Genomic DNA, 225,244 nt, shown 5'->3' with positions numbered 1-225,244 from the left:
TTTTAAAACATTTTAAATATTTTTAATTAAAAAAGTCAAATCATATACTGGGTAACTCAGTTAGCACGTGCACACACACCCCTTTTCTTGTCTTCCTCTCCCTTAATTCTACAGTATATCAACTGGATACACTCTACAGCGTGGTGGATCCTTACACACAGCAGGATTTTGCAAGTCCCACCATGTTGTGATAGCGTTCAAAGCTTTATAAGCGTCATTTAGTTTCAGAAAGCCTGTTTGAGCATTGTCTGTGCTTAAAGAGGCATTTAAAACTAAAGTGAAGTTTTAAAAGCTTCAAAGATAACGACGCTGGACCTAAACCCATGAGTTCCCTATCAGTTTTTGAAGTGATGGCACCATGTAGAAAACATTACATGCTGATCTCAGAGCCCTGAAGTACATGGGCACAAAAGGGACAGTTAACCGCAAATTAGGGATAGAGTTTCTGTCTCTGAGTTTACAGTATATTACTGAATCATGTATGTGCACTGAGGAAAGAAAAGAATCCTTAATTTGGAATTTCCTCCTCCATTGGATCTTATTCATACATTTATTTTCTCTTTTTGCACAGATTATTAGGGCATGACTGTTGTTATGTGCCTGTTTAAAAACTACTATGAAGTGGGAAAAGTACACCTTTTTTAAAAACACTAAAGGGTGTAAAATACACACTCTGCAAAATTTGAAAGAGGTGTGCGAGTGTAGGAGTTCTATAACTAATCATGTCTATTTCTCCCTCTATTTTTGTTTCTGTTTGCATACATCACTTCAAGATGACTGAATGAATTGGTTTGAAAATACTGTAAACACCCACCCCCTGCCACAAACACAACTATGCAGTCTATAAACTGAAGACAAAAAAATAGCTTTGAGAGAGGGGTGGTTAAATATTATATTTTCTTTAAAGTACTCATTTTAAAATTTACACATGTGCATGCTACAACTTCTAGGCATGTACACACCTTTTATACAAGCACATAAATTAAACACAAACTGATAACATCTCAGGTCAAGAGGAAAATACTCCAACTAAAGCCACTGCCTTCAGGCACTAGCCTGCGTTAATAGGCAGGCTTTGCCATATGTGCTTTGAAGATCAACACAATCTAGTTCTGTTGGACCAGCCAAGGAACTGAATTTTCTCACTCCACCCATAAAAATACATGAATCAGGCCCGGATTATTCAAATATGGGCAGTGTCAGCAAGACCTTCCCAGCTGAATTCAGCTGTCAGGATGGAGGATCTGGAAAGAGGCCATTGCCGCGATAGCCAAGGGCCCAACTCATGTAATCAAAATTATAAATCAAAATCAGCTCCTTGAACTGTCCCCAGAAACAAATCAGCAGCCTGTGCAATCTATAGAGAATTGGTGTTATACTGTCACTGGGAGAAGCACCGCTAATGTTTCTGAGTCAACATTCTAAACACATTGCAATAATCCCACTTGAAAGAAACAAAGCTCTAGATAACTCTGCCAAGGTCTGCCATGCATCTAGGATGAAATGCTAGGGAAGGTGAAAAAAATCCTGGTTATGCTACTATCTGGGAATTTAGAAGCAGACAACAAGCTAAAATCCCCAGATTAAAAATCGTATTGGTCAAAGTTGGGTATTTTGACTGGGGAAGTACAAGGCATATTTGGTCATCTCTTCTAGATGACATCCTATTCCACAGCATCACTCGTGTTTCATTTGGAGTCGGCTTCAGGTTAAAAGCTCTAGACAGTAGGAAAGAGGAGAGAACTTGCCAGCTAGGTCAATGAAAGAGACTAGAATTTATTCGTTTTCCACTAAAACGGCTGTAAAAAAAAAAAACAATGGCGCAGGAAAATATATTTTCCTTCATCTCATTCTTGGAAATAGCTGGATGATTTTTTTCAGAAACTTAAAAAATAAAAGAAAAAAAATCAGCCTGAAGCAGACACCTGACATGGGAAATTTTAGTCCAAATGATTAAAGTTGGGCAAAGTTGTAAGCCACTGAAAAGAGAATCTTATGGAAATGTTGGGAAACCCTAACTAGAGGCAGTTCTACCAGCTCCAAATATATATACACATACCCATTCCCACCCCTCTCCCCCATCAAAAATGTTAAAAGAAAATTGATATTGCAAAATAAAGCAACTGAAAGTTGGAAATACCAACCAATGTTAAGGTTATTTATGCAACCTGCACAATACAATGGGGTTTTAATTCTGTTTAGGTACAACTGCAACAGTGAAAACTGATAAATAATAAAATAAATAATACATAATAATGCAAAACTCCCCATCAAGTTACTCATTTTGGCTGAGTAACAATTCAGGACTGGATCCAGAGTGATTTTAAAAAAATCATAAGACAGGATTTGAGGTTTTTGGCTGCCATTTGTTCCCCTGCATGCAGTAAAAGTTGAGCATGTTTATTTCTTTAGTGGTTTAATTCAGTGAGCAATTCTAGGCACAATCCCCAAAACTGGAAGTTGTAGATTCACAGAGCAATAATTTAAATGGTCTAGAAGACTATCACAGGAATCATTTCAACCAATTAAACACAGCCATCTCTGGAACAAAACATAGCAACAGTTTTAACAGTGCCACATACAGCTAGAACAGGAAGTGAAGTTCATATCTATCTGAAACAGCCGGGGGAATTTAGGTAAACCATAGGCAGACTATAATTAAAAGTACCATGGGATTTTTAAATGCCCACAGGTGGTCAGGCTCTTGCCTTTAAGCCATCAAAAAACAGCACTTCCGGCAGTAAAGTGCTCCCTCACACAGTGCTGGGGTATCGGTTATGTATACACTCAAAATGGAAAATGCCATCTACCAAATCGATATCACTACTTCAGGCGCTCAGGATTTTGCCCTTAAGGTACTGAACGAACTCAACACTTCTTGCTTTGAGGGATCTAAAAAGATCACAGCCTGAGATGGTGTGTATTCGGGGGAAAATTCTCCTTGTGGATTCTTACAGTAATATTTATCTTCAATATTCTGCTTTCTCTACATGCACTGAACTCCAAGGGCCATCAATGGAAGATCCTCACATGTGGGAGAAGCAGAATACACAAAATGAATACTAAGATGATCAACTGAAGATTTTGACCACAGGTACATGGGACACATTCATCATTTACCATCCCACAGGACTTTCATCTCACTTTACTGTAATATTTTGCATTCTAGACATAGAAAATACTGCAAGTCCCACAATAAAATACCTGGTAAATGTTGACTATTTAATGGCAGTCACTGTAACAGAGAGTAAGATTATTGAAATTCTCCTTAGTGGGTTCAATACCACTCTTATTGAAATTAATGAGTTTAATATTGACTTTAATAGGTGAAGTGGGCCCACCATATAAAAAAAATGAATGTAACAAATATTTGCAGTATTAACCATTTCTGACAAAGATGGTCTGTGTTTGTAGACTCCAATGTGACGCTCAGTATAATTTTTAGATTTTAGCAACACTGGTTATTTTTAAATTGCTTGTTTCTAAATAGTCTTTTATAAAGCTCAGTAGTAACCCACTGAAAATATTTTTTCTCTTACAAATATATAAAGCACAATAGCATCTAATTTTCTGGATAAGAGGGGCACAGATGTTTTCAAAGTATCAAAGATGCAATAGATAATACTCCTTACAAGTCATTTGTATCCAACTGTGTCTAACTTCTGTAATTTCCATTTCCAATGCAAGAAATTCACTATCTCTGCAGGCTGGTGCAATGCAGGAGATCCCATTCTAATGCTCTGCTGTGGGAGAGCTGTGAAAGCATCACATTCAGCTTCTCTGGTGAAACTGTGTCACTTTATTCAATACAGGGTGTCTCTATCTAATTATGGAGCAACATTAATAGCCTCCAAAGAGAGTCTCTTCTGATTTTCATTGGATGGCAGGCTCAAAGATGTGTTGTGGCCATTCATAATGTGTATGTTTGAGGAAGCAGAGATATCCTCAACTCCCTCTAATTGGGAATCAGTCTAGAAAAATTTGACATTTTAACCTCTTCCCAAAGACACATGTGTATATACACCGAGTATATATAGGTCTGAAGTAGAACTTAGATGATTATGGTATTTTGAAGGTTTTATTGCCCAGAAATGTATTATTTTTGTTTTTAAAAAGTTTGTGCAAGTCAGTGTAATAAAAGTCTCTTTTTAAAATGGCATTTTCACTGCTGTAGCTTCATTAAAAATAGCTAAGTACACTGAACTTCATGAGAGAACTAACTGGTGGTGCATTTTGTTTGACTTCATTGCTCCTCTGCCCTTCCCCCACACACTCACTAGTTTGCCATACCAACAGTTTTGGGACCATATCCATTTGCTCATCAGCATTATTTTCAGTAGTACAGAAAGAACAGCTGGACAGAAAGAGGTATGTTTTCAGCACAGTGCTTGGAGAATTAGACATGCAACTCCTATTGACTACAGGAGCCATGTGCCTAATTCCCTGCATAACGCACTGAACATTTACTCCACTGTGCCCAAAGGCCATACAATGTCACTGGGGATAAAGGGTAGCTGTGACATTATTTAATGGCCCTAGTAAAATGTCAAGCAAGGAAACTTCTGAAAACTTCACCAGCATTTCCCCCCCTTAACCCTACAACATTGTTATTGTTGTAAATTATTTGTTTATATCCAGAACTGCTCTAGTTTCAGGCAAGTAGAAGAAAGGAAAATAGATCACCCAAGTACATTATTTTTTTAATGTCCTCAATCTATCAGTCCATTTTACAAATATTATATATGCAGGATATGGAGGACCATCTTACATACAAAAATATCATATTGTTTATACTGACCTCTATGTACATATAGATTTTCAGGTGACGAAAATATTTCTCTGTAAAAATATTATCTGTTTAACATGTAACTTCAGGGCTTAGTGCATTCAGCTTTATGAAGCATTATACATTATGTTGATTACACACTAGACTTACATGGTTTCTTATTTTTTGGCTCACTGGAGCAAGCAGTTAGATTTTACCTCATTCCTGAGGGATATCAGGTTACAACTGATGTTTTCCACTCATATATAGTTACCCAGGGGCTTATTAAAATGCATATTTTCCACTTGATTTTCACCTCACTAGAGTCACTTGTAATGCCACTTTTCTTTCCTCACTTATAAGATACTGTTAGCAAACTACTAGCTTAGTCCCAAATATAAAAATACAGGCAACACATACCCTGTGTTACTGAATTCAGAATCGGGAATAGCCGTGTTAGTCTGTATCCACAAAAACAACAGGGAGTCCGGTGGCACCTTAAAGACTAACAGATTTATTTGGGCATAAGCTTTTGTGGGTAAAAAAACACTTCTTCAGGTGCATGGAGTCAAAATTACAGATGCAGGCTTTATATAATGACACATGAAGAGAAGGGAGTTACCTTCAGAATGGTGTGCAACTTAATTGTGGATATAGTCATCATTGGTCACAAAAGTGCCAGTCCATTTTAATTTAGTAAATATATAATGTATCCCTGAAGCTAGAATTATTTGTAATGAATTAATTTTTGGGGAGGAAGGTAAGACTCCATCCCAGTGAGAGTCACTGTTAATGGTGAAAGCAAAATACAGCTGCAAGCATTCCACTGCTGCTGATCCAGAACATGTGTTATCTCATACCATAAAATGTCTCCAAATCTCTACCAGCAGGGTATGGTATGTACTCCAGTATGGAAGTTCTTATATAATGAATTATGGTTTAGGAATTTGCTAGCCCTTTTCTGACCAGAGATGAGAGAAACCATTACTGAAGCTTTTGGGGGTTTGTGGGTCCCCCCCCCCAAACTCTCTACAACCATTTGGTAAGTTGTACAGCTTTTGTGAAACCTTACGTGTACTCCATCTCTGACTGTGACTGTAATGACTCCTTTTAGTAAGGTCATCTCATGTTAGAACTTGTTCTTGCAAAAATATCTGCACACATTGAGTCTTAGCTCACATGTAGCAACCCAGTAAGGGCAAATCTTGGCACCCACTGATGCTGCTTTGTACTGCTCCTGCAGTGTAAAGTAGCCTTAAACCTACCTGGGGATTCTTCTGGTACATAGCCGGTATCTTTCCATGACATCTTTTCCTGCCTTTTGCAGGGCCTGGGGAGTGGCCAGCACTGCCTGTGCCCTGTTGTCCTATGATCAGAAAATTGTGAAAACCAACCCCCTGAACTGCACCAAATAGCTCCTTCTGAATCTGGCCCACTGACATTATAACTGAACAGTGCCCAAGAGAAAGGATCTGCATGTGACGTGGGCAGGATCAGGCTCCTAGTTTCTAAACTCTTCAGGTCAGGGATTAGGTATTCTTGTAAAGTACCATGTAAATTTACTCTGCTATATAAATGTTTATCAGTATTAAATAACACTATTCCTATTGTCTGAACTCTTATTGCAAGTCAAATGAAGCTTATTAACGAGAACTGATGCAAAAATACCAGCAGACTGATGCATTCCTGAATGATATTTATTTGCAGTAGTAAAAACAAACTATTTGGTGCTCTGCAGAGTTTTATAACTATAAAAAGCCTGAGGGGCAGTTTATCATTTTCTCAAAGAGTACCCTGAAATAAGGAGAGGGGAGTTCCAAACTTTTATACCGCCAGCATAAAAATGATGAAAGTGCCTGTCTGCAATTATATCTGTGGCTTACTAATTGCCCAGTTTGGAGAGTGTGGGGCTAAGGGCCTGTCAGTGCGGCGGGAGGCAGTTAACTAAAGTGAACATTGCACTCATAAAAATGACTGACCACTTCATTTAGAAATGCTATTGAAAGGAATTAAATTGTTTGTTTGTTGGCATAACATCTTCTCCACCCATAATGGAGTAAATAAAGGAGTGGTCCATTATTAAATTCAAACTTCTAAATTGCTTTCCCATTGCTTGGCTTTACCTGTGGCTATGAAGTATGGATAATCACAAAATAATTAAACACTGTCAGTGAGTAATGGTTCCTCCCTCCCCCCACGGAAAGACCTAATAAACTAACAAAGGCAAAGCAGAGCCATATATTTAAAAAGCAGGAGAAAATTTTATAGTTAGTGTTATTTATTTAAAATATGCAGGGAGGACAATTATAATTTTTAAAAGCAAGAAGTAGGAGGTGAATAAATTTATTTTCTTTAAACACAGTGAGAGGTGATATTTGACTCAGGTACATGTATTTCATATCATGCTTAATCCTAAAGAGCTGGGGTGGGGATTTTAATGCATGAACTTTAACTCTTCACCTAGCTAGTGACCTGTATTAAATATATACCTATCTCATAGAACTGGCAGGGACCCTGAAAAGTCATTGAGTCCAGCCCCCTGCCTTCACTAGCAGGACCAAGTACTGATTTTGCCCCAGGTTCTTAAGTGGCCCCCTCAAGCATTGAACTCGCAACCCTGGGTTTAAGCAGGCCAATAGGCAAACCACTGAGCTATCCCTCCCATGCTAATGCATATGAATCGTCAGCAAGATATCTAGCTAATACTCCTTTGCTTTGTGCAAATGCAGTATTGGAACTCTACATATTTATGAAAATTCAAAGTAAATTAAGAAGATTCTTAATCTATTTAGCATGAACCAACACATGGGGAAGAAAGAGGATACCCAATGGCAAGGGAAGACAGGATGTGGGGCACACCAATCTCCATAATATCATCACAACAGCAACTAAAAAGACATCAATCTAGTCATTTTCCAAAAAATGAACTCTAACTAGTTTCCAGTACTGCACCTATAGTCTATATAGCCCTAAATCAATGCTGAGATCATTTTGATCATGTTAAACTACTGTGGATGAAGTCCAGCTTTGTCTACATCAACACATCCAATGTCTTGACTGCGTCAAACATGTAAAATGGGTTTGTGATGTAAAGAAAAATGAGATTTTTGTAGAAGAAAAAGCAAAGCTGAATAGTTCCAATATATGGGTCCACTTTAATCCAGGGCCTTCTTTAATATTAGCAGGCACTGTTCCTCTAGTAGGGGATAGGACCTTTAAATTTCTCACATATGTAAAGATGGTAAGGAAAACTTGTTGCATTTCTATCAAGAACATTAAAAGCTGAAAAGCATTAGTCTCAAACTGAAAAGAGAGGCATTAGTTATTATTTTGGAGTCATTCAATCATAGAAGTGTAGGGCTGGACAGGATCTCAAGAGATCATCTAGTCCAGCACCCTGTGCTGAGATGGGACCAAGCATACCTTAGACCATTGCTGACAGATGTTCGTCTAACTTGTTCTTAAAAACCTCCAATGACAGGGATTCCACAGCCTCCCTTATAAGCCTATTCCAATGCTTCGCTATCCTTATAGTTTCAAAGTCTCTCCACCCATCCCTGTCCCCCAATAGCTAACCTAAATCTTCCTTGCTGCAGATTAAAGTCCATTACTTGTTCTCCATGTCCATTGATGTAGGAGAAGAATTGATCACAGTCCTCTTATAACAGCCCTTCACATGTTTAAAGACTAAGGACTTGGCTACACTTACAAATTTGCAGCGCTGCAGCAGGGTGTGAAAACACACCCTCTCCAGCGCTGCAAATTGCGGCGCTGCAAAGCGCCAGTGTGGTCAAAGCCCCAGCGCTGGGAGCGCGGCTCCCAGCGCTGTACGTTATTCCCCACAGGGAGGTGGAGTACGGACAGCGCTGGGAGAGCTTTCTCCCAGCGCTGGTGCTTTGACTACACTTAGCGCTTCAAAGTTAGGGACCGCTGGATTAGTCTCTCTCACAACTGCAGAACATAGTGGATTATAAATTGAATATGAATCAACAATAACCACTGAGTCCTTTTCAGCAGTATTACTGCCTAGCCAGTTAGTCTCCATTTTGTAGTTGTGCATTTGATTTTTTTCTTCCTGAGTGTAGCACTTTGTCTTTATGGAATTTCATCTTGTTTATTTCAGTCTAATTCTCCAATGTGTTAAGGTCCTTTTGAATTCTAATCCCGTCCTCCAAAGTGCTAGCAAACCCTCCCAGCTTGGTGTCATCTGCAAATTTTTAAGCATTCTGTTCGTGCCATTATCCAAGTCAGTAATGAAAATATTAAATAGTGCTGGACCCAAGACAGACCCCTCTGGGATCCCACTAGATATGTCTACCCCGTTTGACAGTGAATCATGGATAACTACTCTGACCAGCTGTGCACCCACCTTATAGTAATTTAATCTAGACCATATTCTCTAGTTTGCTTATGAGAATGTCACATGGGACTGTGTTAAAAGCCTTACTGAAATGAAGATATATCATGTCTACTGTTTTCCCCCATCCACTAGGCCAGTAACCCAGTGAAAAAAGGAAATTAGGTTGGTTTGGCATGGCTTTCTTGAGAAATCCATGTTGGCTATTATCACTCTATTATCCTCTAGGTGCTTACAAATTGATTAATAATTTGTTCCAGTATTTTTCCAGGTATCAATATTATGCTAACTGGTCTATAATTCCCCTGATCCTCTTTGTTTCCCTTTGTTTTAAAGACAGGTATTATGATTCCTCTTCTCCAGTCCTCTGGGACCTCACCCATTCTCCATGAGCTAATTGCTAATAGTTCCAAGATTGTGTCAGCTAGTTCCTTAAGTACCCTACAATGAATTTCATCATGCCATGCTGACTAATTTATTTAAATATTCTTTAATCTGTGCTTTCCCTATTGTGGCTTGTGTTCTTGATGTCATCTGTTACTAGATCTTCTACGGTAAGCAGAGGGCCTACACTTACCTCTGTCTTTCTCTTGCTCCTAATATATTTATAGAACTTCTTTTTAATGCCTTTTATATCCTTTGCTATGTGTAACTCATTTTGTGCCTTAGTCTTTCTCATTCTGACCCTGCATGCTTGTGCTAGTCTTTTGTACTCATCCTTCAAAATTTGTCCATGCTTCCACTGTTGTAGGCTTTCTTTTTGATAGTCAGCTTATTAAAGAACTCCTCCTGGAGCTATATCGGTCTCTTATTAGTCTTCCTATTGTTCCTTTGTACTGGGATAGTTTGCTGTTATGCCCTCTTTCGAGAAACTGCCAGCTCTCCTGAACTCCTTTTTCCCCTAGATTTTCTTCTCATGGGACATTACCTACCAGTTCCCGGAGTTTGTTAAAGACTGCTTTATTGAAATCCAATGTCCTTCTGCTGCTGCTCTCATTACTTCCTTTCCTTAGAATCATGTAATCGATCATGTCATGATCACATTCACCCAAATTGCCTTCAACCTTTAGATTCGTAACAAATTCCTCCCTGTTGGTCAGACTCAAGTCTAAAATGTTTGTGCTCCCCCCCTCCCCATTTTCTCCACTTTCTGAAACAAAACCTCCCCATTACATTCCAAGAACATATTCCAATAATACTTATTAGGAAAGAAACTTACCTTGAATGTTGATATTAAAGCTCTGATAAAGATACTAGATGCAAAGGAAGGTATTTTGCCTCTGACAGTGGCCAGGATGCTGAGGTGGCATTTAATCTTGGGTACATATTACTGTATCGACAACAAGGCTTCCCTGTAATACAATAAGGCTGATGCTCTATCCTTTTGCATCTGAAAATAGCAGGCAGAATCAGTGTACGGAATCTCTTTTTTAGACAATATTGCAAGCACTTTGGAGCAAAGACTATCTTCAAATATTTTTGTATTACATCTAGCACAACAGGGATCTTATCCTGATTGGGACCTGAATGCTACTTTAATAAAATATTAAATAACCTTGCAATTACGGTAAGGGAGGCATAGAAACAGAAGAAATTTCATTTTGTTTAATATACTCTTCTGTTTGACTAAGTCATATCAGGAATTCAAAATCCTGTCCTTATTTCTTAGACAAAGTGTATAATACAATGAGAGTGGCAATACACCAGACATTAGATCAGCTGTTCATCACCCATCATCAAGTGGGTTAGCAGAACATTTTCTGTGCAGACACTCTAAAGGACATTAGAAAATAATGAGGGTAGAGCCTGGCAACATTGTATTGCACATTTTCTTGCATTATAAGATCACAGACTTGCCTCACAGAACACTCCAGTAAAGTTATTTAGTTTATATAAGAATTAGATGTGATTTGATAAGATTTAGCCAAAAGATAAGATGAATATACAACAGAGTAAGAAACCCATGACATAAATCTCCTGGGTTTTTATTCCTGAAGCCCAAGGCATTGATTTGAAATTACAGAGGAAGAGAACAGAATATAGGCGCTACAAGAGAGGTATCAGGGTCTGTGACATACCTGACTCAGATAAATGGAGAAAGAAATAGACAAACAAATGTATTGATCAGTGATAAATAAAGGTTCAAATCAACAGGGAATTTAAATGGACACTATGGCATTATTAAGAGAGAAAATTGTTTTATTTTTCATTGTGAATTGATTATTGCAATGACAGCATTTCTATAGAAACTGAGTTGAAAAATAAAGAGGTTATTGCAGAAACTGATTCTCTAAAGGTGAATGATGAACAAGTAACAGCTGCTTTTCCTGACTGGCACCTGTGAAAAAGAGAATCAAGGACTATCCAAAAGACTAAAATCTCTAAGTTATAAAATGACACGGGGAAAGTGTGCCATATGGAACTTTTGTGACTTTGGAGGAATCACGTTTCAGACCTGGAACATTCTGGATACAGAATTCAAAAGAAAGATGTTGGTTGGAGACAATTGCAGCTGGAGGTAGTTGAAACAGACAAAGCCCAACAGTAAACTAAAGCTGAATGTAGCTTGTAAGCAAGCACTCCCCTCGCTGTGCTAACTTGATTGGTTTGTTACTTTTATTTCCTTTTCTCTGACCAAATTAAAGTCTCATCTGTGGTTAAATTAAAAGGCATAATTGGCCGATTGGGTTTTGAGGAACATACATTGCCTGAGAATTATTGTAGTTTTACAATAGTATTTCCTGTTTTTCTTTTCCAGGTTGTCAGGGTGGTTCTTTCATGTAACAGCGTGGGAAACTGACTATACTGAAGAAAACAGTGAAACTGACTGTACACAAAGTAAACTGAATGGAGAACAAAGTCCGCTCTTCTCTCAGATAGTAATCTTAGGTGTTACATGTAAAAATAGGAAGTTTAAAAATTCAGGGAGAGGAGTGGTTTTTAAGTTGGTAGTGTCTTTTTTAAACATAACTAGATATAGGGATGTACTTTTTCTTGAACAGTGGACCCAATAATGCTTTTAAAATTAGTGTAGGCCCTTCCCACTGAGACAAAACTAATTTGTATCTCTGGGTTTGCAAATGAAAGGATCTGAAGTGTCTGATCATGTATAACGGAACAGGGATATCTTGTGATCCCTGAATAGGTTGCCTCATCACCAGCACAGCTGAACTTTCAGGTAACTAATACAATGGCATGAGGGTGGGGGGAATATTTCTTGGTAACCTGGGACAACCAAAAACTTGGTCCCAACAAATGAAATGTACTTACTGCCCACCAAACTAGGACTTACCTGCAGCACAACTTAATTAAAATATATATTTTGGTTACAAAACTAATTTACTAAACAAAATCCTAGTTTCATGGTAGACACTCAGAACTGAGACCTAAGTTGTCTTTGCACAAGTGCTTTCAACAACAAATATTTTCCTAGACATCAGAGTAAACATTTTGCTAGCCTTGAGGCTTTTAGAGAAAACATCTAACTGAAAAAAATCCACAACATTAAGCAAACAAATACTTGATACTACCAATCTGATGATCTACTCTAGCTGGAATGGAGGCAGAAGTCCCAGAGTCCTTGCAACTCCCCTTATGCATATAGGTGAGGAGTGGTTTCATGGTGCTGAGGACTACAGACCATGTAATTCCAGCCTCTAGCCAGCTGAAAGAGCACAGCAGTGCAGTTGTCTGTTGGAAGGGCCTACCACACCATTAGGTCATTTTTTACAATGGTGGGGATCAAAAGCAGATTACTGCCAGTGGTATCTCAACCCACCCTAATGATGAAGAAAAGCAGAAACATCTCTTAAAAGTGGGAGACCCACACATGAATTGGATAGCGCCTCTCTTCCATAGAGTTAAAAATCCATCATGAGAGTATTTACAGCAAGTATATGGTCATCAATACCTAAAATACCCGTGTCAATCCCAGACTCTCATTAAGTCTCACTAGATGGAAACAGAAGGAAAGCTACTTGTCGGTATTCCCTCTAAGTGCTCCGCACTGGCAGTAGGCTGTGCAAGACAGCAGAGCTACAAAGGGAAGAGATATTACTTCCGTAAGAACAGAAGGGCCTATCATGGATAGGTCTGGGAATCTGTGCCCTAGGCAGGCATAGGGAAAAGCATTTTGCTAGTAGCTTGAAGCCTGGAAACTTGTTTCCAAAGTAGAATCTTTCTTCCTCTGTCTTCGCTCTACTTTGCCTTTTCCTTTCATTTTTGTTGCTTCCATCATGGAGGGCTGGAGAGGAGAGAGAAATGAGGAACTAAGGCATGCACATGCTGTATGGTTACAGGTTGAAAGAAGCAAAAGAAACTTAAGAAATAGGTACAAACCAGCCTTAAACAAAGTAGGTAATGTTACACTTCGTATTTGCATGAAGTCTTTCTTCCAGCAATCTCTAAGTCCTTCATAATTAATCAGGAAGGTATTTTCTGTTTTTTTTCCACAAAGTAAATTAAAGAGCAGTATCCAAGATAACACAGAAAGTAATGTGCAGAACTGGAAAGATAATCTAATAGTCCTGACTACCAGGCCCAGGCTCTAACCACCAGACTTGGAGATATTAGGGCACCTGAAAGGTGGAGGGAGTAAATTATGCACCTTGCTTCTTTGTAGGATATGAACAGAGGCAATGGATGAAAAAGTCAGTCCAATCAGATTTTAATCCATTTGAATAGATTCCAAAATCTAGCCAGCCTGAAGACACAGACAGCCATTTTACAGAAGTGTTGCTTTTTCTATTAGGCTAATTTTTTTAATCGAGTTTTTCCTTCAGTGCCTTCTAGAGCACTCAGATCTGGCACAAACACTGTTTAATTTTAGTAAGGACTTAAGCATCTGTCCTAACACCTCTTTGATAGCTCAGAGGAAAGAGGATAAAAGATTAGTCTTCCAATTCACTTTGGCTCAGTGTCTAACAAAAAATGGAAGGCACTGAAACACAGTGTATTGAAAAACATCTTCACACATATATACATGCTGTTATGAAAAGGTTTCTATTAGGGTTTCTCTCCATATTTAACATATAAGCATGTTCTCTGTGTTTAACAGATTTTTAAATGGTTGTTCATCTAGTTACATATCAGTTCATTACCCAGAAAATTAATATTACAGTGTAATTACTTATCAACCAATTGCCACAGGAGAACACTGGCTAGCAATGTTGTGTTACAGACAGTAGGGCCCTCTCTCAAAGTGCCAGAATAAAGAACCACTATTAATATATAGATCTAAACATAACTCTTGCTAGTGCTCCTTAAACAGAGACTATTTCTTGCAAAGATCTTTATCAATCGGGGAGGGGAAAATGCCAACTACTAAAAATATATATAATCACCGCCATTTCATACAGGCTCCGAGACACACAAACCAAAATGTGAGGAAGGTGGAAGGTGTTGGAATGAATGAAAGGGAGGTGCTTGTCAATGAGTTCAGGGTATATGACACATTTGAGTAACATTTTAGTTGTAGTTCTTGGATCTCAGCACAAACAGAGCTCAGACAATTCCATTACACTGTTTCACGAATGAGGTGGTAACATCTAAAACATCAGCTCAAAACAGGAGCAAGTTTTGAAATTAAATTCCTTTTTAATCTTCTCCTAAATTGTCATCAAGTTAGATGCAGAGTTTGTGCAGTAGTAGCAGAATGTAGGATATGCATGAATGGAACATTGTAAGAGAATCACAGTTTGTATTATTAGAGAAACAGTATAAAAAGGATGAAAAGAGGATGTGCAGTCTAAAAATTCAGTGAATAAGAGGATGGAGAAGGACCAATAACAGAGTTTAATCTCTTACAAGGAGGCATGGGCTAATGGTCCCAAGTACAAAACCAGAAGCTAGGAACTATCAAATTCTAAACCTGGGTCTGGAAGAGACTTTCTTTGTTGTCACAGGCAAATCACTCAACCTCTCATCTTCAGCGTACCTATTTTTGAGGGCACTATTACTTACCTGTCTCCAAAGAGAGCCGAGAAAATTAATTAGGGGGTGCAAAGTTCTTTGAAGAGGTAAAGTGCCAAATAAAAATGTTAAGATTGGGGTTTTTTAAACTGCCTTTACTCCTCCTCTGGTCTTGGAGACCCTCATGTTTACTGTACAGTAAGAGATGATGCCAGGGTCCCTTTATTCTATCCCCAGGCCACCCAGCATCCTTAGCACAAAGAGATTGAGAGAACATGGGATGACATATAGAGAGCTGGTTCCTTCCCTCCTCAAAAATAAAGTGGCGATAATTGTATATGAAAGCTCAATGCACCACCTCTTCCAGACCAACACAGTGGGTGCCTTACTGAAATTTCACAATTATGGCACAATTGGAGCTGTTTGAGAAAAGACCCTAAACAGCTTTTTTGCTCCAGCCATTAAAGCAATCTAGAAGAAGCAACTAGACATGGTTGGACATTTATTCTAAGTTGTCCACAGCAGTTAACCTGTTGACTCAGGAAAACCAATTAACCTGTTGAAATGGAACAGGTGTAAGGGATCATTTGCTCTGTGGATAAGGGTGAGAAAAGAAATTTTCTAAAGCACCAGAACAAACTAATAAAGGCTTCATCTACTGATAAAATTCGAGGCGCTAAACACTTGGATGGTTTATGGACATTTCAAGATGGAGAGATTCCATCAACTAGATTTCCTTTCACAAAAGGGTTACCTACACTCTCAATGCCAATGCAGAAACAGCAGAAAAGCTTAGTTTCCTTTTGGAAAGGCAGTTTACCAGTCCGCACCCTGAAGGGTTGTCACTGCTCGTATTGCCGACATGAGTAATGGCTATGCTCGGGGCTAGAGGCCTCAGTAATTATTTTATTTGTCAAGCATCTATCATCCTGCTCAGACAAACAGGTGAAAATACAACAACATTGTAGAGACCAGCATGAAAGCAGATAAAATACTTCAAAAAGCCAACGGATGGGGTGTCATTGCCCTCTTGATATAAAACGTGCTTGCCTCGCCATTAAACAAGTATCTTACAGTTTTCAGAGGCAAGTGTCTGAAATGACATGTTTAAAAATTCCTTCCCTTGTGTTTTTTTCCCCCTCTTGAAGAGAATACAGTAGTGGGTCTCAAGTCCCTCAATAGCCAAGGATTCCTCTTCTACTTGTACTCCTTTGCCTAGTCTCCATTTTCAGAAGGGCCCGAAATTGCAGCATCACTCCAATCAGACAAAGAGAATGTGTTTCCTCCCAGAGTCAGGTGATGCTACTCAAGTCAGGTGGAAAACAAAAATCACTAGACTGTCTCATTGTTTTGTTCTTTCCCCATCATCTCAGGTGATGAACATATTCCCAGCCCATGTCCTGCCATAAGTGGCAAAGTTTGAGTGCTGAATTCCTATACCCTGCTTGGCCATGCATTCTATTCCCAGTAGATTCTCTTCCCCCTCCCCCCCCCCCGCCCTTCTCCGCAATGATTTATGCATTTATCCAAAACAAAATAGACCCTAGATTTGAAGGAAAAAAGAAAGAAGATTTCAAAGCTTCAATAATCAATTTGAATAAGGCTAAAGTTGATCAGAGCTGTGAGATTTTTAATCCCCTTCAATCCAGGGAGCGAGCGGAGTCCATGGACCAATATTTTCAGAATATATTTATTTGAAAGGACTACAAGACAGTTTGTATGGAATTCTAAGTCAGATTTGTCATTGAATAAACTCCCAACACATGCATCATGTGAGTAAGGTGAAAACAGTTGTGCATAAAATTGCTAATTTGATTGAAAACTCTTGATATCATAACTTTTCCGGAGAGATGGAACAGACGATGCAGTTGCTTTCTATACAGAGGACACTGGTGATTAATCTCCAAGTGAAACCAATGCATCAATGAAAGGACCAAATAAAGCTTCTGAATTCTGTTTTCCACAAACTGAAAACTATAAAGGTGCCTCTAAAAATTTTACACCAATCTCCTCCTCAAAGCTATATTCCAGATTCCTTTCCCACACAGATTTGATACCAAATGACCTTATCTGTTGGATAAGACACAAACATGTTATAAAACCTAGATTTTTTTTCAGTTTCTCTTAAACACTACAGAAATGTTCTTCCATAATCAGATGTCACATATCAATGCTCTCGTTTGACCTAGATTGAACTTTAAACTGCAAATAAGTACACAGAAAAGTTATTTATTATGCTTCCCAGGCATCCTTCACCTACTCAAAAAAATTCCTATAATTCAGATGTTCTTTTTACAAAGTATAGTGAATCACAATCATACAACAGATAAGAAAAATCCTTAACTGAAATTACCGGTGGAGAACAAATTACAAAATCATCCTTCATCTGCCTTTAAAAAAAAATCTAATGTGACATGTCTAATGCTGATATTTTGCATGGCTTGTAGGGTTGAAGTATAAGTCTATATTTTTGAATTTTTTGGAACAGATAAGGAGAATGCAAGCAACAAACACCTGTCTCCATTAAAAATTGAGTTATCCTACAAGATCCTCTAGTAAACAGAAAACCACAACTCTTGCATCTCTATTCCAAAACACAAAACAAAACAAAAAAAACCTCTCTTTTACCAGTCTTCAAAACTACCAGATGCTCAGTTACCACAGGGCCATATAAGTAGCTAGAAAGAGTTAGGTAGATGAGAAGTTTCAGTATTAAGACATTTAAAAAGAGATGCACCTCAACTTTTGACATCTTATCAATGGTAAATTCCGAGCCTCAAAATGGAGTCTATGTTCAGACCACGTTCACTTCCAAAACACCTCCCCCCTTTCCCCAAAAAAGCTACCCATGTTTTTTATATACCATAAGCCCCCACTAATCTTTTACATCTTTTCCCCAAAATATCATGAGCTTCATGACAGAGCTTTATCATGTTTCATAAAACACAGAGTAGGCCCTCAAAACTGGAGCTCTACAAGCCATCACGTTAGAGCTGGTCAAAACATTTAAATCACAACTTTTTTTCCCCTCCAACAGAAAATGAGGTTTCAACTACATGAAAATGTTCACAGAAACTGTTCGCTTTCCTCAAAAATATCGGATTCTTTTGTTGGAAAGCTGAAAACCAAAAGCTGCCTGGTGAAAAAATTTAGGTGGGGGGGGGCGCGAGGGGGCCAAAAAAAAAAATTCTGACCCATTCTACCTTATAGTATTTGGTCAGCATGTCACTGCTTCATCTACAAAGACAAGACTATGTTCATTTGTTCAGGGAGCATGTCAAGGCTTTTAAGAGACCTTGTACAGAGCAGTGAGTATGTGTGTTTGTTTTCTCAGCTGCTCTCATACATCCGCCCTGATTTACCAAGTTTCTAGCTGATCTCTAGCCTTCCTGACATATAACCTTCTGCATATACAATTTTAAGAGACTAATTTTATTTTTGCATGTACTGTGTCCTGGTCTGTATCACTATCATTTCTACTGAATCCAATATGTTGCTGCTTCTTTTATATTTTTATAATTGGAGATATACACCAATCTCCTAGAACTGGAAGGGACCTTGAAAGGTCATCAAGTCCAGCCCCCTGCCTTCACTAGCAGGACCAATTTTTGCCCCAGATCTCTAAGTGGCCCCCTCAAGGAGGGAACTCATAACCCTGGGTTTAGCAGGCCAATGCTCAAACCACTGAGCTATCCCTCAGCCTACTAAGGGTATTTAATTCCTGATAAGTAAAACAGAGAGAAAGGGAAGCGAGAGCAAAAGGAGGGAGGAGGAGAAAGGTAGAAGGGAGAGAAAGGGGGAAAAAAAGAGGAGGCAGAATGAGTAGGGAGATGAGGAAAAGAGAAAGGAGCAAGAGTGCAGCTTGTGGCACAATCCCATAAACTCATGAATATTTGAGGGAATATTATACCCCGCTAATCATAGCAGCAGCTGCTTACAAATTCTGAAGAATCCAGTGGTTTGTGAGGGATTTAAAATTAGCCCATATATCTGTACAAGCTGAGCAAATGAGCTAGTCCTGGTATACTCAGTAGGGTTGTTTGTAAAACCCTGTATAAACTTACAGTGCTACAAAGTTACTGCATAATAATGAAAGTAACAAGTGGTCAGTTCACCTCCATTCTTAGAAATACCCTTCGGACGAGTCTGGGGGCAGAAAACTCCATAAGAATATCCTCAGCCATCTTCCATAAATGATTCCATGCTAGGATGTACGGCCTTTGAAGAATGAGCCATAGTTTTCTCATGGGCTTCATTTCCAACTCTGCTACTGATTTACCAGCCCTGCCTCCCTGTGCTTCAGTTTCCCCATCTGTAAAATGGGGACTATTACAAGCTTTGTAATGGGCTTTGACATCTACATCACAGTATACATATAATAAATAATAAAAATAAAAATTGAGAAGGAAATTAATACATTTACCTAAACGTGCATTTATCTCATAGTATCCAGCCCTGTTGTCCGTACTCAGGCCAATCCCTTTGATTTGAATATTTTGATGCATGCTGGGGGAAGGTTTCCTGTATAAGGACTGCAAGATTCAAGCTCAGTACTGTGCAAAGACTCTGTGTAATATCCTTAAAAGAAAATCTGCAGAAGCACAGATGATTTCACTGACAGCATGGGAAGACAACATTTTTAGCTGGAGAAGACTGTGGGAACAGCAACTTTAAAAAAATGTATTCTGTACCTGGTTTTGTCTCAAAGTGTCTGTTCAAACTCAACGTGAAGTAAGTTTACCATAAGTCAGTATCTCCTTTTGCACTAAATTGTCACTGAACCTTACTTTGAAAGGCTGACCCAACATTACTACAGAGGTGTGTAAACGTGATGGTAAGCACTGATGAAAACACATTTGCTTCTTACATGTTAGTGCCAATAGCTGTTTAATTTTAAACCTGAATCACAGTAAGGGCTTGACCTGCTGACTTTACTACAGCAGCTCAAAATATTTACCTTACATGGGCAAAGAAACCTACAGTGCAATAAAAAAAAAAAAGAAAAGAAAAGAGGAAGACATACACAGTACAGCAGTGACAGAACCACAAGGGTGACTGCAGGAGTGAGTCTCTTTTTCACTTTCCTCTTATGTTAGACTGTTTGTTTAAAAAACCCTAGATATTCTCTTAGAAAATCTAAAGGAATCTAACTGGAACTCAGGATTGGAACTGGCTTCTTGTGCTAAGTTTTATTATGAACACAATGAATATAGTCCAAACCCCTTTTTCTTTTCTTTTTTTTTGGGGTGTGTGTGTGGGGGGGGGGAGGAGGAAATAATTGTAATCATGGTATGCTCAGTGATTTTCAATCATCAGAATATGAAATCATCAAATATCCTTTAGAAAATGTTCCTTTAGAACATCCTTTAGAAAAACTTTCCACAATGCCCTTCCTCTAGTTCACATAGTCATCATTCAGACATTAATGTGATTTACAAGCTGACTGCCGCTCTAACAAGAGCACTTTCCAAATGTGAGCAGAAACAGTATTACCTGAAGCCTGTAAGCAGTTTGGGACAAGTGAGAGGTGTAAATTATCCATTCATCCCAAGCAGGTTTTGATTGACTTGTATTACTGAAAGGTACTTGCATCAGAAATGCAGATCACAGAAAAATAGTTATTTGCGCTAAAGAAATGAGCATTTTCGTTTCCTGCATGTATAATTTGTCCCCCTTATTTTAGGTCTTTGTCACACATTGCATCCCATATTTGGGCATGAGCAAGTAGCGTGGTGTGCTTCCTCCCTTCTTCTCTACCCTCACAACTTTGTCTTGTTCAATAGTAGGATAGAAACAGGTCTCACGCTGCCTGTAACTATCTATCCTCGTTCTATCCACTACTATATCTCAACTTCTCAAGCTTGCACCACTTGAACAAAGACTTGCATGCACTGCACATGCAACAGCTATCCTGGATATCTAACAAGCACTAGTTGTAATGGCAGACTCAGAGTAAGCTTTTATCCCAAATACAGCTAAGCTGATGCAATCTGTAATGATTTCAACCCCCTCCCCCAAGAGGAAACCACAAAGCATTATGGTTGCATCCATTCTGCTGGACTTCCTAAATTTCTTCTTGAACTTGGAAATTACCCAAAAGCACCGCAATTATTTAAAAGTCCCTGTTCCAAGCAACTGTGATAGGCATTATGCGATAGCGGCTTCAGGTGTCCCAAGAAGTTCTTGCACAACAGGTTACAAGCCATGTGGATGCACCAAAAACTGGCGAAGTAAGGACATTGGTGTGTTCAGACTAGACTACTATACAGATAAGCCATGTAAAAAATCCAACATCCCTTAGTGCCATGGTGCCCCCTTAAAAAAAAAAAAGTGTCTCTCCCTTACAGTTATTTTAAAGCTTCATGGCTTCTCACAACCAAATACCTCTTTTTAAAACAAACAAACAAAAAAACTGACTCATGACAGATTCAAGAGGAACACAAGAGTTTGGAGAATCTTGTGACTTTATTCAAATACACAGTTTGTTTAATGATGTAATGTGATCTAATCTAGGTTTTTAAAACTTAGAAAAATGGATTTTTATTAATGCAAACATACAGTAACATGTAAACATACTACATTTTAAATTACTTATTCAGGATCAGGTTAATATTCAAAGAACCTGGCTAAAGATTCTGACTTACTGGATTTTTTGACATGTTTGGACACAGTCAAAGATTTTAGCAAGAAGAACAGGCTTGTTTCTAACTGCATAGCTGCACAATGTTTGGTGGAATCTCTGAGAGTGCCATACATAAATTGTTTTCCAGCATGATTTTTAGTTTTCACAGAAATCAGTGCTGAAACCTAGGACTCAAAGAGACAACTGGAAGTGAATGGATGCAGTACTTTCATAGTTTCATCACTGAATTCTCCCTACTCTCCTTTAACAGTAATCCAGAATTCCTAGTTTGTTAGATTTGAAAATCTGGTTTTGTGTGTAATCACTTAACAGTTTTAAGAGATTTTCTTGAGCCAAGATACTTAAAGGTTGGAACAGCATCAATGGTTACCAAGAACAGGTTTTGATCTAGCTGACACCTGGAGATTCACATTCAACTCCAGGAAAATATTAATCAAAATGAGATTACAACTCAGGCAAATTAGTTAATATTTGTTCTTGAATAGTGTTTTGAACACTTTCACTCTGTTCTTTGAAAAAAGTGTGATAACACTGGAAACATCTTGTTAATCCCTTTTCAACGTGGCATCTCCAAAGACAAAGCTTCTTCATAAATCTCTCCATTTTCTCTTTCATATCTGTATTCCTACCTTGAAGTTCAGTGCATTAAATTTGCTAAATATGTTCACTAGGTAAGCTAACGCTGTTGTGTATTTGGTTATCATGGGTTTTGTTCCTATGGCAACTGAGTTAGATTATTAGGGGATAGCCCAGCCGGTTTCGGCCGGTTGGGTGAGCTCTGTGTCGGTAAATAAAATGGTAGTTTTGTTAGCTGTCTGGCCTCAAGTGATTTCTTCCTAAACCGGCTGCCCCCAAGGATATAACAAACGCAGAGAAGAAGTCCACATTACACATGTAATCTGCAAAGTTTGTTTTCCTAAGGAGGAACATTGTCATCCAATCAAAGACATGTAACACTTTCCCATGTGACAGCCACCTGACTTCACTGTCAAACATAAGTGGAGTGTGGTCAGATCCCATATCTCTTCACCCAGTATACTAAAACAATGCATGTTCACTGCCTGGGATTTTATAAAATTAAATCTAAGAACAATATTGAAGGCCTCCTATACTTCAAGTTGCAATTTCTTTAATGCCAAAGCTGGGCAATGAATTTTGCAGTGCGCCCTAATTGCGGCTGCTGTCACTTTCTTTCTTTGTGCTGCAACCCCACTGTTCTTTCTGGGCAGGGCTGCTGCCCCAGCAGTGCACAGCCCCACTTACAAAGCCCAGTTAAGACCTTCCTTCACTATGAACTGAGGATTATTAACATTTCCTCAACAGTTGTTTGGGTTGGGATTTTTTTTGCAAAGTAAAAGTTCTTCACCTATTGTACCTGCTTTGACAGATCTCTCAAAACACAGAAGCTGTGTCATGTTGGCTATGTCTGTGGATTCCTCAAGCTGCAATACTAAACACTAACTTTTCTTAACTTGTTCTGCCAGCTGGTCCTAGATGTTTTCAGTAAAGTCATCAATGTGTCAGCGGATGGCATTATTTGACAGAGGAATATTGTCAGTGCTATGACTGCTTGTTCTCCAATTATAGTTCTAGATGTCTATTGCTGCTGGAAGTAGCAGTGTCTCACCAATGGTGATTGCTTGTTTGCATTTTGCAATTAGCATGGCCACAACATAAGCTGCATCTAAGGCTTTTTGAGAAACAGTTGCTTCTTTAGACATGCCTGGTTTATTTGCTGCTTTAGTTTGTCTTGTTTCTGAATGAAAAAAATGCAGCTCTTGTTTACAAATCCTAGGAGTTTGGTTTCCAAATGTCACAGTCATTTCCCTGGCCTCATTTACTAACATTTCCAAACAAATGAAATTATGGCTGTGGACTTTCCACAGTAACAAGACACAAAAACCCAAACATAATGTAACCACCATCATGTTGTCTACTGTTCTTCCTTTTCTGTTTATCCTTATTAAAATCATCATTTCTTCAGATGCATGTTGGCTACATGTAGGCTTAGCACTTGGTAAAACTTGTTTCATTAGAAAAAGAAGACAGCTGTGTCTCCCTCAGCCTTCATCCCCTATCTGCAAGTGCCACTGCTGCTGGCACTGGGAGCCTCTCTTTGGCATCTGCTCCAGCAGGGGGCCTTCGGCAAAGACTTCCTGATGAGGTAAACATTCAGCAGGAAGTCTCTCTGCTGAGGGCCCCGTGCAGAAGTAGGGGGCACAGAGAGGCTTCCAATCCTGGGTGCAGCAGCAGCAGGACAAGATATCAATGATTTCTAAGCCTAGTTTAATAGTTTCTTAATTATGAAAAAAAAGTGAATATCAATTAATTCTTGTCCCCAGACACTCATAGCTCCCCTCTGAGCCCCCTGTGACTCCCAAGGGAGCCATGACTCTCAGTTTGGGAAGCACTGCCTCAGTAAACACAGATCTTTTGAGCCATCATTCATGTGGCAGATAAGTGCTCTTAATTGGAATTATGCCAAACTGTGACACCACTTAGGTTTAGCAGCAGAGAACAGTCTTACATCAAATGCTGACATTTCTCCAGTAAGGATGTCACCTCTACGATAAATTCATTAAAGAGTAGATAAGAAAAATAGCTCTTAATCTCTCAGTGTCACACAGCACAAGGCAAAACCCAAGAAAAAGGAGAATCACTCAAAGCCCTGTAGACACAAACTGTGTGTCATCACTTTGTTTTCGCATCATTTAGTCATGATCGAAAGCATGACACTTATGGGCCTATATCCAAGCCTGGAGAGAGCAATTGCAACTCCAATCAAGTCAACTGTCCTTGCCTTATACCAAGGCTGAATTTGGCCCAATGTAATTAATAGGAAAAGTTTTACCTACTAATTACATTAATAATAAAATCCAATCTTTTCGATTTTGAGCTAATAGAGAAAAATGTTCTCCTCCCCCATTTTTAACTTTAATTAATCCCCACATTGAGGTGACATTGTCAATTTAAAAATCACACTTCTGTCTGAAAATTTCCCACCAGTCTTGTCGCTTATCACACAAAGTTACAATAACTGAACATTTTTTCCCAGATGTTTTACTTTGTGCTTTTGACAACACTTGGATTCAAATTAATTTCAGAGTTTTGCTGTAGTTGGTTTTGCCCAGTTTGTTCAAGTTTTCCACACAGAAACAGGGAGAATTTAACACACACAAAATATATACTAAAAATGACCAAAACAATTGGCAGAGACCTCAGGGGCAGATGTACAACTGGGCATTACATGTAACTGCTTTTTTTTTCTTTTCCTTTTTTAAACTGTGAGTTAACAGCATCTCTAAATTACACAGGAAATACACACAAGTGTTATGTGAACTAGGATGCTGCAAGGAAACTGCAAATGGACATAACAGAAAATGCATTTTTGCTCATTATACATTTTTGTATAGATCCATTTTTCACTCATGTACAAGAACTCCTGTATTACTTAACTTCTCAAACTGATTGAGAACTTTGTTGAACCCCAATTTTAGCTCCCAAAAATACCTGACTATTAAAAAATAATTACAACCAAAAAAAGTCTTTAAATTAAAAATATAATACATTTCTAGCCAGAGCTGCTTTGTTATGGAAGATTTGAGAATAAAACATGATCATATAGCTAATAAAAGAGGAAACAAAAGGAGAAATCTATATAAGGGCACTCAAAAGTCTGGTCAAAGAATATTCAGACAGATGCCTCAATTTAACATTTTAAGCAAAAAGTGTTAATACAGTGATATGTCAGTGTGTCATATCACATACCATAATTAAAAAACCAAGCACGAGAGCCCATGTCTAGACCTGTCCCTAGATTCAATTGTCAAGACACTTGCATGAGAGATCAGATCCTCCCTCTAGGGAAGTGATACACCAAGTCCGAAAACCACATGTTTGCAAGCTCATCAGACTCTAGAGAGTATAAACTACTAATCCCCGAATGGAACTAACAGTTGACTTAGTCCCAATATGCTCCTTTCTGAGTAACCTGCTCAGAAATACATAGAAAAGGAACTGGATCATCCTTTGATTCAAGTTGATCCTCCCTCAAAACAGAGTCCAATCAGAGTTTCAACTACAGGGCCCTGTCACTGACACCACGCTGTTTCAAGCAATGCTGACATTTTCTCTGATTATACTCAGAGTTCTGGGGAGACACCAGTAAGGTTTTGGCTCAGGCTGTGGCACAACAGGGCACTTGCTTAACCTGCTGTAAGGGTTATTGATTTGTGTTTGGGAGACTTACCACAGATATGGAAAAAACAGTGTAAAGGTTTGTGCCCCTAGTTCATTATTTTGTGCTGCAGAAACACGTGCAAATGTTAACTGTGCTCCCTATTTTCTATCAAAGGTGCAACTGGGATGTAAGGAACACCCAATTATTGTTGCACTTGCCAGGAAGGATGTGTGAAGGGATGTCCACAAAAAAGAGAATCTACCCCATGAATTTTAAACACCTGCACTTGGGCACAAGTGGACACCGAACCTTTTGCACCTCACTTTGCGCTGCATAGCCCCATTAACCATCATGTTTGAAGGAGCAAATGGAGGGACCCCAGCATTCACTGTTGCTTCACTGATGCACTGCATTGGGTTTATTACATGACAGTATGGGGTCATTCACAGTGCAGCTATATCTGGTACCATAAATGGCTATGGGGGAGAGAGAGAGAGGAAGAAAAAAGGTGTCCTCTGCCCCCCAAGGCCCAGACCTCCTGCAGGATTAGGCTTGACACAAGGCCTATAGGCTACGAGTGGGGTTCATGGAGTTAACAGAGACAAATTACTCTTCAGGTTCAGATTTAATTTAATTTAATTCTCAAACCAGCTACACTTCAGAGGAGGATTTGGAAGAGCCAGACACAGAGGAGCTGTGCCCTAACCATGTCACCACCACCCTGGGGTCCATAGCAACAGGAAGCTTTTAGAGTTTTGGGGGTTACCACATGGATCAGACAAGTCTGCCACCTCCAGCTGCATTAAGCATTTCTCCATGGTATCTTCAGGAAAGGGCAGTAACTCTCTCTGGGAAAGGCTGCAGCACCAATAAGTCAACAAGAGAGTTCTTTGACATTGCAGTTTCTATATCTCCTGTATCAGTGACTGCATACATATTGTCCTTAGGCCAGGTTATGCTCAGCCAGCAAGGTCACCTATAGGAAGAAAAAAAGGTTCCAATCCAATTAAGATATATATATCTCCTTGGCAATGCTTATCACATCCTTAGGATCCTACCAAAATCACTGCCATGAAAAACACATCACGGAATGTGAAATCGTGTCTCCCCCCTGTAAAATCAGGTCTTTTGTGTGCTTTTATCCTATACTATACAGATTTCATGAGTGAGACTCGGGTTTCTCAAATTGGGGGCCCTGACCCAAAAGGGAGTCGCGGGAGGGAGGGGGTGTCACAAGGTTATTTTACAGGGGGAGGTCATGGCATTGCCACCTTTATTTCTGCACTGACTTCAGAGCTGGCAGCCGGAGAGCAGCGGCTGTTGGCCGGGCGCCCAGCTCTGAAGGCAGTGCCCCTCCAGCAGCAGCAGAGGTAAGGGTGGCAATATCATACCACCCTTACTTCTGCACTGCTGCCTTCAGAGCTGGGCAGTCGGACAACAGACACCGCTCTCCGGCTTCCAGCTCTGAAGTCAGCGCAGAAGTAAGGGTGGGAATACCATACCGTGCCATCCTTACTTCTGTGCTGTTGCTGGCAACGGCTCTGCCTTCAGAGCTGGGATTCCGGCCAGCGGCCACCGCTCTCCAGCTGCTCAGCTCTGAAGGCAGAGCTGCCATCAGCACCGGCGCAGAAGTAAGGGTAGCTGTACCACATCCCCCTTACAATAACCTTGAGCCCTCCCCACAACTCCTTTTTGGGTCAGAACCCCTACAATTACAACACCATGAAATTTCAGATTTAAATAGCTGAAATCATGACATTTACAATTTAAAAAATCCTATGACCATGAAATTGACCAATATGGACCGTGAATTTGGTAGGGCCCTCCACATCATCTTAGACAAAGTTGCCCAATACCCAGGTCCATGTCTTAAATCCTTCAGTTCTCAGACACTCTGGGCTGTTTGGGAACATTGACTAGACAGATCGCCAGAGACTGGCTTCTGAGCAAGTACCCAGATTAACATCACTTTTCCAGTAGAACTCTTGCTAAAGTTGGCAAGTTAACCAAGATGGAGACAAAGAAGGCACATTGGCCTAATTCTCAAACTGTTTGCTTGTTGCAGGCAGAACCTACCTTCTGAAAACTCGGCTCATGATCTCTGTGGCAAACTCCCAATAATTTCCAAGAGTTAAATTGTGGTGCTGCCCATCAGGATACCAGTTCAATCACAGATATCTTTCAGCATCCTGAAACTGAGATTCATATGTCTTGTAAAGCAACATGCCACGTGATTATCCAGACAGTAGCAATGTGAAAAACCATTTTGGGCTTGCTGCTTCCTGCATATTGCCTTAGGGTGCACGATGCCATTGCCAGGGGGGCTAGAAGTGGAAAATCATAAAGTCCTATCCCAGAGAGAGATTTCCAGATGACTCCCACACTCCTGGATGCTGATCAAACAAGACTTCTGAAGTGAGTTACTATAGAGACATTCAGGCTTACCAATAACATCCTCACACATTCAAACAGAAAAAGAAGGGGTGAAAGAGGAAAGGACACAGATGCTGCAGTTAATTGAAAGTTACCTTAACACCATGGACACTTGCTACAGATAGTGAGAAGTAGATGTAGGTAAGGCCTGAATTTAGATCCATGTAGACAGATGCAAGAACAAACAGAAGTGCTAACAACGTATTAGTCTGCCAAAGCAAAAATCGCTACGAGACTTGTAGTAAAAGCCATCAGAATGGCATATACAGAAACATATGGTTCATAAAGTTTATTTAGGTGTTGGCAAGGAGACTATTCTCACGGTACCCAGGGGCAGCTACACAAAATAGAAAGGAAGGGAATGACAAAATAGTTGTTTATATTTCCTTAAGCTTTCCACCCCTGCCTCTCATTCTTTTATTTTGTATTTGATTCTGAGGTCTCTGAAAAAGCCATTCTGAAATTGGCTACTTCACTCACTCTCAACGGGTTGCGTTGGCTCCTTAGGGGCACGTGAGGCATCCCCTACAGCTGATGCTGCACCAAGATATTAATACACTTGACTCATGAGGGTAACCATCATGGAAACACATGACCTTACAATCAGTAGCACATCTGATGGTCTGGGATCAGTCCTTTTTTTGTGGCCAAGCAATGATGCATCCAGTGGTCTATCACCAAGCTCATGGGTTGTTCGATATATCACATGTGCTGCTTCCTCTCAGGTCTTTTCAACAGCTTGTGCCCGTTGCATTTCAGGAAGCAAGTCTACTCCCCAATCTGTTTGTCTCAAGGACTATTCATTGTCCCTTACCAGTTCTACCCTCCCTCCTACATTACTTCCCACAATCAGCCCCCGAACGTTGTCCACCTTCTCTACCTCTGGGATGATTAGTAGTTTTAGTCATTATTTCTTATGATGGTGTCATTATACAGATCAACCCGTTCACTCTCTGCAACTTACTTATCCTGATTCACACTTTGGGATGCTGAACTAAGTCTTCTACAGAGTATGTGACTGACGCGTCAACATGGTTAGGTGGACGTGTATTGGTTGACTGATAGTTTGTCCTCATCCAGATCAGTGGAAACCTTCTTGCTTCTAAGTCCTCAATGTTATTCCCATTCCACAGACTCTTCAGCAGAGTCAAACTGCTGAACATGCCTAGATGGGAATTTCTTGGAGATTTTGGCTTCCTCTTGATTGGGCTCCTCCTGGTTCTTATAACAAGCAACCAGAAGCATGAAGACCAGGACCTTATGACAACTACCCTGCACAGCCTTCCTTAATACTTGGGCTGTCTCACTCTGGCACTGAGTGATTTAGAGTTCTGGAAGTAATGCGGGAGGGGGAAACAAAACCGACAATGTATTGTTTACATTTTATTAACATTAATGAAAAGTGCAACTAATACAAGGGGGTGTTTGGTTTGGTTTGATTTTGAAAAGCAATACAGACAAATGTCAGCTAAGCAATATTAAATAAGATATGTACACTTGTGTCAGTATCACATTAATCAATATAGTCAAAGTCTTCTGGAATCCCAAAACTTTTGTCAATTCTGTTCTCTTCAAATCCAAATTTCCGTTTGGCCCAAGATTTTATTGCAAAGATATTATCTGTGAACAGAGTGAAGAAATGTTTCAGTTCACAAGCAGAATGGGGGCACTAGATTCCTCACTACCGTAAACACTTCACAACCTCTGGAAACATCCAAAAAAACACAGAGCTGCAAAGCTTCTGAATATAATTTACTAGGTAGGGCTAAGAGGGGAAAGAGAAATCAAATACTTGTTCTGTTTTTATGAATAACTGAGCACTGCTACAAATGCTAATAAGGCAAATAGGGTTGGTAAAAATGTGTGCATAAAAATAAAAATTATGCTCAAAATGAGTTTTTAGTCACTATTATGTCCTTAGCTACAAATTATGTAGCTATTTTATTTTGTATAGTTAAAATATTACTTAACAGATTAGAAAAAATTAAGCTTGTACAGTTATTTTGGGGGAGCTTCTTCATGGTTTATGAACAGAAACTTGAAAAGGTGTATGCTTTTAAAAAATATTCCTATCTGATTATTTTCACCCAAGAAATATTAGCAATATCAAATCTGTTCTTCCCTGATTATGCTGAGGACCTGCTGAACATCCTAAAGAATGTGCATTTTCTGTGAACTCTCACAGCTTAATTTGTTAAAGTGTTAATAATTGAAGCCAAATAGATGTACCAAAACCAAACTGAAGTGTTTCAAACAGTCTGATAAAGAATCCTTTCTCCTCAAGTATCCAAACGTCTCTTGCCTCCGATGAGGTCATAATTTTACTTGATCTCCACTAATTTTAGGGCTGGTGTAGTCTAGCTTGTAACTGGGCCAGCTGTACTGCACTGGTGTAAAGGTAAAAGTTCAGTATATCCACACTGAATTATGTTAACAACCTTCACAAGTTTGGCCATGCACCTATAACGTGCTGTTCTAAAAAATTACAACTGCAATTCCGTGAGGGTAGCTACTTCACAGTTCCCAATACAGCTTCCAGAGGCAGTGTATTCTGGGTGACTTTTCAAAAGGCCACCAGTACACTGTGGGGCACTAATCAGAGGACTAGTTTAATTAGTGGGCTTTTGGAGTCACTGAATACATTCTCCCACTACTACTGAACAGTTGAATAAGGGCTACTCTACAGTGGCAACGTTAAATCACTGCCACGGCAGCACTTTAACGTGGCTTGTGTAGTCACGGCAAACACACACACACACACACACCCCCCTCCACGAGAGGCGCGGCTCCCAGAGCCGGTGCACTGTCTACACTAGCACTTTACAGCGCTCAGTGGAGGTGTTTTTTCACACCCTTGAGCGAGAAAGTTGCAGCGCTGTAAAGTGCCAGGGTAGACAAGCCCTAAGTTAGCTAACATGAATCTGAACATGATTTGCCCTGCTACATGTTTACTGCTAAGTCCTGGTCTGTTGTATCATCTAGCTTGACAGAAGACAACTGTGAACAAATACAGTAAAATTCTGTAATGTAGAAAACGCATGTATTGTCATAAAGTAACAAAGAAGACATGTCCAAGGTTTTTCCCTATTTAGAATTTTAAGTAAACTCCTGGAGTCAAAACTATGTAATTCTTTAGTACATGTATTTTAACCATCAAAGAATGTGGTGCTAGTGCTCTATAAGTTAGTTAATTTTAGAATTAATGATAAATCTACTTGCTGCTAAAGTCATTATTTTACTTACAACAAAGTAAGACATTTCTTCTTTTTTTTGGGTTGCATAATATGGATTTAGTTTGAAAAATTTGGGGAAAATTAAACTTCAAAATACTTAAGCTTTGGTAAGTGGTTTTATTTTGTATTAGATTTTATCATAATTATTCATTATCCTTTAATTATATTTTACATTACATCTTAGATTAATATAAAACTGATGATTTGATTGTTATGCTAACCTCTGTAATTTAGCAATTGTTTAGGTTGGGGGAATTATCTATCAAGCTGCTCCATGACTATGTATCTTTGAAGTCAAGTTTTTACCAACAGATATTTGATTATAAAATTGTTCTTGAGCAGATATGCTACAATATGGAACCAAGTTTACAGATTAGAGAGCGAAGTACAATCTCTCAAACACCTCTCAGAAACACTCAATACCCACACAGAAATGATCTTTAAAAATAAATACTTTTTCCAGTTTCACAATGGGGCAGTAATAACAACAATTCTGTTCTAAGATAAGATATAAATGACAAGACAAAATAACCATTAAAAGATTCTTCTTTTTCTATAAAACCTGAAATACAATTTATCGCCTACCACTTCTCTGTTTCTAGAAAAGATTGGGCTATTCACTTACGATACAGTGAACAGGGACAAATTCTGAAAAAAATGTAATTTACAAACAATATTCCCACCAATTAAAACTCAAATGAAAAATACACATTGTTTGCTCTGCAAAAGGGCAATATGTAACACAAATCACCTGCAGAGCAAAAGGGAGGGGAAAATAATTGGTAAAATATTTCTATAAGAACATAATGCAGTAACCTTCTTCAAAACTGCAACAGCTTATAGATTTCATCTGTGACACTGAGCAAATGAACTACATACTCTAAGCAAGAATAATTACTTTATCACTCCACATATATTTGCATCTGAATGCACACCAGCGACAACAAAACCTCTATATAGTACTGTAAATTTAAAACACATTAAAAATGTAAATTAAGATTACATTCATAAAATAATCCATGTAATTTTCTATGCCAGTGCCAACCACATCGCTAACATTAAGGGACTCCTGCTATTGAAGTCTCCTGATATCAACTGTAGAAATTAGCTCCAGACTGAAATCTGGCAAACCAAGTTTCTACTAGGAGAGGAAGTCTGCTGTGCATTTTAAAAAAAATTAACCTGGTAGGTTGTGAATTATATACATGAAACACACACATCTATGCACCCATGAAAGCACATTTTTCTAGGGGGGTTATTTCCCTGCACTTCCAGAATCAAGGCTCACCTTAGCTGAAAAATAACATATAATTTAAAAGCCCTATAAGTCACTGAGCAGAACGCTGAGTTAAGTTTCGCTACACTCCAGTGCCAGAATTAAGATAGTTGTTGAACACTGTAAATGCATACCCACCAGTCCATCTGTTGGCTGCTTCCTTGGCAACTTTGTTTGCTTGACCTGAAAGTGAGAAAAACCATGTACAGTCACATAATTTAACAAGTGCAAAACAGTGAGATGATGTTTATCTTGACACAGTTCCTATGAATCCACTGACCACAATGAAGATACTCATCTGTGGCTTTCAAATATGTCTTTTTTAAGATTCAACCATGCCCCAAAACTAGTTTAATGAAAAATCATTAACAAAGGACCATAAAAGATACCATTTGAAGTGTCAAAAGTATTTTTAAGAATGTATTTTAAAAGAAAATAATTCTGGTTTAGCCTGGTTGGTGGCTCAGCAATAGTGCTCTGCCCAGCTATGTGGGAGATCTGAATTAGGTCCATGGGCTGGAAGTGCTGCAGGGACAGCTGCCTCTTCTCTGAGAGAGAATGCTTGGTAATACTCAGGAGCAATCTCTCTCACCTGTAAATATTCTTATTTCACAGGTGTGCACGATTCTTTAGCGAAACAGCACATAGCAATGGTAGTGGCCTGTGAGGTAAATCCAGTTGTGTATCATGTGCCTTAGAAGAAGGAACCAGAAAGGTTCTCAGGACTTCAAAGATACTAAGAACCCCTTTGATAAGACAGATAGAATAACGTTTCTGGATAACAAATGCAAAAATAAAGTTTAACACACTTTTAAAAAAAACCCATCTCCACTGCAAGTAGCTTTAAAAGAGTTTTTATGACACAAACCAGTTTCTAAGAAAGTTTGTTAAATCTTCTTGTCCCCATTGGTGTAAATGCTGTATCAGCCTGGGAACTTAGATAATAGTAAAATTTAGTGGTGAAAGCTCTGAATTCTTTAAAGATGGCTTTAAAAGGGGGGGAAGGGAAATTGGACTTTGCCCTTTTTGCTTCTTTATGATGTATGAAGGCAAAGAGAGAGTGTTGTTTGTTTTTTATATTGGAAATTCAGGTCATATCTGTCCTGAGAGACTCTATACTCTTCTCTGCACTGGCATTTGTTCCGAGAATTTTCCATTGTTGCTTCCACTGGTTCAGCAGCTCCATCAATGGGAATGCTAGCACTGACAATGTACTGGCAACATCAGCATTTTAAGCACTGTATGGCCTAACTCTGCTCAGAGCAGGTCTACGAAATAAGGGCTTGTGTAGTCTAGGATAAAATGTTCATTTTTCAAATGTGTTAGCTAAACCATTTTAACTAGCATGTTTTAAACCCTAGTATAGATAGGGAAAGTTGTATCTGAATCTAGGGCTTATCTATACTTGCTTGCGTGTACCAAAATATATACACAACTTGCCCAGCCAACACTAGGGTTTTAAAAGACATTAGCTAAAATATTTCAAAAATACACTTTTTCTCCAAGCCTAAACAAGAGTATATTGTATAGACCCGCTGTGAGCAGGGTTAGGCAATGTAGTACATAAAATGATGGTAGCCAATTACATTCTCAGCAACTAGAGGATAAATAGGTACTTATATATTTAATTACTATTTATTCAATACCAAGACAAAGTACATTCACCTGCAAAAAGCACAACACACCTGTCCAATTTCTTTTAAATATTAACATTTGATAGACATGCTTGGTTTGTCAAATATGTGCAGAGATTTTACTTATTTTAATAATATCACCAGAAGCATATCATGGGTACTATAAAGATTCTGACTCTAATCTGGTAACACCCTGTTAAATGGAGAGATCTGATGATTATATTGCTGTTTTACTATATTAATATTTCTCTAAACAAAATCTCACTGTGATAACAATCATTGTTTTGTCTCTGATATTTACATGGCATGGATTTTTAAACCTGATAAAACTTCCTAAATAAAGTTTAATTAAAAAAAAAAATAGCTGGTAGCTGCCTGGAGCCTTGCCTTTGCTAGCACTCCCATTGCTGGAGCTGAAACATTGGTAGGTAGCATCTTCTGATCAGTGCTTAATTTGTAATGAAAGAGGTGCTGGAGCTCAAGCAATTTTTTTACTTTCATAACTGATGTGGCAAGCCCAAAGGTGCCAGAGCTGTGACTGACAAGCCCAGAGGAGCCAGGGCTCAGCCCTGGCACAAATTAAGCACTGCTTCTGATTGTAGAAGTAGAGAAATGACATCACAAGCGCTGGAAAGCGAAGGTTTAACAGTTAAGATGAGAAAGGATTTTTAGTCACGCTTTCTAACTTGGTTTGTTTTGCTAAAGTCTATTCAACTTCTATGAATGGTAACACTGTATAGAAAACTAATCTTTGCCAAAGATTAAACAGTTAAGGTGTGTGAAATCATAATGTACATGCTCCAAGACATCCATTAGATCACTCCAGCAGAAGTAGAGTTGACAATGACATTCTTGATGTTTTTATGGTAAAAAAAACAACACACAGATCTTTTTAAAAGCCACTTTCAGGCTCTCTTTAGACATAAAGCAGCAAAAAAGGACAAGCCATTTTTTTTTGTTTAAAATCAGTCATTGTTCATCTCTAAAGGGTTACTGTAGAAACAATGACCCAATAATGTTCAGTCCCAGCAATGTTACTAATAAATGCTGAAAACTCTCAGCATCCAGAACCTGCACATTGATTTTCTTCCTTCAAGTTTTTAAGGTGGCAAAGAAAGAATTGTACTGAATTCCCTTTCTTACTCTGACTACTTTATCTTACCAGGCCACCCTTAAGGCTTATCTTAACATTTTTATGTACAAAATAAGATCTCCAAAAACGGGAACCTCAAGATCTTGCCCATGAGAATAATGAAATGCCAAGTCTCCCAAGACAAAGTAGCTAATTTACAAAACAAGTAGCAGTTGGTGATGGTGTGAGCTACCATACTAACTCAGCAGGCAGGTTTTATGGATGTCTTCACTGAAAGGATCAGAGATTGCAGAGAAAACTGGCAACTTTTCAAGGATATAGTCAGGGGTGGCCCCAGGCAGCAAGCACATGCCTGGGGCGGCAAGCCGGGGGGGAGCGGCGTGCCAGTCATCGTGAGGGCGGCAGTCAGGGAGTCTTCGGCGGCGTTTCTGTTGGAGGTCCGCTGCTCCCGCGGTTTCGGTGGCAAGTACACCGAAGGCGCGGGACCAGTAGATCACCCGCAGACCCGCTGCCAAATCCACGGGACCAGCGGACCTCCTGCAGAACCGCCGCTGAAGGCTCCCCGACTGCCGTGCTTGGGGCGGCAAAAAAAAAAAAAAAAAGAGCTGCCCCTGGATATACTTAACAATCAGCCTGCAGAACTGTTACCAGGTAATGCAAAATATAACTAACTTCTTAAATATTTTTGGGGTAAAGTAACTTTTACATCATGAAGTGTAATTCTGTTGTATGGATCAACAGCAGGTGCAATTATACTCACAGGCTAACAAGCACTGTTAGTTGTGGGCTTCCTAGTACTGCTCATGCAGGGAGGTCTCAGTAAATAAGAACCCTATAGTTACAGAAATGGAATTCACTCTGATGAGTCTCCCTTTCTATATAGTTGCATTTAAATATCAAAATGGTAGCTATAGTAAGAATTGTCTATGAACCTTAATCTTCTATACTTCTTCCTACTGACAGAAACAATTTTGTATAGAAAATTTTCTACTCCCCTTGGTCCAAAGCCTCTGCTGTTGAGAAATTAATTAAACATTTCCCTTACCCCCTCCAAGTACAATAGGCCAGATTTTCCTCTCACACTAATTCTTGACCTCTCTTGGAGAAGCTTCTTTAGGCTATTCCTGGGAGCTGTGTGACATAAGATGCCTACTAATGAAAGTGAGCTCATGCAATCAAGTTCTGAGTTCACGTTTATTAGGAATGCCACTTCCAAGACCACTGGTCATAGTGCATTGCAGAACTTACACACTTGGCATACAGGAGAGCACACTGCTAACTTGGGGTATGTCTACACTACGGAATTACTCTGATTTTACAGAATTCCATTTTTGGCAACAGATTGTATAAAGTCGAGTGCATGCGGCCATACTAAGCACATTAATTCGGCGGTGTGCGTCCATAGTACCGAGGCTAGCATTGACTTCCGGAGTGTTGCACTGTGGGTAGCTATCCCATAGTTCCCGCAGTCTCCCCCGCTCATTGGAATTCTGGGTTGAGATCCCAATGCCCGGTGGGGTAAAAAACATTGTCGCGGGTGGTTCTGGGTACATGTCATCAGTCCCCCCTCTCCCTCCGTGAAAGCAACAGCAGACAACCATTTCACGCCTTTTTTCCTGGGTTACCTGTGCAGACGCCATACCACGGCAAGCATGGAGCCCGCTCAGCTCAATGCAGCAGTCATGAACATTGTAAACATCTCGCGCATTATCGTGCAGTTTTTGCTGAACAAGAACCTGCAAAACCAGGCGAGGAGGCGGCGGCAGCGCAGCGACAAGAGTGATGAGGACATGGACACAGAATTCTCTCAAACCGCTGGCCCCAGCGCTTTTGGAGATCATGGTGCTTATGGGGCAGGTTCATGCCATGGAACGCCAATTCTGGGCCCGGGAAACAAGCACAGACTGGTGGGACTGCATTGTGTTGCAGATGTGGGACGACTGCCAGTGGCTGCGAAACTTTCGTATGCGTAGGGCCACTTTCATGGAACTTTGTGACTTGCTTTCCCCTACCCTGAAGCGCCAGAATACCAAGATGAGAGCAGCCCTCACAGTTGAGAAGTGAGTGGCAATAGCCCTGTGGAAGCTTGCAACGCCACACAGCTACCGGTCAGCCGGGCATCAATTTGGAGTGGGCAAATCTACTGTGGGGGCTGCTGTGATGCAAGTAGCCAAAGCAATCACTGAGCTGCTGCTACCAAAGGTAGTGACTCTGGGACATGTGCAGGTCATATTGGATGGCTTTGCTGCAATGGGATTCCCTAACTGTGGTGGGGCAATAGACGGAACCCATATCCCTATCTTGGCACCGGAGCACCAGGGCAGCCAGTACATAAACCACAAGGGGTACTTTTCAATGGTGCTGCAAGCACTGGTGGATCACAAGGGACATTTCACCAACATCAACATGGGATGGCCGGGAAGGGTTCATGACGGTCGCGTCTTCAGGAACACTAATCTGTTTAAACGGCTGCAGCAAGGGATTTACTTCCCAGACCAGAAAATAACCATTGGAGATGTTGAAATGCCTATAGTTATCCTTGGGGACCCAGCCTACCCCTTGATGCCATGGCTCATGAAGCTGTACACAGGCAGCCTGGAAAGTAATCAGGAGCTGTTCAACTATAGGCTGAGCAAGTGCAGAATGGTGGTAGAATGTGCATTTGGACGTTTAAAGGGACGCTGGAGCACTTTACTGACTCACTCAGACCTCAGCCAAACCAATATTCCCATTGTTATTGCTGCTTGCTGTGTGCTCCACAATCTCTGAGAGAGTAATGGGGGAGATGTTTATGGCGGGGTGGGAGGTCGAGGCAAATCACCTGGCCGCTGATTACGTGCAGCAAGACACCAGGGCGATTAGAAGAGCACACCAGGAAGCGCTGCACATCAGAGAAGCTTTGAAAACCAGTTTCATGAACGGTGTGACAGTTCTCTTTGTTTCTCCTTGATGAAAACCCGCCCCCTTGGTTGACTCATTCCCTGTAAGCCACCCACCCTCCCCCCTTCAATCACAGCTTGCTTGCAAAGGAAATAAAGTCACTATTGTTTAAAAACCATGTATTCTTCATTAATTAATTATAAAAATAGGGAGAGAACTGACAAGGTAGCCCGGGTGGGGTGTGGGAGGAGAGGAGGAGTGAAGAAAAAGGCCACTTCAAAACTTGTTGAATGCCAGCCTTCTGTTGCTTGGGCTGTCCACTGGGGTGGAGTGGCAGGGTGCACGGAGCCTCCCCGCACCCCGCGTTCTTGGGCATCTGGGTGAGCAGGCTATGGAACTTGGGCAGGGGGGAGGGCAGTTAAACAGGGGCTGCAGCGGCACTCTGTGATCCTGCTGCCATTCCTGAAGCTCCACCAGATGCCGGAGCATGTCCGTTTGATCCCGCAGTAGCCCCAGCATTGCATCCTGCCTCTTCTGATCTTCCTGCCACCACCTCTCATCTTGATCATCCCTCCTGTCCTCACGTTCCTCCCTCCTGTCCTCATGTTCATTGGCCACTTTCCTGTACTGTGATACCGTGTCCTTCCACTCATTCAGATGAGCTCTTTCATTGCGGTTCGACTGCATGATCTCAGAGACCATTTCATCGCATGTGTGGTTTTTTTTGGTCACCTTATCTGAGATAGTCTTCGAGATGGAGAAAAGAGGCTTGAAAAATTTGCAGCTGCAGGAGGGAAAAAAGAGAGAGAAGATACATTTTACAGAACAACGGGTATACTCTTTCACGGTGAACAACACTATTCACATTACTTGGCACATGTGATGTCGGTACAAGGTCGCATTTTGCGTTTTAATATTGAGTGCATGCGACTTTGGTGTTAGAGATTGCAGACGTGGGGCCGGGTAACAGAATTCAGCTTGCATGCGGCCATGGTAAGCCATAGTCTTTCGGCTTCTGAAACCTTCATAAAAGCAGCGCCCTCCTTTCCCATACCAAGCAAAGCCCGTTGAGTACTGCGGTTTTCGTGTTAACGTGCAGCAGCAGAAACCAAACGAAACTCCCCCACCCATCCAATTCTCTGGTATGAGCGCTTTACCCCTCCCCTCCCCACGTGGCTGGTATCAGGGAAGATCCCTGCTAGCCAAACGCGAACAGCTCAGCACCAATGCCCGCCCCCCCCGACTGCTTGGCTAACCGCGGGGAGAATTTCTTTTCAGCCACAGGCAAACAGCCCAATAGGAACAGCCACCTCTGAATGTCCCCTTAATTAAATTCCTGTATTTCAACCAGGTTACCATGAACGATATCACTCTCCTGAGGATAACACAGCGAGATAAAGAACGGATGTTGTTTGAATGCCAGCAAACACCGGGACCATATGCTGCCAAGCTTTGTCACGCAATGTTACCAGATTACTTGCTACTAGCATGGCGTGGTAAAGTGTCCTACCATGGAGGACGGAATAAGACTGCCCTGCCCAGAAACCTTCTGCAAAGGCTTTTGGAGTATCTCCAGGACAGCTTCATGGAGATGTCCCTGGAGAACTTCTGCTCCATCCCCAGACACGTTAACAGACTTTACCAGTAGCTCTACTGGCCGCGAATGCATCCCAAGTCCTCAGGGCAAATTAATCATTAAAAAACACTTGCTTTTAAACCAGGTTTTATATTTACAAAGGTACACTCACCAGAGCTCCCTTCTCCGGCTTCATGGTCCGGGATACCGGATTGGGAGGGTATTTCAGTCAGGGTGAGGAAAAAGATCCTGGCTGTTGGGGAGAACGGTGTGCTGTGTACTCTCCTCAAGCTCGTCCTCCTCCTCCTCCTCATCTTCCCCGTCCGCAAAATCCTCAGGCATGGCTGAGAATACACCCTCCTCGGAATCCACGGTCAAGGGTGGGGTAGTGGTGGCAGGGTAGTGGTGCATGCAGCTCAGCGTAGAAGCGGCATGTCTGTGGCTCTGCCCCAGAGCATCCATTTGCTTCTTTAGTTTTCTGGTAGTCTTGTCTGAGCTCCTTAACTTTCACGCAGCACTGTATTGAGTCCCTATTGTGGCCTCTCTCCATCATGCCCTTAGAGATTTTTTCAAATGTTTTGGCATTTCATCTTTTGGAACGTAGTTCTGCTAGCACGGAATTGCCGCTCCATACAGCGATCAGATCCAGTACCTCCCGTACGGTCCATGCTGGAGCTCTTTTTTGATTCTCGGACTGCATGGTTACCTGTACTGATGAGCTCTGCATGGTCACCTATGCTGATCAGCTCTCCAGGCTGGGCAAACAGGAAATGAAATTCAAAAGTTTGCGAGGCCTTTCCTGTCTACCTGGCCAGTGCATCCGAGTTGAGATTGCTGTCCAGAGCGGTCACAATGGTGCACTGTGGGATAGCTCCCGGAGGCCAATACCATCGAATTGCATCCACACTACCCCACATTCAACCTGGTGATGTCGATTTCAGTGCTACTCCCCTCGTCGGGGAGGAGTACAGAAATAGATTTTAAGAGCCCTTTATGTCGAAGTAAATAGCTTTGTTGTGTGGACGGGTGCAGAGTTAATTCAATTTAATGCTGCTAAATTCGACCTAAACTCGTAATATAGACCAGGCCTTGATTGCCTAGCAACTACTGCTGACTCATCCATAGATCAACACTGACAGTGGTTTTGGACAAGGTTCTGCATTTTGCCATCAGGGACTATTTATAGCAATGAGAGGGAGATCAAAAAAGTTAATGGAAGAGGCAGTGATCATGAAACAGAAAGCAGGGCAACAGCTCATATGTGAATGCCTACGCAAGTCGGGGTCCACAAAACTCTACCAGCAGACTCTATCAAACACTGAAAGAAGAAAAATCTAATTGTTTGATAGCATTGGGGAAGACATGGATGCTCATAAGAAGCTTCCATCATATTCAGAGTGAAGAACATGACCCATGACCCCAATGCTCTGCTTTACCAGAATTCTGTGCACTGTTTCAGCCAAAATATCAAATATGCTGTAATACTTTTAAAGTTCACTACACCATCAAATGTGTACACTGAATCCAGTTTATTTGTCATTTAAATTATGCATTAAATATCTTATTTACAGTAGCTATTTACATTGAGAATGCTATCTTCACAACAAGGGCTAGAAATGTTTGAGTCTAGATATTGTAGAAAATTTTGCAATTACTAGGAAATTCACCTGGGAGTCACAACTCCTAGCTTAAGATCCACTGTATGTTAGAATGGTTTTGAAAGACATGGAGCATGACATAGTGCAAGCCATCTACAGTTGAAACCACCATGTATATGAATTATATTAGCATTGCTTTCTCAAAAAATGAAGAACTTATGCCTGAAAATAACCCCTGTGCAAATGCATACAATAGTTCCACCTCTGTCTATATAGCGAGACACAGTAGCACATTCTAAATTATTGGAAGCTAATCCCCTTCTCTGGGAGCGTATTTTTAAAGTGTCTAGGATCTTTGTCAGCCTAATTAAAAAAAAAAAAAGTTCCATCAGTACAGGCTCCCTATGTCCTTTATGAAAAGGTTAGACTGTCAAGTCTCATCAGTACATACGTAATGTGTCTTTGAAAAATGTCTCATATGTTTTGTCAGGACTGGTAACAAAAAATTTCTGCAACGCACACATACACACAATGTACAGTGTCATGTACTCACACATATCACATTGTGCATGCGCACTCATGCATGCGCGCGCGCACACACACTCACACACACTCACACACACTCACACACACTCACGCGCGCGCACTCTATTAGCTTTAAAAAGATATTTTTTCTTAAAATCCCACTCCTTAATTCTTGGTCTCATAACTCTTATAGCCAAAACTACACCTCTTTTATTGCCCAAGCAGACAAGAGCTAATGCAAGCAGGAAATAGTGCACCTAACAAAGAGAAAGTGACCACACTGGCTTAGGGTCTGATCAGTGAACACTGAAGTCAGTGGGAGTATTTCCCTTGAGTTCAATGGACTCCAAAAACAAAAAAATTCACTCATGATATGTCTACACTGCAATTAAAAACCCATGTCTGGCCTGCGCCAACTGACTCAGGCTAACGGGCTGTAGATGTTCGGGCTTAAGCTGCAGCTCAAGCTCTGAGACCATCCCACCTCGCAGGACCCTAGAGCCCAGGCTCCAGTCCGAACTTCTACACCACAATTAAACAGCCCCTTAGCCCGAGGCCCACGAGGCAGAGTCAGCTGGCTCAGGCCAGTCACGGGTGTCTATTTGCAGTGTAGACATACCCACAGTTGTGAAGTCTCAGGTACATCTCCCCACATCCAATATCTGCATCAAAGAGCTGAGTGAGCTGTTTAGTGGAAAGCCAAGTTACCAAGGTTGTTCCATTCCTTTGTTTAACAGTGGGACAGTACAAGTGATGCAACCAGTCTCTCTCTCAAAGTAGTCTCAAACATCATCTCTCATTTCCTTAGGTTTTTTCTGGTAAATGCTGTTTCTACGTAATCTTTTTAAGACACCACCAAGTGAGCTGCAGCTTATTCTGTGACTGAGAAGTGACTACAAATTGTGATGCTCCCCATTTAGTCACCTGTAGCCATTTGCCCACATCACAAAACCGATCACGTGTTCACCTAACCATTATATCAGCTCCACAAGATTGTTATGAAGATTTACCAGCTTAGGCACTAACCTACTTACACTAATTTCATTCCCCATCTTCCTCTTCCATCCTCCCCCCCCAACATTTTTTTCCTCTTAAAATATAACAGTAATTTAAAACAAAAAACTAATGATCCTTCCCCTTCCTGTCCAAAAACAGTTAAGGGTCGTATTGAAGGGTGAACTGTCGGGTTGGAGGGGGGTTACCAGTGGAGTTCCTCAAGGTTCGGTTTTGGGTCCGATTTTATTTAATCTATTTATCGCTGATCTCGGAACCAAAAGTAGGAGTGGGCTGATAAAGTTTGCAGATGACACAAAGTTGGGAGGTATTGCCAATTCGGAAAAGGATCGGGATATCCTCCAGGGAGATTTGGATGACCTTGTAAACTGGTGTATTAGTAACAGGATGAAATTCAATAGTGAGAAGTGTAAGGTTATGCATTTAGGGATGACTAACAAGAACTTTAGTTATAAGCTGGGGACGCACCAGTTGGAAGTAACGGAGGAGGAGAAGGACCTAGGAGTCCTGGTTGATCATAGGATGACTATGAATAGGCAATGTGATGTGGCCGTTAAAAAAGCTAATGCGGTCTTGGGATGCATTAGGCGAGGTATTTCTAGTAGAGATAAGGAGGTGCTAGTCCCGTTATATAAGGCGTTGGTGAGACCTCATTTGGAGTATTGTGTGCAGTTTTGGTCTCCCATGTTTAAGAAGGATGAACTCAAACTGGAACGGGTACAAAGAAGGGCCACTAGAATGATCCGAGTAATGGAAAGCCTGTCATATGAAAGGAGACTTGAGGAGCTCGGTTTGTTTTCCTTAACCAAAAGAAGGATAAGAGGAGATATGATTGCACTCTTTAAATATATCAGAGGGATAAATACCAGGGAAGGAGAGGAATTATTTCAGCTCAGTGCTAATGTGGACACGAGGACAAACGGATACAAATTGTCAGTCAGGAAATTTAGGCTTGAAATTAGACGAAGGTTTCTAACCATCAGAGGAGTGCAATTCTGGAACAGCCTACCGAGGGAAATAGTGGGGGCGAAGGACCTCCATGACTTTAAGATTAAACTGGATAAGTTTATGGAGGAGATGGTATGATAGGATAACAGGCTTAGTCAATAGGTCAATTAAGTGCCACACTGGTAATTAGTACAATGGGTCAATGATAGGATATTGTTAGCCTTTTTCCAGAGGGTATAGCTGGAGAGTCTTGCCCGCATGCTCGGGGTTCAGCTGACCGCCATATTTGGGGTCGGGAAGGAATTTTCCTCCAGGGTAGATTGGCAGTGGCCCTGGAGGTTTTTCGCCTTCCTCCGAAGCATGGGGCAGGGGTCGCTTGCTTAAGGAGTGGGTGGATCGGCTTATGTGGCCTGCATCTTGCAGGAGGTCAGACTAGATGATCATAATGGTCCCTTCTGATCTTGAATTCTATGATTCTATGAAATCCCAGGGCAAGTACAATTATTCAGGGTTGAAACAGAGAGTGTTGCAGGTGCTAGTTAAACACCTGATCCTGGAACTGGACCCATGAAGGTGAACCTCTATCCTGTGTTGAATCTTTTGAAGTGCCTGTGTTGAGCCCCGTGGACAAGATGATTGCAAGATCTGTACCTAAAAGTCTGAATGACCCATTCCATTATAAACCCTTGTTTTCACTTGCTCTTACAATTCTTGTAAAGATATTCCTTACAGGATTAAAATTCTCCTTCCTTCTCTCAGAACAAAAAGAAAAACAGTTTTTGTTTTTTTTTCCTGCTCTAAAGCTGGAACGAAATATACTGAGCCAGTCATTGGATATATCAGTGTGGAAGAAAACATGTGTTCGAGCTTTTAAAACTGCTTTTTGCTTAGCTAATTAAAACAGCTTCATTTTAAAATAAACTTGGCAGAGATACAAGTTCTCAGAGAGGACTAATCACTTTGACTTGTTTGAATTTGTCTGAAGTGTAAATACCATGTACGCATCTATACTCTCAGATTCACAGTATTTTTCACATTAGTTTCCACTCCAGACTGACTAGAGCAGACGTGAAATGTGTTCTCTAGCCCCTGAATGTGTACAAAAATCAGACAGCAGTAGTTTAAGGTTCTCCACTTCTGTGAAGAATTTCTCTATTTATTCAAACTTGACTTCTCTGCTGAGTGTGCCAACAAAAACTGCAATTACTTGTGATCTATAATCTTCACCCAGGTTTTCAAATATTAAAAACTAGTGCATTCATGTGCAATTATACTCAGAAATGAGATTACCTAAAAATGACACCTGCTTACCAAATTGGTCTGTTCCCTATGTATGTTCAGTGACATCTGCTTATTTCACTCACAAAACAAGACTTCAGTTAACCAGTAAAGCCAGTAACAATGTGTTTAGGTTACTTAACACTCTTGATTATAAAATAAAATGTCAGAAGAATTTTTAGAGCTTTTACAACTCTTTGGTTTGCAGCACCAACTTGAAATTTGACAGAGGAAGTCTGCCTTTTGTGCCCACATGAAAATCCTTTCAGCTGTGCGTGAGTTATGAGCTGTTGAAAAGCATCATTTTTCCTTCTGTGTTTGGTTCTTTTTTTGAAATTTTAAACACATTAAGGCTACACAATATACAACTTACGGATTTCTTCAACAACATCTGGATCACATTCTTTGTATTTCTCTATTTCTGCCATTAGGTGCTCTTTTTTCTGCCGGAGAGCAGCAAGTTCCTTTGTTAGGGCAGCACGTTCTGCCTGGGTTCAAAGCATTTTGGGAGAAACCAACAGTAAAGAAAATTAAATAGGCAGTGATTATACTACTACTACTACTACTACACATTTATGCAAAATGCAAATATCATTTTACTCTCCAAAACCATCAGATAGACTGTTGGGTGCTCCATTTCCTACTATTTTAAGGTAGGCAAACCAATCCTGCACTTTATGCACATTCAAAATGCCCTGTTTCAAAGTGGGTCTTCAGTGCATAATGAATGCAAGATCAAGGCAAAGTGGTTAAACAAATCAAAATTATTCTAAGTAATCAAACTGTTCTTTGTTCCTAGTTATACACATGGGTAAATAAGGATTGGGACCACATCTCAGATCCTCACCACACTACCTATACACATTATGATCATTCATAATCAATAACTAGCAATTGTTTCTTTAGTGTACCTGACTGCTTTCACTGAGCCCTTACTGTACTGTAAACACACTATTATATGTAATCTTGATAACTATTTAGCAACCAAAAATATGCCAGCACATGTATACCAACAGTGAAACAGTCAGTTTCCAGTTTAGATTAACTTGTGAGGCAGAAATATAAATATAGTTAATTAAATGCAATACTCTGTGACTTGAACTTGAACTTTATTATGATAGTTGAGACTAGTGTAAATGAGAAAGATAATTCTAGCTTAAAGTTAAAATAAAAACACATAATATTAGAAGAGCCACACTCTTCCATTCTAAACACTTTAATGCAGGGGTTCTCAAACTGGGGGTTGGGACCCCTCAGGGGGTCATGAGGTTATTACATGGGGGGTCGTGGGCTGTCAGCCTCCACCCCAAACCCCACTTTACCTCCAGCATTTATAATGGTGTTAAATATATTTTAAAAGTGTTTAATTGATAAGCGGGGGGGGGGGTTGCATAGAGAGGCTTGCTATGTGAAAGGGGTCACTAGTACAAAAGTTTGAGAACCACTGCTTTAACGTGTGTGGATATAGCATCTCTCTGAGGGTATGGCTACACTTAGAGCTGCACAGCGCTGCCGCGGGAGCGCTCCTGCAGCAGCGCTTTGAAGTGCGAGTGTGGTTGCGGCGCCAGCGCTGGGAGAGAGCTCTCCCAGCGCTGCAGGTACTCCACCTCCCTGTGGGGATTAGCTTACAGTGCTGGGAGCCGCGCTCCCAGCGCTGGGGCATTGTTTACACTGGCGCTTTGCAGCGCTGTAACTTGCTGCGCTCAGGGAGGTGTTTTTTCACACCCTTGAGCGAGAAAGTTGCAGCGCTGTAAAGTGCCAGTGTAGCCAAGCCCTGAGAGAGTCTCTTTCTTACTACAGTAATTGATTACTCAGAGTACTGAATGAATAATAATAAAATAAAAAATATAGCCCATTTTAAAGAAGAGACTTGACATTATAATTTTATGTCACTAACGGTATCATACAGTAGATCACTTAGTGAGAGTAACAAAAATCTATTACAAAGTTATACACATGTATTGTAGGGTGTAGAAAAAATGTATGATGTTATTTGAGAATAGTATGCAGTCATGTAATTCAAGATTGTATCATAACACATTAATCCTTAACTTTCACATTTTCTGATACCTAGATACTTGATTGTGCAATATTAATGTTCTCAACAGTTTTTTTAATGGAATTATTGTTTCCATAACAAAAACCTTACCTCTGTTTCACATCATTTTAGGGCAGCAGCAATCTCCAAAGTAAAAAAACTAATTCAAATATTTCACATCTATACTGTCCCTCCAAAGAACATGATCTACTTCAAATATACTACTGATCAGTAAGAATCTAGATTTACCTGCCCCAATGCTGTTTAGTTAGGATACTGTATGAAAGACATTTCCACCTAACATGCCTATGAAGTGGCATATTTTAAGTTTCGTTTGACAGTGTTCTTTCAACAGTTTCAACACAGAAAGGATCTTCGTTAAATTTAGCCCGACTAAAATCAAGATCCAAATTTTAAACAACCACCTAAATTCACACATAGCTGGGTTCATTTGGCCATTCAGCAGCCTCTGGGCATTTCAGCACGTACCTATGATTAGTTTAGTTTGGGGGTTGGTTTGTTTTGTTTTCAGTCTGATCCAGGTTTATAAAGAGCAGCTCTCAAGCAATCACAAAATTTCCCACCCTGTGAAACACCCACCTGGTAGTCACCACAGATCAAAATCAGCTATGCATCAGCAAGCCTGATATTTTCCCCCTCCCTCATCCTCTCTTCCAATATTTAGCCATTCTATTAAGATTTTCAATGATTTTATATAAAACTGTAACATGTTAACATCTACGGATTGTACATCCTCACAGACAGATTCTTTAATGAAAAAATGAACAAAAACTTACAGTCTCTTGGCGTCCGATTTTTGATTTCTCAATGCTTTGCTGTAACCTCTCTTTCTTCTGGCTACTTTCAGCCAACTGAGGAAGGAAAAACAGAATCCAATCAACATATTTTATTAGGTATTTAAAGGTTGGATTTTATAAACATCTTCATAGACCGGGTGTCATATATTGACTTTTCCCCTTCATGGCACATCATTTTGCTACCTCAGTCCATCACCAATAACAGCCCTGTTTCATATCAAAACCAAGAAGCCAACCTTGGTATAAGAGGCTTCATGATACAGAAACATAATGCTGCCGTTACCTCTCCCCCCACTGCATCCCTACTCCATGCAAGCAATGACTAATGTGTTCACATTTTGACAGATCCACCTGGTGTTTATGAACCTTCCCAAAGTCTGGTAAGACCTGTGCACTGCCCCAACCACCTGGTTTGTAGTAAGCCCACAGAATGCAGAGTTGTGATCCCCAAAATCCTGCTCCCCTGTTCTGCTAAATTGCATTGATGATGCTACAGCTGGAGCCATCTGCCTGTATGCGTGTGGGAAGCTGCACAACTACTCACTTATTTATATAGCATTCACTTTCAAATATTACTTCCTATTCTGTACAAGATTTACCAATATACTGAGCAACTGTAATCACACTCTGAAAGAGTGGAAGATTCCCCCACCCCCATTAACAGTGATCAATTTATATAGAAGTTACACTAACAAGTAAGGCACATAAATTTTGGGTGAATTAAGTCCAACTACTCCCTCACTGCTGTCAGTGAAAATAACCACAAGCTCAGTGAAGACTTGGAAGAAAATTATTTTCAGTGCTTATGGATCAATGTCCTAATAGTAAAAGCACATAATGGGGTACTTGTTGGTGTCTGCTACAGTCCACCAAATCACACTAGGGAACAGGATGACCAGCCCCTTAAGCACTTATCTTACTGTTTATGAAAAAAGGCTGCATGATCACGCGGGGACTTCAGTCTGAGTCACATATGCTGGAGGGCTCATGCTGCCAGTACTAAAACGTCCTCAGAATTTCTAGAAATTACAGATGACAATTTTCTAATTTAAGAAGTGTTGACTACAAAATGGAAGAATTCTATAGGAGACCTCAAACTAAAATTTGGTGCTAGCTTAGGTACAAGTGATCATGATTTGATCAAATTTGTTATGTGCGAACAGTATGAAGTCCAAATAAGTACTTACACACACACACTCACTCTGAATAAGAGCTCTGTGTGGCTTGCAAGCTTGTCTCTCTTACCAACAGAAGTTGGTCCAATAAAAGATATTACCTCACCCACCTCATCTCTCCGGTATCCTGGGACAAACACAGCTACAACTACACAGTGCACCCCAAACACACACACAGCTATAAAACTGCCAATTTCTCAAAGCTGAAAACAATTATGAGCCAAATCAGGTGGAAGAATTTAAACAGAAAAATATGAATTATAATTGGGAATTGTTTAAGAACATTTTACTAAGTGTCCAAAAAGCCACAATTGAGAAAGGAATATGTTTCTAGTGGGGTCCCACAGGGATCAGTTCTTAGCCCTTTGCTACTTAATATTTTTATCAATAATCTGGGGGAAAAATTAAATCAATTGATAATATTTGCAGATGACAAAAAGTTGGAGGAGTTGCAAATAATTAAAAGGACAGGTCACTGACACAGAGCAATCTGGATTGCCTGGTAAATTTGGTGCAAGCAAATATTTTGTATTTCAATAAAGCCAAATATAAAAAAAGTCATACATCTAGCAACAAAGAATGTAGGCCATACTTATAGGATAAGGGACTCTATCTTGGGAAGCAGGGATTCTGAAAAGGACTTGGGGGGTCAGGCTGGTAATCAGTTGAATAAGTTGTCCCAGTACAACCACTGGGGCCAAAAGGGCTACTGTGATCCGTGGATACATAAACAGGGGAGTAGTAAATAGGAGCCGAGAGGTTATTTTACCTCTGTATTTGGCACTGGTGCAATTGCTGGCGGAATATTGGGTCTGGTTCTGATGTCGACAATTCAAGAAAGATGTTGATAAGAGGGTTCAGAGAATAGCCACAAGAATGATCTTCAAGGAGCTTAATCTGTTTAGTTTAACCCAAAGTCGGTTATGGGGTGACTTGAACAGTCTATAAGTATCTACAAGAGTAACAAATATTTAATAACGTGCTCTTCAGTCTAGAAGACAAAGATATAACAAGACCCAATGGCTGGAAATGGAAGAGAAACAAATTCAGATGGAAAAAAAGATGTAACATTTTTACCAGTAAGGGTAATGAATAACTGGAACAATTTACTAAGGATCGCCAAGTGATTCCCCATCACTGGCCATTTTTAAACGAATATTCCAAAAAATATGCTCTAGTTCAAATTATTTTGAGGAAGTTCTATAGCCTGAGTTATACAGTTGTTCAGACCATGGGCCTTAGAATCTATGAACATGTACTGTCAGCACACTCAGGGTATATCTACCCTGCAAAAAAAGATGTATTCTTAACTAGGGGTTAGGTAACTTGGATTAAAAATAGCAGCAACGACACAGCAACTCAGTCTGTAACTCACGCTGGCAGCATGAGGTAAAGCCTAAAGCAGTGGTTCCCAAACTGGGGTTCATGAAATGTTACGGGGGGTTCTCTTGAAAAAAATTTCTAATGGCGGACAGAGCTGTCCCTAGGGACCCCACAGGCAGCATGGGGCCAGCAGCACAGAGCACCTGGACTTCCAAGAGCTAAGCAGATCAAAGCAAGCATATCTCTCACACTGAGGAGATTTAAACTTCAAGACTCCTTATAAGAAATGGAAAGGGAGGTGGATTTTTTTTCGATGTTTTTTAAATTAAATAGGCAGCTACTATTGTTTTTAAAATTATTATGAAGAACAAGTTTAAGCTTTGTTGTAACATGCGTTGTTTGCCTGGACTGCTCAAGACCTGAATGCTTGTGTAGGAGGAACTCTTTGAGTTGGCTTCTTAAATACCTTCATGCTGTTTCACATCTGATACTCCTTGATGAAACATAGGAGCCTTGTCTTATAACAGGCTTATTCAAAGTGATACAAGCTACGAAAGTGAGATCTTGGAAGAGTGTTGCCGTTTTCATAATGTAATAAAAATACTGTAATGATAAATAATAATAAATAGTGTGTAATAAGTTTGTCATAAAAACAAATTTGATATTTCCAAGATCACTGCTTTTATAATTTATATTCAGGTAAAGGAGAAAATCCCTGGAAATATTCCTTTTTAGGAGGGGGTTTGTGAGACTTGACATTTTAGTGAAAGGGGTTCACAGGTTATTAAAGTTTGGGAAACACTGGCCTAAAGGAAAGCCTAGGGTTGAACTCGAACTGATGACATGAGTTGCCATGTCTTCACTGCTATTTTAACCCAAATTAGCTAACCAGAGTTTAGTACACACTTTTTTCTTTTTTTTTTTCTTTTTTTGGGGGGGAGGTCGGGGGGGAAGGGAAGGAACCACAGAAATATCCTCATTACTGTGGCTGGCCACTGGGCTAGTGCCTTAGGCATCTCAATAATTAAATTAAAAGTTTGATAAAGCAACGTTAATCCCTGCCTTGCAGGGAGTGTTGGAGTGACCAATTATATCATGTTTGTTCAGCACTTTGGAAAAAGTGCTATTGTCTACCTTCCAGTTCAGTTTGTAATAAAGGATAAAAAAATAAATGGATAGTGAAGATTTACAATATATTGTATAAAGATCATTGCTAGGATTCCATTGAGTCAATTCATTGATATATGCTTTGAAGAGGAACATTTATACATTCCCCCTGCACAAGAACAGTAGTTTTCACAGTTTCACACCCCTTGCTCTTCCTTGTGGTGCAGCCAAAGACCGAAACCTTCCTGAAATCTAGTTTGAACAATATATGCATTATCTTAAAGTGCTGATCTCTTATTTTTCAGAGCAACAGTGATTTTTTTTCTTGGATATCTTCCTTCTAGAGCCCAAATTCTCAACCCCGCTAACCACTAATATCCCTCCAACCATATAACCTGCCTATCACATTAAAACAGCTATAAATCTGCCATAAGTCATACAAACATAGACCCCAGTATGTATACTGGACGGGAATCAAACCAAAGGTCCCATATGCTAACCACCAAGAGTATTTTTCAGCTGTTACACTGGTATCATTTTGGTCTTTAAAAGAAATATTATCATAGTTGGTTTTCTTTTAGTCAAGAAACCTAACCAAAGATGGTAACACAACATAACTACCATAGCAGGTGGGGATAGTGCACATGATAGTTACCGAGTTCCAACCACCATTCCAACATCCCTTTTTCAGATGCTCATAATTTAGTCAAATTAATTCCTTCTGGGTTTAAATTCTTCATGCTTTGTCTCAGTCCAGAGGTTAGCACTGGTATGCTTTTTAGTTTGAACAAAAAGCAGACTAATTTTTTTTATACATGCAGTTTTTTATACAAAACATACTCTCCTTTCTATATTATAGAAACCTTGCTCATCACTGAAGAGATTAGATAATCTGGATCTCAGAAGGTATGGAGAAGAGGGTAATTTTACAGCATTTATTACACTATATTTTGTTCTGATCAGCAATTATATGCAAGAGTGACTCATCAGCTGAAGCTAGAAAGCAGTCTAACAAAATATAGATATACAGAACAGAGTGGAATCTAGTGAAATTAATCTAATAAAACATTAAAAATAAACCCATTAAGTTAAAAATCATAATCCTTGCACTAAAACAAAGTGCACACAACACTACAAGAACAGCACTCTCCAACTACACCTCTACCCCGATATAACACTGTCCTCGGGAGCCAAAAAATCTTACCGCGTTATATTGAACTTGCCTTGATCCGCCCTCCCCCCCGGAGCACTGCTTTACCGCATTATATCCGAATTCATGTTATATCGGGTCAGGTTATATCGGGGTAGAGGTGTATTACTAACTAAAGCAATAAGCCTATTTATAAAGTAGATAAAAGTCTGTAAGCCAAGTCACTATACTGAATTGGTTTCTGCTGTACTACTAAGAGTTATACTGAGCTGCAGACTCAAAGGTCTGTTGATACAATTATTTCTCTTAGCCATATATAGTTCCAATCACACACTTGCTGATTACAGCAGGGTACAGATACTTAAGATATAAATTTGCTAGCTAATTTCACTGCCAGGAAACTCACAACAGAAGCAGTGTGTATCTGTGATAGAAAGTGTACCGGACAGCAGTTTTGCTCTGCTCTCCAGAGATCACTGATACCAAAGGCATTATCACCATTCACAAAGTGCCACTGTGGTACATAACACGCACAATAACTAAACTGAACCCAAGTAGGAACAGGCCCCCCAAAGACACACTGGTTACAGAAAAAACAGTTTCAGGGAAGGACAGACAAAGAATGGGACATGTTTATTATATACCACATAATGTCAAAAAATAGGTTTTTAAAGAAGTTTCTGAAATGGAAAGGAAAAGGAGAAACTTGAAATACATTAATTGGGCAGTTGTTCCAAGCCTGCTGAGTAGCATGAAAGAAGGGATGGAATCTGGACCTGGTGAAGGAGTCAAAGAAAGCAAGCAAAATAGTGACGCACAGGAAGTATAAGATAAGATGAAGGCAGAGCTATAAGAAGAATCTTGACTCCAGACAATGGAGGATACATAATAGGCTTCCATAGAAGGGGAAAAAATCATTAGAGGGATGACGAGTAGAATGGAAGAATGGAGAACAGCAAGAGTAAGAAAAAAGAAACCAGTCCACTACATTTCTAGACTCCTGAGGGAAGCCTCTTCTTTTGGGGGATGGGAGGGAGAGAGAGAGAGAGAGAACATTTAGTACAAAAGCTCTTTTCTTTTTGCATGTGTCTAATTGTACCATAAAAAGACAGATTAGCTCAGTTGAATGTAATCTTTGAAAGAATTAATTTAAAAATCTGGAGAAAAATAATACAACTGTAGCAAAAATTTCATACTAAAGTTTTCTTACACTGCTCATAGTGGAAGAGTGGTACACAAAACAATTTCTCCTGAACATTATTTTTAAAACTGAACACAATGTATTTCTTTCCCAACACCAGTAAGATTTGTTACTATTGAACTGCAAAGGATTTTTATAATTTCTCAATGATAAAAAGTGAATGCTTTGGACAATTTAAGGATAATTAATCATATTTAAAACACCTATTTTGTTCTGTGATGTTTTACCTTAGGCATTTCAAATAAAGCCAGCAGGAGACAAGGGGAATGGGTCAAGTTGGAAAGTAATATTTGTTGTTTTCAGTAGTTCTCCATTAAATATTTTTGCAATGATGCTTTTAGTCAGTTTCATTTTGTTCTCTGTTCTTAATACTAGTTCCTAGAAAAGCAAATATCATACTCTTTGAAAAATATACGACAATTGACTAAAGAGCTGTATTTTATATCTGAACACCTATTACTTTCCTCATACATTGATTATGAGTTGGAAGCGTGCTGTTGCAATGCCAAATTCAATAAGAATTTAGCTGTCATTAGTAAAAAGTGAAATAGCAGGTAACAAGTTTGAAGAGGCTTTGACTTAAACAGCACAGGTTAAAAAAAATTAAAAAACAAAAAGTAATTAATAGCACTAGTTAGCAGAACTGGAATTAATGACTTGGAAAATAATGAATGAAGAAATATTCATGCTAGCAGGAATTTCTGAATAAAGGAAGATTATTTTTCCAATCATGATTCCTGGAAAAAGTCATTGACTCCTTTTACAAATATATGATGGAGAGTTGTCAAGACCATAAAACTGGGTGCCTAAAAGTTAGGCTCCTAAGACTGTAAGTGGCCTGAATTTCAATAGCATTGAGCAGCCATGAACTCTTATTGAAGTCAACATAATTAGTACTACTGAAAATCAGGCCCCTTATTTAGCCATCTAATATTAAGTATCTGTTTTTGAAATTGACCTCTCTCTCTCCTTGCCATAGATACAACAACCCTCACACTATTAACTGAATTCCAATACTTGACAGGAAGCAGTTTTTAATACTGTCATTTTAATCTGGGATTAATTCTTCTAACACTTAATCACTAATGCTTCTTCAGAGAAAATATTTTATTTTTATTTATTTTGTTATCTATCTGTAATGCCAGTTGTATACTCTACAGTTTGGAAACAGAAAATAATAAATCCAAACCAAGGTTTTTTTAATTTGACAAAAGACAGAGAACGTGGACTTGCACGTGATTAAGTGGAAGAATTAAGTTTCTCGGACTGCTTTCAGAGTTGGTGTAATTGGCAAGACTTGAGGGACAGATGGCTGTCTACTCAGATATCAAGTATGCCAAATCAACCTGAACAAAAATGAGAACAAGCAGAAATGCCTCATTCCTTATCCTCGCTTCACAACTGCAAGCAATCTTACAGTAAGAGCTGAAACAGCAATCAAAAAGCCATCAGACACATCTGACAAAACAGTGCAAATTTTTAATATGTGCAATACCCCAGAAACTTTTGTCACTGTTTTTCTTAGTGCACAATTTAGAATTTGCTGAACTGGGAAATAAGAGAACAAGTGGGGATTAATAGTTACCAGGTCAGTGGACAGAAGAAAGAATGTTGAGGAACATTACCATTAAAAAAAAAAAGTCTTCTTTTGACAACTTTTACCTAAAAGGCTTTTCAATGATTGCTGTTTCTAACCAGCTAGGGCACATACTGTCAGAAAGTTTCAGGGACAAAACACCGACAATCCCAGACACTGTATGCGTTACTCAAAAGGGACTATCTGATATAATTATACTTTATATCCAATTACTCTCTAAAGAGAGCACAAAAATAATTTAGGTCATTATTCTGGAAGTTGAATGCATAATAAGTCCAAGGTACACATTTACGTATTATAAGCGTATTAGAAATCCCAGAGTGGAACACACACAGAGACTAAATCTGAACCTGAAGCAAATACTCACCAGCAACTACACACCACACAACAAAAAACACTAACCCAAAAACCAAACCCTGCAACAAACCCCAGTGCCAACTCTGTCTGCATATCTACTCAAGGGACACATCATAGGACCTAACCACATCAGCCACACCATCAGGGGCTCGTTCACCTGCACATCTACCAGCAATGCCCGTCTGCCATGTACATTGGCCAAACTGGACAGTCTCTACGCAAAAGAATAAATGGACACAAATCTGACATCAGGAATTATAACATTCAAAAACCAGTAGGTGAACACTTTAATCTCCCTGATTACTCAATAACAGACTTAAAAGCGACAATTCTTCAACAACAAAAAACTTCAAAAAGAGACTCCAACGAGAAACTGCAGAACTGGAATTAATTTGCAAACTGGATACCATCAAATTAGGGCTGAATAAAGACTGGGAGTGGATGGGTCATTATAAAAACTAATTTCCCCATACTAATTTTTCCCCTACTGTTACTCACACCTTCTTGTCAACGGTTTGAAATGGGCCACCCTCATTATCACTACAAAAGTGATTTTTCCTCCCTCGATATTCTTCAATTAATTGAACTGTCTCATTAGCACTGACCCCGCCCCGCCACTTGGTAAGGCAACTCCCATCTTTTCATGTACTCTGTGTGTATATATACACACCTATTTACTGTATTTTCCACTCCATGCATCTGATGAAGTGGGTTTTAGCATACGAAAGCTTATGCCCAAATAAATTTGTTAGTCTCTAAGGTGCCACAAGGAATCCTCGTTGTTTAGACTAAATCTGGCAATTTGACAGCAGCCTTTCACATCTGCATTTGTTACTCTATTTTATGTTGATTTCATAAACTAGAAGTAATGTTCAGTCAATCAAGTCACTTCTAAAGTCACCTCTAATTCGAAGTACAGGGTACAAACTGTAAAGGAACTACATGTACTGTAACAATTAGCTGTCCTATTATGAATGTATGCAGCATGCAGGAGACTTTTTCTTAAAATAAGCATCTCTGCTTCAAACCAAGTTTTTGAAATTTAATTTTACTCAAGTTGGAGGATGCTTTATTCACAGATCAGACAAGTGAATGTCCCTAAATTCTCCTGTGTGAACTTTTCATGTGCCACTCATTCCAAAGAGGGGATCTCTATCCTGTGAGCTTCCAAATAAAAACAGATTTAAAATTTTTATTAAAGCTAATGTTAAAAAAATATATAATACACAGGTTAAGAAAAGAGTGTCTGTACATCTGGGTACAGTGCTTAGATTAAAAACAAACTTTATATTGTGTGGATAAAGTCATCAGATACATATAGTGCATAATCAGCAATAACCCAAATTTAGGTGAATAAATTTCAGACTATAGTTTATATATTAGCATCCAAGTATTCAGGTACATCACTCATGAAAAGTTATACAGAAAGTTGGTTGTGGAAAGCAAATATAGCAACGAGTGAAGACTGTCCCTTAGTAATTAAGAATTTAGGATAGGTTGTCCATTTAGAAAGTACAATCCATGAGGAAAGTATTTCAGTTATTTTCCCGACTGCGCTTCTCATCGGCACTCCAGCTCATCCCTCCTGGTATTGCCAATGTCCGGTGATATGTTCTATGTAGATGTCCCTCAACCACCTGATGGTGTCTGACACCATAAGTTGCTGCATCAGCCGAACATAGCATTGACTGATTCCACATTCTCTCAACACTCGCTTGTTACTGGGGTCCCATGTGCCCAGGGCTTCGACAATCAGCGTGTGTGTCTGATTAGCTCTCAAGGTTTCGGCCAGAGGGGTGTATTTCTCCACTTTTTGAACTCAGGCATCATGAAAAGCCGGGGTTCTGTTCTCAAAAGGCACTGTGACCTCCACCATCATGATCTTCTTCTGGTCCCCATTGGTGATGATGATGTCTGGTCGCAGTTGGCTGTCGGTTCCGGGGATGGCAGAGTGCACAGCTATTTTCCCTATGGGTGGCAGGACGGCTCTGACTAGGCAATCTTGGATGGCATTATGTTGCAGCTGCCAGGCTCTGGAATGGGGCTTGCAGCTACATAGGACGTGGGGTACTGTCTCGCTGGCATAGCCGCACTTCTTGATTCCCATGCTGGATGGCCCCGTTCAGCGGAACGCAGTTGAGCCGGGCCCTGTGGATGAACCTCCAGTTGGCAAATCGGGTGATGCTGCTCCTGAGGAGGAAGTGGTTTCTGGCATCCCACTTGCACGTCACCTCGAAGGCCTAAAGTACCATTACATTTGTTAGAATACTAGGAGTTCCTCACTCAGGACCAGATTTTACCATCCTTAGTCGCATCACCTTACTCCACTAATTATTAAAATCTGCTTATTCAGTGGGACTTCACTCATGATGTAAAGTACTATTTAATGCAAGTTGCAGAATCTGGCCCTAAATAAGTTTTCCCACTATCAGTTCACATTGAAGTCAGGGGGACTTTTGCTTCAACTTCAGCATTAGCCGATGAGACACGTTTGGGCCAGTAATTCTTTGAAAGAGGTAAAAAAAAAGAGAGGTGTCATTATGTTAAAAACTCTGAATTCAGTTTCAGAGTCTCTCTAAAACGCTAATATTTTTCAATACAAAAATAAGGTAACGCACCTCTTTAATTTAACTTTTTTTTTATTTTATCTTGCCCGTAATCCCTCTATAATCTACATAAAACCAGCTTTTTAAAAAAAAGTTACTATGAAATCACTCCAATTCTATTTTACATCAACTGATGGTGTGGGAATCCATACTTCACAGACACACCATCAATTCTGGTTACATATTAACAGATACTAAAAGTGAAAGCATGAAATTCCATTAAACAAACAGAATTAGTAGTTTGCTTAATTCTAATTCAAAAAAATCTCCAGAGTACCACATTGTCAGAAGATCTGCCCATGAAGGCCATTATGAAGTGTTCTATCCAAAGTGTCAAAGCATGTCATTAGATATCATTACAGAAGTCTGCAGTGATAAATTATAATATTAAAGGAGATTCCCTACTAGTCAGTCTGAGACTTACTAAATTCAGAGTCATTTTAAGCACGTGTATTTTAAAATCTAAGATGCAATAAGGTAACAAAAAATTGGAAGACAATAGTTTAACTTTAAACAAAAGCAGTCTTCGAATCTTGCAGGAAACGATTCCAGAGCAGTGAATTATACAGAACTTTATAAACCACACTAATGCCAACATAAGAAAGATACCATCAAGTATATTCATAGCCCTAGTATCACCATAGGATAGCCAATAGTTACAGTACACGTAGTTCCATTACTGGCCCAAACATGTGCCTAAGCTGTTCACACTGAAGTTGAGGCAAAAAATTTTATACATTTAATATATGCAAGGTTAATTTTGTATCATTCTAGTCATGTGGTACCAACTTAAATGTCTTACAAAAGTCTAAATATATTACTTCAACATTATTACCTTTATCAGCCAAACTTATAATCGCATACAAAATACCAAATTAGTTTGACAAGATCTATTTTCCATAAACCCTTGCTGACTGGCATTAATTATATTAATATCCTTTTAATTCTTTATCAACCAAGTCCCATATCAGCTATTCCACTATTTTGCTTTGGATCAATATCAAGTTGACAGATCTATATTTATTCAGGTTGTTCCATTTATTCTTTTTAAATATTGACAAACTAACTTTCTTCCAGTTCCCTGCACTTTCCCAGTGTTCCAAGACTTATTGAAAACCAACAATGATCCAGAGAACTCCTTGGTCAACTCTTTTAAAACTCTTGCATGCAAGTTATTTGGACCTGCTGCTGGGAAAAGTTTGGAAGAGAATAAAACTTTGTCTATTCCCATCAAAAAGAAATTGTTTAGAAAAAACAGTTGTTCAACTCTGTCAGTAATGTTTCTCTTGGCAGAGAGAGAGAGAGAGAGAGGTTCATTTGGTACTTCTTATTCTATATGCTATTGGAAACAAGATTTGTTGCAGAAATCATGTGATTGAAGATGTTTGCCAACTTTACTATTCACACTTCTTCTTGTGGTTCTCAAGAGGGAAGCTGGGTTAGAAAGCAGTGGTAAAATCCGGACCTTACTTAAGTCAATGGGAGTTTTGCCATGGACTTCAACGGGGCCAGGATTCTACCCTGGGTGTTTAGCAGAAAACCAAGAGCAAGATGGGAAACTAAAAAACAAAATCACACAAACAGCAACATCCACAATGAAAAGGGAATTAAAACCAAGGTTAATTGCCATGTCGCCGATTGCGCAACAGGAGCACTACCTAGAATGTATTCACAATGTTCACTAAGAACGGAGAAAAAAGGATGGGAAAGTGTCTAAGGGTACGTCTACACTACGGGATTATTCCGATTTTACATAAACCGGTTTAGCAAAACAGATTGTATAAAATCGATTGCGCGCGGCCACACTAAACACATTAAATCGGTGGGTTGCGTCCACGGTCCAAGGCTAGCATCGATTTCTGGAGCGTTGCACTGTGGGTAGCTATCCCGTAGCTATCCCATAGTTCCCGCAGCCTCCCCCGCCCCTTGGATTTTCCGGGTTGTGATCCCTGTGCCTGATGGGGCAAAAATCATTGTCGTGGGTGGTTCTGGGTACAGCCTCACCCCTCCCTCCCTGAAAGCAGCAGACAAGCGTTTCGCGCCTTTTTTGCTTGGTGAACTGTGCGGACGCCATAACACAGCAAGCATGGACCCTGCTCAGCTCAATACCGCAATCGTGAATGTTTTAAACACCTCGCGCACTCTCGTGCAGTCTATGGTGAACCAGGACCTTCAAACCGAGGCGAGGAGGAGGCGGATACAGCAGCGCGGCGATGACAGTGATGAGGACGTAGACACAGAATTCTCTCAAACCGCGGGCCCCTGCGCTTTGGAGATCCTGATGGTAATGGGGCAGATTCTATCCATTGAACGCCGATTTTGGGCCCGGGAAACAAGCACTGACTGGTGGGACCGCATTGTGTTGCAGGTGTGGGACGATTCCCAGTGGCTGCGAAACTTTCGCATGCGTAAGGGCACTTTCATGGAACTTTGTGACTTGCTTGCCCCTGCCCTGAAACGCCAGAATACCAAGATGAGAGCAGCCCTCACAGTAGAGAAGCGAGTGGCGATAGCCCTGTGGAAGCTTGCAACGCCAGACAGCTACCGGTCAGTCGGGAATCAATTTGGAGTTGGAAAATCTACTGTGGGGGCTGCTGTGATGCAAGTAGCCAAAGCAATCACTAAGCTGCTGCTACGAAAGGTTGTGACTCTGGGAAACGTGCAGGCCATAGTGGATGGCTTTGCTGCACTGGGATTCCCTAACTGTGGGGGGGCGATAGATGGAACCCATATCCCTATCTTGGCACCGCAGCGCCAGGGCACCCAGTACGTAAACCGCAAGGGGTACTTTTCAATGGTGCTGCAAGCACTGGTAGATCACAAGGGACGTTTCACAAACATCCACGTGGGATGGCCAGGGAGGGTTCATGACGCTCGCGTCTTCAGAAGCACTACTCTGTTTAAACGGCTGCAGCAAGGGAATTACTTCCCAGACCAGAAAATAACAGTTGGGGATGTTGAAATGCCTGTCGTTATCCTGGGGGACCCAGCCTACCCCTTGATGCCATGGCTCATGAAGCCATACACAGGCAGCCTGGACAGTGGTCAGGATCTGTTCAATTACAGGCTGAGCAAGTGCAGAATGGTGGTGGTGGAATGTGCATTTGGCCGTTTAAAGGCGCGCTGGCGCACATTACTGACTCGCTCAGACCTCAGCCAAACCAATGTCCCCTATGTTATTGCTGCTTGCTGTATTCTCCACAATCTCTGTGAGAGTAAGGGGGAGACCTTTATGGCGGGGTGGGAGGCTGAGGCAAATCACCTGGCCGCTGATTACGCGCAGCCAGACACCAGGGAGATTAGAAGAGCACACCAGGAAGCGGTGCGCATCAGAGAAGCTTTGAAAACGAGCTTCATCAATGGCCAGGGTACAGTGTGACTGCTGTGTTTGTTGATGAACACCCAACCCCCTTGATTGACTCAGTCCCTGTAAGCAACTCCCCCTCCCAGTACAGCTTACTTATGCAAATAAAGTCACTCTCATTTAAAAAGCATGAATTCTTTATTAATTCATTATAAAAAGAGGGAGAGAAGTAAGGGTGTGGTTTGGGAGGAGGATAGGAGGGATGGAGAAGGCCATTAAAAAAAATTCACAGTAACGACAGCCTTCTGGTTGGGCTGTCCACGGGGGTGGAGTGGGCGGGTGCACGGAGCCTCCCCCCACGCGTTCTTACACGTCTGGGTGAGGAGGATGTGGAACATGGTGAGGGTTGAGGGTGGTTATACAGGGGCTGCAGCGGCACTCTGTGATCCTGCTGCCGTTCCTGAAGCTCCACCAGACGCCGGAGCATGTCAGTTTGATCACGCAGCAGCCCCAGAGTTGCATCCCACCACCGCTGATCTTCCTGCCGCCACCGCTGATTTTCCTGCCGGTCTTCCTGCCGCCACCTCTCATCTCGGTTGTCCCTCCTGTCCTCACGTTCATCCCTCCTGTCCTCACGTTCACTGGCCTCTTTCCTGTAATTTGATACCACGTCCTTCCACTCATTCAGATGAGCTCTTTCATTGCGTGTAACTTCCATAATATCCGAGAACATCTCATCTCGCGTCTTCTTTTTCCTCCGCCTTATCTGTGCTAGCCTTTGGGATGGAGGAGGGATGGTTGAAAAATTTGCAGCTGCATGAGGGAGATGTATCTTTCTAAATATTTATTTTACAGAACAATGGTTATACTCTTTCACAGTGAACAGCACTATTCACCTAGCACATGTGATTTCCCTACAAGGTCACATTTTTCATCTTAATAGTGAGTGCTTGCAGCTCTGGAGTTACAGATCTCACAGACACAGGTCCAGGCATCAGAATTCAGCTTGCATGCGGCCATGGTAAGCCACTGTCTTTCGGCTTCTGTAGTGATTTACCCCTCCCCCCCAACGCATGGCTAATACCACGCTAGCTCCCTGCTAATCAACAACCTTCCCACCCCCCCACCCACTGCGTGGCTGGTAGCTTGGGGAAGATCGCCGGTGACCAAACACAAAAAAGATCATCGGCATTTCACTCCTCCCCTCCCCCCGCTTCGCTACGTGCAGGAAAGGTTTTTTTTTTAAGCTGCTGCAGTCCACGAACGCAGTAGAAAAATGGCCACCCCCCTTACTTAATTTCCTGATTTTTAACAGGTTATCCTGAACGATATCACTTTGCTGAGGATAACACAACAAGATAAAGAGCGGATGCTTCTTGAATGCCAGCAGTCACCGGGACCATACGCTGCTATGCTTTGCCACGCAATGGTACCTGATTACTTGCTATATGCATGGCGTGGTAAAGTGTCCTACCATGGTGGGCGGAACAAGGCTGCCTTGCCCAGAAACCTTCTGCAAAGGCTTCTGGAGTACCTACAGGAGCGCTTCATCGAGATGTCCCTGGAGGATTTCCTCTCAATCCCCGGACATGTTAACAAACTTTTCTAAGTAACTATACTGTCTGCGAATGCATCCCAAGTCCTCAGGGCAAATCAATCATTAAAAAAGGCTTGCTTAAAAAACAATGTTTGCTATTTGCAAAGGTACACTCACCAGAGCTCCCTTCCATGGCGTCATTGTCTGGGATAGTTGCTTGTGAGGGCTGGGAGGAGGATAATTCCGTCAGGGTGATAAAAAGCTCCTGGCTGCTGGGGCTCACGGAGTGCTGTGTGCTCTCTGCTAGGTCTTCCTCCTCTTCTTCATCTTCATCTTCCCCGTCTGCATAATCCTCAGCCATGGCAGAGATTACAACCCCCACCTCGGAATCCACGATCAGGGGTGGGGTACTTGTGGCGCAGCCCCCTAAAATTGCATGCAGCTCAGCATAGAAGCGGCATGTTTTTCGACCTGCCCTGGACCTTCCGTTTGCTTCTTTGGTTTTCTGGTAGGCTTGTCTGAGCTCCTTAACTTTCACTCTGCACTGCACTGAGTCCCTGCTGTGGCCTTTATCCGTCATAGCCTTAGAAATTCTTTCAAATACTTTTTCATTTCGTCTTTTGGAACGCAGTTCTGTTAGCACTGAATCCTCTCCCCATTTAGCGATCAGATCCAGTACCTCCCGTGCAGTCCATGCTGGGGCTCTTTTTCGATTCTCAGGAGACTGCATTGTTACCTGTGCTGATGAGCTGTGCGTGGTCACCTGTGCTGATGAGCTCTCCATGCTGGGGAAGCAGGAAATGAATTTCAAAAGTTCGCGGGGCTTTTCCTGTCTACCTGGCCAGTGCATCCGAGTTCAGAATGCTGTCCAGAGCGGTCACTGGTGCACTGTGGGATACCGCCCGGAGGCCAATACCGTCGATTTGCGGCCACACTAACCCTATTCCGATATGTTAATCCCGATATTAGCGCTACTCCTCTCGTCGGGGAGGAGTACAGAAACCGATTTAAAGAGCCATTAAAATCGATATAAAGTGCCTCCTAGTGTGGACGGTTGTGGCGTTAAATCGGTTTTACGCTCCTAAAACCGATTTAAACGCCTAGTGTAGACCAGGCTTAAGTGACCAAATGCATCACTTTTGATAATGCAATGGAGTTTTCCTGAAAAAACAAGCGTGTACATAGCTGTAATGAAAGCTGAACCACAACACAGCAATATCCAAGAATAAAGTTTCGTATTTTCTTGGTTCTAAATAGATGAGTCACACTCCATTGCTAGTGAGCAGCTGAATAATTCGGGTGTGGTTTAGTAATTCCTAAAAGACTGAAACAAGTGTTAAATTGCAAAAGCAGTTGTTAAACTGACTGCCCCTAGACTTGTCTTCACCAGGATTTCAAAGTGTGTTAGAACATGTTAGCAAACACCTATTCTAAAACTCTAGTGTAGACTTTAACATATGCTAGTTGGTCAGGCAGAAGCATAGGCTTAATTGTGGAGTTACACCAGGGAGGAATTTAGCCCACTGTTTCACATTTACAGACATGTCTGTGTCACAACTCAGTGTTTGTTTTGACTAATAGAAAGGTGTGTTAAATCATCGTAGTTAACACATTCTAAAGCTGAAGAAAGAGGTTTAGGCCAGGTTTACAGTACAGACCTATACTGGTGTGAAAAGTCCACACACCTGAGCTAAATAGTTGTACCAACCTACCCCACCTGTCCCCCTCTCCTCCATGTCCTCCTCCCCTGTAGACAGTGCCATGTTGGCGGAAAAGCATCTCCCGCCAACATAGCTACCATCTCTTGGGGAGGTTGATTAACTACACCAACAGGAGAGTTCTCCCGTCCTCATAGGAGTGTCTTCACTATAGGCTGCGCTACAGCTGTAGCGCTGTGTGTGATAAAAAGCCTGTAAGCTCTCCACTTGAAAAATAAGTAGTTAAATCCTGCAAGTCTTCAGGATTAACACGTCACTGAAGTAACTGGGGGTGAAAGAGTTCACCCCTCTCATACAACTATTTATTCAGGCTCTCTGCAAACAAAGGTCTTGTCTACACTAAGAAAACTAGGATACAAAAATCGACCACCGACAAAGCTCTTAGAGTCCTATCTTCACTACAGCCACATTTGTCACTACCAGCAAAAAATATAAGTCCTAAATACAATTTTCATAGCACTGACACAGCCAAAGACTGCATAGGGTCAGTTAAATTCAGTACACATGAGAAAGGTTCACCCTCTACCAAACCACTAAATATTTTTTTCTTCATAATGAAAGCCTACATTTTGCAGATTCTGAAACAGATGAAGGGAGGGGAAAATAAATATACCATACAAATGGACCTGGACAAGACAGACAAAAGGGAAACATATCACACTGCACATTGTTGGCTGTAGGACTATAATCAAAAGTGTGTGATGTGCTAAAGAAGTGGGATGAGAACTTAAAATTATTTGCTGCTTTACATGTTATGACATGAAAGACTTGCTGACTGGATTTGGAAAGCATTAAGAAAACGTATGCAAGTGCTCATGTAAGGAAGAATATAAACACTTAGATGTTAGTAACTGTTTTAAGTCTGTAACCATAGACAGAACATTTCATCATCTAGTAAAAATAAGTGTCCAAATTTTCTTTAGAAAGGCCTACTTAAGGAATAGTGAGGATCCATAAGGAAACAAGCAAGTCCACTTGTCTTTTCTTACTGAAGTACTATACAATTCCCTTCCCCTTCAATAACTCAGAATAATGGGTCCAAGAAACCTAAAGAATGTCTTAGGTCCAGCCTATGCAGTTTTTGGACCAATATAATTGCATCAGTTAGGGGTGTGATTTTTCTCCTGAAGTAGTTACACCAGTACAATCCTTATTGTGAATGCAGGTATACTGATATAAAGGGGCTCATACCAGTGTAGTTTATTCCCCTTCCCATACGAGACTAGCCATACTGATCTAAAGCACCCTTGTATTACTATAACTGCATATACACTACAGTGGCAATATCACTTTAACTATACCAGTAGTGTAGAAGTAGTGTATGCAGGTAAGATCTTAAATAAGTAGTGTGATTTTAATGCAGCTACTGCAGGATATTACAAGGAAAATATTCATTAATATGAGAGAGAGTTTATGATAAGATATGCCAGAGGGCAAAATAATGACTATAGCATATCAATTTAATTGTCCAGCTAGCAAGCTATGTGTTCTTTTAAATAAATTATACTCAGACTTGTAATGACGTGTCCAAAAACAAATCATTTGCATTCAACAAGTCAGTTGTAATGGTGTGTTTGGGTGAACAAGGCTGGAGTTTTGGCACACACTGATTTGGTTGCTCAGCTGCTTATTTACATTGTGGCAGGTTTTTTAATTGGCCATTTTGCAGATCTCCCAAGTTGCCTTGTCTATATCTTATCTGGACACTCTAATGAGGTGATGAATTTTACTACTTTCGCTAGGAAAGTAATTGCAAAATAAGTCAGTGGAGGAGAGTTAGACCGATCTAGTCTTTCAAAGAATTAAAAACCGTGTTAAAACATCAAACAGGAACCAGCACAGCGGTACTGCCATGTGGCAAAAATGGATTTAATTTCCATCCCCTGCAGACTCTCAACCTGACACTGTGACTGGAAATGCTGTAAGATCATCCTGTTAAGCATAGGAAGCAGTTCATGTTATAATGTGCACTCACATAGTGCCTTTCATTTGACAGTCTCAGATGTCACACCAGGGTATTGTGAGGCTTTATGAACATTAATGAGGCCACACAACATACCCGTGAGGGAGCTGTTGTTTAAACACACTATAAAAATTGGTGATCTGAGGCACAAAGAGGGTAAGTGATGTGCCCTGCAAGTCGGTGGTGGAACCAGGAACAGAGATGAGGGCAATAATTCTGACTCAGTAGCCACGCAGCATCATTGTCATGTTAACATCTCTTCCAACTCATCCAAAGCACCTGCCTACATGACTGCCAATACATCTGGAACACGCTGCTCCTATTAGTGATGGTCAGGATTGCAGTGCTTCCTCCATGCTGCCTCACAGCACTTTGAAAATTGTGCTGGCTTGTGAAAACCAGAGGAATTATGGGATACCAGGAAAGGAATCATCGGAGCTTGTGAATCTGACCCAAAATCTCAGTAGCTTCCAATAGCTACCCTACAATGCATCAAAAGAAAAATCCCAGAATATATAGAGTCTGGCAGTAAAACACTGGACCCAGGGGCGCCTGCCCAGAATGTGGTGGACCTATTTAAGAAAAAAAGGAGCAGTATTGTGTGGATGTGTGATTCACAAGGGAAACAGCTTAAACCAGTTTACATAAAGCCATGTGGATGCAGAACTATACTGAGAAAACTCTCGCATAGACAAGGCCTCAGCTCATCCCACCTTTTGCTAAATAAGTAACACGCTCTGAAGCAAATAAATCCTCCTGGACAGAAAAATGACAAGGGACTAACAGGAGTTAGCGATGTAAAGTCAGGGTGAAATGAAGATTTCCAAGAGGAATGCAAAGGAACACATAGGGGGATGGGGAAATAGCATTTAAGTATTGAAGATAAAACAAAAAGATCTGCAGATTAACACTGAACATGCACTGCTCAGGCAAAACAGGCACCCCTTAGTGTTAGTTATTATGGTACCAAAAGAATGTGAGATCTTTGAAACTGAAACACCAGTTTATAGTGAGCAGTCATATTTCAAAAATAAGCCTTTGGATTCTTTAAAATAAAAATAAATAAATAAATAAAAATAAAAAGCCCCAAAACGCTGTAACAAGAACTGAAAATGTTTCATCAAAACCATTCAAGCCTTTTCTTTTTAAGTGGTTTTCTCTGAACACCAACGGTAAGGAAGTCTTAGAAAAGAGCAGCAAAATTTAATTAAGCCTTGTTCAACTGACAGTCAAGATTTTATTTGAATATTCTGCCGCAAAGGAAATTAGAACAATTCCATTATCTTCAGATACTGTTGCAAAAAGAATCCCTGAACTGACAAGAAATATTTACAGTAGAACCTCGGAGTTATGAGCACCTCATAACTCTGAACAAAACGTTATGGTTGTTCTTTCAAAAGTTTACAACTGAACAGTGACTTAATACAGCTTTGAAACTTGACTATATAGAAGAAAAATGCTGCTCTCTCTATTTTTTTAGTAGTTTACATTTAACACAGTACCGTGCTGCTTTCTATCCCCTCTGTGCTGCTGCCTGATTGTGTACTTCCAGTTCACAATGAGGTGTGTGGTTGACTGGTCAGGTCATAACTCTGAGGTTCTACTGTATGAGGAACTAATTACAATATGGACTACTCAACAGATGTGTCATCTACTGCACAGCTAATTGCATTTATTTGGTATGGATTTTATGACTGTTTATAAAGACAAATGTGAAAATTGCTTTTTATTTCATACAAGTAAAGCACATTTTTTAAACTTAATTTGGGTCTCAAAAAAGATAACTTAAATTGGCAACACTTCAAATTGTACTGATGGTGCAACAGCCACGACTGAGAAATAAGTCTGTAAATATTTCCCATAGGTCAGGAATAAGAATTTTGTATTCATAATACATTCACTGAAGAATCAGTTAATTGTGCCAAATCAGGGAAAGAACAGATGAAAAGAAATGTCATGTGATCAGACCATGAAGTTGCTTATAAAAAGTTGCCCTCTGAGTTTTGGTTATTTTTACATTCTGAATAAACAAAACTGATGAGTAGAAGTGAACTGTGAACAGCAATTCAAACAAACAAGCAGAATGATTTGGTTTATTTAAAAAACAAATAGAATTAATACTGAAAATATAGAACAACAATGTTGGATCAAAAGAGTCATGCTCTCATCTGAAACATTGTGACCAATTTGGTCAGCTCCCCTAAACAGGAGTGCAGGGTTGGTTTGACAGTGTACCTGAGGACTAAAGCTACCAGTCAGAAACAGATGCCCAAGTTAAGGCAGCACTCTGCTGGGATGCCCATTTTAGTCCTCAGAACAGGCAGACACTTTAGAACATCACCCAGCCACAACAAACAGAGGCAGACAAAGGAAAATGCACACTGCCCAATAATTTAAAGTTAATTCCCCAGGTAAAAATGTTTTGAATCAAAAGCAAATGGGCCACAATTTTTTCCTGCATCAATGGAACAAACAAAACAAAAATCTTCTCAACCGTGGGCAATATTTTTTAAAGCATCTGTGATTCTGGTGGTGTGACCGTGGCTCACGAATAGGCACTTTTGATGAAACAGTAAAATAGCAGAAAGAAAAAAAAACACAAACTTTTATTAGCTGGGTGCCAATGGACCTGCTGGCAGCATTTCCTGTAACAAAACTGAGATAGATATGGCAAAGGCTGTAGGAAAACAGAATGCTAATACCATTCAGACAAACAAGTGCTTTTCTCAACACAAATATACCTGAGTCTCCAGTGCTTCCAATTTACGCTTCCTGGCATGAAGAGCTTTACTTGGAAAAGCCCAAAAATAATTGGAAGTTCCAATCCTATCAGTGTCCACCATACCATCATCAACTAAACTTTGCAGGATCTCCTTTACCGACATGGCAGCTAACAAAGAAAAAAGAAAAAAAAGGCACTTTTTCTTCAGTGTATGTGTTAGGCGGTTATACTTTATTTTAAAATGTGATTGAGTAGCAAATATGACAATGTAACAGACAATGTACTACACCTGTTTTCATTTTCACTGCAGATTGCTTAGAACTACAGCAACATAAATAAAGCATATAATCCACAAACACATATTTCTGAAAAGCTTATTCCTTTTTCATAGGCTATCTGGAAGACACCAAAAATAAAAATCTTGCGCCACAGCCACTCCATGCAGAGAATCCCTTTGAAGTCAATGGCAGTATCAGTTGCAAGAAGTGAGGTTTTTTACCCATGAAAGCTTATGCCCAAATAAAACTGTTAGTCTTTGAGGTGCCACCGGACTCCTTGTTGTTAACATTGCATTAGTTTATATTCAGTTCACATATGGAAGGTTATCCTCCACAATCAAAAGGGCCAGAAACATTTAAGTCAATTCATGTTTATTCTTGAAAAGCTGATAGCTTATGCCCCACACTTGCCAGGGAAAGCTTCCCACTCACCATAGGAGAGTGGTTTTTTTCAAGCATTGTTTTATATTTACAATTAAGCTAACAAGTAATCTTCTATAGACTTGAAATTGCATCGTGTCAGCTTCCACATGATTCTATTGGCAAAGTATTCAGTTACAGGTGTACAATAAGGGATTACAAAAGAAAGTCTACAGCAATATTTTTAAAAATTGTATTTAAAAATTCTGTGAATACAAATGAACTTTCTTTGCTCAATATTTAATATTGTTTTGCATTCCTTAAAATAGGAACTGCAAGTATGTTGAGAAACCAACTGAAACCCTATCTTATCTCCACAGAGCTTTTGCAAGTGCCTCTATTCTCTGCTGGCATTTTTAAAAAATGTATTTCACCACTAAATATTTTTTCGGGTTATAGCTGAGCTCCCTGCAGCTCTTACAAAAAAACCCTACTTTTTGTTTTTAAATCCATTATTGGAGCATGATCATGTCACAAAGATGTGCTGATCAAGGAGGTAAACCAGTACTAAAACACAGATCTAAAGAGGAGAAAACATACAATGAATATAGGAACAAGACTGGAAGTGCACAAAACATATAAAGTCATCTTGGTCCTGATCCAAAGACTTCTGTTGAATTCCACGGACTTTCCACCAGACCTTTCTTGCATAGAATAGTCTTGCAGCTTTGTTGGAGAAATACAACAGAGAGTTTGATTGTGTACATGTATGTACCAAAATTTTAAGATGTGGGTGACTGAAGTTGGACACCTAAATCCTTAGTTAAGCATCTAAACATATGGCATGATTCTCAGGGATGAAAGCTGTGGGTGCTCAGCAATGACTTCAGTAGGTGCTCAGCTCCGTGAGAATCATGACATGTATTTAGGTAGCTAACTAGGGATACAGGTTCCAGATTTTAGACATCAGCACTTGAAAATGTTGGCCTTAATGCCCAAAATTAGTTACAGCTACTAGTAACATAGGGTTGGGATGTGTGTGCATAAAACATACAGTTTCCAAAGTTACACTTGGCTAGGCCACCATGACAAACCAGTACCACTTGCAGCTAGGTATTTTTTTCTCTTGTTTAACATTATTGTTATAAAGATCATAAAGTCAGTGATATGTGAAAACACAAAAATTCACAGTGTGACGGGTCCACAAAACAATTCTCAATGTCTAAACAAGTTTTAGGGAGAAAAAGCGTCTATACTCACTAATTCCTTTCTCTTTCGGAGCAATCTTCTCCATATCCTTTAACTGGAACACATCTTTCTGTTCAAAATACAAAAGGCACGTCACCTCTGAATGACAGTCTCATTTAAGTCATGTCTACATTCTTTACTAAATTAATCCCAACAAATACAAAAGTAGCATATCTAATGTATTTTTTCATTTCTCCAGGAAAAATACTGCATGCTCCTCAAGATAGAGCTAAAGTATTTGAAAATAAAAAGTGATTTTATTTTGTTGTAGGCTTTGTTATTTCCTCCAGTTTTTCTTTGTTACTCTAATTAATTGCTTCATGCCTAAATTTAGACTGCTAGCTCCTCAGGGCAAAGAGCGCTGTGGCCAGATCCTCAGCCGCTAGTCTAGCTGCTTTTGCACTGCAGCATCACTATAAATTTATTTTAACAAACAAAAAAATAATATATTTCAGTTATGTCACAAACACAAAGGTGTCTCTGAGTTGGAGCTCCATTTCTCTTCCACTTCCATTGCTCTCTTTTGGGTGCACTCTCATCCTTCCCTTTCCTATTTCCCAGTTTCATCCCCCTCCCATACTGTCGAATTTGAGCATCCCTAACTACCCTCTCTGCCTTCTGTGGCAGCAAAGTGAAACTGTTGAGATTTGGAATCTGAGGAACAAAGCAAATACTGAAAATGTTCCAAATTCCTATTTAATTTTACTTTGTTGCTCCCTCACATATGGACTGGAGGTTATTAAGGTATCAGGTCAGAAGGCTTTGTGCATCCATCTCTACTACACATGCCAGCCCCTTTACAGGAAAAGGTCTGAGAAGTACTACATAGAAGTACATAAAGCAAAAGCCGGTCCGCAGCAATTACTGATGTTATGGGAAATCTAACTCTGGATTTCCTGACTATTGTACCTAAATTTGAAAAAGTTGCACTAAACAAAAAATAAACCTTTTTGGTTTTCCACTTAACTGTCAATAACTTATCTACTGCTGACAAAGGAAGCAACAGAAGTTCAGTTGAACTGGTGCCTAACAATCTAACTAAAAGAGCATCCAAAACTCTACTTAGCACAAGTTCATCTGCACCTCTCACCAACACCTTTGATCAGCAACTGACAGTTTCACAAATGCAAGTAAGGCCAATGTGTCCTAGGAAAAATCAAGCTGTAAAAATTTTTAGCCAGCTTCATGGAATCAAAGGTATTTTCCCTTATGGTACGTTAATAAAGAATAGTAACACAGTAACTCCTCACTTAACATTGTAGTTATGTTCCTGAAAAATGCAACTTTAAGTGAATCAATATTAAACGAATCCAATTGTTCCATAAGATTTAATGTTAACGGGGTGGCGGGGTTAGGTTCCAAGGAAATTTTTGGAGGGCAGAAAAAAGATAGTATCAGAGGGGTAGCCGTGTTAGTCTGGTTCTGTAGAAGCAGCAAAGAATCCTGTGGCACCTTATAGACTAACAGACTTTTGCAGCATGAGCTTTCGTGGGTGAATACCCACTTCTTCAGATGCAAGACAGGATTCTTTGCTGCTTCTACAGAAAAAAGATATTATACTGTACAGTACTGTACTGTGGTTGGGAAGTGCCCCTGGCTTACCCCACATAGGCACAACCCGCTGCAGGCAAGGACGCTAGGAAGCACCTTTGCAGCACCAGCGGTAGCTTCCCCAGAGAACAGGCTCAGATTTTGCCAGGAATGCTCCAGATCTGCCTCTTCCTGTCCCCTCCACACTCCAGGCCCACCTCTTCCCACCCCCACTCCACCTCCTCTCCAGAGCATGCCACATCTCTCCTCCTCCTCCTCACACCCCCCACCCAAAGTCCTAAGGGGGAAGCGCTGGGAGGGAGGGGGAGGAGGCAGAGAAGCAGAACTTGTGCAATGCTCCCTTGTAAAGTCGCTGCGCTTCCACAGAATCTTATAAGCAACCAGCCAAACGACATTATAAGGGAACATTGCACAACTTTAAAGGAGCATGTTCCCTAATTGAGCCGGGACATAACATTGAAACAAGGTTAAATGAGGAGTTACTGTATAGCACTTTTCATTTAGTCACTCTCAAAGTACTGTATAAAGGAGAGCAGTATTATCATCTGCTTATTACACATGAGGAAACTGAGGCACAGAGCAGGGAACTGACTTCCCAAGGTCACCCAGCAGGACAGTGGCAGAGCCAGGAACTGAATCACAGTCCCATACCCGGGCCACTCAGCCTCTCTGGCTCCTTATGGATGCTCCCAATGGCTAGGAAATATATGATAATTAAAACACTTACTTACTGTTTCAAAAAATATTTCCATCATACGAGTTCTCTTCTCTTCAACACTCAGTCCCTTTTTCTTGGACTACAATAGAACATGTATTCAGTACTTTAATACTATCTTTAGAATTAACATTTCATTCAGAATTCACATCTAGAAGAAGCATTTCCTTGACATCTCCCTTAATACTCTACTATACCACAATACTTCCTAAAACAGGACTTCTTCACAAAGGAAAACCATGCCAGGCTAATCCATTCAAAATATATCAATTGTTTCAAAGATATTAAGTTTGGGACTGATTTGTTGTATAATCTAGTTCATCCCCTACCTCACTTCACTGCAAGATAGTTTTCAATGCATTTTACTACATCCCTATAGTTCCTTGTCCGTCTTGCCTTACTAACTCTAGAAATGGCAATTCCAGTCTCTCTTGGTAGTTGGTACCAATGCCCAATTGTCCTTAAAGTAGTTGAAAGAGTGATTTCTACTATTTAGTCTATAGTGTGAGACTTATGCTTTTTGTCTGACTCATTTACTTCCGTGAATATTGTTCTTTCCTTCTTGTTAAAATGACATAGCCAATGTGAAATTTAGGCCATTTTAAAATACAAGTTAGAGTAGTTTTCAGAGACTGTACCTCCCTTCAAATGTTGTGGTTTAACAATCACATTATCTTTATTAAAAACATAAGAACGGCCATACTGGGTCAGACCAAAGGTCCATCTAGCCCAGTATCCTGTCTTCCGACTGTGGCGAATGCCAGTGCTCCAGAGGGAATGAACAGAACAAGTAATCATTAAGGGATCAATCCCGTCGCCCATTCCCAGCTTCTGGCAAATAGAGGCTAATAGCCATTGATGGACCTATCCTCCATGAATTTATCTAGTTCTTCTTTGAACCCTGTTATAGTCTTGGCCTTCACAACATCCTCTGGCAAGGAGTTCCACAGGTTGACTGTGCATTGTATGAAAAAATATTTCCGTTTGTTTTCAACCTATAAATTTAATTTGGTGACCCCTAGTTCTTGTGTTATGAGGAGTAAATAACACTTCCTTATTTATTTTCTCCACACCAGTCATGATTTCATAGACCTCTATCATATCGCCCCTTAGTCATCTCTTTTCCAAGCTGAAAAGTCCTAGTCTTATTAATCTTTCCTAATATGGAAGCCGTTCCATACCCCTAATCATTTTTGTTGCCCTTTTCTGAACCTTTTCCAATTCCAATATATGTTTTTTGAGATGGGGCGACCACATCTGCACACAGTATTCAAGATGTGGGTGTACCATGGATTTATACAGAGGGAATGTGCTATTTTCTGTCTTATCATCTATCCCTTTCTTAATGAATCCCAACATTCTGTTGGCTTTTTTGACTGCCGCTGCACATTGAGTGGATGTTTTCAGAGAACTATCCACAAGGATTCCAAGATCTCTTTCTTGAGTGGTAACAGCTAATCTAGACCGCATCATTTTATATGTATAGTTGGGGTTATGTTTTCCAACATGCATTACTTTGCATTTATCAACAATGAATTTCGTCTGTCGTTTTGTTGTCCGGTCACCCAGTTTTGTGAGGTCCCTTTAACTATCTTGAGTAGCTTTGTATCATCTGCAAATTTTGCCTCCTCATAGTTTATCCCTTTTTCCAGATGAATCTATTGAATAGTACTTGTTCCAGTTCTGACCACTGGGGGACACCACTATTTACCTCTCTGCATTCTGAAAACTGACCATTTATTCCTACCCTTTGTTTCCTATCTCTTAACCAGCTACTGATCCGCGACATGACCTTCCCTCTTATCCCAGGACAGCTTACTTTGCTTAAGAGCCTTTGGTGAAGGCCCTTGTCAAGGCTTTCTGAAACTCTAAGTACACTATATACAATGGATCACCCTTATCCACATGTTTGTTAATCCCCTCAAAGAATACTAGTAGATTGGTGAGGCATAATTTCCCTTTACAAAAACCACATTTGCTCTTTCCTAACAAATTATGTTCATCTGTGTCTCTGACAATTCTGTTCTTTACGATAGTTTCAACCAATTTGTCCAGTACTGAAGTTAGCCTTACCGGCCTGCAATTTCCAGGATCACCCTGGAGCCCTTTTTAAAAATTGGCGTCACATTAGTTATCCTCCAGTCATTTGGTACAGAAGCTCATTTAAATGATAGGTTGCATATCACAGTTAGAAGTTCTGCAATTTCACATTTGAGTTCCTTCAGAACTCTTGGGTGAACACCATGTGGTCCTGGTGACTTATTACTGTGTAGTTTATCAATTTGTTCCAAAACCTCCTCTAATGACACCTCAGTCAGGACAGTTTCGCAGATTTGTCACCTAGAAAGACTGTTTTAGGTTTGGGAATCTCCCTCATATCCTCAGCCATGAAGACTGAAGCAAAGAATTCATTTAGTTTCTTGGCAATGGCCTTATCGCCCTTGAGTGCTCCTTTAGCATCTCAATCATCCAGTGGCCCCCTTGGTTGATTAGCAGGATTGCTGCTTCTGATGTACTTAAAAAAAAATGCTATTACTTTTTGAGTCTAGCTGTTCTTCAAATTCTTTTTTGGCCTTCCTAATTATATTTTTACATTTCATTTGCTAGGATTTAACTTCCACTTTTTAAAGGATGCCTTTTTGCTTCTCACCGCTTCTTTTACTTTGTTGTTTAGCCACAGTGGCACTTTTTTGGTTCTCTGTTTTTTTAATTTGGGGTGTACATTTAAGTTGAGCCTCTATTATGGTGTCTTTAAAAAGTTTCCATGGAGCTTGCAGGGATTTGACTTTTGGCACTGTACCTTTTAAATTTCTGTTCAACTACCTTCCTCATTTTTGTGTAGTCCCCTTTCTGAAATCAAATGCTACCATGGTGGGCTGCTGTGGTGTTTTCCCCACCATAGGGATGTTCAATTTAATTATATTATAGTCACTATTACCAAGAGGTTCAGCTATAGTCACCTCTTGGAACAGATCCTGTGCTCCATTTTTCAAATATTTTTCTTTTCATCATGCTGTGTCAAACAATTAGCAGGGGAAACTGATTGAATATATAGGGGCATACTGGAACTGATTATATACAAAGTGCTGTATAATACAGAAAAGTAAAACTGAAAAGTATTTTCTTCTCCAATCTCTTTCAATTATATTAATTACTAGGATATAAAATATTTCTAAACAGAAATGTGACTTTTTAAGTTGATAGCATCCCTTTAAAGCCCATAAGAAAAAAGTGGTAGCTCATCACTTGCATCAGATTATGTACTGGAAAATATTCTGCATAATCTTCATAAACACTCATCAGTGGGAAAGTGAATTTGTTGAGTTCCTAGAAAAGGTAGGTAGCATTCAGGGCAGATAGGACTTTGGAAGGGGAGGATTACGCCTTGCCTCAGCTACCCATATCATATCAAAGCTTCAGTAGAGTGAATTCTTGTCAGTTTCACAGCTTTTTCACTTTGAAACAGGTAATATGCAAGAGCAACAAATGTTTGACTTTATCATCTGTAGTCATGGACAAGGGCCAGACTGCTTTGGATTTTTTTTAAATTATATTGTACAAAATCTTAATTTTGGAAGTTAGTTTATTCAGTAGTCACTTATGCATCAAGCTAAAACAATATAATTCATTGTAATAAAAGTTTATTTGACTAAAGCCTTTGTTAAATTGTGTATATTTTTTACATAAACTCCTCCCATCTGATTTATTCATCTCTGCCACATACTTATATTGGTGACATCACAACTAATTATTATGAAAGAAGCTGGAATTGCCATACTGACTAATCAGTCCATTTACTCCAGTATCCTCTCTTTGGCAGGGCAGGGTACCAAATACAGACACAAAAAACCCCAGTAATGGACAATCATGGGATAATCTGCCCATTGTGGATGTTTCTTCCTAACCTCTGGAAAGTGGTGGCTATTTCATGCCCTACATAATATAGCCGGGGTGGGGATACTCCTTATCCCAATAAATGTGAAGCCCCTTTCCCCACCCCCACCTTGTTTAGCTATGGGCCTCAATGAGATCTTGTGGTAGCGAGTTCCACAAGTTAATTACATCCCATGAAATCCCATTGAAAGTCCGCATTTTCTCCTCCAATAGGAAGCCTGGTGTTTAGAATTGGGTAATACACTAAACTTGTAACGACTTGGTTCTTGTCTGACTCCCCCGCGCCGACATAAGACGACTAAAGAAGCTGGTCTGGAGCCCCTACGAGCGAGTGTGGGGGCTGCAAGCTCCGCCCGCGGACCGTACACACCGGGCCAGGGCCAGGGTCAGGGCCAGGGCTGCGGCGCTGCGGCCCGGGTCTGACTCCGCGGGCCGCAGCAGGAGCCGGGGGAGGCCGTTTCTCGCACAGCTCAGCACAGACAAGGCGGCTCCAGGCGCACCCCGTCTGTCCATTGCACGGGGCGGCCCAGGCGGCCACGGGCTCCCCAATCACCCCCTCGGCGCACCCAGGCCACAAACCGAGCAGCGCCTCGGGCAGCCTCAGTCCCCGCCCACCCGCGCTAGCGGCTGGCTCCCGGGAGGGCCCCGGAGCGCGGTTCCCGCAGGGACGCCCCGGCAGCTGCCCGCTGAGGGTCCGCGGCTTCCGGGCGGGAGGAGCCGGACCGGGCGCCTCTTACCATGTCGCCGCCTTCCCGCTGGAGTTGGGAGTCCGGCCCGGGGTGGTGGCGGCGGCGCTGAGGGCCCGGCCAGGCGCCGAAATTTGATTTCCGCGCCGCCGCCGGGAGGCAAAGGGCAGCGGGAAGCTACGGTGGGGGTGGCTTCGCTTCCTCGGCTCACAGCGCCGCCTGCCGCCTCCAGAGAGGGAGCGGGTGCAGGCCGGACCCCCTTCCCTTCGCTCCCTCTGCCTCTTCCTGCCTCGTTTAACCTCCCTCCTCCTCTTCTCTCCCTCCCTGCCCCTGGGTGCAGCCCCACAATCAGGTTTTTAAACACTCCAATTCAAAACGTACATCACGTGAAAATTGCCAGAATTAATTCCCTGACTCATCTGGGGCTGCTTGTTCTCCCTATAGGTCTCCACAAATTACACAGACCTCCCTCAGGATGCCTCTGATTTTCATAGCCAAGCATATGAAGTGCCTACAGTAAAACGTATTAAAGCTAATTTTGAAATTATCTAATACCCACGTTAAGGAAAGAGTGCCTATACATCTGGATATAATACTTAAATGATCCAAAAGTACAAAGTTAGGTTTTAAAGTCATAAAATACATATGGAACATAATCTGCAATATCCCAAATTAAGGTTAATAATTTAACAATACAATTAAAATATTAGCATCCAAATATTCAGATATGTCACTCATAAAAATTTATACTCAGTTTAGTAGTTTGTAGAAAGCAAATATAGCAACAGTGATCGGTTGTCCCTCAGTGATAGAGTATTTAGGGTAGGTTGTCCCTCAGTAAATACATGATCATTCTGTCCTGGAGCAGCCAAATTTCCCCCTCTTTTTGTATGAATTTATACTTCATCATTTGTATAACATGGCTTTTTATTGATTGATACATTGATCTGATACAACTCAAGCTAATAAGCAAAATTCAAATTTAAGACAGTAATAAACTAGATGTTCTAGCTGACCCACCCACAGAGATGGATTTTGGAGTTTGATTCCTTGTATATCAAAGAACAGCTGATTCCAAGATTCTGGATTAATTTTTAAATATTTCTCAAAAGCATATGCATTTTTAAACTTATTTTAGAAGAGGAGATTTTATGAACAGAGCCAGTTGCTGTATTTGAACAGAAATATCATAATTTCTATTTTTAAATAGCAATGTATCAGTTTCTAAATAAAGAGATGATTAAGGGGTGATATGACAGAGATCTATAAAAATCATGACTGGTATGGAGAAAGTAACTAAGGAAGTGTTATTTACTCCTTCTCATAACACAAGAACTAGAGGCCACCCAACGAAATTAATAGGCAGCAGGCTTAAAACAAAAGGAAGTATTTTTTCACACAATGCACAGTCTACCTGTGGAACTCCTTGCCAGAGGATGTTGTGAAGGGTAAGACTATAACAGGGTTCAAAGAAGAACTAGATAAATTCATGGAGGATAGGTCCATCAATGGCTATTAGCCAGGATGGGTAGGGATGGTGTCCCTAGTCTCTGTTTGCCAGAAGCTAGGAATGGGTGATGGGGATAGATCACTTGATGATTACCTGTTCTGTTCATTCACTCTGGGGGACCTGGCATTGGCCACTGTCAGAAGACAGACTACCAGGCTAGATAGGCCATTCTTCTGTTCTTATGTAAATTTTAAATCAAATCTGAATTATACACCTATCCCTAATCCTTGCCTGGTGTAATAGTGGTTTTCAATTTTATTTTTTTTATCCCCACACTGAGACCTGTTAATCTCCTTCCACCCTGCTATGAAGACCCAGTAACTTTCTGTCTCTGTGCCTTGCCTTGAGCCATCCCCCAGAAATCATTTTTCCTTCATACCTCCTTCCACAGTTTCTTCCCCGCTGTCACAGTGGCCTACTATCCCCACTGAGCCTTATTCCTGCTCACTTCATACCCCATAATTAAGTGTAGCTTTCTCCCTGTATTTACCACTCTAAAACCAAAGGGGAAACAGTAGCTGAAGCAGGAATGAGGCTGCTGCTTCATAGAAGTGCCATGAAGTGCTAAGCATCAAGTGTGGGTAGCACAGTGGGTGACTAAACTAGGGAGGGCATTGGGAATTGGGGAAGAGGGAGGGCATTGGGAATTGGGGAAGAGGGAGGGCATTGGAAGTAAGTTGTGTCAAAGGGGCACCCACTTTTTAAAGCTGTGCTTGGGGCCACATCCATAAATCATGCTGCTGAGCAGGGGCGGCTCTAAACATTCCGCCGCCCCAAGCACGGCGGCATGCCGCGGGGGGCACTCTGCCAGTCCCGCGGCTCCGGTGGACCTCCCACAGGCCGGTGACTGGCAGAGCGCCCCCCGCAGCATGCCACCCCAAGCACGCGCTTGGCGTGCTGGGGCCTGGAGCTGCCCCTGCTGCTGAGTTAATTAGCCACACAGTAGAAAGTGACCAACCAAGCTTCCACATATTGCATGATTACATGTAGTGGTTCTGGCCTGCAGAGAGTCCAGAATGTGAGCCTTTCAGATATCCAGAGTAGCACCCCTATTATAGCAACAACAAGAAAAAGCCATGGGAGCTTTAAACTACTGTACCAAACTTTGGTTTTATGTCATCTAACAGAGTGGTTCTCAAGCTTTCCAGTCCACTGTACCCTTTTGAGGAGTCTGATTTGCCTTGTGTACCCCAATTTTCACCTCACATGACCTGACTGAGCAGCCCTTTCTTTGTAATTACTCTTCGCAGCTGCTGAGAGCTGTTATTATGTCAGGCACAGGAACTGAGAGCAGGGAGACTGTCTTTCCTACGCTCTCAGCCTCTTCCTGCTGGTGCCCAGGCAGCATAGAGGAGAACAGCTTGACTTGGATGCAGAGGATGTGTAGGGTCAGGCTTTGGGGCAGGGATAGGGGACTGTGGGGCAGAGAAAGATTGCACAGATGTATGCTAGGGACCAGAAGCAGAAAAGGATAGGGGATGGGGAAAGAAGGATATGTAACGACTAGAGTACACTTCCCTCCAGCACCAGAAATTCTCTCTTTGCTGTCAGAGGATAGCTGTGAAACCCACCAGCAAAGTATGTCTTATATTTCTCAGTAGTGGTTGGTCCATACGTTACCCTATTTACTCCATTAGCTCAAACGATGTGGATGTAAATGCACCAAACTTGCTGATGATCCACATTGGGGGAATAATATACATGACAATTCATTTTATCAGTATTAAAAACAAAACAAAACACGTAGAAGGTTACATACAAAAGCCACATTAAGAGGTTGCAAAGTCAAACACCTAAAAGTTAAAAAATACCAGAATTAAAGTTGTATTATGATTTAGATATGCACTAAGGTATGTGTTATGATACAGTCTTTAATTACATAATCACATACAGCACTGTCCATTCTGTGCACTGAATGAGGAAAGTGTCGTGGAAAAGAGTACGGTATGTAATCATGTAGTTAAATATCATAATGCATGGTCACAGGAGAGTAGAGTTAAGGTTGCACAGGCAACCTTGATTGTAAGTTCCTTGAGACAGGGACCATCTTTTTGTATATTGCCTTGCATGGTGGAGTCCTGCTCCATGAGCAGGGTTCCTATGTGCTACTGTAATACAAATAATAAATAATCTTAATTCTGGCAGTTCTTGTCTTTTAAGTGCTTTGCTTTGCAACTGTTAAAAACAGTTTTTGTATGTGAAAGATTTTTTTCATAAAGTATTTGGTAAAAGTTCTCCTAAAGGAGAAATTTCAGATACAGAATAAACCAATAGTTATATAATTTAAAAGTATTCAGTTTAGTGGAGTAAGGGCATTTGGTCTTCGTGGAAAGACTAATCAGAGTATTAGAAAAGTTGCCCATGTTTGCAGAGGACTAACTGAGGTGGAACAGTTAATATGAAATAATGTACTAGCACTAAACATATAATAATGAATAGCAAAGTAAGGTACTGAAGGACACAGACCCTGTCATTTAGGCAAATATTTCATTAAGCACTTTTCTGTTATTTAGAGATGCTAGTGCAAAAATTAAGAATGTTCAAAGAAACTGGAGAGCTATTCAAAACAGATTTCTTAACTAAATTCTTCCCTCCCACCCCCAAAAGTTGTGTGCTCTCTCCTCTTTTCCTTTTCGTGTTCTCTCTCCTCCTCCTCCATGGGAGTAGCAAGTGCTCAGCATCTCTGAAATTCCGGCCAATACTGCTCTGCATCATTGTGTTTTGTTCTAGCTGGCAGCCAAACAGAACGGATTGTGTACTGCCAAAACTCCAAAACAGATAGAGTGCTCTGGCAAGTTCAGCGCTGCACTGTTCTTCATAGCCATATAATGTAATATGTGATGAATGAGAACAAAGCCTTACAGATCCATTACACTAGTAAATTTTGTGTTAGGAAGAAAAACTGGAGGCCCTGAAATATGTCGTCTGACACATTCTGAGACGTGCAGTAAAGAAAGGGAAAAGGATGCCTACTTAGTGGTGGCCAAAGACAAGAGAAACTGGGTGACTGCTTCTGTCCTTTGAGGTGCTCTGCACTTTTGAGTGTCCTGCTATCAACACACTAGTCCTGACTCCCCATGAGCCTGTGCAACCCAGCTGTCTCCAAGCCATCCCTGCTGCACCAAAAGAACCTATGCTATTTGTTAAGTAGGTTGTTGGGCCAAACTGACTTTTCACAGGATCCAGCTTTCGGTGATTTCACCAGAGCCTAAGAAGGAATCCCAAGTATTATCCAAAGAGAAAGGTAACATAGGCCAATAAGATGTAGGAATTGTGAGGGAGTCTGATTGAACTGCTCCCTTATGCCAACCCTGTGCCTTTCTAATACTGTTATTTTTCTAAAATGTTGGCTGCAGTAGACAAAGTCAGTGTTAACAGAGCATACAGAACAAGTGGTAGTAGTGGTATGGATCTTAAAAGACTACAGCATAGCTGAATAGGTACCACATTTTAATGACTTAAAGGAAGAAAGCCTACAGTTCTTAATCATATTCCCGCTAATCAATAAAAACCACTCGAGGACAAGAGAAAAAAAAAAACCCTCTTCTTCCTCTGTGTATATGTGATAAGGACCAAAACACATATGAAACAGTTTTCCTGCCTAGTGATCTGTGGCAAGAGGTTCTCCTTTTAAAACAATTGCCCCTTTCTCAGTACAGTGTGGATATCTGTGAGAACAATGAATATAATACACTGACAAATAAGTCCAACTCTGAAAATAAACAGAGGAAACAAGCTTTATTTTTATTATTTGAAATTTTTGCGTGTGGTAAGATACAACATTTGATTGATTTTCTCCTAGGTTTCCAAGACGGATTAAATTTTATAAGTTTTTATTGTAGGCTAAAGCATCAAAAATACCACGGTACACATGAAGCTAGAACTACACACATACAAACACTTTTTGACACATATCTTTCATCCTCAACCTTAAGCAAACAGTTTGTATTTTGTCCTCAAGGAGGGTGGGGGGAGAGTAGAGAAGAACAAATGGCTAGAATATTTCAAATATCAGTTTGAGAATGCAAGACTTTATATGTTCTATACACAAAACATATGAAACTGATTTACAAAAATGGAATGTACAAAACTTAAAAAAATGTAGATTCACTTCTAGGACTGGAAAGGTATAATGTATTCAATGATACGGATTTCTAGCAGAGGGATATTGCTGTACGCTATGCAAAATATGGAACATTCCCATGTCATAAAGCAAAAGCATCAGGGTTAAGGCTGTGTTGCTCACAAACATTAACTGAAGTGCTGCACATTCATCGGAAACATCATAACCAATTTAGGATCATCCTACTCTAAGTACAAATATCTTTCATACAATCTCCACAAACAGACCAAATAATCACTGCTCACAATTCATCTTCAAGAAAGTTCTGAATGTATATCATAACTTCATAACTTGTCATCCATAAACAAAAATCATTTCCTTATAACATAAAACTTACTGGGCACTTATAGTTTTCATTATGGCAACACTAGATCCTTAGTTATAAAAAAAATATTAACACAATTATAAAGTTGAAAGCCCTGTAACTTTTACAGAACATACCAGCATTTACTAATTAACAAGTCTCCAACACCATTAGACAATGTTTGCCTCAAACCATCTTCATTTTCCTTTTCAGTTACATTGCTGAAACTTTAATCAATGTAAAAAAATGCATTAGTGTTTGTTCAGGATTTTTTCTTCCATTTCAAAAATTAATAAATATATAGTCCACTAGTTTGTCCTAAATTACTGCAGATAACATAACTCCCAGAAAACCATCTGACATTACTTCCATAGTTTAAACAGAACTCATACCTCCACCACTCCTCTGCTGTGTTGCCAATCTCCTAGCATTCCACTGAAGTCAGTGGAACAGTTAGGGTGTACATAGCAGTACAGGAGGCGTGTTCTACCTGGAGCCTTTGATAGATGCTAATAGCTCAGTAGACCTAATAGTGCAATTCAGGCAGTTACGTAATTGAAAGAGAAAAGAATCTGTCATCATAAAATATTACTAAATTTCTACCATGATTGCTGTCTTTAGGGTCTTTTATCCAAGTGTTTTAGCTGACCAGGTTTTAAAAGCACACTGTGAAAACAACACGTTTCTCAGTCTTATTCCAGGAAGATAAGTTTGCCATTGTAAAGGGACTGCATGATATCTATCACTGAGTTTAAAACTGCAATTGGGAAGTATTTGCTGTGTAAGCAGAATTCAGATTAGGGGCAGTTGTCAGCACTGGTCAGTATCAGTGGGTGCTGCATTGATCACAGGTTCTGAAAACTCAACACAAAAAATGAACAAGGATCTAGAAGGAGAAGGCCACATCCCTTTAATGTGTTAGTAAATGGATTATGTAAGAGTTCCAGATTTCATCAAGATGTGACAGATTGCCATAGATTAATTAAAGCCTTAATTATTAATATCAGATCAAAGGAACTATCTTATTTTCTGAAAATCTTTAGAGGAACAATGTACATACATATGAAATGGTATCTTGAGTATGTGTTTTATGGAACTTTTTCAAGAGACCATTTAGGGACTGATCCCTGTGGGCCTCAGAATTTCTGTGTCAATGGAGGATTTGGCCTGTACTGATTCCCCTCCCCACTTTCCCTTCTTTCCATGAAAACTCTTCCATTTATCTTAAGCTTAGTAAAAATATTTTTTACAAAAATCTAAATTTTGGGTCAAATTAATACCGGCCTTTAAAAATAATCTACAGCAATAGATTATTTAAAATTTTATTCAAGGCCTTAACACTGAAAATAGGTGGAACTTTTTTCTTGGTTAATAAATACAGTTGAAATGTTACATATAGAATATTCTATTTCCTTAGTATGTTAATAGTTTTCCAAGTGCTCCAATGACAGAGTGATTGTGTGTCAGAGTGTTGGCTAGAAGGATCCTTCTAGAAGGATCTAGAAGGATAAGAGGATAATTCATAGTGAAATAATGGATAGAACTCTAGCCTTCTTGCAGAATTTTAGGACAAACTAAGTGCAAACACAAAATACCTTGCCCTCTTGATAATACTTGCTTGGTTTTTAAAAATTTAGAAAATGTTATTACCAATTTTCCAGCTACATTTTATAGTCCAACACTGTAGCCCTTAGACAAGCCAGTCATCCTACTGAAATCATGAGAATAATTTTGTCTGCAACGGTTTGCAAGATTGGGCTCTAAGTGCAAAAAATAAGCAAGAGTGGGGGGAAAAAAATCCAACAAATATAACAATTCAAAAAAATAGATAACTTCATCCTCATGAATTTCAAGGTCTGCTTCTTTATGGAAAATTGATGTTATGCACATTTTTCAAGAGAGCTTGAAACAACAGGTTTAACTTGTTAAATTACTTGTATTATTTTGTTTCTAACAAAAATCAACTTCAATTTTGCCGACATACTTAAGATGGTCCCCCATCTATTTTCCTCTTTAAAAAAATAAAAAATAAAAGATTCCTAAATAAAGAAAAGGTACTACTCCAAGATTATTTCAGCCATTGGCACCATACTGACCACAGCCTCTCTGCACAGGGTTGAGAGAGGGCATGACCCTGTATTCCTGAACAGTATCAACACATCTTTTGAGACTCGACTTTACAATTCTTTATAAAATTAGTGCTTCTTAAAATGGGCAGGTTCACATTATACACAGGAAAATACAAAATTTGGCTCTATTTTAAGTAGGTCATATGACTAAGCATTTTAAATTAAATTGGCGTTTCAGAAGTATAGTAGAGATTGGGGGGGGACACTCCTTTTTAGAGTGTTGCCATCCTCAAATGGCTTGCTGAAATCACTGACACTTACTTTCTTTATTCCTGTGTCAAACAAACATACACACATACATAATCGGACAAATCCTGCGGTCCTTATTTTGTCTTCAGAAAAACATCTCATTGACTAAGGACTTCAGAAATTGGTTCAATTCACTCTTATTTGTAATGTACTTTTCTTGAGTTAAATAGCTTTGATAACCCTTGGCTGTCACCATACAACATTTGTTAACCACAGTTGCTTTGGTTGTACAATGTAGGTCCTCCAAAGGAGTACCTGTGTGGCTTTCTGTCCTGTGTGATACGCTGATGAATATATGGAGTTGCCTTTAGAAGTATGCCAAAGAACATATATGGAAGAATTGCATACATGAGGATATGACATTATAATGACCCTGATTCTAATGACTTTGTTTGGTGTTAATGGATCTGTCATTCTACAGAAAGTCAGCAGTAACTAATGTATCATTACAGTGCAGTTTTTCCAAAGCTGTAGACATTTTAGGTCTCTAGAAAGAGCTTACAACACACTGAGCAGTAGGAGGGGTTGGAGACAAGCACATGAAACAATCCTTCATTAATCTCACAAGGAGTAGGAAATTTGCGTCAATTGGTATAATACTAAAAGTTGAGCTGTGTTAGGTCTGGCAAATAGAGCTGGAAGGATTTTGCATGACTTAACCTTATATCTTTACTAAAAGAGCCTATTTGTTATAGTTACTAAGACTGAAGAATGTTACATGTGCAATACCTACCATGATAATGAGATCTAAAAGACTCCCAGTCTTCACTGTTGGGTTAAATAACGCATAACAATGACACTTTTCAAATTTGGAAGCTCTGAATGGGAGCTACCCTTCACAGGTTAAATAAACCCCTTCAAATAGTTTAGATATTTTCATTTTATTTTATTTGCAAAATTAGTCAACTACTTAAATTTCTGTTCCACAAGCTGCAGTTCACATGTTTAATATTTCATTGTCCTAATGAATTCAGCAAAGGAGGGTTTTGTTTATTAACCCGTACAATAAATTCAATGAGGAACATAAGAAGTGCAAGTCCTATGTAAACAAGGTAAGTTTGGAAATAAACATGAAAAGTCCACTGGAGACTCCTTCAGCATTAAAAAATAATTAAAGTACACATCCCCCACAGAGAGATCGATTAAACCAGTTGTTTGTTAAGGGCCAGGCAGCTCCAGAGCCCACTGTTACTGTAAGTATCGATAGACCTTGAAGCAGTGATTTCCAGAGTCTGCAACTACAACATGGCCATCTGAAGTTAGCGCCAGACCTTGGGGACCATAAAGTGGGTCAGCAGATGTGTTAATGTAGGATAAAAAAGATCCACTTCCATCAAAAACCTTTAAGGAGAGAAAACAGATAAGTAATGTTATCTGTATTAATAGGGATAAAAATAATGGAGCAAATTATGCTCTCAGCTGGACAAGTGTAGATCTGTAATATTTCCACAGATTTCAGGAACTCTGGATTTCTACCAGGAACAAAACTTGACCTCCTATTCTCAAATATAAAAATTCACATTTAAAAATATTTATTTTTACTTATAATAAATTAGAAAGGCTATCTATGGCTGTAGGTGCCTTTGCCAAAAAACAAACATATAATCAAATTAAAAATAAAACCAGCAGCTGTTCCTCATTCCAAAAATAACTATCCCCGATAAATCAAACCACCACTACCCACCTCCCTCCCCTAAAAGTATCAGCCTTCATCACGCTTCTCTCAAATCCTAGTAGATAGGTCCTCAGGGTGCAGCAAAAGCAGGGAATAGATTACAAAGTTGAGGGCCTTTCACAGAGAATTTCCTGCCAGTATCTTTCTTTTTTTATATCAAATGAACTCCAGCTGAAGCATCTCTGCTGATATATATATTTAGTTGCTTATTAGATATTCTTTGGCAAGGGAGAGCATATATGAGAAAGGACTGAGATTCATACTTGAAACAGAGCAGTGCAACTTTCATCACAAATGCAGAATATTTTCTCAATAGGTGAAAAAAAATATATATAACGATAAAAAGCTACTGGAGATTTGTCTCAGTGCCTGAATAGAATATTTTCTTTTTTCTGTTATTTAAGTATGTCCCCTACCGTCAGTTACAGGGGCTATCTATTATTACTACCTGTACAGTACTGAATAAACTCCCTATGGGCAGTAGTTGTATACCATTTCTCATCTGACTTCAAATGATTTGTCTAGTCCAGTGCATTATGGAGTATCTCAGCCCTAGTATTAAAGGGCCAGTATACACCAGTGGTGGCAGAAGCAGAATAGGGTTTTCAGTCTGCTGTTGCAGAAAGTAGGAGCAACCAATCTACTCATCTCCGAGGAGGCAGATTAGGAGGAGCAGGCTCTCAAGTCACTAACTGAAGAGTCAGGATGGAGGAAATGGGTCTGCCAGAAATCCACGAGAAAGCCTAGGCGGAGACAGACTAGAAGGTTACTGTGCCTTTCTCCCAGAAGACAAGTTAAAAATAATATGAGAGGCCCAGGCTATGAGGAGAAAAAGAATCTTAGGGAACATAGGCCAGTCCTATTGGAGGAAAAGGAAGGTCTCTGGCCACTCACATCTTCACTCTGTAGCCCCTTCAAGGCCCCAAAAGCACCATTTCATTCTTTTTGTCCTCCCCATGGAGGCTAGCTGAGGATTTCTACTCCTTCCTTCACTGGCTTCGATCAGGAAGAGAGTAGAATCCCTGCTTCAGCAGATGGCTGAAAGGTTGTCAGCTAGGCCCTGCAGGCAGAACTAGAAGTGCTTCGCGGCAAAAATAAATATCTGGCAGCCCAGTATTTCTTGTGAGATATTAAAAAGTTATTTGACTGCCCAAATAGCACCAATACCTGCACCATTCAGCAATTTCATTGTTCAGTTTTCCTACCCTGAATATTGCAATATGTCTGTGTCCCAGTTCTGAGGTACATAACATACCAAGATTAGTGTGAAATATCAAAGGGATAGGGTTGGTATTCATTCGAGAGAGCCATAAATCTTCAGACTGCTGTCAATAGTGTGGCCTATGTAAAATACACTGGAGTGTTGTGCTGAAGACTCCTATTCTCTAAAGTGGACAAAAGAGCACCATCAGCCTTGTTAGCAGTCATAGCAAAGATTCTAAGGACTGAAAGAGCATGGAGTTTGTCTATCCTACCACTCCTAAAAGTGCTCCTGCAGGTCAGCATTGAGGCATAATAAAACTTGTGTCTGTTTTGTGGGAAACAGAGGGCTTCATTGTCCAGGACTATCAATCCAGTACCTTCCAGAAGCGCTCTAATAACTTTAAAAAATATATATAACATTTTGTCTACCTGTATTCGACTGTTTCCCCAATCTGCTACAATAATATTTCCATTAGAATCTACAGCTACTCCTGTTGGAGCATTAAACTGTCCATTGCCTTCTCCATTAGATCCAAACTTCAACATGAATTCTCCTTCCTGGTTATATACCTATATGAAGTTGGGGAAAAAAAAAAGGCATTAGGTCAAATATTACTTAAACTCTAGCTAACCTGAGCAGTTTTGGTTGTCCAGTTCACTGCCACTGGAATGACCTGAGAACAACTTTGTAAATAAAGTACAAGACTGGGTATTAACCAGCACACAAGAATCTCTATCCCACTTGATAAGCCTGTCTTTTCTGCACTCCCTGATAATTCTGTAGGTAATTATGTTTCTCATTTTATTTTCTGGGGAAGTTTTGCCCTCATTTTGAAGCATTATATTTACCTTACCAAAAGGCATTAGAGTACATGCCATATGGTCAGAGTAATGCTTATATGTATCTGTAATTTTTAAATAGCCAGGTTTTTTTAATTATATCTACATTTCATTGTGTTCAGATGGTTAAATCGTTAACATTTCATTTTTCAGGTTTAGAGGAGAGGGGAAATAGTCAGCCAAGAATGAAGTTATTGTTGTAATCACCGCCAATACCCAAACTTGCCTACACCTTGAGTAACCAGTTTATTAAAAGTAAGTACCCGCCCCCCCCAGAATCAAATATGAGCCAAAACCTTTCTAAAAACCACACATTTTCTGATCTTTAAAGACAGGACCCACCTCCACTCTCTTCTCTCTCCTATATGGAAATACATGCGAGAAAAGAGAGATTTTGCCTTTCTGCCTCGCACCAATCCTGTGATCTGCTGACATATCCCTTCTTCTCACTTTGGGTCTGATCTACTATGAGTGTACAGGAGGAAGGCACATGGATCCTACACTAGGAGCTAGTGAGTGCAAACAAAAGAGCAGTGGGATGAAGCAGGGACATAGCTGGTATGGATGTTTTGCATGGCCTTCAATCAGAGTTGGCTAGCCATGGGGAACAAAGCATGCTGCACCCTCTGTATGGGTAGCACAGTAATTGTTCACATGTGCATACTCTTTCTTTAAATCTATGGCTTCTTCCAACTGCCTGGGTCTCTGGTTGGGACTATAAATTCCCAGCATGATCCCAGACAAACCAGGAGAGTTGCAAACTATGAAAAATCATCCCTCTTCAGTCTCACTCAACCCAAAGGGATGTCTCCTCATCACATCAAGATTAGTGATAGAACCTTTCCAGGTCTCTGTTTCATGGGTGGGGAAATCCCAATAACCTATGTGAGGGAGGAGGAGGAAAACAGACCAGCTAAATGCAGAAAAGAAACAATCCCGTCTGCAAATGAGGTGCTTAGCTAATAAATAAAACTAGTCAGAAAAGATGACAGAGAGGAATGGAAGAAAAAGGTTGGACAAGAGACTTCTCTCATTAGACAGGTGGCAAGAGAAAACATACTGTTGCCGAACACCTGGAGAGGTGGAAGAAGAAAAGAGAAAACAATTCATGGGGGATGGAGATGAATTAGTATGCAAGGTTGGCTCCTGAGATGATTAAAAAAAAAAAGTGAAGGGAGGAAGGGAGGGCGAGAAATCAATTGATGGCAAGAGAAAAAGAGAAAAAAGAGGCAGAGATGTGTTTATTTCTGGTGAAGAATGGGACATCATTGAGAGGAAGTAGTCATGGTCAAATGGGGTGCTATGCAGGAGAGAAGAAAGAAAACAAAGAAATCCATTGGGGGATATGAGGGACAATTATTGTCAAGGGATGATTTTTCACTTAAGCTGTGGGGGGGGCACTAGTGGAGGGTTTTTGGTGAATTTTAGGGATTTGCTCTCTGCTTTTCTCTCACCTTTTAAGAAGAAAACTTAAATATCACCAGAATGCACAGAACTTTCCAATATGTTGACAATTATATACACAAAAAAAGAATAAAAGGGTCAATGTTTTAATTTAGTTTTAATACCATCAAGATAGAACAAACAATATTGTTATGCACTGAATTACATCAGGGCCCAAAGGAACTCTTTAATCTAACAAGGAAGACAGTAATGTGTGCATTTTAAATTCATATTTAATCAATTAGATGCCATATTTCTTACTTCTCTTTTGACTGGCTTTTGTGTCTTGTAAGCTGCCACTAGTTTCTGAAGCTCTCTGCAGTCACCCCTATTACTGCAGTAAGCCCTGCTGGTGAAGATATAATTTATCAAATCAGAGCCCTCCTGCTGCTGAACCATGTAACTAATCTGCTTTTTGGTTCCTGCAGTGCTCTTGCTTTTTCTGTTGTAATCCAAACCACATGAGTTGCTATTGCCTCTCCAATTCCAAAAAACAAAACAAACACCCCACAAACATATGAAAGGTCACAATTCAAAAGCTAGAGGTTTAGTACCAGGTTAAAGATAGTAAATTACAGTACATTTTATTATTCATGTGACAATAATCAGTAACATTTTTGAAGTACAATGTTAAAATTTGTGGCTCTACAATGTGAATATTGCTCAAGACAACTAAATCTTGATATTCAGCAGAACAGGAAGTTAATGGGTGAAATCCCAGCTGCATTAAAAGTCAGTATCAAAACTTCCACTGACTTCACTGGAGTCTGGATTTCACCCAAATATATTTCATTTCATACCTCTGAGAACTTCTTGAAGCATAGCAGCATTCTTTTTGGGTGTGTGGGAGTGGTGGAGTGTGTTTGATTTATGTTTTTTTTGCGGGAGAGAAGAGAAAAAACTAGCATTCCAAATTGGAGAGGAAGCTTGAAGTCCAGAAAAAAAATATATGCAGGTGAGTAATAGCTTCTTCCAAACTCAGTGGCCTCCCACCAGCACACACCATCTCCGATATGCTATCTGAATGGTAACCATCGTTCCTGCCCTATATATTACTAACCTGAGGCAACAGAAATCTAACTTGTCATAGGACTTTTCAACCAGTCATGAACCAGGACTCTTCTTAGGGCTGCAATAGACATCACCAACCCAGTGACCAATCCTGCTCAATGCAGGAATTACTGAGTGAAATTCTATGGCTCGTGTTATGCAGGGGCATAACACAATATGGTCACAAATGGTCCCTCCGGTTTTAAAACCTATGTATCTATGACAAAGGAGATGTACATTTAACATGTGGCCTCCTTTTACTATTCTTTGTTACACTAGTTTTAATCTAGAAATGAGGGAAACATGTATTGAGACTACCTCAAGGAAGGGTGGGGGGAAATCTTTCACAAAATAAACAGAATACAATATATAAGAAATTGTTTGACAGGAGGGCAAAATAACAAACATATTTGATTGATTTTTTTTTTATATATCTGAGTTACAACTTGCATTTAAATGTTATTTCGTTAGGGGGAAAAAAATCAAAATTACCCCAATCCAAGGAATCAACTCTATCTACATGAAATTATTTGTTAAATCTCTGGATTCCCAGTCCTTAATGAAGCCCTTCTTTCTTATCCAACATTGTGAATTAGATCTTGGACCAACAACTTCATTGTATTACAGTAGGGCTTAATTTTTATTTTAGTTTAGGAGGGAAGATGTTAAAAGCTAATATGAACTGCCAGTATAGCAAATGGCATTAATTGACAGTACCTTGACAGAATGGTTATGGAAATCTGTAACAATGATTTCATTGTTGCTGTTTACAGCTGCAAAATGGGGACCTGAAATACAGAAGAGGGAAAATAAATAAAATAAGAAGAAGCAGTAAACTTCAAAAGTAAGGATTTTTACTTAATGGTTTAAGTTATGACAAAAATCCATTGCACTCTTTAAAAAGTTAAGGTTGACTTTTGAGCAATCACTAGTCAAGTGGGAGGGAACAACAATTTAGAATCTTTCCATTTTCCAAGTAAGATAGCATATGCCAATTTAAAAAAAAAAAATGTACTCTGTCCTCCATCCACTTATCTTTTATAGTTATCTATCAGTAATGCCTAATGCCCTCCCAGTTACACACTAATTATTATATGGGGTTATAATCATTAACTAGCACTGGTACTTAAGGACACTAATATTCAGGGATAGAGCAAGGTATAGAATGCAAGGTTTCTGAAATATTCATACACATTTTTAAATGAAATCACTCATATACTTTGTGTTCACTCTTCACAAACATTTGAGTCATCAAGTTTTAGATGAAACACAAAACTGATATCATAAGTAAAGCAAATTCACTTAAATATATGAATAATATCAGAAAAAAATGCATTTTTCACCCAGCTCCATATATCAAACTTGCACATGCAAGTTTTGGTCGAAACCAATTTGTTAAATCTAAAACACACAAATATTTGGGCTAGAAGACCTGAGTGCCATGCTACTTAAATAATTACAACAAGTCATAGAATCATAGAATCTCAGGGTTGGAAGGGACCTCAGGAGGTCATCTAGTCCAACCCCCTGCTCAAAGCAGGACCAAACCCAACTGAATCATCCCAGCCAGGGCTTTGTCAAGCCTGACCTTAAAAACCTCTAAGGAAGGAGATTCCACCACCTCCCTAGGTAACCCATTCCAGTTCTTCACCACCCTACTAGTGAAAAAGTTTTTCCTAATGTCCAACCTAAACCTCCCCCTCTGCAACTTGAGACCATTACTCTTTGTTCTGTCATCACAATACAAAGTTCCAGTTTTGTGAACATATATACAATGCGTAAATTCAAATAAAGACTGAATTCAAGTAACTTGTGATCTGCTATGGATATTCCACCAGCAGAAAGAGAACGTAAATTGATCAAATAAATTGTTAGAGATTACTTGTTCAGCTGTACTCAGGAATTCATACCTACACGTTTTAAAAAGAAAGGAAAACAGCATATCCAGAAAATTTTGGTAACAATTAATATTTAGCAGAGCTAGAGCCAAAACTCCAGTGAATAATATGCAGTTATAAGTGTACCATAAAGCATTATTAGAATAGGGAATCTAATAAAGCCAAAACACATTCAGCTACCTACTCTACTAGAAAGGTAACTTTTGACAAGATTATAACAGTGTACAATTTAAGACAGTATTCCTCCCATTCTGCACACTTATCGAGTTCCAGACTAACACTGGGGACTGTGACGGAGTCTGCTTACCCTGTACTAGCCCAGACAGGGTTAAGCCCATGGTATTAACAGCAGAAGTCCTGCCTCCCTGGCAAAACTGGGCATGCTTCAAGTGCTCTAGTAGTAAAGGAAGGGAGACCAGCTCATTCTGGGTTGGTGGCTGCAGGGGAAGGACCTGCCTGGGAAGCTCTTGCGGAGGGCCAGCCACAGCCTCTGACTGCACCAGGAAAAGAAGCTGTCCATGGCCCGCCCGCACCCCGGCAACTGGAGGAAACCCTGAAGATGACTGGCCCTGCTGAACACAGAGGACCTGACATCTCATGAGAAACTCCAACACAGACTCGGGTAGGAAGTGACCCAGGGAGGGTGACAGAGTGGTAACTCCCACCCGGGGAAACTCAGTGCGTTTTGGTAGGACCCCCCCAATGAGTCAGTGGCAAGCCACTACACCACTGTTAGGGCCCTGGGTTGGGGCCCGGTGGAGTCAGGTGGGCCCAGACCCCCCTACCAGGGCTGCCCCACCCCATAAGGGGCACCCCAACACTTTGTAGACTCTGGCCGCTAGGCCGCACTGCCCTGCACTGAAAGGCTGCTTCACAGACTGACGGATAGGCCATGCGGCCCTGACCCTAGGGGCGTGGACCGTCACACGGACATTATCCAAAGTGACCAAACACCTGCAAAATGATCTAGACAAGTCACTTGGAGTTGCAAAGTTAGGTATGCACAAAAGTGCATGCCTAATTTTCACAATTATATGTGCAAACTGGATAATGGCATGTGCAAATGGCCAATTACACATGTAACTGGCATTTTTCCTAAAGTAGACATTTCCTCTCACGATTGTCCATGCCTAAATTTGCACTTAAAGTCTCTATGCCCATTTTCAAAGTATCAAGAAGGGGAAAAAATTATTTACTCATTTATCTACATAGGATTAGTTAATAGTTGCATGGTTCTTTGATGATTGTAAAGTGCTGTATAAGCGTTAATTATCAGCAGCAGAATGCAGACATTACAAGGCATTCATCAAATGCCTATTATGATCTATCTTCCCTAGGTCATTAGCCTGAAACATAGCCAGGCAAAGGGAGGTAGCTAATAAGAACTGGTTACAATTATTGGCGAAGAACAAATTTTTTAATCTTCCTGACTGATTAAACTAACTGCAGAATAGTATGTTAAAATGTGAACCCAACAAGGGGTAATAGTAATATTTCAGAGCTGTCTTTCAAAGATGGATTTACCTTTTGAAAAAGACTATGACCGAAGTTCCTAGAATGTAGCACCAATTAAGAAAATTAGCACGATGAATTTCTGAACAACTTCCAGGTTTAAGAAAAAAGTCTCAAAGACCCTTCCTTTTCCTGGTGCAGCTGCTGAAAGCTGAAGATCATACTTTGGCTTTTCTTCCCATCCATTTTTAAATGACAAGGAAAAATAATTCAGATCTAGCGTCTTCAACATGCTCAAACATCATGCAAAATGTGAGCAGAAGCAGCAAGAAAAGGGGATTTACATATTACCGTCAAGTGTACCTGCAAACTGCTTGTCCCCATTTCCTCGGCTACCAAACCTAGTTACTATTTTTCCATTTGGCTGGAAGATAAATACACAACATGCTTTGTTGTCCACAACAATGATGTGCCCATTACGATCCACGGAAACACCTTTTGGTCCCATAAGTTTTCCAGATCCAATTTTTGCCTGCAAGAGAAAAGAAGGAAAAATGATTATGTGTATCTCACAAATTCAGAATCTCAGGGTTGGAAGGGACCTCAGGTGGTCATCTAGTCCAACTCCCTGCTCAAAGTAGGACCAATCCCCAGACAGGTTTTTGCCCCAGATCCCTAAATGGCCCCCTCAAGGATTGAACTCAACCCTGGGTTTAGCAGGCAGCCAATGCTCAAACCACTGAGCTATTCCTCCCAACATAAGCAAGTACAATTCAGGGATCTACTGTAATATATAATCTTTTTATAAAGAGTGTGCCAAGTGAAACTTAATCCTCTAAAATTTACCAGACAGTTTAACTGCAGCCAGAAGATTTATTATGAACATTTTCATTACTTTTTTTCATTTTAAGAAGAAAAGTTGCTGGAATATAGGCCCTTTCTAGGATGGAAAGTTATCAGCATTGAAGGCATAAGTAGGCAAACTTAACCTTGCATATACTAAATTCTTTGCACGCTGTGCCGCGTCAGCAAGTGTAGAAGCCAAGCACATATGAAGCCACACACCTGGCTCGATATCAAGTGCAAATATAGTAGAACCACAGAGTTACAGACACCTCGGGAATGGAGATTATCCGTAACACTGAAATGCTCGTAACTCTGAACAAAGCACAGTTTGGGCTCCAGATCGAGCAGCTCATACTCCAGGCCAGGATTCAACAGAAGCTGAGCTCCCTACTCACAGGAGGGTGGCGGTAAAAGCAGCAAGGCCCCTGAGGTGAACACTGCACAGAATGCAGTGCTGCTCTTGCTCTGCTGGCTCCAGCTGCCTTGGGCTGGCAACCCCTGCATCTTGCTGTAAGTGGCTGCCCAGGGGCAGGGGTGGGTACAGACAGTGCAGATGTGCCTACCTTCAAGATGCAATAAAGGCACAGTATAGTACTTGCCTTTTTGGAGGGGGATGGGGGGAGGTCTCTGCTGCTGCCTGATTGGTTACTTCTGGTTTCACATGGTGTCCGGTTGACCGGTCAGTCTGTGACTCTGGTGTTCGTATCTTTGAGGTTCTACTGTATGTTAATTTTATGTTGTTGATGAAACTGGAGTATCTGGGAGGAAAAATTGTGGGCCAGACTGTTGCCAACCCTTGTTCAGATGCAAGGGTGGGAGGAAGGTACAAAGGACCTCTACCTTTTGGGCACCTGCTCCAAGTCCAGTTACCTGAAAGGAGTAGAGAAGGGCAGGGCCAAAACCTGATTCCCAGGCCATCAGAGCTGGCTGGGGATATGGAGTGTGAAGAAGCATGCTGCAGCCTCTTCTAGTGCCTGGTAGCACAGCAAAGGAATTCTGATGGAGCCAAAGCCCAATCTAGCTTCAAATATACTGTACTGGGCCTCTGACACTATACTGCTCACAGCTTAGAAATGTAGGGTTACATTTGAAGTGTGCAAAAGAGACAGGGATTTTGATGGGAAAATTACAAATAAGTCACTGAAACACTGAATTACATACACAATCTGTTCCTGTCATACGTGTAGTGAACAATATTTCAAACACAGTAAATATGTCTTGTGACAAAACAGTTACCAATAGAACTAAAAGCTGCAAGGCAAATAATATTGCGATACTGGAAGGATGCTTCCACTCCTGTGCAGACAATATAGATCAACTCTCACAGGCTGCAGGTGATGAGAAAGTGGCATAGAGTGCTCAAAATAAAAAGAAATAATGTGATCAAGGCACTGGAATAGGGTTAAAGAATATATTTTTATTTTGTGTGTTATAATGGGGAGACTGACAGGAGATAGCAGGTTAGATTCTTTTTTATCCTTCTTCCTCTTCCCCTTCTTCCTCCTGTCCTCTCCTGCTTTCCATGCTGCACTCCACACCAGCCAATGGAAGGGAGCACCTCTGTTCTAACTCTGGTTTGTAGCTGCTTTCTGCACTGATCCTGCCATCTCCAGACTTGGAGAGCTGCAGAAATACTCTAGGCTCCACCTAGATTTCAAAAGGGCTAACTTTACTAAACTAAGGCGACTAGTTAGGGAAGTGGACTGGACTAACATATTTAGGGATCTAAAGGCGGATGACGCCTGGGGTTACTTCAGGTTGAAGTTGCAGGAGATGTCAGAGGCATGTATCCCGAGAAAGGGAAAACGGCTCGTAGGTAGCAGTTTTAGACCGAGCTGGATGAGCAAGCGTCTCAGAGGGGTCATTAAGAAAAAACAGAAAGCGTACCAGGAGTGGAAAATGGGAGGGATCAGCAAAGAAACCTACCTTATTGAGGTCAGAGGGTGTAGGGAAGCAGTGAGAAAGGCAAAGCGACGGGTGGAGATGGACCTAGCGAAGGGGATTAAAACCAATAGCAAAAGGTTTTTTAGCCATATAAATAGGAAGAAAACCAAGAAAGAAGAAGTGGGACTGCTTAAAACTTTGAACGGAGTGGAGATTAGGGATAATCTTGGAATGGCACAATATCTGAACGAATATTTTGCCTCGGTCTTCAATGAGGCTAATGAAGGGCTAAGGAATAGTGATAGAGGGACCGATGGGAATGAGGATATGGGGGTAGACATTACGGTATTGGAGGTGGAAGCCAAACTAGAACAGCTTAACGGAAGTAAATCGGGGGGCCCGGATAATCTTCATCCTAGAATATTAAGGGAATTAGCGAGTGATATTGCTAGCCCGTTAGCGATGATTTTTAATAAATCTCTAAATTCGGGGATTGTACCGTTTAACTGGAGATTAGCTAATGTAGTTCCTATAGTCAAGAAGGGGAAAAAAAGTGACCCGGGTAACTACAGGCCTGTTAGTTTAACATCTGTAGTATGCAAAGTCATGGAAAAAATTTTAAAAGAGAGAGTGGTTACAGAGCAGGAGGCCGATGGCAACTGGGATAGTTTACAGCATGGATTTACGAAAGGTAGATCGTGCCAAACCAACCTGATCTCCTTCTTTGAGAAAGTAACAGATTTTTTAGACAAGGGAAATGCAGTGGATCTAATATATCTGGATTTCAGTAAGGCGTTTGATACAGTACCGCATGAGGAATTACTGGTTAAATTGGAAAAGATGGGGATTGAAATGAAAATCCAGAGGTGGATAAGGAGCTGGTTAAAGGGGAGACTGCAGAGGGTAGTATTGAAGGGGGAACTGTCGGGTTGGAGGGGGGTTACCAGTGGAGTTCCTCAAGGTTCGGTTTTGGGTCCGATTTTATTCAATCTATTTATTGCTGACCTGGGAACCAAGAGTAGGAGTGGGCTGATAAAGTTTGCGGACGACACCAAGTTGGGAGGTATTGCCAATTCGGAAAAGGATCGGGATATCCTCCAGGGAGATTTGGATGACCTTGTAAACTGGAGTATTAGTAACAGGATGAAATTCAATAGTGAGAAGTGTAAGGTTATGCATTTAGGGATGACTAACAAGAATTTTAGTTATAAGCTAGGGACGCACCAGTTGCAAGAAACGGAGGAGGAGAAGGACCTAGGAGTCCTGGTTGATCGTAGGATGACTATAAGCAGGCAATGTGATGTGGCCGTTAAAAAAGCAAATGCGGTCTTGGGATGCATTAGGCGAGGTATTTCTAGCAGGGATAAGGAGGTGCTAGTCCCGTTATATAAGGCGTTGGTGAGACCTCATCTGGAGTATTGTGTGCAGTTTTGGTCTCCCATGTTTAAGAAGGATGAATTCAAACTGGAACGGGTGCAAAGAAGGGCCACTAGAATGATCCGAGGAATGGAAGGCCTGTCGTATGAAAGGAGACTTGAGGAGCTCGGTTTGTTTTCCCTAACCAAAAGAAGGATAAGAGGAGATATGATTGCACTCTTTAAATATATCAGAGGGATAAATACCAGGGAAGGAGAGGAATTATTTCAGCTCAGTGCTAATGTGGACACGAGGACAAACGGATATAAATTGTCAGTCAGGAAATTTAGGCTTGAAATTAGACGAAGGTTTCTAACTATCAGGGGAGTGCAATACTGGAACAGCCTACCGAGGGAAACAGTGGGGGCGAAGGACCTCCATGACTTTAAGATTAAGCTAGATAAGTTTATGGAGGAGATGGTATGATAGGATACCGGGCTTAGTCAATAGGTTAAGTAAGTGCCACACTGGTAAATAGTACAATGGGTCAATGATATGATATTCTTAACCTTTTTCCAGAGGGTATGGCTGGAGAGTCTTGCCCGCATGCTCGGGGTTCAGCTGACCGCCATATTTGGGGTCGGGAAGGAATTTTCCTCCAGGGTAGATTGGCTGTGGCCCTGGAGGTTTTTCGCCTTCCTCCGAAGCATGGGGCAGGGGTCGCTTGCTAAAGGAGTGGGGGGGATCGGCTTATGTGGCCTGCATCTTGCAGGAGGTCAGACTAGATGATCATAATGGTCCCTTCTGATCTTGAATTCTATGATTCTATGATTCTATATGGTTATGGCCACTATAGATGTCCTCTGGGAGCAGAGAGACCCCAGTCAGGAGGACAAACGTGACAGATGTTAATTGCATTGCTTACTTCTGGAAGGTGCCCAGCTACTACAGTAATGAGTACCATATACAAGCCTATACAGAATACAATATAAACTGTAACCATAGAGACATAGTATGGTCCCCCCAAGTCACACGGCAACAGACTCAGAGCTATGGCACAGTGACACAGGATAACATGTTAATCATGTCTTCTTGGCCGCAGGGCCTGCAAACAATAGCCAGGGAACAGCAACCACAGTCAGAACCCCTCCCACCAGCCAGGAAGCAAGTGGCAGAGAGCTGTCAGAGAAGGGCACCCAGCTAGGGGCTAGCAGCCCATCCATACCTCCTTACCAGTTCAGAAAAAGCTACAGTCAGGCCCAGGGGATCCAGCAACCTAATCACAGTGTTTCACCCAGTCCAGGACAAGGAGAAACTAGGCCAGAGCCTCAAGGAGCCATCTGGACATCAACCCAGGGCAATGCCAGGGCCATGCAGGAGCACAGCAACTCCCATGTTTCTAAAGCTTGGTCCATGCTTTCTCCTTGTCAGGAGGAAATTCTGATAATTAGAACATCTGCTATCATTTTTATAAATAAGGCAATGTGTATTAATCAAAGATGCAAATTTGAGCATTGACTCATTTGCATAAAATCAAGATTTTGAACCTTCAACTATTGCTAGTCAAAAAACAATTCTGAAGAAAGATTTTTTTCATCGGAATTTGCCAATTCATTGAAATTGAAACATTTTGTGAAAACAATTCCATGTTGATTAAGTTCCATTGAGAACTGCCTGGTTTCCCTCCAGCTCGCCTGCCTGGCTCTTTAGCAACCTGCCACGTGGACTGCCTCCGAATTAGGGAACCCAGTGCTTCCAGGTTCCACAGGTCTGGGGAAGCCCTGCCAAACAGATTGAAAGGGAATGGAGCCCTGCTGCTGAGGCAATGAGAATTCCAAAATTTTGGGGGTTTGTTCCAAATAGTTTCATCCCTATTTCAAAATAGAAAATTCTGTTTCATAGAGGATTTTGATTTCTCCACACAGCTCTACCATGTTACGGTTGACAGGTATGGAATGGGACAGACATACAACCTGCAAATATTGGGGTAAACAGTGCTTCTGTAATAATCCCCACAGGCCTCTTCCTTAGATCCCACAGGAGCAGCTGGAGATCTGTGGGTCTGGGAGCAGCCATACCAGGATGGTAGGAGGTAGAGGCAGGGAGAAGGTGCTTTATACAGTATGTTTCCCTCAACTACCAGAGGATTTAGAAGCAGACATCCTTATGGTAGTTTGAGGGGAAGTAAAGACTACATTAACAAGCCCACCTTTCATGGCTTTGCGTATACATGTGGCATTGCTAGGGCACAAATGCAGAAGAAGAGGGGCAATCCCTTATGAACCATCCTGAATGGTAGTGAGTGAAGTGGAAGATGCTGAAGCTGCCCTATACTCTGAGATAATGGAACCTACATTTCCCCAGGGAGCCTCAACCTCTACATGATTGCCTGAACCTCTCTCTCTTGAAGGGAGAATATGGAGAAAACTCCATAAGGTGAACCCTGCAGCATCCCTCCATACTTTTTTCATTTCTAGTGGGTTTTCTCACCACACAAGGAACACATGGCCTTGTATTTGTATGCTGTTAAAATTTCTTAGATCATTCCACTGTAAATTTCTATTAGAAAAAAAGACCAATGATATTGCACTGAAAATAATTTCAATGAACATTTTAAAAAATAAGTTTGTTTTGGCAATAGGGGGAAAAAAGTGAACATAGTCATAGCCTACCTGTGAAACGTATTAGGGTTTGCAGAGTAACAAACAAGCAAAGGCATCAACTAAACCTAAACCAGTAGATCTATTTCCTTTTCTGAATTGATTAAATCTTGCTTTTTTTTTTATTTGCTATAAGATTAAAGATTGTCTGTTTCTGCCCCATCCCCACTCTCAGGGCCGGCTCTACAGTTTTTGCCGCCCCAAGCAGTGCACTGAATTGCCGCCGTGGGCGTGGTGGGGCAGTCCGTGTGCCCTTATGGCGGCAGGCACGTTTCCGCGGCGGCAGCAATTCGGTAGCAGCTTCTATGTTTAGCTGAAGCCGCCACGGACAGCTAAACATAGAAGCTGCTGCCAAATTGCCGCCACCGCGGAAACGCGCCTGCCGCCCTAAGGGCACACGGACTGCCCCCACCATCTGCGGTGGCAATTCGGTGCGCTGCTTGGGGGCAAAACAACAGGGACTGCCGCCCCAAGCACCAGCTTGGAACGCTGGTGCCTGGAGTCGGCCCTGCCCACTCTGCAGGATTTCCAGGATTCCTATGGAAAAATTATTCATTTCCATGAATACAACGTCTTCCTGCCCATATTACGTCATAAAATAACATGAATAAAAACACAGTACTTACTAATAGGTACTCAAAGAGTGAAGTAATGAAATAATTACTCTTGGGTCAGGATTTTGAAAATAAATTTGCAGACAGCACACAAGTTAAATCCAGCTATGGTTTGTAGTGCTTGCTATTAGAAACACCATCTTCAGTTTTATGTTAAATATACTGGTGACATCATTATTCTGGAGCAACATACTTTGTGTGTGTTTGTGCTTCTTGAAGGTGTCAGAATTATTTAAAATTGAGCATTATGAAATCTAGTCACTCCTGTTAATGATGGTGCTGGAAGTATTCTCAGAGTTTTCTGCCACTAGGAAAGAAAAAAGTGTAAGGACTCATTTAACTCTTTCACACAAATGATGTGTTAAAATGGATTCTGTCAAGTACATTATGTTCCTCATTTTATATGCTATTATGAATTTAAGTTATTGATTTTCCCTTTTTCCTGGATTCCAAGTTTCATGTATTGTACAATCTCCCTGCTTAAGTAAAAAATGCCCTACGAAGGGATGTGTGTGCACCTGAAACCATTAGTTGCTTTATATCTAAAGCTCAAAGAGACTTACCTCTAATAGTGTTCGATTTGTTAGTTTTTAATTTTTTTAAGTCAGAGAGGAGAACCAGATCCCCTGAGTATCTGAACATTTTGGAAGCGATTTTACCTTTATAAGGGAAGTACCTCGTGTTTCATGCACACACCTGAGACATTCTATATTTTTTTAAAACAACAATTGGTTAATTACTGATCTTCAGGTAAAAAGTAGAACAAGTAGGAAATACTGCTGCACACACCTTAACACTATATGACTACAAAATTTACTAAAAGGGGTGTCATTGAAGAGATTATAACTGTCTTCCATAAGAAATTCAGGGTCTGTTGTTGTGTTATGGTAGTATTTTGCTAAGTTCTACTTTATGCGATATTCAAGTTTCACGCCCTTGAGAAAACTTCAGACTCTGTCCTTATAGCTAGTGGAGACAAACCATCAGGAAAGTGAAACTTTTCTCCTTAGCATGGGAGTCAGCTACAATAAACCAGCCGAGTCCTGTAATTATGGAGATGCTTGGCCATAGCTCCAAAGAAATTTGCTTACTGGCTCTCATGGCTGTTAAAATGGTGCAAAGGGAGGAGTGACTGGAATGAGGAAAAAAAAAGTGATAAAAATGAACATAGAATAAGATCAGAACAAAACTCTGATGTGACCGTCAATGGTGCAGCCTACCAATTAACAGACTTCTTGCATCAGATAAGCTGCCCGTATTTCATGCCCTTCTTTAATCAGAATCACCATTAATATCTTGTATGTTTATCTACAGTCTCAAAGCGCTTGGCAAACATTGCTGACTTTAACCTCACAAAACCCCAGTGAAGGAGGGAAGTATTATAGTTCCCATTTTACAGATAGGAAACAGACACAGGAGATGAAGCGATTTGCTCGAATTCCATAGCAAGTCTAGCAGAACTAGAAATATATAACAGATCTTCTAAATCCCCATTCTGTGTTTCAACCATCAGACGAAGCCTGCCCACTATATGTAGAATACTTATGTAATAGTCTTGAATTTCTCTCAAATACAGTCCATTGTGTTTACATATAAAAAAGTGTTTTATATTATAATCAAGTTTTCCTCTCCCATTTAATCATTCTGACTACTAGTACCATAAAGTCTGATGTATTGACTTGTACTAGATACACAAAGATATTGCCAACTCTTTTTTTCCCTTTGCAGAGCTCCTATAGTCCAACAAAAACACTTACTAAACCAAGCAAAGCTGGTTGGTATATCATGTTAATGTCCTTAATATTAACATTTTGAATACTTGTCTCTCTTAGCAGGGAACACTGCACAGGATACTGGTTCCCAGGATAACCATCCAGTTTGCTTAATTTATGTTCAATCTAGGGGAACTAAAGAAAGAAACTGACACTCCAGCATCTTCCTCCAATCCAAGCCAGTTTACATGGAAGATTTGAATTTTTTTATACAATGTTCCAATTACTCCAAAGGTTTGAATCTGATCCCAGTTGCACCTGTTTTACACCAGTCTATCTTCAGTTTGTTCATTGACTTCAATGGAGTAATTTGCCCTAGTCAGAGAGGAGAACCAGATCCCCTGAGTATCTGAACATTTTGGAAGCTATTTTACCTTTATAAGGGAAGTACCTCGTGTTTCATGCACACACCTGAGACATTCTATATTTTTTTAAAACAACAACTGGTTAATTACTGATCTTCAGGTAAAAAGTAGAACAAGTAGGAAATACTGCTGCACACACCTTAACGCTATATGACTACACAATTTACTAAAAGGGGTGTCATTGAAGAGATTATAACTGTCTACTATAGAATGAGTTATTTAGTAAATAGCAGCCAAAGGGAGGGCATTTCCTCCCTGTTAATAGCCACCTGGAGGAGCTCAGGCCTGAGATTTTGGGTTGTTAACTGCCAGAAAATGCCAACTAGAAAATTATGCTCCAAAACCAGACTCTGTGAATGAGAAAGTATGTTGGTAGTTTCTCAGCAGGTCTTTTATGTGACTGAATAGCATATTGCCATCTTACTCAATCCTGCGGCCTCTGTCTCAGACTCAGGGACACTGTTGTAATTCTCTCCAATTCTACCTGACCCTCAGTACAATGCTTGCTAAGCTGCAGGTTGGTGAATGTCAATGGTCAACAAAGATGCCTGGTTCTAATTCCTCCAGCAAACAGCCCCTTGTTTTCTAAAGTGTTAGCTGACTTTTTACTCTGTTCCTTTTAAGAGCACAATAACCTATATGAACAGCTGGTTCATCAAACTCAGAGGTAATTATTGCTATGTCAAACCTAACAGTTTTCCCTGCCTGCTGCATTTAAAGACATTGTAATAAGTATGATCTACAGACAACCGTGTCTGTGATTTACTATGGGTCAAATTCTGCCACCATTACCCCTGATGAGCAGTAACCTTAGTTCTTAAATAGCTCTTTGAAATCAACAGGGCTTTGTCTAAACTAGGGCTTAAGGTGTGATGTAGCACGTTAGCTAACACATGCTAACTAATGTGTATTAGAAATCTAATACAGTCAAGGCACGCTGCCTTCAACTTGGCTAGTTTAGCACATGTTAAAGTCTAGTGGGAGCCTACTCACATGAGTAAAGAACTACTTAATGTGAGTAATGATTGCAGAATCAGGCCTTACATAACACTCACAGGAAAGTGGGACAAGAACACAGCCTCTTTTGCTTTAAGGAGAACACCTCTGTCTAACACTAATAGTACGTCTTTATTCTTTCCACGTGCTGACCATTAAAGAATAACAGCATGCACTCACATACAAAGTCAGTATATTACTGTAAACTTCATTTCACTGAGAACGAAGAAAAAAAATCACATGCAGAAAGTTTTTCTTAAGCAATTAAGTACATGATCCAAAAGAGATTTTCTTGGTCACATCAAATTTTAAGGCCCAGTTTGTCTTGCCATGTGTGGGTGGCACATAGCTGGCACTGGTAAAATCTGTCAAGAACTAGAGGTTCTTCCTGACCACACACTGACCACAAAGAACCGTGGGACAAGGGAGAATATCGATGTGTTTCTAGCAAGTTCATAACTTTATAGAATTTACCCCTCTCTCTAGTGGAGCTCTCTCTAGGTCCTGTTTTATTGCTACTTGAATTATGTAATTCTCTCTACTCTGAGATGCCTGCAAGTCAACCAGCACACAATATGGCAACCCATAATACAGCACTTGGGTGATCTTTGGTGAAAATAATAAACCTGCCTTGCTGTCTTTGCATTGGCTGCCAATAGGACAATGGGTGAATTACAAACGTGCTTTGCTGACATGCATGTAGTAAACAGAGTAGGACACACCTTTCTGGTGAACCAATTATCAATTTGGTATCCTTCTAAGACACTATGTTCTTTCTTTAACTGCCATTTGAAGGTCTCAACTCATTTTAAGTCACGGCCTCCAGGATATGAAATGGGCTACCACTAGAGGATCTGTTTCAGAGTGGTAGACATGTTAGTCTGTATCAGCAAAAACAACAAGGAGTACTTGTGGCACCTGAGAGACTAAAATTTATTTGGGCATAAGCTTTCGTGGGCTAAAACCCACTTCATCAGATGCATGGAGCGGAAAATACAGTAGGCAGGTATAAATATACAGTACATGAAAAGATGGATGATCTGTTAATCTTCCCGCCTAGTCTTAAAGTACTGAAGACTACTTAATGATCTGTCTGTGGAACTGTTTGGAGTTTGGCACTGCGTATTATTGTTGGGTGTTTTGCAATTCGAAGTTGTAGTGCGGCACCCAAGCACCTAGCTGATAATTTTATTAAAAATATAATTCATATACTTTTGGTATCTCAATTTTGACATTTTCCTATTTATTATTAAACTTGGTTTTAGGTGCGTCATGGTTTTCCACAAGAAAATAATGCATTTATTAATCTGTAGGGGGGAGGGATAACTCAGTGGTTTGAGCATTGGCCTGCTAAACCCAGGATTGTGAGTTCAATCCTTGAGGGGGCCACTTAGGGATCTGGGGCAAAAATTGGTCCTGCTAGTGAAGGCAGGGGGCTGGACTCAATGACCTTTCAAGGCCCCTTCCAGTTCTAGGAGATTGGTATATCTCCAATTATTAAATTTTAAATTTTATTAAATGTTTCACATCTCCAGTTCTCTCTCTCAAAACAAAACAAATGTATTCCCTTGTTAAATGGTCAAAGCTTCATATTATAGCCTTACCTTAAATTTTCCATCTGATGAAAATATGCTAACCCATTTGTTATCATAGTCTGCAATAATGATGTCACCACTAGGATGCACAGCCACTCCTGTGGGCCTCTGCAACTGGCCAGGAGACCTTCCTCTTATACCAAAACGACTTTTGAACTGGCCATCATTGGAAAATATCTGTGATAAAAAATATTTTTAAAAGTAATTGTACATTAATCACAGTAATCTATTTCTCATGACATGGTCTTTGGCAAACAGGAAAATAATTAAAGCACTGGAAATATTAATTGTTACAGTTTCTTATCTGACTGCAATAATGAAACAATGTTACTGCACATATCTGAAACCTTTGGGCCCAATTTACAGAGAGGCTCAACCAGGACCCTAGCCTTACTGTAAACAAATACTTTGCATTTACATAGCACCATGCTTGCAATAATCGCAAAATGCTTTACAGACATTAGTTAATTAATCTTCACAACATCTCTCTGAGGTAAGGAAGCATTGTGATTCCCATATTATAAATGAAGAAAGTGAGGCACATAGACACTTAGCCAAGGTTGCACAAGAAGTCTGTAGAAGAGACAAGGATAGAATGTAGAATAGAAATTCAACATCTAATTACCTGAGTTAGGGGTAAATATTAGGCAATATCCTGAGAGGTGTTAAGGTACTTATCACCTCTTAGAATTTAGCCCACTGGCTATGTCTTCAAGACAGGTAATTAGATATTGAAATTCCATTTGTGGCTGCAAATACATGAAGTGTGAGTGCAAAATTGTAAGAGCATGTTTAGAAGCAGGGGCGGCTCTAGGTATTTTGCCGCCCCAAGCACGGCAGGCAGGCTGCCTTCGACGGTTTGCCTGCGGGAGGTCCCCGGTCCCGCAGATTCGGTGGCACGCCTGCAGGAGGTCCGCCGAAGCCGTGGGACCAGCGAACCCTCCGCAGACATGCCGCTGAAGGCAATCTGCCTGCCGCCCTCGTGGCGACCGGCAGAGTGCCCGCCCCCCCCCCGTGGCTTGCCGCCCCAGGCACGTGCTTGGCGTGCTGGTGCCTGGAGCTGCCCCTGTTTAGAAGCGACTGATGAAAATTTGATCCCATGTCTCTCTTTGAAAACGTGTTTAGTTTACTAATAAGAACAAGTTTTTACTGCAGTTGACTCTGCGAGTCCAATATTCTTAGGGAAGAGGAAACTATCACATTCATCTCCAACCATATGTGCAGTCAGAATGGAGCTGATAAATCCTTAATGGTGAGGATAATACATGATAGAAGGGAGGGAAAAACCACCCACCCATCTTGATCTTCACACAGGAAATTGAATCTGAACATCTAAAACCAGGCTATTGTGGTCATTGGGGCTGCTGCTATAGAAATCAACATTTGGATCATAATATCAGAGAGAAGAGTAAATTAGACTGATGTGAAACTAAAAAGATATTTGAAAATGAAACCTACATTAGTTTCTTTTTCCTCAAAAAAAATCAGATTATGAAACAGAGTTTGGGCACTGTATTCTGGATTTTATTTGGGAACACTGATCGAAGTAATAAAACTTGTAATGCAAAGTCAATATTTTTCTATGACTGCTTATCAATCTCGTCTTTATATTCAAATATAATAAAAAGGGAAGCAATTCTAGCACATGTTGTAGCAGATCTGATATGAATCTGAAACAGCTACAATATTTTTAAAAAGTCAGTGATCCTGAATGCTGAGCAGAGCAGGCTTCTCTATATTTTCTAGCCATACTTGTATCTTACAAGATTTATCTTTAATACAGTAAAATACTGATATTAAAAGAGACATAATACCTGTACACACTGGTTGTTACTGTCTGCAATTAATATTTTTCCATTTGTAGATGCAGCTACCCCCTGAAGATTTGTAAATTCTCCTTTGTTTCTTCCTTTTGTACCTAAAATTGGATATAAACCAGATTTCAGAGAGGTAGCCATGTTAGTCTGTATCAGCAAAAACAACGAGGAGTCCTTGTGGCACCTTAGAGACTAACAAATTTATTGTTAAACTTATGCCCAAATAAATTTGTTAGTCTCTAAGGTGCCATAACAAATCAGATTACACAGATCAGTTAGGGCTTTTTCCAATTCTAACACTTAAATTAGGTTTTATTTTATCCTTGTACCCTAGTCACCAATCAAAAGGAACATGTATCCTAAAGCAACAAATCTCAGTAAAAGACAGAGGCGCTGTCCTCTTTACTCCTCAGTCTGACTGCCATTTTAATCCCCTTCAAGTAGTAATCCGTTTTCTCTTTCAGAAATTATGGTATCTTCATACTTTACATCTTTCTGCAACAGGAAAATGCTTCTCAAAAGAATAATAGCTATTAGGCTTCACGTTAGCTCAGATATACGATAGTAATGTGTATTAAAATAAGAACCTGGACAGATGGACGAGTATATAATATGGGCCTACGTCCGGACCAGTGAAATCAGAAGTTTAGTTAGAACATATCTGAGAGTGTGTTTGTGAGAGAGCTTTCCAGCCATTTCAAAATGGGAAGCTTGCCAGTCATCTGTACATATAATTTCCAGTTTATATAAGGTTTTCCAGACCTTATTTAGATGGTAAATTCTTTGAGGCAGGGACTGTTTTCTCTTAAGGATTTGTTCTGCATCTAGCACAACAGGGACCTAACGAATTCTCACAAATAGTGCTGTGATGTAATTAGGTACTATCCTGATTTTACTGGGGAAACTGAGTAGTTAGAACAATATTTTCAGAAGTGTTCACTAATTTTGGGTATCCACTTTGAGACATGTAAGGGTCCATTCAAAATAAGTGGACACTTTTGAAAATGTTGATCCTGCGTGACTTATCTAAGGCCACAGAGGAGTCAAAGTTGTGAGCACAAGCCTCAGGATTCTCAGGGTGCCTATGTGGGTACTGAAGGATTCTCAGTGTCCTCATCCCACCTTGTACAAACATGCAAGAATGGCAAGAACTTGCACCACGGTGACCTGTAGCTCTTAGCAATGAGCTTCTTTTCAAACAAAAAGATTCCATGCAATTTACTAAAAACTGGCCGTAATACTATTTCCACAAGCATTCATTGGCCACATATACCTTCTACTTAGATGTTTCAATATATTGTTTTCATTGAAAAATTGTATTTTGTTTTAGTCAACACAAAATATCCCTTAGCGCAATTCAAAATGTTCTGGCTAGGATTCCAGATACAGGAGTGATGTATTAACCCTACCTTATCTTTGGCTCTCATTAGGGATGCACATTCAAGAGCAATGCATTTGGCACTACTCCTCCTCTCTTCAATGACATTTTCCGTTGGGAAGCATGGATGTTGGGTGCACAGCTCCAGTTATTGGTCAACAAGAACATCTAATTCCTCTGCACTTCCTGCTGAAACTGTATCTTTGTTTCTCTCAGTCTGTTCTTCCAACTACTGGGCACTTTCATTCTCTCAATAGGACACACTTTTTTATAATTATGGCATTAGAAAGGGAAAGTAAATGTTATGAGAACAGTCACCAATACACCATTCATGCTATCCACACTGGACTCATTGCGGTGTATTCTTTTAACGAGTGACACCCATAGGCATGCATACTGATATCATTTGCATATGCAGGAAGAAAATTACTAACTTGCTGTTGTGCCCTCCAGCCAAAGGATAAGTGACAAGCATTCCTTTTAACACTGGCAGAAGGAGGAAAGCATTTGTCATAAAACGAGAAGGCCTAAGTTACAGCATCTGGAAACAGCTAACATGAATATTATAGAGCACACACTCTTACCCTCAAAAAGAATGCTCTTGAAAGTTCAGGAATTTTCATTTTTGAGGTAACAGAGTATATAACAAAAGGGTACTTAGAATACTTTTCAATGTGACCCTGTAAATATTCATGAGAGGAAAAAGAATGGCCATTGCAGTAGGAGTTATGAATGGTAATTTATTAACACAGTTCACAGGAGGTGAAATTCAACCCACAAAAAGCCTGCGAAAGGCACATTGCAGCACGTAAGCCCTTCATGTGGGGCTTAAGTTGCACATGGGGCTTTGTTCAGTTCTTTCGTTCTGGGGTAAATTGCCATTATGAAGAAAATTGTGCTTAAGTAACATTAACTTTAATTTCTAATTTACATTCAACATGAAAATGAACAACAACTTTTAGGATAGTTATCTTACTATTACAGCTCGCTGGCAAATTCTGACAAAGTATTTGCTGTGGGAATTTGCAGATTGGTTTGTTTAAAGCAAAACGGTTTGTGGAGACTATTTGATTTTGATGAAGTTCTGATGGAAAACAGGCATATCTAGAAATTTGCCTGCCAGGCAGCTTTCTGTTGGAAAGCTGCCTATTTTCCTGATGGCTGGCTGCAGGGGAATCCAGGCTTCCAGGGTCCACTAATCCAAGAGACATCCGCCCACCACGCAGACTTCTCTGGAACCTGAGTCCTCAGAGCTTCCAGCATCCCTGACGCTGGGACAGCTAGCTAAGCAGATTGCCCTGGAGTCCTGAACCCAGGGCTTTCCCTTTTGTAGAATTTCAAAATTTGGAGGTTTTTTTCCTAAACAAAATTTCAAAATATTGAAACCCACCACAAAAATGGAATTTCCTTTCTTAACACAGCTCTAATTTTAGGTGTTCCTTTGGATCTGATGCACGTGGGAAGAAATAGAGAAGAAACCGAAGATCCTGGAGGATCTCTTTTAAAAGTATAACAAATAATCTGGGATTTTCACAGCTGTTAAGTTTAATTATTTGTCAAATGTATACCCTTATCCATTCCATTGTGAAATTATTTGTCCGTACGATCAATTATCTAGATAAACAATACTCTGACTCTGTTGGTCCCATTCAGCATTTCATATTCAAATAAATTCTTAATAAGCCCCCCAGTAGCTTTCAATACATGTGAGGAATCAAAAGATCAGATATGTTCCTCAGTAGAAGGTGGAAACCAAAGCATGTGAGGTTTTTAAATAAATCAATGTGATTACACATGCAAAAGCATCTACTTACACATTCAATTAGGCAACTAATCACAATCTGGGTAAGTTTAAAATTTCATATTTAAGTAGACAACCAGCCCACACTCTCATTCAGGGGACCAATGGTTTTTGCTACCCAATATTGCCTCTAGAAACTGCAAGTGCACGTTTGTTGTGCAACCTGAAACCTAGATGTATATTACTGAATATTTAGCCTTAAGAGTTAAAAGGAAGGATTTTTACAATGCTAGTAATATGATCACTGGTTTTCATTGCTGTAATGTAGCAAGTTCCACTTCCCATTAGTGTTAAGGGATTTACAATAGAATTACATATTTGCTAAAATAATGTTTTGATAGTCTGAGCATTTTTGCACTCTGTAGTGTTTAGAATGCCAAAAATGTGTGCATGTTTCTAAAGCAAGCTAATCCATAGGCATAGAAAATTAGCAAGAAATTTCACGTGCAACTTCCCATGGACAGAGCGTTAATTAATACCACATTTGTATTAAGTTAATGGCCAGCACAAAATCACTCTCCTACCAGATTTTGATGAGTTTTCTTGTGTATAAAAAACTCAAATCCTGGTTGTAAACAAAATATCCACATGCTCCATTATGGTTCTCCAACAGAGCTGTATGAACCTTTGGCCTCAAAAGCCAGAACTCTGCTAAACTTGCCTAGTTTTAAATTACAAACCCCAAACTCAACCCAGGATTGTCAAAGGGTTTACACGAACCTTTTCTCTTGTAATGAATTCAAGAAACAGACATATGGTTTTATTAAAAACCATGCAAAAAAACTTCTTTTCAATCACAAATAGATAAAATTCAGAATTTTCAAATGAGTTTGGAATTTGAAACTGAAACTTGAGTTTTTTTTAAAAAAACAAAACTCTTAGAATAATGGGGCTGCTGGTTAAAATAGTAGGTAAAACTTTATATATGCTAATTAATTAAGGCCATTGAGTTGTGGCTGCAAGACCATTCAGTCAGTACTTATGTTGTTTTGGAGCTCTCTAATGGACTGTACACATATAGTACACGTTATAGTCCAGTGATCAGCAAGGCAGCTACTTCTCCATAGATTCTTTATCTGGAAGAGCTATTCTGTTAAATAAAGAGATATGAATTCTCCCCAGAATGGGATGAAGTGATCCATGTATCCCAGTGGGGGAAACTCTAATGTTAGTAGACAAAGCTTCAAGTTCTAAATTTATTTTTTCAAGCAATCAAAACAAAAACAAAACCATCACATTATGTTGTTTCTGTTATAACAGAATGAAGCTGTGCTTCAACTTTCAAAATACATTTGGGCTTGTTTTATAAGCGAGGCTTGCAGTATACAGACAGGGCTGTGAAAAATTGCGACTGTTCCATGAATTGCAATCCAACCAGATAGCAGGTTCATGGTACAAGCTGCTCACTTGAACCAAGATATGCTACAGTGATAACAGACACTATTGGTAGAAATGTTAATCTACAGAGATTTTAAAAATAAATAAATAAAATCCAAGATACCTTGCAAATAATTTTTAAGGTATCATCTATTTTAGTATTTTTAAAAATATATTGAGCTTATCTGACACTCTAGAAAATAAATTCATTTTAAGGATTGTCCAAGTTCTTCCCTGGGTAAATCTACTGATTTACATCAGGGATGAATTTGGCCTTCTCTTTGTGTGCAGGTGAGTGAACATGCATGCATGCATGAGCAACAGAGAAACTAGTGCTCATGAAAGATGTCAGATTGTTACCATATCTGTCAGAGGTCCCCTGTTTATTCTCAGAACTGGCACATCTCTGATAGCAGCTGTGCAAGATTTCCCTATGTTGCCACACTGTTAGGCCTCAACACTGACCCAGAGGGACATCCCTAGGGTCTTGTGTACTCTAGGAAAGTTAGGACACAGCTGCAACAACTGTGACAGTGAGAAACTTCTGCCACTGTGTTTTTTAACGTTACTGCAAGTAGGGCTAGATGACTGTTAAAAATGTCTGAGACATGTCTACACTAACCCCTCTGTTGTTGCTTCCACCAATGGAACTGCACTGATGGAGAATTACAGATCCTGTAATTATCTAGTGTAGACACAGCCTAGATGGAGGGAGGGGGAAGGAGAGGGAGGAGATTTAATCTTCACAGCCCTTTCAATAACCAGTCTCTCTGATGAGACTACTAGTAAGAGTTGCATTGGTGCTAGGTGTGGTAGTATTTTTTGTGACAAGGATACATGCCCACTAGACACTGGAGAACATCCAATAGGAACTAAATGCATTTAATTCAGGCCAAACAGTCAACAGGATACAAAGTTTGGCACTACTGAAATAGGCTGAATTTGAACCAGTGACCTAAATGTGAAGGGCTATGCATCTCATTTCCAATTTTCTGAGACTGCATGCCCCAAAAGAACAAATGTTATTGCCAATAAAACGGAGCACCATCCTCTCCCTGAAAAGACTCATTAACATACATTGAATCTGTTATATTCAGAGGGTCATTTATTTCACAATGCAATATACTGGTCTGTTTCTTTACCCTCCTTTTAGGAAAGGCTGGTGATTGTTAGGTCCATTTTCAGAAAGAGAATGTTAATTTTACCTAGGTACGATGGTAATGAACATATTAAAAATATGGATTGATTTACGTATGTAATCTAACAGATATGGATAATCACATGCATGAAGAAATCATTTGTGACTGTATGTCCAACACAATCCTTAATGTATTCTGGTCTTTACCATTTGTTCAATCACTCTTCAGAGACTGGCAAAGCCAGCATGTTGTCTTGTTAGCAAATTCCATACATGAACCTCTGTAGACCTGATTTTTTTAAATATTGTAAATCTTGCTATTTTTCCCCTCCCCAAGTCCTAGGGAAATTTATAGATTTAGTATTTAGTTACCTTGTATTATTTTAAGATACAGTAAAATAATTTATAGGCCTTTTTAGTTAGTGAGTTGTTATATTCACAGGCACTATATTACAGACGAATTAAGAATTAAGACAGTAATTGTAAATGAGACTGAGATGATGTATTTATTTCCAAAACAAGCATTGTAAGCCCAGGAATTCAGAGATAAGGTTAAACTAATAAAATAATAATAAATAATAATAATAATAGTCCAAATATATGTTAAGGTATAGATGTCTTAACTGCACATTTCCAAACAACTTTAACTCTGCCCTTAGTGAAATCATGAAATACTAGGAGTATATAATTAAGGCATTTAGCTTTTGTAGTCCCAGATTAGTTAAAAAATGTTTAAAGACACATAGGAGTCTTTTCTTTTCTCTTTTTGCTACTTACGATGTGAGAGAAATTTTAACAAAGATGTTTAATCTGAGACCATGTAATCACGCGGTTACTGCATGATGTCACTATAGCAAGGTTAAGTAATAGTTAAGACTGTAGCATACTTTATCCTAAATCATGATATATGTTTTCTCAACCAGTCCCATTTTAACAGTTTTTGTCTTGACATTTCCCTTTTTAAAACAATATTAACATTTTCACACAATAATAATAGAACAAGAAAACCAAAGAGATTACCACAATGTGCTGTTTCTAATGTTCTGAAGATATGTAATATCAATCTTAAATTTTAACTTTTGGGGCCAAATTCAGCAGTACACTCTGGGTGCTTACACTGTTCTAGAGCAGCATGAAATAGCTGGTGTACACATCAATTTTGTCCTCCTTCCAGAGTTTTCTCCTCTCCTGCACCCTATATTCTCCTGCTCATACACCCCAGTTTTCCCTTTCTTCTGGCATCTCATTTTCCCTGCTCATACACAAGACAGTTTCTACTGCCCTATATTTCCCTAGACACACACATCACATTTCCCCCTTGAATCAAAAGCTTTTCTCCTTCCTGCCAATCTGATGCAATGGCTAGTTGTTGGTTTGTTTTTTTGTTGTTTTTTTTTTGGGGGGGGGGGGGGAGAGAATTAGGGTTAATGATAATTTTTTTGCCATTTTTCATAGTTTGAAGTTAATCTGGTTAGTAGAGGCTGAAGAATAAAGTCTTCTATTTCAGAAAAACTCATGAAGACAGACTTGTCCTCCCAAAATGATTACCATATCTCATTGTATACAGTGGAACAGGGGCCATAGACTGACCTCAGTTAATACGCCCTCCTTCAAAATAACCACTACCTTCCATTGTTCTCAGTTTAGGGGGGGAGGGGGCGGGGAAGGAGGGAGTTAAGCTTCCTGCACAGAACATGGCAGCCTCCTTTGGTGTCAGGGAGGTGAAAAGGAACATTGTTAGGAGAAGGCAAATTGAGGCTTTAGCTAGATAGTGACTGTCTTTTTTGTCATGCATCCGACGAAGTGGGTATTCACCCACGAAAGCTCATGCTCCAATACTTCTGTTAGTCTATAAGGTGCCAGAGGACTCTTTGCTGTCTTTTGAGAAGGACATATAAATGGAGAGCAGTATTTAGATTCAGCCCAATTGAGAACAATAGAAGATCAAAGCCATTTTGAAAGAGGGGAATTATTCTTCAAATACTCTGAAAAAGAATTTGCTACTCAGCTCTGTTTTAAGGAGAACTTGGAAGGGACAGATTTTTAAAGATATTTAGGTGCCAGTGGGAGTTAAGCGCTGAGATAATTAAAAAAATCTGGCCCTAAGTGTTTTATCCTGTAGGACTATAACCTCTTGCCTTTAAACCTCAAATCCCACTTACCTCACTTAAGACCCCCCTCCCCAAACTTCAGATTATTATTTTGGCATCTGTTAAATGTACTATTCACCTCACAGTACACAAGAGCCAATAAATTATGTTCTAAACCCAACAGTAAATATTAGTCACAGGAGAATTTCTATCTTTTCCCTTTCTTCTCTCTCCAGTTGTCACAGAGACAACACACATTGGGTAGGAATTCCAAGAACAACAGAGTTGGGGACTTTTTCCTTTAGGGACATATGGAATGAAATCCCATGCAATTCCTCATTTACTATTCTAACGACTTCAAAAGCCTAGATCTGACCAGCATTAAATTTCACTTGTGTGTTGACAATAGTTTAAAACTAGCTTTTTACCCAGTTTTCCTGAAGTGTACTTAATTACAATGTGAATGCCATGACCCTAGTACCAATAGATAGAAGATAATTTCCTTACCCACTCTGAAGATCAAGTCGTCTTCAATAGGATTCTCTTTTCTTTTGCCAGTGCTGTACATACTAGCTGGTCTTTTCACAGCTTTCTGCTTCACATGGCCACTGCCAGGAGACTTAACACGCCTCTTAACTCCTTCAGTAGTAGGGGACACATCTGCTGATCTGATCACTTTAAGTTTAAATGGACTGCCCCTGATATGCTGATCATAAAGTCTCAGTGAGAGAGTAAAGTCCCCTTCTTTCTGAACAGTATACAAAAATTCGTAAGTGCCGTTTTTATTGTCAAGTATTTCTCCATCCGCCACACTCCCATCAGGTGTGCTCAGTTCAGCAGTGAGGTAAGCATTCCCAGATTTACAGAGCTCCCCATCTTTGTCCTTGGTTGTTATGGTAACTGACATAGGTTGTCCAATCACAGTTTGCCTCAGCCCCTCACCTGTGGCAACTGTTTCAGATGCTACGGCATTAGTGGTTAAAATAGTACCCAGGTTGTGAATGGATTTCTTCAATCCTTCTGTTTCTACTATGAAGTCCAGCTGGTCATTTTCACGGGGCTGCAGTGGGAAGTCCTGGTCAGCCAGCTCATTCAGCTTGTCACTCATTTGCTTCTTAACCAGTAAAACTTCAGTTTCAGTACCATGGTTGAGTGCTTGGGCTGTAAAGTTGCTGCAACTCTTAATACTCTCTTGTCCTTCAAGCAGGGTATCCAGCTGTGTCTGTAGGACCTGAAAGTAATATGAAACACCTGGTTCAAGTCATGTCAGGATGAGATTGGGTGACAATCTGGAAACACAAACTTATAGATATGCAAATCCTTAAAGCACAACCTACTGTGTCGTATGTTAAAAGCTTCAACTTTTAAAAAAGTGCAGTGTCAATTCTCTGGAACCCACCAGTAAGCTATGGCAAGATTCATGGAGCACCAGGACTCAGTCTGGTGTGGACCTCCTAATTGAAGCCAGTGCTGCAGGGTTTCACGAGGTCCACCAGTAGCAAATTGTTACATTACCACTCCATCTGCCTCACTACTGAATGTGCTGGTAGAGCTGCCATCCCTCTGTCTGAGAACAGTCATAGATTGTCCACATTGTTGTGAAACAATGAGCTCTGCACACAGGGACGCTGGTATTTTGGAGTCACCAGACATTCCCCTATTTACATGGGAGGCTGCAGCAAGTTGCCCCAGAGAGTTCCTCTTCTCCCACATTTACAGAGGAGACGGGTCTCCCCACTGTAATACAAGAAGCATGGTTGTGGGGGGCGGGGGTCTCAGAATGGCTGAATGGAGAGAGTGGCCCTCAACCAAAATAAAAGAGAAAGGAAAAAGTCTCCTTATGACAGAGGTGGGCAAAATATGGCCTGGGGGCGGCATCAGGCCCTTCAGATGTTTTAATCCAGCCTTCAAGCTCCCATCGGGCAGCAGGGTCTGGGACTTGCCCTGCTCCAGTGCTCCAGCTGGGGGCTTGCCCCACTCCGTGCGGCTCCTGGAAGCAGCGGCATGTCCTCTGTCCAGCTCCTACACACAGGAGCAGCTAGGGGGCGCTGCACACTTCCCCCACCCCAAGTGCTGCTCCCACAGCTCCCATTGGCTGGGAACCAATGGGATCTGCAGGGGCAGCACTTGTGGACAAGGCAGTGTGACAAGCCGCCTGGCTATGCCTCCACGGAAGAGCCAGAGAGGGAACATGCTGCTGCTCCTGGGAGCTACTTGAGGTAAGCGCCACCTGGAGCTTGCACCCGACTCCCTCCTGTGCCCTGACTCCCTGCCCCAGCCCTGATCCCCCTCTTGCCCTCCGAACCCCTTGGTCCCCACCCAGAGCACCCTCCTGCACCTCCAACCCCTCATCCCCAGCTCCACCCCAGAGCCTAGGCTGTACCCTCAGCCAGAGCCCTCACACCCTACCCTCTGCCCAGCCCAGAGCCCCCTCCTGCTCCCTGAACTAATTTCTGGCCCTACCCTCGAGCCCTCACCCCAACCCCCAATTTTGTGAGCATTCGTGGCCCACCATACAATTTCCCTTGGGCCAAAAAGTTTGCCCACCCCTGCTCAATAAGGAACCAGGGAGGGAAGTCTACTCCCCAGTTTTCAACAGCCAGGAAGGTGGGGGCTAATAGGATAGTGGGAAGAATTGTTAGGGTGGGCAGGTAAGGTAGCCTGAAATTTTGGTGGATTTTAAGTAGCCACTTCATATTTAAGGTTGCAACAGAGTATCCATTATACACTCAGTTGTAACCCTTGCTCTAAAATCCACAAAGTCATATCAACCTCAGAATTGGTAAGTGAGGTCTGGAAACAAGGTAGAAATATTATATTTTACAAATTTGAAATGAATTGGAAAAGGATTCCTGAATTATGACACCCTAAAAATATAGAGGGATTTACTCAAATACAGAAAGTCCAACTTTTTGATATATTGTAGTGAAAATGTAAGAAAATTGTGCACATTTTCAATATTTCAACTACAAAGATGGGACTATAGCAGGCTGGCATCTCTACAGGGGCAGAATTAAGGTAATTTGTCTACCATCCATGTGAATGTTTACACTTACAAATGTTCTAGCTTCTTGTACATCTAAATTTAGAATTAGCCTGACTTTATATACCTACTTCTATACCATGTTCTTTTAAGAATTGTTACCTTTAAATTATTGATATGTACCATTAATCTTAACTTCACTTTAAAGTATTTTGTCCAGGAATTTTACATTGTTTACTGTTGTTCCCCACCTACCGCACAAAATTCAGGAATATTTGCTATTGAGATGAACAGGCAGCAAAATAATTACAAAGCATTTTGTGATCTTAAAATTCTTTACTTATTTACAAAAAACTCCAAACATTTTTTTCTATCTATCCTTTATTCTAGGACATGCTGAGCTAAACAGATATTATAGCCAACAATCAGTCCCAATCTGACTAGGAGTCACATGTGGCTGTAACTTGCTGCACAGTAACAGGAACAATCCACAACTATGGAGAAAACCAATTTGCATCTTAGCTTAAAATCATTATATTCCAAATATTTTTTCTGTCATTACACAGAAGGAAAATATTCAACCTCACCATAACTCATATTTATAACATATTTCAAATATTTAAAAAGAAATGACCGTCAGCTTGGATAACTGCAATATACTGATCAATTCACTTTTGTTTATAGTGTACTTGTAGTCAATTTCATTTTTAATATTCATACTGTACATTAGCAGGATGCTGGAATATTTGGGTTTAAAATGAATAACGCTTCCCTGCAGTGTTTCAAAGTAAAAACTGTTTCTAGTCACTGTTTTAAAATAAATTTCATTAAAACATTTCTTCTAATGTTTGCTTATACAAAACAAAAAAACAAACCCCAGATTTTACAAAATCTAAAATGACCTGAAAGTGTACCTTTAAAAGAAAGTATGATAATATATGCTTTGTGGAAACTTTCCAAACTAAAGAAAATGTGATCTCAGACAGAATGGCTGCATTGCACATTAAGTGGTGGAGGGCCATTGTCTAGCTTGCTGGAGAAAGGTATGTACTTCTTTGAGTGACAGAAAGAGATACAGACTGATTATGCAGCCTCAAAGCAGGTCAGCGTGAGGACACTGACCCATTCTCCCCCACTGACCAGAGAGGGGCGATTATATAAGTACACGCTGAGTAGAAGTCCTCTTTTACCGGGACAGGGGCAGCTCCAGACCCCAGCATGCCGAGCGCGTGCTTGGGGCGGCACGCCGCGGGGGGGCGCTCTGCTGGTCGCTGGGAGGGCGGCAGGCAGGCAGCCTTCGGTGGCATGCCTGCGGAGGGTCCGCTGGTCCCTGCTTCGGTGGACCTCCCGCAGGCATGCCAGCGGAGGGTCCGCTGGTCCCGCAGCTTCTGTCGAAGCCGTGGGACTAGCGGACCCTCCGCAGGAATGCCGCCAAAGGCGGCCTGCCTGCCACCTTCCTGGTGACCAGCAGAGCACCCCCCGCGGCATAGCGAAATGTCTAGAGCCGCCCCTGTACTGGGACCAGGTGGAGCAGTACCCACCTTCCCATCCATGGAAGTGGCAAAATACCAGGTTTGATCAGGATTCACTGTGAACACTGCACTAGTTGTTCTTTTCCTTGGAATTCTTCCCTCACTGCCAGATTGGCATAGGCAAAGTTTGTGTGTGCGCATTGGGGGGGGGGGGGGAAAGAGGGCGGAGTTCGCCTTCCCCACAGTGGGTTGTGGGGGTGGGAGGGGGAAGTTAGCTGGGAGTGAACACAGAACAGGAGTTAGGCTATGATGTTGCAACTCATTATGCTCACATGGGGCGCTACTCTATAGGGAAGGGATACAGTGATCAGATAAATGGACTGGTAAAGGATTTAAAGGAGGTATTTGTTAAGAGCAAAAATAGGGGGGGTTGGGGCTCTTATGACTGACAACAGACAGCCAACACCCCACTTCTTTTATAGCCTACCTTAACCCTCATTCGTGAAGCAGGAGCAGATGAGAGAGTAAGGTTCTAGCAGAGGGTGGGCTGATGGAAGCCCCTGGATCATTTCAATTTATACCATGGAATTACCTGCACGGTATGCTTTTACCTGATGGGTATTCCCAGACAGTTAAGAATAAAGTTGCAGCTGCATTAAACCACATACAGTGTCTCCTGTCCTCCTTTCAGCATAGCTGGACAATAATTTTACCTGTTGGCATCATATAGCCATTATTAATTTAATAAAACAATTCTTATAACTGTCACTGGAAAAAGAACACATCTCTTACTTTGTGTTTAAGGCCATAATTCACTTCCAGTTCCATAAGCAACACACTCTTTCGCACATTTAAAGTCTTCTGTAGTTCATCAAAAGTGGAATGAATGTCATCTACAATGTTAGCCTTTTGGTTGGCTAACTGACGTATGATTTCAGATATGAAGTGAAGTGCAGAATCTATCTCTGGAAGTCTGTGAAGGAAATAAATTACAATGATTGGCATCTCAAAAAACAGTCTTGTCCCTTGTTCCTAAAATCCTGTGATGAAAAATACTGCCTTTAAAAACCACATGGGAATGGGATTGATTCAACAACAGAATTCTGCTCCTTTTATTACAGTTAGGGTTGCCTATTTGGGTTGGATGTATTCCTGAGGTTTCATCACATAACATTAAAGATTCATCTTTAATTCCTGGAGACTACAGGACAATCCTTGAAGATTGGCAACCCTACTTACACTATAGTCGTTTAACCTTTTTAAAACAAAAACAAAAGATTGGTGCATTATCCATGACATTCTAGGGCCAAAATCCACTCTGGTGGAACTCCATTGAAACCGATGGAGTTCCACCAGGGAGGACTTTTAAGGATAGACAGTCATTCATGCTTCTGTAGGGGTGGGGAAGGGGGAAATTGGAACTCCCCCACATCTTTCACTATTTTCCAAAAAGTTCTAATATATTTTTAAAGATCAAGTATCATTTATGTGTTCTGTGTCTAAATGTGCATACCAAATATTTTTCACCCCAGCATTCTACACCCCTTTCTTGGAAGGTAGGTACCTTAGGGTGCATAAACAAGACCCAGCCTCTACCATGCTGAAGATACCTAGTTATTTTTTTGATCCTCTTCTCTGTAGCACAGAATTACAAACACCTCAGGAATGGAGGTTGTTCTTAACTCTGAAATGTTTATAAATATGAATGAAAGAACAACCACAATGTTTCAATAGTCAGTTGTAAACTTGACTTAATACAGCTTTGAAACTTTACTATGCTGAAGAAAAATCCTGCTTTTAACTATATTAATCTAAGTTAAACAAGCACAGTAACAGTTTCCTCATCTTGTCAAATTTTAAAAGCCCTCCCCCCCCTTTTTTTAGTAGTTTATATTTAACACAGCACTGTACTGTATTTCCCCCTCTTTTTTTTTTTTTTTGGTCTGTTTCTGCTGCTGTCCGATTGCATATGTCTGGTTCCAAACAAGGTGTGTGGTTGACCGGTCAGTTCGTATCTGAGGATCTACTGTATTGGAGTGCATCACAGTCATTAATAGATTTTTTTATCCTCACAACCAACCACATCTCTGTGAGGCAGGTAAGCATTACTCCCGTTTTACAGGTGGAGGACTGATGCACAGTTGCCCAATGTAACACAGGAAGTTTGTAGTTATGCTGGGAACTGAACCCACTTCTCTGAGTTCCAGGCCAGTGCTCTACCCAGAAGACTCAGACTCTTTCCATCTTCCTTAAGAACTGGGACTTTTTAAAAGTAATTTTTCTTACAATCTTAGTTCAACTAAATGAGTAAAACACCACACAACTAAGCAGGAATGTTATGCTTCATCTCTCCTCAAGGGATCCAGGCCTGGAACAGTGAGGTAAACGTTCAGAGCTGAATATAGAAGCTTGTATAAGCAGCTTCCTACTCTGTGACCAGGGGAAATCCAGTGTATTTGGTCCATCACATTCATGATGACCAAGCTCATTTAAAAAATTGCTAAAATATTAATATTCAAAAAAGTTAGTCAAAACCATATTGTAAAGGAAAACAAGTCAGGGGATCATGTTGGATGACTAACAGTTCCACTAGGGGCAGTGTGAACTGATTAAGACAGCAGTTTCAATAACAGCTTGACCAATCACCTAATGCACAGCAGTATGTCATGGTGGAGCCAGAATAACTTGTGTACCTTTTGTTGACAGCATCCAGCTGGACTTGTAGTGAAGCCTTGTGTTGTTCTACCACATCCTTGAGAGGTACAGTGGGGTGTTCTGCATGTTCTCCCTCTGTACATTCCCGGCACATGGCTGTCTCACAAGATTGGCAGTAAAATTCCATCACCTGGTGCAAGAGAGTGCAGTTCTAAATTTAACATTGCAGCAACAGCATCACTTAGGAAGGATGTTTTGAATATATTACCTAAATCCTGAGACTATGGCCTTGGCTACACTGGCGCTTTACAGCGCTGCAAGTTTCTCGCTCAGGGGTGTGAAAAAACACTCCCCTGAGCGCAGCAAGTTACAGTGCAGTAAAGCGCCAGTGTAAACAGTGCCGCAGCGCTGGGAGCGCGGCTCCCAGCACTGTAAGCTAAACCCCACAGGGAGGTGGAGTACGTGCAGCGCTGGGAGAGCTCTCTCCCAGCGCTGGCGCTGTGGCCACACTCACACTTCAAAGCGCTCCCGCGGCAGCGCTTTGAAGTTTTGAGTGTAGCCAAGCCCTAAAGCCTGGCACAAAGCATAAGTGTTTAAGAAAGTGGCTGTTTTAAAATTTGTGATACTCCTTAAAAGCTGATATTGCCATTGATTTATCTCAAACTACCAAATGCAACTGCTTTAAATGAATTTGGTAAGAAATATCAGATCAGCTCTGGAAACTGAGTACCAATACAGCAGCAGCTAGCCGTAACACTCTCCTGACACTGTATAACAATAGATAACAATGTGTCTCCATTCAGCGATGGAATGAACAACCACTGAAGACCAGGTCACTTTAGTCTTGGTGCTAATTCATCCATAGCCTCTTTATGAAAAACCCTGCTTGGCAGTCTCAATGTCGCAACATGAACTGGAGACTGAGATCACCAAACATGACCGTCATTTGCTACTGACCTGGATCATATCTGAGCCAATGATCAAAAAGGGAAAAAGCTCCATATCCCATTTCCAATCCCCACAAAACAGGCCTGCACAACATGCGGCCTGGGGGCCGCATGCGGCCAGCGTGGGCTCACTGTGCGGCCCACAGGGGGTGAGTAGGTAAGCGGCAGGTGAGGGGGGGGGCCTGAGGAGGCAAACAGGTGGGCAGTGGTGGGGGCGGGCAGGTGAGCCGGCGATGGAGGAGGGGGCTGAGGAGGCAAATGGTGAGTCAGTGGCTGACCTGTTCTACTGATCTGTTCTGGCTCCCATCCCCTCTCCAAGGATTGCAGCTGGCTGGAGGTGCCTGCCTTCCTCATTCACACCTCATTCATTCAACAGGGGAATTGATTACAAAGTGGGTGGGGGGAGAGAGATCTTATTCTACTTCTAGCAAAAAGACATTTTTCTTTTACCTTAATTATACTACCTTAGGGGCCCGCTATAACATATTACCAAGGTTCAATACTGCTGTTTTGGTGGGGTGGCGCTGAGGAAGGAGGGTTTGTTTCCGTGGGGCGGGCGGAGCTGGGGGGGGTTGTGTTTCAGGGGGGCTGGGTGGTGCATGGGGGGGTTCAGCAGGGTGGGAGAGTTCGGGGGGGGCACGGGGTTTTGGCCCACAGCTCTTTTCTTTGGAGTAATATGGCCCTCACCGCTTTACGAGTTGTGCAGGCCTGCCCATAAAACAAAAACAAACTCACTCAGGTGGGGATCTGACTGAAGTAGTGATCTACATTTATAAAAGGAAAGAATGTTTCAACCTGTTACGCTGCCAGTGCAATGTTTACATTCTACTTAGAGACAAACCTGATTGTTACATTTGCTAGGATATGAGCCAAAAGCTGCATATATTCACAAAAGGACAAGGAACAGAAAAGTCCTACATTTAAAACCCCATGGGTTAGTTGAAATGATACACTTCCACACAGAGAGTGAGTATGGTATTACGTATACAAGGAGTGTCAGATTTATTAAAAAAATAAAGAAACTCATAGAATGTGTGTCAAAGGGAGAAGCTGGCAGCACACTCGTGAATTCCAAACAGTGTCAGCTTCACATGCAATTAGGCCCATGTTTTTGGCACTCAGAACTCTTAAACAGAGCCATCTGCACTGAATATGTTGACACCAAGAAATCTGTGAGAGGAAGAGTGAGTCAGCTATGTTCACATAAGCCAAAAAAGTTCTATAGGAGTTGCACAAAGTAACTAGCAAGACCAAGAAGGTCCTGAGAATTAGTGAGGTAAAAGATGAAATATTTTTATCTGGTAAGAGAATTAGTCAGTATTTTCCTCTAATAAGCTTCTCTCATCTCCACCCCCAAGATATGGGCAACACAGATGACAAGGGTTTATTTATTTGTTGGTAGCTCATGGAAACTATTTTACAGAAAAAAGAAGACAAAAGAGCAGCTGGAGAAGAGAGTCTCAGGTAGAGTATAAAAGCAGGGGGGAAAAATATGTAGAATTTACAAATTAAGGTTCAGTCATGCAAACCTGAAAGGTAGTGAGCATCATCAGCCCCCACTGAATTCACTGGGAATTCAGGGAGCTCAGCACCTCACAGGATGAGGCCCTTTGAATCACAATGTTTCTTCACGCATGTAGAGCTGCCACTTTACTGATAAACATCAGCAAGAGGTTCAGTCTCAAGGTAACAATAGGATTAAGACAAAAGAAATGTAACAAAGCTGGAGACATTCATGGTTGTAAAGTAACAAATTAAAAACAATGAAGAAAAAATAAATATCAGACTTTAGACAACTCTGAAAGTCTTTGCCATATGGTCATGCACTTCATTTCCTTTGCCTTATTCTACATCACCGTCAAGATGTTGTTAACTCTCTGTTTCTTACTTATTTGACTATTATATTTAAAAGACTTTACAAAACTCTTTAGTGATGTAATTTTTGTGTCATTAGATACAATAATTAAAACTAGGGCTATTGATTAATCGCAGTTCTCATGCAATTAACTCAAAAAATAAATTATGATTAATCACAGTGTTAAACTGTTAAACCCTAGACTACCAATTGAAATTAAATATTTTTGGATGTTTTTATACATTTCAATTACAACACAGAATGCAAAGTGTACAGTACTCACTTTATATTTATTACAAATAAATGGCATACAAAAGAAAAAGTATTTCAATTCACCTCATACAAGTACTGTAGTGCAATCTCTTTATCGTGAAAATGCAACTTACAAATGTAGAAATTGTGTGTTACGTAACTGCACTTAAAAACAAAACAGTGTAAAACTTTAGAGTCTGTAAGTCCACTCAGTCTACTTCTTGTTCAGCCAATCGTTAAGACAAACAAGTTTCTTTACATTTATGGGAGATAATGCTGCCTGCTTCTTATTTACAATGTCACCTGAAAGTGAGAACAGGCATTCGCATGGCACTTTTATAGCCGGTATTGAAAGGTATGCTAAACATTCATATGCCCCTTCATGCTTTGGCCACCATTCCAGAGGACATGCTTCCATGCTGATGATGCTTGTTAAAAAAAATGCATTAATTAAATTTGTGACTGAACTCCTTGGGGGAAATTGTATGTCTCCTGCTCTGTTTTACCTGCATTCTGCAAAATATTTCATGTTACAGCAGTCTCAGATGATGACCCAGTGCATGTTGTTGATTTTAAGAACACTTTCACTGCAGTTTTGACAAAACTCAAAGAAAGTACCAATGTGAGATTTCTAAAAATGGCTACAGCACTTGACCCAAGGTTTAAAAATCTGAAGTGCCTTCCAAAAACATGAAAGGGACGGGGTGTGGAACATGCTTTCAGAAGTCTTAAGAGCAACACCCCAATGCAGAAACTACAGAACCTCAACCACCAAAGAAAAATCAGCTTTCTGCTGGTTGCATCTGACTCAGATGATGAAAATGAACACACGTCGGTCCGCACTATTTTGGATCGTTATCAAGCAGAACCCGTCATCAGCATGGATGCATGTCCTCTGGAATGGTGGTTGAAGCATGAAGGGACATATGAATCTTTAGCATGTAAATATCTTGTGATGCCAGCTACAACAGTGCCATGCAAATACTTGTTCTTATTTACAATGTCACCTGAAAATGAGAAGTGGGCAGCATTATCTCCTGCAAGTGTAAACTGGTTTGTCTGAGCGATTGGCTGGACCAAGAAGTGGGACAGAGTGGACTTGTAGGCTTTAAAGTTTTACATGGCTTTACTTTTGAGTTCAGTTAATTCGGTAAATTCTACATTTGTAAGTTCAATTTTTATGATAAAGAGAGATTGCACTGCAGTACTTGTATTAGGTGAATTGAAAAATATTTGTTTTTACAGTGCAAATATTTGTAATAAAAATTATAAAGAGCACTGTACACTGTGTTCTGTGTTGCAATTGAAATATATTTGAAAATGTAGAAAACATCCAAAATATTTAAATAAATGGCATTCTATTATTAACAGTGCGATTAATTGCAATTTTTTAAATCCCTTGACAGCCCTAATTAAAATACATATTTTTACTGCACTACATTGAATTATCCCCCTTGAATTCAGTATAATGCACCCTGATGTGCTGCTGCAAACATACATTTGAGACCTTGACTGGAACAATTTAGAACATATGCTCCAGTTTGTCCAAAAACCTCTTTCTGGCATAAGAAAAATCTATCTTGGATAATCTTCTCTCTCCTTGTTCCAATACCAAAGAATCACATAAAACCTGAATAGCAGGTGTGGCTGTGTTCTAAAGAGAACATCCATATGGCTCCCTAGGAGCAATTCTCTTTGCCTCAGACATATTTTAAATGTTTTCACTGAATCTTCTTTCATTTTGATACGACACAATCTAGACAGTTTCACGGCAAATGAACGGGGGGCAAAAAGTTATTCTATGCAATTTAGGCTTAGTTTAAAGTCAATCCTGCCTAGAAACTGATTTCCCCAGATTTTGTCTACAATCTCTTAACCTGCTAATACTTTTAATATTTTGTTCCTTTGTATTTAGTCCTAACCACAGACGTATGCTACTGCAATGGCTCTCAACCTTTCCAGACTACTGTACCCCTTTCAGGAGTCTGATTTGTCTTGCATACCCACAAGTTTCACCTCACTTAAACTACTGGCTTTCAAAATCAGACAAAAAAAATACAAGTGTCTCAGCACGTTATTACTGATAAATTGTTTACGTTCTCATTTTTACCACATACTTATAAAATAAATCAATTGGAATACAAATATTGTACTTACTTTTCAGTGTATAGTATATAGAACAGTACAAACTAGTCATTGTCCATATGAAATTTTAGTTTGTACTCACTTCACTAGTGCTTTTTATGTAGCCTGTTGTAAAACTACGCAAATCTCTAATTGAGCTGATATACCCCCTGGAAGACCACTGAGTACCCTCAAGTATAAACATACCCCTGGTTGAGAACTGCTGTTGGATGGGTGTTTGGTTTTTTTTCTGAACAGGATATCACATGAGCTTTTTTGCTGATGTCAACTTTGCATTCTGAAAGATCTTGCAAAATATATTGAGAAAACATGTGATCAAACCTCTGGTTTCCAGGTGGAAGCAATCTTGAATTGATCTTATTGGGTTGGATATTCTAAAGCAATCTGGAAGGTTCTCTGTACCTTGAAGTCTTTAAACCATGATTTGAGGACTTCAATGGCTCAGACACAGGTTTGATACAGAAGTGAGTGGGTGAGATTCTGTGGCCTACGTTGTGCAGGAGGTCAGACTAGACGATCATAATGGTCATCATAATGGTCCCTTCTGACCTTAAAGTCTATGATCAGCCCAACTCTGTTTTCACTAAAGTCAGTAAGAGTTTTTACCATTGGCTGTAATGAGATCAGAGTTAAAACAATGTTAAGTGCTTTTGAAAGACTCACCCACTGACTCCACCTTAAAACCATCCAATCTTATGCCAGCACATTGAGGTGCCTTTAAACCTCCAAGTATGTTGGCTACCACCATTTGACACTTATAGCAACATGTTAATCTGTACAGTGAAGTATATATGTACTCGAGATAAATAATTTCTTACAGTAAGACCACATTTATCCCAAGTTCCCAGCTATCATGCCACCTGACATCTGTTATATGGAAAAGATGGTCAGTAGTCAAAAAAATTCACTTCTCCACATTTATATTAGGATAATCAAAGTTGTATTGCGTTTAAAGTTTTTCCATTCACTGATCTTGTGTACAGTTGAATTAAAGCAGCAATACACTGTACAGCAAACCTAGCAGTACTGACTTTTGTTCTACCAACATTCACCTATTATTGCACATATGTAGTAGGTAAAGCTTTAAATAATTTTTTTAAAAGGTTTACAAAGTTACAGTGGAGTTTTTAAAAAAAAAAACAAATATGCAATGCACAAACACACCAAAACCTTACATATCTTTTCAATTCCACCAGACAAAAGTATCTGAATCCTAATATTGTGTCTCTCCAGCTAAGTTAAATATCAGCTAGTATCCTAAATGCTCCCCTTGAGACAAAAAGTTCTTACCTCTCAGTAATGACCTCAGCTGTTTAGATTCTTCATAAGAGGGGCAACCCTGACATACACTATTTCTTTAGCCTCAACAATGCACTTATCAGGGTTCCCTCCCCACTCTGAACTCTGGGGTACAGATGTGGAGACCCGCATGAAAGACCCCCTAAGCTTATATTCCACCAGCTTAGGTTAAAACTTCCCCAAGGCACAAATTTCTTTCCTTGGATAGTATTGCTGCCACCACCAAATGATTTAAACAAACATTCAGGGAGGGGCCACTTGGACCCCTATCTGCACCCCCCCCCAAATATTCCCCCCCCCCAAGCCCTTTCACCCCCTCTCCTGGGGAGGCTTGAGAATAATATACCAACCAATAGGTTAACAAAGTGAAGACAGACCAGACCCTTGGGTTTTTAGGACACTAAAAACCAATCAGGTTCTTAAAAGAAGAACTTTATAATAAATAATTTAAAAAAAAGTAAAAGAAGCACCTCTGTAAAATCAGGATGGAAGGTAATTTTACAGGGTAATAAAAAGATTGAAAACACAGAGGATTCCCCTCTAGGCTCAACTTCAAAGTTACAAAATAGGAATAAATCTCCCTCTTAGCATAGGGGAAATTCACAAGCTAAAACAAAAGATAATCTAGTGCATTTCTTTGCTATTACTTACAATTTCTGCAATTTTAGATGAATCATTTCAGTAGGAGCTGGGTTGCCTGCTTGGTCTCTCTCTTTGTCCCGAGAGGGAACAAAACAAAACACAAACAAAACCTTTCCTCCCCCTACCCCCTGATTTGAAAGTATCATCTTTCCCCTTTGGTCCTTCTGGTCAGGTGCCAACTAGGTTAATTGAACTGATTAACCCCTTACAGGTAAGTGATCCTGTACCTCTGGCCAGGAGGGATTTGATATTACTGCATGCATAAAGGTTGTTACCCTTTCCTTTATATTTATGACAGCACTGAACACTGGATAGTACACAATAATAGATATTACAGTCTAATGAAATACATAAGTAAGTGGCATACTGGGAAGTACAAAGGATGGTGGAATGACAAGAATTTTAATGTTACACTAAACACACTTCTTGTGAGCATCAAGAGATAAGTGAATTTTTAAGCGGACAGTACAGTAGCAAGTAGCATCCATACAAGTTTACAATAAATTCTTCAGTTCTAGACAGGCTCTGGTATATGCACATTGACATGTCACTTCCTTTTGGTCTTCTATGTAAACAGCAAGTGTAGTATCACTTGCTCACATTCTCTAGCATAGGACTATATGCTGCAGTTGCAAGAACATGAATTTGATGATCTAATAATTCTCTCATTTCTAACTTCTATGATCCTAGGCCAAAATCTTCAAACCTTAGTGCCTGAAGTTTGACTCCTATTCTCAACGGAAGCTGCAGGTGCTCAGCACCTTTGAAATAAAGCCACTCTTATCTCAGTGCCTAAATATAATGTACGAGTCAAACTTTATGCACTCAGGTTTGAAAGTTTTACAGTATATATGACCTATCATCCTAATTTAAAGGAAAAGTGTGAGGAAGCACCTATTCATAGTTCAAACACAGGAAATAGTTTCTGACATATAAGACTGAGTTTCTCTTATCACAAGAGAGCACATGACAAAGATGTCACAAAGGATTTGTTTTAAAAAATTAATACAGGGATATAAATAAATTGCGAAATGAGAGGGGTTAGATTAAGTGGCACACAGGCAGAGAGATCATAGAATTTACAAGGACTAAAGACAGTTAAACTAAAAATCAGGCATCAAGCCAGTGAAACAGTTTTGACCTCCCTCCCACACACCAGTATTTATCCGATTTTAGTCAAGGGGATTTTTATTCACTGGGATGAAAAATTACTTACATAAAATAAAAATATATTTTATTTCCAAACCAAAAATACAAAGCCTGGTAATATTTAAATACAATGTATCAAATGTGCGTTTTCCCTCCCACTTGATAATAAAAACACAATGGTATGACCTGCAATGCAATCCCCAAACTATAATGAAAAAGGTAATAAACAGTAGGAAGAGAGGGGTTAATGGAGACGTGACTGCCCATTCCTACAACTGTGGCACAAATACATAACCATGTTTACCTAATGTCTCACTGCCTTCCCCCACCCCCCCGCCCAAAGTCCCATCTTCTCTCAAATCTCACATTTAGCCCTCAGCATGTTTCTCTATGGCTGTCAAAGGCACTTTCAGTGCCCTGTAACAGCATCTGACTGTCACAGATTCACTCCATTTGTTCTCATCTAGCCTAAAGGAGACTCTTCACTGAAGTCTTTACCAGTTTTCATGGGTTCAAGCTGTTACCAATGAAGAATGAAGAAATGAAGTGGTCTGTGAAGCAGGAGCAACATCTGTTTGGGAGCAAGGGAGTACAGAACATCTGGGACTCTGACCTACTAACAGAGATTTTCCCCTCTAAAATGACGTATGGACATTTAACAAACATCCCTTCCCCCCCGTCCCCCCATTCCTGGACACATGCAATAAACTAATCAATGCTAAAGATTCCATTATTCAATACTAGGTGTGCAAATTACTGCCCAGCATCTAAACTTCCCTTTTGTAAGCCAGTTAAATGAGAGACTAGCCAAAAAAACAACAGCCAATATCCTGGATTTGTCTCAGTCAGGGCATGACAGAGCACTTTTTGCTCTGCTGGATGAGCTCTTGCTGTTCATAGATAAGGGGAAAGCAGCCACACTCATTCTGTTGCACCTCTCTGCAGCAAATGATACATTTTATCACTATATATTCCTGTACCTTCTCACAGAAGATACATGGGTGAATGGAAATGCTCTAAAATGGCTGAAGTCCTTCCCTTTAGACTGAATTCAGGGGGACATTATGGCAACTACCAAATAGTGTTTCCAACCCTCCAGGATTGTCCTGGAGTCTCCAGAAATTAAAGATTAACATTTAATTAAAGATAACATCATGTGATGAAACCTCCAGGAATCCACCAAACCCTACTACCAAAGGCCTAGCATATGGACTCCCACAAAGCTCAGTCCTCCTCCCCATATTATTTAACATTTATATAAAGCTTCTGGGATAGCAGGTGAAACAACATGGGCTGAAATGCCAACAGAATGCAGATGACAGCCAGTTCCTGATCCCTGCTCTCCAATGTGAGCATCACCCCCTAATTTACTCACTGGCTACCTGAAGTCAGCACCCAAATGAAGAGCAGTTTGCTAAAGCTGAGCCCAGACAAGAGAGAGAAAGAAAGAGAGAGAGAGCGGATGCTGGTAGAAAGAGAAGCATTCTGGAAAGTTTACTCTCGCTGTAACATTCTGAACCATCTAGTGCATTTACACTCACACAGTGTGACAGACCCAGACCAATGGGGTACAGGAGTCTGGTAGAGGGCAAATATACTGGTCACTGGATGAGTAGTTTTCTGTTCCCTGAGTGACCAGAGCAGGGGCTGCACTAGAGTAAGCAGGAACCTGCTAGAACCAATTAAGGCAGGCAGGCTGATTAGAACACCTGCAGCCAATCAAGGCAGGCTAATCAGGGCACCTGGGTTTAAAAAGGAGCTCACTCCAGTCAGGGAAGGGGGAGCTAGAGGAGAGGAAGTGCATGTGAGGAGCTGGGAGCAAGAGGTGCAAAGAGCTGAGAGTGTGTACTGCTAGAGGACTAAGGAGTACACGTGTTATCAGACACCAGGAGGAAGGTCCTGTGGTGAGGATAAAGAAGGTGTTTGGAGGAGGCCATGGGGAAGTAGCCCAGGGAGTTGCAGCTGTTCCAGGAGGCACTATAGACAGCTGCAATCTACAGGGCCCTGGGCTGGAACCCAGAGTAGAGGGCGGGCCCGGGTTCCTTCCAACTCCTGATCAGACACAGGAGAAGTTGACCCAGACTGTGGGGAAGATCACTGAGGTGAGCAAATCTGCCAATAAGCGCAGGACCCACCAAGGTAGGAGGAGGAACTTTGTCACAATAGTTATGTTATGTTAGTTGGCAGCCCTCAAAAGTCTTTGGGACTGCTCAATGCATTTGGATACACTGGATACCTAAATTAGCAATGGCAGCACAAGATGCCCACTTCCATCTGCAATTAGCCACAGATCACACCATAGTGATCCAAGTAATCGTAAGATCTAGGTTCATTTATAGAAACTTATGCCCAGAAACTAACACCCTGGAAAAGCTCCAAATGCAACAAAATGCAGCAACTTGTTTGCTTAGCAAAACAGATTACAGTGGACACATCACCCTGGTGTGCTGCTTTCAAGTCTGGCTTTCCAGTTATTAGCTTTGTTCCGGATCTCTCTTCTGATAGAGTCCACTGGGGGATTGGCCCTACCACCTGACCATTCATCACGGTTACCAGTATGTTTCCATGGACTAGTGGAATAATTAGCTAATAGGAGGAGCCTCATGAATGCCAGAGCCTGAACTTTTACAGTACCTGGACCTAGATTATAGAATTTACCTCTTGTGGGAGTAAGAATAACTACAGAAATCGAATTTAGGTGTTGAGCTCTTTGGAACAGGTATTGTCTTGTTTGTACAGCATCTAGCACAATGGGATCCTGGTCCATAACTGGGATTCCAATGGGTTATTACAATACTGAAATAATAATAATTACACACACACACAGATCAATAATGGAAGGGTAAGCAACTGTTATTTTATTTGATGGATGCTGGTATTATAGAGCGACTGTTTCTATTATACCAGTACCAAAACTGAGTCTCACAAAAAAAATTGCCTTGAAATTTTGTCACAAATTTCTTGGCTTATAGAACAAACACAGCACTCATCTTATAACACAAGAAGGACAAGGTTTGCAACATGGCCTGCTTTTTATGCTTTAGAAACAGGCTAAGAAATAAGAGTTGGAACATTCATGTTCCAAACCAGGTTCAATGAAACAGTTGGTAATTGTATGACTGACATGAACTCAGAGTTGCTCTGTAGTAGTTTATGAAAACTGTGCGTTGACACTGTTCCTGGAACGTTTCTTGAATGAATTTTAATAGGGGATTGTAAGGAAAAAACCAAGATAAGCCACTTTTCTGTAAACCCTTGAGGGTTGGTGTACTGGGTACTGTATCCCAGGGCGGAGCCTAAGAGTGGCGGATTTGCAGAATTCTGCCCTGGAAGAGGTAAAGGCACAAGACCTAACACCTGAAGGAGGGCATTCGGAGAGACCAGAAAGGGGACATTGGCACAACAGGCTCTGTAATTTGACAGTGTTCTTACTGTGCTCTAGAAAAGAAGCAGGTAAGCAAGTATAGAGACAATAGCAACTGAGCTGAGCAGTAAGAAAAGAATATCCTGAATATTATAAGATGCTTTAACCCGCCTATTAATGAATAGGCAGTCTGCTCTAGTATTGTTCCTTTAAAACAAGTTTTAACCTTGTTGAGATAGATATCAGAGAGAGAGAACTGCTGTGGTTCTCATTATCCCTGCTATCTGAAAAACCATCATTGTTATAAGCTAGGGTGATTAGTTTAGCATGCATTACCTGAAATCATTTCACTTACATTTCCATCATGGTTGGGGCAGGAGAGAGGTTTTCCTGCAGCAACAGCTGTGACAGTCTCCAAGATGGAGGACTCTTCGATGCTGTTGTCTGGTGTTCGCTGCAGGACATCCATCAGGTTAGTAATAAAGAAGTTGTTCTGGAGTGCAGAAACCCCTTTCTCTGGCAGAATGGAGGTCTGCCGGCACACTGGGCAAGAAAGGGTTAAACTGTGGGCTGGAATGTAATTCTGCAAGCACCTATTGAGAGGAAAGATTGAAAACAGAGTAGCATCAAAACCCAAGAGCTCATTATCCCTGCTACTTTGTACTTTTGTTTTTTAAAGAAAATCATTTTTAACCAGCAACAGCTGTAGTTTGCATAGCAAGGGTGAAAGCTAGCCATCATGAAGGTCAGGAAGGAATTTCTTCTCTAATCTTTCCTCCCACTCATACATCCTACTCCTACACACACAGAATGCAGGAGACTGGATTTGATGTACCCAATGTGTCTGATGTGATAGGACAAATATAAGTTCCTTCAAGAGTGTCTCTCTTTAATTGATATCCATTGGCTAAGCTGCTGTCTTTCCCAAACAATTCTCCTTGTTTAATTTTAATCTTTGGTTTTAATATTTTAGGGACAAATCCAGTTCCCAATTAAAACCAATGGGAGCTTTGGCATTGACTTCTGTGAAGCCAGGATTTCATGCTAAGTGCCTTCTACAAAGGCCCTCAGCCATTTTATTTGGCTCACTGTGGAAAGCAACCACTACGTGCCAGAAACCATTTTGCTCTTCACCCACACAACTGAAAATATTATACTTCAGTGTTATTGGTAATACCCACTGCAAATCGAGCTAGAAAGTGATGTTTAACACCTGAACTATATATTCACATGAAGAACTATTTGACTTTAATTCTCCAACAGTTCTGTATGTAAAATAAGAAAAGTCTACCACAAGCTAAATTTCCTGGGTCAAACAAAGGACTCTAAACTGTATTTTTAGACTGACTTTTCAAAAACCACTTTTTCCTTCTCTCCTCAGTTTGGTGTAAAATATTAATTCTAAACTATTGCTAGCTGCATTGGAGAGACAGTCAGACCAAAAGTGGAAGTCAGATATATTTTCAGATTTCCTTTCTGAGAGAATTTTTACTTACCAAGCATTACCTACAATGTGAAAGACTGATAGTTAATTACAAGTCGATATTTTAATATGGCATGTTGAAAAGTTGGACATTCAAGAATAGGATAATTATTTCTCTACTTAATAAAACAACAACATTTTTTATTGCTTCTAATAATGGACAAATCAGTATAAAACTGACACTTAATCTAAGGGCTTGATTCTGATTGCACACCATTTTCATGCTGGTGTAACTCCCTTTATTAGCTTTATTGATTTACTTCCAATTTACAGTGGTATAAATTAGATTGAAATCAGGCTTTAACGTCTCTAAAATCTATGACAGTCTAGGAGATACAGAACTTTCAGTACTGTTACAAGCAAAGGCCATTCCCCTCCCAATACATTTGTCATTCAGAAATAACATCTTATAGAACCACAGTAAATGAAAAGGACAATGGATTTTAATACATCATTGACCCGATTCTCTTCTCATTCCTGTGTAAATCAAAAAACGTCATGGACTTTAATAGTTACTCATCACTGTAAAGCCATTAAAAATATAGAATCAGGCCCACTGTATCTCTGAAGAATCTCTAAGATTCCTTCAGGAACAGTTCTTCGCCTTTAACCAGAAGCCTTTTACATGCAGGTATTTCAGCTGGATTTAGAGAGCTAAAGATAGCCCTATAGACTTGAACTCAAGCTGCTAACCCAAGTTGCTATGTCTCCTCTGATATTGTAACCCAAGCTAGACAATGCTGGTTAGCTGACCCCAGTTAAGAACACACCCGTCTTTGAAGTTTAGACATACTCTAACTTATAGAGCAATAACTATGTTTGGTCATGGCTCTTTTTAACAAGGCAAAACCAGAAGGGGATGGTGGAGTGAAAGAAGGGAAAAGCATACAACATTCATTTATAAAAATAAAAAATTGGGATTCTAGATACTCTGTTGCTGTCTCCTGCTTACTGCCCAACGTGAATAATGGCAGTTCACCTCCCTAATCTTGAATTTAGAATCATGCTTCAGGATGACCTAGACAGACAGAAGGTATATTGCTGGTTGAAGATAATTGTAGGTTTGCAGGTATGCACTGTGATAATAAAAGAATGGAAAACCATGAACCAAAAACGGGGAAAAAAATAGCTCTTACCTCTCACAGAAAGTGTGCAGACAGGGAAGTACTTTGGGGTTCTTGTAACGTTCCAGGCATATGCTGCAAATCAGAAACTGTTTGTCAATCTGTCGCACCACAGGACTTGGGATGTTGGAGCCTTCACTGGCCATCCTAGACCATTGACATATGGGTCCTGATCCCTTCTACCCTGCACACTGCTGAAACAGAGGGAGGGAGGGGAAGTTTTAATCAGCCTGAAATGCCCATTTTAATACCCAGTTCTCCAATATACTTCATCCTGATTTAGAGGGCAATATTTCCATTTAGATCAAAATACAGAGGGGAAACTTCTAAAATGCCATATCACCGCCTACAGCCTGGAAATGGTCAGCCATTTCTATCACACTAAATAATAAAAACCTGTGTCTCTGTGGGTTCTCTGGAAAAGTATGTTGCAGCTGCATCGTAAGAGTTACAGGGCTGCTTGTGCTGCAGCCATTGTCAATTCTTCCATACTCTGTGATTCAAATATGTCTAGGAATCCGTCTACTCTGGCAATAGAACCATTTTAAAACATGGACCTTTTTAAAGATGGCTTCATATCAGTTTCTCCAGCCAGAGCTTCACAAACAGAACCATTTTCTAGAGCGTGGAAGACAGTTTGTGGAATGCTTGCGCTGGGACGGCACAAGCCAGCTAAATGACTTTAGTATAAATCAAGTTTTAAAGTGAGTTGCCCAACATAGTTTCCGTGCCAGTGCAGATGGAGCCAAAGATGGGGCATGTTTGGTTTCTGGTAGGGAAAGGAGCCTCAGCTTCAGAACCAACTGAATGCTGAGAAGGAGAAGGTGATCAGATACTACATGAATGGGTTCAGTAAAGGAGCCTAGGTTAGGTACCTAGGAGACCCAAAACTAACATCATCCTGCCCATCACAGCAGTTGGCAGAGAGGGAGGAAGGAGATCCAGGAAACAGAGAATAGCTGTAAGAAATAGAACATCCCCAAAAATGAAGTGGGCATTGCCCACATTTCTATGACTGAAGTCTGCTCATCCCGTCATGGCAAAAATAATGTAAAGTGGGAGAACTGTGTGACAATCTGGTGACACAGCAGCAAGTTTTTACTCCTCAAGAAATAGGGGTCAGAAGCAGAATTGGAAATCCTGCTCCTCAGATAAGAGAATGGCCACAAAACAGGGTCATCATAAGGAGAAAAACCTGTCTCTGAATCAGTGGAATAATACAGAAATGATAGACGTACATAAAACAGGTAATAGTTAAGGAGAGAAAATGTGAGGAAGAAAAGAGAAGCAGCAGCATTCAACAAAAGGAACTGAAAACTACATGTTAAAATGTATTAGGAAATGCTAGCAAAACACATGCAGCAAAACTGCAGGTACAAAAGAAGTGTTGTAGGAAGTCAAAAGCAGTAATTTATTTTCCTTCTAATCAATAAACCCAGCACTATTCCTGCATTAGAGATATTCTTAGTTTGGCAAACTTCTTGCACTGGCTTTTTTAAGAAGCTGGAGTCCTCTAGGGATCACCTTGTAATGAGCAAAGAGTCATAAAATTATTCACAATTAAAACATTAAGCAGTATGAATTGAAGAGAACATATGAAATTTATATGCGGGGGGGAGGGGGGGGAGGGAAATGGTCACTGGTTTCCCTTGTTTTATTATTTCAGTTCTAACGTTAGTGGTTACAGTATTAAATCATATACTCTATTTTTGGTTCCTGTATAAATGTGTTTTAAAAATGTATTTTTTTATTGTCACTGTTCTGTTTCAGTTCTCCATAACAATATAAATGCACTTAATTGTATAAGTGAACTTATACCAGGTGCATGTGCATAATACACACACAGTTGATTATGTGATCATGTTACATGTTAAAAGTTTGAGTTAAAAAAAATAGCTGCCAAAAATAAAAAAGCCAAACCGATCAGCTTCTGAAAGTGAGATAAAAAATGGAGTATTAGACAAATATTAAAATGCATCAGTCCACTGGGCTGGAAGGCTTGGGGAGTTTCAGAGATTTGATTGGAAGGAAATGCATTTGATCATTAATTCACAGTTCCATCTGCTCCCCACTCTGTACTAGCCTGAAATTTAAAAAAAAAAAAAAAAAAAGTGAAAAACAGACTGCCTGCATGCACTAAAAAGCAGGTTACAACCAGCATACAGATGTCAAATGTAAAAAGTAACACCCTCAGCCATTTCATGTCTGTATTATAAAGAGCATTTATCATAGTAAATGAAATTCATAAAAGAAAAATATTCCTCAAGTCCATTGCTGCAGTTATTACTCAGGCAAAAAAACCTCACTATTTGAATGGGAATTTTGTCTCATTAAAGATTTCAGGATCTTTACAGCTAAAATGTTTAAGTGAATGCAAAGACTTATTTATAGTCAAAGATCTTTCATCTGTCTGATCAATTACAGTTCCAAATCTCATTTTAAATCGAATATTCTATACAGATCTCATCCTATCCACTTTAGGTTTAATATATTAATCATTCAAAGAAACCATGGACAAGAGTTTAAAAATAACTACATTCCATTTAAAATGTTCAATACACATTTTGTCTAGAACAGCAAGTCCGGATTGTGTCACTCTGCTGAAATGAATGGGTTTTCAAATGTGCAATTTAAGGCAGAATTTGGTCCAGTTAGGATTTTTATTTTTACGGAAGCTTGTTTCGCTGGTTCTCTTCCCCCTGTGCCGCTGCCCCCTCATGTATACTTTTAGGAGACAGACTATGGATTTCGGAAAAACTGATATCATGGGGTATACAGACTGAAGTTATTTCTGATTAAACCAAACAAATGTGAGTGTTTTCACGCTACAAGCTTTTTCTTTTCTTTTTTTTTTTTAAAAAGAAAACAGAACTAAAGTGAGCACCTGTCATTGCATATAACCAGACTGAAATAGCACAACAAATTACAATCTTAGTCCTTGATCCTGCAAACACTTATGTATGAAATTTCATACATACCAGTAGTTCCAGAGAATAGTTTAATGTGTAAGTGTTTGCGGGATTGGAGATTAAATGTCTGATCCTGCAACCCTTACTTGTGCAAGTATCCCACTGAGCCAAATCCATCCTGAGTGTAATTCTACTAAATCAATGGAGTTATGCCAGGGTGGAATTTTACCCACTGACTACTAAAAGAGTAATCAAGGACTACTTGTTTAAGTAAGAGCTGCCTGTCTTAAATAACCCTCCTAGAAATTGGTTAAAGACTATTTTTATTTTGATTTATGGCAGCAGCAGCACTACACAGTGTTAAAATAGCCCTGAAATAGAGGATAATTAAGGATCTAGCCACAGTAACAGTAATTTTTTAAAAAGGACAACATTATATAATCCCATCTTTTGATTGTCACATTTAGCCAAAACTTTTTGAACTCTTTATGTGGTTTAAATTTAATTTTTAACTTCCAAATATCCTCACTGCAGAAAAGCCATTTGGCTAACATTTGGGTGCAGACTACTGCTTTGTTTCACAGAACACAGGAAACTTCTTTTCCTCTGTTAAAGGCATTAGAGAGACACAAGGTAGGTGAGGCAATATCTTCAGGTCTGCTGAAGAAGAGCGCTGTGTGACTCAAAAGCTTGTCTCTTTCACAATCAGAAGTTGGTCCAATAAAAGATATTACCTCACCCAACTTGTCTCTCTAATATCCTGGGACCAACATGGCTAAAACTACTCAGCATGTTAATTAAGTTGCCAACTCTCCAGGATTGGCCTGGAGTCTCCAGGAATTAAAAATTGACAATCTTCAATTAAAGATTATGTCATGTGACGAAATCTCCAGGAATACATCCAACCAAAACTGGCAACCCTACATGTTAATGGCATTATAATCTAGCTTCTCAACCAGGTGGAATAAGAACGGCCATCAGTGTTTAAAATTAATGTAAGACCATGGGAGTCTCAACATATATATTACAGATCTCTCTCTCTCTGTAGAACTCTCTCGCTAAAGCTGAAAGTGTGTGGACTATCACATAAAAATACATCAAAAACCCCATCCTCTGATTTTATGAGCACGCCACTTTGGAAACCCAGTTCATCTTAGCTAAACCAATTCCAGAATAAGAGCTCATAAAAAAAAATAGTAGTATTCTCTGTCACCCACCCAGTGCACAATGATTACATTTTGTCTCTTTTATCCTTCTGTATGGAAATATTTATCAATTTTCACTCAAAATATCCTTTAAAGCTCAAAGAAAAAAAACAGTTCTGTTTGATAGCGTAAAAAAATCCCAACCCTAACAAGTGTACACAAATTCAGTAATAAATGTCAGCATGCAGCCCCACCCTTATGGAAAAGAACATCCAGTAGAATTTCATAGTGATAAAACCCATTAGGGTTCTATAAATGACATCCTATAAGACTTATTCTAAAAAAACCTGCAGAGCTTAAGAGAGAATAATATTCTTCCTACAGCTCTTTTTTTTAAAAAAGAAACAAAAACAACCTTTAGACTTTCAATAGATTCATACATTCCAAGATCAGAAGGCTCCACTGTGATCGTCTAGTCTGGCCTCCTTTAGAACACAGGCCATAACACTTCCCAAAAATATTTCCTAGACCATATCTTTTAGAAAAACATGCAGTCTTAATTTAAAAAATTGTGAATGTTAGAGAATCCACCACACCTCATGGTAAGTAGTTGCATTGGGAGAATAAGACATACATTCTTAATGTGAAAGTATTTAACCATTGCATCTACAACAGGAATTTAATTATCTATGAAGTCCTGTAAGATTGTCTACATATAAAAAAATTATAATTGCTTATTAAATTCCATAGTTCTTTTTCATAAAAGGGGAGAACTCTCCCTCCTTGAAGACAGTGCTATCAAGGAACTCCACCCACCCAGAACTGCAACTAGGTAGCCTTTCAGTCAATCAGAACAAACCAAATAATTTGCTGTTTCCTTGTCTGCTACTTATTAATGATATACAGAACCTAGGTCTATTCATGTATTATGAATGAATAGGTTTTCAATGGCAACATTTACAATGGAATTGTCAGACTGAGATCTGTAGGATGGATGGGTCTAAATCATGCTGCTTCAGAGATAGCATTATACACGGGTAAACTTCCATCAACCAGATACTATGCCTACCTGTACAGGAATAAAATGAGGAATTCAATCCAGTTACAGCAACAGCTACAAAAATTGGTCTCAGAACACAAAGTCAAAATACAGAATAAATTACTCATCCTCATCAACATACAGAAATCTAGTACACTTGTGTAAAAACTTATTTTTGCATTCCGGTCTCTCCCCCCCTTGTAATCAGTTTGGTGCCACTGTTTAAAATATAGAACAAGCATCTTCATTTACTACAGCATGCAGCATCATAAAGAACAAACAAACAGAGTGCCAGAACAGAAGGAGTGACCCAATAGTAGTCACCAGGCATAATACTGAGCAAATGAACATTTCAGACCTACCCATTTTTGTAGATAAATAGCTTAATCAGTGCGTGCTGAGGATAAAATCCTTTCAGGGATGGAGCTGCAGTTCCTCAGTAATCGAAACAAGCAAAACATTATTCTGTAAATATTTCAACTTTAAGAGCCTCAAGCATGAAACTGTTTAAGAACCCCTGACAGCACAGTCATTATTAGAGGCACAGCATATTTTTTGCTCTATGTGGTGATGCTCCATTCCACATAGAGGACAGGTGTAAAGAAAAATGGAAGAAATAAGAGGAGGCCCAGTGAAGTCATCATGAATTTTTTTCCTCCCTGGGTCATTAACAAGTGGGAGACCCCTTCACGATTCAAACCAATCAATCTTTATTTAGCATATCTTTCTCTCACTCAGCCTGTGTTGAAAGACTGCAGCAAACTGTGCAAGGGATTGTGGGATAGGGATGCAGCAGAGAGCTGCAATGAGATTCGCTGTGTTTTTTTTTTCCCCCTTCCTCCCACCCCCTCTTCCCTAGTCAGCAATCAGCTGTTTCAAGGCTCAGGCAGAGCCATTGAATTTGGTCACCAGAATGTTATTACAGGATTAGCAGGCGGAGACAGCTACCACTGTGCATCTGATGTGCCAATGCAGCTAAGAAATACATATGCAAATATTACTCAGATCAGAATAAGGATTTAATTTAGAGAGGGGGAGTGAATATTACAGAACATCAATTATCAGGACAGTCACCACAGATAAAATGAACGCACATATATAAAGAAGATAAAAGCTTAAGACTAATGCACTTCACTCTGATTTTCCAGGCTTTAGAGCCCTGTGAAAAATATATCTTCCTTACCCCAGCTTTAAGATAGGAGAGAAAAGTATTCTGTAATTTCCCCAGATGTATAAAAGCAGAACAAGAGAATTGCTTAAAAAAATAAAATAAAAATAAAAAAATTGTACTTCTGGCACATAAACCAACAGAAATTTCATGCACCACAAACGGGGTATTTCAGCTTACTCAGACACAAGCAAAATGATAATAAGGCAGCAATAATTATCCTCATTATCACCTTAAATGCGAACAATGAAAGCACAGCTGACAATCTGCTGAGGTATTTTTTCAATCAATCACTCAGAGTTTTGTGCCTCACTCCCCTATTCCATTTACCTGTCAAAAATGAATAAAAAAAGCTTGTTTTCAATTTTATGTCCTCAGGTGTGTAAAACAGGTCATTGATCCCATCAGAAAGTTGTTGAGTACACAGAAACTACTGAAGTCAAGCAAATTAAAATTAGCTTTGTCCTCTAATATAACAAACAGCCATGATCTTTTTGCATGCATCTCTAAATATATGAGTCTATGTTTCTCTTATGCAAGTGTTCTAGCTACCAGGTGTTATTAAAGTTCCAACACACACAAGGACTCTAAGGATCCATCCACATTAAAAAGATACAAGATTATTTATCACTTAATTGGACCAGGCAAAATGCTCTTAGAAATTAGAATTAAAAACCTTGGTTCTAGACTCTTTAAACACCATTTATAGAATATAGTTATTCCCCCTCTGCACTGACCAGGCAAACAGCATGCAAGTCATATTAGAATACACCAAACTTTAGCTCATTAATATTGTTTTTTCTAAAGTGTAGGCAGGCTCTCAAAAGCTTGTCGAAGTTTTCTACAGTCTATCACAAGCTCCCCCTGTGCCTTAAGATATAAGCAGAGCTAGTCAAAGAACAGAATTCCCAATTCATCGGAAATTCTGAGATTTATAAAGTTTGTTTTGTCCCAAATCAAGACCAATAAAATAAAATTTAAAAAAAAAGTTGAAATAGCATAATTTTTCTTGAACTGAGACATTCCAAATCATTGTTTTGACCTTATCAAAATGTTTATTTCATCTTTATCATTTTGACTTTAATATTATGTGATAAGTCTAAACTAGTCTAAATGAAATATTTCAACCTTATCAAATATTTAATTTCTATAATTTCCTGTCAAAAAATGTAGACAAAATCTGTTTGTTCCTACAGAATTAAGGTGACCAGATGACTATCTCTTTAAAAAACGGGACAGTCCTGTTTTGGGGGACTTTTTCTTATATAGGCACCTATTACCCTGCACCCCCTGTCCTGATTTTTCCACAGTTGCTATCTGGTAACCCTATATGGAATGCTTTGATTTTGTAGAATCCGCTTTTTACAATAGAGAAGAAGTCTTCCATCAGAAAACTTTTGAGCATCTCTAAAGCCAAGTTTTATCCTGACAAAATACTTTGAAATAAAGATACAGTTATAAAGTGCTCCAGACATTATTTAAAACTACAGTTCATTTGCGTTAGCCACACTGGTTTTAAACATAAGATTCCAACATGGTTTCCCAGGCCAAGATAGATGGGGCTGAAGCATGTTGTAAACCAGTTTGACATGAGGGGCTAGGGTTTCCAGCCTCTGGTATCAAATACAGCTCCTTCACTTCCCACATCCAATGTTGAACTATGATTGAATCAGTTATATTTCTTTTCAGTTTCAGCAGAATTCTTTATTCCCACAATAAGGAAATCCCAGGGACATTGTTCAACTGGCAGAAACAAAAAGCACATTTGAAACAAAAAGCATGTAAAAATTCATAACTAGTGTTCCCTGAGCAGAAATAGAAACATTCAGCCATATACATGCACGCAAGTATCATTTAGCTACCTATCGTCACTTAGTTACTACTACAAGATATACATGTACTGATATCGCCAGTATAAATACAGCTATTTACAATGTACAGTAATAACTACGCACCCCTGGAATCACAACTGATACCACAACATACTTTTGTTCTTGCATGTTTAATGTTTGACATGTAGGTTTCTTTTCCCCAGTGGAGAGGAAATGGATTTACAGTTCACTGAACAACTCTGCTGCACTTTACCAGCACACCAGTTACTAGCTGGCTGCTTTGAATAGGTTTTTTTTTTTCCTCTCAATAAAATACTCCCCCTTGGGGACTTCCTGCACCCTCCTTTTCTGCTGTGCAGTTAGTGAAATTAGTTCTGAATAGAAATATGTGCTATAGCACATGCCACCTTCACTGTGTGTGGGAGGGGGAAATCCCCACTCTGCTATTACAACAAGAGTGTCTGCTGCTATTTACTATTCTATTTCTCTACTCCCTGCCCCCAACCCCCAAAACTCCCAAGTCTTGTTCCCACTCCTGGAGATCCTATGAGCAAGAGGAGGGGGGGAAAGAAACCCTATCTGTCAAATTGAAGTGGGTCTAAATTTCTGCACTAATAATATGAGTATGTATCAAAATACTCTGGATTCAGATTAGCTGATTTTGTTCAACATTTATAGTTACACACGCCTTCAAAAGAGAACAGCAAGTGCTTTGATAAGTGGGTTGAAACATTGGCTCATTTTACTGTAACTCCTATAATCACCTCTGCTGAAATGATTTTTTGTACAGCAATGGGAGTTCGGCACACAGTGGGATTTTCAACAGTGCCTAGGCACCTAAATACCTTTGCAATCTGTCCCTTTAGGACCTGCTTTTCAAAGGTGCTGAGCACCTGCAAGTTGAAATAAGTGGGAGATGTAAATGCTCTGTTTTTCTGATGATGGTTCCCACAGAGAGGATTAAACCTTTTAAAGAATCCACCTTGAGTCTTTCTATAAGCATCCCTCCTTATCCTCCCATCTCTATATAGAAACACACACATGTGCCCCACCACGGCACCAGCCAACCCAGGATTTGTCCTGACAGTTTTTCAGTTCTTCTTTTAGAAAGGATGTAACATATTAAATTAATATTAGGGGGTTAGTGAAAGGTTCCTTATCCATGCATTGCTCCTCTCTCCCTCACCCCACTTCAATTCCTATTTAATTTTGATTGGATTTTGTTGGTTGAACATACCATTCAGCTCAGCAAGACCCAATGTAGCATCCAGTAATCACTACTGGTCATCTGATCTCTGAACAAGATGAACTCATCAATACCTGCTAGTCCCTCCAGGATTGCCTCTTGCAACCATAATTACTTTCCAGCTATAAAAGAACTGATCTAACATGTCACAATCTAATCTGCTTTTTAAAAAGTGTAAAAGCATCCCACTAAATCCAAACCAGATAATTTTACCTCTAAAATACTTTCCAATTAGTGCAGTGATCTTGTGACTGGTTGAATCTGCTATTTTGTTGGGTTGTCATAAAAAGTTTTTGTTTCACATGGTCAATATACTTGCTTAGTATTGTAGAAGAGACAAAGATAAAGATATTCAAGGCCCCAAATTGTTTATAGTCTAAAGGGATTATAGCATTATTTCTGAGTGACTTTGCTGATTTGAAATTGGAACACATACATTTAATCTCCTTAGGGTTGCCACCCCTCCAAGATTGTCCGAGAGTCTCCAGGAAATTAAAGGTCAATCTCTAAAGATTATGTCAGGTGATGAAACGTCCAGGAACATGTCCAACCAAAATTGGCAACCCTACACCTCCTCCTGATGTCATTTTTCACGATAGGGAGGTTATATGCTGTCCAAGCAGAAGTCATGCTCTTAGAGTGGTATGACAGGATTTGCAGGTGTGCAGATTTTAAATTCTGACTGAAGATACTTCAGAAAGTATCTTCCATGCATTCAAATGCACGTAGAAAAGGATGTTCAAAACAAACAGGAATTTGACATGAACATACCAAAACAAAAAAGGGAAAATATGTTCATTAATGCTAAGAGTTCATCTGTAATTACTTAGTGCTTATGTACTTCATGAACCACTATGTAAAATCATTCATTTACTACTTGTGATCTCTTGCATTAGGTATCATGTTATTTTGTCACATTAGTCACAGAGAGGAGATTCAAATGGAAAAAAAAATCACATGAGAATTAGAACTAAAGTATTGGAGAACTCAATATGGACAGACACACAGTTCTCTTGCAGTGTAGACAGGATGGAACCATATTTTGAATTATGCTACAGCTCTGCAAAATCCAAAGCTGAAGCATTTCACGGTTAGAACACTTGCTTTGGGCCCAACTACACAATGGAATAGTGTTTATAGTAGGGGCTTTTAGCAAAAAAAGGTATTCCCAACCATGCTAGCATTGATTCAACAGTTCCACTGGCAGCCGTAGCATAGAAAAACATCTGTAAGAGCATGTCCATTAGACCTACTTTTGATCTTCCCCACAGGGAATATTCTGAGAAACTAAACATTCCTTAGAGTGGACAGGATCTAAAACAGAACCCACTTTTAACCCATGTTTGGGGATTGCTGTATGCTGTTAGTAGGTACTCTAAAATAGTGGGAATTGTAATGTAGATGGGAGAGAAGAAAAGACAGATAAAGCAGCCTTGTATATTTTAGAACAATAAAAATAGACTGTTTGGCCCAGATTTAAAAAAAGGTATTTAGGCATTGTGATGCTCAACACTGCAACATTTACTAATCTAGGAGCCTAAATCTCATTTTCAAAAGTGATTTAGGCACTTGAGCCCAAATTCCATTGGGATTTAAGGTCCTAAATGTCTACATAACTTTTGGAAATGAGACTTAGCATATATCTACATTACAGCTGCTACAGTGTTGCCACTGAATCGCCCTAATGTAGAGGTTTCCTTCATCGATGGAAGGAGTTTTTCCATCAGTGGCATTAATCCACCTATCCAAGAGGTGGTGAGTAGCCCAACAGAAAAATTCTTGTGTCGATCTACGTATGTCTACATCGGAAGTTAGGTTGACCCATCAGGGCATGCACTTTTTCATAGCACAAAGCGACAAAGCTTGGTGGATCTAATTTTTAAGTATAGACCAGGCTTTAGGTGTTGCAACGATGACCATCACAAAGACTAAATACCTTTAAAAATCTAGGCCTTAAACCTTTGAAAACAAAATGTCAATTAAGCTACATTAAATGTTAATGGGCTGGACATGGTCTCTCTAATCTAAAACACTGAATCAAAAGCTAGTTTTGAACAACAGGTGGCTGGTTCAAAGTACCAAAAAAATAAAGGAAACTAACAGGGGGTGGTCTACACTAAAAGGTTATATCGGCGTAGTGACGTCTCTCAGGGGTGTGAATTCTTCCATTGACGTAGTTACCACCTCTTGGGGAGGTGGATTACCTATGACAATTGGAGAACCCCTCCAGTCACAACAGTGTCTACAATGAAGCGCAGCTGCAGTGTTTTAAGTGTAGACATAGCCTCGCTTTAACAATGGATTATCCTAAGCGGCAGACAACCTTGTCACCCCACTGGAAAAAAATGTGAAGAAAACCAGCCACAATACACTGAAATAAATGTGATTCACAGCAAGATACAATCAATGGAAGTTAAAAATATAAAAAAAAAACAAAACAGAAACCGGGGAACCAAATCACCCCTCGTGTGCAGCCTGTGCCAGGAACACAGCAAGGATGCGGGGCAGAATCCATCTGCCATCTAGTGGGCAGGCTGGATTTCAGCACAACCCCTCTGCAGCAGCTAGTCCAGCCCAAAGATGAAATCCTGGCTGCTGCTCCTCCATACCTTTATGTGAGCTTTTGCCACCAAATCACCCAGTTCCCTCCTCCACAGTCCAGCACCAGAGGCATCCTCCATGCCTGCAGCACAGAGTCTCCTTCAAAAGTACACAAAAATACCCCATATACCTTTCTTCTATATGTGCCCATAAAGGGTCATTGTGGGATCAAGTGGCACAGAAAGGTTTGGCCAGGCCCTCTGTGGGGGATCAACTTTCACTGTAAATGCACCAACTCATGCTGTGAACATATGCATGGACATGTATGCATGCAACCTGGAAGCATTATATTGAGGAATAAACTCCGTCAGAGTAACCTTGGCAATGAAAATTACTAATGGCTTTTAAGAGAACTGGACACACAGGACCCACTTCCAATGGGTAAAAACAGCCACAACTCTCACTTAAATCACTCAGTTTTGAATACTTAGCAGCGGTCAGGATCAGAGCCTATATCCTCACCCAACACATTCACCAAGTTCATTCTATTTGATTTAACATTATCCATCTTCAGCACATCCAAAGCAGGAAACACGTAAGAGTTTAATTTTGTCCAGCTCAACAGGCCTTTCTGGGCAAGCAGGGGCATTTTATTTTGTTCCCTTTTCTTTCCTGTTTATTATGGGAAAAGGCTGACACTTCATTAACCAGAACAAGTGTTTCCCATAACTTATGAAGTATCAGCTTCATCTGCAGAAATGCATAAATTCCCAAAGCTCATTTATACAATCAATCAATGGCCAGCCTGCCTCACTATGGCCGAATTAGTATGCTGGTTGCCTGCCTGCAAACCCAAGACCCTGTGTGGCGTTGAATTCACAGACAACCAAAGTTAGATCCTCTCTCTCTGGGCTACTCATAAGCAGGGCCGGCTCCAGACCCTTGGGGCGGTGTGCCGCGGGAGGGCGGCAGGCGGCTCCGGTGGACCTCCCGCAGGCGTGCCTGCAGAGGGTCCGCTGGTCCCGCGGCTCTGGAGGACCTCACGCAGGAGTGCCTGCAGAGGGTCCGTTGGTCCCGCGGCTCCGGAGGACCTCACGCAGGCGTGCCTGCGGGAGGTCCACCGCAGCCGTGGGACCAACGGACCCTCCGCAGGCACGCCTGCGTGAGGTCCTCCAGAGCCGCGGGACCGGCGACCGCCGGAGCGCCCCCTGCGGCGCGCCGCCCTGCTTAGGGCGGCGCAATTCCTAGAGCCGCCCCTACTCATAAGCAAAAGCATAGATATGGTCAGATACTGACATAGGCCAGATACAGTCAGGGATTTTTTCCCTTTATTTTTCCTCGCTCCAATTAATACTCATAAGTAACGTCTGCTTGGAAGTCAGATGCACTTGATAATGTGTAATTCTTATGTGAGATCTGGCCTATGGTATAAATATGATTCTTAGAAATAAACTATCTTCTATTACATACCTCATTTTGAGGTTTTGCATTATGCAGAAAATCAATTTATCCTTGCTAATGACTGTGGGACCCATTGCAAAAAAGATTAAATTTTGTGAATGAGTGAGGAATTTTTTTTAAAAAGACTCAAAACGATCATATTGTGTCATGCACTATTGAACATTTCATTTCACAATCAGTTTTGCTCTAATTATTTCAGATATATTCCAGCAGATTTGCTATTTTGCTATGAACTATTTGATAAAAATAACGAACAGTACAAATTATTCAACTTCACTTCAGCTCTTTGCTATAAAATCTTTATTGAGAAGTGGAGAAAGATTACGGATTTCCATGTGTGTATGACTGATGGGATTTGCAGAGTAGAAGAATACAAATTACTGAGGCTCTAATATACAAGTGAAGTTATTTGGATTCTAAATAGCAAATGAGGCTTGTGACTAAAAATTTTTTTTAAAAGCTTTGGGAATTTGTCTAGTGTGAGCTAATCCAATAAAGATTTTCACCATCACTTCCATCACAACGTGTGGGGATCAGGAGAGAGAGTTGCAGTGTCCATACTGATCTGACATTTCACAAGTAATACTTCCATTTCTATGCCAAGTCCTGCACAAATGTACGCTTCTCTGAAGCAACTTTTCCCTTCAGCCATTTCACAGCATAGGATAAAGTGTAGTTCTCCATTCCTGAGTTGTCATTAATAAAGGTAATATTAGTAGCCACACTTACTAGAATGGCAGCAAACAGCATGACGACATTCACAGAGCGCGTGAAGATTAAACAGTTCTCAAAATTCCAAGCTTTGGTGTTAGAAGCATCTGCCACATATATATCTGCACTTTGGGGAGTTTTGTATTCCACAAAGCACATTAAATTCTCTAACAATAAATACAGTAACTCCTCACTTAACGTCCTCCCGCTTAACGTTGTTTTGAAGTTACATCACTGCTCCATTAGGGAACATACTCGTTTAAAGTTGTGCAATGCTCCTTTATAATGTCATTTGGCTGACTTTACAAGGAAGCATTGCATAAGTTCCTCTTCTTCGCCTCCCCCTCCCTTCCTCCCAGCGCTTTCCCTGCCGCCAAACAGCTGTTTGGTGACGCTTTAGGGGCTGCAGGGCCCTGGGCTAAGGGGGCCTTGGGCCCTGGCCTGCAGCTCTAAAGCCCCTTTCGGAATGTGGCCCTGCAAGCACGGGCCAGAGGACTCAGGAAGAGCAGGGGCAGCCACGCAGCCAGAAAGAAGCGGTGCTTTCCCCTTCAAACCCATCCAGAGAGAAGTGGCGCTTTGAAGGAGAAAGCGCCGCTTCTCTTCGGCCGCTGGCTGCACGGCTGCCCCTGCTCCTCCTGAGTCCTCCGGTCCGTGCTCGCAGGGCTGCATTCCGAAAGGGGCTTTAGAGTTGCAGGCCAGGGCCCCGGGGCCCCCTTAGCCCAGAGCCCTGCAGCCCCTAAAGCCCTTGTGTTCCGGGTGGCCTGGAGGGTGGGGGAGAGGGAGCTCCCAGAATCACGGCCACGGGGGCGGTGCCACGCTGCGCAGAGCCACCTGCACACCCCCTGTACCAAGGAGGAGCTGCCCCAGGTAAGTGCTCTGCACCTCCTGCCTGCCCCAGCCCTGAGCCTCCCCCCGCACCCCCAGCCTGAGCACCCTAACTCCCTCCCAGACCCCATCAGCCCAAGCTGAGTGTGCTCCCACACCCTAACTCCCTCCCACACCCTGCACCCCCAGCCCTGAGCCCCAAGGGTAAGCCGGGGCACCTCCCCACCACAGTACCGTATATAATGCCTTTTGTCTGCCCCCAAAAAAATTTCCTTGGAGCCTAACCCCCTGCATTTACATGAAATGTTATGGGAAAATTGGATTTGTTTAATATCGTTTCACTTGAAGTTACATTTTTCAGGAACCTAACTACGTTAAGTGAGGAGTTACTGTGGCCCAAATTATTGAAGGGGTCAAACAGTGCAGTACCTATTCCATCCTTGAGGGGACTAGGTACAACAAGGATGAGTACATTAGAGACAGACAACTGTATTTTTAATCAGGACTTTGGTTTTTGCCATGATATTTTAAGAGTGGAATGTTTATAATACACCATCTTCTTTCTTTATGTGTCTCTAAACAGTGATGTCAATTGTATTTCATAATAATCCTAAACATTCACTACTAGCTTTTTGTTTGTTTGTTTTTTGAGTATGCAGACAAAATCTGGGAGCATACTTGCATATGAATATTTCCATACTACTCACTGATAAGTAGGTCAGAGTAACTCAGCCCAAAGCCATCATTCTTTTCTTGTTAAATCAACTACTATGCAGTAGTACAGCAAAATTTCAGGCTTTTGATTAAAAAATTAGTTCCAATAATCCTTGACAGACAATGAAATAAGCACTGTATAAACATCTGCAAAGATTAAAGACTCACGCTACATTCTTTTAAGCCACCATCCTGCAAATGCCAGTTCTTTTGGGTCAACTGACATGTTCAATCACTGAAGGAAAACTTTGTCCCCAAAGCACACTAGCCAGCAATGACTTTAGCCCTCAGAACTAATGAAAAAGAATGGATTCTGATCCCAAACTTCCAGGATGGAATGAAACAATCAAGAAGCACATCTTTTGATATAAGCAAATAGCTAGCTATAGATGACCAAAGGAAAGAAAAAAAAAAGCCACCCAGAAATAAAGCAATCATATGCATGTTTAGGCAGACTAATAACACTCGGACAAATAAATCTATACCGAAAAATCAGTTTTCTGAACTTCTATACTATGTATTTAAAAATGAGCTGACAACAATTCCATCTGTTCCATTGTTTATGGTGGATCCTCATTGCAAAATATGTATAATTTAAGTCAACATCCACTGTCATGTACAATAACTCATCTAAAATTGTGCCAAGAAACTGAAAACATTAAGAATGTTTTTAAATGGTAGAGAATGAAAAAGCCCTTTTGCATGTAGCCAAAAAGGTAAGAGGAGACTGTGACAAGCATTCCACTCTGCTCATTCTTTAAGAGAAACTGTATTTTTATATTTCCAATTTGAATGAGTGACCTCTAATATTGTATGCATCTTTCCTTCATACTCTCTTTAATCTACCATACATTATTGTCTTTTAGGGCCCAATTCATTCAAACTAATTTGTTTAGTAATATTTCCAATCACAGATAGCAGCTATTTTTTTTTTTTAAAAAAAAACCCATTTCATTTATAAATCATTTATTTTCTTCTAGTGACCAGAACATATTCCTAAAGTAAGTTATCTAGCAGTTCTTGCTAACTGATGTTAAACAGTGCATAGCAGTTTGTTTGCAAACTAATTTAGTAGTCTAGTTGGCATTTTCAAACCTGGGTTTATTTTTATGTCTAGTTAATATGTCTGTATTAACTAGATCACCATGTAGAGAAGTAAGTACATTTTTCACATCTGAGATTAGTCCCCCTCTTAAATTAGCTGCACTTCATTTAACTTTACTATTGCTAACTAGCACTAAGACAGATACAGCTGATCACTGCTCATCTATTCACCTTTGTAATCATCACATCATCTAGTCTAGGTTTTTAGAACTACAACTCTTCCTTCTTATTTGGCATCCATTCAGGAGTTGTTGCCCCAGCTGCCTGGGTGACCTACTAGTGAACAGGCAAGCAGCCCAGCTCCCCTGGCTAGCTGGATCCCTGTCTCTCAGACATGATCTATTCTATTATGATGTGGCAGGTCATGTTATAATATAAAAATAAATAACGATTCCAATAGGAAATGACCTGCTACCAAGTCAACCATCAATTACAAATGACCACTAATGACAGTTACCAATGAAGAAACTAAGCACCAATTACCCAACTAATAGTAATTACTAATTGCCAGATAAAGCTATAAAATTGGTGATTGCAATTATAATCTATGAAATAGAATGCCAAAGTAATTAAACACCAATTTTATAAATATATAATAGAAACATTTAGACAATTGTATTATGTCATAATATAATACGATATGACATGGGAAATCACGTCATGACAATATAATTAAAATACTTTGACTTTTATAGTCTATTGTATTAGAATTTATAATATAACAAAAAGTCAATAACTTTGCAATGAAATAAATTTCAACTTTTTTTTGGATAATATTACAAGTTGGATTGAAAAAGATAATAGTGTTGATGTAACATATTTAGACTCCTATAAGGCATTTGACTTGATACTGCATGACATTTTAATTAAAAAACTGGAATGATACAAAATTAACATGGCTCATATTAAGTGTGTAATGGATAGTTCTCAAAATGTAATTATAAATCAAGAATCATCATTGAGCAGGTGTATTTCTTGCTGGTCCCAAAGGGATTGGGTTTTGGCCCTATATTATTTAACATTTTTATCAATGATCTGAAAGAAAACATAAAATCACTGATAAAGTTTGCAGATGACACAAAAATTGGGGGAGTGGTAAATAATGAGGAGGACAGGTCACCAATACAGAGTGATCTGGGCCACTTGGTAAACTGAGTGCAAACAAACAATATGTATTTTAATACTGCTAAATGTACACATCTAGGAACAAATAACTTGGACCATACTTACAGGATGGGGAATGCTATCCAGGGAAACTGACTCTGAAAAAGATTTGGGGTTGAGGTGGATGCTCCCAGTGCAACAACCTGATCAAAAAGGCTAATGTGATCTTTGGATGCATAAACAGGGGAATCTTAAATAGGCATTGACAGGTTATGTTACCTCTGTATTTGGTACTGGTGCGACCACTTCTGCAATACTGTTGCCAATTGAAGAAGAATGTTGATAAACTGGAGAGGGTAAGATTGGAGCCATAAGAATGATTAGAAAATATGCCTTATAGTGATAGACTCAAGGAGCGCAATCTATTTAACTTAAAGAGAAAGATAAGAGATACACTGTGATCAAGCTATCAGTACCTACACAAGGAACAAATATTTGCTAATGGGCTCTTTAGTCTAGCAGAGAAAGATATACCACCACCCAATGGCTGGAAGTTGAAACTAGACAATTTACCAAATGTTGTGGTTGATTCTCCATCACTTGCAATTTTTAAATCAAGACTATGTGTTTCTAAGAGGCTCTAATTCAAAAAGAATTATTCTGGGGAAGTTCTATGGCCTGTCTTATACAGGAGTCAGACTAGATCGGGGTAGGCAACCTATGGTACGCATGCCAAAGGCAGCATATGAGCTGATTTTCAGTGGCATTCACACTGCACGGGTCCTGGCCACCATTCCGCGGGGCTTTGCATTTTAATTTAAATATAAAATGAAGCTTCTTGTAAATAAGGTTTTTAAAATGTATTTTACATACAACAATATTTTAGATATATATTATAGACTTATAGAAAGAGACCTTCTAAAAATGTTTAGATGTATTACTGGCACGCAAAACCTTAAATTAGAGTGAATAAATGAAGACTTAGCACACCACTTCTGAAAGGTTGCCAACCCCTGGACTAGATGATCACAATGGTCCCTTCTGACCCTGGAATCTATGAAAATAATTCAATAAGGTGAAAGAAAATGTTTCTAATTTTTCCTAAAGGAAATTGCAAAATGAAATTCTGCAGGAAATTTTTATTTTTTGTTCCAGTTCAGTATGAAACAAACAATTTGAAATTTCCTGCAGAACACGATTTCCAGGTACTGACCACCATTAAGTATATCTAACTAGAACCTCAGCATCACAGTTTCATAGCTATATACACCAGTTCACTGATTAAATGCTTCTCCACTCCATGTATGGCTTGTCTAAAATAAATATCAGGGTTGCCTCAGTTCTAACTAGAGAAGCATAAGTAAACAAACATATTAAGCATTACATGATAAAAATTAAGCACATGGAAGGCTTTAAATAGGATACCATCAAGTTTTATCTCTTAAAAATCTGTATTTAGCTGACCTATTTTCTCTTCATTATGTGTCATTTTTCTTAGAATTCTGAAAATGAACTTTAATTCCTTTTTTATTTCTCTTCCCTTTAGCAAACATTGATCTGGTTCCAGTGATTCTATAGAATGAACTGTCATGTCTTCATGTTTCTTGCTTCCTTGTTTAAGCACAAGCATTGTTAATAATGCAATAGGACTGTGCACATCACTTTGGAGATCTAGTAATGAAGAGAGCTTGGTATTATTAGGCCTTTGTCTGGAAATAGTACGTCTAATTTCTGCCAAAGGGCCAGCAAAGCATAAGAGACTAGAATTTAGAATCCATATGTAGATTCATCAATATTAGTGGCTATTGCATTTATTATGGAGTGCTGCATGTTCCCTAAAAAAATATTCAAACCAGAAGAACTAATCCCCACCACAATATAATCATTTTAAAGGTAAATTAAGTTCTGGGCCCTAATTACTCTATATCCCTTTTTACTGCTCTGACAAATCTGTATAAAATTTTGCTGCTGTAGAAACATAAGCAAATAGTGCTAATCAGCTACATTAATTTCCCAAGGTTAGGCATATTTTATTTTGAAGAGCTGATAAACTTGGTGAATGATTAAGTACAGTCCTTTTAAATTAGGCTCAAGGACAAATCCTAATTCACCATATCAAGCATTTGTTTTTGTGCAAGACACAATACAGCATGTTTACACAAAATAGTGTATATTTAAAGTCCCATGCAGCTGGACAAATTTCAGCTTTCATGTGGGAACACATGACACTGTTCTCAGAGTTAGGACACCCTGGACTTAAGTGGTTTATTTTACTCATTATTTTCCCCCAAGAAGGAATCAGTAGTAACAGAAATATATTTACATAAGCCAGTGAGTCAGAAATTTGTTATGAATTAACAAAATTTCCTGATCAGGCAAGGACATACCCAGTATGTCTTTGCGATCATTTTAAGCACTGATCATCCAGAGCAATCCAATCATCCAGCTAAAAATGAGATCACTAGACCAGGAGTATTCCTCCACGCCGTGTCTGGAATAGCCCCAGACAGCTTGGCCAGATTCACCCAATTAAGTCCAAAACCTACAACCCATTTTTCCTACCAGATCTGCTTGGTAGGCAACCAGACAACCAGGGGTTAAATGGCTGGTGAATCAAAACAAGATTAAGCCTTAGAAAGGGAAGAAGAGCATTATGTTAGTTGCCCCTCGAAGACACAAACACTCTGTTGGTACCTTCACAATTTTAGTACTAAAAAAAAGTGAAGCCATCACTCCAGTCTGCTCAAGTTACTGTTCCTCATTACTGTTGTCTATAAAACCATGCAACCAGTCTGCAAACACACAACTATCTAGCGTATTAACTGAACAAGTGAAAAATACTTGCACAAAAATTATAGCAAGTGCTGTTTAGAGCAGAAAATTAGTAATTTTTTGGCATTTAAGAATTTGATTTTCAAAATTATGCACATGCAGCTGTGCGCAGCAAAATTCACACCGCAGTCACAGCTAAGCAGCATGCACAAATGGCTAGTACACCTGAAAATCAGGACCTAACTGAAAACTGTTTAATGTCAGTTAACTATCTGAATTAATGCAATGGAAAAGAATTCATGGAAAAGGTTCATGGAAAAGAATTTCCATTTAAAAAGTTGATATTTAGAACAAAACTATTTATCCACCACCAATTCTCATTAGTAAATGAGTACAGGGCACATGAATATAGCATCAAATATCATGGTTTAAAAATTCCATTTAAAAACAGCTGAGGACCACCCATAACATAGGCCAGAACCAGACAGAGTGCAGTGGGTTTTGTCATAAACCCCAAACTTGCTGAAGTTTATGAAAAGGTTTGCTGGGGTTCAATGAATGCTTCAGTGTATCTTAGGGGGTTTGAAGTAGGCCTGAGCCAGACAATTTTTGGGGGGCGGGGGCAATCAGCCATGTGCTCCCAGAAAAGAGGACGTGCAATTCTTTATCTTTAGCTGTCCTCTAGCTTGGTGCAGGAGTCCAGATGGCCTTCTACCCCACCTTCTCCCAATGTGTTCAGCAGTAGCTGGATGCTCTCTTCTCAGTGTTCCCAACTCCAGGAATTTAATTCATGTTGTGGAGGGGGTTTGTTTGTTTTTTAAGCCCCCCCCCAAAAAAACCCCACAATACTGGCTTAAAAATAATGAGAATTAAAAAAAAAATAATACATTTTGGGTTCTTTTCATTTGCCTCTGATTTTTTAAGACTTTAAGGTTAATGTTTTCAGGCTCTTCCCCACAACCACGAGAGTTAGAATCTTTCATTTAAATATATATGTTGAGATTCCCATACAAATCACTTGACTCCAGGAGCTGGGACTTTACGAAAAATGCCAACTATTATGAGACCCATGATAAAATTATGACAGATGGCAACACTGTCTTCTCAGCTCTTCAAGGGGTTACCCAAAAGGTAGCCCACTGCCCTCAAATTCCACATTCCAGAATCTTCAGGGGGAGAGGAAGGGATCTCCCTTTCCCCTTTCTTTTGGGCAGTGCCCACTACATCTCCCCCTGTAGTACTATAGGGAATCCCCCAGCCCTACAGATCCCTTTAGTATTTATTTAGCAACTATGTTAGAATCTTCACTTCAGTCTTCTGATTTACCCACAGAAAGTTCAGTATACCACAGGGGCAGCTCCAGGCCCCAGCACGCCAAGCACTTGCTTGGGGCAGCAAGCCGCGGCGGGTGCTCTGCCAGTCGCCACGCCTGCGGGAGGTCCACCAAAGCCGCGGGATCAGCGGACCCTCCACAGGCACGCCTGCAGGAGGTCCACCAGAGCCGCCTGCCGCCCTCCCGGCGACCAGCAGAGCGCCCCCCGCAGCATGCCGCCCTGCTTGGGGCGGCGAAATGTCTAGAGCAGCCCCTGAGTACACCTGTACATGGTTTTTGCCTGCTGCGCCTGTTGAAAGTTTGACCTCAAAGCTATAGCTTTCCTTGTTTCACAAGCTGATACTGGAGCTTATTTCAAGGATAAAAGGTTTGGGAGCAGGGGGTTGGGTTGTTTGTTTCATATTGGGAAGCATCAGATTCAAGGGTACAGTATCTAAATTGATAAGGCCCAGAATTGTCACATGACCTTGGTCTCTCTTATATCCATCCACAAATTGTCTGAAGCTCCTTGTGCACTGTATGATCAAGAGAAATAATAAAAAACAATCCCGATCCATCAGTATCAGCAGACAAGCAGCAGTTAACCTTGCAATGAGAAACTAGCCTGAGTCTGTATGAAGAACAATTGGTAAGGCAATGGAATTTAGTTCTAAGCTTCCAAGGGTTAAATAACTACTGGGTGGGGAGGGGGTAAGAAAGAGGGGAGAACTATTTAAAAAATTCCTAAGTGTACCTTGATATTGTCCTGTCAAGTGTAGAGAGTCATGTTCTTTTGTTGAATAAATGGCTTTGCATTTGTTTCACATGGAAGCTCCTGGGCTTTGCCTCAGTTTTTTTCTTTTATCATTAAGTAGCAGAAGACATTTGTTTTCCTTGTCACGTCCTGTTTATTCAGCATCACACAATCTCTCTTTGAAAAGCTCACTCTTCCAGCATTCGACACACATAGTTGGTCAAAACATTCGCTGTTGTCTTTTTGCCAAGTCTCAAACAGTTTCTGCACAAATGCAGCAAAGGTTCTGCCAGAAAGGATAACAGCACCTAAACTTCCAAAATCATATTGACATGCCCATCAACAAAAGGGGTGTCAAACTGCCAATACTTAACTGTCTACAATGCTCAAAAAGAGGAGAAACAACAAAGCTGATTCCTTCTGTCTCACACACACAGCAGAATCCCTGACAAAAATCACAGCAACCAAGAGTGGATTCTCACCACTTCCAGAAAATATCTGAGTGCAAATTAACACAAGGATAGTAACAAAGAACTGTGAAAGAACTTACAGTATTTAGAAAGACAATAGGAGAGGGCTGCTGCTACCTCTCCTTCTTTTAAATGGCTGTCAGCTGAGCAGGAAACCACAGGAAAGGCTTTTAGTTTCCCTCTCCCTTCTCACTTCATTTATTCCTGTAGCTCTGCAGTCTGAAGAGATCCGAAAGTTAAAATTTCATCCCTCTGTATTTCCAAATGGTATGTCTGATTGTCTTTGGGGCCATACCAATGATGTAATAAAAATAAAGGAAAAACAATCTAGCTTGAGCTGAATCTTCTTAACCCAGGATTTTCTGTCAAAGCTGTTCTTATGTCAGTCGCTTTCACTTCCAGAGCATTAAGTCATCTGTTTTTCATAAGCTGAAAATTGCTGCTAAAGCTGGATGGAATATACTGCCTGCCTTGCTTGCATTCTCCAAGTACTGGCCCTGCAACTAATCCAAGGTACAAAGACTGAAAAGCAACAGCCAGCTTTATGAGCTGTTCCAAAATGGTCTCATGAGTGCAGAGGACTAAATGTTCCTATAGGCATCCTCCAAAAGCAGATCAATACAATCATGAATGAATTTATAAGGCATTGGCCCATTTTCCCCTCTGCAACAGTAAACAAATCTCCCAGCCCCATCAACATAAACATAAGTAGCCCTTCCAGAGGAAAAAAAAGGCTAGTCTGCTGACAGACTGATTGGCAATTTGGAAAAATAGCTCATTATTTAAAAATGGGGAAGTGAATACTGATCTACTTACATCCTTTAAGTGTTTGGGGGTCAACCTGGAGGTCTTCCTTGGTCAGGCAACCCCTCCCTGAAGTCTATGGAGGAACCCTAGGAGTTAGCCCAGCAGCTAGCAATCATTAGGCTGGGTACCCCTTACAAAGGCAACAAAGTAGTAAAATTTTGAAAAGCACCTAAATCCTGTTCAAAGTCAATAGAAGCCTGAATCACTTACGCATTTTTCAAAAAGTTACCCCACATCATCAATCCCTCAAAGGTTCAGTTAACATATGTCCAAAAGTCTGAGTACTTATCTACATTTTCTGATACTTTAGGGCTTACATATAATCTGCAAAAGATTTTTAATGGAGTTCTGCTACTCTATGATGGATAAAGGCGGCTTGAAAGTGGCATAGTTGCTTTTGATTTAGGTGGGGTTTTCCCCTTGCTTGTTTTTAAACTTAGAAATATTAGGAATGTAAGGTCTGGTCTAGTTTTTCTGGAAGACCTGCAAAGGATATTAGAGAATGTGTATTATGAGTACAGTATTCAAATCCTAATTGAAGGGGCAAGTGTTAAACCTTTAACAGAAACATCCTTCTTCCAAAGCATCAGACATTGCAAGTGAACAAAACAAAACAAACCAAACCACTTTAAACAGTCTACCTAAAAACTCCTCCCCCTCCCATTTGCTCAACTTTCCATCTTTTGTGATGTTATAATTACATTAGTCATCATGAACTTTTCTAATATAGATGAGACATGAATTTCTAGTGTAAAAAAACCAATCAAATCTAAAAATAAACCAAAACACAACAACAACAAAAATCAGGCAAAACAAGCAATCAAAAAGAGCACAAGCCTTCTCCTCTCCCCTTTTTTCCCTTTACATTTTTTTAATCAACCTTTAAATACATTTCATTTAAATACATTTCATTTAAAAAAAAACAGCCCCACAAAAACAAAACAAGGTCTCCTTTAAATGTATTGCAATTAAAAACCACCACCACCAACAACAACAAAAAGCCCTACCATATCCAGATACTATGACACCAAGAAATCACCAACCATCTGTACAAAATATAGAAGAGGCTCTGACTGGATTTTAGCTTTTCCTCTTTTAGTTCAGTCCCCCCCACCCTTAAGCTATTAATGAGAACACACTTTAAATGCCACTGTCATAAACTGAGCTTAAAGGGCTTTTTGGGAGGGGTAGAGCTGAAAAGTGGTTAGTATTTTACCTAAATAAAAGTAAATGGAGATAGTTGGCAGCTGTGAATCATCCCATTCCTGACTAGAGAATGAATGGAATAAAGTGACTTCATTTAAGTTTTCTTTGCACAGATATTTTTGGTGCAGTCAAAAGCCCTGATCCTGCTGTAGTGATTTGTAGGACAGAAAGGATTTCATTTTGTAGGTAGAAGATGAAGTACCATACTCCTTTCTGCATGGCTTGCTGGGCAAGGCAGGGCATCCTGGTTGTGATGGTCCAGGGCAAGTTCAGTGATTGTTACTTTCAGTGATTTCCCTTTTTATGGTCTCACAAATTTTCATTGACATTTGCAGTGTTATTGTAGCTGCATTGGTCCTAGGATAAAAGAGAGACAAGGTGGGAGAGGAAATATTTCCAGTAAGAGATATAAAAGATATTACCTTACCCACCTTATGTCTCAAACTTTCACTGAGACATTAAAGTGAATGCAATCAACCCTTTCAGTCTGAAGCTGTAGTGTCAGCTGAGATTTTTTTTTTTTCCCTTGCAAGGAAGACTGGGAAAATATAGCTAGTTTAGGCTTTTTTCAAGATTAAGAAATACCTATTATGTATGTTCTCTTAAGGAAGACTCCAGTGTGTTTATATTAAAGGTTGTCTAGAGAAAGAACTGTGATGAAAGATTGCCTCATTAATATTCAAAACCGGAACATATTGGTTTAGTCTGTTTGATAGCTCTTATTTTACTGCTTGGAGGCCACCATTTTTATGGGGAAAAAATAATGCTTCTCTTATTTCTTTCTCTTCTCCCCAGAACTCTATCACACCACACATTGACTACCCAGCATGCAATATGGCATAGGCGTGGCCTACTCTGCATGGTTAGGTTAACATAAGCTGCCTTGTGTTGACCTAGCTGTGGAAGCATCTTCACTTAAATTTGTGTCCCACCAACATAAGTGCCTTTATATGCCAATTTAGTAACACTACCGCCCCAAAAGTTGTAGAGACACAGTCAACATTATCAGGATGATGCAGTGCCAGTGTAGACGCTGCGTTGCTCACATGGACTGTTACTGGCCTCCAGGAGCCATCCCACAGTGCCCAACACTGACAATACAATTGATACAAGCATTCTTGGTGAGGACATGCACCACCGACACAAGGAGTCTAGGGTGCACATAAATGTGGCAGTATGCTGACATAAGTTACCTTGACATCATTTTGTAGTGTAGACATGCCCATAGTTTCTCTATATCCCACCCAGGCCTAAGTCAGCCATTGGTGAACCTCTCGCCTCCAGACTGATCTTCGATCATATCTACTCCCCACCTGGACACTGCTATGTAGGATTGCCAATTGTCTAATCACACAAACCCAAACACCCTTGCCCTGCCCTGCCCTGCCCTGCCCCTTCTCCAAGGCCTCACCCCACTCACTATATCTCCCCTCCCTCCGTTGCTCACTCTCCCCCACCCTCATGCATTTTCCTTGGGCTGGGGCAGGGGGGTGGGGTATGGGAGGGAGTGTGGGCTCTGGGTTGGGGAGCCCCCTGTGCCCCCCAGGCCTGCAGGGACATGCCAGCCACTTCTGGGAGTGGCGTGGGGCCAAGGCAGGCACCGAGCCTGCTTTAGCCCCGCTGTGCTGCCGGACTTTCAATACCTAAATTCTCCCAATTTGGCTTTAGTAGCCTCCAGGAGATAGGGTGTGATTCCAGGAGGGTTGGCAACCTACACTATGCTATAGGCTTGCTGCCTGGTTTCTCACTCCCTCTTCTCCTCCACCCAAGTGTCTAGGCCTTCCTTGGAAACTCCCTTCCCACCTCACTTTCTACTGGTTCTTTCCTCTCAAACATGCCTTTCTTTCTGTTCTCTGGAGGAATTAGAAGGGAAGTGTTTACTAATGCAGTGGTAGGAAAGAATTAGTTGTGGAAAGTTACATACAGGGAAACTTGAAGCATAAATAAAAGACCAGAAAAAGATTTTCTTCCTGCCAAAATAATGGCATTTTACATACATTATGTTTTATCCTTTAAATTGACCTTCTCATAGTTAGCAAAGAAAAACGATTCTTTGCATGGCAGAGTGGTGCTCACTAGAATAGGCCGAATACTTTAAGACTTTATTCACTAACACGGGTTCAAGTAAAACCTGTAAATTCACCTCAGTGTCCCCAACGCTTTTTATTTTTCCACAGACTTTCAATTTTTTATTTGAAAGAGTGTTTACAGAAAGTAAAACAAATATTCACATTCAATTCAGAGGCTGAAATTTGTTCACAAACTATTTGTTGAATAATGTTCAATAATTGACAATCAGGGGTTCTTCCATCGCTGTTGTATAGTAAAGACATGCATTGACCTAGTGATGTCTACACACAGGGCCGGCTCTAGGTTTTTTGCTGCCTTAAGCAAAATTTTTGGCTGCCTCCCACCCCAGCCCTGGGCTCTCACCCCCCACCAGTGCCCTCCCCCACCATACCCCCTGCCACCCCAGCCCTAGGCTCTCTCTCCCCCCCACACACACACCCCCTGCTGCCCCAGCCCTGGGCTCCCTGCCACCAGTGCTGACTCTGCCCACTCCCCCCTCACCTCCAGCCGGTCCGGCACTGGCAGGGTTGGGGTAAGCAGCAGGGCAGGGTCCCTCCAGCCAGGGCTCCTGCCTCCAGGACCGGCCGGGACCTGGGAGGGCAGAGCCAGTGGACCGCCCCGGCAGGGGGCTGAGGAGCCAGGGCAGGGTAGCCCCACAGGGAGCAGAGCCCCAGAGAGCAGGACGCCTCGCCCTCTATGGCCCCGCTGCTGCTGCTGCTTCTGGCCGCCCTGCCGCAGTCCCTGGGCGGTTCAGGCCACTTCGCCCAGCCCTGCAGCACCTGCAGGAGGCTCCGTGTGCCCCGCGGGGCAGCCCCCAGCCCATGTGTTCCCCACTCGAAGCCTGCCCGGCCCAGCCACATGGCCCCAGGGCACCCCCCATGCACAACGCACTGCCCTGAAGCAAAAATAAATAAATTAAAATTAAAATTAAAAAAAAGATGGCCGGAATGCCGCTCCTGAAAATGTGCCGACCCAAGCACGTGCTTGGTTTGCTGGTGCCTAGAGCCAGCCCTGTCTACACAATGGCTTAGATCAGCTGAATTACATTGCACAGGGTCAGCTTAATTACATTTTCACAGCCCTGAGCCAGGTAGTTAAGCCAATCTAACTTTGTAGAGTAGATCAGCCCGAGGGTTGAGTTTCTAAAACAAAAGTGAAAGAATTGGAACAGTACATGGCAGGAGATATTATATTATCTTGGTGTTACACATTGCAGTCCTGTCTCAGTCTATAAACAACCAGTACTCCTGTTGATTTTAACAGGATTTTTTTCTGAATAAAGTCTGCAGAATTTCAGCCCATGAGATTACTGAGACATTCTTTAACATTTGACTAACAGATAGAGAACCTGGGCAATCAGGTTTGATCTATGTGTTTTCAGGTTCTGGGAGCCTCAGCACAGAAGGGAGCCCCATAGCTATTTGATTTAATGTAGCAAATGGTGGCATGAGTCTTACAACTTAATGGGCATTATACAGCCTGTGTTTCTCAAATACCCACACTGAGAAATAACAGCGACAAGGGGGAAAACCTGAACACAGGTTTGATAATTCTTTCAGACATTAGGAACCAGGAGAGAATGCAGAGAGCTGGCTGCTCAATTACGGACATTTTCTTCTAGGAGATTAAATTGCTGCTTTCCCCTGACTTCTGACCCAGCTCCCAGGCAAGGAGGAAGGAGATGGTAATATTTTAAAGCTCCTTTCTGGATGAAGGAGCAGAGGCATCCATAAAATTTCCTGCCTAGTTTAGACTCACCCATACTGGGACTGGACTTTACTTTCTGGGACTGGTATTGAGATAGTTGCTTCCTACAGAAATTCTGAGAGGAGACCCTGAGTGGGCTGTCTGTAAGTTACAGTAAAGAAAAGAACTTTTAACTTTACACCATTTATGTTGGCTTAAACACAGAAGAAGTTGACTCCTTGTCAGAGGCGGCTCCAGGCCCCAGCACGCCAAGCATGCCATGGGGGGCGCTCTGCCGGTCGCCGGGAGGGCGGCAGGCAGGCCTGCGGGAGGTCCACCGGAGCCGCGGGACCGGCAACCGGCAGAGCGCCCCCCGCGGCATGCCGCCGTGCTTGGGGCAGCAAAATGTCTAGAGCCGCCCCTGCTCCTTGTATTGTGTGTTTAACACTGTATGAACTATCATTAATTTGCATTAATGGAGTCCAGTCCTGCAACATGCTGATTTCAAAAGGAACTGAGAGCACTAGAGGACTGAGTCTGGTTCCACCCTAGCCCCTGTAAACTGTTGTGGTGTCATAGGGCTTGGCTACACTTACAAATTTGCAGCGCTGCAGCAGGGTGTGAAAACACACCCTCTGCAGCGCTGCAAATTGCGGCGCTACAAAGCGCCAGTGTAGTCAAAGCCCCAGCGCTGGGAGCCGCGCTTTGATTACACTTAGCGCTTCAAAGCGCTGCCGCGGCAGCGCTTTGAAATGCAAGTGTAGCCAAAGCCATAGAGGGACATGGGGAAAATTCCTCCAGCTCAGCAGCAGTGTATAGCCAATAGAAGTGGCCTTATGCTGCTACTTCCCCCCCCCGCCGCCCCTTTGGAATACCTGGCATAGGGGGCATGCCAGAGCACAGCCAGATAGGAGGGAGAGAAGCCATAGCAGCCAGTGTTGTGGAGGTTCTGGCAGCCTTGGGGAGGCTGCTGTAAGTGTGAGCAGTCCCATACTGTTCTAATTTATGCCAGAGGCCATGTGAGCCAAGAATTCAGGCAGTGCAAAGATGACATAACACCGCTTTTGCTCTCCTTCCCCCTGCTGCATCTCTCCGGAGTTTAGCTGTGTGAATAGCCAACTTTTCAGTTTCGTGGCTGAACTTAAAAAGAAAAGAAAAAAATTGTTTTGGGTCAACCCAAAACAAAAGATTTTCAAATTTATCGGCGATATGAGAAGGTTTAAAAAAAGTGTTGGGTTGGACAAAATGTCATTTCATTTGATGTTTTTTACCTTTTTAAAAATAAAATTGAAACAACATTCAAAATGTCATTGAGTAATTTAAATTTTTCTTGTTCACCCCACCCCCCCAACAATTCAGCAAATTTGACACAAAATTGCAAAATGTTTTTGTTGACCAGAATCTGCTTGAGGAGGAAGGGGGGAGTTTTGTTCAAAAACTTTTGCCCGGCAAACAATTTCAGATTAGGCCCAGAGTGAATACCAATTTGGGACTCTCTCTTCTGTTTTTGTGGCCAGCATAATTGGCTGTCAATTAAAGGAGGGCCACCTGCTCTTGCTGTATCAGTGCCAGCTGAGCACTACACACAGTACTTTTTTAAAAAAAGAAAAGATCATATGCTTAGGATGTCTTTAGGTTTTTTTATAATGGCAAAGATACGTCCCATCTGATCAGCAGCAGCATCCATTCCCAGTATAGTTTAGTAATTCCTATGTTCCTATGTCTGCTGTGTTGTTTCCATTTAGGAACCAGAAACATAGATCCAGAAAAGAAAAGTAATTTTAGACAATCCTAAAGGCTGAAAAAAGCAGATTCAGGCCAACTAAAACATTTTAGACAAAGGCTTTCAAAACTTAACTGAACTTGAGTGAAAGCTCAGGTTAGTTCCAAGTAAATTTGCCTTTCCTTGGTTCTAATATACAGCACTATGAACTAGAGCTGAGTGGACAATGTCTATCTTTCCAGTCACTGCACTACCAATATTTAACTCCTTACTTGCTAATGTGCCTTTTGATAGTGTGGTTGGATTATAAAAGGGCCTAAGCATATTCTATTCCTGACATCCTGTGCAATATAGCTGCACATTTCCTTTGCTCAGCAATGGCTAGTTGTGTATTGGGACTGAACCTGCATCCTTTCCACACCTATAAATCCCAGTGTGAAAGCAGGATTCAGGTCATTGACAAAAAAATACTAGTAAGAGAAACAGTATGGCCTGCAGAAATGAGCAAGATGGGTGAGAATCAGGAACTCTGTCACTGACTTGCGGTCACTTTACCAGTCTCTCTCAGTTTCCCCCATCTGCAAAATGTTCAGTTCTTACAGGGAGATGTGAAGCTTAATTAATTAATGCTTGTACAGTTGTAATGCAGTTGTAAAATACAATGTCAACACAAACTATTATTTTAGGACTAGCCTCCTCTTTCCACCCCAGGCAAACAATTGGAAGAAGTTCCCATGAGTGCAAGCCTCATCTCCTCTATTCCAGACCCTCCATTAAAAAAATTTCTTCATGCTATGTTTCTCTAGTTACTTTGCTGCATCGCACAAAGAAAGCAGATAGGTGAGTGCTGATGTGTCCTGGATGAAATTTGGGGAAATCCTAGACTGTCACTTTTTTAGTGCACTATTTCTTTTGGGTACTCAAAGTTCTCTGGGTCGCTCATTAAGTCAATTTTCCAGTTATCCTTGATCATTTTGATGAGATCCTTTGATACCAGGGCAGGTCAGGTATTTCCTTGATCATTTTGATGAGATCCTTTGATACCAGGGCAGGTCAGGTATTTCACTCCCAACCCAGCTCAGATTTTAAATTTAACTGAAAAAGGATAAAAGTGTCTTGTTTAAAAATATGAACCATCAACACTTGCACTGCATGCGTTAAGGGGCTGGTCCTGCAAGGTGATGAGCACCCTCAAATCCCTGCTTTCACTGCACATTGAGAGAGCTCAGCATGCCACCAGTTCTAGATCCAACGAATCAAATTAAAAATTGCCTCCTGTTCTTCACAAGAATATCATTTTCCAAGAGTACTGAAAATGGCTTCTAAGCCTGGGAGCTGGTCTGACATTCATTTTGTCAAGAGCTGGCCAGGGGGAAATGTATTAGATCAGACTCAGCTTTACAGACTATGTATTCAGGCATTCGTAAGGATATTTAGAAGGTGGCAGTTAAATAGTCAGGGTTACCGGTAACCCCAAATTATTATTCTCCATTAATTGTTGAGTTATTCACAATACAGAAAAAGCTGCTACCTTGCAAATGTACTTATAGGCAAATACAGAACCAGAAGAAGAAAGGTCTGTGGCAGACACAGCCGTTGGAGGCAGGAGAGTTTGATTCTACTCTCAACTCTGCTGCAGACTTCTCTGCACCTCATTTTCCCAGTTTGTAGACTGGATTGATAACAGTTATAGACTTTATAGGGTATTTTAAGGCTCAGTTCATTAATATTTGTTACATGCTTTGTTTTCACAGAGTGTCTATCATCTAAGGATGATATGTGGTACACCGTGGTCAGCTCTTTTTATGGCGGATGTTGGTGCAATGCTCTGATTTATCAATCTCTTTGAATATATCTGGAAAATTATCTCCCTGTAAGGGAGATAGACAAAGAAATCCATTTTAATCTGCTGTCTCTTTAGACTGAGGTAAATTAAACAAGTACAATTAGCCCCTATTGAGCAAGCCATGTTGTGCTGCACTCCAGATACACACAGCATTTCTTTCAATAGTCAGACACAATACAATGAGCTTATATATTATTAGGAATAAGCAAAACAATGGGGTCCGTGTCCAGGTGCTTTAACTTATCCACAACAACAACAACAAAAAACCATTTTCATATTTGTATCAAGCCTGCTATTCAAGCTGCAATATCTAAGCACTGCTTAGATGGAATCATGTCAAAACATATGCCGTACAATAGCTAGCCTGACATAGAAACACCTTATTTCTGTAGTTAGCATTGGTTTGCCTATTATAATGGCTCATTCCATGTACCTGAGTTAATATTTGCTTTAGCATTTCAACAATAAAGCCTAGTTTCTTGAATGTCAGATCACATCCAGCTAAAACATACTAAATGAGATGGTAGCCCACAATTTGATAATTTTTATTTTAAACAAGGGTTTATATTTAATTAAATTAATAGTAATTTAGCCACTATTTTACATAAATATTGAAGCTTAGATGACCCTGCACAACCCAAGCTCCTTGCATTGAGTAATCTTAAATGCCACATGGAAGAGTACGAAGAACCTGAGCTAAAGGTGGCAGGCCTGATTCTGAGGTATGGTCAAGCTGTCATAGCACAGAATCCAAGTAGTACGGCAAAGACGGCTATATGCTGATGCTACAATCCCTAGAGAATCTCCCACATTAGGTGACTTTTCAGCTGGCTAGTTAGGAAAGCTTTACTGCAGGCCAAACTAGTGAGAACTGGACCCCCAGCCTTCCTTGAGAACGTCCTTGTACTGGTTGGTTTGTGACTCAAACTTCATAATCATTTAAATCAAACAAAGTAAAAGTACTTCTGACCTCTGGCTAAAAAATGGTTAGTTTTAAATATGGTGAACATATTAATTTACAATAAAAGAGTCTTTCTTGCTTGGAAACCTTTTACCCAAAACCCGAATTGATCTTTGTTCTGCAGATCTCTGCACTTCCAGTTTCAAAGTGGTGACTGAAAGAGGAAAAGCTAAAAGGCAGCAGGAAAGGCTATCCTGGAAGTATTAAGTGCTGTCAGTGTGATATATGGAATATTTCCAGCCAGACCAGATAAAGGAAGCACTAAAAATATTGCAGGAATCTGCTCTCCTGAGGTTTCCAGCCCACTGCAGATCTGAAGTTTGTGTCATTTGGATAAGTAGCCAAACATGTGGGTGTTTCTCTTAACCAAACCCAACCTCTGAGGTTCACTCATCATCACTTCAAATTCTGCTATCTGATGGGATTTTGCAAAAAAAGAGAGAGACTACTCTAGTGAACTAAGTACCAGACGGAGAGCCAGTCTAAGTTGTAATACTTGCTTTTGCAATGACTTGCTGTGTGGCCTTGGAAAGTCATTTAGCACCATTGGGTATCTTTACACATAGGTGCTGGAACTAGGGCTGCGGGGGTGTTGCTGCACCCCCTGGCTTGAAGTGGTTTCCATCTTCTACAGGATTTACAGTTTGGTTCATTGGCTCTCAGCACCCCCACTATACAAATCGTTCCAGCACTTCTGTGTCTACAGAGCATTTTGGAGTGAGTGGGAGTAAACTTCTGAGACACAGGCTAGTGCACTTCACCTAGTGCTCCAAAAAACAACTGTATAGGCAACACTTTCAGTTATGGCTCAGGCTGTAGCTTGGTTCAGAACCCCTCCATGCCAAGCCACAACTTCAAAGCTTTATCTATGCAGCTATTTTTAGAGCATTAGCCCAAGCCTGTCTACCGAGGCTGGGAGCTTGCTTCTGCTCACCCCAAAATGTTGTGTAGATGTATACCCACTGTGTCTCAGTTTTCTACATTTACATATGGGTTCAAGCCACAAACTTAAATCCAGATGCAGGCTCATCTAAAGTTCAGAGAGTGTTGGTCTGTACTTGTTTCTAAAGGGATGAGAATATTTACCTCACAAGGGTTTTTTAGGAGTAACTAGTTAATCTTTTCAGAACACTTTAAAGATGTAAAGAACTGGCTAAGCACTAAGGATTATTTTTTAGCATATTGAAAACCAGAAAAGATACACTTGGAGATCCAGAATGCTAAACCCATCCCCACTCTGAGGTCTCTGGGTTCATGGAACTGCGCACATTTCATAACAGCAAAGAATGTTAAAATTGCTGAGCCTGGATCCTTTTTTTAGTTAGTAGGAATATATCTTAGAATACAACACCTTTCAGCACTTTTATAGAGCATTAATTTTACAGTATCTCATATCCAACTCTTTCACACTTTTCTGAAGTCCTGTATTTATGACTACAAAAACTGCCACAATATTGTAAATTTGTGATAGAGAACTAGATGCTGATAACTTAAGCCCCATATAGTTTAAACAGTGCTCCCCACCAAAAAAAAACAACACAACAACACACACACACACACACACCACAAAGCAAGTTTAAATAGCTTGTGTCCCATTAACTTCATCCTGTTATCTCCCTGTTTTATCCAGGAAGATTTCATTCTCATTTGAAATTAAATAGACTGTACTTTGAATACAAAGCAGCTGTTCTTTCACTTTATACAGAAGGATATAATTTATTTTAACAACTGCACATCTGAATTGCAATTTCTTACTAGTTCTGCTAAATGAGAATTATCCATAGCCCCATGATAAAACCTATAATGGCACAGTTAGAAACCTACTTACTAGCGTTCCATAATGTCCATTCAGGAGCATCAGAGGCTGAAATACAGTCTCTGTGATCAGGAGATTCAGTTCCCTGCAGCATTCAGACAATTGGTCCCATTATGGTCATCAGGCGGCTGAGTTAAAGGGTGGCCTTGCAAAAACATAAACAGCTTGTCAGCACAAGCCAAAGAGGCAGGACTGCAGTATCAGGGGACAATGTGAGCCAATGATTAGCCTCTACAGGTTCTGTTTGTTTAAGATATTGTGTTTCATTCTTAAGAAGGGGAAAGTAGGGGAGTAAGAGGAGCTGACTAGGAAGAAACAATGAGTGCTGTGCTGTTTACAACTAACCAGAAAAAGGCTTAGAGCAGAAGGGGTGGGGGGGAATCAATAAGCCATTTCAGGAAAAACACATTTGCTTCACTTATATATAATCATTTTTAGAAATCTCACAGGCATCTGCATTGCATTTAGCCTGGTCCTGCTTTTAGATCAATAAAAAACACTAGGAGCACAGCTGTGGCCCATGTTCACTGTAGAAATTTTTTTTCTCTTGCCCACACTCTTACAGATGTTTCCAGAGAAAAGAATTGACAAAATTCACTGTGATCTTCCTCCTCTCACCCCTTCCCAGCATACTCTCCTTCTATCACCTTCTTTCCCCTGACAGGGGTCTTCACTTGCTGTCTAACACCTCACACTGCCCTTGTGGCCCTCTTCATTCCCCTAACCTCCCTCAGCGTCACTCTAATCTCTTTCCTCTCCCTTGTCCTCAATAACAGTAGGATGACCAGACAGCAAGTGTGAAAAATCAGGACAGGGTGGGAGTAATAGGAGCCCATATTTTAAAAAGCCCCAAATATCGGGACTGTCCCGATTTTATAGGGAAAGTCCTGATATTTGGGGCATCTCGTCACCCTAAATACCAAGCCCTTTTGGTCCTTTATTCATGCTACCACCTTGGTCTCATCAAGTCTCTAACGACCTCTTCCTGGCTAAATCTCAAGCTCTATACTCCAGCCTCACCCAAAACCAGCAGAACATCACTTCTTAAAAATCAAGTGCTCCGTTGGCTTTCACCTGGTTCTCCTCTTACCTTTCTGATTAATTGAGCCTTCAACATCTCCTCCAGAGTGTCTGCCACTCTCCATGGTTGTGCCACAGGCTATGGTCTTAGTTACCCTCTTATTCTATGACTAGGTAGTATGCAACTTCTTCTAACACTTTTGTGTCAATGACTCAGTTATGCCCTTCCACTCCTCACCTTTCTCCCTCCATCCAATCACATATTTTAGACTGTTATTTGAATATCTCCTCCCAGATGTCTTGTCAATTGTAATTTAACCTAGCTCCATCTGATCTCCTGATCTTTCCTTCAAATTCCTTGTTCAGGGTCAGATTAGGTAATCCACTGCCCTATTCACACCATGATACAGGGTCCCTTGAGGCTCCACCCTCAGGACCCTCTGCCAGAGCCATGGCCCACCATTCCCTTCCCAAGAGGGCCTTCTCCCCTCAGTCTCGCAGCAGGCCCTTCTGAATCTCGGGAACAATAAGGATAGCATTAGGAGTCCCCTATCCCACCGGGACAGTTGGGGTGGCAGCAGGGTCCCCCAGCATTTACTCCAGCAGCCAGAGCATATTTGCTTAGGTGGGGGAGTGGAGTCCCCCAGGAAGGTGAGTGTTAGCCTGAAACAATAGCTCTGAGAGGTGTGAACTACCCTATCTTTCTCAATGAGGTGTTAATGTTATCTGCAGACTCAGGCACAGTCACTGCATCAGATAAGCTTGAGTCACATTTTCATTTTCCTTCACAATCAGGAGGAATAGAATCTTTTTTTTTAAATGAACACTGGGATTCTGGTGCAATCACATGACTCAGTAGCTGGGTCCCTAATCCAGCTCTGTCCTCTCCACTATCTCTATGCTCTGTTATTTTTGTCATCATCATCATTTCACCAGGCCCACACAACCAGGCTGTGATAAAATCTTACTGCTTCTTCCTCATAACAGTTTTACAACCCACCCTTTCTTTTCTGTCCAGTCAGCTAACATCATCATCTACACCCTCATCATCTCTAGTTTTGGTTAGTACAGCTTCCCTTGCTCTGGCCTCCCTAATGCACATATTGTTCCTATCTCATCCTTAGAAAAGCAGCTACTAAGATCATCTTTGCTCATCATTCTGACCACATCACCCTCTTTGTTGTAATCCCTCCACCCATAACAAGCTCAAGATTTTTGTTGTAACCTTCAAAGCCCTTCACAACTCTGTCCTTCCCCATTTATCCCCTCTACTTCTTGCATTGTCCCCGTCTTTTCCACTCCTCCAAAAGTGTTGGTCTTGAATGTTGCGTACTTGTTTACTCCTCCCACAAACTTTTTCATTTCACCCTGCCTCTTGTGAATGAAATACCCTCCTAGAACAGATCTAGAAGACACAGATAGCTCAGTGGTTTGAGCATGGGCCTGCTCAACCCAGTGGTGTGAGTTTGATCCTTGAAGGGGCCATTTAGGGAACTGGGGCAAAAATCTCTCTGGGGTTTGGTCCTGCTTTGAGCAGGGGGTTGGACTAGATGATCTCCTGAGGTCCCTTCCAACCCTGATATTCTATGATTCCTTCAAATCCATTTGCATGAGCCACTTCTGCCACAATACTTACAAGAAATGGGTCATAGCTGAGTTGGGGAGGGGCAGCAGAGGGAGGTGGATGAGGGACTGTCATAGGTCTCACCCCCACTTAAAGCTGTTGGGTTCTAAATGGGGACCTGCACTGGTTTCCCTCTAAACTAAAATCCTAGTTTAGATCTGGTAAAACTGCCACCACCCAATCAGTTACGTGGATTGGGACACAATCCTTCCCCAAAATCCTAGGGGATCCCAAGAGCCCCAAATCCATGGAGTTCTTATACCCAGGAGAAATAAACCATTCCCCCCTGCTTCCTCCCCCCTCCCTTTTCCTAGGAGAGACACTGGGATCTAACTGCAGAGGGATACCTCCCCCTCCTCTTTCCCTGAGAATCCACCCAAGGAAAGACCAACCAAGTCCTTAATAGAAAAGAATTTATTAAAGAATAAAAAAAGAAAAGTCCCTGTCTCTGTAACCAAGGTGGAACAATACAGGGTCTAACTTATTAATCTCTGGAGAGAATTCCCCCTCCTTTCTTTCTCAGTAAAAGCAATACAGTACAGACTTAAAGAAATTCTATAACAAAACACAGAATTCAAATACAGAAATAAAAGTATAAAAATACTAGTTCCTTGCTAATACTCACTAGCTTGAATAGAAGAATTTGTTGCAGAAACCTGGGAGGACTTGATTAAGATGTCTGGACTCTCTTAATACCCAAGAGATACTCTCTAAGAAAACAAAGAACAGGGGAAAAAAACTTCCCTCTACGGATTTGAAAATAATCTTGTCCCTCATTGGTCCTCTGGTCAGGTGTCCACAGGTACTGCTTGTTAACCCTTTACAGGTAGACAAAAACCTTAACCCTTAACTGTTTATGACAGGGACAGTTGTAGAAATTGATATTTATTTATGTAATTACAAAGCAATATAAAAAATTATACCTATATATAATTGTTCCATACATAACTATTTTATGTATTTGCTTATCTCCCTCTCATCCATTCGGCATATGTTGCTTATTCTCTTCTACTATTAGATATTAGGGGTAGGGACTGGCAACAAATATCTGCGATGGATTTGTGTAAGGTGCACAAACACTGTACCTGAGTTTGTGGCAGACCTGTGAATAGCTATGAACAGACAGTTTGTAGCTATCTCATCTCTGATTTCCATGGCAATTTCTTTAAGATGCTAATGCAATGTAGCCACAAATAAAGAAACAAAGGAGAGTGCAAGAATGAGCTGATTGAGTGGACTATGCTGAAAAGGCTCACTCTTCAGGAAAATTCATTCTCAGTAGAATTCCTTCAACACCAATGGAGTTATGCCAAGGATGAATTTGGCTCCTTGTCCTTAGGGCCTTGTCTACCTGAGGAAATTTGTTGCTGGTGCTACCAACAGTGTAAGCTCAAGTGTGGACTGGGTGCTTGTGTTTTTACTGGCTAAGCCTCTGCTGAGTCCCCTGGAAGATATCACTCTTTAAACACGTGATCTGAAAGCTACTGACCCCATGGCAGCAACCACTAGTGCAAACCTTTAAATCTGAGCTTTTTTTTTGTTTAAATATTTTCTCATTTGAAATTGGCTTTTTGATTAAATGGACATTTTTTAAAGAAAAAAAACTGTCATAAAAATTGTTTAATTTCTCAATAAAAAAAGAAAATATTTTGGTTTTCTGCAACTGAAACAAAAAATATTTGGTTAAAATCCTAAAAACCTCATTCTACACCCCTTCCAGGCCTTCGGGTTTAATCTAGTTTCACCTATTTTTTTTACCCCTTCCCAGACCTCAGAACATGCAGTTTAACTCTACTCCCTCCTTAGTCTTCACCAGAGTCTCCCTTTCCTGTTTCCAGGCCTCAGTCCAGCCTGCCTCACTGTTCCCCTGTGCCCTCTTCTCAGACTGCAACCCCACTTCAGTATCATTTCCCTTGTATTCCCAGACCTCAGCCCAATCCAGGCCTCACCTCAGTTTAAATCTCGGTTTAAATCCTCATGGTTTAAATCTCGCCTGTCATGCATATAACTCAGTACTTTTCTTTTCAGGTTGCCCATGCTGAACAAAGCACAGTTTGTAGTTTAACATTTTATTGGCATGCTTTCAACTGTAAAGTGGGTCAGAAGTTACTTCTTTACAACTAAAGAACTCGGGGGGAAGGAACTCCAGAAGTGAAGTGATTTGATTATTTTTATTTTGTAGAAGAAAACAAAGGCACATGGCAGAAACTGAAAAGGAGATCACATGCAGATTCAGTGTACTGAAATATGGGATCACAATCAATGGAAAACTGGGATGAGTCTCAGTTCAGATCATGTGTATTTTGAACATAGAACCTTTGGACCATTTCCTAATTCAAGAGAGAACTACCTATTATGAAAATATTTAACCCCCTTATGATACCTCCCAAAGTACAGCAAGTGCCACGTAAGACTCTGGGGATGTGCCTGTATCTTCTCAGGCCTCATATGAAAAAAGAAAATGTTCCCCCATTCCCTTTCATTTAGCAAATTATTTTTTGCCACAACCTCCTCTTTAGGCATCCAAGCATGGATGTATTATAGCTATATACATCTGTTACTCCTGAGGGAATTCTGCACCTAAATATTCCGCACACAATAATTTTAAAATTCTGTATATTTTGTCAAAATTACACAACATAATCACACCATTTTTAATTATTTGTTGACAAGTATTTTGAAATAAATTACCAAAATAAATGAAAATGGTATGGTTATATTGTTATTGTGTTTCTGTATTATTTTGACAATTAAAATAGGCAGAAGTTTGCAGAATTTTAATTTTTTGGTGCAGAATTCCCTCAAGAGTACCAGGGTTCTGTGTAATGCAATCTGGGTGTGGGTAGGTTGGTGTGGGGTCTGGGTGTGGGGAAATGATTCTGAAGGGGAGTGCAAATTAGGACTCAGTGGGTTGGGTTGGGGGAGTGGGGCTTGGTGGATGAGCAGGGTGTAGCTGGTTGGGGCTCAGTGGGGTGAGGGTCTGTGTGTGTGGGGGCCCTGATGCAGGGGGTGAGGCTCAGCAGGCTAGCGGTTTGGGGGGCTCGGGTGGGGGGATTCTGGGTGTCGGAGGGCTCCTGATGCAGAGGGAGCTCTGGGTGCATGGGTGCAGGGAAGGGTCACTGTACAGGGTGTTGCTCCCCCTGTCCGCCCAAACCCTGTGCATCCTGACTCCCCGCTGCACCCAACCCCCTGCTGAGCCTCAAATACCCCCCCACCCCGTACCCAGACACCACCACCCCTCCCCCCGACAATGCAGAACTTCCTCCAGCGAGGGGAAGTTTGTGGGGCTTGATCTGACCCAGCGCCGACTGCTCAGTGCAGGGAAGGGGAGCTCCATTTCCGTCGTCCTCCCCTCTCCCCTAGCTGGGACTAACATCCCTGAGGGCATTATCAGCAAAACACTATAATCAGTATACTTCTAAGGCCCCCCTAGTTTGTTATCAAAGAAGGGAAAAAATGTGCTAGTTACCTAGCATGTGGACACATGTAAATAATTAAACATTTTAACTGGAATCACCTGGCTGTAACAAAGGACAATCATTTACTTAAATATGAACAGAGCCATCCTAGTGTGCCAGGCAAACCCCTATTTTAAAAGCTGTGTAAGGAATGGAAGAAAATTAAGTTCAACGTCAGACATGAAACAACAATATGGAGATTTCCACAAATTAGGGCCTCACCTACACTACAATTGTAGCCAACTAACAGAATTCAGTCAAAAGATAATTGTCTCTTGACCCAGTTACATATTAACTGGGACCAAACTGTGTCCCTAAGGTCAGAATAAAGCTTTGGCCTATACAGGGTCTAAATCCACTTATTGTGACCTGGCGAGATCTATCTGTAATACAACTTTTCACCATGTTGTGTCAGATTATAGTTGCAGCACAGACACGTTCTAAAAAACAGGGTTGAAAATACTTGCACAGTAATTTATCAAATAATTGAATATATAAAGAACCTGAAAATTAGAGATCAGGCCATATCAGCAGACTGAGCAACCAAAGGTCCATTAATTCTTATAACAGGGAATGACACAAAGAATTAGTGGATCAGTGAAGAATCACGGAACTATTCTGTCATAAATTCCTACCCACGTCTATTAAATCCAATAATAATGACCAAACTAATGCAGACTGATAAGACTATGTTCTACTAAACACTGTCTCATTTATATGAAAAACTAAATAATTTTTTTAATTCCTTAAAAATTTTTGAAAGCTACTAGTAATAGTTGCAATTTTTTAGGTGCATTTTAAACAAATTCTCCATTAAAATCATTTGTCAAAGATTGTATGTTTAATGATACAGTTACTAGTTGTGAAAATACAATATATTCTCACAAGAAAACATTTAACTGCTGTACATCTATATTTTAAAAATGAAATACAAAGGACAAGAATGGAAATAAAACGCATGGTATTTAATTTTGCTTTTAATCTGAGGGCAGTTGTAATTCAATTTATTAGTTTTTAAACTGAAAATTAAGATGCCTAGATGGCTTTTTTGCAAATTTTATCACTGGGTTATGTTTAATGTGTTTTTAAATATTGCCTAGCCTGAAAAGTCTTAAGCAAGTTGATTTATTTATTTTTGCCAGATTAAAGCAAACCTTTAAAAAATGCAAAAGAAGTGTGAGCTGTATGTCTATATTAGTAGAGATCATCTGGGCATATGCAGGAGGAGAAAGGTTGAAATAAAATCTCAGTTATAATCTGACTCTAAATGCTTTACAATTTTGCTTGTATTTTCAGTAACACCAGTTATAGTCAGTCTCACTTACACTGCTTTTTTAACTAACACACACACACACACACGCACACACACACAGATGTTAGATTCCCCCCCGAACCTGCAACTCATTGTCTCTTCACAACTAACAGGCTCTCTGTGCAGATCCTGTCTCTTTTGCTGGCTCTCTAACCAATTCACTTTAAACAATCACATTTTAGCTTCCGAGCCTCCTGTCTGGAGCATGCTCAGTCATTCTTCCTGGCCTGTGTACTCAGCATCCCTACCTTATGAATATACTATAACCTACAGACTTCACTTCTGCTTGTGTATGTGGAATATACTCAATTGTAAAGCAGAACCACGTTTGACCTCTTTCCAGTTGTCCATCTGTTAGGTAAGCAGCATGCCATCAGAATTCCTATTTGTTTGTTTGTGTGTTTCTCTGGGCTCTTCTACACTGCTGTAGCACTGAGGCCATGGCTACACTTGCAAATTTGCAGCGCTGCAGCAGGGTGTGAAAACACACCCTCTCCAGCGCTGCAAATTGCGGCGCTGCAAAGCGCCAGTGTGGTCAAAGCCCCAGCGCTGGGAGCGCGGCTCCCAGCGCTGTACGTTATTCCCCACAGGGAGGTGGAGTACGGACAGCGCTGGGAGAGCTCTCTCCCAGCGCTGGCGCTTTGACTACACTTAGCGCTTCAAAGCGCTGCCGCAGCAGCGCTTTGAAATGCAAGTGTAGCCATAACCTTAGTAAAGACATTACTTAGGCAGGTCCTCCACCTCCCTGAGAGGCAATAGCTGTGTCAACAGGAGAAGCCCTCCCGCCAACAAAGTGCTGTCTACACCAGGAGTTAGGTCGGTATAAGTGTGTCACACCCTTAAGTGATGTAGTTATATCAACATAAGCTGGGTGCATAAACCAAGCCTCAATTCCTTATGAACATGAATACTCGTTTCTGAAATGTAATATGTTTTTAATTAATTAATTAATTAATTAAATAAATAAAAGAGGCTTCTTACTCTGGTCACTGAATTAATTACTCTTCTTTTAATTGCTGTTTGACTCCAGCTGTATATGAAAGGTACAGAGAGTTCAGGCCAAGAGACAGTCTAATGGTGTTTGACAAAGTAAAAGCTGCTGCTCTGGAAATTACCAGGGTTATGAGAGCTGCTTGAATTAATTTAGTAGTTTTTATGCTGTATTTCTTGGTCACAGATAGGAGAGGTAAAAGATACCAGACAGCACAAGTCAACCAGGATGGAAGCTTGATTTGCACTCAGCCCTTTGGCACTTTTATATAGGATGGTGCCTAATGGATAGCATTTTTGAATCTGCTGGTGTTACATAGGAGGTAAAAGCTTAGATTAATGGACTGAAGAAGAGAGACATGGATCTGCACAAAGCATAATTTAAAACCACACAAATGAGTGGTTTCAGCGTAGCAGCCGTGTTAGTCTGTATCCACAAAAAGAACAGGAGCAAACCTGAAGCAAATACTCACCAGCAACCGCACACCATACAACATAAAGACTAACCCAGGAACCTATCCTTGCAACAAAGCCCGATGCCAGCTCTGTCCACATATCTATTCAAGTGACACCATCATAGGACCTAATCACATCAGCCACGCCATCAGGGGCTCGTTCACCTGCACATCTACCAACGTGATATATGCCATCATGTGCCAGCAATGCCCCTCTGCAATGTACATTGGCCAAACCGGACAGTCTCTACGCAAAAGAATAAATGGATACAAATCTGACATCAGGAATCATAACATTCAAAAACCAGTGGGAGAACACTTCAATCTCTCTAACCACTCAGTGACAGACTTGAAGGTGGCAATTTTGCAACAAAAAAACTTCAAAAACAGACTCCAAAGAGAGACTGCTGAACTCGAATTAATATGCAAATTAGATACAATTAACTCAGGCTTAAACAGAGACTGGGAATGGTTGGGTCATTACACTAATTGAATCTATTTCCCTATGTTAAGTTCTCCTCACACCTTCTATGGGTCATCTTAATTATCACTTCAAAAGTTTTTTTTCTCCTGCTGATGATAGCTCATATCAATTGATTAGACTCTTCCTGTTGGTATGCATACTTCCACCTTTTCATGTTCTCTGTATATATAAATATCTCCTGTCTGTGTGTTCCATTCTATGCATCCGAAGAAGTGAGCTGTAGCTCATGAAAGCTCATGCTGAAATAAATGTGTTAGTCTCTAAGGTGCCACAAGTACTCCTGTTCTCTTTACACAAATGAGTGAATCTCAACAATTCAGAATAACAGGAGACAGACAACTAAATGCCTTAGAAAGCAAATTTCTCAGGAAAATACTAGGTATTACATTAAATGAATTTATAACAAGTGCCAAGATTTGTTAGAAAGCAACGTCTTATCTCTAAAGTTATTCTGAAAAGAAGATGGAAATATCTGGGACATGTGTTAAGAAGGAAGGCAGAGCATCTGCCACAGTTGCTGTCCCATTGAGCAGCTGGAGAAACATGTAAATGGGGCCAACCGAAAGAATCCCTCTGTCCGACAGTACTTAGAGAGGTAAAACTTAATGAGACTTAGCAACATAGGGGACATGCAAAGAGGAGCCCAGGATAGGCAGGAACAGTGGAGCTTTGTTTGTGTCCTAAACAACATTTGAAGGCATGGGAGGGATTCAGTTTCAACACTAATTAACATGAGATCCAGTTGAAACTTTTCTGAGAGAACATTTTTCCATGTGTCAAAAATCAAAATATTCCACATCAATATCAGTGAAATTTATTTTTAAAAAACCACATAAAAATAAAGTAAAAATAAATTTTCAAAAGAGTATGAAAATTAAAATATGCAATTTGAAAAAATATTAAGTAAATTTTGATTCAATTTTATTGAAACAAAACATTTTAATTGGTCCAGAGTGAATTATTTTTGAAAATTTCATGTTATGAGAAATTTCAAAATTCAACATTTCATTCTAATTCAGAGTGAATTTTGTTGAAATTGTAGAATTTCCCACAAAATGGAAATTAGAGCTTTATTGGGAACTGGAATTAATATTCAGATTTCTTCTGAAATATCTTTAAGAGCTAGGCTTAGGAAGCTCTTTTCAAAACACAACAATTTTATTGAACCCACTAACTTGAAGATATCATAGAAATGTAGGGCTGGAAGGAACCTTGAGAAGTCATCAAACAGGAGGGGAGCAGGGGGACTAGTTGGGGAAGGAGACTGGGACGGGGAACGTGTGTGGTGGGAAGAAGGTGGTGGCAAGGTGTGATGGAACATACCCCATCCCACTAAAAGCAAGCCTAACAAACATCAATTAGGCACACCTTCAGAGCATGCTCTATCTGGAGAAAGAGAGTTTAAAAAGGTGAAGCTGATCACAGAGCAGCGGGAGTGGTTTTCCCAAGAAGAGAGGCTGCTAGAGAGTCCAGCCACCAGGGAAGCCCAGCCTGAGACTCCCTCTCCCACTTATTTAGGGCAGACAGACACTGCAGCCCTGAGAGGGGCTCTAGACATCTGCTCTCCATCAGTGCCCTGAGAGGGGCTCTAGACATCTGCTCTCCATCAGTGCCCTCAGCCGGATCTGAGGAGCAGCACCAGGGACTGGATGTAATAAAGACCCAGAAAAAAAACCCTAGGAGTGGGCTTTTAACTCCCATAGGGAACAGTGAGCTTGCCCAGGAGTGGGGATTCCTGAAGCGGACTCAGGGACAAGAGACTGGAAGAGACTACAGCCAAGCTCAGGCTGAGTGTCAGTTGACTACAATTGGTGGAGAATGCGGGTGATTAAGCCCTACGCCTGTTACAAGGCCCTGAGACAGAAACAGGCTCCACACCAGTCCAATGAGAGGAAGCTTCCACCAAGATGGACCCTGAGCACTGGTGTAAGTGGGTGGCAGAGTGGCAGCATCAGCAGGCCAACCAGCATCAGCAATTCCAGCAGCAGATGTTGCAACAGTGCATGGCCCAGCAGCAGATCCAAGTAGTGCAGCAACAGCAGCTGCTGAAGGAAGTTGTGTCCCAGCAGCAATAACTCCAGAGAGACTTCCTGCAACAGTTAAGACCACCACCCCCTGCCCAGGGAGACCCTGCAGGGCCCCATACCAGGTAGAGCTCTGCCACCTGTGCCAGTGAAGTTAACTAAGATGGGTCCAGCTGATGCTTGGAGGCATTCCTTGCCATATTTGAGAGGGTGGCACAGGCCTCTCAGTAACCTCCAGAGCATTGGGCTTTAGTTTTAGCTCTATATCTGATGGGACAGGCACAGCTGACCTACTGTTGGAGGATAAATAGACACTGAGGGGCAGATTCTCCCTCCCATCTGAGCTCAGGCGTAGTGGAGAGTGAGGACTGAAGAGAATCAGTTGTCTCTTCCTGATGCTCAGTAACATAGCCCTGGCACAAGTTAGAGGTGCACAAGAGCCCTTCCGCTTAGGGGCCGGACATGGCAGCTGCTTCTGGGAGCAGTGTGGAGCTAGGGCAGGCAGGGAGACTGTCTTAGCCCCGCTGCACCACCAGCTGAGAGCCACCTGAGGTAAGCACTGCCTGGCCGGAGCCTGCACCCCCTGCCCCAAGTCAGAACCCCCTCCTGCACCCTAACTCCCTCCCAGACCTCAACCCCTTGCTCCATCCAGGAGCCCCCTCCCACATCCTGAACCCCTCATTTCTGGCCCCATCCAAGATCTTAGGGGAAGCCCCGAGCCTCTCCACCCTCCCATGGGAATGGAGCCATGAGCACCGGCTTGTCCTGCTATGGGAGGAAGCCCCGAGTTTCTGTGTCCCACCCCTGCGGGGCTGTGTGTGGCCCATGACTGATTTTTTTTTCATGAGTCAGTGGCCCCTGATAGAAAAAAGGTTCCCCACCCCTGCTTTAAATTATTACCATGATAAGATATAAACATTAAGAATAGATACAGGGCTCTCTGTTATACTGGAGATATAGTTCTTTGGGTCAATAGATTGTTGTCTGTATTTTGGAAGTGTCTGTCTGTCTATACGCAGGGCAATCAATGGCTAAATACAAGAATAATTCCATTATAGTTTTAGTTACATACACAGAACAGATGCTGCAGTAACACAACTTTAACCAAAGAGGAATTGATAAAGAGCTGGGGACTGGGTGGTACAAGAAACTCCATCCATCGTTTTCCAAAATACTTGCTGAATAACTCAATTGTTGCTGCTAACAGTTGCTGACTGTTTTATGCATGACAGACAAACTACGAGCTAAGACAGGAAAATACAGTGACAGTGGAGTCTTTTTCCATTTAGTGGGCCTGATTCACTCCCTGGTTTCCACTGAACCCAAGCTCCATTGGTGAGCGCACTCGAGGGGATTCAATGGCACAAGCTGCCCACCATCTCCTGTCTCCAGGGGGGTCTAACATATGTTAGCACAGCCCCAAAATTGAGTGGAGCCAGCCCAAGAGGCAACAGAAGTAGGCTGATACTCCTTGTTTTGGGCTTTCTATACAGCCCTACTTGGTGCTTAAAACTGCCATTGCCTGACAGAAACTACCCTCACCCCTAACTCCTTTCAAAGTGTAAAGTTTCACACTGTTTCCTAAAGATGGTCAGACTCTGTTCTCATCTAATATCCTCTGCCATAGCTGGGTCCCCTCAACAGAGAATGCTTCATTCTCCGCTCTCAAAGGCTTCGTCCTGAGTTTTGTAATCTGCATTGTCCCAGAGGAGCACAGCTGTCATGGTGTTTCATAGATGAAAATTTGCTTGTCACTGTATCTGGAGCTTGATCCCTCAATTGCTTTGAAAAGCCTTAAACTGGCATCAGAAGCTGAGTGTGATTCAGTGGAGGGACTTGAGCACAGACCTGATGAACTTGTGGCAGAATAATGCATAAGGTGGGCAGCCACATTCTGTACCATCTGGACCATGTGAATCATCTTCCCATTCAGCTTCAGATAACCGTGAATTACAGTAATCCAGCTTGGAGGTGACAGATGCTTGGAGCTTTGTGGTCAAGTCTGGGAGAAAGGTACAATGTTTCCCAGCAAACTGGAGATTAAAGACTGCATATTGATCTATGACCAGGTAGTATATGATTTAGAATTCTCCCTTTCTCCATGTTTATAGCTCTCTAACTTCTTCTGAAAACATCAGAAGCTTTCTATAATCAACTTATCTTCATTTTGGCTTTGTGCTCATTCTTATTATGCTACGATACCATCATCTTTTTTAGAGTTGCTCTCTTCCATGAGAGCTATTTTCTTCTCCACAGTATTGGAAGGAGCAGATGAGATTAAATAGGCACAAATACTCACTGTAGAACAAGACCACCCAATCAGATGGGTTCAGAGAGAACATTTTGAGGCAAGCCCCCTTCAGATACTGGTGAATTCTGTTACTGGAGTGCCATATAAAAAGTGATATCTGAATAGGTGTCAATAATGAATATTACACACAAAAAGCTTGTCATGGGGAGGGGAAGGGCAAGTTTGCCCATGAGGAGAGGCTGCTAGGGACCTAGTAGCCAGGGAAGCCTGGCCCAGGGCAGTGGCTACCCTTCCCTTCCCCACCTTCCCTTGTTTAGGGCAGATTGACACTGTAGCCCTGAGAGGGGCTCTGGATGTCTGCTCTCTGTCAGTGCCCTGTAGCTGGATCTGAGGAGCAGCACCAGGGACTGAAGGTAATTACACCCAGAAAGGACCACAGGAGCGGGCTTAAGTCACCCAGGCAACAGTGAGCTTGCCCAGGAGTGGAGATTCTTGTAGGGGATCCAAGAGCGTGGAAGAGACTACAGCCGATCCCAGGCTGAGGGTCAGCGAGCTGCACAAGGGAAAAATGTAGATCTGATGAGAAACCTGGATGCAGCAGGAGACTAGTGACTGGCCAGGCAAAGAGACTGGGACAAAGGGTGGGGAACACTGAAATTGGACAAGGAGCCGAGGGAAGGAGATTGGGGCTGGCAGCCATTGGGACTGGGGATTGTGGGAGGCACCTGGAGGCCAGGTGGTGGAATTATAGGAGGGACAGGCCCTCTCAGAGGTCCAGAGAGGCCCAGGCCCCTAGCCATAATAAAAATTAAAAAATGACAACATATGAAAACAAAATAAGACACCCAAAAAAAGTGAGACATAATTTGAATATTTCTCTTATTTGCAGCTCTGAGCTGAGAGTGTCACTTTTTGGCCTGATAAGGATGTGCATAAAAACAAGTTGTGAAACTTATCAAATGCCAAAACATTAACAAGTGTCTAAATTTGAGGCCCCCTTTGAGCTTGAGGCCCAAGCCAAATGACCCTCCTCCACCCCCCCCCCACCCCGATTGGCCCTGGGGAGGGGGAAGACACAGATCTGAATTGGAGCTGGAAGAGAGGAACTGGAACTGCAAGGAGACTGGGGACAAGGAGCCATGAGGATTGTCTCACCCGCTAGGGTGGCTTGCATCACAGTTTGGCTACACCCCAAGTCTACAAGCCCCAGTAAATCCTTCCCTTGGACCCATACTGGAACAGTCAATGTGGTGGAAGGAGTCCCAGGGGCCCTCTCTTCTGCTGTCCAGTCTCTGCATATTCACATTCCATCCATGGGCACTCTTTCCTCATGTGCCCCTGTTGCCCACAGAGTATCAGGTTACTGAGCTCATTCCTGTGGGTTCCTCCCCATCAGGGAGTAGGTTTAAATTATGAATGGGACCCAAATCTGAGCTCAAGGGCTCCGCCCTAGTTGTTTGTGTCAGATAGTTATCTTGGATACCTCATCCAAGCTTGGCCCCGAGACTTGCTGAGGTTTTCTCCTCTCTGTATAAGTAGCTTGGGTTGCTGGGATGGGGTTTGTACATGTTTTTCATCACGCTTGGGGTTCAGTGTCTGCTGGTGGGTATCCAGTCCTGTCAGTGGCCCTAGCCGATGACTAGGCAGAGGCTGTGCATGGTCCATCAATAGTGACCAATCGGCTATGAGAAAATTCTCCATCAGCTGCACTGCATCCAACAATGACTCGGAATTATGGTGGAGCACCCCCCCCTGGAAGCATGGATACAAACCACTTTGTTAAGACCAACTCTGTAACTTGGGCCCTGAAGTGCTCCCCTGCATGAAGCCACCACCAGCAATGCTCTTTTAATCATTATGCCAGCACCTGGGGGCAGGGCCCTTGGGGTAGGTCTTTGCTCTAAAGCACTACCAATGTCTCCTTGCTTAAAGCCAGGAAATCTAAAATAGTGGCCTTCACCCAAATGTAGCCTTGATCCTCTTTACCTCTTCCAACTTAAAGCATAGCAAAAATGTTCAGAAATTGTTTTAAAAGGGGAGAACTATTTTTAAATGAACATGAACCAGAAAAGAATGCCATAACCACTCTCTGCCATCCAGTGATAAATTCTGGCCTTCCCTGATGCAAAAACAGTGATTTGTGCACTATTTCTTCTGTGTTTACATTTTCTGAGAGGCTATTTGGAATAATGAATTAGCAGCAATTATTTAATTTTCAGTGTGTGAAGTGTCAAGGTCAGAGCCTATGTATGTATGTTCGTCCATCGTTTTCGAAGAAGGCCTTGACATCTAGCAGATTGTGAGCTGTCCACAGTGCGTCCGCAGGTGGCTGATAAGGCCAATACGGGCACGAAATGTTCTGCCACATGTCGGGCAGACATGTGTGGGCACCACTGTTACAACATTTACAGCTCTGGCTTTACGGAGTGCTCGCTTCTCTTGTGCTATGGTTATCCTTCTGGCTTCAGATGTCTGGCAGCCTTGGTGGATCAGCGTACGCCATGTCAATCGGTCTTGTGCCAGAGTTTCCCAGGAGGTGATGTCAATATCCAGGGACTTAAGAGAGGCTTTCAGTGTGTCTTTGTATCGCTTCTTTTGTCCCCCGTGTGATCGCTTTCCTTGAGACAGCTCACCATAAAAGAGCTGTTTGGGGATGCGGTGGCCTGGCATCCTTACAACATGGCCTGCCCAGCGTGTCTGGGCTTTCATAAGCAGAGTGTAAACTGACGGCAGGCCTGCTCTGGAGAGGACTTCTGTATCTGGCACCTTATCCTGCCACCGGATCCTCAGAAGTCTGCAGAGGCAAGTCATGTGGAAGTAGTTCAGTTGCCTAGCGTGCCTCCTGTATACAGTCCAAGTCTCACTGGCATACATCAGGGTAGTTAGCACTACTGCTCGGTAGACCTTAAGCTTTGTAGCAAGGCTTATTCCATGGCGGTCCCACACGTTGGTCAACAGTCTGCCAAATGCAGAACTTGCCTTAGCGATTCTGCAGTTGACCTCGATGTCAATTGTCACTGCGCGAGAAAGGGTGCTGCCAAGGTATGTAAATTGGTCCACTGCTTGCAGCTTTTGTCCCTTCACTATGATGGTGGGCTCTTGGTGTTGGGCTTTCGGAGCTGGCTGGTGCATCACTTCGGTTTTCTTTATGTTGATGAGGAGGCCGAAGTTATCGCATGCTGCTGCGAATTTATCCATGCTAGCTTGCATTTCCTGCTCTGATCCAGCATTCAGGGCACAATCGTCAGCAAAAAGAAGGTCTCTTAGTACAGTCTCCTTTGTTTTGGTGACAGCCTGGAGTCTTCGCAGGTTGAACAGTTTCCCATCAGTCCTGTATCTCAGGCTGATTCCCAAGGAACTGTTCTGAAAGGCGTCTGACAGCATAGCTGAAAACATTATGCTGAACAGGGTCGGTGCCAAAACACACCCCTGCTTGATGCCGTTTGTGACGGGAAAGGCCTCTGAAGCTTCTCCGTCGTCCAGAACACGAGCCGTCATGCCGTCGTGGAACTGACGTACCATCAGGATGAATCTGTCAGGGCACCCAAACTTCGACATGATGCGCCACAGACCTTCGCGACTGACAGTGTCAAAAGCCTTGGTAAGATCCACGAAGATGGTATACAGTTCACGATTCTGCTCTTGACACTTCTCTTGGAGCTGCCGAACTGCAAAGATCATGTCCACAGTGCCACGCTCTTTGCGGAAGCCACACTGTGTCTCGGGTAATAAATCCTGTTCCAGGTGGTCAATCAGGCGATTCAGCAACACTCGTGCAAGGATCTTACCTGCGCTAGAAAGCAGTGATATTCCTCTATGATTATCACAGACTTTTCGATTTCCTTTCCTCTTGTAGAGGTGTACGATGGACGCATCTTTCAATTCCTGAGGAATGGACCCTTGATTCCAGAAGGACTGGAACAGCTGAGTGAGTTTGTCAACAAGCATTGCACCACCATCCTTATAGATTTCCGCTGGAATCGCATCAGATCCTGAGGCCTTGCCACTAGACAGCTGACTGATGGCCTGTAGGGTTTCAGTCTCTGATGGTGGAACGTCCAGGCTGTAATTAATATCCGCCTGGGGCATTCTGTCAATCGCCTCATTATTGATGGAAGATGGGCGGTTCAGTACGGATTGGAAATGCTCAGCCCAACGCTGTAGAATCAGAGTCTTCTCAGTAATGAGAGTTGCACCATCTAAGTCCAGTAGAGGGGAACTCCCTGAAGGCCGAGGTCCATACAAGGATCTAAGGGCTTCATAGAACCGTTTGGCATCGTTTCTATCAGCAAACTTCTGGATTTCATCTGCTTTGGCACTCAACCAGGAGTCCTGCATCTTGCGAAGCTTGCTCTGTACGGTCCTGCGAATGTTGTTGAAGGCATTTTTCTTAGCTGTTGACGACGGGTCGTTCTGATGAGCACGGTGAAGGCGGTGCTTTTCAGCAAGTAAAGCCTTGATCTCTTCATCGTTTTCATCAAACCAGTCCTGCTGTTTCCTGTGTGAGGGTCCAAGAACCTTTAGTGCAGAAAAGTGCACAATATTTCGGAAGCGTTCCCAGTTCCTCTCAACGTTTTCTTCTAATTGCAGCTCTGAGAGTTGGTTGTCGAGATCTTCTACTAGTGAAGCTGCTGTGTTGGGGTTCCTCAGTTTACTGACGTTGATCTTTTTCATCACAGCTTTATTTCCCTGCGGACGTCTCTTTGGCTTGATGTGAAGGCTTAATTTAGAGATAAGTCTATGATCAGTCCAACAGTCAGCACGCGGCATGGCCTTAGTCACCCTTACATCCTGTCTGTCTTTCCGCCGCACGATGACATAATCAATGAGATGCCAGTGCTTGGAACGTGGGTGCATCCAGGACGTCTTTTTGCGAGTGGGCAGGCGGAAGATGGTATTGGTGATGATCAGATCATGAGCCGCACATGTCTTCAATAGTAGTAGGCCATTGCTGTTGCATTTGCCGATTCCATTTTTTCCAATGACGCCATCCCAGGCAGAGTGATCGGATCCTACTCTCGCGTTAAAATCGCCAAGTAGAATCAGCCTGTCAGTGCGCTTCACGGATGAAAGTAGGGCATCGAGATCTTCATAAAACTTGTCCTTTACTTCATCCGGATTCGTCATTGTGGGTGCGTAAGCGCTGATTAGTATAACTCGCTTTCCTCTCGGTAGTGGAAGATGCAGTGTCATGAGTCGATCGTTCACCCCCTTGGGAAGACTGGCAAGTTTGAGGACAAGATGATTCTTAACCGCAAAGCCAACTCCAGATTCACGACGTTCGTCACTGCTACGTCCACACCAGAAGAATGTGTAACCACCTCCTGTTTCTGTGAGCTGACCTTCGTTGGCTAGACGAGTTTCACACAGGGCCGCAATATCGATGTTAAATCTTGCGAGCTCTCTGGCAACCAGAGCTGTTCTTCTTTCTGGTCGATCTGCTGAGGGGTTGTCTTGAAGCGTGCGTACATTCCATGTACCAATAATGAGTGGTGTCACCTTGCATTTTGTTGTTTGAAATTGTTATTCGACCGCATAAGATGGGATCCCCTCCAGCCGCGGTAAGCTGGCCAGGGTTCTATGAAGCAAACAATGTTTAGGGCACCTTTTCTAGCCCCTTCCTCTTACTACAGAGGTGAGCAGTGCAGTCCTAAAGAGGGCTGCTCAGTCACTCAGGTAGACGCCGAATCCAGCTGTTGCTTCGGTCAGCAAGAAGACGACCATTAGACCTGAGCCGCCTGTGTGCAGGTCCGCGGCTACAGCTCCCAGTGTATCCACACCTGCTGCTTCGTCGCTCGCCCATTGCCACAGGACTTTAAAGTTTATGGGAATTGGAGGGATGTCAAGACTTGCGCGTGAATTGGATTAAAGTGAGGGAGAGGTGCGCATAGTCAGCCTCACTCTCTCTTCCCAGATTCCATCTTGCTCCAATGGCAGGACAAAAGTCGAGACGGTTGGAGATGGGCTGGGCGCAGTGGTTGACCAGGGCATCTTTCGCGTCTTGCCGTGCTCTTAGCGTACCACGTCGCTTGCAGAAACCGCCTTCATGACCGTTGGTCCTATTCCAAAAGGTCTCATCCGCTCAAGCCGCCGGAGTCTTTCTTCACATGCTCGGGATAGACAAGGCCCCATCTCACCGAAGGTCTATGCCCGACGGCTACCCTCAGCCTGGTTTAGCCAGCCTGTCGAAGCTGTTGCCCGGGGTGTGGCCGCTGCGCGTGCTACAGCTACAGGGAGCCACAGGTGAGAGCTGAGTGACAGGTGGGGACCAAAGGTGGACGAGCTGCCCTGAAGGGACACGACGTGCCCCTACACCAGAGGTGCTACCCCTCCCTGGACACCCCACACACCCCAGGTCAGAGCCTAACCAACCCATCACTAGCATCCCACTAATTACAATGAAAATAATTGCTTCTTTTCTCATCAATAACTATTGATTTCTAAGAGTGCAGGATTTTACATGGGTCCCTGCAGTGGTGTTCATAATGAGCCCTACACCCAGCTAGCCATGTCACAAGCCTGAGTCTGTTACTTGAAAACTGCCCTTTAATGATTAAACAATAAATTAAAATACACTGAAAAAAAATTCTTACTTACACATTTTGAAAACTACGTCAACCAATCTCCATTTTGGTGGGAAAAGAGAGGGCATCAGCCATCCCACTGTTTGGATCAGTATGTTAGGTTTGGACTATAATAGGGCAATGTTTCTGCCTCGACAATTTTCAGTATGAAAATTGTTTATATACAAGGACAAAATTTGGCCTATAGTTAATAAACACATATTAGCATGTCTGCTGTTCCTGAGGCTATAAGTTTGGCATTAGTTGATTTAATTCTTTAACCAATTTTCAGCCCCATTGCTCTACCTTTCACTTAGTAATTTCCGAATGCCTAAGAATTTACTAATGACTGATTTAAAATTTGTCTGTGGGCTAAATATATTGTAACAAATCTATGACCACCTAGGGTTTCACATTTGTCGCTAGACTGCACACCACTGGCATTTAGATTTTCAAGTCAATAGAACTCAAATCCTCCAACTCCTAAAACAGGTCCCCAGAACTTATGAGGAATCACTGTCTGCGGAATAGCACTTATGACACATTCTAGCAGTTCAGATTCAATCCAGTGAGGGGCCTACATACTAGTCAATTAATTAGAATACTTCTTATAGAAAAAGTTCACTAAGTCTTTCAGTATAGAGACTCTCACTTCAGTCTTTAAAAAACTCTTAAATTAATGGGCAACATTTTGTGGCCCCACTGAAGTCAATGGCAAAAAAATTAACAATCAGGGTAGCTAAACCCTGGAATAACTTACCTAGGGTTCTGGTGAATTCTCCATCACTTAAAGTCTTCCAGTCATGACTGGATAACTTTCTATATGCTATAGCTCCAACAAAAGTTATGGGATTGACATAGAAATTACTTAGTGAGGCTTTTTGACTTGTGTTGTTAGAGTTGATCAGAATATTTTTATTAAAACAGGTTTTTGTTGGAAAAAGCTGTTTTGATTAAACCAGTTTTTGGACAAATTTTGACAAAGTTTCTCATGAAAGAAAAACATTTAGAAACTTTTTTTTTCAATTTTGGGGAAAAAAAAGAAAAAATGTCCAAGTTTGATTTCAATTTTTATTTTTTTATCATGTACATATGATTTTTATTACTTTTGCATTGTTTCATGACATGTCAGCATGATTAGTCTTGACATACCATAATATGACATAATAGTTGAAATAATATAAGTGTCAAACTGTTTCATTACAACAAACAGGATACACTGATCTAGAAAAGAGTGCTAAGTAGCAGCTACCTTTAATGATTTTAGAAACAAAATAAATTAAAAATAATACAATGTTTCAACTACTATATCATGTTATGACATCAGTAGTGCATGTATATTATGCAGGACAACTATTGATGTGTCATGAATAATGTAAAGATAATAAAACTGATATGAAAAACCCCAAATGAAACTTCTAAATTTCAACCAGCTCTACGTGTTATGCAAGAAGTCGGACTAGATAATAAAAATGGTCCCTTCTGGCCTTAAAACAAACAAACAAAAAACCACTATGCATCTATGACTTCAGTGGGAGCAGTATTTCACCCAATAAATATCTCAGTGATGAGAAATCAGATATTAGACTTTTCTTTTACTGCTCCATAGCACTGATTATACTCTCAAGGAAATTCTCAGCCACGCAAACCATGGAGCTGTATCACCGCATTACAACTTCAGAACATAACTGCTTGGATGACACCTCATTCCCTCCTTGTTCAGTACATGCCACTCCTCTCCCACCCCAGATCCATGATTCCACTTTTTAGAACTGAATTAGAGGAATGTGAACTAGACTAAGTCTAACCTTTTCTTGTGTATCTTACTCTGTTTGTGGCCCTAACCAACAATTACAATCCATAGATTTCCAGGTCAGCATCACTTAAAGTAGAAGATGTGCTGAATCGCAACGAGCTGACAACTAGACTCAGCACTAGGGAGTGGCAAGCACAAAGGCTGAACAAGCACACGTGGGGTTCATTCTAGTTTATAGTGTATTTTTAATTGGGTTAGGGTGTGTAATGGTGCTGTATATGGAGAATGATTGGAGAGGATACCCTGACCTTCTTGGTAATAAGCAAGCTCTCTCATGGGGATAAATTATTTGGCCTTTGGCCTTCTAGTTTATCCATTTGGAACCATATTACTGCCTCATAAAAAGAGGCATCTATCCTATTATCCCTTAACTAATAAGAACTGCAAAATCCTTTTCAAACTACTAACCAGCAGCTTGATAAAATACCGCTTCATCCATCCAGATCAAGCTGGATGTATGAGTATTTACATGCCCTCAAGTAATCTTTCAAAACCATTTTGTTCATTGTTCTCTGTAATATAATAAAACCCCACTAGAGCAGGGTTCCTCCCAGCTTCCCTGATGGGGCGAGGAGCCTCTGGTAGCCCCTCTGGGCATGGTGATAACAGACCCAACACCCACTTCAGTCTCTCCCCTCTGGCAGGGTCTCTTCCCTCAGCCCTCTGGGGCCCAGAAGGGGCATCCACCACACTGAGCGGAGATTCTCCTGCCCTTCACCTCTGTGGTTTCTCTCCTGGTGCTTGTCAGCATCTGGACTGCCCAGCTCTCCAGTAGCTCACCTTCTTCCCTCAGCTCCTATCACATGCCCCTATCTGGCTAGAGGGGAGGCTTTTAACAGGTTCTGGCAGACCCTTGATTGACCCCAGGTGTCCTAATTAACCTACAGTAACCTCTGTTCAGTTACCAAGGGAAAAGGGACCTGCTTATCCTGGGGCTAATATACCTGCCTTCCGCCACTCTGGCCTGACCCCGTCACACCTAATAAAAACCAGTGCTAGAAGTCATAGTGATGGGTATAATATAAATGTCTAGGTAGAGGGAACATATATGAAATATGCAGGGTTATGTTATCCCATTTATTCAATTTGTCCAACCTCTCGAGGATGATGATGATGATCTGGAGAGAATGTATAAATTGAATAAATGGGATAACACAACCTTCAGAACTGAAGATCATACTATATGATGGCTTTGCAAGTCAATGGGAGTTTTGTCTGAGAATGGATGGCAGGTTCAGTCCTAACTTATGTACATGATAAATGCCTCCTAGTTCACACACTGGCTTTAAAAAAAAAAGTGAGCGCAAAAGGCAGTGTTTACAACTGTGCGATGTATTACTGTATAGAGCTAATTGGGAATTTTTCACTGAAATGTTTGTCTGTTGGAAAAGGCTGATTAATCAAACCAAAACTTTTTGTGGAAGCATACTGCTTTTTACAGGATGATTTCTCAAGTCCAGGAAGAAATCTCTGTCAAAACCAGCAAAGGGAGAATAGCCAATAATCCAGTGATTGGGGTACTTATCTGGGTTCTGGGAGATCTAGGTTCAACTCCCTTCTCTGCCTAATTCAGTGCTCTAACCACCAGGCTACAGTCTCAGGCCCTCTCTCTGGCCCGGTGAATATTTAATAATTTACACAGAGTGGTTGAGACACAGAGAGAGAGTCAGTGCAGGGACTTGAAATTGTGTTTTCTACATCCCAGGGGAGTGCCCTAACCAGTGGCCTATTGGCCTTCCCAGGGTCTCTTGCTCCCTGGTTCTTTCATGAAAAAGTTCTAAGGGTCTCAGTTTTGTACCAATGCAGAACAAAACCAAATGACAAAACCACAAAAGTTTTCAGGAAACTGAATTCTTGTTTTCCAGCCAGCAGTACTACTGAAATCTACAGCTGAGATGGGATGGGGGCAAAGGGATAGGTGTTATCAGACAGTACTAACTAAGGCACACTGACGCATGCTGACAGCCTGCTGCTCCTGTACAGAGACACCTTGTCCACATGCATGGATCACAATGCAGGATCAGAACTTGCATGAATGAATGTGTGAAATTACTCTTTGATGGGAATGAACTATGCTATAGCTAACAAATTTATTTATTTTATTAATTAGCTTTCGTGGGCTAATGTCCAAATAAATTTGTTAGTCTCTAACATGCCACAAGGACTCCTCGTTGTTTCTGCTGATACAGACTAACACGGCTACCACTCTGAAACCTATGCTATAGCTGTTACATGTGAGTTTTTAATGTTAATGTTTTGGTGATGTGATTAAATGTAGGTGAATATGCTCCATTAAGGTAATGACTCTATACTAATGGGCTTAAAGGAATCATTATCAATGGCCCACAACTGTTTCATAATTAACGTTTATGTTTTGGTGAGGTAATTCAATTTAGATGAATACACTTCATTAAATTAATAGCTGGATATTAAAAAGCTTAAGGGAAACATTACCAGTGGGTCAGGACTACTTTGAATCAGGTCACAGAAAGTTTTATGCCATTTTATTATTAATTATATACCTGCAAAAAATATCTAAATGGATTTTGGTATCCTCCTGAATGACTCATGAATGACTACTGGCTATATATAGTCATTCAGGAGTCATTCAGGAGGATACCAAAATCCATTTAGATATTTTTTGCAGGTATATAATTAAAAATAATAATTTGAACTCAGATTATATTGAATATATTGAACTCAGATTCAAATGGCAAACAAGAAAACTGGGAAAACTGTAATTTAACAGTGCAGTAAGGAGATGTGTACTTTTAATGGAAGCTACATCTTTCTTGACAATTACTGTGTCTCCTTTCACATTTGAAAATAAGAAGAGAGAGAGAGAGCTTCAAGTTTTCTGAACATGCTTTAAACAATCATCTTGTCAAACAACAAAATAGGTTCTGCAGTCTTTTGCCACAGGAGGACAATAACAGCCAAATGGAGTTTCATTTATGCAACTTCAATTATTAAAGCAATTATTTATCAGGATTTAACAAGCAACCTGTTTTGGGAGCTGAAGAAGAGATCCGATGTGTTCTGTGATCTGAGATGTCAAATACAAGAGTATTTGGTCTGTATGGAACCATAATAAGGGCCTGATCCAAAGCCCATTCAACTCAATGGAAATACTTTCATTTACTTTAAAGGACTTTGTATCAGGCTTAACTCATTACTTTTTGTAATTGAGTTCTAGCAGTCGTTTTTCATCAAGGTTTTTAATGAAAAGTATGTTCCAATTCCACTTCTGGTTTGCATAATGTGCCTAAACCTATTTTATAGTGGTTCAAGATCATCATCAGTCCGTGTTTCATTCTGGCGCTCTTGCTAATGCCAGTTTAAATCAGGAATAACTCCATTGACTCATTTTCCTATTTATTTATTTGTTTGTTTGTTTAAAAAATATTTTCCTCTCTCCAGTGCTGTGTGAAAGACCCATGTAAACAACAGTTGAGATTAACTAACTGATTAACTATACAGGGGAAACAGTGAAGCTGATGACAAACAGGGTGCGGTTATAACACAACTGCGAAGTGTATGCCATGTCCACCTCCAGTGGCTAGTCCATATAGAGCAGAGGTGGGCAAACTTTTTGGCCTGAGGGCCACATTGGGATTGCAAAACTGTATGGAGGGCCAGGTAGGGAAGACTGTGCCTCCCCAAACAGCCTGCCCCCGCCCCCTATCTGACCCCTCCCACTTCCTGCCCCCCGACTGCCCCCCTCAGAACCCCTGACCCATCCAACCCCCCCGCTCCTTGTCCCCTAACCGCCCCCTCCTGGGCCCCCTGGCCCCCTGCCCCTAACCGCCCCCAGGACCCCATCCCCTATCCAACCCCCCTGCTCCTTGTCCCCTGACTGCCCTGACCCCTATCCACACCCACACCACTTGACAGGCCCCCTGGGACTCCCACACTTATCCAACCCCCGTCCCCCATCCCCTGACCGCCCCCCAGAACCTCCACCCTATCCAACCATCCCCTGCTCCCTGTCCCCTGACTGCCCCCTGGGACCCTCCGCCCCTTATCCAACCCCCAGCCCCAGCCCCCTTACCATGCCACTCAGAACAACATGTCTGGCAGCCGCGCCACCTGGACGGATCCAGACACGCTGCAGCTCTGCTTGGCAGGAGCACGCAACCCCACCGCCCAGAGCACTGCCCACGCAGTGGCGTGGCTGCGGGGGAGGAGGGACAGTGGGGGAGGGGCCGGGGGCCAGCATCCCTGACCGGGAGCTCAAGGGCTGGGCAGGACAGTCTCGCAGGCCGTAGTTTGACCACCTCTGATATAAAGGATAACAGCCTACTGCTGCTGCCAGTTAGTGGAGTTATATTAATATCTCATATGGTAGAACTCTGTACTTTAGTGCTAAAGATCCAGAGTTCAAACTCCGCTGGTACGCTATAGTGGGAGTCATTACACTGTTAAATGCACAAAGTAGACAAAGTGAAAAAATGGAGGAAAATTATTTTCTCTAATCTCCATCAGTTAAAGAATTCTTTGGTGCTGTAATGAAAGAAAGTAAAAAAATCTCAGACAGAAGCATGACTATTATTAAGATGAAGGTGTCCCTGTAACATTGCAATAATCTATTTTGATTTTTTTTAAATATAGACCATAATCCCAATTAACCAATGATCCTGGTTTCCTGAAAGAGGAATAAACAAACTGAGCATAGTTTCTTAACTATTATAATATATTTGTTTAATTATATAAAGTTTTTTCCCAGAGCCACTGCATGGATTTATTTGCTTTGGAGGAAGGTACATTTGTGATGTGGCATTTGACAGGATCTATTTAAAATGTTCACTGCTTCTTACCCTGCCACTTACTTTTTGATTTTGTATTTAAGATAGGTTGTTAGCTCTTTGGAGAAGAGACTCTCTTTTTGTTCTGTATTTATACAGTGCCTAGCACAATGGTGTCCAATTCCACTTTACTGTTGCATACCCCCACCCAATCAGGAAAAGACTAATGAGCTCCTGTGGGCTCAACCCATAGTAAACAGGCAAACCTGTGGCAAGCCTGTTCCACTTGGAGGAAGGAAGCTTAAAAGGGAGAGTTTATCACAGGAAGGGATGGCAATCAGGAGGTAAGCTGCTGTGCCTCAGAGTTAGCTGACTCTTGCAACGGAGTTGCTTGGAGGAAGACAGCTTGCAAGTATTTGCCACAAGGGACCCACCAGACCAGGTATAAGCGGATTGCAGCAGGGAGGAATTGAAGACAAGCCCTGACCTGGCATCTAGCTGTACCCAACCTTCATACACAAGCCACACCCAATAGACTCTTTTGAAACACTCAGAGACCAAGCACCCCGATAACTGGAAGTATTGTTGAGGGGGAAAGGTCTCTGAAAACACCTGGCCTATCACAAAATGGTGGAGGATGTTGGCATTGCATCCCCAGCATAATTCTATTTCTCCAATCAGATCTCTGGCATGAATGCTAGTGAAGCTCAAATCACAAGCATTTACGTGGAAAGAAGAAACACAGAGGGAACAAACAGGTCTGAAAAATATTTGTTACAAAATTCTGCAGAATATTTATGGAAAATTGTCCTGGCCTACCTTGCTTCCTCTTGCTAGGATTCAGGATGGAGAAGGAGGATCGCCTAGAGAGCTGAGACGAAAGAAAAACCAACATAGAGACTAAAGCTATTCAATGCTGGCAGTAAAGATGAAGTGGACAGTAAGCTCAAGTCTCTCAGTCAGCATGGGGCACAAAGTTTGTTCTAGTTTTAGGGCCATACGCACTAAGAAAATAGGAAGGGTAATATTCTTTGTGGGGAGGAGTAACTGGGAGGGAGGCAGGGCCCAGGTCTGGGGGAAAAAAACAAGGAAACTACGGAGAAGAGGATCTTCTTCATCTTCAGTACCTCAGAGCATAATGAAGATGCTTATCGATTTACCATAATTAATATTTTGCCATTTATTACACCTCAGCCTTTACCTCCATTTAGAATGGAAAATACCAAAAAATCCAGGATAAATGTAACTACTGCAATAAAAATGTCAAGAGTTCACTGTATTCCCCATTAGTACTCTAAGGATGAGGCCAACCTTAAAATAATAGGTTAGCCCATAGCTCAGCCAAATAGTCTAGGTAGCTTTTCCATACCATACCAAGGTAGCAAATCTGGCAGTTTCACACCTATCCAAAGTATTTTGCAGAAAAAACAAACAAACCAGTTTAGTTCCATTAGTGCCTCCTATATTGGAGGGCTGCTTGTGTACTCTCTCAATCAAGGGAAAAAATTATCTGCAAAGAGGTAGGACACTGTAGCACACACAAGGATGTTCAGACTCCAGTGCTTTAAAAAAAAAAAGTCTAATATCATTAATGTGCATAATAGAAAGTGAAGCTCTGTCTCTGGGAAGCAGCACCAGGAACTGCAGGGGTTGTTTAACATTCAGTGAGCATATGCCTAAAAAGTCAGTGCACACATTTGCTAATTTCACTGCATATCTGTGCACCACTGAACTTTGTTTAGGCACCATCAGTTCAGAGCAGAGATGAAATTTTTTGGATGCAATCTGGTACAATGTGAAGCACAACTGAAAGAGAAAACAGTTTTTTCTTACTCTGCCTCCCCCCCATTTTTCGTGTGTGTGAAAGAGAGAGAGAGAGAGAATAACCTTGGATTCTGAAGAGAAGCACAGCAGACAGAAAGATCCTGCACAGATTTTTAAGCCCTGTTGCAAATTCTCCTGGAAGAACTTTTGAATAGATTCAGTGAAGTCATAGATAATTTCTCTGCATTCCAGGGACTTATTTTTGGCTTTCAGCATTTATTGAATAAGCTGCCATTAGATTAATGTCATCCTCAGCTGGCAACCTTTCCCTAGCCCCACTACCCTTGATGCCTGCTATTTTAATCTTTTTACATTTTTCTGATAGACATAGTCCTTAGAGGTCACCACTTGTTTTAGCAGTTGGCTTGCTGCCAATCTGCCTGGGGAAACCTAACTCTACCAATTGTAATCAAAGGTGACCATTTTCATAAATAGCTAATGGTGAAGGAACGTGTATCGCCATATATAAGTAGGGCGGGAGGCATAAGTAGCTGCAATGGAGAGAGACATCTACATGTTCACTGGTGCCTGAATTTCAGCAAAAGCAGCCAAATGCATCCTTGGTGTAACTACAGTGACATCACTGGAGTTACACAAGGGATGCATTTGGCCCTTTATTTGCCATACAGTGACACATGAAACAAACACAATCTTCATAATCACTTCATGCTGGTCACCTGTTTAAAAGAACTGCAGTAATTAAATTTTTGCATGGGTCATAAAGGGTTCACAGTACTGTGACAGCCCCTAGTAAATAACAAACCCTGTAAAGAAATAAACATAACATGACAACTCAAACAAACTGGACATGGCAGGCATTTCTGATGCAGTTATCTGAAATTTGTAAGCAGTACTGGTTGCAGATTTCATTCATAGCATATTAAGAGTTCACCAGCTATAAACTAAAATTCACTTCAGTGGAGTAACCATGCTATAAAATGCTTGCATTATATAGGAAATTGTAAACCAAGATGCTATTATCTTTGATGCTATGATCACGTTATAAAAAGCACAAAACATACCAACCAACTCCTGTGTTCTTGTTTACAATTCCTGTCTGCAGCGCTGAGAAACCTGCAACTCCTCTGCTTCCCAACCACCATGTTATTCTGTATTCATGCCTTATAGCAAACAAAGCTCATCTCCCACTACATAGAGTGAGAGATTTGGTGAAAAACATGCATTGCTCACCCTGCTATTTTCATTGTTCTTATCAGTTCAGAAGCAAATTAAATAGTGCCCCGATGATGGAGATTTGGTTTTTCTTCTATAAGTTACTGTAGAATTTCTTAATCAGAAGTCCAATTCTATGTCTGTTTGTATGTTGTTGTTTTTTTTAAATAAAAATAAAAATAAAAAAAGGATTCCTGGTGAAAAATGGCAGGAGAAATTCCTTTCTTTTGTGTTTGCAAATAGTCTCTTTATGCAGAGGTATCTTTCTCCCTGTACCTCAAATACTATCTAATAGCATTTCTATCAGGCTTCTGCCTCTTCCCGTCACAAACAAAGCAGTACAGACATCCTAAAAATCAACTAACACAACTGTAACCTATTTGTTCTGTAAATCTACCAAGAATCCCCTTCTCTCTCTAGCATTTTCACTGAAAATCATTACAATACTGCAGAGAAACATTCTCACTGGGTATGTTTTTGGCTTTCATCTCACTGCTTTTTCAACCAGAACACTGGAGTTAGAAACCTTAATTAGCAATCTGAAAGCAGCACACAGGCCAGGAATACTTACATTTGCAATTGTGTTTGCGATATTTGTGCACTGATCCAGCACAAAGAAGAGAAAGAGCTTTTTTATAGCCTGCCTTTCAAGCCTGGTAGCAGTGAAAAAGAAGGCTGCTATCTGAAAGCTACTCATTTTCTATATGCTCTGCTCTACTTGCTTCCTACGTGCATGCAGCTCAGCTGCCAGATTTAATAACCATGTCAGCCTCTTTCCCTCATAAAGAGGCAGAGAGATGATAGGATGAAGATGAAGCAGCCTGCATGTTAATCTGTAGTTATGGCTACACTAACCCTTGAACAAATGTCACGGTGTTATTGTCCTTGAAGAAATAAAATAAATCAGCACTATTTCTTCTGAAGAAAAGGATTTTGGAAATAGTATTTAATGCTTTTTCACGATGACATTAAAAATAAAAACACTCCTTAAGCAGCAAAATCTGAAAACAAAGTTCATTTGTCTTTTACTATTATCTAACCTTTCACTAGACATTTTCCTAAGAAGGCATGTCTACCCTCAAACAAGAACAAAACCCACCTTCTTCAGAATTAATAAAGAATTACTTCGCCCCTCCCCTTCTTCATTTTAAAAGGAAATGTTTCCATATCCAGCTTTGTTGAATTTTTCAGAAAAAAAAAAAGAAAGCTCTCATTTACCATTTAAATGTTCCCATGCAGTGATTCTTAGAGCCCTGGACCTTAACGTCTGACGTAATCAGTTTCAGTTCTCTGCAGGCATGGAACATTTCCAAATCACAGGCCACAAACCCAGCTCCACGGAGGTGAGGGATTGGCAAATCAGAGTTTTCATGATTGGAGAATAGGGAAGCCGGTATTGCAATGAAAAACTAAAACCAAAAAAACTATATGACTGACTTTGTTACAGTGTACAGGTGCTGCAGAGATCATATGACATCGCTCTGTGTGTGTGTGTGTCTTTTTGTATCTCTTATTTATATTCTCATCCCTTCCCTTCAAGGCATCTTTCTCAGCAGGGAGTGGTTTCTGTGGAAACTACAGACAGCCAGTTTTCCCCTCAGAGAAACTGTTACCATGGCAACCTTACATAATGTATATGGCCTAGATTATCATTCTTTTTTAAAATGAAAGTTATATTGAAATTATTAATCTTAAAATTGGAGCTAAGCGTGTTGGGGGGGTGAGAAATAGAATAATAGCATCACAAAAAAACACATTGTCACCAATAAAATTACAGTTTAACGAGCACTATCATAGCATCACCCGCAGAGATTAAATTGTTTCTAAATAGAACTAAATGAGGCGTGTTGTTTAGCCTTTTGTACTGAAAAGCGGACACTTATTTTTCTGTTTACCTTAGCGTTCATTACAGCACCCAGGATTCAATTATCAAAATGCTGAGATTTGTTTAATTTGTGAATTATAATATTAACAGCCATGAACAGCATATTTAATAACCCAGACCCAGCTACAAAACATATATGCGATATTCAAAATTGAAAGATCACATTACAAAGCCTCACTATCTACTCAGAAATAATTTAAAAGAACACCTTAAAATGTGCTGAACTACCTGAAAGAAATTGTATTAGTCAGTGAGGCATGGCTCCCAGTGGAACATGAACAATGAAGACACATTACGGTTTACTCCTCTTTCATCTTTTCAACAAATTCAGAGGAATTTACCCTGTGTGAATCCATGGTAGAGAGGGAGGATTTGATCAGATTATAAAACAAAGTATTAGGAAGATGGGATGGTTTGGGGCTTGATAATGGGATTATGGATTCTTTCATTTCTAGAGCAGCAGTTCAAAATCCAGCCCCAATTGGTACTAAAAAAGTGGTAGTGTACCAATTGGTGTTCAGTGACCTATCTGAAACGACTTTGTGTGCTCAGTCTAATTTCTAGTGAACAGGTGTCTACATCACACACACCATACCACAACCTACATTTTAGCACTTTTGTTTTCAGTCTGAGCAAAAAATGGTTAAGAAGGTTGGACTACACATTCACCTCTACGGGTGATCATTCGTGGATAGGTTTAAAAAATACTGCTTTAAAATATATTACCTCACCTGCTTTCTCTCTCTAAGATCCTTGGACCAACATGGCTAAAACAACACTGCATACAACATGGGATTAGAATATAAGAATGGCCATACTGGGTCAGACCAAAGGTCCATCTAGTCCAGTATCCTGTCTTCCGACAGTGGCCAGTGCCAGGTGCTTCAGAGGGAATGAACAGAACAGCTAATGATCCATCCCTTGTCGCCCATTCCCAGTTTCTGGCAAACAGAGGCTAGGGACACCATCCCTGCCCATCCTGGCTAATAGTTATTGATGGACCTATCCTCCATGAATTTATCTAGTTCTTTTTTGAACCCTGTTATAGTTTTGGCTTTTACAACATCCTCTGGCAAAGAGCTCCACAGGTTGACTGTGTGAAGAAATACTTTTTTGTTTGTTTTAAATCTGCTGCCTATTAATTTCTTTTGGTGACCCCTAGGATCTTGTGCCGTGATAAGGAGTAAAATAACACTTCCTTATTTACTTTCTCCACACCAGTTATGATTTTATAGAGCTCTATCATATCCCCCCTTAGTCATATTTTTTCCAAGCTGAAAAGTCCAAGTCTTATTAATCTCTCCTTTTATGGAAGCTGTCCCATACCCCTAATCATTTTTGTTGCCCTTTTCTGTACCTTTTACAATACCAATATATGCATTCAAGATGTGGGAATGGCATGGATTTATATAAAGTCAATATGATATTTTCTGTCTCATTAGCTATCCCTTTCTTAATGATTCCCTACATTCTGTTCGCTTTTTTGACTGCCGCTGCACATTGAGTGGATGTTTTCAGAGAACTATCCACAAGGACTCCAAGATCTCTTTCTTAAGTGGTAATAACTAATTTAAACCCCATCATTTTATATTGTGACAGACCCAGACCAATGGGGTACAGGAGTCTGGTAGAGGGCAAATATACTGGTCACTGGATGAGTAGTTTTCTGTTCCCTGAGTGACCAGAGCAGGAGCTGCACTAGAGTAATCAGGAACCTGCTAGAACCAATTAAGACAGACAGGCTGATTAGATCACCTGCAGCCAATCAAGGCAGGCTAATCAGGGCACCTGGGTTTAAAAAGGAGCTCACTCCAGTCAGGCGAGGAGGAGCCAGAGGAGAGGAAGTGCGTGTGAGGAGCTGGGAGCAAGAGGCGCAAGGAGCTGAGAGTGAGAGGGTGTGCTGCTGGAGGACTAAGGAGTACAAGCGTTATCAGACACCAGGAGGAAGGTCCTTTGGTGAAGATCAGGGGCGGCTCTAGCCATTTCGCCGCCCCAAGCACAGCGGCATGCCGCGGGGGGTGCTCTGCCGGTCGCCGGTCCCGCGGCTCCGGTGGACCTCCCGCAGACGTGCCTGCGGACGGTCCGCTGGTCCCGCAGCTCCAGTGGACCTCCCGCAGGCGTGCCTGCGGATGCTCCACCGGAGCTGCGGGACCAGCGGACCTTCCGCAGGCACGCCTGTGGGAGGTCCACCGGAGCCGCCTGCCGCCCTCCCGGTGACCAGCACAGCGCCCCCCGCGGCATGCCGCCCCAAGCATGCGCTTGGCGTGCTGTGGCCTGGAGCCACCCCTGGTGAGGATAAAGAAGGTGTTTGGAGGAGGCCATGGGGAAGTAGCCCAGGGAGTTGTAGCTGTCATGCAGCTGTTACAAGAGGCACTATAGACAGCTGCAATCCCCAGGGCCCTGGGCTGGAACCCGGAGTAGAGGGCAGGCCCGGGTTCCCCCCAAACCTCCCAACGAGCCATAATAACCTGGACTTTGTTTGATGCAGCTCACTGAACAACATGATGGCAATCCTACAGCCTACAATATAGCTAAGAAAAGAAGAATCTGAAGATTATACAAGGAGATATTCACCCCTCTGGGCATCTTTGTGCTCAGTTCCTTATATTCTTTCCCATGTCATGATTATGAAAACTGTATTAGACACAAGATAGTACACTGTGCATGCATCAGTTCAGGGATAGAGAGAGGTATGGGATGAAACCTTTGAACAATGTTACCCATCCATTCCTGAAGAAATCTCTAGCCCTGTCTCCTTCCTCAGCTTCATCCGAGGCATCTTAGGTCTGTTAGGACCCAACATGTTAGGTCTGTTAGGACCCAACATGTTAGGTCTGTTTTTAAACAGTGTCTGCCCACTTGATTTTTGTTCCATTTCTGATACTACCGTCTCTTTTCTCCCAAGGGCCTCATTATAATCCTTTCTGGAGACCATATCACTATCTCTGCCTGGCTTACCTTATTGTTTTAAATTACTGCTCGCCCCTGTGACTAGAGGCCTGCCTCTTTCTTTACTTGTTTTTGATACAAAAAATCTTTCTCAAGGCTCCAGCCGGCAGGTCAGAAAAGCCATCCTGCAAATTGTGTTAACTGATCTGGCAGGCTTCATTAAGGGCAGATTATGTGCCAGAGGTTTTTGCAATATAATTTCTTGAACAGGACTGATGAAATAATCACTCTCTAGGCTCACTTTAGATGCAAAGATGATATTCAACTGTGTAGCGTGAGGAACATAGGCTATTTTATAAAATTGCATATTATATACCCTAGATGTGAAGCACAATATATAGAATGATACTTCAAATCTAAATCAACCTGCACCACAACTATGTGGATAGCTAAATATTATTGTGCCTGTTTTACAGGTGGGGATGGTGAGGCAAAGACTTGCTGAAGACCACAGTGGGAGTTGGTTCAGAGCCTAGAGATGAGCTGAAGAGTTCCTGACTCCCAGTTCTATGCAAAAACCTCACCTCTAAGATTGTGTTCTCAAGAATGGTCTGAACTTGGCACCCAGTTTATTGTGGCACATATTTACTGTAGCAGAATCCATCTGCAATCTTCCTAGTAAATAGTGCTTTCTCATTTCTCTGTATAGTAGCATAAGGCAATGCTGCTCTGTATTGTATCAAACCTCCCACAACTGTGGTGAGTTCAAACCCCAAGAGAGTTTCCGTGTTATAATCCAAGAGTTTTGGTTAGCTCTCTGTGCTAACAAACCTTTAGATATTTCTCACAAAGATTGGATGACTTTAAAAACATTTCCAATTTCAACTGAAAATGTTCTAACGCTACATGTCATTTTCGCTTACCTCAAGGAATCAAATAAAATGATCGGATCCAAAATTCCGTCACTAATCAGTGTTACTTTCTGGACCCTTTCTATTGAAATGAAATGCATATGGGCGCAAATAACCTGACACATGCTTTTCCATAAATCTGCAGTGCTCAGTGCAATTCAATCTAGAAAAATTTTTAGATAACTGTGATGTTCCCCTCTGGTGTTATCTGGACCTGTGATCTGCTAGGTCACTCCAATCCTTGACTCTGGGAGCCAGCCTTACCCTGCCCTGCTGTGAGAACCCCCCTCCCGGGCTGTTCACACACAGCGTCTGGCATGTAAGCTGCTCCCAGCTACTTGCAACTGAATGACACTAGCCAATATCTCTGGTCCCAGACACAACCCTAGGAACCTCTGTCTTGCAGTGTCCAGTTACGCCCACTGGACACTGCAAGTTTATATGAGTTTGTCAATTTAACAAAGAAATTGATATGTACCAGGCTTGTTATCCCAAGGGGAGTCTCTGACATCCTTCAAACCAAATGCACTGCTTCAGGTAGAATAAACAAACAGATTTATTAACTACTAAGATAGATTTTAAGTGATTATAAATCAAAGCATAACAAGTCGGATTTGGTCAAATGAAATGAAAGCAAAACGCATTCTAAGCTGATCTTAACACCTTCAATGCCCTTACAAACTTAGATGCTTCTCACCACAGGCTGGCTGGTCCCTTTCAGCCAGGCTCTCCCCTTTGATCAGCACTTCAGTCGCTTGGTGTGGTGTCTGTAGATGTAGGTGGAAGAGAGAGGAAGAGCATGGCAAAGTCTCTCCCTTTTATCATGTCCTTTCTTCCCTCTTGGCTTTGCCCCCACCCCTTCAGAGTCAGGTGAGCATTAGCTCATTGCAGTCCCAAACTGACCGAAGGAAGGGTCCAACAGATCCTTTGTCTTTGCCTAGGCCGGTGTCCTTTGTTCCTATGAGGCTGGGCTGGATTTGTTCCATACATGCCTTAATGAGGTGTGAACTGCCCCTCTGCTTCTGATGCGTTTTTGCCTGGACACACATTCTCAGCCTCATAACTATATACATGAAATTACAACCTATAACATTATTTTAACAACAGTTCTCAGTGCATCATGAGCCTTCTGAAGACACCCGACATGACAAACTTTGCATTAGATACCACACAATCATATTATAAGGATGAGCCAGGGGGTGCTGGGTGTTCCCCCGAGGTACAGAATGTCACAATAACAGCAAAAGAAAAATGTTAGCCAGTGACCTCAGTCTTATTTGGTAGACCAGAATAGAGATAATACGATTAAATTGTATTGGTTACTATCATATTAGCGACAAACTACATTGCATTATATGATCTCACATTCTATGAACATTAATAGCAGAAAAATAAAATTAATCTGTAACCATTTTGGCTAGTAAAGTGTGAGTGAGTGTGTGTGTGTGAGAGTGTGAGAGAGAGAGAGAGAGAGAGAAAAGACTCATCCATGTCTCATTGTTTTATCTAGAAAGGTAGGAATAATAAACAAGGCACTTCTGAAACACAAAATCCAAGCAACCCCATTTGTTTTAGTGGGGTTAGGAGTACTGTGCAAGACTCCTTTGGGGCGCAGAATGCTTCCCAAACTCCCCCCACACCCTCCAATGCATCCAGCCATGACTCTACTGACTTTCTGCCATTTCTTGACAAAAGTTGCACCCAGGGAAAGTATCCTGGACAAAGCCCATGCCCATCCCTGAATGCCAGGGGACACAATCTACCAAAACTATGAAATACAGTTGTTTTTGGTTTTTTACTACCAGGGAAAGCAGATGAGAGGCAGAGGTGCAGGTTGCCAAGGGTATTTTCATTTTGAACACAAGTTATTAATTGGTTCCAAGATTTGATTATTGCTCTGGCTTATGACAGATACATCTTTCCTCTTCTTCCCACTTCTCAGTGCTTCCATCTATGAAACATTAAGCTGGCACACATCACCAAAGCCATCACCCCAACTGGTACTATCTAGCTCTCATTTTAGTACTTTCAGCAGGGAGGCCAAGGACAGAATGGGAAACAATTACCCTTAGCTCTAAAGACTGTTCAAGTCAGTGCTGAGGCACATTGCTCAGGCAGCATAAGGAAACCTGCTGTGATCTTGCCTGACTGTATCAGTTCTGAGGTAAAATTAGATGGCTTCAGGCTCCAGGAACATCAAGACAGTACTTTCCACAAGCTCTGGACTTAATTTTGTGTTGTAGTGAAAACTGTGTTAAAATTATAAGTTACCACTTTAAATTATCAGGAACTTTTCTGGTCCTGCTTGGAACTGCTTGGAATCTGTAGGGAACCATGTAATCCGAGTCTGCACAGAGCCTTCCTAGAGCAAGATAGGTGAGTTGCACATTTCTGCCTAAGGAAGCAGCCTGCTTTCTCTTTCTCTCTGCTTTGGGTTCTTGTGTGTTAAATCTCTGGATTTTAAGAAATAAAGTAGTATTATGTTGCAAGCATCCTGAAAGATTAAAAACATAAATACGCTAACTTCCCTGTTTGTGTGCCATGAACCCACAAATTTGAATGTCTTTATTTCTCTACCACAAGGAAACAAGTCAAACACAAACCAAAATTGTCCACAAAGAAAACTAGGTTCCAATATGACTAACATATTCAGCTTTGATTAGAGCTCTCTAGGGCTTAACCTCAAATAAAGAATGAGTAAAGTAATATTCTGGGAGGGCAGAGGTTTCAAGTGGAATGGACATGAGGAAAGCTCTTATTCAAAACATTCATTGCTATTCTTTTCCAGAATGCTAGTCCAAAACAGCTATTTTAGCAGATTTACAATTTAAGAACCCCAGGCCATGTCATGCCTGCAAAAAAATCCCACAGGAAGCTAAAAAGAAGCAGAAATAACATTACATTGGTAGGAGTGTGTGTGTGTATGTTTTGCACTTAGGCAGTAGCATCTCTTCCTTTAGTTTGGTGGAAGTGTCTTTTCATGCATTGAGGATTCCATGGTTTGTGGGGGCAGAAGGATCATGGCTGGGTCAGGAGCCAGAGGCTGGGGACTGTTCATTGTACCAGACACCCCACCTAATGTTCTGGTAAGAGGGTACATTAGCCATCGAGAGTAGGCACTGGTTTATACAGATCTTTGACAAGCAGGGCCAGATTAACACAGGGGCTTTAGGGGCTGCGGCCCAGGGCCCCAGGCTAAGGGGGGCCCCATAGGCGGCAGGTTCATATAATTTTTGGTGGGGCCCAAAATGGTGGTGTCCCCCCCCCCCGCTCTCACCCTGTAAGCTGATATAAAATGAAGCTACAATGCGTCAGCACCACAAGATTACAAGGGTCAATTAAAAGTGGAAAGTCAGAAGCAGCACTTGCCTATTAATACCTAATATACGGTATTAAATTTTGTTGCACCTGTTGTGACAAAGTGGGAATGTTCTTAATGTTTTCTCTGAATACTGTGTGGGTGCCTCAGTTTCCCCTGCAAAGTGCCAACTGACGGTGTTGGGGACAAAGAGATCAGGTGGCCTCCTTGTCCGGAAGAGACACAAAGGCCAGATGAGGGAGTGTCAGTTTGGAGCTGGCTGGGGAAATCGGGAGAGGCCCAGAACTTGGGTCTGGGCTCCCCACCCCCCAAGATGGACCTGACTGAGGGGTCCTGTTTTCTGTACTTACAAGCTCTGTTTTAGACTGTATCCCTGTCATCTAATAAACCTTCTGTTTTACTGTCTGGCTGAGAGTCACATCTAACTGCGGAGTTGGGGTGCAGGGACCTCTGGTTGCCCCAGGACCTGCCTGGGCAGACTCGCTACAGAAATCGCACGGTGTGGAAGGGCATGCTGAATGCTCCGAGGTCAGACCCAGGAAGGTGTAAGCTTCTTGCCCTGGAGACAGTATGCTCAGAGAGGAGGCTCCCCCAGAGTCCTGACTGGCTTTGTATGGAGTTGTTCCAAAGCATCCCAGCATCCCCTTCCACACCATGCGCTTCCCGGAAGTCTGCACAGGCACTGACACTCCCTCCTCTGGCCTTTGTCTCTTTTCCAAGCATTAGGAGGCCACCTGATCTCTTTGTTCTCCAATACCTTCAGTTGGCACCTTGCAGGAGAGTGGCCCAGGCCATCAGTTGCCTGGAGACAGGGTGTCAGTCATTCTCTGTGCAGACAGCATCACACTGGCCCTCTAGGGCTTTACAACAATCACACCCCCTTATCCCACCATCTAGAGCCTTAAGAAATGCATTGGGGAAACTGAGGCACACAGACAGTATTCAGAGAAAACACCTGTATACGACCAGTTACATACTTTGAAGGGTGTAAAATAATCAAATATTGTGCTAAATACAATGATACTCCAAACTGACCACCAAATTTAAGTTGCATGTTTTTCCCCTCAGGTGAGGGTTCTGGGGTGGGGCTGGGGATAAGGGGTTCACAGTGCAGGAGCGTGCTCGGTGCTGGGGGTGCAGGCTTTGGAGTGAGGCAGGGCTGAGGATGAGGAACTTGGGGTGCAGACAGGCTGCCCCAGGGCTAGGGCCAGAGAGGACTCCCCATCACCACCACTGGCAGCAGCAAGCTCCAGGGGAGGGTCCCCTCCTGCCCCCCATGGCACACACACTCTGCACATGCTCCTAGAGCCCCTCTCAGGTCCAGAAAGCTCACTCCCCTCCCCTATGATGGGTACTGGGGGGGGGCCACAGGTGGCCTTCCATGTTGCCCCTCACCATAACTTCACTGTGGATGGGGGATGGGGCTGCCCCTTGCCCAGCATGGGGCAGAAGTGGGGTAGGCAGGATGGTGGCTGGCTATGGGGTGGGGGAGCAGGGTGTCATAAAATTCACCCAAGCCCCAGCTGCTCAGGTCTAGGAAGCCTCCCTCTCCCATCCCTCCTGTGGCGGGTGGGTTGGTGGGTGCTGGGGGAGGGGGCATTGCCTTCACATGTGGCTTCCTGCCTCCCCTGTGCAGCCTGCTGTGCCTCACTGGGGGGCTGGGACTGGGGCTGGGGCAGGGGGGGAATCATAGGGTCAAACACTCAAACATAATAAAAAATCATAGGGTCAAACACTCACGGAAGTCCTAACTGCTGCTAAGGTGAATGATGTCTGTCTCCTGGCCCGTTTGTGTCTCCTCCAGGTAAGGGCGGGAGGGGAGGGGAGGCCCCCTCCACTCCCCTCCCCCTCCTGAGTGCTTCAGCAATCGTTAGCACATTCCTCTTATGTTAATGCTTAGCACATTCCTCTTATGTTAATGCTGCAGCCCTTAGGCTACCGGCAGCAGCAGCAAAGGAGAGAGAGAGAGAGACATGCTGTGTGCTCTCTTTACATTCAAGCAGGGAAACTCCGGGGAGGGGGAAAAATCTAATATTTCCAAATATTGGTGGAGCAGAGCCCCTGATTATGAATATTCCTGGGGCTTTAGCTCCAAGAGCCCATATAAGTTGGCGCCCATGGGCCCCAGTGCAGCAGGGCTCAGGCAGGCTGCCTGCATGCTGTGGCCCCAGACTGCTGCCAGAAGCGGCCAGCTGCTGGCACATCTCTGCAGCCCCTGGCAGGAGCGGGGGAGGCAGCTCTGCACACTGCACCTGCCCTCAGCACTGTCCCCACAGCTCCCATTGGCTGGGAACCATTGGAGATGCGGGGGTGGTGCTTGTGGGGCATGCAGAGATGTGCAGAGACATGCCAGCAGCCGGCCATTTTTGGGAGTAGTGTGGGGCCATGTAATGCAGGCAGCATGTCTGAGCCCTGCTGCACCACCGGCCGGGAGCTGCCTATGGTAAGCGCCTCCCAACCGGAGCCTGCACTTCGCATCCCCTTCTGCATTCCAACCCCCTGCCACAGGTCAGAATCCCCTCCTGCACCCAAACTCCCTCCCAGAAAGAAGTAGGCCATTTTGAATTAACTTAACAATATTCTACATGTTTTAAGACTGAAATGTAACCACAGAATGGCTTTATGTTAATTAAAAGGCAAGTTTAATATAGCATTAATAGCCTCAATACCATAATTGTGATCATTTTGTTTTAAATTAGGGAAAAGACTTGTATACAGGGGCCCCAGAAAATCTAATAGGCTGGAGAGTTAATCCAGCCCTGTTGACAAGCCAATGTTTGTGGCTGTCTGGAACTGGTCTTTCAGTCCAAGGAGCTATGGAGGTCCCTGCTATCCTGCAGCAAGTACTAGCTGGGAAGACTCCTGAGAAGTTTGTGGCCCAACGTTTCCCATCCATCCCTGAGATGGCCAACTTTCCAATGTCTGAAAACCACACATCCTGCCCCACCTCTTCCTCCAAGGCCCCAACCCTGCTCCACCTCTTCCTTCGAGCCCTGCCCCCATTCGCTCCTCTCCTCCCGTCTCCCATTGCTTGCTGCTCTCTCTGCTCGACTTCAGTGTGAGCAGCCCCAAGGGACTTGCAAACCCCAGCTCCAATAGGCCGCCTGGGAGTGCAGGTCAGAAAAGGGCTGCAGCTAGGCAGGAGCAGCCCCACTGGCAAGCTAGGATGCAGATCTCCTGCATGGCAGCCTCCCACCTCCCTCTGTGCTGCCTGCCCAGCAGCCCCCTTCCCCGCCTGCTCAATCCCTCTCTGCCTCAGAGCTGTTTGAGAGGACAATCACAGACAGGCCAAATGCTTAACCTTGTTTTTGGATACTCAGGTCACAGCCGGTTGGATTCATCTGTTACAATTGGTTGGTGCTCTCTTATACCCATATCAGCACTAGAGGCAGGTTATGTCATGCTGTCATGGAGATTTAGCAATCCTATGGATTTTAATAGTCTCTTCACTTGTGCCCTACTCTGAGGCACATCTTGTCAGTTTGGTTTTTGATCAGCTCATTCACAGCCAATATCAACTGGCTGTCTTAGTGCTCATAGGCCAGAGATTTAATTGGGTTCTCCAAGTGCAGAATATTTGTAATACAGAACCCTCATGGTATAGGAAGCTAAGAATCTAAGCTCTCTGCAGATTCACAGGGCCATTCCTATGTGAGGCAATGACAGCAGTGTCACTTAAATACTAATAGCGAATAAATGATCAGTCAAAGTCCTTGCAGATATGAAATGCAGCCGCGCTCATGCTTTCTCAGATCAAATTCAATATCAAACAGGTTCACTTCTGTGCCCACACAAAGGTGGGACTAATTAGGGCCAGAATGATTCTGTTCACTTAAAGAACATCTTGTGTGCTTTATGCAAAATACATTTTTCAGGTTCCTCCAAAATCAATATTATGCCTACGCAGGCAGACACATGTAATTGATATAACAAGGTCCACTATAAATGAAATGGGATAAAAATCTCTATTCTTGACTATAAATGCAAACAAAGCAGATTATTAGTACCTCTCTTTTAGTGCTAGCATTTAATTTTGCTTTATGGTCCCGTAAAATGAAATGGTGTGAGTGAAGCCCACAGTTAACATAATTCTCATGCAACAGCCTGTTCTAAAACTATGTCCAAACAGCAAGCATGCTTATTTTTTTGTTTTTTTAATTAACTGAGTTTTAGAATGGTCTTCCACATATAAAATATGGTAATCATCATCTTGCTGTGAACTAAGTCACACCTTGCTATAAAATAATTTATTTGAGATGCACATTTTAGTAGACAGCGCATATTTGGGTCTAATTAAACATGCCACTCTAATTACAGATTTGGTTGTTACAGACATTTCTGAAAACATCCAAGATATGTGAGAAGGATATTTCCATTTCATGCTTCCCCAACCCTTCATTAAGTTCTACACGTGCGCTCATTCTGACACCTGCAGGCTCAATAGCTGCACTAGTGCTAATTAAGTTTGGCCATCATGATCTTAAGAAAAGTACTGCACACGAGAAGATTATAACTATTCCATGAGAAAACAGTGATTGTTGTGATTTTATCTAATGTATTTCACTCTTCATCTTTTGTTGCAATACTCCTTCCTGGATAATTCAAATAACTGACTCTTATTTCAGCTACTCTCCCAGTCCTTGGTGGTTGGAATAGAAAATGCATTACTATCTTTTGACTGTAAATAGAACTACACCTCTACAGAGAGTCCCTTTCTGTACTAAGTCATTGAAACTATTGGTCTTTTTTAAATGAGTGAAAATAGCATAGTACGTCAATTTAAATATGAAGACATTAAATGGTAAGGTAAGCGTAAGAGCTTGGTCCTTTACAAAAACAGTGAGCATTCCCAAAAGAATAATTACTAATTATTCTTGGACAATCATCAGTTCCACAGGAATACATTGGTAATCTTAATATGTCAGTAGCAATATATCCATATCATATAGGCCTAGTACACTGGAAGCATCTCCACTACAGTATTATGGACTACATTCCTAATTATTCCAGCTTGCATCACTACATGAGGATTGGTTTCCTAGGAGCAGCACTCTCTTGTGGACCTTGTGTAAGAATCAGATGCCAATATATTACCTGGTCTTTTCCGGACAAAATGTCTATTATTTATGAGGGATTTGAGGAGTGACTAGATAGTTCAGGGAGTTGATCATTCATGAGCTATAGACTCTTTCATCTTCAGATCATTGGTTCCAATCAAGATCAGACCAGATTAGAAGGTGATAACTTCCATCACTACTGAAGTGTTTTATGATATATGCAAAATAAATTGGTGGTTTCAGTTCAGTTCCTATATGGCAAGTGGCCATATAGAATTATAGTTGCTAGAGAATCACACACTTCATTGCTTCTTTTGGCTGAGCTCATTGCACATATCAGGGGCTCCTTGCTTCCCTCCATCCCTCCCCACAAGTTCCCAGCGTGCCATCCTCACATTCCCCTTGTTTCAGGGTTGTATGTAAACAGTTAAGCTTGTATAGTTTGTAATTTATTAAATTATTTATTTTAAGAAGTCATTCAGGGTGTCAACATTTAATCTCCATTGGGATGATGGACAGGCTGAGACAGGGATGTTGTTATGGTTCAAGGTGTTAATGGCTGGCTCAACCAGCTCTTTGATCTAGAGAGACAATTACACAGTTTGTTAAAGCTGAAGGGTGTGTTAACAAGAAGTAAGGGTCTCTATTTTTCACCCAGTTTCCCCTTCTGATTTTCACCAAAATCAATAGGGTTCTGCCCATTGGTGTCTAGAACATTCCCTGAAATTTTGGTATGGAGCATTCACAAGTTATGATGTTACATGCGGACAGACAGAGAGACAAACACAGGGAGAGAAATGCCATCAAGTTGAGTGTAGGGCCTCACTTCACATAGCCAACCACTTGTTCAGATTCTAAGCACAGATAAACAGGGAGAACTTCTCCCTTTTTACTCCTAGGTGGGACCCCTTTGAAATTGGGCAGAGGCCCATTGGTGAGACAGGTTAACAAAGGTCTTCAAAGGCTGCCTACTCATATCACACTCACTTACAAAATATAGTATGGAAGTCATGCTAAACTGCAGAAATGTTTAACTCAGGGGTTCTCATACTGGGGGTCATGACCCTGAGGGGGTCATGAGGTATGGGGGAATCGCACACTGTCAGCCTCCATCTCCAAACCCTTCTTCGCCTCCAGCATTTATAATAGTGTTAAATATAAAAAAGGTGGTTTAGTTTATAAGGGAGGGTCACACTCAGAGGCTTCCTGTGTGAAAGGGGTCACCAGTACGAAAGTTTGAGAACCACTGGGATAAACTGACATTTAATGTGCTTCTTATGCGATTCCAAAAGAAACTCATGATTTCACCGCAGGCAGACTGATTACAAATCACTGAAAGTAGGCAAACAATAAAAAATCCAAAGATAGCACATAAAACTGTTCTTTTTTCATCTGACAAATGCAGTAGTTTTATTTTTTAATATTTCATAGCATATGAATAAAAGTTCTGTAGTATATTTCATAAAAGAAACAACATCTTAGTAAGCTGTTTGCTATAAAATCTGTGCCAAGAAGTGAAAAGAAACCACTAGAATGTTGGGGGTGAGTTATGGAAAGTGTAGATTTCCAATGTAACACAGTTTTATAAATGCAGGGTAAAAGCCTGGCCTCACTAAAGTCAATGAAAGATTGGCTATTATCTTCAACAGAGCCAGGATTTCATGTACAGAATTTAAGAATCGGGATGATCTTTTGGCCTGGAGTACAGCAGAGGATTAAAATATATACATTAGAATGTATTCAACAGTAAGCAGAAAGCAAGACAAAATAAGCTCTACATAGTATATGCAGCTGACGATCTGTCAGGTTTAAAAAGCCTCATGTCTTTAACCAGAATCAATTGCCCTGTGCTGCTATCATACATTCTATTGCTGTTAAACAATCTTCATCTACAAATACTATTTTTCAAATTCTCCTCTTAGTAATACGGTGCAGTTCTATTGATTTAACTAGAATTGCACCCATTTTTTGAAAAAAAATTCCTACAAAAGCAGAACCAGTCCCAGGGAAAATTGTGTTCGTTGTAAAAATTGCAAAATTTCACAATTTTACATTTTCACAGCAGCAACTTCTCAGAGCCCTGGAATGTACAACACTTCCATGTGTTTGTGCAGAAGGCTGTGAGCAAACTCATGAGATCCGGCTGCAGGCTACTATATGAACTGATGTTCTGAATCTGCACTGGCAGTATTTTCTCGCTAAATTCAAGGCAGCTCTCAGCAATGTGACAGACACCACCATTTCACCACATTTTGCTTCTAATACATAACACTGCCCATTTTTCGTATATGTGTTTAAGTTCTTTCTTTGCAACTAACCACCTGCAACACGATATGACAGCACCAGGGGAAAACTAAACAAATGATTTAAAAACCACAATGAGCAGAGCTGATCGTGTACGCTGGAAAATGCTTTGTGGAATAAATCCCAACTGGAAAGTTCCAAGATAAAATAACCCAGCTGCCTTCAAACACAAAAAGCACTTTTTAAAAGCTCCTAAAATTGCAGAAATGTCTGAAATTAACAAACATATCCTCCCACACCCCCACAAAAAAGAACCACGAAATTAAGCCCAGTTACTGTACAACCAAGACACACTTTAATCCTTGATCAAGTATTCCTGCTCCAGCCATTTGTCAAAGAATATAGTCATACGCTACTAGGTCATAGGGGTGGAGGTTGTTATGCAGCCTTAGGCAGTTGCAAAAACATGCATAGCATTACAGACAATGAGATGACAGTACCCATGTTGCCCAGGGGTCTGCAGTGAGGAGCCAATGCTGAGTATGTATTGCGATTGAGATTCTTCTCAATAGTGTTACTGGAGCCCCATATTCAGATAACGCTGTGGACCGCTAATTGTCTAAGGGCTTGATCTAATGCCTATTTAAATCAATGGGAGTCTTCCCATTAACTTCACAGGGCCTTGCATCAGACCCTAACAGCATAAAACAATTTGCCTTTGTATCTTAATTTCCTCTCTGTAAAGAAATAATAGGAGGAAATACCTTATTAGATTGGTCGTGCCTTTTCATGAGATCCAGGACATGTGGAAGATAAGAATCCACAACATTTCCACTAGCACAAATTTGGAATTTAGAAGTAGTTTACACTTGCTCATTGGTCCTTCATTCAGGAGAGGGCCTAAAGGTTGCTCCTTCATCATAAAGTGTCAAGATACTTGCACAATAATTTGCAGAAATGTCAAAAGTTTTGCCACCTTCACTTCACAAAGAATATGCACTTCTTCAGCACCTAGGAAGTCTGCAAAAATTCTTTATAGAAACAAGAGGATTGAGAAGCTCATCACTGTTGATAATTAATCATAAAAGGTAACAATTTCATCCAAGGGAGATGCAGCAGCAACCATTGTTTTTAAAGCTCCTTGCATATTTTCATTCTCAATGCCTTTTATCAGTCCCTTTTACATTTTTTCAAGCTCACCTTTCTAAAATGTTTCAGATTTTGTCTTTTTTTTTTTTTTTAAATAGTCTGGTCTGAACAAAAGAAGGTCAGCTGCTTTTGAATGCAAGAGGAGTAGGAAAAAAGTTCATACACACTTTCCTCTTTATAAATATCCTTTTAAAAAGCCCTTGAACTTTCTACCCCCAGCCCTGTGCAAGTTAGGCACGGAAAAACACAAGGTAGAGGAGAAATACCTTTGAGCTTGCCAGTTAAAATCACATTTGCTTTGACTGTCCTGCTGAAAATGCAATCTTTATGTATTCAGAGTGTTTCACAGTTTTTTTCACTTGGCTATAAAGCAAGGAAGGGAAGAAAGCTGCACTGTTGTATGTACAATTAACCTATCTGAGCAATGGAAAGGTCAATGCAGGTACATAGGAGCCCTTTCTATTCTATTTAGGTTCTTAAACCGTGTTTATATATCACTGCACAGCTTGTATGGTAAAAGCAGCATAGGTGTTGAGGTTTGTCTATCTTTGTTGACTTAATTTTTCATACAATAAGTTATCTCTACAGTCTAATAAATACTACCAGAAGATACCCATGTGTATATAAGGTTGCAGTATCACAACAAGTTGCTTTTCACTTACTAATCACTGCAGGCATTATATGTTTATGATGAAATTCATCCCAGTGCCAAGGGCCCATATATTGCCCTCCACACCTCTTCAGCATGTTAAGAACTTAAGTTGCATGCAGGGTTGCAAGATGGCCCTCTGTACTGGAGTGAATTTCATCCTAATCCTGCTTCTGCACAGTATGCCTCTCCTTCATTTCAGGTGCTTGGAATCTAGGGTGACCAGATGTTAAGGGGAAAATATAGGGACCGCTGTGTGGGGGGGTGTCGTTTGGTTTTTTTTTGGTTTTTTTACACTCACCTGTCCGGGAGTTCGGTGGCAATTTAGCAGAGAGCCCTTCAGTCGCAGATGGTCTTTGGCAGTATTTTGGCGGCGGGTAATAAATCTTTCCGCCAAAGACAGAAGAGCCCACCGCTGAAATACCGCCAAAGACCATCCACGACTGAAGGACTCTCCGCCGAATTGCCGCCGAATACCAGGAAACAAAATATCGGGACAAATGGCATCCCGACCGTACTCTGGTCGGGATGCGGGACAAACTCCTCAAAATCAGGACAGTCCCAATTTTATTGGGACGTCTGGTTACCCTATTGGAATCCAGTTGGACAGCAGCTGTTCTGCTAAAGAAAAAAACATAAGTTTTGTTTTGTTTATTAATGGTTGTTTTTGTTTTTTTGCCAGTTTGTCACATCACATTACTTGAGTGACAACATGTTATGCTGACATCTTGTCAAACTGACACAGAGCAAAACAACATAAACCATACTGAAGTAACTTTTGTCACTTAGTCTTAAATTGCTTGGGTCATAATGAGTTCTACCCTCGATGCCCCAGTACTTGAACTACTGAACATTTGTGTCAGTTTGACTTTGCTGTTGGATAAATCACACTATGAGGATATTAGGCCCAATTCTCCACTGTTTTGCACCTTTTATAGTCATTTACATTTGTGCAAGGTAAGTGCAAAACACTGCCATTCTTGTTTGCAATTTACACCCAATTTGCACAGGTGTAAGCGACTACATTGATGCAACCAGGACCTGTGTCTTTTGACAATTGGTTTTACTGAATCGTCTCAGTCTTTCCATATAAGATCAAGTATAGTTTAGTATTTGCTTAATATCCGATATGGTCTCTAGAAGGGGACTGTATCCTGCACTTGCAGGGGAAGAGCTGCTGTGAGCTAGTAAGCCCCAGTATTGAATGTGGCTGAATATTACTTACTGGATTAAACTAATTTTGGCCTAGTTTGATTCACAATCATTCATGCATCTTTCTTGCTTTCTGTAAATGTTATTACATCTACGTAAGTATTTGTCAAATAGTCTGGTTGCCATTTTTCAGTCTATGGGTTGCTTGTGAACACGCCAACTATTTGTGTGTGTAAGTGTTTATATGATATTATTTCCAGACTGGATGACTTACTTTTTAATAGTGGAAATGCACTTCCATGACAAATATATGAAATTTTCAGGATTCACAAACATTTTCATGAATTCTTGAGCTGAACAGAAGAGAACAATTCCATTTTGCAGCAACTTCTGAGGTTTCAAAAATTGTTTTGGTTCCACTTTGGAACCAAAACAAAAGCTTTTCTGTTTTCATGAAAAGGCACAATTGTGCTGGGAGTGAGAGAGGTGTGTATCCTGGCCAGGGTGAAGGAAGAGTCTGAACCCTGGCTTCCAGCAGCCAACTTACTCTTTGCAGGGTGACCTCAAGAACACCCTCTGATCCTGAGTCTCCCCCAAAACCCTGTTCTGAATCAGAGCACAGTTTTTCCATCTTGCATCACTCCAACCCAGACAGAGCAGGGATTTGCACCTGGGTCTTCCATCTTACAGGCCAATGTCCTAACCACTGGGGAACAGAGTCCAGCTAGGAATTTTCTTCAGTATAGCTACATCTTCAGGGGCGTGAAAAATCCACACCCCTGAGCGACAGCTATACCAACTTAACCCACAGTGTAGACCGGTGCTAAGTTGACAAGCATTCTTCTGTTGACCTCCTTTTGGGGAGGTCGATCACCTTAGCCGATGGGAGAAGCCTGCCCATCAGCATAGGTAGTGTCTGCACTGAAGCGCTCCAGGGGTGCAGTGGTGCCAATGCAGCACTTTAAGTGTAGACATACCCTTAGGCTATACTAGAGAGCTTACCAAGGCACAGCTGCAGCTGTAAGCTCTCTAGTGGAGCTGCTCTAAGCAGACAGGAGAGAGCTCTCCCATCAGCTTAATTACTTCAGCCCCTGTGAGTGACAGTACTGACAAGCTCTCTCACCGACATAGCACTGTGCACACCGGCGCTTAAATCTGCATAAATGATGTTGCACCGGGTGGCTAAGGGCTTGTCTACACTAGCAATTTACAGCACTGCAACTTTCTCACTCAGGGATGTGAAAAAACACTGTCTTTAGGCATACGCGGCATACAAGGCTGCGTAAGGCACCTGAAAATTTGGGGCATCCCTGGGTCTTAGTGTCCACCCTTCCACCTCTTCCTATCCCTGTTCAAACCCTTCCTGCAGGCTCCCACAGCTAGCTGCTGCAGCCTGGTGAGT

At 41.1% G+C, this 225,244-nt stretch overlaps 2 protein-coding genes across 16 annotated transcripts; both read right to left on the bottom strand.

Annotated features, from left to right (window-relative positions):
• Positions 1 to 29,666: 29,666 nt before the first annotated feature.
• MND1 (meiotic nuclear divisions 1) lies at positions 29,667 to 78,986 on the bottom strand. The gene is made up of 8 exons (XM_045019035.1): positions 78,743 to 78,986; positions 74,128 to 74,193; positions 71,858 to 71,915; positions 69,979 to 70,127; positions 48,179 to 48,253; positions 45,717 to 45,831; positions 32,936 to 32,980; positions 29,667 to 29,908 (listed from the first exon to the last, which is right to left on the bottom strand). Exons 1-8 carry the CDS (start codon positions 78,743 to 78,745, stop codon positions 29,802 to 29,804), a joined length of 618 nt encoding a protein of 205 aa, XP_044874970.1. The 5' UTR covers positions 78,746 to 78,986; the 3' UTR covers positions 29,667 to 29,801.
• Positions 78,987 to 87,871: 8,885 nt separating this feature from the next.
• Positions 87,872 to 197,629, bottom strand: TRIM2 (tripartite motif containing 2). Of its 15 annotated transcripts, XM_045018356.1 has the most exons (13): positions 145,903 to 146,036; positions 145,082 to 145,154; positions 139,639 to 139,820; positions 137,375 to 137,612; positions 125,405 to 125,556; positions 123,504 to 123,684; positions 118,764 to 119,487; positions 110,470 to 110,573; positions 108,665 to 108,832; positions 96,919 to 97,099; positions 93,935 to 94,005; positions 90,314 to 90,454; positions 87,872 to 88,347 (listed from the first exon to the last, which is right to left on the bottom strand). In XM_045018356.1, the coding sequence occupies exons 3-13, from the start codon at positions 139,770 to 139,772 to the stop codon at positions 88,195 to 88,197; spliced, it is 2,247 nt and encodes a 748-aa protein (XP_044874291.1). In that variant the 5' UTR covers positions 139,773 to 139,820; positions 145,082 to 145,154; positions 145,903 to 146,036; the 3' UTR covers positions 87,872 to 88,194. The 15 variants fall into 15 exon arrangements, with proteins under 15 accessions (XP_044874291.1, XP_044874297.1, XP_044874289.1 ...); XM_045018362.1 differs by lacking the exons at positions 145,082 to 145,154; positions 145,903 to 146,036 and adding an exon at positions 197,564 to 197,629; XM_045018354.1 differs by lacking the exons at positions 145,082 to 145,154; positions 145,903 to 146,036 and adding an exon at positions 174,861 to 174,993.
• Between the last annotated feature and the right edge of the window lie 27,615 nt (positions 197,630 to 225,244).

Source organism: Mauremys mutica, chromosome 5, assembly GCF_020497125.1.
Source record: "Mauremys mutica isolate MM-2020 ecotype Southern chromosome 5, ASM2049712v1, whole genome shotgun sequence".
Lineage (NCBI taxonomy): Eukaryota > Metazoa > Chordata > Testudines > Geoemydidae > Mauremys > Mauremys mutica.
Note: the sequence above shows the minus strand (reverse complement) of the source record. Positions and strands in the feature narration are given on the sequence as shown.

Bases quoted from the DNA above. Each gene is read 5' to 3' on its own strand.
- TRIM2 (XM_045018362.1), bottom strand. From the start codon at position 139,772: ATGGCCAGTGAAGGCTCCAACATCCCAAGTCCTGTGGTGCGACAGATT. The intron at 123,685-125,404 runs GTACACAAGTTA...TTTCCTTCACAG, and splicing joins CTGGATGCTGTCAACAAAAG to ACTTCCAGAGATAGATTCTG. The intron at 90,455-93,934 runs GTACTGTCAATT...AACTTCATATAG, and splicing joins TCCATAACCATTCTGTCAAG to GTATATAACCAGGAAGGAGA.
- MND1 (XM_045019035.1), bottom strand. The intron at 32,981-45,716 runs GTAAGTTGTATA...TCTCACTTTCAG, and splicing joins AGATGTTGTTGAAGAAATCC to GTCAAGCAAACAAAGTTGCC. The intron at 29,909-32,935 runs GTGGGTATGCAT...CTCTGTTCACAG, and splicing joins AGCAGCCAACAGATGGACTG to ATAATATCTTTGCAATAAAA.